This window comes from Polypterus senegalus, chromosome 4, assembly GCF_016835505.1.
Source record: "Polypterus senegalus isolate Bchr_013 chromosome 4, ASM1683550v1, whole genome shotgun sequence".
NCBI classification, from domain to species: Eukaryota; Metazoa; Chordata; class Cladistia; order Polypteriformes; family Polypteridae; genus Polypterus; species Polypterus senegalus.
Window position 1 is genome coordinate 58,288,486 of NC_053157.1, and position 288,358 is coordinate 58,576,843.

General features: G+C 37.2%; 2 protein-coding genes across 8 annotated transcripts; both read right to left on the reverse strand.

Moving 5' to 3' along the window:
• Positions 1-38,204: 38,204 nt before the first annotated feature.
• On the reverse strand, positions 38,205-221,073 carry mfsd3 (major facilitator superfamily domain containing 3). 7 transcript variants are annotated; one of them, XM_039750715.1, is made up of 7 exons: positions 220,696-221,072; positions 213,680-214,415; positions 192,489-192,636; positions 159,058-159,161; positions 122,804-122,913; positions 99,684-99,751; positions 38,205-38,372 (listed from the first exon to the last, which is right to left on the reverse strand). In XM_039750715.1, the coding sequence occupies exons 1-7, from the start codon at positions 220,714-220,716 to the stop codon at positions 38,273-38,275; spliced, it is 1,287 nt and encodes a 428-aa protein (XP_039606649.1). In that variant the 5' UTR covers positions 220,717-221,072; the 3' UTR covers positions 38,205-38,272. The 7 variants fall into 7 exon arrangements, with proteins under 7 accessions (XP_039606649.1, XP_039606654.1, XP_039606652.1 ...); XM_039750718.1 differs by lacking the exons at positions 38,205-38,372; positions 99,684-99,751 and adding exons at positions 115,086-115,373; positions 219,384-219,465 and having other exon boundaries at positions 220,817-221,071; XM_039750716.1 differs by lacking the exons at positions 38,205-38,372; positions 99,684-99,751 and adding exons at positions 115,086-115,373; positions 219,384-219,465 and having other exon boundaries at positions 220,696-221,071.
• A 37,955-nt stretch (positions 221,074-259,028) lies between these two features.
• anxa1a (annexin A1a) lies at positions 259,029-279,101 on the reverse strand. Its single transcript, XM_039750722.1, has 13 exons — positions 278,993-279,101; positions 275,547-275,626; positions 275,141-275,231; positions 273,692-273,786; positions 271,793-271,906; positions 267,501-267,591; positions 267,302-267,381; positions 266,621-266,677; positions 264,706-264,799; positions 262,556-262,651; positions 260,277-260,335; positions 259,913-260,035; positions 259,029-259,266 (listed from the first exon to the last, which is right to left on the reverse strand). The coding sequence occupies exons 2-13, from the start codon at positions 275,598-275,600 to the stop codon at positions 259,207-259,209; spliced, it is 1,014 nt and encodes a 337-aa protein (XP_039606656.1). The 5' UTR covers positions 275,601-275,626; positions 278,993-279,101; the 3' UTR covers positions 259,029-259,206.
• Positions 279,102-288,358: the final 9,257 nt, after the last annotated feature.

Here is a 288,358-nt window from a genome sequence, read left to right on the forward strand (position 1 = left end):
ATGCCATCAGCACAGCATGCAGATAGTCCTTAAGATCACGCCTTGTATATGTAGGAAGAATTGCAGCAAGACGTCTTGATAGTTGAGCGTATTTAGACTTCCTGACTGCTGGTAATTCCGCTTTGTATACAACGCGTTATGCCAACCCTCGACTGAGTTATTTGTTCGCGGCATGCCATCAGCAGTTATAACGTAGCATAATGTGTACATAATGCGCACGTATGTGTCCCACTCTCTTGGCCTCTCTCGAGATTTTGTCGGTGCACATTTGTGGAAAACCAGTTAGCGGGTTTGTCGGCGCTCATTTGTCTGTCGCGGTTTTGTCGGGTGAACCAGCACAGAGTGAATCATTTCTGTTCCTGAATTAATAAACATTAATAAGGATGATGTAACTTATGGCTGTGTTTGCTCTGGGTTACCTTTTTAGACACACATTTTGGCTCAGTCTTCTTTCCATTTTCAAAGAGCGACAGTTTGTATTGTTTTTCTCTGTCTATTATTTTTGGTTTCTTGAACATAAAAGATTGGTTTTGATACTGCGTATTCTCCCTTTTTGTGCTTGTGAAGGCTAAAGCCTACTTATAGTTAGAGGGAAAGCCATTTTGAAATTTAGACCATGGTTTTGTCTGGGTCCAAATATGGGAGACAAGGCCTAATTTTGGTATATTGTGTCCGTAATCAAAATAACAACTGTAAGTAGTTAGTAGAGTACGCTACCGTTTTTTGTGTGATACAGGAGCAAACAAATGAAATAAAATACAAAATATACAAACAGATGCCAACTCAGCTTTGTTTACATAGATATCAGGGCATTATTGTAAGGGTAGCAGGATGCTTGTTGGTATATTAAGAACACATAGTTTTAAAATGTGCTGGACTGAAACCAGTCTGGTACCGATGTACTGAAAAAATGCATCAGCAGATTAGTTTAGGGTTATTTAAAGCAGAGTAAACAGAAACATAACAAGAAAAAAATAAAATATTGGAATTATGAAAACATTACAAAGAAGAGAGAAAGCAAATACAGAAATAATAATAGCCTATAAAATGCTTATTTATTAAAAAAAATGGTTGTACTGAGCCAAGGACACAGGAGTGCTGTAACAGTAGAGCCAATGACTGTGCCACCATGCTGACTTTACAAAGAAATGCACAGAGGAAATGCAATATACTGATAAAGAGAACAGCATTGACAGCTTTTATTGTTCTGAAGTTTTTACAGATGAGGAGCTCAGCAACACCCGGAAGCACTCTAGGTGTGTCTGGTTCTTCTTCCGGCAGCACTTCCTGGTGTGGCAGAAATGCTGCTGTCCAGTGATCTGGGATAGTCCAGGCGCCCCCTGGCGGAGGCCATGGACCCCAACAGGGTTGAGCTTCCAAGCTCCAAATCTGTAGCCCTGATGTAATCCAGGGGGACTGCCCTCTTGTGCCCCAGGAAAGATATTGTCCCTCTCCCGGTCCTTCTCTTCTCCAGGCGTCCCGGTGGGGCAAGGTCCCTGGTCGTCTGCCACAAGTGGTTCCCTTATTGGCACAACTATCACAGCAAGAGAACATTCAAGACCTTGTAGGTCATAATATATGTCCTATTGCAGAGTTTAAGATTCTCTAGATCCCTAGGGAGCGATGTGATGTAGCCTTACAAGCATATTGGGGAGGACAAACAGTCAGGCGTGCTCAAGAACACCTCTATAGGGAAGCTGGAGGGAGACAAAATTCCTTGAAGAATAAGTGTGCCACATTTAAAAAAAAATCATCCACAGGGTGCAGACAGATATACAGACATGGCTATAACAATAGATGCTTCACCCATGCAAATACAACTAAAAATTTGAAAACGGGACAATTCTTTAAGCGTGGAGACAGTCAAGATGCAGTGGAGCAGGTTTAAAAGAAACTTAATGTGCAGTGCAGACCAGGTTCATGCTGAAATTTAGAAGTAGTAAGTAAGTAAGGAAAACTCTTTTGTGTAATGCATGAAAGAGAGGTAACACGAGTGCTGATCATAAAGCTTATGAGAGAATGAGACCCACAACTTAAAAAAATGATGCAAGGAAAGGTACCTGGTAGCCAGAAAGGATTACTGCACACATTTCAAAAGATTCCAAAAGATGTGTTAGTTAGTATATTTGTACTAAAACAAGGAAAAAGTGAAGTGTATAAGAAACTGTATACAGTTAAATAGTGAATGCTTCAATTTTGCATTTTTCTGAATTTTTCATATGTGAAGTCAAAGCCTCTCACCAATTACAGGGACTAGCAATTGCTAGCAATTAAGGAGGTACTTAATGTTTTGGAAATTACGTAGAGGGACAGAAGTTCTCTTTAGATTAGAAAGGCTGAAATCAAACTAATCATCAGGACCAGATAACATTTATGCTAGATTACTTTAGGAATATCCATCCATCCATCCATTATCCAACCCCGCTATATATATATTTTATTTTGATATACTTTATTAATCCCTGAGGGGAAATTGTCTTTTCACATTATCTTTGTGGGTCAGAGCACAGGGCATGTTGAATATGTATTAAAACTGTTTGATGCATATTTTTCAAACATCATTAACCAATGGTGAAATTCCTACAGAGTAAAAGCTAGCAAATGTTGTCATATTACGTAGAATAAGTGATTGAGAACCACAAAACAATAGGCCAGAAAGCTTACCATTCACTACAGTCTAAATTAATGTAAGAATTCAGTAATCATTGAATACCATAGATCAAGGTATATTAGTGAAGAGTCACTGATGCTGAATGGCTTATTGTATCTATTGTATATGAAAAGTGGTTCTTAATTTTGCTTGTAGACAGAGTACATTCTTTCCCTGTGATATTGGTATTATCTCCTTCAAAAGGGAAGATTTGAGCAGATGTAAACTGTTCTGACAAGTGATTTGGTCAGAGACTTTGCAACATTTTAAAGTTTAATTATAAGTGCCCACTAATTAGAAATGATGCTTTGACTCAAATTTCATATGCATATAAAGTATGCATGATTACTGGACCCAACAATTTATTTTTGGGATAGTATATGAATAGTATTTGAATTAAATAATATTACTTTGGTGTTTTTTTCAGGGAAAGGTTCTTTGAAATGAAATATTTATTGTTTATGAAAGAATAATATTTATAAGAAAGTTATGGAATTTTGTCAATTCCCAGGTCAAAATAAAAAGAAATACATACAAAATTCCCTAATAACACTTGGGTGCTTGCATAGGTTTTTCTCTGAACGCTCCAGTTTTCCTCCCTCATGCCAAAGATGTGCACATTGGGTTTACTAGCTATTCTAGTAAACTGGCTCATTATGGGTATGTGGCTCTGGGCTTGAGCTGGATATCGGTGAAATAGACTGTAGCCACTGATGCTACAAAAAGGTTGAAAACAGATGTATGGATGACATTCTTTAGATGCATGTGACACACACAATGATCAAAAGATAAATTAACAGAAAAACTGAAACAAAAGGAGGGTTCATTCTAATTTCAGCATTTCCTAGTATTACGTAAACTGGGCCTACATGCTAGGACATACAGTACTGAAAAAATGCAGCAGTGTCTCATTAGCGAGCTTAGGAAATGAAGATTTTCAAAATTAATGTGGATTTGTCATGGTTATTAGTTAATTCCAAATGTGATAACTTTTCCAGAACTACTTCCACAATGAAATTAATTTCAAGTTCAAAATGAAGTTCTTTTATTGTCTTTTCACTTACAGTACAAAGAAACTGAGGTAGCATTCCCCCCAGCAGTAAAAACACAGCAAACAAAGGAAAGAAAGTACATATATAAAATATAGTGACTATAAACAAGAAGGTGTACAACATAATGTAAGTACAAACAGTTGGACATATTACAAAATACATTACAATACAATCAGGGAAAGACACACAGTGACCAAACAAAATAGGGTACAAATTAATCAAAGTAACTATAAACAAGAAAATGTACAACACCATTTAAAATACAAACAATAGCAGATATTGCAAAATAATAAAAGGTAAGCATAAGTATGAATGTATATGGTTTGATTTGGTCATGTATTGGTTCAACCTGATGACCATAGTTGGATAAAACTTTTTCTTAGTCTGGAGATGTGGGCTTTGGAGGCTTTATACCTTCTACCTGATGGCAGCAGGTCAAACAGATGATGAGTGTGGCAGGATGTGTCCTTGAGAATATTTGTAGCTCTGCATGACAGTAAGTGTAAATGTCCTGAAGCGGAGTAACCTGAATACTAAAGGACTTTTTGTGCTACCTTATGACCCTCTGCTGGGTGGCATTGTCTGCTACAGAGCAATTTCCATACCAGCTTATCAGACCGTGAGTAAGCATGCTTTCACTAGAGCAATAATAAAAAGACACCAACAACCATTGTTCCAGATTTAATTTCCTTATTGCACACAGGAATTAGCGACTTTGTTGTGTTTTCTTGGTCGGCACTCTGGTGTTTTCATTGATGTGGCTCCCCAAGAGTCTAAAGATGGACACTCTCTCTAATTAGGCACCATTTATGTGGATAGGGAGGGGCTCATTCCTTTTTCTCCTTGGTCTTGTCTGTATTCAGGATGAGATTGTTCTCCGGGACCATTTTGAGAGTTTGTGGACCTCCTTTGTCACCGTCAGAGATTGGCTTTGACACCATTGTGTCATCTGCAAATTTTAACTTTGGTTTTCGAGGCAAGGGCTGGTGTGCAACTGTATTTGGGGGAAGAGGTAGAAGAGAGGGCTCAGCACGCAGTCTGGGGGGGAAGCCAGCGCTAAGTGTGAGAGTGGAATAGTGGTGAGGTCCAAGTTTCTCTGTCTAAATGCGCAGATGTGCTGGCTGAGGTCCAGGTCACTCAGTTTACTGTACATCCGATGGGGAATTATGGCATTAAATGTAGAGTTATAATTAAAAAACATCTGCAAATATGTCCCTGAGTGTTCAACGTGGGTGAGGGTGGTATGTACGATCATTGTGATTGTTTTGTCTGTCAGTCTGTTTTGGCTGTAGGAGTACTGATGAGCGTCTATAACATTTGTAATTTTAGACTTCATGTATGAGATTACCAGCCTCTAAAGACATTTAGTGATGATGACGGTGAGCGTAACCAGTCTGAAATCATTCAGTTTGCTAACGGTCAAGTGTTTAGAGATTGAGGTGAATGCCTAGAGACAGGATGCAGATAAAGATGGTTGTGAGCAAAGCTACCAGTTGGCTTGCACAGTCTCTGAGCACCTGTCCATTAGGTCCATCAGCTTTCAGTGCATTTACAGTCTGGAGCACATGCCTCACACTGTGTGTCTGTTGGCTCAGTACTGTGCCAGATGCACAAGTGTGAGTAGAGTTTCTCTACTTCTGTTGTTTAAATCAAAGCAAGCATAAAAAAATGTAGGTTAATTTGCAAATTCTGTGTAACTGCTAGGGAGAAGGATATTCTTGCTTTTAAAGTTTATGAAGTGTTCTGTGCCATACCATACTTGTTGGGGGTTGCCATATTGAAAGTGATCTTCAATTCGCTGTTTGTAGTCAGCTTTATCTTTCCCAATGCATATTTTCAAGTTAGTGTAGGCTGTATGATGTGACTTCTCCAGACCTATATGCTGTGTCGCAATCTTTCAAGATGTCCCATATGTTTCTATTCATCAAGGGTTTCCTATTTGGTAACACCCAGATATCTTCATTGATTGCTAAACTATCTGTACAGAAATTGAATGACTGCAGATATGTACACCTTAATGTCCAGATGTGCAAATATATCCCAGTTTGTAGTCTCAAAACAGTCTTGTAATTGAGATGCAACCTCTTCAGGCCATATTTTCGTTATTTTTACAGCCGGTTTGTTTTTAGGTGATTCTGTATGTGTAAGCAGGAGTTAGGAAAAAGGTTAGGTGATCAGACAGTCCAAGGTGGGGGTAAGATGTGGCTCTTTAACTATTGTTGATATTGGAATAAACTTGGCCCAATGTACTTAAGCCCCTATGGGGTATGTAACATGATGTTGGAATTCTGGTAGAACAATCATCAGATTGTTTTGTTGAAGTCATCAGCAATAATAAAAGCTCTACCAGGGTAAATCTTTTTTTGACATGTCTATGAGAAGACAGCATCCAGTGTTATTTTAATTAACCTTGGGTGGGCTCTATACAGCTATGATGATAATAGCTTTTGCTGTGGGCTCTCTACATGTACAACTGAAACATCTTCACATTTGAGAGAATCCTAATTAAATGATTTTAAATAATGTAACAGTGCCCAAATTGTGTTCGGAATTCACCAAAACATGTATATTTATTGACACTTTTAACAAAACTTTACCTGTTGTACATATACACTGGATATATATATATATAGTGACAGATAGGGGGCGCAATCGCTCCCTTGAACCCTTGTCCAAGACGTCAGACACCAGGTAAAAGTCCAATAATCTTTTTTATTTGGATAAATACAGTGCAGAAGCACCCTCCTCTCCACAATACTCATTCAATAACACAATAATCGCTACAATAATCACTCCAATGCTCCCAGACGCATTGCCACCCTTCCACCCAGCTCAGCTCAACGCTCTAGTAGCTCTCTCAGTCTTTTATAGTCCCTGACCCGGAAGTGTTTCCAATCCTTCAGTCCACGATTCCTTATTATTTCTGGGTCAGATAAAAAATCCTTTTCTTCATCCCGGAAGTACATTACTTCTGCTGTCGCTTTGCCTATGACGCACTTCCGGGTTATAGGGCACATGTGACACTCTGGGACTCCCTGCAACGTCCTCTGTTGGCCCCTGGGGTATCCAGAAGGTTTGTAGGGGATTCCCTTCTGGTATCCGGGGCACCTCCATGCTGCAGGGAGAGCTCCATCTGGTGGCCTGGGGGTATTGGCCATGATGACAAGCCAGCCATAGACCACTATATATATATATATATATATATATATAAGTATATATATATATATATATATATATATATATATATATATAAAGGATGTTCAAAAAGTTTCCTCACTTTTATATTTTCGTTGGAAATAGTGACGGTGGGAATAGAAGTAATTGGGCATTAAAAAGTTGGTACAGCTCTGGAAAAATTGCATTGCAAACAAAGGTGACTATGTATCTATGTTTTTTTCAGCTGAGTTTCAATGGTAAACCATGACTACCACTGCATGCACAAATTTTATCCATAATGTAGTTAGATCAGTCCTATGTAGAATCACATGAACCGTTCCAGGATTCAATAGTTACTGTGCCAAGAACATTGTTTCTAAAGGGTCTCGGTCTGGTTGTTTTTTTGATCTACATTAAAGCACTATTGCCACACTCACATCTACCTAAGTGAACAGGACTACAGGGAAAACTGCTTCAAAGTTTGAATTGACTACTCCAAATGTACTAGGTGTGAAAACACCTAAAATTTTTGAAGGGTTGAAAATTTCTTTCTTACATCTTTATCTTACATGATGAACGTTAAAAAGGTTATTGCAATTTTCAAACCTATAGCTTGGCATAGTAAAATGTTTTGTCCTATCACTGTACATTTTTACTTTTACTTGTTTGAGCATCATGTCATCTGCATTAATAAAATTATCAGTGCTATACACAGATGAAATGATATAATTTTATACAATTATTAGATAATAAAATTGTGTTTTAACTGATGTCACTTATAGCAAAGTGAACTTGTTTTTTTCTTTATACTACTAAATACAGTAAATTCATATCATGTGGATATTTTTACTGAAGAATAAAATATTTTAGATATTTTCTAAAGGTCATTAACTTACTACTATCTGGATAGAAATTTTAAAATTACAATTAAAAAACAGTGTATTTTAAAATTAATCACAAAAAAGGAAGAATATTTTGAAAAAGTTAAAATAGACTTGCATTAGGTACTCTTTTATTAATGGTAAATGTTTATATAAAGTTTAAACAGTTTACATGAAGGAATTTATAAATGTATAATGTGGCTGAATTTTTTAAGGAACAATAATAAATTCCATCAAAAACTGCATTACTAATATCATGCATAGAATAAACACTATTTCCTGTACATCTTTGTTAAGTAACAGTGAGGCATACGGCCAAAATGATCTGTGTATGTACATGGAAGTAGGTCAATGGGTTAATAGTCCGGCATTACAAGTATAGTATCCCTCTAATTAATTACAATAAACAAGGGAATATATAGTGCCTTATATATACCTTTACGTATGGCAGTGCCATATGAATATCCTGCTAATTAACTGAGTTTGTGCAATGGCAAAAAACAAACATAGTACCAAGCAATACCAATACACTGTTTTAATGTTTATTTAAGTACAAAACTATTGTACTTACAAAAAAGTGTGACTTTATAAATACATTTAAAATAAAGTATAAATAAAATATAAGAAAGGTTACAAGACTGTCTAGATTTTACTTTTCATGATCTCTTAAAAACAGTAGCACTTTCTAAACATTTAGCGAGAATAAATGTACTGTAACTCAACAACAGCATAACTAGAAAACTTGAAAGCACTTCAGCCTTAATGGCAGGATTTTATTACTATAAGGTCAATACATCAAAGACCACCATTCCTGACATGGGAAATGCTTTTTTGAAGACTAATTTAAGCACTTCAAACATTCTAATACAGTTACATAAAATGAATGCCAGACCTAACAATTTCAATATAACTTTACCCATGAGTGACATCATGCTGTGGGGTTTTTCTATTCTTTATTCAGCATTATTCTCTGGAGCTTTTCATTTCTCTTTGGTCTCATTTTATTGATGTTTTGCAGAATAAATTAGATGCCTCCACAGAGAGAAATAAAATACATACAGTACATTCAAACAAGATAAGAAACAAACTGAATACAAAACCACAACTGAGATTTTAATTATATGCTAAAACAATTGTTTCAGATTAAAAAAAAAATACTTTCCCAGTTTTAGCATTATGTGAACACAATCTACACTTGTGATTTGTCTATTCTTTTAAAAATAATGAATCGAATACAGGATTGCAGAGAACAGCAGCAAAAATTTCTGCAGCACTGAAGGTTCCCAAGAACACAATGGCCGCCATAACTCTTAAATGGAACAACCATATCTGCTCCTAGAGCTGGCCAAGCTAAACAATTGTGAAAGAATGGCCATTGTAAGAGAAGTGGCCAAGATCCCGATGCTCACTCTGGCTGACCTCCAGAGAACCTGTGTTAAGACAGGAGAAAATTCCAGAAGGACAACCATAATTGCAACACTCTTCCAATCTGGGCTTTATGACCAAATATTCAAAAAGAAACCTCCCCTCAGTAAAAGATATGGAAGCCTGCTTTGCAGGAACAAACTACATTGATATCCCTAATGAAAACCTGCCCCAGAGCACTGTGGACCTCAGAATAGGCCTAGGGTTCCCTTTTCAACAGGACAACGACCCAAAACACGAAGCAAAAATAACACAGGAGTGACTTAGGGACAACTCAGGGAATGCCTTTAAGTTTCCCAGCCAGAGACCGGACTTGAACTCAATTGAACATAGCTGAAGACAACAGTCCACTGGCCATCTCCAACCAGTCTGACAGGGCTTGAGAAGAACAGCAGAAAATACACAAATCTTGGTGTCACGTCAAATCCAAGGAGACTCCAGCCTGCAATTTCTGCCAATGGTGTTTCAACTTTGTAAAGGTTCTGAATAAAAAGAGTACAGGGTCTGAATACTCTTGCCAGTATGGTATTTCAGCTATTTTATTTTTAATAAATTTGCCAACATTTCAAAAATCCTGTTTTCACTTTGTCATTCTGAGATATTGAGTGTTGCTTGATGTGGGGAAAAAATTACTTAAATGATTTTAGCACAAGGCTGCAATACAGCAAAATGTAAAATAAGTGATGGGACCTGAATAGTTCCTGAATCCACTGTAAATAAATCAGATTTTGATGAGATTAGGGCACCTTGGTATACTCAGTAATAAAGGAACAGTTGTGAAAGTTCTTTTGAAAATTTACTGTAACTGGGGAATCAGATATGTGAAGTTTTGAGCAAAGTTATTATATATGTGAGATGTGAATACATCAATATTATGTTAAAATTCCTTCTAGACTTTCATTTAGACAAGCCACATTGAAACGGCCACCAAGAGCAATTTATATCAGATGTTTGAGATATGGGTGCAAACAGGAGAACGCCTATACAGACAGAGCAGAAAATGAAATATAGGCAATGACCGGGTCCCTTGAATTCTGACACTTTATTTGCCAACACAATAATGTGCATACACAAATTGTTTTTTTTTCCTAAATAAAATCATTATTTAATCCCACTGTCTGAGAGTATTTTTTTTATTAGTTCCAGATAAAGACAGAGCTATATAATCAATTGGACAAATGCACTGCAATATATCTGTTGAGCCCAACATACTTTATATTGTGCAAAGACCATACCAAAATTAATTGACATATTTGAATTACCACCAAATACCTCACAATATGGATATGTAAGGTACTGAAACTTGTAGCTGTATCTGTTGTCTCATACCAGTATGAAAAATTAGGTCATCCGCCTTAGTGTCTCAACTGCCAATTATATAATGGATTTCAAAAACCTGGATACTGAAACTTCCTGGAATGAGGCTGCTTTTAATTTTATATTCAAGAGGAAATGTGTAACGATGTCAGACAGGTTATATAATTAGTGATAAAAGAGGAAAGAAATTTCTTTTTCTTAATGTCTATTTCTACATTCACCCAACTACACTTGGTTTAGCTTGATTAAAAAGCCATAACCATAGGACACATTGTGAGACATACAATTAGACTGTTAGATATTTGCTTTAAGACTTATTTTTAAGTTCTGTTTACAACTAATTAAGACAGATTTATTGAAATAAATGTTTGTTGGAAAATATACCATCTAGTTTAACCACCCAATGGCAATGTGACTGCTCTTTTGATTTGTCACTTAGAGGCCTATTGTATTCTTTGTCTAGTCCAAAGATAAAGGCTATGACAGACAAATTATACCAATCAAAATCTAACAATGGTTTTATTAGACCTTGCATTACCTGAGTCAGTGTTTGTCTCTTTCTTCTTGACAAAAAAATGATGTCTGTAATGCCAAGATAAAAAACTGGCAGCCAAAAGGAAGCTGATTAACACTAAATGTGCCATGGCCAATGCCAACTGGTGTTATCTTTTTCAGTCTTTAACTATTTCATCAGTGTGCAAATCACAGTTCTGTCCTTCCATGACTTTTCCTAAATTAAAGCACTTCAAATGCCCATGTTGTTGCAACTCTGAAAATCTATTCAGGAAACGTGATTGATGATATTGTTTTGTTTTTTTACATGAAAGATCCCCTGTTACTGCCATAAGCGATGCCATTGAACATAGGTACCCATGTATTAATCACCTCTCCTCTTTCTTGCCCTGGACTGTATTTGCATATAATTTTTTTCAAAGCAAATCCCAAATGCTCTCCTGCCACTGTCATTGACATTAATAAACATTTTTCTCTTATATGATTTGCCAATATAAAGCTTGCAGCTTGGACTCTAAATTCACAGGAAAAGTGGGAAAGAGGATGAGATTACAGATGTTGGTGCTGTTTAATTCGAGGTGCTTCTGTGCGGAGGAGCTTGACTAAAAAATATACATTAGAAAAATAATTTGAAGTATTAACTTAATTCACAGCATGTCAACATTGCTGTATTATAGTATCATCAAGTAAATTTAGGTTGTAATATCAAGATAACTTGACTATTTACCTCATCTCTTCTCATGATTAATAACATGATACTGTTTAATAACCTATTCATGAAAAATAGAGAACATTTTTATATATGTGTACAAAGAGGTCAGAGTGATGGCACTAGGGTTCTGCTGTTAAGCATAGGTTATAAGCAACGTTTGGTATTTCAGGTGTTGTACGGTAAAATTCAGAGTCTAAAGATGCCACCAAAGATGATGTAAAACTTGCATTTTGTCTTTCTTTACAATATAATATAACATTGAAAAGTTAACAAAAATAAATGGCTGCTGTTAAGGATGTATTGGAAGTAGAGCATGATTGAATTTGCAGGATATGGAACTTTAACATCAGGAACTTTTTTTCAATATTAAATTTGGTGCAAGTTAAATGGCATTTTGAGTTTGACAAACGTTACATGTAGAAAATCTTTTGATGTTACTATAATAAATTTTTGGTTTAAGGTAAGTTGTTTCAAGCTTGGTACATGTAGACCAGGGGTTCCCAACCCAGTCCTTTTTTTTTCTCCCAGCACACTTTTACCAGGCAATCATTAACAGTGTACTAACCTATGCTGGCCCCTTATGATCCTTGGGTGCACAATATAGATATACTTAGTATAGCACAGTGGATCGAGACTGTTACTTTAAAATGAGTTCAACAAGAGCACAGGGACACAGTCGGAAACTTTTTAAAGGTAAATTTCGCAGAAAATGGGGAAGTTTTTCTTCACACAAAGAATCAAAGACACATGGAATAAGTGGTGTGGTAGACTGAACTTTAGGGACTTTCAAAACTAGACTTAATGTTATTTTAGAAGAATTAAGTGGATATGACTGGCGATCTTTGTTGGGCTGAATGGCCTGTTGTCGTCTAGACTGTTCTAATGTTCTAATATGATGGGACACCCATTTGGTTTATGGGCTTGTCATCTGGTACAAAGTAGGAACACCTTGTCCAGGATTAGTTATTTTCTTTCACTTCATGCTGCCAGGTAAGGCATCAACTCCCTGTTAGACCTTCAACTGAATTTTCAAGTTTAACTTAAAATGTAGTTATTGTGATTTGTTTTTGAATTAATAGTAAGGATAAGATAGTATAATTTTTGCTTTTTTAGGGCATTGACGCTAAATTATTTCTAATTTAAAAGATTTCTTAACAATACTTGCCATATTATTGTAACTAATATGAACTTACCATTACTTGCATACTTAGGTACTTTGTATAAAGAAATTTCAAGGGAACATCTGAAGTTTAAGTGAATAATTAAAATAATTTGCTTAAATAAAATATTACATAGCCCCTTTGAAATGCCTGATAATCTTTTGTCTTTACAGTGACATCTGAGTCACAGTAAATGTACTTAATACAAAATACATTTGAGAGGGTAAAAAATTATAGCTGAATAATACATTAATCATCTTTACTAAAATACATTATTGCATTTTTGAAGTGATTGATGTAGATCTAAATAGCATTGCAATTGACTTTATAATCATGCTGTAGATGTACAGTACTATACAATAGGTACAGAATCATTACTGTATAGTAGCAGGAGTTGCTTTAAAATGATGTTCTAACATTATAAACATAATTAAATGTTATGAAATAATTATTACATATTTAAAGTATATTTTGAACTTCTTTGAATGCAGTTCATAAATATGACAGTTCAAAATAAGCCTCTGTTTTCACATTTAGCCTTCACAAATTTTGAATAAGTATGATTTTTTGGAAGGAACTCAAACTTTGGATTTGCACCTTAAAATTAATAACTTTATGGTACAAATACACATATTATTCACACAATTTATGGGGTAAATCTTTAAATAATTTAGGTAATCATTTATTAAATTACTAAATACAGTGGTGTGAAAAACTATTTGCCCCCTTCCTGATTTCTTATTCTTTTGCATGTTTGTCACACAAAATGTTTCTGATCATCAAACACATTTAACCATTAGTCAAATATAACACAAGTAAACATAAAATGCAGTTTTTAAATGATGGTTTTTATTATTTAGGGAGAAAAAAAATCCAAACCTACATGGCCCGGTGTGAAAAAGTAATTGCCCCTTGTTAAAAATAACCTGACTGTGGTGTATCACACCTGAGTTCAATTTCCGTAGCCACCCCCAGGCCTGATTACTGCCACACCTGTTTCAATCAATAAATCACTTAAATAGGAGCTGCCTGACACAGAGAAGTAGACCAAAAGCACCTCAAAAGCTAGACATCATGCCAAGATCCAAAGAAATTCAGGAACAAATGAGAACAGAAGTAATTGAGATCTATCAGTCTGGTAAAGGTTATAAAGCTATTTCTAAAGCTTTGGGACTCCAGCGAACCACAGTGAGAGCCATTACCCACAAATGGCAAAAACATGAAACAGTGATGAACCTTCCCAGGAGTGGCCGGCTGACAAAAATTACCCCAAGAGCGCAGAGACGACTCATCGGAGAGGTCACAAAAGACCCCAGGACAACGTCTAAAGAACTGCAGGCCTCACTTGCCTCAATTAAGGTCAGTGTTCACGACTCCACCATAAGAAAGAGACTGGGCAAAAACGGCCTGCATAGCAGATTTCCAAGACGCAAACCACTGTTAAGCAAAAAGAACATTAGGGCTCGTCTCAATTTTGCTAAGAAACATCTCAATGATTGCCAAGACTTTTGGGAAAATACCTTGTGGACTGATGAGACAAATTTGAACTTTTTGGAAGGCAAATGTCCGTTACATCTGGCGTAAAAGAACACATCATTTCAGAAAAAGAACATCATACCAACAGTAAAATATGGTGGTGGTAGTGTGATGGTCTGGGGTTGTTTTGCTGCTTCAGGACCTGGAAGGCTTGCTGTGATAGATGGAACCATGAATTCTACTGTCTACCAAAAATCCTGAAGGAGAATGTCCGGCCATCTGTTCGTCAACTCAAGCTGAAGCGATTTTGGGTGCTGCAACAGGACAATGACCCAAAACACACCAGCAAATCCACCTCTGAATGGCTGAAGAAAAACAAAATGAAGACTTTGGAGTTGCCTAGTCAAAGTCCTGACCTGAATCCAATTCAGATGCTATGGCATGACCTTAAAAAGGCGGTTCATGTTAGAAAACCCTCAAATAAAGCTGAATTACAACAATTCTGCAAAGATGAGTGGGCCAAAATTCCTCGAGAGCGCTGTAAAAGACTCATTGCAAGTTATCGCAAACGCTTGATTGCAGTTATTGCTGCTAAGGGTGGCCCAACCAGTAGGTTCAGGGGGCAATTACTTTTTCACACAGGGCCATGTACGTTTGGATTTTTTTTTCTCCCTAAATAATAAAAACCATCATTTAAAAACTGCATTTTGTGTTTACTTGTGTTATATTTGACTAATGGTTAAATGTGTTTGATGATCAGAAACATTTTGTGTGACAAACATGCAAAAGAATAAGAAATCAGGAAGGGGGCAAATAGTTTTTCACACCACTGTATAATAAAATGTTAACACGTTCAACAACTAATCTTTGTTCAATTTAGTTTGTGTGCTGCAGAAACATATCCACATAAAAAAAAATATACAAAAAAACAAGTATCAAACATAAATATGCTGCCTAAAAAATCTATATTTATAACTTAAATTAGTGGGGTGTTTTATCTGCCACTTAACTAATTTGCTGTATGTGTACGCTGCTTGCACAGAGAATTTTACCTTGAAAGTGACGTGATTTGTAAATGAGGATGGATTGCTCACAATGTTTTTTGTCACTTAAATCAGTTCTCTGTCCAAAAGTACACACACACTCTTTAATGATATGGTATTCTCTGTTAGGTATCCATGTTTTATTAATTTATGCACTTCATTTCACAGCTTAAACAAACTATCTACTTGCATGGCTCTTTAATAATACATAGCCTGCGTGTACATATTTAAATAAATAAATAACTATATTCCAGTGCCTTTTATTATTGCAGAAGCTGAATGGAAGCAGAACAGATAATTAACTCAATGAGATTTTGACTAATACTTTGAAAAATAAATAAAACCCTGACACAATATCTTTACAGATTTCACTGTAGCTCTCACGTGATCAGGTCCTGCCTCGGAGCATCAACTTACTTTCACCTGCTTGTGATTGGACAGGCTAGTCATTAGTTGTGATCTGAAAGCCAGGGTTTCTATAGAAACCTCAGACCAACACAGACTGTGTAGGAGCAGTTGTTTTCTTTCTTTTTCCACCATTTGTCCATTTGATTAATTATGTCTTTGTGTCAGCAAATGTGGCTTGGGTTGACTGTCTCATCATGAAATAAAAAAAGCTGATGTTCTGACAAATGGAGGGTATTGTTTTGGGCCTATTCATCTTGGTGCGTCTCTTAGAGCAGATAGACACTGAAACAAAATGACTGTCTCTTAATGAGCTGCTGCTTGTCAGAAGCAGTTAAGTTTTCAAGCACAGCACAAACCCAGCAATGACAGCTAAGGCTATTAGTGAAATGGTTGGGACATCCATTACAGCTGCACTGCACCTTAGGAATACTATGTTTTAATCATACACTTTATTAAATTAAAACCAAACATAACTATTATAATGAATCAAAGTCATAGTTGCTGAAAAATACACAGACAAATTCCCCCCTAACATGTGGACAATGTATTAATACAGTCAGTGACTGGCTGGTACTGTGACATTTTTACAATATCATACTGAAAATAAAATAGTTACCTTCTGAAATCAATCCAGCTTTATATGAAACTGTAGGATAGAGGTTGTCTTTTGATGCTGTCAAAATCAGAGTAGCCTTTATACACTGAAAGAAATTAATTAAGAATCTAAACCATGTTTTATCATTTGAACAGCTGTACGACCCAGCATAAATTCAAATACAAAATGGGAATTAACTATCACATTTACTTACTTCTTTATCTTTTGTAAGAAATACCCTTTATTTTTGTTGTTTCAGTCAACTGTGTCCTTAAGTGTGTCCTGTCCATTTTCTAATTTATCGTCTTATACTTTTTAATTGCTGTTTTGCTGCAAATAAAACCTGATAGCTTGTTTGGAACAAGGTGGATCTTTATTTATGAACATTTTTAAAACAAGGCAGTAACTATAAAAAATATATATACTGTATGTTATTTACTAATTTGATACACATCCTGGTCTCGGCTGTCAGTTGTATATGCTGTATTTTTTGCATGCTTGAGCTGAACTATTTATGGAATAGCCAAACAGAAATAATATGACAGCCAAATGTGATATTCCTGGAGATAAAATGACATTAAAATGGACAGAGATTCCAGGTAACACACGTAATATACACACATGCAAAGACACACACACACACACATATAGCAAATGGAAGCTTCTATATTAGGTTGCCCAGGTGGCAGGTACAGTGACACAGCTATGAATGACAGTGACAGTGGCCACTATGTATAGAGGGCATTATGCCCCAGTATTATGTGTCTCAGAACAGGTGGCTCCTGGAGCACTCATGTATGTCCAAGAAACTAGAGGACAATAGGAGATATATTTGCCCCCTTGCTGTTAGGAGGCGTCAGGAATACCTTTTATCTAATAAAAGTCTTGTTGCTTTACAGCATGATGGACAAGTGCCTTGGAATCTGACTGTCCATTAAATTAGCAGGTTGGGATCAAAGCCGGGACACTTGGCGTCACTACCATGACTTCTCTTGGGGCAAGCTTTTTTCGTGACTATGAAAGTAGTAGATTGGATAGTACAGGGAGCTGTTTGTGGCACGGACTTAAAAGGCCATACTGACCTTTTGCCAGTGGACAACAATTCAGCTGATAAGTCAAAGACAGCATAAAGTAGACAGAAAGTCGAAGGAATAGATAGAAGATTTACTCTTATTTTTCCTTTATTTTTTGTGCCTTTACCTTCAAAGCAGTGTACCCTCTTGTATTATTACCTTTTTGTTATTATAAGCCCCTTTTTTTCTCCTTGATGTGGTTTTGGTTAGGGATTTTCAAGAGTGCCCCCTTATTTCCACTGTACGACTTATATATAAACGTCTACGAGTGGAAGTGTGTGTGTGTCTGTCCAGCCCGGAAGTGAGAGGTGGAGTCAGGGTAATAGCTCCACCTCCGTGGAAACAAAAAACTCACTTAGCCGCTAATAACACAAGTGAGGCCAGCACGTCAGCAAAACAAAACCTCAGAAGAAAGACAAAGTTGCTTAGCCGCTAACATCGGCAAAACGGTATCCCTTTTAGTTTTCCTCCCACCGCTAATGCACAATTGATGCGAGCTTGTTGGCAAAACGAATCCTCCTAGGAGAGAGACGCCCAGAGTAGTTCCTTTCAATTACCTGACATCTCTACATTTCAGTTTTTTTCTGACGATTTCAATAGTTTCTAAGACCCTGGGCTTTTTACAGCATGGGCTTACACAGCTAGTATACAGTTGTGCTTGAAAGTTTGGGAACCCTTTAGAATTTTCTATATTTCTGCATAAATATGACCTAAAACATCATCAGATTTTCACTCGAGTCCTAAAACTAGATAAAGAGAAATCAGTTAAACAAATTTGACAAAAATATTATACTTTATCATTTATTTTAAATATATGGTCATTTATATTAAAATGATCGAATATTACATATTTGTAAGTGGCAAAAGTATGTGAACCTCTAGGATTAGCAGTTAGTTTGAAGGTGAAATTAGAGTCAGGTGTTTTTAATCAATGGGTTGACAATCAGGTGTGAGTGGGCACCCTGTGTTATTTAAAGAACAGAGATCTATCAAAGTCTGCACTTCACAACACATATTTGTGGAAGTGTATCATGGCATGAACAAAGGAGATTTCTGAGGACCTCAGAAAAAGAGTTGTTGATGCTCATTAGGCTGGGAAAGGTTACAAAACCATCTCTAAAGAGTTTGGACTCCACTAATCCACAGTCAGACAGACTGTGTACAAATGGAGGAAATTCAAGACCATTGTTACCCTCCCCAGGACTGGTCGACCAATAAAGATCACTCCAAGAGACAAGGTGTGTAATAGTCGGCGAGGTCACAAAGGACCCCAGGGTAACTTCTAAGCAACTGAAGGCCTCTCTCACATTGGCTAATGTTCATGTTCATGAGTCCACCATCAGGAGAACGCTGAACAACAATGGTGTGCATGGCAGGGTTGCAAGGAGAAAGCCTCTGCTCTCCAAAAAAACATTGCTGCTAGTTTGCTAAAGATCACGTGGACAAACCAGAAGGCTATTGGAAGAACTCTTTGTGGATGGATGAGACCAAAATAGAACTTTTTGGTTTAAATGAAAAGCGTTATGTTTGGAGAAAGGAAAACACTGCATTCTAGCATAAGAACCTTATCCCATCTGTGAAACATGGTGGTGGTATTATCATGGTTTGGGCCTGTTTTCTTGCATCTGGACCAGGACGGCTTGTCTTTATTGATGGAACTATGAATTCTGAATTATATCAGAGAATTCTAAAGGAAAATATCAGTACATCTGTCCATGAACTGAATCTCAAGAGAAGGTGGGTCATGCAGCAAGACAACGACCCTAAGCACACAAGTCGTTCTACCAAAGAATGGTTAAAGAAGAATAAAGTTAATGTTTTGGAATGGCCAAGTCGAAGTCCTGACCTTAATCCAATCGAAATGTTGTGGAAGCACCTGAAGCGAGCAGTTAATGTGAGAAAACCCACCAACATCCCAGAGTTGAAGCTGTTCTGTACGGAGGAATGGGCTAAAATTCCTCCAAGCCGTTGTGCAGGAATGATCAAAAGTTACTGGAAACGTTTAGTTGCAGTTATTGCTGCAAAGGGGGGGAGGGGAGGGGTGGGTCACACCAGATACTGAAAGCAAAGGTTCACATACTTTTGCAACTCACAAATATGTAATATTCAGTCATTTTCCTTAATAAATAAATGACTAAGTATAATATCTTTGTCTCATTTGTTTAACTGGTTTCTCTTTATCTACTTTTAGGACTTGAATGAAAATCTGATAATGTTTTAGGTCATATTTATGCAGAAATATAAGTAGAAAATTGTAAAGGGTTCACAAACTTTCAAGCACAACTGTATGTGTATGTATATATACTAGCAAAATACCCGCGCTTCGCAGCGGAGAAGTAGTGTGTTAAAGAAGTAATGAAAAATAAATGGAAATATTTTAAAAATAATGTAACATGATTGTCAATGTAATTGTTTTGAGACTGTTATGAGTGTTGCTGTAATATATATATATATATTTATATATATATACACACACACACATAAACATATATACACATATACACATATAGATATATACATACATATCTACAGATATACATATAAACGTATATATATATACACAAACATATCTACATATATACACACACATACATACATATATACACATCCACATATATATATATATATATATATATATATATATATATATATATATATATATATAAACTACTCAAAAAATTAAAGGAACACTTTGAAAACACATCAGATCTCAATGGGAAAAAGAAATCCTCCTGGATATCTATACTGATATAGACTGGGTAATGTGTTAGGAACGAAAGGATGCCACATCGTTTGATGGAAATGAAAATGATCAACCTACAGAGCCCTGAATTCAAAGATGCCCCAAAAATCAGAGTGAAAAAATTATGTGGCAGGCTAGTCCATTTTGCCAAAATTTAATTGCAGCAACTCAAAATTGTACGCAGCACTTTGTATGGCCCCTGTGTTCTTGTATACATGCCTGACAACATCAGTGCATGCTTCTAATGAGATGACAGATGGTGTTGTGGGGGATCTCCTCCCAGATCTGGACCAGGGCATCACTGAGCTCCTGGACAGTCTGAGGTGCAACCTGGTGGCATTGGATGGACCAAAACATAATGTCCCAGAGGTGTTCTATTGGATTTAGGTCAGGAAAGTGTGGTGGCCAGTCAATGGTATCAATTCCTTCATCCTCCAGGAACTGCCTGCATACTCTCACCACATGAGGCCAGAAATTGTCGTGCAACAGGAGCACTGTACCAGCATAGGGTCTGACAATGGGTCCAAGGATTTCATCCTGATACCTAATGGCAGCCAAGGTGCATTTGTCAAGCCTGTAGCAGTCTGTGTGACCCTCCATGGATATGCCTCCCCAGACAATCATTAACCCACCACCAAACTGCTCATGCTGAATGATGTTACAGGCAGCATAATGTTCTCCATGGCTTCTCCAGACCCTTTCACTTCTGTCACATGCTCAAGGTGCATCTGCTCTCATCTGTAAAAAGCACAGGGCACCAGTGGTGCATCTGCCAATTCTGGTATTCTATGGCGAATGCCAATCGAGCTGCATGCTGCTGGGCAGTGAGCTCAGGGCCCATTAGAGGACATGGGGCCCTTGGGTCACCCTCATGAAGTCTTTCTGGTTGTTTGGTCAGAGACATTCACACCAGTGGCCTGCTGGAGGTCATTTTGTAGGGCTCTGGCAGTGCTCATCCTGTTCCTCCTTGCCCAAAGGAGCAGATACTGGTCCTGCTGATGGGTTATGGACCTTCTACGGCCCTCTCCAGCTCTCCTAGAGTAACTGCTTGCCTCCTAGAATCTCCTCCATGCCCTTGAGACTGTGCAGGGAGACATAGCAAACCTTCTGGCAATGACACGTATTGATGTGCCATCCTGGAGAAGTTGGACTACCTGTGCAACCTCTGTAGGGTCCAGGTATTGCCTCATGCTACCAGTAGTGACACTGACTGTAGCCAAATGCAAAACTAGTGAAGAAACAGTCAGAAAAGATGAGGAGGGAAAAATGTCAGTGGCCTCCACCTGTTAAATCATTACTGTTTTGGGGGTCATCTCATTGTTGCCCCTCTGGTGCATCTGTTGTTAATTTCATTAACACCACAGCAGCTGAAACTGATTAACAACCCCCTCTGCTACTTAACTGACCAGATTAATATCCCATAAGTTTCATTGACTTTATGCTATACTCTGATTAAAAGTGTTCCTTTAATTCTTTTGAGCAGTATATATATATATATATATATATATATATATATATATATATATATATATATATATATATATATATATATATACACATATATACATATACACACACATATACAGTACAGGCCAAAAGTTTGGACACACCTCCTCATTCAATGTGTTTTCTTTATTTTCATGACCATTTACATTGGTAGATTCTCACTGAAGGCATCAAAACTATGAATAATGAACACATGTGGAGTTATGTATTTAACAAAAAAAGGTGAAATAACTGAAAACAATCGAGATGGTTTGGGGTGAGCTGGACCGCAGAGTGAAGGCAAAGGGGCCAACAAGTGCTAAACACCTCTGGGAACTCCTTCAAGACTTTTGGAAAACCATTTCAGGTGACTACCTGTTGAAGCTCATCGAGAGAATGCCAAGAGTGTGCAAAGCAGTAATCAGAGCAAAGGGTGGCTATTTTGAAGAAACTAGAATATAAAACATGTTTTCAGTTAATTCAACTTTTTTTGTTAAGTACATAACTCCACATGTGTTCATTCATAGTTTTGATGCCTTCAGTGAGAATCTACCAATGTCAATGGTCATGAAAATAAAGAAAACACATTGAATAAGGAGTTGTGTCCAAACTTTTGGCCTGTACTGTATATATATATATATATATATATATATATATATATATATATATATATATATATATATATATATATATATATATATATATATATCCCGTTTGGGCTGTTGCTGCGGGTGCCAGAATCCATCGAGGAAGAAAAATTAAAAACATTATTTGTAGAAAATCTAATTTATCTATCCATTCCTAAATAATTAAATGGGCAGGCTATTTAATATCAGTGCAATACGCTGCTTGTTAAAACAGATGACTTCCGCTCTTACGTGCACTTAGTGCTGCGTGGGTATTATGAACTATCGTATCTGTTCAAGTTCTATTTAAATTTTAAATATAAATAATTTTTATTTAGTCGACAGAAATATCTTTGGTAGGAATGTAAGTTAAATTTAGTCATCATTGCATAAAGTTTTCTTTACCATAGAAATTTAAAGACTAAATTCAACTTACATTCCTACCAAAGATATTTCTGTCGACTAAATAGAACCTACTTATATCCAAATAGAACTTGAAAAGATATATTTTTTCGAATCTGACCGTGCATTTTAGATCGACTTGACACGCACTACATCGAGCCTGCGTGGTATTGTGCTCTCGCCTAGGATTACACTGAGTATGGCTTTACCAAAACAGTCATTGATAGCGAATAAAGTATCCATTATTCATAAAGCTTCAATTGGTGTTCTGTTTTTCTGCGTTAACCTCATATTTTTTCATACTTCTTCTCAAACCAAGGGGGTGTGAAATCGGAATCGTTCGTCACAGAGGGTGCGAGGGTAAAATGAATCGGGAAGCGCTGATAAATATGTATATATATATATATATAGAGAGAGAGAGAGAGCAAAATACCAGCCGCCAGCGCTAAGTACTGCCTTAAAATTTTTATTAAGAAGAAAATTAAACCTTTTTAAACTGAGGGAAAATATACCAATAATTATTTGTTAAGGATCTCTTTGTATACCACATTGTGAGTTCGGCCCTCCGGTTGTAATATGACCAAGCTGTGCGCTGAGCTTACTCTTGATCATGCAACGTACAGTTGGCCATGTGAACAGTAATCTTGTTTCAAATCTCACAGCTTGGATTGCTGCTGTCATAATCGGTTTGAGTTTCATGGTTTGTTTCAATTACGACAGTATTTGTAGGATTTGTGTTGAAGAGACATTCGGCATTTGTCAAGCGTTGTAAGTATACAACCGGTTTCATCGATAACTTCACATCCAGCTTTTGAGAGTTTAAACATTCATAAACATCAAAGTGTCCACTACTGAAATCGTCACCTGTCAATCTAAGATGTTTAAGAGGCATTGGCGGTTGTTGAAAGCGATAACCGAACAATTCAGCGGCAGCCATCAACTCACATGCAGATGCATAGGTGAAGGGCTTAAGCATTTCACTCTTATAGTGCTCCTGTGTAGTATAATTATCTCATGTACCGTCATCAGTCCACACCTTGAACCTGTCCCAGTCATTCAATACATAAGACACAATGTTCCTCCGGATATCAAGAGTGAGCCTGATATGGCCATGCAATATGTAACAATGAGAATGGAAAAGGTAGGTGCCATCTCCGGGCATCGAAACCACTCGGTAAGTGACAGTTCTTTGATCGATGGTGATCACTTCGATAGACATGTTAATGGGGGTACGGTTGGAATGATAAAGGAAATGGGTACCTGAACAATGTAAAGTAAGTCTAAAATACCTACACAATAACTATAATCGTAATAAATGAACAATAAAACAGTGGAGAAGCCGTGGATTAAATAAAAAGGCTGTAGTTATCAGCAGGGAGACGTGAATCCCGTGGTGAAGCAAGGAAGGGAATGTAGAGACTTTAGCGATGGATGGCCTTATATAGGCTGGCAGCCAACAATGTGGAAGGCATTGGGATGGAGGACCCAACACCGCCTCACACGGTGACCGAGCTGCAGGCTATGGACGTATATATGCACGTAAGTAGGATTCAGTTAGCGTTGGGAAACCGCGTTCCAAATTTCTTGAAGATTTGCCCATAAGTAACAAAGACCGTTGAAAAGTTCAATATGGCGGCCGACAGTGGCATCATACCACCGAAATAAGTATGTACATTGGTTTCGGTTAGCGCAGGGAAGCCGCCTACCAAATTTCGTGAAGATGGGGCCATAAATAAGAAAGTTCAACATGGCGGACATTGTTGACCGTTATCGACCGTTATGCGTAGAATTTCGAAATGAAACCTGCTTAACTTTTGTAAGTAAACTGTAAGGAATGAGCCTACCAAATTTCAGCCTTCTACCTACATGGGAAGTTGGAGAATTAGTGATGTAGGAAAGTTCAATATTGCGGCCGACAGTGGCGTCATACCATCGAAATAAGTACGTACATTGGTTTCGGTTAGTGCAGGGAAGCCGCCTACCAAATTTCGTAAAGATGGGGCCATAAATAAGAAAGTTCAACATGGCGGACGTTGTCGACCATTATCGACCGTTATGACCGTTACGTGTAGAATTTCGAAATGAAACCTGCTTAACTTTTGTAAGTAAGCTGTAAGGAATAAGCCTGCCAAATTTCAGCCTTCTACCTATACGGGAAGTTGGAAAATTAGTGACATTCAAAACTTCAATATGGCAGCTGAAAGTGGCGTCATACCACCGAAATAAGTACGTACACTGGTTTCGGTTAGCGCAGGGAAGCCGCCTACCAAATTTTGTGAAGATGGGGCCATGAATAAGAAAGTTCAACATGGCGGACGTTGTTGACCGTTATCGACCGTTATGCGTAGAATTTCAAAATGAAACCTGCTTAACGTTTGTAAGTAAGCTGTAAGGAATGAGCCTGCCAAATTTCAGCCTTCTACCTACATGGGAAGTTGGAGAATTAGTGATATATATATATCTTTAAGGATCTCAAGCAGTGCTGAAGTATACACCACTGGTGGATTATTTCAAGCTAGTGCAATCTTCAAAATCTCTAGCACCATCTGCCACCCGTGAAGGACAGAGTGTTGAGGTGATGTTGAGACCTTCCCAGTCTCATTGTGGTTTTTTTTTTTTTTTATTATTGAGATGTTAGCACAAACATTACAGAATTCTAGTAAATGACCAGTGAGAAAAAATGTTTTTTCATGTTACTAATTGTGTACTACATTTTAGGGGTTATTTCATGGTTATTGTGTAATGAAAAGTGCATATTATCAAAAATAGTGCATTGTTATAAAGACTTATATGCAGAAAAGTGTATTTTGAACAATCTCTAATGAAAGATTACTGTTTTGGGTGGTTGTGGGAACCTAACCCCCTAGTTCCCATAGGTTCAATGTATTAACATTCGCATTTTCGACTTTCATGTAATTTTCTAGGAATGTTACACCATGAAAATTAAGGACTGATTGTAAAATCAAATGTTTTTAATGACAAAGAAAGAAAAAGGAGAACATCTTAAATGCTAATCGGTTATTATGGAAACTTTTGTAATTACATTAGCACCGCTGAGACATCTCAGTCTGTTCAAATAAACAAGAAAACTGTCTCTCATTGGCATTTCTAAAGTTCAGTTCCGGGTTCAGAAATGGCCAAAATGAAATATGTCAGTCTACTGTTTTTCTTTTTACAGTATGAAAGTTATTTCATGTGACAGATTTCAAGAAAACTGAAGATTTCATGCCAAGGTGTCTATTACTGTTTTGAAAGAAGAGGGCAAACTGGACCTAATCAGGACAGAAAAAGAAAAAGAAGGCTCAGATACACATCTGCCAAAAAAGATATGCACATCAGAGTCTGTACTTTAAAAAAAAAACACCATAAAAGTCCTCAGTTGGCTTCTTTCTCAAACACATACAAAATACCAGTGTTATCTGAAACAGTGAAAAGACGATTCTGGGATGCTGTCCTTAAAGGCAGATTTTCAAACAAAATGTGGAACCTTGCAAATAGAAAAAAGGATAAAATTTTCAAAAGATAAATGACTGGGGACCATTTTATGATCAGTATTTTTTCTTTAAACATTTTTAATAATTAGAATTACACATGTTTTTTCAGCTAAGTTCTATGCATGCAAAGTGGCAGTGGCCTTGGTTATGTGTTACACCCAATGCTGCTGAGATAGCTCTAACGGAAAAAGCAGAATTATTCAAACAGATAGATGACAATTTTTTGGATTATTTAGCAGATCTACATAGCTGAAACAAGTTCCAGATTACAGAATGACATATAGGAGAGACTCACATGGCTACTTAAAAGACTTTAAAAGTGGATGGAAAATTAAATCATTTTAAAATATCAAGATCCTTAAAAACTATAACAAGACTCTTACAGAGTTATGTCCTACCAAATAACACCAATATTCTATAATATTGCTAGCAACTTGTTTATAGAGGCTTCTGTCCCTCACTGTTTTACCTGACAAGATCATAATTGACCTGACAAGACTGATTTTAATAAGGACAGTCATGTTTAATTACCATTGCCTGTTTAAAGTAATATGCACTTGATCACAGTTATAGGATTCAGAGGTTTTTCTATTTCAAGAAGCAGAAAATGCATCAGAGTCAAGTGGGTTAAATATATTATACAGTACCATATTACATAAGCTTGGCCCTGGACACAAAACATTCACATTGATTAAATACTTGGTCTATTCTTAAACCCTGAATACACTCTAGTAACAAACTCAGGTGATCTTGTTTTAGTCCATGGCATTAGACAAAACTTCCCTGCTCACTTGTCATATTTTGACTACCAACTAATTACCTGCAGAACAATAAATAGATTAAGTGAATGTGTAAACCAAAACTCCTCATTATGTCATACTAGCATAGTGAAACTCTTTTTATTAAAACAGGCTTAAAGGTACATAGGTAAGTATGTCTGATTCGATTGTGTTGTGCATTTACCAAACTCTGTTCACTGGATATGCCTTACATAGTTCTTTCTTTGTGCTTCTTGTTGCCTTTTCTTTGTAAAACATTCCAGCCGTGTTGTGAACAGCATGATGAATGGTACTGACTAACGCTAGTCACTTGCCTTAGTTCATCAGACATTCCCACCCTCTTGTCAATGCTGGATGACATTACGCTGGGACGGATGGACAACTTAGCACTTTATACAGTATATAGAGACAGATATTGCATGTAATGCAATTTTAAGAAACATTTAAGCAAAAATGAGCAATTTCTAAAGAACATTTTTTATTTAAAGCCTTAAAATACATAGCAAGTACATTATGTTTCAAAGAATATCCATGAAACAAACCCCTGCTAATTTAGAGAGCTATACAACAAGAGAGCTACATCTGAAGTTCTTCCTCATATAAGTGCATTATTGGAAAGTTAATCCTTGTGGTTTAAAATTTTTGTTATATATTACTTAGTCTACATCAACATAGCTTGTTTTGGAAAAATGGCATCTTATTCTTTCTCGTACAATATGTACCACTCACCATAAACTGTCATAATCATTGTAAAATCCTTTAGTTCTGGCAACAATATAAGTGATTTTTTTATTTGAGGTCCATGTTATCAAGAATACATCTTACGTATTTCTTCCCTTTTTGATGTATGAATGGCATTGTTTCTTTTAAAGATTTGTACTTTGACAATGCTGTTATGTCAAACAACTCACAAGCTAATATAATCAACTGCAAAAGCTCTTCTTCCACTACATGCAAATTAGGTTCTTTGTGTACTATATAGTAATATAGCTCATTTTTCAACAATACCCTTTCTGTCTTTTATGCAGGCAAAATTACAAACTAATCTCACAGGAAAAGCAATGAAGAAGCTATACTAGTATAAAAGAAAAAAGAAACTGGACTTGACAATCACATTGTTAGGTAATGAATGGAAAGCATTATTATATACTGTATTAGGAGTAAACTGCATATGAAGCCCTATTAATATTAGCAGACATTGTGTACATCTAATTATGCCTAATATCCATCCTGAAGGAGAAAAATGTAAAAGAATTAGAACCATATTTTGAATATAAAAACAGCCTAGGGTGTTCAAGAACTAAATCCAGATTTAATCAAGCTCTGCTACTATATAATAATGCTGTAAAACTAACAACTAGGAATGTCTGTTGTTATAGTTGTGAGCACCCGGGTCCGAACACCACCAGACAAACATCACTTCTTTATAAAAAGCACACGTTTATTCATTAAATGCAGTCCTGCACAGCACACAGTATTCCCAGCACTAATCACCCTGTACATGGGCCTTTCTCTCCCTGTCAGTGGGCTGCCTTTCCTCTCTCCATGGTAGCTTCGTCCTGCCCCCACTCCCGACTCTAGCTCCCTGATTGTAGGGAGGCAGCCCCTTTATTTCCACCCGGATGTGCTTCAGGTGCTTGACGATGTTCTTCCGGCAGCACTTCCTGGTGTGGCGGAAGTGCTGCCCTTGCACCGGATGCACTCCAGGCGTCGCTGGAAGGATCTTCCTCCACCTTCCCAGGTGTGGCATAAATGCATGTTTCCCGGGCTTAACGAGGCTCGGGGCGCCCCTTGGCAGTGGCCATGGGCTCCAATGGGCTTGAGGCTCCTTGCTCCTTTCCCGTGGTCCCCTCCACATCTAGGGCGGTTGCACCCTCGTGGCCCGGGGGAAGTATAAGCCACCTCCCGGTCCTTCAGGGCGTCCCGGCTGGGTCTTTCCCCTAGCCTCCTGTGACAAAGTTTACCTTTTATAAATCTGATCTAAATGTGATCTATAAGTCTATTCACCTTCCAAATGCCAAACTACTCAACTAATGGCTCATGATTTTTCATTCATTGTTGTTAATCCAACTCAGTATTACCAACTCCGTTAATATTCAAATCTCCTCTGGAATCACACCCTTCATCCTTTGCATGAGAGTATATTTATTTATTTTTTAAATGTTTTATATGTATGTTTGATCATTTATGTTGATTTCATGGGTGCAATGTTTTATTCAGATCTATTAATTACCCAACTACAGAGCAAAGAAAGCAAGATTTAATATAAAACTAGGCTGACCCGCCTTTTAAGGCGACCGACTTTTAAGTTGACCACTTCTTAAGGCAATTCAATATGTAGATAAATTTGATGTTTTATACAAACTCATTAATTTGGTTATATTGCATTTGAGCTTGAGTTTCTGTTATTTTTGTGATTAAATTTAAACTTTTTTTCAATATTGAGGTGGCCCTTTTGCACCCCCCTGATATTTACTATGTGGTGAGGCATTTGTACTCCATCAACATTAATTATTTCCAGAGACATAATTTTGTCTATTTTTCCAGCGCATCGCACACAAAAGCAAGGGAATGATGGGAGCACCAAAACTCTGCTCACATCATCTCACTTCGTACTGCAAGCTGCAAGTAGTAAGTCTGTGATAAGCATAATACCGCTACGCTTTCCACTCACGGGACGGAAGGACAATCCCGACCGCTTTTATATAGTAAGAAAGAAGAAGAAGATATCGCACAGTCTGGAGTAGAAAATCATCTTTTACCTGGAAAAACAAAACTACAAATCCCATTGTGCATTGCAAAATGGATGGGGCGTGTGTGAAACTCCGGGCCTGCGTAGCACTCACGGGATGGAAGGACAATCCCGACTGCTTTTATATAGAAGGATAACTCACCATATGGAGCCATTGTAATGTTGCCAGAGGTTCAGCATATTTCATTAATTTAGGATAGCATTAATAAACACCTGTAATATGCTAAGTTTTGAACAGTTCCTTTCAAAGTGAACCTGATTTCTTTATACTTCTAAGTAAAACAAATCCTTTTCCTGTTATTTTATGGTAATTTTTAATTTTATGGACATGCTAATAGCACACTCTAAGTTTATCTTAGTACACTTTCATTGAGCAGTAAGGTACCATCAGGTGCAACCTCAAACAATGCTGTTAGACGATTAGTGCAAATCCAAGCGTGTCTAATAAATAATTGGAAAATTTTTTCCAATAAATTCTTAGCACGGTTCATTCTGAAAACATTGCCTTCAATTCCCCTTTTTAATGATTTTGAAGTAGTGCTGGCAAATTCCTTTCATATATTTGATATACTAACATCTTATTAGATCTTTTTTAATCTTAACAATAAGATTGAACTGATTATTTTGTGGAAAATAAAGTAAATTCAGTTTAGATAATTATGAGCTAAGTCACCAGATCAACTGTATATGCTACTATAATTATCTGCAGCGTTCAAGGACTGAGATACCAACACAGCAAAGAAAAAGCCACACACCACATCATTTACTGAAAACAAATTCCTTAGATTAGTTGCCCTACAGACTCCTGATGCTAAAAGTTCTGGGAGACAGCTTTTGTGAATACTGTTTGTGCTGTTCAACAGAAGCAAGGAATGGCAACTGAAGTGTGTAGCAAATACCAAGCTGGGATTCCTCTAACTGCTCTGCCATGGTTGTCTGCTTTGCTAGTATGTGCTGTTATTTAAAGGTTTTGTTTTTAATTCATTTGCTGTGTCAGCTGCTCTGGCCCAATGACCAACGAGTCTATTACTGCAAAACCTCTTTAATGCTATTTTTAATCTCGTGTCACAATCCAATTAATTTGCATTCTTTTCTGATCAAAAGTTATTGAATTAGTATTCCTTTTCCCTCCTGCTAGGCATTTGTCTCATTGTCCAGGTAAAAGGCAAGGTTGAAGGCATTATAGTATCTACCTGTATGATATGGTATAAATGCAGTGAATAGTATTAACTGATCAACACAGAAAAAGAAGAGAAAACAAACCATATAATAATATTTACCTATAATATAAGTAAAGGCAGGCTTTACCCTCAGTATCAATATAGTATTATAATGGTGTGCTATCAGTGCCTTTGGTGCTAACTAAAATAATGTTGGTTCTTACAATAAAAAAGAATATCCACAACATATCTAGAAATGACTATTCACACTTCCTGCTTTACGCCCTATGCAAGATGGGATGGGATCCAGCAGACCCATACGTCTCTATTCAGGACTAAGCAGGTTAGTAAATGACTGACTTTTTTCATTATTATGCCTTATGAATTTTCAAGGCCTTCTATACTTATTCAGATGTGTCAAACGTTTGTTTGATTGTCAGTTTCTAGATCTTTTCTGTGTTTTTCTTCTACTAAACAGCTAAGGTCAGTCCTCAAAACATGTGTCGTTACTCTTTATTATTTTATTCCATCTCTTTTTAAATTTTGTTCTGCAGTCAGTGTTATAGAACCCCTGCCTGTATGAATCAGATTTAGAACCTTCCTATCCCTTGAACTAGAATTCAGTTTTAAATAAAGTCAAAGATTTTTTCAAAAGCCCTAAACATGCATTTAGTGAATATAAAAATTGCAACATAATTTACATGATCCCAGTTTTTCATGGGTTTTAGTCTCTGAACCAATGTACAATGTATTAAAGTTTATGCTTCCTTTTATCATATGCATCTTCATCATTCTCCATTTCCACCTCTCTTTCATTCACTTTAGATATACTATTTACTTTTCTTAACAGCTTTCTCTGTTACTAATTTCCATTTAACTCCTTTTCATCTATTACTAGATTAATTTCCATGAGTTCCACAGCTATTAAAATTCTCCTGCCTGGAATTATCCACTAGAAAAATAAACATCATTGTTTTATACATGCCTGGAGGAATTTATTTTACAACTTAAGTATTTTAGAACTTTCAGCTGCACGCTCTCTTGTAGGTAAAAATGGCTTGAAGGGCCTCAGCCCAAAACATACCATAAAGCATAAGTGGATGTAAATGCTTTAGCATTTAGCCAAATCTAGACAAACCACTGAAAAAACAGACATGATGGTCAAATACATTAATGCTTCTTTAAACAAATCCATGATCCAAAAGAAGTTTCAAAAGAGCAATTAGAAGATCAAAAATGAAAATGCAGAACAAAACTATAAATTCAAAAAGAGAAAGTCCAAAAACAACATTGAAAAATCTGCAAGATATCCTAAGAAGAACTAAATACCTAAGCTAAATTACAAAGTCCAAAAAAGGCCAATGATCAAAAAGTCCAAAACACTAGGTTAAAAACCACTAAACCAAAGGAAACTAAAGATAGTGACCATTGTCCAGAACATTTCCAAAATTTAATCACCCTCAAAATACTCTCCCTGATACACAATACACTTGCTCCACCACTTTTTCCATTGTTCAAAACTTTTTTTGAAACTCTTGCAAAGGGATAGCCTTCAGTGCTTCTGTCGTTTGCTTCTTGATTTCCTCTACATCCTGAAAAAGCTTTCCTTTAAGATCCCTCTTAATTCTTGGAAATAAAGGGGAGTAAACTGTTGTCATCCCATTTTTCGTGAGAAACTGCTGGACACTCAATGCTTTGTGGGCAGGAGCATTGTTGTGATGCAGAAGCCACTCACCTGATCACCGCAATTTGGGTTGTTTTCTCTGCACTGCATCACACAATTTCTTGAGCACTTTAAGGTGAAAACCCTTGCCTGGCTGAAAGCTTCTTCTTTGAAACCCTCTCGAAGCATTGTGACAGCTTCTACTGCTGTTTTTCCAAAAAGGAAACAGAGCTTGATGCAAACACATTATTCTTTCAATTCTGCCATCACTAACAAGACACTAACAGAGTCTCAAGAAAACAAATAACATAGGGAGCTGCGGCCTACTTCAGTAACAAAATGCAGAAGAGAAGTCCCAATTTTGAATATGAAGTTAAAGGATTAAACTTTGAAGTCACTATACTCATTCTCCCATTAACTATAATTTACTTTTAAAAGAGTTAATAGTTGGCACACAGTTAACATTACCAACATAAAATTCAGAAACTGTTAATTTAATTGAGAATTGATGGAGGTTTAAATTACTCTAGTCGTAATTTCTGATTATTTTGACTCTTTTGAATTCAGTACAGATTAAATGTAAAAGAAAATCAGTAAATAACTAATAAAGTTTGCTAATTCCATCTACAAGAAAAGACTAACACATTGTATAAGAAACAAGAACTGTTATTGTTTCTGGGAATCTTTTAAAATTGTTATGTTTGTTATAAACTCTACAAACCTTTTCTGAATACTTTGTTATTTTTTGTAGGAATTAGAAGCTTACTGTGCATGTATACATCTACTGTCCCTTGAGTATGAGGGAACAGCCTACAATAATGAGACATGAAAGCTTAAGACACTAATTTATACAGTAAAACATAACAAAACATTCTGTTCTACTTTTGTTAACTCATTTTCTTAGAAACAACCACAAAATATATTTATATAACAAAGTTTAATACATAAAGTGTAGCTCAAAGTGATTTACGAGAAGAAAGAATTAAATAACAAAAGAAAAATGAAAAGATAAATGCAAACTTACACAATACAAATAGGTAATAATAATGGGCAAGTCCCTAAACATGGTTTAAATTACTATTAGTAAAAATCAATTTTTAAGTCTGTAATTTTTAGAATGATAAATGACAGGGTGAAATGCTATGATCAGATGGTCAGAGTGGAGACGAAAACAAAAACTACAGCTGGTGAGATGTTAGAGTAAATACATTTCTAGGGGTTTCAAAAAGACCGCCAAAACCCTTCTGGGCATCCTAAAAACATAAATGTTGTAAAATAACTCATTATTGTTATTAAACACCATCCTGATGAACTAGAAATAGTGGGTCTCTTCAAAAGCTGCAGTGTTTACATACCTTTCAGCATCAAAGTTGACTGATGGCGGAGGTGCAGGACATCACCACAGAAAATTGAAGAAGAGTAAAGGCTAACAACAACTGTAAAGGTTAAGTATACATATACGTATAGTATAAGTACTGTGATATACCAGCCCGGCTACAGACAGACACCAAATGTCCTGAATATACACACGTTTATTAATCTCAATACGATTAAACAGCACCATAATGCCTAAAACAGCCAACTCAGTCTCTTTTTTCTCTCTCGCTCTCTTTCTTTCTTTTCCATCTTCAGCCACCTCCTCCTCCTGACATAGGCCTGTCTTCTCCCTCCCTCCCTTGAGTGGAGTGTGGTGGCCTCCTTTATACTGCACCCGGAAGTGTTCCAGGTGCTTATTGATCAACATCTGGCAGCACTTCTGGATGAGGTGAAAGTGCTGCATACGGGTTCAGCTCCTCTTCTGGCAGCACTTCCTGTTTTGCCGGAAGTGCTGCCGACCATCACTCTGGAGCTGTCCATTAGCCCCCTGGCAGTGACCACGTCCCCCAACAGGGTTGAGCGTCCCGGCTCAGTGTCCCCCATGCAACACAGAAACGTTGCCTTCTCCTGTTCCAGGGAAAATACTGCCACTCTCCCGGTCCTTCCCTTCTCCTGGCGTCCTGGTGGGGCAATCTCCCCGGACAACTGTCTCAGTACATATTCTTATACCTATATATAGCTCATGAATGACAATTTAGATTTCACAACTTTGAGTCTTGTGTATGTGCCCAATCAGCATATAGCATAAAGCCATGCAACCTGCAGAAATGAAAGTAGTGAACATGTAGATAGTAATAAACACAAACCAGAAACTCCAACATCCCATATTAAGAATACAGACTTTAATGTAAAAAAAATGTATCGCTGCATTAATTTTCATACTATATTTCAGCATGAAAACACATATACTATTTTCTCCATCCTCTTCGCTCCGCAAACATTAGATATTGTATTTTTAATTTTTGGCTGTTGTCACTGGTTTTTATTTTTTATTTTTATTAAGTTGTGGATTTGCCTGCGAGTATTTAGCGACAGCATGTCTATTAACTTGTGAATTTTTCTGCGAGTATTTGGCGGCAGCATCACAAAGTTGTTTTCGTCTAGCTGCATCAGAAAATGTACCACAACGTCTGACACACCTCCTTTTTACTGTTTTCTCACAGCTTGGATTGCTGCTCTCATAATCGGTTTGAGTTTCATGGTTTGTTTCAATTACGTTAGTATTTGAAGGACATGTGTTAAAGTGACATTCGGCATCTGTCAAGTGTTGTAAGCATACAACTGGCTTCATCAATAACTTCACATCCAGCTTTTGAGAGTTGAAACATTCATAAACATCAAAGTGTCCACTACTCAAATCATCACCGGTGAATCTAAGAAATTTAAGTGCCATTGGCGGTTCTCCAAAGGTGTACAATATTTGGCCATTTCGGTAGACTTGAAAGTGACAACCAAACAGTTCAGCGGCAGCCATCAACTCACATGCAGAAGCATAGGTGAAGGGCTTAAGCATTTCACTCTTATAGTGCTCCTGTGTAGTATAATTATCTCCTGTACCGTCATCAGTCCACACCTTAAACCTGTCCCAGTCAATCATTACACAAGACACAATGTTCCTCCAGATATCAAGATTGAGCTTGATATGGCTGTGCAATATGTAACACAGAGAATGTAAAAGGCAGGCGGCATCTCCGGGGTTGGAAACCACTCAGTAAGTGACAGTTCTTTGATCGATGGTGATCACCTCGATAGACATCTCACTACCCAAATCGCTACTTGTGAATCTAAGATGTTTAACAGGCATTCCCGGTATTAACTTGTGGATTTGCCTGCGAATATTTAGCGGCAGCGTGCCTATGAACTTGTGGAATTGCCTGCGAGTATTTACCCGCAGCGTTTCTATGAACTTGTGGATTTGCCTGCGAGTATTTAGCGACAGCGTGTCTATTAACTTGTGGATTTTTCTACGAGTATTTGGTGGCAGCGTCACGAAGTTGTTTCCGTCTAGCTGCATCAGAAAATGTACCACGACATCTGACACGCCTCCTTTTTACTGTTTTCTCACAGCTTGGATTGCTGCTGTCATAATCAGTTTGAGTTTCATGGTTTGTTTCAATTACGTTGGTATTTGAAGGACTTGTGTTGAAGTGACATTCGGCATCTGTCAAGCGTTGTAAGCATACAACCGCCTTCATCGATAACTTTGCATCGTAATAAACAAACAATAAAACAGCGGAGAAGCTATGGATTAAATAAAAAGGCTGCAGTTATCAGAAGGGAGACTTAAATACCATGGCGAAGCAAAGAAGGGAATGAAGAGACCGGAATGACGGACGGCCTTATGTGGGCAGGCAGTCAATTACGTGGGAGGTGTGGGGATGGAGGACGCAATATAGGCAGGCAGCCAACTACGTGGGAGGTGTGGTGATGGGGGACGCAATGCCGCCTCACACGGCGACCGAGCTGCAGGCTATGGATGTATGTATGTACGTAAGTAGGATTCAATTATGACCGTTACGCGTAGAATTTTGAAATGAAACCTACTTAACTTTTATACGTAACCTGTAAGGAATGAGCCTGCCAAATTTCAACCTTCTACCTACATGGGAAGTTGGAGAATTAGTGATGAGTGAGTCAGTGAGGGCTTTGCCTTGTTGTCACACCTTGTATACAGTAACTGAATAAACTTTATGGCACAATAACAATTCAATACATTTATGGTCACTACAGTATTTGGATTTAATAATCTTCATCCGGGAAAAGACTGACTCACATAAATAAGTAGAGCCGAGTAATGCAGTCAAGGAGGTAGCACATTTCTTCATGTTTGGGTACTTTTCCTCTGTGAGTAAGTTCCAAAAATGTCCAAGAGCCCCAGACTTCAGCTGAATGTCATCATTTAGTGTCAAAATCTCATCTTCCACTGTAGAGGAGTTTTAGGTGAAACAGTGTTGCAATTTTTGATTTGAGTGAATCACCCTCAACATCTTCCCTAAATCGATAGCACTTAAATGTAGCAGTTGGCTCAAGTAAAGCTGAGTCTGGAAATCGTCTGTCAAAATCTGACAGGCAATTTTCAATCTGCTCTGTGTAGCGAATGCTGTCAAGTTGCGACCATGCCTTCCTTTGCGTCTCCAGCTCTGACGCGAGGTTTTGGATGTTCCCCAAATCAAGGCGCTGCAGCTTTGAGGACAGATGTTGCATTTTTCGTTTGAAAGCATTAACTGAGCTAATAATATTGACCATGGAGTTCTTTTCCTTGCAGCTGTAATTAAGCCCATTCAACATGTTGGTCAGATCGGAAAAAAAATACCAAGTCTAGCGGCAATTGATCCGTTATTAAGTTGCTTGTATTCTGCATGTTTAATGACAAGGAGAAACTCCTTTTTCTCCGGCCAGGGGTCTAGAAATCTCAACAGGAATTTCTCCCTAGCCATCTGTCTCAACGAAGGCATCTTTTATCATCTCTCCATCTTGGAAGGACTTCTTATGCTTAATGATCGAATGACTCATCAGGAACGATGTTTCGGTGTGTCTGCCTTTGCTTTTGAATTCAGCCGAGTGAAAAATGACGGCTGTCCGATTAACTGCGATTTTAGTTCCCTCTCCTTTCTCTTTCTCTGATCACTTTTCGGAAGGAAGTCAGTTTCATAGTTTTTATGAACAGTTCGAAAGTGCCTTTCCACATTTTCCTTCTTTGGAATAGCAATGATAGATTGACAGATCAGACAAATGCACTTCGATTGTGACATTGTGAGATCAAAAATCCTCTTCCAATTTCACATCCAGCCCATACCCTCCCCAAACAATTTTTTTTTTAATCCCTTCTTTAGTCGATATAAACTGGAAGGATAACTAGATTACAGCCGGAGTTTTGCTGTAGTTCGCGCGTTTGATCATGCGTGCGGGATGACCAGTGTGTTAGAAGAAAAGAGATCTCAGACTGGCTGCCCTGTATGTTAATCAAGTTGCAAATGCCATAGGGAGGATATATAGACTAACATTTAAAAAAAATATTTTTTTGAATGCAACGCGATCTACCTGCACCACCTTTCCGATCTACCGGTCGATCGTGATCAACGTATTGGGTACCCCTGGTCTAGAGTAATGTCGAGAGCAAAAGTAAAGCTTGTGATTCAGAAAATCAAGGAAGATTAATTCCAAATGAAGGCAGAATGTTTATTTAAAATACTGAAGTATTTTCTGCTTAAATATGTTCTAATTATTTCAATAAGGCAGTACTTAAGCATGCAGTATACAACAAACATTTAAGCATACAAGTTACATATGCCTAAAAGCCTATAAAACTACAAGTTATTTATCCATTTACTCATTCTTCTTTTGTGCTTGTCCAGCAACCTAATGGTACAGCCTTCTTTCCACAGGTTGTAGGACATGTTCTTGTGGCTAGTTGTAATCTGTTATAACAGCTGCAAATGAAAAGAGGAAGAATTGTTAAAAAGTCAAATTTGAAAAGTGGGTTTTTAAAATGTTTCATGGTATTAGCAAGAGTTTTGATGCATATGAACAAAAGACCACCTCATTGGTTCTTTTATGCTTGGCTCTCGGGATAATAAGTAAACCAGTGTTAGCGGATTTAGGATTATGATTGGGAATATACAGAGGCAGAAAAGATAGACCAGATAAAAAGAAGGAGTGTGGCCATTTATTATATGTAAGACGCAATTTGAATATGACTCAGAATGGTGATGAGCCACATCTTAATGGAAATGGGTTCAAATAACAGATACAATAAGACATACAGCACCGAGAATGTGTTATTGAATTTAAATTAGTACCAAATAGTGAAGCAAATGAACAGGAATTGGTTTTTAATCCAGCATGCCAAAGCACTAGTAAGAAGTGAGAAGTAGTTATTTTTAGTAACTTAGAGCCAAAACAGGATAAAGTGCAGAGGTCATTGAAAAATGATAATTTAGTGATCACAGTGTAATAAGTTTCACAATGTTGTGACAGAGCATACTTATAAACAAAAAATAATTTTTGTAATGCAGATTTTGAGCAGATACAGCAAAGCACTAAAGAAGCAAAATGGGATGATAATTTAGGTATGCCGATGGTTGAAAAGCAACGATGTCAATTAAAGCTATTCTTTTCATGCAGAAAATTCAAAAATTTAGAAGCAACAGCAAACCTAAAAGAAACCCTTGGTGAATAAATAATGAATTGAAAAAGAAATCACAGAATATAAATAACTATTACTGCCTGACTTGTTTGACTTGTACTATTATAACTTTAGGGTATATATGCAATTAGAGCATCAAGAAAAAAGATAAATGCCAAAAGCAGGTAGAGATAAACCTAAAATAAAAAATAAATGGTTCAAGAGTGGATGAAGTGTACTAAGAAAAGTGAATGGGAAATAAAATATTGTGATATATATATTGGAAGATGATGCAACACAACTTCATGTGCTGGGTCACCTCTGCAGTGCACTTATGTATTTATAATGTTAGAAATAAAAAATTATAATAAAAATAAATAAATTGGCTATCGCCATAGTAAATTGGATGCCTGTGTCATCGTGGGAGCTCCTTTTCCTCTACACTCTGGTTATCACCTCTCTTTCCCTGGGGGAGTATAACTTACCTTGACAGAACCTTGAAGGTGTCCTCTAACCAAACAGACTATATATATATATATATATATATATATATATATATATATATATATATATATATATATATATATATATATGTGTGTGTGTGTGTGTGTGTGTGTGTGTTGATCCTTTTTTTACATTTAATTGTTGTATTGTAACTGCACTACTGCTTATCTTATTGTTTCTTTATCTTTATATTTCAAACAAAGAAAATAACTGAGCTACTTATACAGTACATAACTTGAGGTTACTGCAGTATCTGGCAATGCACCTGAGGAATTAAATTAAGGCCTGTAGTTATTTTACAGGAAAGGTGTGAAAAACAATTAGGAACAAAGTCAAGAAAAAGAGCAAAAGGCAAGAAATGGGCTTTTAATCTCAACAATAAGTACCCCTAAATTATGCCATTGCATGCTCTGCGATCAAGTGAGGAAGGCTAAAGCAACTCATAAGATTTTCTTCTTAATTTCAAGATCTGTCTCTCCTACATCTTCGCTTAGGCTGCAATGTGAATTAGGGTTAGGGTTAGGGTTTATGGCAATTCTAGAAAACATTTTGCGCTAAATATTATAAAATATCTGGCAACAAAGTCAACTAAATTAATACTGATTAAAAATTATTATAGTAAAACAGATCCAGGAAATCCTAGTTCATGTCTGTAAACATGCATATATTGTGCAAATATTACTTATTATATCCATATTAACAGAATATAAGAAAAAAAATGGTAAACCAAAACTATATAGCTGTCAGGGGTTCCCAAACTCAAGTCTTAATACACTAATCTACAGGCAAAAATCCAGAGGAAGAAGCAGAATAATACAGAAAACCAGAAAATCCAAACGAAAAGCAATACTGTATATGCAGTCACACAATCAAATGCTTACAATACTCTCTAATCATCTGAAATAGTAATGTGAACATGAAACAATTCAGTGATCAATAGTGGGAATAGTGAGAAATTCCAAGACATATACATAGTAGTGTTATCAATTCACACAGACATTCAAAGGCCTCTAACATTAATAGCATGAGCAATGAAAAACAAATAATCCATGCATAATAGCATGGATATAGACACTGTGAAGATTTAACAGAATAATTAAGAAGTCTGAAGAAATAGCAAAGCAATATAATTGTAATGTATGCAATATTATGAGAAAATACACCAAAAAAAGAGTAAATAATAAAGTTATGGACTCAGAACCACTTTCAAGTATATCACATATAAATACCATCTCTTATTTCAACAAGGTAATGGAATGCAGTAAGTGCTGGCGTGTTATGTGCTTGTACCTTGTTTCATTATATTGTCACACAAGAGAGTCTGCTGTTAGAGGAATGCAGTCCTTCATTGAATTTTAGCAGGTTTCACTCCCTGTGCCCAATGAAATCTCACTACGCTGTGTTGTTCAGCAATGGTGTAAATTTAACTTTGGCTACAACTAGACTAATGTCAGAGTGTTGTGCCGTGCTGTGCGTGTTCAAACTACCCATAAGCCATCGTGAACATGTTGTATGGCATCAGCTGCCTCTGTATTGCATCTGTTGTGGTTACTGGAAAATTTTCAAATTTTCTTTACTTTTTGATTTACCCTTGTATATTGATTGATGACACAATATCCCAATTAAATACATTATTAATATTGTTTTATAGTAAAACATGAAAATGCTGAAGGAGGAGGAAATAATTTTTGCAACTACTGAATGAAAAAACTAATTAGAAAAAAGTATATATTTGCTATTAACGGATTATAGACTGATTAAAGAAAAAAATATGATGCAAATATTCAAAGTGATTCTAGCCTTTTGTATAAATTCATATGCAAAGTAAATCTGTGAAAACAATTTTCATTTGAGTAAAAATTGGCAGGAATCACATTGATCATCTGCTGACATCCTACTATAACCAAGGATCTAATAATCTATTAGTTTAAATAAGATAACATTTTTATATAGCATTAAACTTTATATTTTCATGTTTGGAATATAAATGGACTCAAGTTAAGGTGAAAAATGCTTTAGTCCTACTGTGATTACTTTCCAAGCACACTATAGTAATATAAAATCTGATGAATAGTTTCCTCAAATAAAATATTTAATAGTCAGGGATAAATTTCAGAGTACAAAGAAACAGATTACAACATAAGTATTATTTTTTTAAAATATCTACTGATTTGATTTAAAATATTTAGAGTTTGTGTTTGTTAACAAATGCATTGTATAGTACTAAACACTACACCGATGATTATGTTATGCACAGGCTAACTCTACTACACAGATGGAGGCCTTGCTCCCCGCAGTTAGTGGCAGTCTCATTTAATCAGTTGAATAATTGTGGATTAAAGCTAATTCAGATTAATTTTTATTGCTGGAGATTTATTTTAGAAGAGAATTTGTACTAAGATTTTTACATTAATTTGCATTTTGTCTAGACATGGCATCACATTGATCCTTTTGTTTTCCATCTATAATAACTATTGACCTTAAAATTGGTATATCTCTACTTTCAGTTAAGATTAAATACTAAATCTTCAGGAAAAAAATTGAATCAAGAGGAAAGTAATTTGATTTCTCTGCATTTGTTTTTCCCTTTCTGTATAATGTAATGTAGAATGTTAAATGCTTAATTGTTGCAGGTTTAGTCTTGTTAATTTTGCTTTGTGGTGTGAATTTCATGAGGGGTTGGTGGAGGATGATGGGTTATACAGTATGTATGTTCTGGTTGGGCTGGGATTTCATTACACTATTATTACTTTTGTTATTTGAAAGTTTTGACTGTTTAATCTTATATAATATGATCACAAAAATTTTGCTTTGACTATTAATAAAATGAGTGTATCAAGATGTTTATATTATTTATTCTAATACAGTATTTGTAAATTCTGTTGAATAAAGATGATTGCCAAATATGCTATTATTATTATTATTATATTTTAAATTACCTGTTGTGTTTCATATTTATCCTATAATTAGAGAACCCAAATAATATATTGAAAATAAGCTTGAATACAATGCATTTTACTTAATTAATTGTTTTAGGAGTACAAACATGTGGAATTTTACAAATGTGCTTTAGTTCATTAAGCTCATTTGATTTTAAAATAGTTTAATTGTGCAATATTTTATAGCAACATTTTCAAAAGCCAGAGGAGTCTCCACTGTAGCTGTATGAATTTGTGGTTTACACTCTAGGAGATTTCTAGAACCTTTATGAAACCAGAGAACCTTTTAATTGACTAAATACAATACAATACAATTTATTTTTATATAGCCTAAAATCACACAAGGAGTGCCGCAATGAGTTTTAACAGGCCCTGCCTCTTGACAGCCCTCCAGCCTTGACTCTCTAAGAAGAAAAGGAAAAATTCACCAAAAAAAAAAAAAAACCCTTGTTTTGAAAAAATAGAAGAAACCTCAGGAAAGGCAGTTCAAAGAGAGACGCCTTTCCAGGTAGGTTGGGCATGCAGTGGGTGTCAAACAACAGGGGGTACAACAACAAATGTACTAGGCGGGCAGTTTTAGCTCTCTCTTATCAATGTACTTGTTCATTTAGTAGATCTATTTTTATCAACAAACAAATAAGAATGTTTTTCATTTATATAAGATCTGTACAAAAAGGCCAGCGGCTATCTACAGAGTCTATCAGTAGATTTAAATGTTTGATCAACTATTTAAAAACGGTCAAAGCTTGTGCATCTTTAGGTCTTAATAGAATCATAAATAACAGCACTGGAATTTTGATGACTTGTTTCAAACTAAAGATGTTTAAGAAGTAGTTTCTTTATAAAATCAATATTTCTTTATTATAAGTGAATGACCTATGATGACATTTAAGATATATTACTAACTTAATAACATTATTAAAGAATTTTTAATAAGTGACATTTTTGTTTTAGATTGGTCTGTATATAAAAATAATCATGTGATTATTAATAGTGCATATTTATACAGTCTAAAAATTAATAACATCTTGTAATAAAAGACATATTTTTCTCTTAAATATTGTTAATTTCTTTATAAGATTCAGAGAGAAGGTAATCCACATATTAGAAAAAAAAAACTGAATCAAAATTCCCAATCAAGGGTTAGTACAGGAGACATTTCAACCTACTTTCTAGTGTATCAATCTATGGCTAACACGGTAGAACACTCTACTGTAGTGGTCGCCAACCCGTCGATCGCGATCGACTGGTAGATCTTTATCACTGTCCCGGTAGCTCCCGAAAATAAAAACGTTTTCAGTTTTGCAAGCATCTGTATCTCTTAATCCAACTGCTTTATTTTCAATGAAGTGACCAATCAGATAAAAGAAGAGCACCCGTAAATTAACTGTCGCAAACGTCAATATGGATCTCCATTGTGATAGCCCGCGCGAGTTAACATACTACAAATTAGAATGGCGGAGGCTCCACGAAAGAAGGCAAAAACATACAATTTTCATCCAGAATGGGAACAGGAATTTCTGTTTACCTTGGTAAAAGAGAAGTGTGTATGTATGTTGTGCCACCAAAAACAAGCATTATGTAAAAGAGGGAATCTGGAGCGGCATCACAATACCAACCACCCGAAATTTAAAGACCGCTACCCGCAAAAGAGCGCGATTCGTGCACGGAAAGTTGACGAGCTGAGATCTGAGTTGAAGGCCCAGCAATCACTTTTTACAAAATCTGCTGATCAAAATAAGGCTGCTACTGAAGCATCGTTTCGTGTAAGTTACTTTCTGGCTAAAAACAAAAAGCCTTTTACGGATGGCGAATTATTCAAGGAAGCCATGGCCATTACTGCAGAGACTATTTTCAAGGATTTCAAAAACAAAGACGACATAAAAGCCTCACTCCGTGCTGTGCCTCTCGGCCCTGCATCAGTGGCAAGGAGGGTCGAGTCACTGTCAGAGGACGTGGATCGACAGGTGTTAAAGGACTTGTCACTCTGTGAATATTTTTCACTGCAGTTCGACGAATCTCTGGATGCAGTGGACACAGCTCAGCTTGTTGTTTTTGTCAGAATGGCTTTCCAGGATTCTACAAAAGAGGACTTCCTCACTCTTTTGCACTTAAAGGAGAGAACGCGAGGTGAGGATATTTACACTGAGTTTAAAAAATATGTAAGCGAAAATGATATCCCCATTCATAAACTGGTAGCAATTACCACCGACGGAGCACCGGCGATGCGTGGCGTGCGCCTGGGTTTTATAGCACTGTGCCGTAATGACCCTGATTTTCCCGAGTTCAAGAATTATCATTGTGTCATTCATCAGCAGGCCTTATCAGGGAAAGTCGTAGATTTTTCACACGTAATGTCATTGGTGGTCAAACTGATAAACTCGATACGAGCAAAAGCACTTCAGCGTCGCTTATTCAAGGCGTTACTGGATGAGCTCGATGCCGCGTATGGAGACCTACTACTTCATGCTGATGTGCGGTGGTTGAGCCGCGGGAAAGTGCTCCAGCGGTTTGTTGACTTACTGCCTGAGATAAAGACATTTCTATCTGCAAGAAACGAGGAGCACAAGGAACTGTCAGATGATGCGTGGCTGTGTGACCTGGGGTTTCTGACAGACTTGACCGCAAAGCTGAATACACTCAATAACGAGCTCCAGGAAAAGACCGACACCTGCCACACATGATCAGCGCAGTGAATGCTTTTAAGTCTAAGCTTGGTGTTTGGATCACACATCTTAAAAACGGGAGGCTAACACACTTTCCCAACCTGGAAAAAATGTCACAGAGCATTAAAGACAAGGACGTTTTTCACCCTGAGAAATACTGTGCTCACCTGGACAAAGTTGCAACAGAGTTCAATATGCGTTTTGGTGAGTTAAACGAAATGGAATGCATTGCTGCATTTGTCTCAAACCCATTCATGCTCATTGATATAGAACAGGTTGCAGCCAAATTCCAGCAAGTATTTTCTTTGTCAAGTGGAGTTGACATGGAGATAGTTGATTTGCAAAATGACATTGAGCTGAAAGCCAGATCAAGGGACAGTGACTTTTGGGGACTTGTCAACAGAGAAAAGTTTCCGCTCCTCACTGCATGTGCACTAAAAGTGAGTGCCTATTTTGGATCAACTTACCTCTGTGAAATGGCATTTTCACAGATGAAAATAATCAAATCAAAATACAGGAGCCGCCTTACTGACAGACACCTCACAGACTGCCTCAAACTGGCTATCTCTAGCTATGAGCCAGACTTCAGACGACTCACAGAGAGTATTCAGTCACAGCCATCACACTGACTTGAGTGAGTAACATTACTTCAGCAGTTTTGCCTTCTGGTGGCATTGAGAAAAGTGATGTTGCATATGATGGGACATAACTGCACTTAGCTTAATTTGAGATTGTTGATAATTTTGTTGATAAAACAGTTCATTTATAAAATGTTAAGGGTAGGTAGTACCGTCAGAAACTTCAGTGAATAAGCACTTTACTGCTGACAATGGCATTTTTCTTGAGTTCAGTGCCACTTCATATGATCTGATTATATGATGGTTGCTTCCGAGTTAAGTAAAAAAAGAAAAAGAAAAGAACATTTAATGTATATTAAATTCAAATACAATTCAAATACTAAATAAAAGGCTTCAAGTTGGAAGTACAATCTGGGCTGTCTTTTTCTATCTATTCTTCGATAGGTACTGTAGATCTTGCCTTTCATTAAGGCCGAGGTCAGGGATCTTCGACTTGAAAAGGTTGGTGACCACTGCTCTACTGCAATCAAGGGTTACAAACAGAAGGTTAAATGTGAATTTAGGTGACATGAAAGAAAACTTAACTCAGAATGAGAACAATGCCAAGTCTGATGCCAAAAAACTCCAAAATAGGAAATAATGTTCTAAACCAGAAAAGAGTTTCTTCTTTGTCTGTAAATGGCTGCTAGTAAAATAAACATTTGATCTAGAAAACTAATAGCATTTAAGTTATTTAGACTTTATAATAGCTGAGGCGAGGGAGAATAGTAGAACAATTATTGGTGTTGCTGCCTCACTGCTCAAGAGTTCAAATACCAGCCCTGACACTTATCTTACAGTGTGGAGTCTGCTAGTGTGGCATCCTCTTAAATCCAAAAAGCAGGCGGATGATTCTAAACTGCTTTTGCTGCTGTAACAACGGCAAAAAATAAATAAATAAAATAAAGTACAATAATAAAACTGCTAGAAAAGAAACATAACAGGTAGTTGTTAGCCTGCTGTGGGGTGCCATTCAACATCTCTAATCCTTATTCAAGAAAGGAACAAAGTTTCATAATTTAGTATGTGACATCTTTGGGGCGTGGTCACTTAGCTCTTGGTGGTCTTTTTGGGACACTATAAAAGAAGACATGGAAGAACGATTTGAACATCACCTCTTCTGATCTTTTTACAAAGGTCGATTTCATTTTGACATTCTTGTTGTTAAAAACTCAGAAGCACTGTTTACATCTGTGCCTGAGGTTTTTCATGTCTTTTTTCTTAGATTTTTTACATAGTTTGATGTTCAGTGGTCTTGTTTAAGCTTGTTGGTTTTATAACTTTGTTAAGGGCTATGTTGTTGCAATGCTCATTTATAAACTAGTCGAAAAAGCAGGTGCTCACACTAGCAGAGTCAGGGTGTCAGGAAGTGTGACATTGGGACTGCCATTGGCTTCCGGTTTTTCATGCTAGTTATAGGACCTGTTAGGGTTTGCACCATTTGCTGTTCTTCTATTGTATTTTTCTAGAAGAAAACTAAGCTGTATATTTTTCCCCATCTATTACTGGCAACACCATTGTGTGGCTAGACACCGTTTCCCCCTTTAACAGAGGGGACTGGGCGATCTCTTGGTCTGGAACCCCTACAGATTTCATTTTTTTCTCCAACCTTTGGAGTTTTTTTTGTTTTTTCTGTCCACCCTGGCCATCGGACCTTACTCTTATTCTATATTAATTAATGTTGACTTATGTTTATTTTTTATTGTGTCTTCTATTTTTCTATTCATTTTGTAAAGCACTTTGGGCTACATTTTTTTGTATGAATATGTGCTATATAAATAAATGTTGATTGATTGATTGATTGATAACAAATAAACACTTTAAAATATATATAGTTAACCAAATTCAATGGTTTGATGGTTACCACATCTAAATTCATGAAGCAATTCTTAATTTTGTTATTGCTAGGATCTGCATTCAGGTATCTTTTTTGGAAAATTCAGACCAATTTGTTTGTTTGATTTAGTTTCAGGTGGCACAGTGATGCATTATTTAGTGCTGATTCCTCACAGATCCAGCATCCTGGGGTTGAATCGAGTGCTCAAATATTACTTTATGAGATTTACATGCTCTCATTATATCTACATAGAACTTTCTCTACATACTCTTGTTAAGAGGGAGGAAAACCACATACAGATTAAATTAATTGTGGAATTCAGATGGGCTACAGTGACTTAGACTGGGTGTATGCCTGCGTGTGTGTGTGTGTGTGCCCTTCATTAGACTGGCACCATACCTAGGGTATCACACTCTTTCTGTCCATTGCTTTTAGCCTAGAAAGCTTAACTACATTATTTTTTTTTTCTTTTTGAAAGCAGTTAATTAAGATGTATTGCTTCTTTACTTTTGGAAAGGTATTTTTGAAACTTTTATGTTTGAGTTTTGTATTTAACTTTATTTGCAGTATGAAAGTGTTTTTCATTTGTTTATTAGAGGCTACTCTATGTAAATAGGGAGTCATGGTGTTTTTGTGAGGTTGTTCTGATCTGAGTTGTATTTAAAGTTTTTGCAGTCATTTATTTGCCTTTAAAAGTACTGTAAGCAGGGTATTGGTTTGGGGGGTTGGGAAGCCAAGGAAGACAATTGGTTAATTTGTTTATATGTTTTAGACACCTTCTTAGTTATGTTAAAAAAATACTATTTGTCAGGCCGTGTGAAGCAGCTAAGATTATGTGCATCAGGAGGTGAAGACCATGGCTGTTGTCATCTCCACTAGCTAGGCACAAGCAATGAGAGAGATGTTGAGACAGTGATGATGTTGTGCTGGGCTCGTCTGACTGCACATTAAGGACCCTAATGGCTGTGTTGTTCCTGTTTATCACTTCTCATTTTCATTTTAAATCTGGAATTTAACCAATTTATTTCACTTTTGTATTTATTTATTTACTGACATTTGGAAGCACTGCACATTTTGGGCAGTGTTTTGATTTGTTTTAATAAAAACACTTTTTGCACTTATCCCTTGAATCGTGTTGTGTCCTCATCTGCTGGTTCATCCGGTCATAACTATCGACAGTGTCAGGTTCAAGAGGCTCCTAAACAGGAGTGGTAATGTGGAGCCGACTCGGTGGGATGAGTGGGACGGTGAATCCTGAAGAACTGGAGACAGAACAGCAAGTAGGATAGGAACCTGACTTTTAAAGTAAAAGTGACTTTTAAAAACATTCAACTCATGACTCATTCCACTTAATTATATAAATACAAATTAAGGTGCAATATAGGGCATGATAACTATTTCCTTTAATGTGGACACAATAAAAAACAACTTTAAATGAAATTTAAGGCATCATTGCTTCTTACTTAGAATATGGAGAGAGAAATAAAAACTAGCTTATGTCCACATCATCAAAAAAGAAGAAAGAAAGCAAAGCAGACCTAAGCTTATAATTTCAATTTTTTTTTCAAAAACATGAGGATGTCTACATTTTCTGGGGAAAGTGTAGATCTCTTTGCTGTAACTATATCCCCTGCTGTTGAGAACACCCTCTCGCTAGGCACTGAAGTGCCAGGCACAGCAAGATGGTGTCTTGCCATTGTGGCATGGTTAGGGTATTTACATTTGTTGCTTTTCCACCAAGTCAGTGGATCACCATCGACTGGAATGCCACTTGCTGCCTCATAGGATACCACCTCCTCTTTGATGGTGTCAGCAAAAGCCTTGGTGACTAAGCCCTTCTGTGCAAAGGTCTCGCCAAAAAGCTCCGCCATTGCCGACTTCTTTTGAGGAGGAGATGTGTCTGCTCCTGTTGGTGCTGCATATTGACGCTGCAGGGAAAGTTACATTATTGATTAAAACTTTTTTTAAATGATGCTGGAGGTTTGGCCTACTGCTGGCCATGACCACGCGTATGAAGCGGCAAACCAGACAAAAGTCGAGCTAAAATGCGCGAGAGAGGTTGAGTAAGGGCTCATTTATACTTCACGCTCAGAACGCGTACGCGTCCGCGTCATGGCTGCCACGCGTTCCCAGCATTCATTTCACGCGTCCTCTGAGCAGGTCCTCAGAAATTAACGCGACGCGTGCGCGAGTTGCAGTACCAGCAAAAAGTCGGGGGGCGCAGTGTGCTAAAAGTCAGAACGTGACGTCAGAGTCTCTGTTTACTATCTACATGTGACAGCAAGCCTCTATGGAGATCCTTCGGATATCGATGTGCGCACTTTGCTGTTTGATGAATGGCTCAAATACAGCGCTATACATTATGTAGCCGATGTGAAGTTGCAAAAAAAAAAAACCAGACGGCACAAAAGATGGTATGTGAGACTTTTAAAATGTATCGTGTCATTTATATATGTCTTTTTTATGTTTTAATTTTTGGAACTTAACAAAGCAGCAACATAATGTATAGCGTTAAAACAGACGGTCGTAAACGTCATCCCAGTTTTTAATCGCTACGAGCTTCTTGGACCTGACAGCAGGTAAAGTAAAACAATAAAAATAGATGGCACAAAAGATGGTATGTGAGACTTTTAAAATGTATCGTGTCTTACGATTGGGAATATGTGACGCTTGAATATAAAAGCACCACGAATGCATCTGTATGTCGGCATTTTGCTTCAGCAGCGGAAAGCAGCAATAGATCGCCAAACAGAACAAATTAAATGTATGAAATTCCAACTGTCTGCACATTTAGAATCTTTAGATTTATACTTGATATCACTTTCATGATGAAATGCATTAAAATGTGTATGTTACATTTTACATATAATTTTGTTTAAATAATGAATACTGTTAATAAATACACACATGGGGGAATAATTACACACATGGGGATGTCACGGTGGCGGAGCGATAGCACTGCTGTCTCGCAGGGAGTTATGTTGCTGGTATTCCACACTGTGCTCCGGTTTCCTTCCAAAGATATGCAGGTTTGGGGATTTGGTGCCGCTAAAATGACGCTAGTGTATGTGTGTGCTTGTATTCACCTTGCGATGAGCTGAGGCCTCGTCAAGGGACTGTTTCTCACTCGTGCCCAATGCTTACTGGAATGGACACATACATCCCTGGATTTATGGATTTAATCAATAAACATCCTTTTCAGAGATATTGCGGTAAGGTGTTATCGGAATTTAATAGGTGTTTTAGGCAATTCACAACACAGAGAAGCCGAACATGTTCTCACGCGATAATATCTCGCACTGCCACCTGGTGGATTCCTCCAGATTTACGTAAAGTATGCACGCAAGTATAAACACTACAACGCTTGCGTAGCAGGAGCGTCCGCTGCAGCATGCGTCGCGTCGCGTGAAGTATAACTCCGGCCTTAGTGCGCGAGAGCTACTGGGTTAGTGCGCGAGAGATAGTGCGTGAGAGAGGTTTAATTGCAGTTCAGTGCGCGAGAGGTACCGAGTTGCGCAAGAGAGAGACAGAGTTAGTGCACGAGAGAGGTTGAGAGAGCACAATACAGTGGAACTTTTTTTTTTCTTAAATCTTCGGATCACATGCGTACCGAACTGTGGACAGGAATCGGCTCGGATCACGGATCACTCAACACTAGTAAGGGGTGTGGATTTACCCTAAGACCTTGGCACAGTTCCTTCATCAAGCTGATGGGTTTTAACACATTTTGGTTCCTTTGTTCTTCTTATCTCTAGTAAAACCTTGGAACGTAGCAACATGCTTTCTGCCTGCTAGTATTTTTTCTTTTTATGATTGCTGAGTTATGCCACTTAACATGTAATTTTTTAATTGTCTATTTATGTTTTTTCTGTTTGGGGTTACCAGGCACTTATCATATCATGAAAATAATGAATTTGTCCTGAATTGCTTTCAGTACACTCAATAGAGCATGTAGCATTTTACTTTATAATACCTGATGTTGCCTTGGTAAATTGAATCTCAAAGTAAAAATCCACAACTTTAAATTTTGCACAGTCAAAAAAGTTGTTTCCTCTTAATTCCTTAGCCGAAGGCATGCAGTGTCCTCTTCTAGTTTTTATATCTATCATATTAAGTGACTTATTCATCCCCTTAAAGGCCTCAAAAGGCAAGCATCAGCAATGCTCACTACAGAAGAAGATCCAGTTTGGCAGATCTCCATTGTCATCACTTATATATATCTCAATTTTGGCCTGCGTCAAAATCGGGACAACTTATTGCTTTAGGGAAATGATTTAACGTAACTCTAATGTCCTTGAATTATGACTCAAGGGTACACAGAAAAGAAACTTTTATATTCTAATGATTCATTAAAACACTCACACACATGCAAGGAACAGATGAAACACATTTTGATCGTGCAGTTTGATGACTTCAAATAATATACAGGTAGATTTCTAGAGGTTTAGCAACTACTGCACATGGGAGAACATATTTAAAGACTGAAATCCATATTTGAAGATTTAAGCTTTAAAAAATATATCTACCCAGTCATGCATTAATGTAGCACAGTTTGATGTGATTTAAAAATTAAAATTATCACCACAGCATGTCATCAACACATTTATATTATGCTAAATACCACAAAGTACATAATGTGGAGTTTGGCAAACTCACTTTGCTTGGATATTGCTTTGATCCTGGACTACAGTGCCATTTTTGTACAGTTTGCACTTTCTCCCATTCTTCAAGCAAACTTCCTTGCATCACTTTGCTTTTCTGACATAGTTCAAAGATATTGTTGACTGCTGAATATAAATTGAGTCAATTTGGTGTGTGCATGACTGTCACTTGTAATATATGTGTGTTTCACCCTAGATTATTTCCTGCCTTTTGTTTCTTGTGGTGGGCTTAGGCTTAGCAAGCTCCACGATTCTTTATTTGATAATGAGGGGAAAGGAAGCAGTGTGTTCAAAACATGTGGAGGCTAAAATAATTCAGTCATAATTTATCAAACACCACAAAAGGACTCTTTATAAATCAAATAACAAAATAATGAATAGAACGTTGCAGGCAATTCTGACAAAGACAAATCATTCAACGAAGAGTACCCATCTACTATAATAAAAGGGCATGTGTCTGTTTGTGTGGTTGTGAATCTGTGTGTCCATCCAGTTACAAAGCTAGGAAAAAAATTTTAAAAGTAGAAGAAGGGTAAAAAAAATGAAAAATAACAATAAAAATACCAAATAAAGGTCTAAAAATAAGAAAATTGGTCTTACTGGTCTATTCTTTAGTCCAGTGTTGATTACTTAGATTTCAGCCCGTCTTAGACAGTAAGAACAGCTAGTATAAAATAAATGCATTGTAGTGTGAAGAAATGACTCAATCAAGTATCATCCATCTAATTTCTCAATTCACATTTTGCATTACAGAATAATGAGAAGATGAATGAAACTGGAAGTGACGCACACTTTCTATTTGTCTAATATATGTTTTGCTTCTATTTCATGAAAATATCTCTGCAAAAACATAATTGCCAAAGCAGTGATTGTATGTGAGGCTAGCAGGGTCCCTTGTACCTGCAGTAATACGAACTGAACCTGCTTATGTGAAGAGTGCACTTTGAAAGTTATACAGCATATAAATAATTTACTGGCTGCCTTGGCTGTCTAAAATATGAAACATAATATATCAATGTTTTCATGGTATTGTATGAGTGACATGTATGAAGGGAGAAAGAAGGAATAGGTGCAGAAGTGAGTGTCTGGATTATTGGACTATTTGATTTTCACAACTATAGGAGTTTAACAAAAGCATATAATATGTAGAACATATGTAGTCTGTAGTTCCAGAATTCTAAATGTACAGTAGGTAGAGATAAAACCAATTAAAGGAAAAAAAAGAAAGCACTATTAAAACAAATAGGGTTTCATTACATTATACAACATTTAGACAAGCTACTGTACTAATACTACTAATAAAAACAAAATAAACAATTAAAATCTACTTTTATATATATATAAAATCCTAAGCCTAAAAGTGCAACGATTTTATGTGATGTTGTTATGTCACCTTTTTTGTCACGCTTTAAATCTGGCTTATTTTAAAACCTACATATATATGTTTGGTATCATTCTTTTCAGAATTCATCAAACTTTAATGTGATGTTGTTAGATTTTTAAATGTTTATTCCATTTTTAAATTATAAACTAAAAAATATTAAGAACTCACGTCCCGCAAGACGAGACGTTGTGCTAAGAGATGTAACCATGCCCAGGGCTGGAAATAAAAGACAAAGAGTAGGACAGCTGCTGTACAGGCTTTTAAATATTCAAAGTGCGGCCCGAGATGCAGATCATGCGGCATGGCAGCAGCAGCAAGCCAGCAGCTGATCGAACAAAGAAAAAAACTGTATTTGTTTACCATTGTCTCACCGTTTAAGAGGGGGTTTCAGAGGAGAGGGACCGCATCTCCTTGGGGTGAGTTCAGCCCCCCTCTTCACAACGTGAGTGGCAGAGACGCGAAATGGGTGACACGTAGCTCAGGCCAAGGGATTGGCAAGCAAAGCGAGCAGGTGGAACCCCCTAGTATAAATGTGAAATTTAAAGACAAAAACACACAATTAATGATTTCAAACTTATCAAGACTAACCAAATTGAAAAAAGCGTAAAATAAAATGTTCTAAGCAACTTTGAATGGGGCCATGCACTTCAAGGAAACATTAGTGGACTTATAAGTCCAAGACAGAAATAATTCAAAAAGAAATTAGAAATGGTCGTTCAGTATTTCAACAGTAATAAAATGGTTAAAAAAGTTCAAATATTAATTACATTACCTTGTTTAAACAATGATTTAATGTTTACTGCTTTATGTCTTTATTGTTTGCCCTGGTATCACTGCATAACAAAGATTTTGCTTCTTGAACACTGTTGGGTGTTTCTTATAGATTTATGGGTGCTGATCACGAATATCACATCAAAATGTACCCATCACGTACCGTTTCAAATTTTTTCTTATATTTGTATCCAAACATTTTCGTCCCCCTAAGTGACTTATCACCAACAGTTTGTGCAGCCTGGGCATGTCCAGAACGAGCTTGACACTGTCTCAGCAAGCTATAAAGGTGGCTTGCATACACCGATCCTGCTCATTTGGTTTATATAGATAGTCAGTGTGAATGTATAGTATCAGTATAGTAAAATATAGTATCTGTAGCAATATAACAGTAAGTAAGCTTGATGCTATAGATGTTTTGGTGTCAGGCGATATGTCTCGTCAATGTCATAACAGACGCGATACATTCTGCTATATCTGTGGCAAATATACACTTGCACCTCAGAGACGTTGGACGACTGCTCTTATGAAGAAAGCTTATCATCTGTATTTCAGCTGAAAAATTGGTGATCAAGACAAGGAATGGGCGCCTCAGATTTGCTGTCAGTCTGAGAGTCTGGCTCAGAGGCATTTGAAAGATGATGCCATTTGCTGTTCCAATGATATGGCAAGAGCAGAAAGACCATGTGACGGACTGTTACTTCTGTTTGACTAATGTGTCTGGTTTCTCTGCCAAAAACAAGAAGTCAATTGAATATCCTAATCTGCCTTCAGCAATGAGACCCGTGCCACATGATGACAGTCTTCCAATTCCGAAAGCACCAGAGGATTGGACCTTAGACGAACCAGATGAAGAAACTGCAATGCAGGGTACTGACAGTGACATTGACCTGGACTTTGAACTGTGCTCATCAGGTGATCCACATCTGATAACACAGTCCGAATTGAACAATTTGGATAGAGATTTGGGTCTGTCAAAAGCAAAAGCCGAGCTGCTGGGTTCGAGACTGTAGGAATGGTGTTTGCTGTCACCAGGTCCAAAAATTTCTGTGTTTCGAGGCCGACATCATGATATACCCAAACTTTTTGCACAAGTCGACAGTCTCTGTTTCTGTTGTGACATTGAAGGATTGTTCTTGGCCTTGGGTTGTGATCAATGTTAAGCCTGAAAGCTGTTCTGCTACACAATGGCAACGTTTATCCTTCAGTACCTGTTGGCTATGCAGCACACATGAAAGAAACACATGAGAATATGGAACTGTTGATGAAACATGTCCAGTATAGCAGGTACAACTGTAATATCTGTGGAGATCTTAAAGTCGTTGCTCTGTTACTAGGACTGCAGCTCGGCTATACAAAGTACTGTTGTTTCATCGGTGGATGGGACAACCGTGCCAAAGAGTTGCACTATTCTTGACAGAACTGGCCACTCCGTAAAAAGTTAGATCCAGGACAGAAACATGTGGCACATGAATTGCTTGTTGACCCAGCAAAGATATTTTTGCCTCCTCTTCACATAAAACTGGGACTCATGAAGAATATTGTGAAAGCACTGAACAAGGAAGGCAAAGATTTTCATTATTTAAGACAGATGTTCCCAAGAATAACTGACACCAAGATCAAAAAGGAAATTTTTGTTGGCCCCCAGATCAGACATGATATGAGTGACAAGCGGTTTGAAGATCTGTTAACTGCCTGGAAAGCCTTCAAAGACCTTGTTGACAATTTTCTGGGCAATTACAGAGCCCCAAACTACATTCAGCTGGTAGGCAAACTTCTCAAAGTATACAAGACAATGAAGTGCAACATGTCACTCAAGATTCATTTCCACCACTCACATTTGGACTTCTTCCCCGCAAATCTGTCACCGCTGTCAGTGACGAAAAACGGTGACAGGTTTCACCAGGACATTGCTACGATGGAGAAATGATACCAGGGCAACTGGAATCCGTCAATGCTTGCTGACTACTGTTGGACACTGCAACGTGATGCACCAGACATTGAATACAAAAGAAAATCAGGAGCAAAACACTTTTAATTCTGTTGAATTTAATTTCAAAAAAATTGTTGTGCAGTGAGTGCTATCTGAAAATACATGATAAGACTTTTTATATATAATCATTTGTCTCTTTGAATAAATATTGTCTGATCTGAATGATCTATTCTTTGGGATGATCAATGTTATAGCATCTATCTATAAACTTGTATATTTTATATTATTATAAGATCAATTGCTAACATTGCTGTCTGCTTTAGGGAGTTATTTTGTTTAGTTTGCTTCCCAACATGACTCGTCTAATATTCTTTTCGCTTAGACAAACTTTTTTTTCTCAGTGCTTCATGATGCCAGTATGACATCACAGAGCTGTAGCAGCAATAATACATAGTGATGTCATTACCCAATTGCATATGTGCAGAAATTTCACGCATGCATACCACAGGCGTACTCCACCTTACATTTTATGTTGCTGCCTAATTTGTTTCATGCATGCGTAAAGCTACTATGAATCGGTACACTAGCCAGATTTGCACCCTGCAAATTTGAAAAAAAAATCTTGCAGTACTTTCATTTGCTGATCATAATGTGAATATTATGAGTATTGCCACTTAGTGTAATGCAGATCCCTGTGTGCAAACTCTGCATGGCTAATTGCATTTACCTGCTGTGTTGCACAATTAGCCACACAGCACAGTGAGGAGTCAAACCAAACCTTAAAGGAGCCTTCCTCCTCACCCTCCCTGTGTAAAAAAACACTTGAAACCATGTTAAATAATTATAACAATAGAGTAATTGCAATTTACCATTCGTTTCTATCTCCTTGATCCTTTACAAAAAGTGTAAAGCTTGCACGGATAGTTCATAGTAGTAGGGTGTTGTACTGTGTTAGCCATTATGGATGGAGTGAGAAGTCAAACAAAATGGCACCTTTTATTGGCTAACTGAACTGATTACAATATGCAGATTTTCAAAGCCTTGAAAGCTTGCATATTGCAATCTGTTTGGTTAGCCAATAAAAGGTGTCATTTTGCTTTACTTTTCACTGCAGTAAAGTGAAACTGCACTGTATGCCCATCACTATGAACCACACAGAGTAAATAACATATTAAAAATATCATATTTGGTTAAAGTAATTTGTCTTGAATTCTGAGCATAAGTTAGAGGTTCTATGGGCACTGTACAGTATATTATACACACCTGTTCTAACAAAAATGATATGCAAAGATCACAAACATGAATAGAATAACCCAAAAACTGCTTAATCTAATTCACAGCATGTGGTGTATGGAGAAAAGCTGCACTGGAAGTGGAACCAGTCTATGACAGAACCTAATCAAATCTAATTCCCCTTGGGATTAATAAAGTATCTATCTATCTATCTATCTATCTATCTATCTATCTATCTATCTATCTATCTATCTATCTATCTATCTATCTATCTAATCATGTACATCCTCATATACACAAAGGGCAAATATGGACTCCTCAGGTAAGCTAATTCAGTCATCTTTGGGGGAAAGTAAAAGAACGTGGTGTCCTCAGAGCACAATATTTACAGATTTGGCAAAAACTTCTCACAGACACCAAACCCAGGGCACTAAAGTCATATGAAGTCATAGCACTAACCACTAGGGTGCAAACAAAAATGGCTGATTTTTAATATTTAAAACAGGTAATATGCACATTTTAAAATACTCTTTCATATATATTATACTTAGTATGTAGTTACATTGTTGTTAGCTGAATAAATAAATGATTACATATTTAAAATAATCTTATTTTTAAATTGAAAACTGCTCATTATATGAGAAATTTACAATACTTGCACAAAATGTGTTTTTGTGTTTGTGTATATATATTTATATACTGTATATATATATATATATATATATATATATATATAGTGAGAGAGGTATGTGTGTATATTTTTCATCTTCCATACTCATTTTCCCTTTAATATGTAAAGCACTTTGAGCTACATTTTTTTGTATGAAAATGTGCTATATAAATAAAAGTTGTGTTGTTATTGTTAATATATATAGTAGTAATTATGCAATTGCAAAATAAGTGAATTATTATACAGTACATTTATTTAGCAAGACTGACTATAAATCTCTAGATTACAAATAAAAAAACACAGACAAATTACCCATACCATGAAAGATGAAGCTATTTTCTACCAATCCCTTATTGCTTGCTCTTCCTAACATTGAATGCCATCTACTGCACTAAGCATATTTCATGGTACTCTGTGGTGTTGTTAAACATTTCATTTCTAACATTAACGTTTACAGTATGGCACTTATACAGATTAGTTTGCAGTGCAATCCGATGCCTGCTTGTCAAATTCCCCCGTATCATCACTTTCCATTTTGGTATTGTGTTAAGGTGCTGCAAGCAGGATCACCTGTTGTGCGATTGATTTCCCTAAATCTAATTTCCCACCTTCCATCTCAATAGCTGGTTGAAGCAATTAAATCCTTTGGGAGGAACATTTGATAGTAGATTAGGTCTTTGGATGCATTTCAAGTAACTCAGCCAAAGATAACAAGAATGGCAATTTACCTGTAATGGAAAAAAAAGGCCACAATCCAAAGGTTTATTTTAGCAAAAGCAGCACATTGTAATTAAAAAAGACAAAAACAGTACAAATAAAAGTGGAAATCATATGTGTAATTGTGTAAACATTAGCCATCATACGCTAATGACTTAAAAGAGATGCACTGTAAACTGAATTTGTACGATTATTTTAAGATCACCTAAACTAAATCTTAAGGCAAGAATTTTCATGTCTGTGTGCAGACACTTGTCTATTTGAATTTTTAATATAAATTTGAATTAATCTTTAATTAAGTCGTGGTTACTAGAACTATTATAATAAAGTACTGGTGCAAAAGTATTTGAATTAAAAGGGCTGCCATACAGATGTGCTAATCATTTAAGCAGTTGATGAGATAAATGGTTCAAAACAAGTAGTCAGTGCCACTATGGAGAGAAATTGTACCCTTTAGTACACAAACTAATATCGATAGATTAGACCTTTTTTCATAAGTGAAAGTAGAGTTAAGCAAAGAACAGCACAAACATAAAACCAGACAATAAACAAATTAAAGGCTCTGGGCAACATGAAAGAAGAGAGAGACAAACTACGTAGGATGAGCTATTTTAGCCATCTGACAAACTAACCCATTATTATTTTACTTAACAATACAGAACAGCCAAATTGGCATGCCTATGAAAACCTACCTTTTGTTACAGACCACACGAACCCCACCAAATAACAAATATGGTCACATCATCTCACCTTGTCCTCTCATCTAATTCACTTGATAATTCTGGGCTTATTTGCTGGGTACTACTGGTGAGAGACAGACATTTTGTCTAAAAATTGTTATGAGAACCACAATACTAAGAGATGCTTTTTTAGATAAAGTCATAGTTAGGAAGAGCAAAGGGTCAAAACCAGAAGATCGAATTCAAACAAGAATTCAAAGAGCACAATGTACATCAGAAGTTGAAGTCGAAATGTCCAAAAAAGAAAGCAAGCCTAGCAGAGAATTGAAACCTAGAGAATCTACAGGGTGATAAGACACTGTAAAGCCATTGCATCTTTATAGGGTAAAGTCTGTGAAGTCCATAGCAAAACAACTGGGGTTACGTGTCGCATCCTGATCATGTCATAAAAAGAAGACAGTAATCAAATTTTTCACAATTTGTCCAAAACTTAAAAATAAACTACAAAGCAAACTTTTTCTTATTTATTAAATAAACACCTCTGAATGATTCCTAAACAAGTATACCAAAGAAAACCACCTGCAGACCTTTTAAATAAAAATAGAAATAGAATTTCATTCATTCAGTGTACATTTTGTCAACACCAAACATGCTAAATGGATTTCCACAGAAAAGACATGGTCTTGTAGAAATGAGTTTCTGTTTCGTATAAAATGAAGGAGGAGCACAAGAAAAAATAAAGTTATATTAAAGCTAGCCCAAAAGCTTCTAAGTACATTTTGTTCAGTTTTAATCACCCGGTTTTACCTGTGTGTCAAGAAACTTGTTATTACGTATTATTTATTTTTCTTTGTGTGTTGATGAGATTTCATGAAAGAATTTCATTCATTTCTAACAAAGCATATTGTATGGACTAAATTTACGGTAAAGTGGGATTGACACTGTTTTTATGAAAGTTCACTGTCAGCTTTCAAAGAAAGTGTATGGAAAATTAGCAAAACACATAATCCAGCTGTAAACTAAAAATCTAGACTTAATGACAATGCTGTATGGAAGTAAATAGCAAAGCCAGCAGTTGGACATTACCAAACAGTATGACAGTGTTTGGCATGAAATCAACTGAGAAATGTTGCTATGCATTTCTGACAACTTCTGGATGTGGTTGGAGGTGATCCAATCACGGTCTGCTCAAGTGTATTTACTCCTGGTTTTTAATGAGGTGAAGTACTACATGTATCCAATAGGAATCTAATTACAGAATATGCATGTTAATGATAGATGTAAACAGGACAGCAGGTTGGTGATTCTAGAGAAGGAGACTGTTAAGTGTCCAAAGAGTTAGCAAGGGCTACAAAAACTCAATATGGTACATGTTATTTACTGTTTTATTTTTTAGAAGACACTTATTTGCTTGCTATCCTATTAAAAAAAACAATAATTTGTTTGTTAACAAACATTTCCACAGTGCCCTTGCCTCCAAAATACAAGCTATGCTGTCTTACCATTTTGATAACACATAAAGTTATAAAGCTTAAATTATAAAAATAACCAGTGAACAGGTCAAATTCATTACAGTAATATTTTAATTACTTGTAGTATCTGCTGTACAGATCTGTTATATGTTTAAATAATTCAAATAAAGATGCTGAAGCAGGTGTGAAAATAATAGCTGTATTTGTAATTGTGTGTACCATGGAGGACAGACAGGAATTCTGGTGGGTCGACAGCATGACGTCTTGCCAAGTTGGAAGGTGCCAGGGGATGGACAAGCAAAAGCCAGAGGCCAGGAGCCGTTCCAACCCCCATATGTTAGGTGGCACTGGAGGGATCCCAGCTTGGACACCTGCAGGGGTTCATGGGAACTTGAATTCAGATGTGCAACCTTGTCTGGGCCCCTGGGTGCAACAAGGGGGAACTGTTAGGATGGGATTGCCCTGGTTCTCCAATAACCTGGAAGTGTTCCACATAAGTCATGCTGGGTCACTGGAAGCTGTTCTGGCTCCAGCATAAAAGGACCCTGCTGCCTTACCTTGGGGAGTCAGACTTGGAAGGCAGAAGGCAACCCTCAACTGTAGGTGGAAGGAGAGGAAAGAATTTAATTGTTTGTATGGTTATTGGGTGTGTGTCATTGTAAACATGCTTGGTGGATTAAAAATCCATTATTTGAACCTGTGACTGTTTTGGGCATTATTTGGCCTGTGGTTTGGGGCTTGGTGATGCCCCCTACTGGTTACATAACCAAGTTGCAAATTATAACACAATGCCCTGCAAATCAATCCTAGGCCTGCTTCTCATAGAACGAGCATTTTACATTTCCAGTTCCAAATGATAATATCCAGGATAATCCCACAACCTAGGAAGATCGCTAAAGAGTCCCCCTAAAGGAAAATAATATATAAATAGTACATTCCTTGATATAATTGTACATCACTTTACTAAAAGATCCTTATAATTATTCATTTAATTAGATTGTCTGTTCCTTATATTTAATACTAGCAAAATACCCGTGCTTCGCAGTGGCAAAGTACTGCTTTTAAATTTTTATTAAGAAGATTTGTAAACCTTTTTAAACTGAGGGAAAATATACCAAAAATTATTTGTTAAGGATCTCCTTGTATACCATGTTGTCAGTTCAGCACTCGGGTTGTAATATGACCAAGCTGTGCGAGCTTACTCTTGAGCATGCAACGTATAGTTGATCATGTGAAAAGCAATCTTGCCTCAAATCAATGGCAACCTTTTGTAGGGTCTGTCCCTGAGACTTATTAATTGTCATTGCGAAGCAGAGCCTTACTAGAAATTGGAGGCATTTAAATTGAAATGAGAGAACAGAGGGTATAACAGGGAATCGAGGAATAAAAACTCTCTGCCCTGAGCAACTGCCAGTAAAAATAGTTGCCTCAATTAGGTTCTTTTGCAGACATGTGACCTGAAGTCTCATGCTATTACAAAGTTTCGGTGGTTGTAAGTTTTTCAGTAACATTATTAGTGTTCCAAACCTAAAAATTAGATTATGCTCAGGAGTGCCTGGAGGATTGTGTGGAGAAACTCTAGCGACAGCGTGTCTATTAACTTGTGGATTTTTCTGTGAGTATTGGGCGGCAGCGTCACAAAGTTGTTTTCGCAAGGCCGCGTTAGCTGCGGAGCTCAGCTCGGAGCGAAATGAAGTGAATGAAATGAGGTGAATAGGAGGGGAGATGATGACGTGACGTGACCCCACCCGCCTTAACTCTTAATCCCTCCACAAACACACAAACACAGTCTTTCAGATCTCAACTCTCCTTTATATAAATCAGTACTGTAAAGGAGAGAGGACTAAACACTAAGGAAAAAGAACGGCAAGGCCGCGTCAGCTGTGGAGCTGAGCTTGGAGCAAAATGAAGTGAATGAAATGACGTGAATGGGAGGGGGGATGATGATGTGACTCCCCCACCCGCCTTAACTGTCCATGCCACCACAAACACAGTCTCTCGGCATGACAAACGCCAGCGGCAGCGTGTCTATGAACTTAATTTAAAGTTAAGCTTTACACCTTGCTTTCCTATTCATTTGCATAAGCACAGTCCTTCACCAGCAATTTTAACTCAGTTACAAAGTGATCAAAAGTCTCGTTTATACCCTGCATCCTTTCAATAAACTTGCATCTTGCAAATATCGTATTCGTCTTAGGCATGTCAAATGCCAGTGGCAGCGTGTCTATGAACTTAATTTAAAGTTAAGCTATACACCTTGTTTTCCTATTCGTTTGCATAAGCACAGTCCTTCACCAGCAAGTTTAACTCCGTTACAGCAATTTTAACTCTGTTACAAAGTGATACAAAGTCTAATTTATACCCCGCGTCTTTTCATTAAACTTGTATCTCGCGAATATCGTATTCATCGTAGGCATGACAAACGCCAGCGGCAGCGTGTCTATAAACTTAATTTAAACTTACAGTTTACACTGTGCTTTGTTTCTGCAGTAGCTGCACTTATGAATATGCTTGAATGCGTCACTCGCTTTATATTTATTCTTGGCATTTCCATTTTAATCTCGAAGCTTATGCCATGAATAAAGTCAACATGTAGTTTATTTTGTCATTAAAGTAGAACGTCATAAACTCCATTTTAAAATCAATGTCTAATTTACTAGATTTTCTCAAACCCCATCATAAGTAATTTAGCACATTAAATGCTTTGTGTTAAGTGTCCCCTGACCCATGTTACTTGGTACATGGTTCTTAAACTGACTTCCTCTCTTCCTCTCCACGACTTTATTCTGGACATATACTTTTTTCTTCATTGTGTCCGTATTTTATTGTCTTCTCTGTAGTCCAAATACACTTCCGTACCTGAGAGAGTAACCACAGAGCAAATTGCCTTTTTTTCTATGCATTGTACCTTCGTGACCACGTGGTAATAAACAAACTATTCCGAAGCGACGTTTGTATACACCTTTATCTCTTATCTACGATGGGGTGTTCGATCAGAAGAAAGTATGGAGTTGGTTTTAAATTAAAAGTCATTGAAGCGGCAAAACAAATTGGTAACTGTGCTGCTGCAACAAAATTCAATGTGTCTGAGAAACTGGTGTGAGATTGGATGAAGCAAGAAGATGTAAAAAAAAAACTAAGCGTCGTATTTTCAAATGGGCGTATAAGTTGGGGTCTGATTTTATGATCAATTTTTTGGGTTTCAAGAACCGACTTATATGCGACTATATACGGTAAATATTGTGGCAGACCGACGTTTCCCAATTACAGTAAACATTTTCATATAGACTAAGGGTGTTTTCTCAATAAAGACTCGTCTAACATAAGTGATCTTTATTTGATTTTGGGGTGTCTCTCAAGAATCTACATGTTCCCCAGTTTCTGCATCTGTTAATACTATTACTACCTTTCCTGTGTTTTATTGTGAAAGGACTTTGGAGTGACCCTATCCTAAAACATATACTAAACTGCTCAAAAAAATTAAAGGAACACTTTGAAAACACATCAGATCTCAATGGGAAAAAGAAATCCTCCTGGATATCTATACTGATATAGACTGGGTAATGTGTTAGGAACGAAAGGATGCCACATCGTTTGATGGAAATGAAAATGATCAACCTACAGAGCCCTGAATTCAAAGATGCCCCAAAAATCAGAGTGAAAAAGTATGTGGCAGGCTAGTCCATTTTGCCAAAATTTAATTGCAGCAACTCAAAATTGTACGCAGCACTTTGTATGGCCCCTGTGTTCTTGTATACATGCCTGACAACATCGGTGCATGCTTCTAATGAGATGACAGATGGTGTTGTGGGGGATCTCCTCCCAGATCTGGACCAGGGCATCACTGAGCTCCTGGACAGTCTGAGGTGCAACCTGGTGGCATTGGATGGACCAAAACATAATGTCCCAGAGGTGTTCTATTGGATTTAGGTCAGGAAAGTGTGGTGGCCAGTCAATGGTATCAATTCCTTCATCCTCCAGGAACTTCCTGCATACTCTCACCACATGAGGCCAGGAATTGTCGTGCACCAGGAGCCACTGTACCAGCACAGGGTCTGACAATGGGTCCAAGGATTTCATCCTGATACCTAATGGCAGCCAAGGTGCCTTTGTCAAGCCTGTAGCGGTCTGTGTGACCCTCCATGGATATGCCTCCCCAGACAATCATTAACCCACCACCAAAGTGCTCATGCTGAATGATGTTACAGGCAGCATAATGTTCTCCATGGCTTCTCCAGACCCTTTCACTTCTGTCACGTGCTCAGGGTGAACCTGCTCTCATCTGTAAAAGCACAGGGCACCAGTGGTGCATCTGCCAATTCTGGTATTCTATGGCGAATGCCAATCGAGCTGCATGCTGCTGGGCAGTGAGCTCAGGGCCCATTAGAGGACTTGGGGCCCTTGGGTCACCCTCATGAAGTCTTTCTGGTTGTTTGGTCAGAGACATTCACACCAGTGGCCTGCTGGAGGTCATTTTGTAGGGCTCTGACAGTGCTCATCCTGTTCCTCCTTGCCCAAAGGAGCAGATACTGGTCCTGCTGATGGGTTATGGACCTTCTATGGCCCTCTCCAGCTCTCCTAGAGTAACTGCTTGTCTCCTAGAATCTCCTCCATGCCCTTGAGACTGTGCAGGGAGACACAGCAAACCTTCTGGCAATGACACGCATTGATGTGCCATCCTGGAGAAGTTGGACTACCTGTGCAACCTCTGTAGGGTCCAGGTATCGCCTCATGCTACCAGTAGTGACACTGACTGTAGCCAAATGCAAAACTAGTGAAGAAACAGTCAGAAAAGATGAGGAGGGAAAAATGTCAGTGGCCTCCACCTGTTAAACCATTCCTGTTTTGGGGGTCATCTCATTGTTGCCCCTCTAGTGCATCTGTTGTTAATTTCATTAACACCACAGCAGCTGAAACTGATTATTAACCCCCTCTGCTACTTAACTGACCAGATTAATATCCCATAAGTTTCATTGACTTTATGCTATACTCTGATTAAAAAGTGTTCCTTTAATTCTTTTGAGCAGTATATTTTATTCCCATGCCAAGATTATTTGTTATGCAGACCCACACATACAGTTTTCCTTTATTCCAAACTGCTGTTCTCTTATCCTTGAACTCAACTCCCTGAAAAGATGAGTTGCACCTGGGACTTCAGTTCGACTACATTCACAGTTGACTGCTAATTTGGTTCATTTTCCCCATTAGATAGTGTCTTCTCTTATTCTCTAAACACAAGGTCTGAAGATAGAGCAATAAGAAAAGTAAGGCAACAGGTTTTAACTATTTCTCTCACATTTAGCATTCTTAATGTGCTAGAAACAAAAGCAAAAGAATGTGGCGGATCACCCCATACAACCTGGAAGTTTTAACAGCTATTAAAGATGGCATTGGTGTGTTGGTTTTCATTGTCTTGACATTACACTTCTGCACCTCAAATGTCTCATGGCATGGGTCTTCTTGGTGTCCGTTTTCTTCATACTTTCTGATTTTGCTTGAAATTAATGACCTTTTAAAATTTGTCAGGTATGCAATGTTTCAAAGGCCTTGCTCTTTACAAGCATGGAAGGTCCAGAAAATGACCATTTTACCATGTCTAGAATTGGACTCTGCGGTGGGTTGGCACCCTGCCCAGGATTGGTTGCTGCCTTGTGCCCTGTGTTGGCTGGGATTGGCTCCAGCTGACCCCCGTGACCCTGTATTCGGATTCAGCGGGTTAGAAATTGGATGGATGGATAGAATTGGACTTTTTTCTGACCTGAAACAGTAAAATTTGTATTTTTTGAAAGCCTGTGTTCTGCAGAAACCCTGTCTCTAATAATATTTCCTGTTTTGTGTAGTTTAAGCAAGCTGCTGTTATAGAGTTCAAATCAAAAAAAATAAAGAGCAGTCGTATAATATTTTTAATAAGTTAATTTAACATTCCTGATTAATACTAATACATAATAAAATCATAATCATAAAGGTACGGGTGGCACCAGACAGTTAAGCCCTAGTTAGCACTGAAATTTAAGAGGACAGAGTCAAGAGATTTCCAGAAGTTCAAATTATCACCTTTTCAGATGGAAGTGTTCAAAACTGTTCAAAAATATTATTTCATCTCCTGGAATAGTAGAGTCTTCAGCCATGACTACACAAGGAGACAATCATGTGCTTGATCAGCTAGTTGCTTTAACTATTGTAATACTTCAGGGTTGTCTGGAATTGATACTTTGTGGAGCGCATGTCATGTTCTTTACTTGATCTTTTTCCATTTTGCATTTTTCCTGTTTTTTTTTGTTCTTTTTCTTTACTTATGTCATGTTCAATCAATTTAGCTGAATTGCTCTTGAGGCATGGTCATTAATTTATCAGTGCTTTCAGTAATCTATCTAATTATGGTGCAGTGACCTGGAGTGCTTCTGAAAAAGAAAAAGGCTGAGTATTTTATGTCAGTACTCTGGCATTTAGTCATTTCTTGCCAAGAAAACATCAGTTATCTGATTTTATTTCTGGTTTCGGTTAACATAATTATAATTAACAGCAACATTGTTACTTGCTGGAAGTAAGGCCAGTTGCACTTTTGGTATATGATTATACACTGAAAAGATAAAAACTGTTTCTGATGTTATTTAATTCTATTTCTGAAATTAAGGGTAGAAATCAGAACCTCCAGAGAGTATAACAGGAATATTTTCAATTTATTTTTATTTTTTGACTCACATTACAATGAATGAAACACAGAAAAATCAGGACAAATGAAACAATTAACTGTATGTCCTACATCAAATCTAATCAATATCAGCATCACTCCCCTGGACAATTTGGAGAGTTACATAAACAAAAACCCTAATAGAAAGTACCACTTGATGACATTGTTCACAGTGTAGGTCATTTTGGATAATTGTAGTTGTGAAAGATAAATGTGATGTAGAATTTTTAACTGAATTACAACATATTTTACATAAATTGCTCAAGAATTTATCTTGTCTATAATGGGACCCTATTCAGTATTGAGATTCTAAGCAAAATCTCCCATTCTTAGGATTGTCTTAGATCATCTAGGGGGGCACTATTTGAAATAAGCTGGTAGAGTCCTGAAATACTTACTGTCTTTTTTTATCATCAATGGATAGCATAGTTTAAATCATAAGTATTGATAATTAGGAAAGCTGGGAAGGGCTCTTCTAATTTGCACAAAACAAAAGTAATGTGTTACTGGAAGATTCTACATGTTTAAAAAATGCAAACGTTTTGAAAATATAGAGGTCTGGAAGGTAATTACATTAATTAAATACTGCTTGTCACCTCAGCTTACAATGTTTCCTACATTGGTACCATCATTTGAGACAAGGTTAACCACTGGATGAGAGTCACAAAGCAAATGAGAAGCCTAAGGTATTAAAATGGAAATCTTCCACTTTAGCAGGCCAAGAAGTAGGATCATGGAGGATCATGTATGTCTTGTTTCCCAACTATGGCCATACTGTATATAGATGGATCACTACACAATCGCTCATTCTTGAACTTAAACTGGGCATTCACTAGGAAGATCTACACTTGCTTTTAGATGGGTGGAAGCAGGAGAATTTCCACATTTGACCAAGATGTAATGGTAACTCCTAGAATGCAGTGGCTATCATAGTTGCTGAAACAAAGTTATGCATATGAGAGGGATTTTATTTGATTTCAGGTTCTGACAAACTATGCAACAAACTATCGGTGGCATTATTCAGCAAGAGAAACAAAATGCTGACCTCATATAGGAATATTATTCAGCAGTAGTGAGAATACTTTAAGGAACTCCTAAACACAATAGATACAAAATCCTCAGAGGAGACAGTGCCAAAAGCATATATGGAGAAGTGGGTCCATTTCTGTGGCTGCATTTATGGTGGTGATTGAAAAACTCAACAGTAACAAGGATGCATGAGTGGATGAGATGAATTCAGAAATTCTTAAAGCAAAATATTTCCTGGAGTTTGGGGACAGTGTCTTGATATTGGCCCAGTTTGGTTTGATGATATTTTAACGGGTGTATGGTCCAACTACAAAGACGTCATACTACTTTGACATGTACCCTGAGGTATCTTGTGGTAGATGCTACAAGAATAAGGAGTTCCAAGGCCTGATGTAGGTGTCATCTTGTTCTTCTATTTCAGGGGTGCCCAACTCCAGTCCTGGTGGGTTGCAGTTGCTGCATATTTTCATTCTAATCCTTTTTAGCAGTTTTAACTCCTTTTCTCTTCATTTTAATAGCCCTGTTTTGAAAGATTTAGTGATCTGAATTGATTCCTTTCTTCATTAAATGGCAGGCAAACAGAAATGAGATGATCAAATACTCAGTTAGAGGATCTGTACAGACTTTTTTCAAAACATGGCAGGATCTAATCAGTAATATTTTAAAATAAGTTCATAAAGCAAAGAGAATTTATTAATTTAGGTATGTTTACAAGCCTTAAATTTAACGCCCTTCGGCTTGCTCTCTCTCTCAGGGGTGGGGATCGATCTGTTCTTAACTAAATTTTTCTTTTTGTAAAAACGTGATTGCTTTGTAAAATTAATAAAAAAAAAAAAAGAAATGAGATGTGAAACGAGCTAACGGACGACTAGCTAAATTGGAATGTCAAACTCCAACCAGTTTCTTAATCAGAAGCCAATTCTTGCTCTTCTTTAAAGCTGTTATTGAATATCATGACTTGTTGCTGCCCTCATTCTGCCACAGCAGACTGTTGATTTTTGTTTTTTCTAAGATCACTGTCAAGATGTTTTGGTAACCTGAGCAGACCAACATGACAAAGAAATTCACCTTTCTTTATTTTCAGGTTAGCTGGTCATGTGGCGGCTTATTTTGTGTCTCATTATTGTTTGGCTGCTCATTAAGGAAAAAGAAACAACTAAGGGGCTTGAGTCATGCCAATTAAAACTAAGGCAAAACAAGTTAATCAGTAGCAAAAATGGCTCAGTAACTAAGAAGATGGTTAGTATGAAAACCTGCACCCACTGAAGCCCACCAGGACCAGAGTTGGACATCCCTGTTTTATATGGACAGAAACAGCCATGGCATTTTTTGAAATCAATTAAAAGTGGTTGTGTTTTACCTCCTGTTTTTTTATTTTCATAGACAAGCAATTAAGTAACACCTAAGACACATGATATCCTATATGGTGTTCCACAAGGCTCTATCCTGGGTCTGCTGCTCTTTTCGATTTACATGCTTCCATTAGGTCACATTATCTCAGGGCATAAAGTGAGCTACCACAGCTATGCTGATGACACACAGCTGTATTTATCAATAGCACCTGACGACCCCAACACTCTTGATTCACTGACACAATGTCTCACTTGTGTTTCCGAATGGATGAGTAGCAATTTCTCAAACTAAATAAAGAGAAAACAGAAATGTTAGTGATTGGCAATAATGGATATGATGAGGTTATTAGAAATAAACTTGATGCACTAGGATTAAAAGTCAAGACGGAGGTAAAGAATTTTGGGGTAAACATTGACTCTGACCTGAATTTTAAATCACATATTAATCAGATTACTAGGACAGCATTTTTCCACTTAAGAAATATAGCAAAAGTAAGACCTCTTGTAACATTGTAAGATGATGAAAAATTAGTTCACGCTTTTGTTTTCAATTCGGCTAGATTACTGTAATGCACTCCTCTCAGGACTACTCAAAAAAGACATCAATCAATTGCAACTAGTGTAAAATGCAGCTGCTAGAATCTTGACTCGGAAACGAAAATCCGAACACATCACCCCAGTTTTGATGTCACTACACTGGTTACCTGTGGCATTTATTTTTTTTTTTTATTTTTTTTTTTATTTATTAATTTTATTACAATCAATACATAGCAATCAAGTTTTACAAAAAAAAAGAATTATGCTAAGAACAGATCGATCCCCACCCTTGAGAGAGAGAGCAAGCCAAACGGTGTAAAATTTAAGGCTTTTAAAAATACCTAAATCAACAAATTCTCTGTGCTTTATAAAATCATTTCAAAATATTACTGATTAGATCCTGCCATGTTTTGAAAAAGTCTGCACAGATCCTCTAACTGAGTATTTGATTTTTCCAATTTTAAATAATATAACACATCAGTTTCCCACTGACTTAAAAGAGGAGAGTTTGGGTTCTTCCAGTTTATCAGAATAAGTCTGCGTGCCAACAGTGTAGTGAATGCAATCACAGTTTGTTTGTCTTTCTCCACTTTAAGACCCTCTGGAAGAACCCCAAACACAGCTGTTAATGGGTTAGGAGGGATTGTGAGTCCAAGACTGTCTGAGAGGTAATTAAAAATTTTTGTCCAGAATAATGTTAATTTGGAGCAGGCCCAGAACATGTGACCTAGTGAGGCTGGGGCTTGGTTGCAACGTTCGCAGGTTGGATCATGCCCTGGAAACATTTTGAGAGTTTTAGTCGAGACAGATGTGCTCGATATATAATTTTGAGTTGTATAATTGTATGCTTTGCATATGGAGCTTGAGTGAATTCTCTGCATTGCTACTTTCCACTCCTTTTCTGATATATTAATTGAGAGGTCATTTTCCCAGTGTCCTCTTGGATCTTTGAAAGGAAGGGATTGTAAAAGGATTTTATATATTGTAGAGATGGAGTCTAACTCCTTGAAATTGAGCAATAATTTTTCCAGCGTGGATGAGGGTGCAAGATGAGGAAAATCTGGAAGGTTCTGTTTAACAAAGTTCCTGATTTGAAGATAGTGAAAGAAATTTGTAGCTGGAATGTTAAATTTGGAACGTAATTGTTCATAGGATGCAAAGACGTTGTCTATATAAAGGTCTCTAAGCAAGTTAATTCCAAATTTTTCCAGATATTAAAACTGCATATGTTTGTGAGGGTTGAAAGAGGTGGTTCTTTTGCAGGGGTGCCACAGAAAGAAGCTTCTCCGTCTTAAAATGCTTTCTACATTGGTTCCAGATTCTAAGTGAGTGGAGCACAATTGGGTTATTAGTGTATTGCCGATAACGTGTGTTTATTGGAGCACAAAGCAAGGAATACAAAGAAGTACTGCAGGATTTTACTTCTATTGCGGTCCATGCCTGTGTATGTTCTTCTATTTGTGTCCAGGTTCTTATCGACTGTATATTTGCCCCAGTAATAAAACTGGAAGTTAGGTAGAGCCATGCCGCCTTCTGCCTTTTGTCTTTGTAGGGTCGCTCTTTTGATGCGTGGATGTTTAGAATTCCAAATAAATGAGGTTATTGTTGAATCTAATTGCTTAAAGAACGATTTATTAATGTATATTGGTATGTTTTGAAATAAAAAGGAGCTTAGGAAGAATATTCATCTTAACAGTGTTAATTCTTCCAGCTAGTGTGAGATGAAGGGTTGACCATCTATGCAAGTCTTGTTTAATTTTTTCCATACAGACACGAAATTTTTTGATAAAGAGCTTTATGTTTACTTGTGATGTTTACCCCGAGGTATTTAAACTGTTCTGCAATGATAAAAGGAAGGGTGTCTAATCTAATATTATATGCTTGCGAATTCACGGAAAGAGTACACTTTTATTCAGATTAATTCTGAGACCAGAGAGCTTTTGAAATTCTGTGAGTGCTGCTAAGACTGCAGGCACAGAATTTTCTGGTCCGATATATACAGTACCATGTCATCTGCATATAATGAGATTTTCTGTTCCAGTCCTTCTCTGCTAATCCCCTTTATCTGATCAGTATTTCGACAATGTATTGCCAGTGGTTCAATGGCAATTGCAAACAGCAGTGGTGACAAAGGGCATCCTTGTCTTGTGCCACGTTCTAGTTTAAAGTAGTCTGAGCAAATGTTATTGATGCAAACTGAAGCTTCTGGGTTAGTATACAGTAATTTAATCCATGCACAAATGTTCGGGCCAAACCCAAACTTCTCCAAAATAGTAAAAAAGGTATTTCCATTCAATCATGTCGAATGCTTTTCTGCATCCAATGATAATAATATTTCTGGGGTGTTTGATTTAGTTGGTGAGTATATTACATTAAACAGGCGTCGAAGATTTGAAGATAAGTGTCGGCCCCTAATAAATCCAGTTTGGTCTTGTGATATTATTGAGGGAGCACTTTCTCCATCCTTCTAGCTATGATTTTAGAGAGTATTTTAACGTCGTTATTCAGAAGTGAAATTGGTCTGTATGATGCACATTGTAATAAGTCCTTATTTTGTTTTGGAAAGACAGTGATTAGTGCTTGGCGAAAGGTTTGTGGAAGAGATTGGTTATCTCTGGCTTCTGTAAATGTTGCTAATAGGAGGGAGCTAGCTGAGCGGAGAATTTCTTGTAAAACTCTGCAGGGTAGCCATCAGGGCCTGCTGCTTTTCCACCTTGGAGTGACTTTATAGCATCCAGTAATTCTGATAATGACAGAGGTTTATCGAGCTCCTCCACACTAATAGCGTCAATTTGTGGTATCTGTAATTTATCCAGAAATGCATTAGATTGTATATTGTCTTCTTTAAACTCAGTAGTATATAGGGATTTATAGTAGTCTCTAAAAGTGCACATTATATTTTTGTGTTCGATGATTTTATCTCCATTCGTGTTAGTAATTACGAGATTGCGTTGCACTTCTTGCTTGTGAATTTGTTGCTAAAAGCTTATTAGCTTTCTCTCCATGTTCATAATAATGATGTCTGGATTTGTAAATTAGTTGTTCGGTTTCTTTAGTTGTCAAGAGGTTTAATTCTGAATGTAGAGCCTGCCTCCTCTTATGTAGAGTCTCGCTTGGTAGTCTGGCATGTTCTTCATCTATTTTAGTAATTTCGCTTTTTATCTCTGCTACTTTCTTCGCTTCGGATTTATTTCTGTGGGAAAGATATGAGATAATCTGTCCTCTTAAGAAGGCCTTAAGAGTTTCCCAGAGTGTTCCTGCAGAGATCTCAGGGGATGTATTTGTCTCTAGAAAGAATTCAATTTGTTTGGATATAAATTCAGTACAATTCTCGTCAGCTAATAGAAGCGGATTGAGACGCCATCTGGGGTGAGTGTATGGGGCTTAGTAATTTCAGCTCCAAGATCATCGGAGCATGGTCTGAAATAACAATAGCATCGTATTTACAAGATTTAATCTTAGGCAAGAAGTTATTATCTATAAAGAAGTAATCAATCCTTGAGTAGCAATGATGTACTGGTGAGTAGAAAGAATATGTTCTTGAATTTGGGTTTAAAAACCTCCAGGGATCTGATAAGTTGTGATCAGTTATAAACTTTGTAATTATCTTTGCGGTGTTAGTTGCGTTCCCCTGTGGAGGAAGTCTTATCTAAAAGTGGATTTAGAACACAATTAAAGTCCCCAGCCATTATAAGTTTATGAGTGTTCAGATTGGGAATGGATGCAAATAAATTTTGTATAAATTCCTTATCATCAACATTAGGTGCATAAACATTTATCAAAATCATTTTACAGTTAGATAAGTCTCCCATGACCATCACATATCTCCCTTCAGGATCCAATACTACATCTGATGCTACAAATGGTACTGTTCTATGTATGAGAATTCCCACCCCTCTAGTTTTCTTTGTAAAACTAGAATGGAACATTTGGCCAGTCCAGTCTTTTGCAGCGGAACTGATCCTTACTTAGTAAGTGGGTTTCCTGTAAAAATACTATTTTAGCATTTAGACCTGTTAGGTGAGAAAGTACTTTCTTTCTCTTTAATTCGTGATTCAGGCCTTTAACATTCCAGCTTACGAAGTTAACTGTCCCATCATGGAGACACTGATTCTGAGTTTTTGGTGTCATATTATAGTCTTAACTGGAAGTGAAATAGTTTAGGTCTTAATTTCCTATTCCCCAAGAGTTGTTGCCATGCAGCTTATTATTACGTTGATAGTTATAATTATAAAGATTGAGATGATAGATTAGATATAGATCAAGCCTGCTCTCTTTCTCTTCCCCTTAACCCCCACCCTCCCTTTTTGCCTCCCCAGGTGAGGCTAAAACCCACTTCATGCAGTCCCAGTCCTCTGACATACCCAGAGACAGAGCACGTCCAAAGCACATCAAGCCCCCATGCAGTGGCTTTAAGGTTAAAAGATAGAGATATCTGTTACCAATATAGTCTTTAAAAGAGGAAAAAAAAAAAGAAAAGAATTTTGCACTTAATATATATATATATATACATATACACATATACATATATATATATATATATACATACATACATATAATCTTCATCAATTTTAGTGCATTAAGATGATATCCCCAGATAATAAACCCAGGTGATGGTGTTAAAGATGTGTCCAAAACAAGCATAACAAGTCTTAATGCAGTAATAGCAATAACAGCAAACCAAGGGTATGATATTGAACAGTCTCATTTAGGGTACACATGAAATAATTAGAAAAGAAAAAAAAGAAAAAAGAGGAGGAAAACGTAATTAAGCACAATAAAACACAAACATTTAGCCCTAGTAATACTAAGTAATGATAAGTAATAAGTAAGTAATAATAATATAAGAATATGAGAATATATGCTGATAAAAACCCGTATTTTAAAACAAATAGATCAGACAGTAGATTATTAATCCTAGCTTTATCATTTACCGCCATGACTCACAATTATGTATCAGAATAGTCCGGGATCAGCTTTCTTAACTCATTTTCTGCCTCCTCCTTGCTAGCGAAAACATAGAAATGACCCTGCCATTCCACTTTCAGTTTTGCGGATACAGGAGGCCGTATTTGACATTGGCTTGCCGTAGCAGCTGTTTAATATTATAGAAGGCGGCGTTTGATAGCTGTTGCTGGAGAGAAGTCAGGGAAGACGCGAATTGGCAATCTTCATATATAATATCTTCCTTTTTTTCCTGAGGAGTTCCATCACCTCTAACTTAAATGATAATCGTTCAAAGCGGACTATAAAAGATCTTGGTCGGGGTCTGGCGGTGTTTGATCAGCGTCTGCGTAAGCGCTGCTATCTCAGATTCTGCTTTAAAGTCGCCCCGATTATTTTAGAAAAAGTTCAGTTCGAATTTCACCGGGTTTAAACTTTCTCGATTCTCCGGCAAGCCTTCAATTCTGACATTATACCTTCTATTCCCATCTTCTAAAGCAGCCAGTCTGTCTCCAAGTTTTTCTCCGAGTTTTTTACATTCCGAACTGACATTTACTGCTCTTTCCTCGGCACTGGCAGCTAGATGTTCGGCTATTTCGATCCGATTCGTGAATGTCTCACTAAGATGCTCCAATCGATCAGCAAGCGTGCTCAGTTTAGCGAGTTTTTCTCAATGCGCTCTTCAATTTTACCCAGCACCTGTCGAAGTTCAAGCTGTACCTCTTGACGCCCTTTCATTTGCCTGTTGGATTTCCTGTCGCAGACATTCATTGGCCTGTTTCATCTCCTGTTTCAGTCTCTCATGTGCCTTTGCCGTTGCTTTCTCATTAGCCTTCTCGCTTTTCTTTATATCTTGCCTGAGGTCAGCGAGCAACACTTTCAGTTCAGATAGCTCAAATGTGCCTTCTTGTACCGTAGATGAAGCAGCAGACTCTGCTGAAGCCGGTGTCCCCGCTGCTCCAGTCCCGCGTGATTGCGTAACTGAAGCCGCGGACCTCCCGGCCTTTTCCAGTTTCAGGTAATCCTCTCCAATCGGCGAGCTATCCACATCTGCACTCACGATCGCACCTTCGCTCCCCTTTTCGCTCTCAGCAGGCGACGATGTAGCGGACCGTGGTCCCGAGGAGTCTGTACTTTCGCCCATCTGATCCAGGTCTGTCTCTGAGAGGCCGTATCTCGAACTAGGGCTTGCTGATCGCAGCTTGGATATAGCTTTAGTCTTCGATTCTTTCGGACCCCCTTCTTGTTGGCCATGTTTATATGTGTTTACATATACTGTAGCGGTCCCTCTCGGGTTGAATAAATACAGGATATCTCAGAATAATAAGCAAATAATATGAAAAATAGCACCACTGCTAGCGGAGCTCCACTTCAGACGTCCATCTCTCGCATCGGACGAGACCAATCGTTCACGCTTTTGTTTTCAATTCGGCTAGATTACTGTAATGCACTCCTCTCAGGACTACTCAAAAAAGACATCAATCAATTGCAACTAGTGTAAAATGCAGCTGCTAGAATCTTGACTCGGAAACGAAAATCCGAACACATCACCCCAGTTTTGATGTCACTACACTGGTTACCTGTGGCATTTAGAGTTGACTTTAAAATGCTGCTTAGGGTTTACAAAGCCTTAAATAATCTCACTCCATCTTATGTTTCGTAATGTCTTATACCTTACACTCCAAATCATAACCTTAGATCTTCAAATCAGTGTCTACTTATAATTCCAAGAGCTAAACTTGAAAGAAATGGTGAGGTGGCCTTCTGCTGTTATGCACCTAAAACCTGGACTAGCTTGCCAATAGTAATTCGCCAGGCTAATACAGTGGAGCACTTTAAAACACTGCTGAAAACACATTACTTTAACATTGCTTTCTCATAGCTTCATCTTAGTTAAATCCTGATGCTCTGTATATTCAATTAATTATCATTATTATTCATGGTAGCTCCAAAATCCGTACTAACCCCTACTTTCTCTTCTGTTCTTTTTCCGGTTTTCTGTGGTGACGATCTGCGCTACCACCACCTAACCAAGGCACCGTGATGAATTAAAGGCCAGAAGTCCGCATGACCATCATCATCAAATTCTTCCATGAGAACCCAGAATACAATGAGGAGTGATTGAGGTCATTGATGTTAGGTAGAACGCCTAGAGGGGGCTGGGCGGTTTCGTGGCCTGGAACCCCTGCAGATTTTTTTTTTTCTCCAGCCGTCTGGAGTTTTGTTTTTTGTTTTTTCTGTCCTCCCTGGCCATTGGACCTTACTTTTAATCTATGTTAATTAGTGTTCCCTAATTTTAATTATTCACTTTGTCTTTTTTCTCTTTCTTCATCATGTAAAGCACTTTGAGCTACATTATTTGTATATAAATGTGCTATATAAATAAATGTTGTTGTTGTTGTTGTAATGTTTGATGACTATCTAGTTTAGAGACTTGATCATTTGATCTTTGTTTTTGCCTGTATAGTGTTTATATATTGTTATGTATGGGTCTTCTCTGGGCCTTCTGATATTCATCCACATCCATCCATAACAGAGATTATTAGAACTGTAACTTTCTTGGACTTTGACTTTAACTGTTATAACACACCATGGGCTCTCCAGAAGTATAGCTGAAGTCAAACATTTACTTAAATTTAGGGTGAAATATTTAAAACTCACTTTTTAAACCCTCTGCAAATTTTATATTATAAACTATAAATTTGGCATATCGTATGATAGATCTACTTTGCGCAGGTCAGAAGTAGTTTTTTCTAACAATGTTCACAGTCAGATTATTTCACTTTTTATTGACTATATCACAATTCCATTGGGTCACAAGTTTAAATACAAGTTGTTAATATTTGAAATCATTGCCTTTGAATTGTTTAACCAAACATTTTGTGTAGCCTTCCACAAGCTTCTTACAATAAGCTGGTGTAACTGGGACAGGTTCACGGACACATGCTTTATCAGTTCTGCCCACAAATTTTCAGTTGGATTGTGGTTAGGGCTTTGTGATGGCCACTTCAATATCTTAACTTTGTTGTCCTTAAGCCATTTTGTCACAACATTGGAGGTATGTATGGGGTCATTGTCTATTTGGAAGACTCATTTGTGACTGAGCTTCAATTTCCATGCTGAGCTCTTGAGAAGTTTCTGCAGTATAGTTACACAATTTTCCTTCCACATGATGCAATCTACTCTGTGAAGTGCACCAGTCCCTCCTGGAGTAAAGCACCCCCAAAACATGATGCCCCCACCCCTTTGCTTGACGATTGGGATGATGTTCTTCGGCTTGCACGCCTCACCCTTTTTTTCTCCAAACAAAATAATGGTCATTATAGCCAAACAGTTCCACCTTGGATTCACCAGACCAGAGGACATTTCTTCAGAAAGTAAGATCTTTGTCCCCATGTGCCATTGCAAACTGAATTCTGGCTTTTTCATGCCAGCTTTGGAGCGTGGCTTCTTGCTGAGCAACCTTTCAGATCATTTTGATATAGGACTTGTTTTACTGTGGATATAGATACTTGTATACCTGTTTCCTCCAGCATCTTCACAATGTCCTTTGCTGTTGTTCTGGGATTGATTTGCACTTTTCTTGTCAAAGTATGTTCTTCTCGAGGAGACAGAATGTATCCCCTTTCTAAATGGTATGATGGCTGTATGGTCCTATGGTGTTTATACTTGCATATTATTATTTGTACAGATGAATGTGGAACCTACGGGTGTTTGGAAATTGTTCCTAAGGATTAACCAGATTTGTGTAGGTCCACAGTTTTTTCTGAGGTTTTGGCTGATTTTTTTTGCATGCCAAGCAAAAAGGCAGTAAGTTTGATGGTAGATCTTAATATACTGTACATCCATATGTTGACTCGAGTTAGGCTAATTGGCTATCAGAAGCTAATTGTCTAATAGCCTAAAGGCTTGACATCATTTTCTGAAAATTTCTAAGCTATTTAAAGGTACAGTTAACAAATTGTATATAAACTTGAGACCCACTGGAATTGTAGTGAATAAAAAGTAAAATACTGTGTCCGTGAACATTGTTGTAAAAATACTTTTGCCCTGTACAAAGTATATGTCTTAAATGATATTTCAAATGTATAGTTTGTTAGTATAAAATCTGTGAAAGAGTTCTAAAGTGAGTTTTAAAGAAATCTCCCTATGTGTATGTAAACTTCTGACTTCAACTGTATATTTCAACTTGGGTTTTTGCTTTCTTCTCCTCCACTGTAAATGGACCATATCTTAATTATGTTAGCGGAATTAGTATTGTCATAATTTGTTTATGCTGATCCAACTGAACCTGCACTGTATGTTTTACAAATATGCTGGGCTCCACAAACTCAACATTTAGGCTACAGGTGTCAGGGTACCAGTGAAACCTATCAATAAGGTGAGCTTTACCTCAAAACCTAGCAGCAGGCTGAAGACTTTATAGTCAAATAATTTATTAACAAAATAAGTTCCAAAAGAGCAAAAATAAAAATAGCATGATCTGGCTTCAATAATTTAATGCAAGGATCAAACAGACACCACACAAATTGGCATTTTGTTCAGAACTGGCTTGTGCTTTGAATATTGTGACTAGTTGAAAGACTAATAGTAAAAATGAGAGAAACGTGGTAAATGAAAATAGAATCCAATATCCATTCATTTTATTAGAGAGATCCAAAGCATGGATGCTAAAATGTGTGTGCTGCTGTCCTTTATAATGGTATCATGAGGATGTCTCTTATCAAATCCACTTGAACAGCAACAGATGCTATTATAAAAAATACGGACACCTCCATGAAAATAATACTGAAAATGCTGGTGCCCACAAACTAATCCAAAGCAAAATATCACAAAGTGAAGTAATCAAAATAATAATAAAATGAGAAAAAATAAAAATGACTCCTAAAATATAAATAAATATGAAAAAATGTATTTTACAGTTAAAAAACACAGTGATAACCATTGTGTGGCTACATGAGGGTTGGACTGGGCAGTAGTCATTTTAAAGGTTGTTTGTCCACTGTTATGAAGTTGGTTCATTTCTATTTTTTTTTTTAATTTACTATTATTCTATTTTGACCTTGCTTCTCTTATTTTGGATTTGAAATTATTTTCACATTATTAATCAAAGTTATCTTGTTTTTTGTGGGTGCTGCCATCTTTGCTGCCACATACATCACTATGGAATTACACCAGAAAAGAATTAGCATACGAGTATTATTAGTATTTGTTTACCAGGAAAAATTATCTCTTGCTTTGTGTTACTACTTTGATTTAGTATTTCATTTTGCGCTTATTGCCAGATCATCTTGATTACACAGCAGTTGAACTTAACCTTGAAATTAGGCTACATCTTCACTGTTGATCCCTGCATTCAAAATATCATTGACATTTCTGTTAGTTCAGTACTTCCGAATCAGGATGGGTGAGGAAGTTTCATCATTTAGCAGAATAGTCACTAAATAAAATGTAAAACTAAAGTGTCTCATTTTGCCATTTAGGTATCCTCCAATTCTGAATTCCCGCTCCAGGATGATATCCTAGTGACACGTCATTTATCATAACATTGAGCATGATGATGACAGGGTACTGTGGCACAACATGAATTACTGAAAATGAAGATAGATAAACTTGTAATAAAACATGTAGATAATCAGGAAAAGTTGGGTAACATTTTGATAACAAGTGAATTTTAAATCTTTTTTAAAGTTTTTAATACATTTTTCACAAAGCAGGTCACAAAATCATATTGTGTTATTTTGGATGCTATTAATATTAGTATTTTTAAAGTGTTATATGTACACAATTAATACAAATCCTTTAAACAGATAATTGTGGCATTCTCTGCCTTTATAGAAGACCAGCAGTGCATAACATAACTGGGTTGTTGATGCAGACTGGAAAATAATTATTGAAACAATTATTTTTATCCTGCATCTTATAATCTTGTGAGCTGTCATCTGAAGATAATAAATGATTAATGTTTTCAGAAGCATCATGGCCTCTCTTCAAAATTGCATGCATGTTTGCAGTTACTTTTGATATTAAATTGCTCATTTTATTATCTCTGGAGCCAATATAAAAACTCTAAAATTACCACATATACTGTATAGTGGGGTGGAAAATGAAACTACCCCACCTGAAAAGATTTGCCTTTTTATTCTTTTTTGACAAAAGGATATCTGACTATCATTTCAACAATACCAAAAGATAAAAGTGATCCAATAAAAAATCACATTGAGAAATAAGTGTGCACCTATTTGTACAATTAACATCAGCAGAAATGAATTTTCCTTGGGCAGAAAGAGTTCTTCTTATCACTGCATCAAATGCCTAAAATTAGAATCAGGTTTAAGTGATTAGTACATCATTAGAGACTAACTTGGAGGGCTGTGCCTTACATAAACATTCAAAAGTAGTGGTGTGATTTGGTCTTAGCAATTGAGATTTGTGGCAAAATCGTGTCAAGATCAAAGGAGCTCTCTGAGGCCTTCAGAAAAGGGAGTGATGCCAATGAATCTTGGGAGGGTTTCAAACAGCTGTCCAGCAGAGCATCTACAAATGGAGGAAATTTCAAACCACTGGCACTCTGTCTGTCTATCTGGATCAGGTCTTCCAATTTGGGCCCAAGAGATGACAGGAAGATGTCACAGGAAGTCCCCAGAAACCACACGATAACATCAAGCAACTTTTAGACAACTTTTCTTTAGTAAAAGTCAAAGAACATGAATCAAACAGACTACACAACTTTGTCAGGGCAAGAAGGTAGAACCCTCTGCTTTCAATAAAGGAAAACAGAGATATGACTGGAGTTTGCCAGACAACACCTAGGTGAAGAAAAGGACTACTGGAATAATGTGCTTTGGATGGATGACACAAAATGAGAGCCACTTCCACGCAATGCCAGACCTTATGTTTGGGGAAAACCAAAACTTGCCTTTAGAGCATGGCGGTGGAAGCATAATACTTTTGGGTTATTCGGGAACATAGGGTCTACCGTGAAACTTACATTAACCTCTCCATATCCTTTACATCTTAAGTGGCTCTGGCAAGCATCTGTTTTATAAATTTAACTGTATCAATTAATTTTCCTTATTTTCCATGTTCAAAGCATACCTTCCTTTTTGTACCTCAATTCTGAACAGAGAACAGTTTTGGTTAATTAAATTACTTAATGTAAATTTTATTGAGATAAAAATGTAATCTGTACGTTATACATGAACACTATATCCATCATTATACACAGAAGTGAGATATGGTGTCCCGCAGGGCAGAGTACTGGGACCTTTACTGTTTTCACTTTACATGCTTCCACTGGGATCTATCATTAGGAAACATCATGTTAATTTTCACTCGTATGCAGATGACACCCAGTTATACCTTTCTTTTAAATCAAATGAAGTTTCTCCGATGTTTAATTAGTTGTGTTAGTGAATTAAAGGAGTGGATGGATGAGAACTATTTGTCTTTAAACACAGATAAAACAGAGATGTTAATTGTTGGAGGGAATGACGCTGATCACAGCAATATTTGTCGTCATTTAACTCAGTTGGAAGCACCATTAATTTTACTGAATCAGCCCGCAATCTAGGAGTTATCTTTGACTCTAGCATGTCATTTAAAGTGCATATTACAAAGTTGTCCAAATCATGTTTCTTCTATGTTAAAAATGTTGGAACATTAAGGCGCTTTCTAAATAAACAGGATTCTGAGAAATTAATTCATGCATTTATTTCTGGTAGGATTGACTACTGCAATGTGGTGTTCACTGGATGTTCAAACTGTTCTTTATACAGCTCCCAGTTAATCCAAAATGCTGCTGCAAGAATTATTACAAGAACAAGGAAATACAAGGTCCGGCTTACTTGTCTAAACTTATCATGACTTACAAACCAGAGCGCACATTAAGATCTCAAGATGCCGGTCTGCTTATGATTCCAAGGATTAATAAAATAACAGTGGGAGGTCAAGCTTTTAGTTACAGGGCCCCTAAACTGTGTAATGGTCTGCCTGCTACTATAAGAGATGGCCCTTCGGTCTCAGTTTTTAAATCCCGGCTGAAGACTCACTACTTAAGTTTAGCATATCCTGACTAGAGCTGCTAATTAACTGTACAGACTGCATCTCTGTTGTTAGTCATTAGCACTAAAACATAAGTAACGTGATGGTTATAATTTTATACTAACCCTCACCTATTCTGTTTCTCTTCTCGGTACTCAAATGTGGCACTTGGTGCCATGACCTACCTGCCAAGTTGTTTTGCCTGCCTAAGGTAAAGTCATCCCTGATGGAGGATCACAGGAATCATTGGGAAAGAGGGGTCCTTTCATCGAATTAGCACTATTTCAGCTGTGGAATGGCTAAATGGAGGAGGCAACTTGATGAGTGAGGTCTCCAGGACTCTAAACAAATCCAAATCATATTATGTGATATCATCTACTATTAAATTCTACTCCGTACTTCTAAAATTTTTATTTTTATACTCTATTGAGGATTTGTTCTGCTCTGTGTATTGTATTCTATTGTATTGTATTGACCCCCTTCTTTTTGATGCCCACTTCACGCCCAACCTACCTGGAAAGGGGTTTCTCTTTGAATTGTCTTTCCCAAGGTTTCTTCCACTTTTTCCCTACAAGCGTGTTTTGGGAGTTTTTCCTTGTCTTCTTAGAGAGTCAAGGATGGGGGGCTGTCAAGAGGCAGGGCCTGTTCAAGCCCATTGCGGCACTTCTTGTGTGATTTTGGGCTATACAAAAATAAATTGTATTGTATTATATTGTATTGTATTAAAGATTACAACAAATAATTTACAACTGCTTTTTTTTAAAGTGCTTTACTGAGGTGTCTATATTCTTTTTATAGATATATGCTGCGTAAGCACAATATATAATTTCACTGCTACAGTTAATATTCATAGTCTAAACTTTCTTAATTGGTTTTAAATGCATAAGGGGAATCTGTAAGTGGCCATTGTTTTATAAACTGGTTCCGTTCTCTATGACTGATTGCATGTAGCCAGTACTACATCATATACTAATGGAATTTCCTGACATGTAGAGCCTGTTTACCCAAGAGACCTTTCTAGGACACAAGTAATGCTTTTCCTAAAATCTCCTGTTTAGAGGTTTGCTGGTGAGGTTAAAAAAGGTACATACCTAAATAATTTGCAGATGTAAAATTGGGCACCACTGTAATGTATATATACTGAATGTATGAATACATTAGATGTGCAAGTAGATTAAAATGTACAAAGTACCAGTAGTGCTGCAGCCTAATAGAAGATTCCACCAACATCTCTCACTGTAAATTATTGCTTTGATAAATGGGTCATAAAAATGATTTTGAAACTGTTTAAATGCCCTTATTAGACATTAATTTTATACTGACTAAAACTCATCTGAGACTAATTATGCCAGGCGTATATTTTGTTAAATATATTGTAGCTTGTATAAAAAATGCCCCATTGTTGCCCCCCAAAAATTGGAAATGCATATTAGAAAATCATCTCTTTAAAATGATCAACACTAGTTAAGTTTGAAACGTTAATTGCAGAAAATAATATATTACAAAGGGAATTATTTTTCCCCATCGTTGATTTTGGATTCAGAACACACTTTCCAAAAATCCTCCTAAAATCAATAACTAGTCTGCCTTGGGATTTTTGCAATAACTGTTCCTCCTAAAATGGTAAATATCAATATTGCTTTGATGTGCTGAGGCATCTGCTCTTTTTAACAAATATCTTGCTCTCTATCTTAGAGCCTATCTATCAATTTATTGAATCCTGTTTTATCATTATAAAGTAACAGGGAGTTTTAACTTATGACAGGGAAGAAACCAACCCTGGGAGGGATATGAGTTCATCACAGAGTATATTGACATATAAACACAAACATCCACATACACTGGGCCAATTTAAAGTTGCCAATTAAGTTAATGTGCATGTCTTTAGTATTGTGGGAGTGTATGCAAACTTTACACACTGTTCAGTCCCTGATTTGAGGCGCATAAAACAATGAAGAAGCAGCGGTAATCACTAAATTACCATATGGCCTTAATTTCATTATGGTGGCCCTGAAGGGCAAGCAACAGAAAATTCAAACAAGTAATGTGTGGAAGGTACAAGGGGTGTCAGGTTTAAAATGTGCAGAGTGGAAAATCAGCTGAATGACATCATTAAAATGTGGTGTGTGTAAACGCAAAGGGATGACAGCATTATTGAGTTGAGTGTACAGAAAAGGTAGGTATGAATTCAAAATGAATGAAAAATGCTAGTTGTGTGAAGAACTGTGGATCACTTCCATGTGAAAGTGATGCTAGTAGTGGTGTGCAGACTGGAAAAGTTCATTCTTTTTTATAATAAACTAGCTGAAGCCCGCCGTAGCATACGGCGGTGTAAGAATAGGAATGGAAAACGGTGAGAAAGGAATTCAGTATAACAAAGGCTTAGGAAACCACCGTCGCAGTATAACGAAAATAGCAAGGACCGAAACCAATTCCAATGGTTGAGAGAGTACCTTCCTGTAGCAGGCTACAGAAAACATAGACATATATAGACAGATGTCGCATTCACTGTGTTGCCCAGTCGACACAATAAGTCAGCGCGTCCACACTATTGCGAGTGGTAAAAGTGCCATTTAAACTAATACAGGTAGACGTGGAAACTGGGTTTTCTGATGAAAAAACGTTTTAAACAGTATCGTTTACATACAACAGATTTTGGCGAATCGTTTACATGCAATTATTTATATCCATTTATACACTAATAATGGTAGTTATTAAATAATAATAATTATTATTATTAAATAATTCCTCCTGTATAAGTAACATTTCTTGGACTGCTTTCTTCCATCTCCGAAACATTTCTAGTCTTCGTCCTGTTCTTACGCAACACAGTACTGAAGTATTGGTTAATGCCTGAGTCACCTCACGTATAGATTACTGTAATACTATTCTATCTGTCATCCCACAAAAATGTATCCATCGCTTACAATTAATTAAAAATTCTGCTGCCAGGATAATAACCTGCTGTTCTAAATCCACTGAACATTCTACAGTACATTTGTTCTCTCTCAACTTCACTGGCTCCCTGTTAACTACAGAATACAATACTAAATACCGCTCTTAAAATTTAAAGCTCTCCACAACCTCACTGATCTTCTATAGATTGACACTCCTCTCGCTCACTCAGATTCTCATCTGCAGCTGTACTTTCTGTACCACACATCAAACTCTGTGCTATGGGAGCTTGAGCATCTCTCCTAGTGCTCCTCAACTCGGGAATTCTCTTCTCTCTCATATACATCAGCTCGATTCAATAACACATTTTAAAACTACCCTCAAATCTTTTCAAAATGGCATACCAATTGTGAATTTTGCACTGTTACTGCCAGTTATCTTTGTTTGTTTGCTAATTATTGATGTTTGATTTAGCCTTTGAGCTGTTTGAGTGACGGTGGACACGGAAGGAGGATTAGAGATGACGGGCAGGGCTTTGTCGTGCGTTCCCCATGACGTGTGGGGAGGGTTAGAGTGGGCGGGCGGGGCTCTGTCGTGCGTTCTCCTTGACGCGAGAGGAGGGTTAGAGTAGGTGGGCGGGGCTCTGTCGTGCATACCCCATGGTCGGGCGACTTGGTTGATTATATAAATAGAAAAGCAACCGGTATCAAAAGAACAAAGAAAAGTCAACATGGCTCTGAGGTTCATATGGACTGTAGCAGAGACAAAAGCGACTGAGGCTGTGTTTGGTGAAGTGTTCCGTGTGGGCACATGAGCAGGTAGTACGCATGCCTTGAGAGCGAGGGTGGACGCGGCAGGAGAGTTAGAGCTGGCGGACGGGGCTCTGTCATAAGTATCCCATGACGCGGGAAGGAGGGTTAAAGTTGGCGGGCAGGGCCCTGTCGTGCGTATCCCATGGTCTTAGAGTTAGTGAGCGGGGCTCTCCATCTTGCACTCACTGTCTTGCGTGCCCTTAGTGAATTATATATATAGATATGTAGATACGCATTTCATAATTGACTTACGCATAGTTATTGGAGCATGTGTCAATATAGGGGAGTACCACTTTTAAATTTTGATTTCAGCTCTGCTAATATTTTAGTTAATTACAGCTAAAACCATAAAATCAGACTTTTTTTTACATTGTTATCAAGTACACTGAGGCACTGGGTACATTACATATTCTGGTCCCACCATTGAATAATCTAGATAATTAACATAAATGCAGGTATACATATCTGTATCGTCCTCTGGTTGTAGTGAACAGGGACAGAGAGTTTTACTCATCAAGGAAGTCAAAGGCTGAAAATCCACATACTTTAATGTAGGTTTCTGACTAGAAGTCATACCAAGTATTAGGATGCGATAACCAATGACAGCATGAAGGTAAAAATGATAATCTCTTTAATGTAAAGTACAATATGGCAGAAGGTAAAACTAAGAATAAAGTAGAGCCAGTAGGAAATAGGGAGCTAGGGACATACCAATATGTATCAGACTGAAAGGGGGGAAGACACCTGTCCATGGGAATCTGAAAAAAGAACCAGAGAACTAGCCACAAATAACAATAAACATGAAATGAGTTCTCAAATTCAGTAAAGTCACCAGTAAATCTTCTTGTAATCTGAAGATGACACAATTGGTGTGATCTCTGGAGGTTCAGGTCACATCAGCTTCAGCAGGAGAGAATTGGTCTCTCTGATGAAGTAACAGGAAAATCTCGGTGACTGGCCTGAAGAAGGTCTTAATGGTTCCATCTCTGGCAGTCTTCACTTCAACTTTATGGACCCTACCGTCATTACTGGGCATGGTCTTTCTGATGGACACCCATGGGCCAACTGAGCTTGGTGATCCTTCAGTAAGATCAAATCTCCTTCTTTTAGGTTAGGTATTCACATTTGCCATATTCTGTGGTTTTGTAGAGGGTTCAGATACTACTTTATCCATGTAGAAGGTTCAGATGTTAATTTTTCCATCTTTTCCAGTAGCAGTTGGCAAGGTGTTGTAAACATCTCCTCTGGCTTTTGTGATGGTTGTGGCTGTCAAAGACTTCATGTAGAGTTGGATTCGACCCAATTGTCTTTGTCAAAAGGACAGCTGGGGTCAGGATAGCTCTGGATCCAAAGAAATTGGGCTTGAATTGTGTATAGCTGTCGCCTCAGCAAGGAATGTGGTTAATACCTTGTGAGTACAGTGAGAAGAGTTCACATCAATTAAGATGGAATCCAGTATTTGTCTTCCCATTCCAATCATCTTTTCCCATGCTTCACCCATATGTGAGGAGTTTGGTGGACTGAACTTCCTTTCACAACCCTGACTGCACAAGTGGTTTCCATTATGGTTTTAGTTAAACTGTAACTCCCTGCATTTACTAATGAAGTTTGTGCCACAATCTGACCTTGAAACCTTCACTGGTCCCCTGGTAGCAAAAAATCTGCGGAGAGCATTAATTAAGCTTGAGACATCCTCCACCTCCACCTCCACATTTAACAGAAAGTCAGCCATTCCTATAGCTAATGTTGCACCACATAGTTCAAGTCTGGGGAATGTATGTACAGGTCTTGGAGCCTGTTTGGCTTTGGCCTTCAGAAAACCTACCTGGAGTTGTCCTTCAGGATCAGTCACCCAAAGATAGGCTACTGTAGGTATGGCTTCTGTAGATGCATCTGAAAAGATATGGATTTATCTATTCTGACATCCTGTCAGTGAAGCAGAGAAATAACAATGAAGGATGTGAGGCTGTTCTAATGCCTTTAGGGATTCTTTCCTGAATGGTGTACCTGATTCATCGTGATCATTGTCCAGTATCTTCTGCATGAATTCTATAAAACGTTCTTTCATTTTTGTTTTGTTCATTATTGTTTTTTTTTTTTGGTGAAGCAAATTTGACACTGCTTGCTTACGATTATTTTGAAGAATCAGCCTTGGAGGGTGGAAGGGTAAAAGAGCTAAACAACTGTTCGAGCTATCTTTATAGAATTACTTGACTTGATTTTGGTGAACTCCTTATGTTCAATAGGAGGAGCTACCTTAATGTCGGCACTGGTGGTCTGGAAAACTGTTCGACCAAGGTTGTCTTCAGGCATAACCATACTGATTTCTTGTATGTTATCAAGCATCTCTGTTTGCAGATTAGGTCTCTCTCTCACGTAATGGTGGCATGCACGGATATTACCTGAAACAAGAGATATGCCCCCTTCCGACCACACTTGTCTTTTGAGAATAGGTCTGCACATTTTATTTATGTAGACAATCCCCCACAATGATCCAGCCTAAATCAAGTCTTGGGGCACCATTATTGCCATTAAACAGTTTAAGTACCTTATGGACTCTTAGAATGTCTCTGCCCAACAGAAGCAAGTTGTTAGCATCCTTATCAGGTGGTGGGATATACAGTAGCTGGCTATACACTTCAGATGAGGAAGGCACTGTACTGCTTTGGATTTAGGAATCTCTTCCATGTCACTTGGTAACTGCTCGCATTCAGTCAGCATAGGAAGTAGAAACTGCATGTTTCCTTGCACTACTTCCACAATAAAATCATCTGCTCTTCTTCCTGTAGTATTCACAGGTCAAAGAATTCTGGACTTGCAAGTGAACGATTGCTCTATTCATTTAAGATAGCATACATCTTAATGACCTTCTTTGTTGTTCCTTGTGGAATACCTTTACAAGACATATTTTAGTACAAGGTTATCCACAAAGTCCTTCTCCACTTACCTCAGTACATTTAGATGATACTGGTCTTGGCACTTGTTCAGAGCTCTGGGCACCATGCATGGAGATGGGGTTTGAGTCCTCTTGGGGACCTGGATGGAGAGCAGTAACATGCTGGTCACTGCCACAATCAGAGCATTGAATACTGTCTTTATTTTCTCTGGCAAAGTGCTCTGTTGAATGCCAATACCTGTTGCAGATTTCCTTTCGCTCTTGTATAGATTTTTCTCTGAATGTGCAACACTTGTGTGTGGCTTTTTTTATGTATTGAGCAGTAGTGGTGGGATTGTCAATCTTCTGTTCTGTCATATCCTTGCTGGCAGATGATGTGTTGTCTGAGATTCCGGTCTTAGGAATGGAAATAGTAGTCCTTAGGTCCTTATGTCTAGCACTCAAGTTCTCAAACCTCTCAGTTGTTGAGCTTGGCATATTTACTTCATTCACTGAGAAGCTTGGATCATTTTTGGCCTTGGCAATTAGTCTAATGAATTCTGAGAAAAAGGAGAAAGGAGATTTGATGCTGCTGCTTGTAACTGGAACCCACCAAAGTCCACTACTCTTGAAGATGGTATTCCAATTTTGCCACCAAGTAGTAATTGCCATGAGCAATATCTAAATAACTGATCCAGGTAAATGTGGATCTGTTTTAGCAATTGCAGGCTCAGGGAGAAGGTTGCTAAGTTGAAAAATCTTGTAGTCATCTTTGTTGGACAGTTTAGGAAAGTTCTGTAGTCTTTTGAATAAGGAAAGCACAATGACTTCAGAGGTTCCTTACATTTGCTTTGGTCTCTCGCAGACTAGGGTGAGGCCTGTGTATAGATTATTTACACAAATATTTTTAAGTCTTTTATCATATTCTGCCGATTTGGGCCCAACCATCTCACCAGTAGATGTACTTCTTCCATGGGTGAGTCTTGGATTGCTGTCTTAAATGCAGATCTCCAACTCCTATTGTTATATAGGCGGTCATCAAACAGCGTGAGATTCTCAGTGGATCATGTACCTTACAAAGTCTGATAATTCAGCCCTTTCAGTTTTCATCCCCACAGGTATTCCTTGCTAATGTACTAGTGGGGCAAATGGAGTTGCAGATGGATTCAGCACAGGTTTTCCGAAAACCAAGTATCTTGTGACATGACTCATTAAAGAAAACTGAGTCTCTTAAGGCATATGACGGCTTCTGGGAGGTTTAATGAGGTTCTGATTATCTAGATCTGGGAAAGGTCGTGGCAGTGCATAAGTAGGTGGCTTGGATATTAAAGACTTGAGGGGATTCATAGCATTCCCATTGGGGAGTGCATTTGAGTGGTGTGGCATCTTCTTACAGGTTATATGCTGGGGCATTGTATGTAAGGCCTTCAACAGTGGGCTTAAAGGCATTGTCAGTATTCTGAATTAAGATGAACTGCAAAGTCTGTTTTGAAGGATCTTCTGAGGTGGTTAAGCTGAGGGGATGATTGACATCTTCTTCCTCTACACTTTGTTCCAAAATACTTAATTTAGCCAAAGCTGCTGGTTCTTCTAGTTGTTTTTGGAGTACCTGTAACTGAGCCACTGCCTCCGCCTTTATGTGGGTTGCTTCTGCCTTAAGGGCTGCTTCCTTTTTAATGTAGGAAGTTTGATGCTTAGCTGCTTCTGCTTCTGCAAGGGCCAAAACTATATGGTTGAGTCTGATCTCTGGGAGTTTGATCATAGTGATCTAAATGAATAGCAGAATGTGGTATCATACTGTATAACTGCCTTATCCTATTTTTTAACCTTGACTTGACTACAAGAAATGTGATGTGCCTTTGTTGATTAATCTGTAAACTTCGAGCAGTCCTTGACTAGCTGTGTTAAAAGTGTGCAGTGCTTTAGGTATAATGTAGTCAAGTACTTAACTAGTCCTTTGCTAGCTGCCCCAGAATAATAAAACGTAGGCATATATTAAACAGTCTTTTGATTAGCACCAGGCTCGACACAATCAGGCTTCAGAAATCTGTCTTTTTACTGTTCCATTCCCAAATGGTGTATTAATGAAGTTTCTCTCCTAACACTCATTTCATACTGTGTGTGAGTTGCCCTGCTAGTTGTAGTGAATGTGGACAGAGAGCTTTACTCACCAAGGAAGTCAAAGGCTGAGAAACTGCATACTTTAATGCACATTTCTGACAAGAAGTCATAAAAAGTATTAGGATGTAGTAATCAATGACAACTTGTAGGCAAAAAGACAAAAATATCTTTAACCAAAAGTACAGTATGGCGGAAGGTAAAAAAGTAAGGCATAAACGCACTTTGAATTAAAGCCACCACATATAGATAACCATGTTCACTGGCCAATTTTAAAGACAATAGTCATGTCTTTTTTTCTCTTGCATAAAATAATTGCATTTTAGCCACAAAACACTGTACTTCTATAGTGTATTAAAGTGTTATTATTTTTTGATAGGTTAAAAAAACATAGAAATGCAATCTGATTGATTGTGGTTTATAAGTGAGATGACAGAAAAATGAAATCTGTCAATGAAGTAAGACTGGACATATTTCTAAACTTACAACTACGTGCATTCACATGAATGTAGTGAAGGGCTGAGTGGTAGCTGGCTTACGGGGGTATTTCTGGTGATTCATAATTTGGTACCAATCACCTGTTACGTTGGTCTTCTCTGAAAAACATGCATAGTGAGTCAAGTTTAGTCTTGTGTAAGTAAGCATGATTCCATCTATGGGGTAGTGTTAAGTCCATGGTTATTTTTTTTTTTAGCATTGATTCAGCTCCCGCTTACCCTGCCAAAATTGAGAGAGAAAGCTGCACCCATATTAATGTTAATTTGTCTTGGTTAAGTCTGTTCCTTTGTACATGTGTACAAAGTATCAGCAAAATGTGATGTTTTGGTTTACTTTTAACCACCTAGAACTATACTGGAGTTGAATGCAAATTTGGAAGAGTAACTCTCCTTTGCAGACATATGTCCAAATTTAAAATTTGAGCTGTCCGAACAAATTGCCTTGAACAATAAGTATGGAGAATTTTAACAAATTGGTCCATTGGGAGCTGAGTTGTTTCATGCAGACATTCAGATGGATGGACAGACAGATAGACATAGCTATTGCAGTACGTGCTTTTCACATTACATTTAAATGTGCCTAATAAGACCCAGAATAAAATGTAGCTGAACAAGTGCATGTATCATAGCATAATGTATAGTAACAGCCCATTATAAACTATTGCTGATGTCAAAATTACTATCCCTATTGTCACATAAGCTGAAAAATACTATTAACTAGGGTGCTTGCAACACATTCACTGACAATGGTGCAGAAACTCAAGGGTAAGATGATTTTAGTTAAATTTTCTGCCATGAACTATATTAAGCAGAAAAGTATTCAATTGCACCTTTTGTGCCGTGCTAAGGAAATCTGTACAATTTCTATCCATCCCATTCCTTTCTAACTCACTTATTTAGTTCATAGTGGCAGGGAGCCAATGCCCACTCCAGCAGTACTATCCATCACAAGGCCCACTGCTGCACACATCCTCACACACAATAATACAAGGAAGTAATGAATCATTTTGTGTCAAGTATCGGATCCAGAACAAAATATACATAAGGAAAACCCATACATTGAGAATGTGAACACTCCCCACAGATAGTACTTGGGGTGGGATTTGTACCCAGGACTCTGGGCCAATTTCTGCTTGATATCATATGCTCAAAACTTACATGGTAAAGAATAAAAATTCTCCTACTGTGCAATATTCTCCCACTCCTTGATTCAATGAACTCGCTTTCACTCATTTTTTTCTGCTGGGTCTGTCTATGTCTTTGCTTGATGGTTATACTTGAGTATATTTCCATATTCATAACTTGATTTTTATGGTACAGTGTTATAGAGACATGGAGTCTATTATACAAGACAAGAAAGTATTTTGGGAAGGTCCACTGCATTGCATATTCAACCAAGTGACCAAAATCACATTTAAAAGTTTTTATTATCCCAACTTACCATGGAATAAGTTTCTTATTAGACCATCACCACTTACAATGTGTCTAACCATTTGTTCTCTGAATTTTTTATGATCTTCTAAAGCTTTCCACCTTCTTCCATTTGAAAGACTTTTTTGCTCATCTTCTTGTGTTTTCATATGATTCTATTCTTGTTGTTTTATATACATTTAAACTGCTTCTTTCTTCCTTCCTCTGTATTTCTGTCTATGAATCACATAATGCTATGCCCAACAAGAATGTCTTAATGACTTTCTTCATGGGATCTTTGTTCACATGCATAGCTAACAGGTCCCTTTAAAAACATTCTTGGCCTTTTTTAGGAAGTCACTGTGCACTGGAGAGATTCTGAAGGACTGGAAAATGGCAAATATCATCCCATTATATAAAAAGGGTGACAGGACAGAATCTGGCAACTATAGGTCAGTAAGCTTAACATGCATCACAGGAAAATTAATTGAAGGAATTATTAAGGATAAGATTGAGCAACACCTGGCAAGGACAGGAATTATTCTGAACAGTCAGCATGAGTTCAGAAGAGGGAGGTCGTGTTTTACTAACATGCTGGAATTCTATGAGGAGGCAACAAAAGGATACAATCAAAGTGGAGCATAAGATATTATTTATTTTGACTTTCAGAAAGCATTTGATAAGGTGACATATGAGGGGTTGGGCATCAAATTAAAAGAAGTGGGAGTTCAGGGTGATGTTTTTAGATGGGTGCAGAATTGGCCCAGACACAGGAAGCAGAGGGTGATGGTGCGAGGAACCTCTTCAGAATTGGCCGATGTTAAGAGTGGTGTTCCACAGGGGTCAGTGATACGGTCGTTGCTATTTTTAATATATATTATGATTTAGATATGAATATATGTAACAAGCTGGTTAAGTTTGCAGATTACAGAAGGACTTGGATAGCATGCAGAATTGGGCAGATTTGTGGCAGATGAAATTTAATGTAAAAATGTTAGGTTTGAATACAGAATGGGCAGTCGGAAAAATCGAGAGTACACCTTATGAGAAGGATTTAGGAGTCATAGTGGACTCTAAGCTATCAACTTCCCAACAGTGTTCAGAAGCAATTAAGAAGGCTAACAGAATGTTAGGTTACTGTATATAGCACGGTGTGTGGAGTACAAGTCCAAGGAGGTTATGCTCAACCTTTGTAATGCACTGGTGAGGTCTCATCTTAAGTACTGTGTGCAGTTTTAGTCTCCAGGCTACAAAAAGGACATAGCAGCGCTAGAAAAGGTCCAGAGAAGAGCGACTAGGCTGATTCTAGGGCTACAGGGGTTGAATTATGAGGAAAGATTAAAAGAGCTGAGACTATACAATTTAAACAAAAGAAGATTAAGAGGTGACATGATTGAAGTGTTTAAAATTATGAAGGGAATTAGTACAGTGGATCAAGACTGTTATTTTAAAATTAGTTCATCAAGAATACGGGGACACAGTTGGAAACTAGTTAAGGGTAAATTTCACACAAACATTAGGAAGTTTTTCTTTACACAAAGAACGATAGACACTTGGAATAAGCTACCAAGTAGTGTGGAAGACAGTAAGACTTTAGGGACTTTCCAAAATTGACTTGATGTTTTTTTGGAAGAAATAAGTGGATAGGAGAGGCAAGCTTTGTTGGGCTGAATGGCCTGTTCTCATCTAGAGTGTTCTAATGTTCTTTCAGATCGTTGAATTACCTTTACATTTGCACCCTCAGTTATCTACCTTAAGTGAAATCAACTAATAAACAGTTTTACCTGCTGAAGCATAATGATCTCCTGTGGTGTTTACCTCATTGGTAATGCTCTTTGAGATAAATGGACATCATCACATTAATCTATATGCCATACATGCATTCTTCAATCATTGTCATGCTTCATCATCAATGTATTAACATTAGGCACACAAACAAGCTGTGTTTAAAATGTATAAATACTTTATTAAATTTGAAGGAAAATGTTTTCAACTAAGATGCCATTTCTGCACAGTGTTTCGGACTGCTATACTGGATGCTGTGTAGATCATGGTGTGGCACTTCTATATCCCTGTTGGGCTGGCCACTGTCTGTGTGATTTTAACACTTCAGTGTTAAAATTGGTTATATTAGCCACTATGATATACTGTATATTCCAAAGATTAACCTAATTAGTGTTTCTAAATGGTCAGATATGAGAGATGTGAATATGAACTTGAGTGTCCTGCTGGGATAGACATTAGTGACTTCAAATTGCCCTGTCCATTGTTGGTGCGACGCTGAAGGGACAGTCTCCACTTCTCTGCTATTGTAAGTGGAAATAACAGGTTCAGAAGATGAATGGATATTTTCAACAGTTGGTCTATAATAACGTAGAAAAAAAATAATATTATGAGAGGCAAATAAATAATGAACAAAGACTTTTGAACACCCTATTTATTAAAGGATTATTCTGTTCCCTTTGGATATAAAAAGCAATTACCATGCGAAGATTTTGACAGCTCACCAAACTGCGAGTGTCCAGTACTACATCACTGTAAACACTGATCCTCTGGGACTTTCAAACAGAGGCTTTACCAGGTGAGCTCACTGAACAGCTGTCCTCCTGCAAGTAAGTCACCTGGGAATTTGTGTGCTTATATACTCAACCAGGCCACTGCATGACTAATCAGCTCAAATTAATGCAAAACTTTTTCCAATTAATTCCAGTTTCCCATCTTTTCTCGGTAGTCCTCCCCCTGTCTCACTCTCTCTTTCTGTCTCTCCCTCTCTTTAATAAGGATCCTAGCTATCTTCTATGATTTAATTCTTTTAGGATATTTATGCAGATGAAAAGCAGTTTTAAAATAGTTTAATGTAATATTACTGACTTGGAGCAAAATTTTCTTAATTCTACTGCAGTGCAGAGTTTCTATTTTCAAAGATCTAATTAAATTAGGACTCTTTTAACAGCCCATTAGAGCCCCCCAATCCGGAGCAAAAATATAATCAGTCCAATCTTCCCCACAGTTCCTGTCAGCTCTGATAATTAGCATTTTAGGCCACATTTAAGGCATTTTTAGTCAAAGCAGAAATCACAGATCTCCCTTAACTGAATGTTGAAATTAACTCTGTTTCGAGAGAAAATAGCCTGTTTCGACAAAGAAGCTGGATGTGCTTGACTTATGCTGACAATCAGCAAAAAATACTCCTGCTGCCATAGAAAGGAAACCAAAACAAAACTGTGCTGTGATAGCTCATTAGTTAAATCATGCCCACAGTGTAGCTGAAATGCAGACTGGCAATCAAACTCTACACAAAACCAGTAATTTATTTAAAAGGGAGAAAGTCGTATACGAAATCAATGGCATTCATGAATTCCAGGGTTAAAATGAAAACTGATGATAGAGAGTAAAATAAGTGTCAATTCATTTTTATCGATTTCTAAAAATTCATCTTGTCTCTTTAATAATGGGTTCATATACTCACATAAACATACATAAAAAGAAAAAACAGTTTTTAGTGCCAATATTTTATGAAAGATACAGTTAAAAGTAATTGCTACTGTACATCTACAGGGTGCCTCACAAATATATGCACATTTTAATAAAGCAAATCTGTTAAAATATTCATGGTGGAGCCAAAGTTTAATGTGTCTCTAAATAGTGTGGCATATACATAACAGATCTGAGACTGTGCCTCAAAGTACTCTGCACACTCCTCTGCTTATATGAGTAACTGTACTGAGGTAACCTCACACTACTATCCATCCATCCATCCATTGTCAAACCCGGTGAATCCGAATAGGGTCACGGGGGTCTGCTGGAGCCAATCCCAGCCAACACAGGGCACAAGGCAGGAACCAATCCTGGGCAAGGTGCCAACCCACCGCAGGACACACACAAACACACCCACACACCAAGCACAATTTAGAATCACCAGTCCACCTAACCTGCATGTCTTTGGTTTGTGGGAGGAAACCGGAGCGCCCGGAGGAAACCCACGCAGACACGGGGAGAACATGCAAACTCCATGCAGGGAGGACCCGGGAAGCGAACCTGGGTCTCCTAACTGCGAGGCAGCCGCGGTACCACTGCGCCACTATGCCACCCCTCACACTACTATAATGTAGATTATTATAATTTTTTTAAACATTTTTTTCATTAAATGTCTCCAATCCATTTTTATAATTCAAACAAGTCACTGTATACTCATGGCGTAACGTTCAAGAGCGTTTGGCAACCAAGTTAACTGATATGAAACTTGGAGTATTTCACAGTATTTATTTGCTTCATCCAAGACTCAGTTATTAAATTTTTGTTTATTAAATAGTTTTGTAACAATGAATCATATTCAAATGTAATAGCAATAATAAAATGCAGAGGCATCTGTTAATTACATACGACTACATTAAATATGTACTTTTTAATAGCACTTTCAATGGAGTTAAAAACAGAGTACAGATAGGCTAGTGGTGGCTCAATAGCTTTCATAGATGGCAGAATCTTATTTAATTGATGTGAAAATGGCATCGGTTGATGTGTGTTAGTGGTAGAGGGTCTGTGACTAACTGTTGTTCAATTTTCTTAAAAATAACATATTTGAAATTATACCCAATAGACCACTATCCAATAATTAGCAACTGGAAAATATCTAATAACACAAAATGACCAACACTAGGATAAAATCAGTGTTAATGTTACCCTATGAAAGCAAAAAAGGAACTTAAACAAGTTCCCCGTCTAGCTATTAATATTAGTAAACATAGAAATTTGTTAACATTTTATAAATAAGTATTTATTTATTAGGAAGGGTTTAAACATGGACAGTGGCGGTGGGATTTGGGAGGGCTCAGCTGCTTAAGCTCTGATCTGTGGCACCCAGTCTCTGACCTTTCAGACCAAGATATACACAAATAATAGCAGTAAGCCCCTGATCTTCTTGCTTTTCATATACAAAACATCCCCTTATCAATAGTAAATTTTTATATAACATACATGTACTACACGTGGGAAACCCCAAATGGGACAGACCCCAACTCTTCCATTTTACAAAAAAGAGATGTGCAAAACTCAGATTTTGATCTGTGTGTAACATTGCATGACAATCACAGAGGGGACTAAAGATTATCTCTGCAAATCCTATAGACACCTCTCAAAATGAAACTGCTGCTGATCTGTGGGCGGAACATCCAACCACACTTACCAGAAATTATTAATTAGTTAATTATTAATTCATCTGCAGATGAATTGCTTGAACAATGTTATGTTTTTTGTACTTACATAATTGCTTTTCCTTTCCATTTGTTTCCACAGGAGTGACCTTTCTGAACTCTATTAGTTAACTTACCTAAAGCAGAAGGAGAAGGCACTGCTCTCTCTGCTTGGTGTTTGACCTGCTTGCATTAGGCATCCAAGCTGATATCAGATGAGTAAAACAGGAAGAAAATAGAAAATATACAGTACAAGTTTAAGCAACCGCTCTCAAGGTTAAATTGAAACAGTAAACTAATTCCTAGTTGAAGCAGCACAGAACATCTATCTATCTATCTATCTATCTATCTATCTATCTATCTATCTATCTATCTATCTATCTATCTATCTATCTATTTTCCAACCCGCTGAATCCGAATACAGGGTCACGGGGGTCTGCTGGAGCCAATCCCAGCCAACACAGGGCACAAGGCAGGAACCAATCCTGGGCAGGGTGCCAACCCACCACAGAGCACAGAACAATTTTCTCCAATTTTCAATGGGTGAGTTTGCAAATTAGCTAGTCCTTTGTAATAGGAAACTTTAAAACTCCATAAAGCTGTTTGAGATATCTGAATGAAAACTGAACTGTCTTAACAAATTTCTTTGAAAAATAAGAGTGCCACATCTCAACAAAACTGGTCCATGGGGGGCCTGATTTGTTTCATATGGACAAAGAAACAGACAGAAATGGGTTTTTGTAATAGGTGCTTTGTGCATTATATGTGAATGCACCTAAAAAAGGTTTTACATTTAGTGTGCACATACTGTATTTTTACTGTTACTAAAAATTATTTAAAATATATCTTTCTTATACATAGACAACTAGTTTCAAATAAAACATTTTCAGTACATTTTTGTGACAGCTTTATAGTAAATTTATAATAACATCAAATCATTTTCTATCCAGCTTATCCAGTTCAGCTTTTTTTTTAATATGTTGAAACATGTCATGGCAGGATTAAAGTTTCCACTGTGTTGCGGTTATCACATTCGCCTAACACATGAAAAATCCCTGTTTCAAGACCGGGCTAAAAAAAAGTGATAAATGTTTAAAGCAGTGAGGCATAGTGGTCAAGGCTTTGGACTTTAAACTCTGAAATGAGGGTTCAAACCCTGCTAGTGACATTATGTGATCATAAGCCTGTCTGTGCTTCAATTGGAAAAACAACAAAAGAAAAGTACCAATTGTAAGTTGCCTTAGATAAAGTGATGTTACATATAATAAGTAAAAAACCTAGATAGGGCATTCCTCTTTATTGGAGGGTATACTTACAAAAGCATATTCTAACGGACAGAGCTTAGCATGTGTGGATTGGCACCATTAAATTCTCCATGCTGAAGCACTTCACAGGGAGGAGTACAGTCCTGACTGTGATATCAGATACAGTTATAAATCTATCATTAAATGGCTATGGGTGTAAAATAACGGAGTACAAATATTATTTTACTTAAGTACGTTTTTCAGTTATTTGTACTTTGTAAATTTCATTTAAGGCTACTTTTGCTTTTACCCCGCTACATTTTTACGTCAATATACTTTTTGCTCCATTACATTTTCCAGCAAAACCTCATTAGTCATTACACAGACCAAACTGTTATAAATTCATAAAAAAAGACATATCAGGTGTATTATCACTTAGATTATAGTTCATCCTTGCTTAGACACAGCCAGAAGAATAAAAAACAAATGCCATTGAGCACCTGTCACCACTCATTTTTGTTTTCATGCTTCCCACTCACTGTTAATATATGAAAGCTGAATGTGCATTTTCCTCATGGTTGTATTTAAACACTATATTCAAATTTGTTGAATGCAAAGGTGATTCATATATAATGCAGTGTCTTCTGTGTATGTTAGAACATTAAGAAATCTCTGCTTTTAAGAATTGGAATTTAAATTTAAAGAAGCACATTGAGGCATGCATTTTTACTCTTACAATGAGATCCCTGAAGTCCCAAAAAGTGGTGTCTTTTTAAACTTGGAACCACAAGTTATATAGTGTGTGAATATGCATAAGATATTGCAGTAGATTCTTATGTGCCCAATTACTGAAACACTAGAGTGAGCCCAGCCATACATGTTGCCGGTAACTGGAGAAGGCAGACTCAGTGTCAACGAGATTTCATGGCCTGTGAGGAGAGTACCCCTGTGCTGAGGTCTTGCTGTCCTTAATTATTTGAGTGTTAAAAAAGGGGTGACATCTTTCCTTCAAGCATAGATAAAAGATGTTTGTTGTTACCTTATGGAAATTTAGCTTATGGAAGCTATTAGAATACTGACCTGCCGACCAGAATCTAGTCTAGAGCTGCAATGACTCAGGAAAGTGTAGGTGGTTTATTAAGTGCATGTTGTAGTTTTGTGTTCAAGGGAGAATTCTGAGCAGAAAAAAAACTTTGCCTTGGTAAATTACTGGAGAGTTACTACGCATCTCTTATTTTGTATTTCCCCTGAACTGTAAAGTCTGTAACTCTGAGCTGTCCTTATTATTGGTTCTTTATGTGATTCAGGATAGATCATCGTAAATTTAACAGAATGGACCAACATCCATGGCAGTTTTCAGTAGAACACTGACTCTCAGATTTGCAATTGTAATTTTATTATAATAATTGTAGTGTAATATTAATGCAAGTTGGTTTAATGCTTATATGCGTGGGAAAATGTCATTCTGTAGATTTCAATTATCTATCGGAGTATATTAAATTATGAACATACTGTATATATGAGACAACTGGTATACATCTGTTTATGTTGGACAGTTAAAAATATGCCTTAAGTTTAATTGTGACTAATTCCACAGTTTACATGAGTGCTGGAGTGGTTAACCAAACTGAAAGAAGGAAACCATATCTTTCCTAAGAGAATTCTTGTAGATTAACTACAATTCTAAATGTGTTCCATTACTATGTAATGTAATAATTGCCCTTGTAAAATCCATCTTTAATTATAAGTATAATCAAGTAGTATAATGTAGTATAATCAACCCAGTCTGTGCTGGTTTTCACATCTATTTAAGTGATCAGGTTGTTCACTTAATTTGTTGTTCTTATTGCTGTATTCTGTTTAATTATTCTCTCCGGAGGAGGAGGACCTCACCTACTGATGCTGGGTGTCCCAATAGCGTCACACCTTCTCATTATTATAAAGTGTACTTTTACTTTTGCTACTTTGAGTACTTTTGAAATCAGGTTCTTGTTTTTAACTTTTACTTTGGCAGAAAAGTAATGAGACTGATTTTTTATTTACCAAAGTTTTTATTTTTTTCAAATATCAATGTTATCCCCTTCAAAGTAGTTCCCTTGGGCAGCTACACACCGATGGAGACGTTGTTCCCACTGTTGGTAGCAGCACTGGAAGTCTTCAACCGGTATGGTCTTCAGCATGTCCGTTACACTCTTTTGGATGTTTTCTAAAGTCCCGAAATGACGTCCTTTGAGGACATTTTTCAGTTTAGGAAAAAGGACAAAGTCACACGGACTGAGGTCAGGTGAATAAGGGGGCTGGGGAACCACAGGAATGCCTTTTGAGGTCAAAAATTCTGTTACGGAGAGGGAATTTTTTCAGCACTATTTTGGCACAGACCTTTCGCATGTGCAAATGTTCAGTCAAAATTTGATGAACGGTAAATCTGTTCAAACTTAATTGTTCCCTCAACATTCTTAATGTTAAAACGACGGTCTGATCTCACAAGAGTGTTCACACGTTCGATGTTTTCATTGGTTTTCGAAGTTGAAGTCCTCCCTGAACGGTGTTCATCTTCAATGTGTTTTCTACCTTCCAAAAATTATTTGTGCCAGCGAAAAACTTGAACTCGGGATAACGAATGTTCCCCATAGGCCTGTTTTAACTTTTCAAACGTCACACTTGCCGTTTAATGGCACAACGTTGCTCCAAATTCCGCTGTTCCATTTTGCGTGACGCACAACCAAAACACAACTTCGCTAATAGCAGTCACAAAAATCACGTAGTTAACGGAAGGAGTTGAAACTCGCACTGAGCTATGGGAGGGTACTGATACACGTGCTCTATCAAGGACAACAGCGCAGCGTTACAGATCGCTTGCAGTATTGCCAGTCTCATTACTTTTCTGCCACACCTCATATATATATATATATATATATATATATATATATATATATATATATATAGAGAGAGAGAGAGAGAGAGAGAGAGAGAGAGAGAGAGAGAGAGAGAGAGAGAGAGAGAGAGAGAGAGAGAGAGAGAGAGATGCAATCTGAGTAATTGGGAGGTTACCTACCAGGTAATGCTTGTGGTTGGTCAGTCAGTTGGCAAACATCTGGCATGTCTTCTCAGTTGTGAGAAGCAGATCATACATATGTTATACAGTATCTGCCAAACAATACAAAGAGTACACTGACAAGGCCCAATAAGGGTGAAACATGTGTCATGAACTCTGTGTATTGTTTGGCAGATACTGTATAACATATACATATACATATATATGTATATTAATCACATACTGTATATGTGCCTGGTGACCATCACTGTCTGTGATGTGAGGGAATGCAGTGTATTTCTAGCAACAAATATGCAAATCCAGGTATTTGTAGCTTATCACATCACACCCAGAAAGACTCCAGGCTGGAACTGCTGAAAAAAGTTCCTTCAACTAAGTAATAAGTAAAGAGAGAGAGAGAGCGATAGATGTTGTTGATAGATGTACTTTATTTGCCTAATCAGAACATTAAAGAAGCTTGAGAAAGAGAATAAATAAGGGTCAGAATACCTGTGTCATTGTTATAGTTCAGTTTTTGATTTCTCTCTATTATGAAAAGAAATCCTGTTCTGGAAAGCAAAAGCAAAGCTACGATACGTCTTCTCGGAAGACATTTAAAAGACCCGCGAGACCGAAGAGACTTGCCACGGTGCGTCTCGCGGGGACCGTAAACATGAGACATTGTGCCAAAAGATTGACCCAGGACCGTCTTGCGATGACGTTGAACATGAGATTCTTGCAAGACACGCCCTATTTACAATCTATCAAATAGGACAACGGAGCAACAAAACATTCAGTCTTATGAAGGATTTGAGCACATACAGATTCAGGGTCTCAGCGCATATAAAGCGTATAAGGACATACGTTATAAATGAAACATCGACGAATAAGCGAATAAGAAATCAGTGTGGAGAAAAGAGACTCAAAAGCGTTGGAAAGGAAAAAGAAAAAATAATCTAGGTGCAAATTCAGAAAATAAGGCAAGCAATTATCAGCCCGTAACAAGTGGAAATTAAACAAAGCACGTCCAATCGGGCTCAGAATTAAAAGACAGAGTAAAAGACAAAGTAGAACTTCATAAAGACGTTCACAAACGTTGGCGCTATACACATGCAGAGCAGATTATGAAAGCAGAGCATTCGAAAGGCTCACAAAAAAAAACCGCATGCGCGATGCAAATGTGCAGAAAGTTAAAGAATATGAAAGTAGGAAAAGTTAAAGAATATGAAAGTAGGTGTCATTGAAAAAAGCAGGACAAAGCGAGGTCAGAGATAAAAAGCAGAGTAGAAAACAAAGTGAAAATTCATAAAGAGGTTAAAAAACAAAAGGGCCAAACACCAGCAGAGCAGGTTAGAGATAATTCAGGACTGGTTTCTCTGTTTGGAATTTCAGCACAGACAAAGCGATCTACATCATCAGTTAATAAGTTTTTTGGCAACGTAACCAATAAATGCATGTGAGGTAAAACACGTTTTTGAAATTCTCTGACTTAAACTTCAACGCCTTACAATATTTACATACTTCTGACATATCACCTATGTCCATATATTCGATCTCTATTCGCCTTTTCGTTATTTCTCTGAGTATTAATTTCTGTTTTTTTGCGCTAATGTGAAGTTTAGTTTTTTTTGGACACTTTCGTTTTTTTGCTGCTTTCATATTCTGTATCTTTCTCTGCATGTGTTTCACGCCTACGTCTTTTTGGGGTCTTTTGAATTCCAGTTTTCATTTTCTCTAACCTAACACAGTCATTAAACACATGTCTTACTGACCTCATTAAAAAGATTCAGCATATTTGGACTCGAAAGATTCCAAATATTGTTTTTATAGAAGTTCTGAAATAAAAATGAAACTAATGAAATAGCAACAATTCAAAGAAAAAAAAAATCTTAAAAGTGTGTCTGGAAAACCAAACATGGGGTTGGCGAGCGAAGCGAGCAGGGGCGAAGTCCCCTAGTTTTTATAAAATTAGATATTTTTTAAAATCATGCTTTCACTTTTTCATTTGGGGTATAAAGTGTTGCTAGATGTGGAGAAAAATGAATTTAAATGCTTTTAGCCCAAACCTGCAAAATGTGAAAAAAAATTAAAGGGTCTGAATACTTTCTGAATCCACCGCATGTTTTATGTGTATCTTGCACTTGTTTTTGTTTATAATATGGCGGTAATTATTGTACAACTTGGAAGTATGCTCAATTTAGAATAATAACATTACATTTTCGAACCATTTTAATCCAATTTGTGGTGCTTCAAATCCCACCCTATAGAAGCACTGGGATGCAATGCACGAAAATGCCCTGGGCAACGCACCATTCTATCAGAGGACTGTTTCACTAATACTCACAGTTACAAAAACCAACATGGAATTGTCAGTTAATGGAACCTGCACCCCTTTGAGGAAGTGGGAGCAAAAGACAGTGTACCTGGAGTAAAACCTCTTCACACAGAGGAAGAATGTGCAAACCAAGCATGGAATTCCAAGAAGCTGGACCCATGAGACTAATTATGATATAAACTGTTCTTCTGGCAAATCATTTAAAATGAAATGTACTTAAAATGCCTCTAATCTTGCTAGACACATCTTGAAATATATTACCGTCCATTTTGAGCTTTTTATATTTTTTAAACAGAGAGAACATTAATAAAGGGATGAGATACAGTATCTAAGGATGAATTTTACAGGTCTAAAAGTAGACAAGATTTTGAAATATTTATCTCATATAATTCAACCACATTTAAGGAAACATGAAAGGAGTATATCTATATGTTTGTCTGGTTACAGTATAGAACAGTTACAGTATAAAACAGTATAATCAATTTAATTTCAGACGCATCATTTTCTCAGCTCTTAATTTAACAAGCAGGGGTAACAAAACCTGAAAAAAAATGTGCTGTGCAGTTTGGGGTGAAAAGCAGCTTATTCTATCAAATGGTATTCTAGAATTCAAAAATGAAAGCTGTACTACAGCATTTCATTTTTTATCTATTCAATAAAAAAGAATGGATCAGAAAGACTGACATTAATTTAAATTCCTAGCTCAAGTGAAATCATCTATTCCAAGCAGGAAAGGAGAATACAAAGAAACCTCCTTCGAAGGTGACATGAAATGTGCCACAAATGACTTAGAAAGTGATCTGGCTTGAAGATTTGCCAGCATGTCTTATGGTGCTGATAAACAAAGCTCCAAATATTAGAAAAGAAACAAACAGACATTTAATGCCTCTGCATTAAAGACACTCAGCTTCTTTGTTTGAAATTTCCCATAAATATTATTTTCTGATAGACAGTTTTACAGGTAAGCTTACAAAGCATGTAAAAAACTGACACCAGCACCTTCCGGCACTGTCAAAACACTTTATACTCTGTCTAATTGTGTAAAAGATTAAAATACCACATTCTTAGCCATTTAACAAAAGGAACTAAATATGATTAAAATTACAGTGCTACAAATTCTTCTGTTTCTGAAAATGTGATTTTTTGCATGTCATGTGCTATTGGACTGTCATAAGAGACATTTTAAAATTACTGGAAACTATTGGCTAATTAATGTGCGTAATGTAAAAGGGTTTTGACATTTATAAATAACATATATAGGCTCCTTAAAGCTTTCAGAGGCTACCAATGGTGTCTCTTTTTTCAGATAATTATGTCCATACAATTTTCTAACTTCTGATCTCTAATTCTAATTTTCTAAACCAAAATGTTTAAGCTAATGTCTACCATGGAGAATTTAGAACAGTAAATTTAGCATTGTATGGAATACATAATATTTAAGAAAAAGTAGCATTTGCACTGTTGGTAAAGAGAAGCAAAAAGGCAATGAAAAAAATATCTTTAGCGTTTATTAGCTTAATCTTCTACATACTACTTGCAAATTCATTCCATGTGTCTATGCTTCTCTGTGTGAAAACTAAGCTAACATTTGTGCTGGTTCTCATCTGTGTCCTTGTGTTCTTTAATAAATCATTATAAAGTAACAAGGGTCTCCTGTACTAATTATTTTTTATAGTTTTAAAAACTTCATTCACGTTTTGTCTTAGCTTCCATTTAATTAAACCGAAAATGTTTAACTCCCTGCAGTATGCTGGTGCCCTGCCTGGGGTTTGCTTCCTGCCTTACACCCTGTGTTGGCTGGGATTGGCTCCAGCAGACCCCTGTGACCCTATAGTTAGGATGTAGCGGGTTGGATAATGGATGTTTAACTCCTTAAATCTCTTGTCATAACTGAGTTAGCCTTGGAATTAGCCTAGTTGTTCTTACACTTTACTTTTTGTAGCTTGCAGACCAAAACTTTACACAGTACTCCAGATGAGGTCCAACCAGTGTGTTGTAAAACATAAGCATAACCTCCTTGGACTTGTATTCTACACATCGGGCCGTATAATCTAACATTTTGTTAGACTTCTTAATAGCTTTTTTAAAACTGCCTGGATGGAAATATTAATGAGCCCACTATGAATTTCTGGCCTCTTGAAATGTATTTTCAAGTTTCGGACCTCCCATTGTGTATTCAATCTAACATTTCTACTACCTACATTGTAATACTTTACATTTACTTACATTAAACCTAATCTGCCACAAATCTGTCCAAGCTTGTATTGTATCAAAGTCCCCATGTAATGATTCAGTTGACCTAGTTTGTATCATCCTTAAACCAGTTTTTTATTTGCATTTTTATCTGAATCATTTATATTTGTTAAAAAGAACAATAGCCCCAGCACTGATCCCTAAGGAACACCACTGTTAACATCACCTTAATCTGATAAGATTTCTTGTACCATAAAACTGTGCTTCCTATTTTTGAGATAATCTTATCAAAAAGTTCCCCAAAATCAATGTAAATAACATAATATGCACCTCTCTGATCATACTGTTTTGTTGCTTCCTTGAGGAATTCCCAGTTATTAGTAAAAATGTCTGAACCCATGCTAAATGCACAGGCCTGCATAGAAATCCTCCCTTGCAAAACAATCAGTGTACTTTATACATTGGAATTGAAATTTCCATGAGATATCAGACTTTTTAAATAACATGTTTTATTTATGCCATGAATATTTTTCAAGCACAAATATTATTTAAAGTATATTTTACGCTAAAAAATGTCAGTGTTCCTTGCTTTTTACATTACTGCAGGTGGAAACAACCCAAAACCAAGCATTTTCTACAATTGATTTGCTCTCAATCCGTATTTTTTTTCTCTCCTTCTATTCCATCAAAATCATGGAAATGTATATTCATAATTTGAGAAATATGCCTTGTTATTGTCCAGAAGAGAGAAATGTCTTGTTTAAATGTTTTTTACAGAAGTATGCAGGGTCAAGTTGATCCATCCATGGTCTTGACTAGGTAATAGGTAAGCAAGTTGAAAAAGAGCTTGGTATGCATTTGAAAGCATGTGGCACAACTTTCTTGGGAATACAAAGGTGGAAAGCAATGGGAGCTTCTGTCCTACCTAGCACATGGGTGCAATTTATTAAAAAAAAACATTTTCTACACTCGCATTTAATTTTTTTCTCAGAGAACAAAGAAACAGTCTATGATGAATATTGAAAAAAGTACCTCCAGGACATTGTACAGAAGGATATAGTGCAAAGTGCAGAGACCTGTTGGACATTCCACTGTAAAGCAATTAATTATAAGAAGAAAAAAACTACTACGTGACTCATTTGGGTAAATAATAATTAAGCCTTCATCTCCCAAAACCTGGATGTGATAGAGCAATTATTTTGCCATCCTTTATATTCAAAGGTTGAATTTTATATTTTGTAAAGTGTTCAATGTGTCATGGAAACTGAGCCCAGCAAGTTCATTTCACACCTGGTGGCATGGATTGTGGACTATCTTACAGACAGACCTCAATATGTGCGTCTTGGGAACTGCAGGTCTGACATTGTGTGCAGCAATAAAGGGGCACCGCAGGGGACTGTACTTTCTCCGGTCCTGTTCAATCTATATACATCAGACTTCCAATATGACTCGGAGTCCTGCCACGTGCAAAAGTTCGCTGATGACACTGCTATTGTGGGCTGCATTAGGTGTGGGCAGGAGGAGGAGTACAGAAAGTTAATCAAAGACTTTGTTAAATGGTGCAACTCAAACCACTTACACCTTAACACCAGCAAAACCAAGGAGCTGGTGGTGGATTTTAGGAGGCCTAGGCCCCTCATGGACCCTGTGATCATCAGAGGTGACTGTGTGCAGAGGGTGCAGACCTTTAAATATCTGGGAGTGCAGCTGGATGACAAATTGGACTGGACTACCAATACTGATGCTCTATGGAAGAAAGGTCAGAGCAGACTATACTTTCTGAGAAGGTTGGCATCCTTCAACATCTGCAGTAAGATGCTGCAGATGTTCTACCAGACGGTTGTGGCGAGTGCCCTCTTCTACGCGGTGGTGTGCTGGGGTGGCAGCATAAAGATGAAAGATGTCTCACGCCTGGCCAAACTTGTTAAGAAGGCAGGCTCTATTGTAGGATTAAAGTTGGACAGTTTAACATCTGTGGCAGAGCGACGGGCACTAAGCAAACTCCTGTCAATCATGAAGAATCCACTGCATCCACTGAACAGTGTCATTTCCAGTCAGAGGAGTAGCTTCAGTGACAGACTTTTGTCACTGTCCTGCTCCACTGACAGACTGAGGAGATTGTTCCTCCCCCACACTATGTAACTCTTCAATTCCACCCGGGGGAGTAAATGCTAACATTAATTTTATTTTTTTCATTTTTATTACTATTTAATTTTATATTGTTTCTTTGTATCAGTATACTGCTGCTGGATTATGTGAATTTCCCCTTGGGATTAATAAAGTATCTATCTATCTATCTATCTATCTATCTAATTTGGGCCATGTTTTCAGCAGATTCTTTTAGTCACTACCTGCAACACATAATCAAAGCGGGGTTAAATTACCTATTTGTTTTCAAGTTCAAGACAATGATATCAGATTTGAAAGTTCTGACTTTTATGTAGATCGTGTCACATTTGCCCACAAATTTCTAATAAAATCAAGAGGACATGCACTCACTGGAAACTTTATTAGGTACACCTTACTAGTACCGGGTTGGACCCCTTTTTGCTTTCAGAACTGCTGTAATTCTTCATGGTATAGATTCAAGAAGGTGCTGGAAACATGCTTCAGGGATGGTCCATATTGACATGACAGCATCATGCAATTGTTGCAGGTTTGTCAGCTGCATATCAATGATGGAAATCTCCCGTTCCACCATATCCGAAAGCTGCTCTATTGGACTGAGATCTGTGGAGGCCATGTGAGTACAGTGAACTCATTGTCATATTCAAGAAACCAGTTTGAGATGATTTGAGCTTTGTTACATGGTGCGTTTTCTTCCTGGAAGTAGCCCTCATAAGATGGGTACACTGCAGTTATAAAGGGATAGACATTTTTAGCAATAATACTCAGGTAGGCTGCAGCATTTAAACAAGTGGTGCTAAGGGGTCCAAAGTCTGCCAAGAAAATATCCACCATACCATTATAACACCACTACCAGCCTGAAGCTTTGATACAAAGCAAGTTGGATCCATGCTTACAAACTGTTGACACCAAATTCTGACCCTACCATCCGAATGTTGCAGGAAGAAGACTAATCACAACAGGCAGTGTTTTTCCAAACTTCTATTGTTCAATTTTGGTGAGCTCATGCAAATTGTAGCCTCTGCTGCCTGTTCTTAGCTGACAGGAGTGGCACCTGGTATTATTTCCTGCGCTGCAGCCCATCTGCTTCAAGGTTCAATGTGTTGTGCATTTAGAGATGCTCTTCTGCATACCTCTGTTGTAATGAGTGGTTATTAGAGTTGCTGTTGCCTTTTTAACAGCAAACACTCTACTGATAAACTATTAGTTTATCATGCTTTAAAGGACAAACTGTAGTGCTAAGTGTGAAGGGCTGCCTGATGGCCAAAGGTGTATGTAAATCCCAGACTGTAATACGACTGGTATTAGAAAGAATTAAAACAAATAATTTGACATAACCAGACAGTATGCAAGAGTTCTAAAAAAGCTGGTACGTAATGGTATTTTAAAAATATTTTAAATGCAAATTCTAATACTTATTAAAAAGTATTGTAGCACCCTGGGTTCAGACTTGGCTACCTATTGTCTGAGATGATGGGAGTGACTGGAAGAGTCAACTATAAAAGCAGCACCCCCACATCAAATATGTCTTCTGGCCACTGAAACCCACTGGCCCTGATACATGGATGCCTGTGATCCTCAGATGAAGACCTTGGCCTTGAGTTGACTAAAGGGGCCAAGGGAAAGTGTGACATATAGGTTCCCTCTGACAAAGGGACAAAGCAGCTGGCAGCACATGTTGCCAATGAAGACCTGAGCAGTGCAGCGCAAGTGGACGCTGAAGAAGCTGATGGTCCTTCTTAGGCTCACGTACCACTAGTCTGGTGGAAAGTTGCTAATTCCATTTTTCTGTCTTTTGCACTGCAGGGTGGTTATTGTATATTTTACTACTTACTACTTAAGTAGTCTTCATAATTACTTTTTCAAAGCATTTCATGACAAAGTACAATTAATTGTTTATGTTAATGTGAAGTTCACAAAGGAAAATTAAAATCACTGCACTCAAGTATTTTTGAAGGGCCAGTGCAGTTCCCTCTGGCTGCGAGCATCTCAGTATATTGTGGTTATGATAGATAGATAGATAGATAGATAGATACTTTATTAATCCCAAGGAGAAATTTACATACTCCAGCAGCATACAGATAAAAACAATATTACATTAAAGATTGATAACAATGAAAGTAAAAAAGACAGACAATTAATTTGAATTATATTAACGTTTACCTCCCCCCCGCCCCCTGGGTGGAACTGAAGAGTCGCTTTGTGTGGGGGAGGAACGATCTACTCAGTCTGTCAGTGGAGCAGGACAGTGGCAGCAGTCTGTCGCTGAAGCTGCTCCTCTGTCTGGAGATGATCCTGTTCAGTGGATTTTCCATTATTGACAGGAGCCCGCTCAGTGCCTGTGGCTCTGCCATGGATGTCAAACTGTCCAGCTCTATGCCTACAATAGAGCCTGCCTTCCTCACCAGTTTGTCCAGGCGTGAGGCATCCCTCTTCTTTATGTTGCCTCCCCAGCACAACACCGCATAGAAGGGGCACTCGCCACAACCGTCTGATAGAACATCTGCAGCATCAAATTGATGGCCCAATTTGCTGGGCAATAACTGAGGGTGCTCTGTAAAATCTCCTGTCTTAAATCTTGTGTGCAGTGGCTTTATGTTTCTGTGCAGTGGAGGGTGCAGAGAAATCTCTTGGTATAGTGGCAGCAATGGTGGTTCTCTTTATAACACAGAGACTGGACAAACTTAGTTTTTAAAACAAAGCTTTTTTATTATGTGGTGTAAACTGTATTTCCCAAGAACTATGGAGTTATCCAAAGAAACAGCACATCCTAAATTTTACAAGAACATATTGGAAGTACATTGATTTTTAAACTAGCACTGCATTTAAAATAATACTGCACACATGATACAATTTACAGTTAATGGTATTGAAGATACTACATTAAAATTCTAATAGCCAAGGAGTAAGTAGGGACCCCACACAGCAGTAGTCCCTGCTTCAAATTAAAAAAAAGATCCTGTGCTGAAATGTATGTACTGGCAATGTCTATAATTTATAAACAAATTTGAAGGTTTCAGTCTTACTGAATCTCACATACTGTTTGCACACATATTAACTCTGTTTACAATGATCAGAAAGGGTGGGATGGTTATTTCTAGCTGGGTATTCCAGGACAGCTCATGGCAATGTGATTAAAGAGCGCACTGTTTGTGGAAATGGTGGCTATTTTCTCTGTAGCTCCTAGTCTTGTTCAGAAAAGTCATTTACACTTTTTACAGAAAGTGTAACAGAGAACGTCAATATCCACTGAAAAGTGAAAAGGCGTTTTATAGGTGCTGTACACATAAACCCTTAAAATTTGTTTTTCAGAAATCACACCTAAAAATACAATATAGGGGATTATGTAATATTAATTTTCATAAGGTAAACCATGAGTAGCTGGTCAGCAACTCACAAGTGTCAGGGATTTAATGCACAATGTGCAAACAAAGGAACAATTTTATTAAAAAAAAAAAGGAGAAAATGACATGATATGATTTAAAAAACAATCTGTATATTTTCAAATCAGCATTACTGCAAAAATGTACAGTGTTACTATATGCATTATAAATCACTTTTGCAAATAAATCGAGCAGACCATACAATGATGTAGTGTCTACCTGTCATACAAGGAGTTCAAAATGGATACATAGAAATACTGAGTAAAAATTAATTCAGTATGTATATACTATGTTAAAAACTTTGAAAGGACTACAGAAGCACTGAAAAATCATTCGGTATGCTGACTGATACTGATGTTTCTAACAATAGAAGGAAAAAGGGTATTGTTGGAAAGACATACTTGAAATTGCTATTGGCAGTGTCTTGAAAAAATTTAAATTGCTTTGTTAATCACTTTACTGAGAAACATCAGTATTTTTTAGTATACAATTGCTTGCTGTGAACAGTTTAGGCACGCTGAATACATGAATTACAGTAAAATGCTACTGTAAAATGTGAGGAATACAGTGTAGGTGTGTCTTGCTGGATTCTTCATGCACACATCAGACAAATGTATTAATATATACACTGTTAAAATATTACATTATCTGGTGTTAAAAGGTGTGTACTTATGCTTGTAAATTACTTTGAACTGCTGCAAGAGCATCTCCATTTTTAAACTAATTGTACAACAAATATGGAAACTGGGGCAAGAGGCAACATTGTTTTTCTGCATTAATATTAATAGATGTTCTTATAAGAATCACGCTTGAAAAGTGTTTGCCTGGTGTGACAAAAACATTTATTAACATTTGTGCTGAAAGAGAATACTGGCAGTTAGTTTTCCAGCAAAACAGCTAAATTGAAACAGACTTACTGGGGTTTTTAACTACCTATTTCATTCCCAACTTCCTTCACAGATTTAACAAGTAATTTCACTGATCTATGGTCATAATGTTGCTATTAATCTACTGTATCTGCAAATTTGAAGTATAGCTTGTTAAGAACAAGACAATTTTACTGTATAAATGGAATAAAAAGACACAATAAGAAAAAAGACTACCAAATTAGTGTTTGGCTCTACTGTGAATATGCATAAAAAGATGAAAAAAGTAACAACTTAGATTTTTGAATAAAATACTTTTATTTTATGATAAATAAAGATGTTTTAACATTTTTTGAAAAACAGATTCTTTATAATTAAAATATACCTGTACTCTTTGCATATAATACTAATCCTGATTATGTATTTCATTACATACTAGATTAAATTACTTGGACATATTTTTTTTTTTTACTAGGAAAGAGTTTTTGGAGCTTTGTAAACATGTAATATAGCTACAACAGACAGAAGTTGAAAAATAATGAAACTCAAGAAAAATCCAACCCAGTCAACAATCCAGCCAACTAGTATACTGAAAGAGAGTTTTCCAAGTACCTCAAGAGTTGCTAGGAAACTATAATGAGTAGCCTGCAGAAAAAAAATACAAAAAACAAATTAATGCTAAAATACGCCAAATACTTCATTTTCTATGTTTAATTACTGTACAACAGCTTAACAAAATTACTTTGGACAAATATGCACATAATGGATTAATCAAGTTCATAAAATGGATGGACAGATGGAATGATCTTTTCAATGATCTTTTACTGCCCACAACAATATTATAAGGAGATTTGTCAATGAGATAAAAATAACTTAAAATCATTTGTAGTCTTAATGTATTTATTAAATGAGATCTTCTTTGTTGAGTGCATAACAGCAGTCTATGAAGCTATGGTCCTTTGCCTTTTCATGCCTGAAATGTAGTGATTTTATATTTTCATTGTAATTTAGCCTGACAAGCTACAGCCATTTACTGTACATGTACCAAACCTGACTCACAGCATTAACCCAAAATCAAATCATGAAAATTATTTTCACTTAAACTATCATAAGGTGACTTAAAAATTGCCACTGAACCTGAAAATTAATATTTATGTTTATAAATTTACTATTTATATACTGTAATAAGAGAAATTCTTTGATATATGTAACGGGTCATAATTACATTTTGATACAGCTTAGCAATAAATATCTTGGGACTAATTTATTTTCATCTGACAAATTGTCATATGATCTATTTCATACACATTTACAAGTTTACATTTAAATGATCATTAAGTAAGGTAAATCCCATGATTGGTTTTGATTTTACACATACAAATTTTTAGCTGGGTAGAATACTATTTTGTAAATTCATGTCTTTTCATAAACAATGGTTTTAATACAACAATGGTATATGGTATAATTTAACTGCTTAATATACAGTATGCAAGAGACTATTATTTTCAAATATATAAAACAAAAAGTTATTTTTATTGGGTTGTAAAGGCTCCTAATGGTGATAACACATATGAAAAACAATGTAAAGTACAGTATATAAAGCTAAAGTTAAGACAGGGTACTCTAATTACTTTGATGAGTTCTTAATTGTAAGAAAGCAAAGCAGAAATTGAAATTGGTCCCTGTATTTTGGCATTCATAAACAGTTTTTAATTACTTCCAGTATGTTTTAAACATGCAGTGGTTCAGCCACTTCTTAAGAAGACAAACTGGACCCAACTCTTCCTAATAATTTTCATTAAATTTCTAATCTACCTTTCTTAGTTACATTTTTGAAGGAAGTTGTTTCCTCTCCGTTAAATTACTTTCTGGATCAGACTAATTTTTTGAGGATTTTCAGTCTGATTTCAGATTATTCTATAGCAGTGAATCAGCTCTTCTGAGAGTGACAAATAATTTGCTTTCTGCAGTTGAATCAGGACAATGTGTTATTCTTATTCTTTTGGATCTTAGTGCAGCTTTTGATACAGTTGAGAATGATATCCTCGTTGATTAGGTTGAACAATAAAAGGGAATTAAGGATATGGCCCTTAGGTGGTTTTCAGCTTAACTAAAGAGCAGGATATTTGCTGTTAAGTTTGCCGACTCATTGTCCTCTGTAGCTCCTGTTACAGTGTGGGGTTCCACAAGGATCCAATTTGGGACCTGTTCTTTTTTCTTTGCACATATTGACACTTTGTAGGATCCTAAGAAACTATAACATTGCTATGCTGTTGACACCCAAATCTATCTTCCTTTAAAATCTGGTGACAAGGCATCAATAACTTCACTTTTTCAGTGCCTTGAGCATATTAAATGCTGGATGATCCAAGATGGATGTTATTCTGTTCAGTCCTTCCAAATCTATCAATATACAGGCAGTCCCCGGGTTACGTACGAGACAGGGACTGTAGGTTTGTACTTAAGTTGAATTTGTATGTAAGTCAGAACAGGTACATTATTTTAATAAATGCTATTGCTGACTGTAAGCAAGTGCTCTGCCAATGAATGATGGAGTTCCACCCCTCTCTGACCTTTTTATTATTTCTACTTTCAATGGTGATGGTTTTTCTCTTGTTTAATATATAACCAGCACTTGCATCAGATTTGTGTTTCAGAGACATTCTTGAAGGGTGAAGACAAAAGGTTAAGATGAGCTCTTCTGTACAGCACTGTCCACGCTATCACAGCAGGAAAGTACCTGTCAACATGTCTGATGTACTGACAAGAGACAACTTCCTGCTAGTAACAGTACAAGCAGGATTGTTATTGAGAATGACTTGGGGCGGCAATGCGGGGTTCATCACTCGCCCACCACACAGTCACCTCCACTACAGTATGCTGCCTGCAGCGTCCGCCCACCGAGAAAGAACACGGTGCGGCCAAAGGCGGGTAGTGAATCGCCCAACCCCAATTCAGCAGGTAGCCATCTGAGGCACACTACAATGCTACCCCTGTCGCCATGTTCACCCTCAAAGGCCTCCGTTCAGCCACAACCGGGTCAACGTTTGCAGCATTACCAGCCATGCGTGCTGGGCGGGCAGTGAAACGTCCTCCTCCGCTCCATCCAGCCTGCGTTCAGTCAGAAGCAGTAGCTGCGGCGGCATAGTGGCTGGGCAGCAAACCATTGTCCTACACACGAGTGATAGCTGTGGCCCCAGTGACTATGGACGACGGGTCACCGCTTGCCGCCACCTGAGGGACGCTACACTGCGCGAGCCTCCAGCCACCACTTGCAGCATCCCCAGGCCGAAGATGATGGAGCAGCAGTTATTGAGGCACATGCATTGCAGCTGTGGCTTCGTTGTTAAGTCGTAGGTCGGATGTCCATAACCTGGGGACTACCTGTAATTGCAAATAATCTGGGACCATTCACTCCATATATTAAGTCACATGTAGGAAAATCTAGCTGTGAATTTTGACTTTGGCCTTAAATTTGACAAACAGGTAAATGATGTTGTTAAGAGGTTTTTTTTTCAACTTATGGCGATTACTAAAGTCAAGCTTTTTTTGTTGTATAAGGTCTTGCAAAAGCTTATTAATGCATTGTTTATTTGAAATTTATAAAAGAACTTCGTGTGGGACCTGGCATATGTATATGTATGCCAATTTTGCCTTTCTAATGAAAATTTAAGTATGGAATCTAAGCAAAGTTTTACACATGTTTGTAAAATATGGCACTATAGTGGTATTCAGTGTGAGGAAATGAAGTGTTAACTAATAAATTACATTCTGTGTCATTGTGTCGATGCTATGCACCAAGAGGCCTACTGGTTTTCCAACATTTAGTCTAATTTGCATCATTTATTGCTAGCATTAAATAATAACAACATATACTGTAAATTGAAGGACACCATCCATCCATTCATTATCCAACCCGCTATATCCTAACTACAGTGTCACAGTGGTCTGCTGGAGCCAATCCCAGCCAACACAGGGTGCAAGGCAGGAAACAAACCCCAGGCAGGGCACCAGCCCACCACAGGGCGGCACACCCACACCAAGCATACACTAGGGACAATTTAGAGTCGCCAATTCACCTAATCTGCATGTCTTTGGACTGTGGGAGGAAACCGGAGTACCCGGAGGAAACCCACGTAGACACAGGGAGAACATGCAAACTCCACGCAAGGAGGACCTGGGAAGCGAACCCGGGTTTCCCAACTGCGAGGCAGCAGCACTACCCACTGTGCCACCGTGCTTTCCTTGAAGAATACTGGAGTCTGAAATTGGCAGAAAAATAAAACATGTTAGACTATCAATTGCATTAATGTTTTTTCAGCATTCATCTGTGGGTTAGAGACCCTTTAATTTTAGTATGTTTGAATAGCAATGCAGATACATTTGATTAGCTATACATTTTTTCATAACACAGCCAATAACATCAAAGTATGTGGTCTTGTCCATTGAAGTAAATGATAAAAATATCAGACAAAAAGAAAAACAATTAAACTCATCAAATAATGCAAAAACATTAAACTTATTCATCCTTTGATTTATTCAATCAATTTCAGTTCTTGCTGAATTTACTCCTTACTCGTCCATTGATAAATTCTTTTAAACTCCTTTTACTTCTACATTTTAGGATGAACCCATAGTGCACTAAATGAAACATAACTATAAATGTACTCCCTCTACCCATCAACACACTTTCTTCTTAAAAGTTTTGTTCGTAATTTTTTATCGCTTTATTCCACCTTATCAAACTAAAATATAACCGTTATTTTCATGTAACTGTAAATAAAATAAAACATGTATATTACATGTAGAAGTAATTAGACTCTATCTTAGGATAGTTTTCAGAAAGTAAAGTACACATAAACTGTTGTCACAAACATTAAAACCTGACACATACATATAGATAATAATAATTCAAAACGGCTTTAATCTTTCATATTGCATTTCTCTGAATTTGCACTGCTTATAAAAAAGAAATACACATGATAGCACAAAATTGTATCAACAGCACTTCATTAGTTAAGGTCTATCAAATCAAAAGGTAGTTTACTTCTAAGTCATTATAAATATTTTTAAAGAAAAAACAAGTTCCAGATTAAATCATTTAACTTTGCAAATGAATAAAATTTCCAGAATTACCTGTTGTATTGGCATTTTTCTTTACTAATACCAACTGTGCATATAAATTTTGTGGTTATTTTTGAGGTGAATAGAGACAAGAGTAAATTAAGTTGTTATGGATTGATTTTGGGACATTTTATATACCAGTGATTCTGTGAATAACAGGCAAATAAAAAATAAGAAAATATCACTTTTTTGAATGCTAAATTTACGTGATGCTAATTTAATAAAATTTATAAGAACTGATAATGAACTTGTCTGTTTAGAAAAGAAACACTCTTTGATGAACTTATATAGGGAAAGATAATCATTAGGAGTTTACATAATATTGTTTTTATGTATTAAAATAAAATTTAAAAAATTTAAAATGAATAGTTAGTGTCTAGCTAATAAACAACAGTATGTAAGTCAACTTGTGTGAAATACACAACACTTAAAAACCTAATCTGACAAAATGTATTTTCTAATTCTGTGATTTCCATTACATTACATATTGTTAATAAAAAGTGACCTATGACATTCAATACATTAAAATAAAATACTTTAACAGTGTGGTTATAATAGCAGCAGAAATGATAAAGCAAACCATAATATTTACAAACCCACTTCATCCAACTTAGGATCACAAATGGCAAGAACCAAAGGGCTGTGAAAACCATTACATGGTACAGTTAAATTATACTACATAAAGTATTTAAATTATATTTTCTTGAAATATAATCTATATTATTTTAGAAACTAAAATTTTGTAATTGTGAAAAAACTGTTTCTAATGTAGTGCACATTCTGTAGTGGATATATTATGAGAAAGCCTCTCATCATTAAACAAAGGCACGCTTCAAAGTGTAAAAAAAAAAAGTTAAATTCCTTAAGGTAAACCTCTGCCAACAGGATACAAGGTGGTTAATTGAGAGTACGGGAAAGTGAAATTAGAGCATTCACAGCTTTAACAAAAAGGCTACCTAAACACCAAGGCATTTGTTTGAACTTCAGCTCTTAGTACTATACACAGAAAAAGGCATGGAGTGTTTCTGGAGGCAATATTTGATCAACCTCTTAATTATCAAATACTCAAGCCTCAGCCACTGTCCATTATTCTGAAACACTGTACAGTAATTTAACAGTTCTAAAAGAGCCATTGTGCTCATTGTAGTAGGCAATAATGTGTAGGAGTGTAAAATATCGTTACACCTGTAACACTTATTTTTATTTTAATTTCCCCTAAGAGTCTTGTTTTTAAAAGAGTTACACTGTCTAATATAAACTACAGTACATCTCTAAACTTTAGTGTTTTATATTCTGATTCCTTTACAGATTTATGGTCTTACCTTGTATTCTTTTTCACTTTTCAATCTCAAATTACAAATGACTGTTATAATACTATATTATAGTATTACATGTAAATGGCATCACTATCAACATACTGCATACAACATACTTCATAATGTATAACAAAAAATTGTTTTTATTTAATAGTTGATTTATATTTTGCTAAAAATGCTTATGAAAAATTCCAGATACTATTTTATCAAAACTGTAATGAGCCAACATGTGGAACTATACTGCTGTGCAGCATAAAATAAATGATTAATGGGGAAAAGACAAACAGATTTTTCAAATTTCATTTTCAATGCCTAAAAGGGATATACATACTGTATATGTGTATACAGAGCCATAAGTACTGACATTTAGTTTTAAAAGTGATGTATTCACTTGAAGAATGAGAAGTCTGCACACGGACATTTAATCAAAGAGCTTAGAGGAAATTTGCATGACATTGACTGAGGGGATCCCCTTAAAATTTTAAGTGCCATGATTGGGGAGTGGAGGTCATTGGGGCAGCTTGGGCAGGCATGATGGGAGTCAGTATGCTTGAAAACACATCTGGTATGCTCCAGACTGTGCTGGTATGAGAACTGAGTATAAGTGAGTACTGGCCCACTTCATATTAATTAAGCAAAAAATAAATGTTGGGAACACTGCAGTTTGTTTATTAGCACCGACTCTTTCCACCTCCTTTCTTGCTTTCCTATCTCATCACAATGTGTGGTTTTAATTTAGTGACGTGTTTCAAGGCCATTTAGTTCTCTTGGACCTTATGAAAGCTTTAAAACTTATTTGAAGTGCCTGGAGATACACTATAAAGATTGGGTCTATTTAAAGGTATATTCATTATAATTAGTGACAGAAGACTATGGGACCATCCTAAAGAATAGTAACAATAATACTGTTAATATATCAATATATTCTTCCAATACTGGTGCTGAGTGAATGCCAAACAAACAGTGTGAACAACACATTATAGTTTAATGATTATACAGTTATTTAAAAAAAACATTTCCTCGTACAAAAATGAAGACCCTTTTAAAGTTTTGAAATGTTCCTCATTTGTAAATGTTAACTGTGCCTAATTTTCACAAAAATCCTATGCATATTCTGGCAGTGATGAGTTTATAGCAGCAAGCAATCCTAAAACAGACAGCACACTCATAGATCAAATAATACTTGGTCATGTTAACTGCAGATCTTTGGAAAGTTCACAGGAAAACTTAAAGATTTAACACAGAAAATATTCCATCTCATAACTGGAAAGAGATCAAAATACTACAAACAATAATACCAGATACAACACTATCTAATAAAGAGATATCTAGTGGGATTAGATTTATTAATATCCACACATACATCCATTTTCTGTACCTGCTTTTAGAGCTTTAAATATTAACTATATATTGGCCACAGAATTAGTTGAAGTGAAATGAAGAAAATATCATTAGAAAATAATTTAGAAGAATTTAGATGTTATATTTCATGTAAAATATAAATGTATCTACTAACTTTATTCTCTATCAAAATACAAATGATGTTTCTCATAAACAATATATGCTACTCAAAAGTATAATCTTACTTTACATTTATATAGTTAAGACAAAGTAATTTCTTTTAGGATACTTTACCTGTATTCTGACATGTGCCATTTTTGTGCATTGCATCATAATGCTGAATGCAAGTGTTGTTATTGATCCACCAAAGAAATGTTGTATGTTTATGCTTAGTATGGCACATCCTGTAGGGAAATATATACGTGAATATAAAAATGTTTTAGCACAACTAATCTTCGCTCACACTGAGAAAAAGAATACATTGTAAAGACATTAGAGAGTGTATTTTTACTAGAACACATAATTCAACATTTTTTGTTGTAAATTTTGCAACATTTTTGATTTGTAAACAGCAAACGTAATATTTAATATATAAAACAATTATATAACAATATGTTTCATGCATAAAATTGCAATATAGGATTACATTAGATTAAAATAGCTGTAAACTGTTAAGACAGAAATGTATGCCTAGAGAAATGTCACTGTTTAAGCTTGACACAACATTGTGTCACATTGTAAATTAAATCTGTTTTTGACTCACCTACAGTATAAAAAAAGGACCTTCATTTGCTTTGAAATTTGGCATACCCAACTATTTATTTTAGTTGGCCTACTAAAACATTTTGTTAATAATTTACAGTTTAAACTCTTCAGTATGATTAGTATTGCTGGTTATCATTGAAAGTTGCCTTTGCCATTAATGCGCCTCCTGGCATTTTTTACACTTTTTTTTTTAGAATAAATTGCATACTGACACAGGTATTCTGACAGCAGTTTGCTCAATATGGTCACAGTAGAAAGAAAATTCAGAAATTTGAAATCTGAACCTGCCCATCTCAGAAAAAATCACATTTGTGACATTGGGGTTGTGCAGAAGACGGTCACAGTACAAAGTCTGCCATGAAGACCAAAGTACTGTACAGTATACGAATATATGCAGATTTGTGTAGACACACAGATACAATAAGGCTAAAATGCTAACTGAAAACCTCTGGCACATGACCTGTGGGACACAGTTTAAACCAGTGGTCTTTTTTATTGAGTTTTACAAGCTCCAAATGAGCATGTTTGGAGCATTTTTCATTAGGAATTTGAAAGCATGCATAACTGCTAATTCTCTTGCAGAGATGGCAATATTCTAAAAAAGAAAGAACATACAAATGGCTTTGTTCAAAGAAGAAACACATAGCTCTGGGAAACATATTTGAAGAAACTTTATGCAAAGATTCAAACATGTCTCATGTATGAAGAGGTAGGAAGATGGAACAAAATCCATATAATAGTACATTTGGAGTATAGAGGATATGAATCAGAAGACTGCAATACAATGTGGCAAAAGATTTTCTAGTCTAACGAAACGAACATTGACCTTTCTCGTTTTAATGCCAAGTGCAAACTGAACACAGTTTTTCACATGCATAACACTGCTTTTATAATTAAGTCAAAGTCTGTGAAATTATGTTGCTTTTCATCAGAAAGACAGAAATAACAAAACAGTCCAATCACTTCCAGGTTCTGCCAATTTGAACTTTTAAATGCTTAGTTTACATTGTTATTAGTAAAATGAACAGCCACAACACTTTTTGGGCTCCAAAAATTAATCATCACATTTGATAATAATCGATTACTAAAATGTTGGCAACAATTAATTTCATCAATTAGTTGATTACATCAACAGAATACATTGTGCCATGCAATTCTGTCTCTACTTCATTCAGTTGTGAACACATTTGAAAAAAGGCAGATGGTAATCACGTGCCAGTAAAGACAGTGTGACCTAAGACTAGGGGTGGGCGGAACGATCCAAATATCAACAGTACTGATACCAATTGCAGTTTTGCAGTATTGCGCACCACTATCTAGAACTTCTAGAGTTTGAGAACATTTTACTCTGAATGTATTTAAAAAAGGATCTGAGTTGCAAAATACATAGGTCTCACCTTGTATGGCATGAGAGCAAAATGGAGATGCACAAACATTTGAATAGGAAGCTTACCGTTACAGGCTTTGAGGAATATGAAGACCATAACCCCAATAAGTTGAAAGTTAACTTTAGCGTTATATCATACAGATATATGAACTCAATGTTTGCTAGGCTAGGCATAATGGCAAGACTTTCGGTTTGAAGTTCGGAATAATCTGAATCACAGTCCAGCCTTCTATAATGTGAATAAAATACTAGCATATGCAACAGAATTTCATGATTGTTCACTAAAAATATGTTGTATTAGCCACTAGCTAGCAAACCTTCAGATTTTTAATTTGCCACATGTTACAAATGTAACATTAGTGTGTATGTGTGTTTACAAAAAGCGGTTGCGAAGAAACATAAATCCCTCTCCCAGCAGAAAACTTTTTTTGTTTTTGTCTCGTGTGCAAAAGAACTCAAAAACTCAGCGAGAGTGCAGTGGTGAATCCCATAGCACATCAACTGCAACTATAAGGGGTATTGCTCATTCCGAGTCAAAAGATAAGAGCAGGGTGGAAAAGCAAAAGGTTTAGAGTAGTTGGCTACTGGACTTCAAATGGCTTATATACAGTCTTGGGGGAAAAATTGGCAAGTACTGTTGCTGCAAACCTGGTTTAGCTGATAAAACAAATTTTGTGGCTAGATCACACTGTTTCAAATGTCAAAATCTACCAGCACACTTCCCACAGCAAATGATATGTGGTAGGCTGTGACAAGTGTATTGGCTCCAAGCAAATGTGCCAAAGAATCTATGCTGGTAAAATGTTTCCAGACACAAAAAAGGATTGATGATGGAAAAAGATATGAACTAGGCATATTACATAGCAAAGGAAGAAATGAGTTTCAGACAAATGAAATCACTCATTTTGCTGCAAAAGCAAATAGTATTGTGATTTTCCCAGCATAAAACAATGATGTTTTTTGTGCTGAACTAATTCCAAACATAACTGCTGACTTACAAAAAAAAAAAAAAAAAAAAAACAAGTAAAGTCATGATTGTGTAACAGATTTTTCCTATGTGGAATATTGTGGTAGTTAGATACTTACATGATGCTTTGCCAGTAACCCACCTCTTTCATGAAACTAAAAAAAAACTTATAACTTTAAGTATAGTACATGTGTTGAAGTGTTGGTTTAATGTGATTCTGAATTCATAAGCCAAATTGCAGATTTAGTTAATTTATTGAAAACTTGTATTTTTAAGGAAATTGTGTGTGTTCATTGCACAACCAGAGCCAGAAGTGCTACTAAATGTTTTATTTCCACTTATTTTCAATATTTTTTATAAATGTTGCATCAAAACCTATGCTTTGTTTAAAATATCTACAAGGAATTCATCTGTAAAAAAAATAAATTTCTGAAAATTTTATACCAACCTGCTTATTTGGTGAGAAGTTCAATTTTATGCACTTTTGCGTGTTTAATTTCAAATGAAATTATTTTTACAATCCAAGTAATCGATTAAGCGACAAAATAATCACCAAATTATCAAAATAATCGTTACTTGCAGCCCTAAACACTTTACAATTAATTCTGAGACCAAAATATCTGACTGCCCTCCAATTTGATTTACAGTTGTAACAAGAAAATATTTTTAAATATTGCTCCAGCAAACAGAAATTATTGTTCTGTTCCAGATCCTGTTATGATTCACTCTTGAACCAGATTTTATAATTTATTGCTGTTTATGCTAGAGCTATTAATCATCCATAGCAGTAAGTAAAAGCTACTTCCTTTTTACAGTAAATGCAATGGATAATAACTATTATTTATATTCTACTTTTTTATTATAACAACTTTAAAACACCATTTCAAAAAGCTTTTTCAATGTCAGCAATGCACATTTAGCTTCCTCAGGCAGAAGGCAATTTCCCATGCAGTATGCTCATTTGAGTCACAACACCTAAAACAATGAGGTGTAATGAAAAAAATGACATTGCATTTCATTTTTGTTGCAATGATAAATGGGGAAAAGAGAGACTCTAGTTTATGTAACTCCTTTTCCATCATTTTTACTCCACAGCACTCAACTCCCAGCCGGAGCTGCAAAGAATCAAGTGAGGGCATGCACACCTGATCTATCTTCTGCCCCTTGCATTTTTAATCAGTTAATGGAATAACTATAGCCTACACTTCGTGTGTCTTATTTTAAAATTTTGGTCTGTAGTGTTATCGTATTTTAGTAGTTTCTTTATTAATGCTCAAACTCATTTTACTGATTCTAAGTTACTTTATATAAAGCTGCTGAGTAAATATTATGAGGGAATACTTACAGAATATGGAATATACTATTTAATACATTCAGATCTTTCATTTGTAAAAGATGTAAAGCCTCACAGTAACACAATTTATATATTGTAAAGGAGAGATTCCTAGTGACATCATATCATTTTGCCTGCTGTTTTTCAACTTATTATATGGATTACTGTTAGAAAGAGGCAGTGGAAAGTGTGGCTTATTCTTCTTAATCTTTGATAACGTCTTCTTTTGTGTAGAAGAATCCTGTTTTAGTGTAGGGCTGTTTTCAGTTACAGTTGTGCTTGAAAGTTTGTGAACCCTTTAGAATTTTCGATATTTCTGCATAAATATGACCTAAAACATCATCAAATTTCCACTCAAGTCCTAAAAGTAGATAAAGAGAAAAAAGTTAAACAAATGAGACAAAAATATTATATTTGGTCATTTATTTATTAAGGAACTGCGGTGGGTTGGCACCCTGCCCAGGATTGGTTCCTGCCTTGTGCCCTGTGTTGGCTGGGATTGGCTCCAGCAGACCCCCGTGACCCTGTATTCGGCTTCAGCAGGTTAGAAAATGGATGGATTTATTAAGGAAAATGATGAAATATTACATATGTTGGATGCACAAAAGGAACTGGAAGGCCAGTAAGACTATTTCAAAGATACTGAGTCACTCAGACACTTCCTTCTGAGCACCATTAGCTGAAATTTAAATTTATTCCCTTATTATTGTAAAGATATCCTCTCCTGGATAGATTTCTCTTACAATCCTACAGTTTGATGTACTTGTAAATTGCTGAAGTTCACAGATGCTTGACTTAGATACACAGTATGTACTTATATGTTCTATATGCAAAAATAAACAGCTCTGTACTTTTTTATATGTTTTATATGTTTAAATCTTTGAAGGTCCATCTTCAGATAAGACTGTTATATAAAAACAAATTGATTTGAAATTAATTATGCATGCCCTTGAAGATTGTAGCTGCTGTGAAATTTGCTTCTATGAAGTACTGGTTGAAGAGCTAAATGTATACGTAAATCAATATAGTTAACGCTCTTTAACTTTTTGAACTCAGTAAAAATATTTGTCTTGCTTAGGTTGTATTAAGTAAAAAAAATGTATTTAACAATAAGGAAATGTAACAAAATGCAACAGTTTACAGTATAAATACAAATTATTACTTTCTGCATAGTTTTCACATACTGCATATTTCTACAGTAATAGGTCCTGAGTGATGTGTGTATGAGTGTGTTTGTGTGATATGGAATGAGAGAGCTTTTTGGTGCTCAGCAGTGCTCCCTTGCACAGTTCTGTGCCTGCAAAGTGTCTTGGTATAGCGATTACTGTGGTTATGTTTTTATACAAGGGGTTAATACGTTCTTAAGTTATTTTATATCTACTAATATTTGAAATTCATTTTAAAACCACTATCTCCTTTATCTGCTGTATTTGCAATACACTTCCTATCACATTTGCAATCAAACCGAGGTTATATTTTAAAACTGTAATGCGCTAGATTAAAAAAAAAAATCTTTAACTTAATTACATGGGACAGAGATGTATACACAAGGTAGAAATAAACATAGAGGGTAAAAACGTAGGAAACTGAAAAACATGCAAATAGTGATAAATAAACATAATTAACCGGTATTCACACTATGAAATGTGAACTAGAATGCAAATTTTCAGAAAATAATTGAACATAAAACTGCTGTATGGTAACAAACATATTTTGCAATTTTAGCATGCGTGACTAACGGCTAGTACAGCACCATATACAACTGACGAACGTATATGTTGTAATTAAACATTATGCTCAGCTTCTCTGTCAAATATCAATGTGGGGCCCTAAATGCCTTTAGAAGCTAGTACTATTCTTACATAGTAGTACCCTAATGCTTGTAATGTGTTTTCTCTGTATGGTTGGCATAAATAACAAAAACACTACTCCAGGCCTGCGGATTTGTCATCATATGCAACAAGCACTCTCAAGGAGCTGAGAATGGACACACAAAACAGTAAAATTCAGTTTTCTATATAAAGGGCAATTTAAATATGACATTAAAAAAATAGACGTCTTCACAAGATAAATGTCATACATAATGAATTCCTGCTCACTTGCACAAACATTCTGTTTCATTTTTCTGACTGTGCTTTTAGGTTATTTTATTGGATATGCAATGTTGCTTCTTTAGATATAGAAAATGAAAAAATTATTAACAAACAAATCAACATCCCTTTTTAGTGAGACATCTAAACGTAACATAGAGGCTCCTAATTTTTAATATTAAATTCAAATTACAAAGTATTATTTTTGGAATTTTTGGTGAGGAAAAGTGGATACAGAAATTCACTCTAAAACATAAAGCTTTTCACTTCTAGATACAAAATAAAGAGACAGCACTAGACCACTTCAGTTTTAAATTAGTCTGTATTCAGCTCTTGTAAGTCATATGTTTTGTCTATTAATATTCTACTCTGTTAAAAGTCATAATGGGCAAGATGATGGGGAGCATTTCATCATTTTTCAATTTAGCATGCATCTAACCCTTAAAATTACCCTCTGGCTACTCTGCTATTTTATGCGCTATATTTCCGAAAAGCTTTTATCTTTTTTATTTATTATTTAAAAAGCTTTGCATCTGCCTGTTACCTGTCGGCATTATGCAAGAAAAGCAGACCTTTTTGGGCATCCCATTGACAAAAGCCATTACTGAATTTTACGACTGACCAAAGCATTCTCTGTTGATTTAAAATATGTAGTTTAGCAAGGCAATGCAACAATTGAAGCAACTACTGGGGAGAAAAGAGTAATACTGACATTCCTATCAATAAACAAAATCTCAAAATACATTTTCTATAAATATGGCATCTTCTCACTCACTAATAAAATACACATCTTTAACAAAAAAAAAAAACAAAAATAAATGAAACCCTCAAAAAACAAACTCCCAAAGCAGGGAAGTAAATTATACTTATATACTTAATATTCAACACAGAAAACAGTATACAGATTCAGAGCAAGCAACATGGATATACATTATGCCGAATGGGTTCATACCTATAGATATATGAATGTGTTTCCATTAGGCAGTAGTTTTACTGATTGTACAAAACAAAACAAAGCAAAACACAGCACTTGAATAGAATAATATTAACAGGAATAATTATAATAAATGATCCAAAAATGAATGAAAAATACAAAAACTAAAACATAACAATAACAACAGACAGCATCAATAACTGAGCACTCAGAACAAATCTTCTGATCCAAAATGATCATCTTCACCATTTTCAATTTTTAGTATCCACTCTCTTTCCTGATGCTCACAACAAACCCTTTAACTGATTACATTAGGCACAATCAGTGAAATTTAGTGAAGTTAGTGTAGTGTAGAAACCAGTCCCAGTCAAAAAAAATGACATGGAAGATCACTGTCTCAATAATCATAAGCAAGTGATTCATGGACACTACCTCTCAGAATGTACATACAGTGCATTTTAAACATCAAAACTTGACATAACATATCAAGCAAAGAAAAACAATCAACACTGAGAATGTAGGGCTACCATTGATAAAGTTATCTGAGGGAGGCAGACCAAGAGCAATACAAAATTTGATCTTCATGATATTTCCCAGTAAATTTAACTTAGGCTTGGTCCAGAATCTGAATTTCGGGTTAATACCTAAAGCCATGCCAGAAGGTGGTGTTCCCTATTATGTTCCTGATGGAAGAATGACACATAGATTCTGACTAACCTTAGCCCAAAGAAATGAATTTTTCATCCAGAAGGCAAAGGAAAATGAAAATTGACTCCTTTGCTATCAAGTCAAGTTGGGGAGCATGCACTGGTATAGTGCGTTGCTGCACCCACCACAAGACAAAACAGCTTGGAATCCCGGATAGCAACCCCCCAGGCAGGCACGCGGTCCAGTCCCACCCTCTCTGACGCAGCCAGGTGTTATGTGGGCAACCCCTAGGCCTGGTCCAGCCACTCAAGTCCCCAACAATGAGGATCCCACGAGCTGGATCACCTTTGGGGAAACGCGCCACATGACCATAGTGCAATAACTGACGCTCCCTCATAATGCAGCTAATGTGCCTCTTTTGGGACTCCATGAGCAACTGCTCATTCGACACAAAGTGAAATCAACGGTACCCAAGGATTTTCTGGAGAGACACAGTACCAAACGAGTCCAGTCTTCATCCCAGGTAATTGGATACCGTCCATGTCTCGCAACCATATAGCAAGACAGGAAGCACCAGGGGCCTCATGTATAATGCCGTGCGTAGAACTCGCACTATAACATGGCGTAAGCACAAAAGCCGAACTGTGCTTACGCACAGTAAAATCCAGATGCAGGAATCTGTGCGTAATCCAACTTCCACGTTCTTCCGCTACATAAATCCCGATCAGCGTGAAAAGTAACGCTTGTGCACGCGCTTTATGTAACGCCACAACTCCTCCCAGAATTCCGCCTCTTTGAATATGCAAATGAATATAAATCGCCCTTAAGCTCAGCCTCCTGTGAAAAGACAATGGGAAAAGCACGGGGGAAAATATAAGAATTTCAGCGAATGCCAAGTGGAGGCAAAAGAAAAACATACTATTTGTTCAAATAAACCGTGGTATAATCAACAAAAGGAAGCTGATCAAGTGACAAAGTGTGTTGGAGAAACTTGAAAGCTCACATTCACAAAATCGCACAGTGCCAGAAATAAAAAAGAAGTCACATATCAAAGTCGCCGTGAAAAGGCGAGTTGTAGCCCACTGTCTGAGTGTCATATGAAAGGCTATTAGGGTACAGAGAAAAAAAGGCACACAGTGGGGAAAAAGCACGAAATGTCAACTTCAATCTCGACATTTCCACTTTAATCATGTAGTTTATTTTGTCATTAAAGTAGAACATCATAAACTTCATCTTAAAATCGTTTAATTAACCAGTTTCTCAAATCACATCATAATTAAAGTAGCACGTTAAATGCTTTGTTTTGTATTTGATCTTCTATGTGCTCTGTGTGTGTGAATTACTACTTGCTTCTTAAACCGGCTCTCTTCCTCCAACTGGACACAGAATCCATTACATTCGTGATATTACAGCTCTCTGAATAACTAAAATACTGAGATGTATACGTGATAACATTTTTATGATGATAGGAGTTAAAGCACATTATTAAACATGGCTTTCACGGCGCAGTGATTGTGTACGACCTTCGATGAAATAATTTATTGCAGCAGTACTCAGGGGCGGCTCTAGGCTTGTGGTGGCACTGGGACTTGGAGTCTTGCCAAGTCCAGGCTTATTTTCCTAGTAGGTGGTAACTTATTGGACCTAAGCTGGATCCTAAGAGTAGCAACAAAAAGTCTTTGGTCACAATTCACAAACTGGCCACTTCTGTAGACCCTGCAGTTTTGCAAGAGCCGCCAATGTTTGCCCACAAGGATTTGATCAATCTCCTTCACTGCACCACCAGTATTGGAGTACTAAGTCCAACAATGCAGCTCAGGGCACTGGAACCAGGGTCTAGCGATTTACAGCCCCTGATCTTTTGCAAAGTCAAGAAACATGGAGCCACTTTCACCACGGTCACCAGACCCATGGGGACCGAGACAATCCTCATAGCCAGCCCTGTCAGTGCCAGTGGCTGCACTGAAATCACCCATGACCAGAAGAGTGTCACCTCGTGGGCACCCATCAACCACCGAGTGAAATTGTGAATAAAATGTCTCCTTCGCCGAGACATCATTCACCGCAGTCGGACCGTACACTGAGACAATAGACAAAGCACCCAGGGAGTGCCGTAATCTTAGCCTCATAATACGCTCGTTGAAAGGAGTGATAATGTCCACCATCGGAGGAAGCCAATCTGCTACAGCAACAGCTACTACCCAAGTATGACAGCCATCAGAGTGACCAGACCAATAAAAGGTGTATCCACCTACAGAGATCTGGCCAGTCCCCATTCTGCGCACCATTGAAATGCAGTGTTTACGCAGCTCCTCCAACAGCAGAGGAAGATGATCATCCTGGCAGAGAGACAAGACATTCCATGCGCCTACCCAGATGGGCCGGCTCAAATTGAGACCCAAGTGCCGCCGTGCAGGGAGCAATGCCTCAGCACCACATCAGTTCCAATCCCAAACAGTCCTGACCCCATTCGCTCTCCAACGGTTTTGACTCTTCCAGGGATGGGGCTCCCGAGCTGCTTTCCCCCATCCCCTTCATGATGCAATCAGCCTTCCTATTTGTAGCTGCAGCAAAGCTACACGGAGAGCAAAAAGGAGTCCTTTCTGTTGTCTCGGAGCTGTGCAATTGGGTGTGAGGAATTCAAGGTGAACATTATCTAAATGCGGAAGCATGTTGTGGGCAGCACAGTTATCAATCAGAAGCCGAATCATCCTTTTCTTCTTCTTCATATTGTGAGGTTTCCGAACTCTTTTGGTATCCCCCCACCCAACAGGAAAGTCATGCTGAAGTGCATCTCGAAGCACGATTGCCGCGTCTGTGGAAGATTGTTTGTCCGTTGCCAGGGCAGGGCAACAGCAGACACACAGAGCTTCAGTGAAGCGCCACAAAAGCGAATCCTAAAAGATCGTGGGCACGCTATAAGTCCCTGTCTTACATCACAAAAAATGAGGCTGTCTAAGTACTTCAGCAAAAGTAGCTTTATTCAGCTTGAAACAGGAACAGCACGGTTATTTATTGTAGCGGGATCTGCCACTCTCCTATACACAGACACAGTAGTCAGACAGGGTTGTGACCAGGTTAGTGGCCAAGTAATCCTGTGCCCAGCATTTACAATGTTCCTTGCATCACCCATCAACATTTTTTCTGTTTGCTTCAGTGCCAAGCCGCATCAGAGCTGTGAGCCTGCTGTTGCCCCTGCAAAATAAAACAGTCTTCCACAGATGCTATAATCGCACTTCGGGACGCTCTTAGGCCTGTTGTCCAGTTAGGGGAGGTCCCAAGAGAGTTTAGAAACCTCATATTTTCTTGAATGAGTGCCGCATTAATAGGAATGCTTCTTGAATCAGCATCACTGAACCACATAAAAAATAGCTTTTTCGGCGTCTTCAAATGCAGCAGTTCACATATGTTTGCAGCCCGAGATTTTTCTTCTTTTTTTGCTCAGTCTTTCAAGAAAGTTGACAGTGTCAATGGCGAAATTCCGAATTCACTAGCAACATCTATTTTCTTTTTGTTGCAATTGAGAGCTGCAGAAATGTAGTTTTTTTTTCTAATATTAACTGTTATCGTTTTTTTGTTTATGCCTTTTCTATAGGAGGGTGACAATGAGTTAAATTCCAATGGATGTTTTTCAAATGTTGATGAGCAATAAGCAAAAGGTATTACTGAAAAACACCAAAAACAAAAACAGCAAAAAAACAGTATGAGCAAAGTTCAAAGAAAGAAAAAAAATTACAATGTTTCTGTTTGGGGATTGTTGTGCACAACTGAGCTGCGACCACAGAACTAACTGCTCTGTGGATGATTCATTCAGGCATTTCAAGGTCTTTTGGGCACTTCATTGTAATAACAAGATTTCTATAGACTTGTGTCATATGGGGAAACTGTCGGGACCATAAAATACTTTGTTGTAATGATAATTTTGTTGTAAAGATATTCGTTGTAACGGAATTTTACCTGTAAAGAAATAAAAATACAGGCCAGATTTAGGCAGACTGGTCTCTATATATTTCTCTTGACTTAAGACTGTCAAAAATTCATTTTTGCAAAACTGGAATTGAAACAAGGCTTTTGAGAGAAAGGCACTTAGAGTGTTCCACCAGATCACATATTATGAGAACACTGTCTATGTAAAACATTATGGAATGAATTCTTTGCCTATTTATCAGTGAGTCCAGAAACCACAATAATCGCTACTGCTTTAATCATGTTTAAAATGATTATTTGGTATAATGTTACTTCTTAATGAATATTCTATTATGATAACTAATACTACACTGCTAGTATACTGTCTCATCTGGATAAATTGGAAGAATTCTAACCAACCTACCATAGTTCAACAGAAAATAATCTTGTTTTACGTAAAATTCAAATTCTCAGAATTTGGAAGAACATTCTTAATGTTATACTGTACTTGACTAACTTAACCTTCTCAACCATTGTTAATCTTCAATAATGAATTCATATTCTAATTCTGGTCTTTATGGATAGAAAAAATATTTTAATGTAGCTATTAATAGTGTCTTATTAATTGGAACATTGCTTTACTTTACTTATTTATAATTTGGCAATTAGTTTAAATTTTCAAATTGTCCAATACTATGTATTATTACAAACTGCAAGAAGACCCAACAGATCTCTACAAAAAGAAACTAAAAAAGATAGTAAGTAGCTTTCCTCTTGACATCAAGGATCATGTAAACAGTTTAATTCCTGAGAACCCCAAAATGGGTTACTTGTACATGCTTCCTAAAATTTATAAAGAAGGGAACCCAGGAAGGCCTATAATCTCAGGAATTGGCTCCCTTACAGAAAATGTTTCAGGTTGGGTGGAGCACATCCTTAAACCCCTCACCCGCAACATCCAGGACACCACTGACTTCTTAAAAAAACTGTCTGCTTTAGGCACCTTACCTAAAGGGAACCTTACTGGCCACAATGGATGTTAAGGTAAATTACACAAACATCCCCCATGATGATGGCATATTGGCATGTGAAACGTACCTCAGAAAACATGATTTACCCACAAAGTCAGTAATGGAAATGATACAATTCATTCTGACACATAATCTAATCTCTTTTGGACAAGATTGCTACTTGTAACAAATGGGGACTGCAATGGGCTGTCGGTTTGCACCTCACTATGCAAACCTATTTATGGTAAAAGTGGAGGAAGATTTCATGTCAATGTACATCTTAAAACCAATGTCGTATCTCTGTTACATAGATGACATCTTAATAACCTGGAATGCCAGTGAGAAGGTCCTCCTCCATTTTCATAATGAACATAATTCTTTTCACCCAAACATAAAGCTGAAGCTGAATTACTCAAAAACAGAAGTCAGCTTCCTTGACACTGCTGTTCAACTGAAAGACAACACCCTTGTAACTTCTGTTTTTCACAAGCCAACAGACAGACAGACCTACCTAAGAAGTGATAGCGTCCACCCCAAATATATAAGACACTCCATTATTTTCAGCCAAGCAATACGGTACAATCGTATTTACTCAGACCCGACAGACCGGGATAAACAACTGCAGGAGTGCAGACAAGATTTCATCAGACAAGGTTATATCCCAAAACAACAGACACCCAAATAAGAAGAGCTACTGCCATACCCAGAGACAAACTTCTGGAATATAAAAACAAAGACAACAAGAACCGCATCCCCCTTGTTGTCACCTACAAACCACATCTTGAAGCACTTTGAAAAATTATAAAAGAACTTCAGCCAATGCTAAACAATGGCCAAACACTGAACAATGTATTTCCTGAACCTCCCCTCCTGGCATGCAGGCAAACACCAAACCTTCAGCAACTAATTTTCCGAAGCTCCCTAAGTGAACCAACAGAAAATGGCACATCTCCCTTCCTACAGAAAAGATGTAAAACATGTGCCAACATTGGTAATACAGACCGTATAGTTATACCACACTGCCGACTAGAACATCAAATAAAGGGATAATTTTCCTGTAGATCATCTAATGCGGTCTACCTAATTCTCTGCATGAAATGTCCTGACACTGCACTCTATGTGGGAGAAACTGGACAAAACACTCTGCCACAGAATGAATTTACAGAGGTTCCATATTAAACGTGGCAACACAGATGTTCCTGTAGTGGCCCACTTCAACAGCCATGGACACTGTGAGAGGGACTTTAAAGTCACAGTGCTTATGGGCAACTTCAAAACACAGTAAGAGAGAAAAGAATGGGAAGTTAAACTCATGCTAAAATTGAATACATCATAACATGGTTTGAATAGAGACAAGAGTTTTATGGCCAGATATGAGGATTGTTTGCATCTCTCAGACTGACACAGAAAACCTGTCTACAGACCCATATTGTTTTGAAAAACTCATCAGAAACTTCAAAAGACTTTGTTGGACAGTTATCTTATCAAAAGACCTTGACCATACATTGTTCTTCACTCTCTTGTTAAATGAACCCTAGTCTGAAGGAATCTATTACTTTCTTACATTTCAGATTTCTCAGTGTTTTTTCTTGTCCTAGAGTGTATATAAACACAGGGAACTCCAGTTTCTGTATTACATCTTGCCTGAAGAAGGGGCCTGAGTTGCTTCGAAAGCTTGCATATTGTAATCTTTTTAGTTAACCAATAAAAGGTGTCATTTTGCTTGACTTTTCTCTACAAAGTAATGTATTAAAAACAAAATAAAATAGGAAGTTGTCTCTTATGCTACACAGAAGTGGTCCCAGGTGGGGAAACTCACAAGACTCTTTGCATGGTTTGTTGTGTTTTTCAAATTAGAGACTAAAACTTGTATTGTTATTTGCGCACATGTACCTAACAATTATTCAGAGTGTTCAGTCTTTAGAGACAGTTTTACGTGCAGAACTGTACATTTCTGACTGTTGTTATACTACTGTAGAAGACTTCAGCTCCAGCACAGAATAAAAGATTTGCCTGAAAAGGAGTAACTGGTGTCAGAGCATCATAGAACAAACTTAAATAATCAAGTGTCTAGTCATGTTATATCAGGCATGTCAAACTCACTACCATTGGTGGGCCGCTTCGACTGCCATAAATGCATCAGCGGGCCGCACTGTAACAAATACTATTATACAATGTTACTGTAGCTTTCTTTCCAATCCTGAAAACTTTAAAAAATGTAACACATACAGTTTAAAGATTAAAGAAAAACAATTTATTTCCATACACTCTCCATACAACAGCGTACAATTAGAGTCTTAGCCTCTTAGCTATGTCCTTATCTATACTAATACAAGGCAAAGCCCTCACTGACTGACTGACTCATCACTAATTCTCCAACTTCCCGTGCAGGTAGAAGGCTGAAATTTGGCAGGCTCTTTCCTTACAACTTACTTACAAAAGTTAAGCAAGTTTCATTTCGAAATTCCACACGTAATGGTCATAACGGTCGACAACGTCCGCCATGTTGAACGTTGTTATTTATGTCCCCATCTTCACGAAATTTGGTAGGTGGCTTCCCTGCGCTAACCGAAACCGATGTATGTACTTATTTCGGTGGTATGATGCCACTGTCGGCCGCTGTATTGAACTTTCCAACGTCACTAATTCTCCAACTTCCTGTGTAGGTAGAAGGCTAAAATTTGGCAGGCTCATTCCTTACAGCTTACTTACAAAAGTTAAGCAGGTTTCATTTCGAAATTCTACGCGCAACGGTCATAACGGTCGACAACGTCTGCCATGTTGAACTTTATTTATGGCCCCATCTTCACGAACTTTGGTAGGCGGCTTCCCTGCGCTAACCAAAACCAATGTACGTACTTATTTCAGTGATATGACGCCACTGTCGGCCGCCATATTGAACTTTCCAACGTTCGTTACTTATGGGCCCATCTTCAAGAAATTTGGTATGCGGGTTCCCAACGCTAACTGAATCCCACTTACATACATATATACGCCCATAGTCTGCAGCTCGGTCACCGTGTGAGGCAGCGTTGGGTCCCCCATACACTGAGGAGAGGCAAGACACATGACAGCCTGCATGGAGTTTGCTAAAAGACACCTGAAGGACTCTGAGATGGTGAGAAATAAGATTCTCTGGTCTGATGAGACCAAGATAGAACTTTTTGGCCTTAATTTTTAGCGGTATGTGTGGAGACAACCAGGCACTGCTCATCACTTGTCCAATACAGTCCCCACAGTGAAGCATGGCCGTGGCAGCATCATGCTGTTGGGGTGTTTTTCAGCTGCAGGGCCAGGACGACTGGTTGCAATCGAGGGAAAGATGAATGTGGCCAAGTACAGGGATATCCTGGACAAAAACCTTCTCCAGGGTGCTAAGGACCTCAGACTGGGCCGTAGGTTTACCTTCCAACAAGACAATGACCCTAAGCACATAGCTAAAATAATGAAGGAGTGGCTTCACAACAACTCTGTGACTGTTCTTGAATGGCCCAGCCAGAGCCCTGACTTAAACCCAATTGAGCATCTCTGGAGAGACTTAAAAATGGCTGTCCACCAACGTTTACCATCCAACCTGACAGAACTGGAGAGGATCTGCAAGGAGGAATGGCAGAGGATCCCCAAATCCAGGTGTGAAAAACTTGTTGCATCTTTCCCAAGAAGACTCATGACTGTATTAGCTCAAAAGGGTGCTTCTACTAAATACTGAGCAAAGGGTCTGAATACTAAGGACCAAGTGATATTTCAGTTTTTCTTTTTTAATAAATCTGCAACAATTTCAAAAATTCTTTTTTCTGTCTGTCAATATGGGGTGCTGTGTGTACATTAATGAGGAAAAAAATTAATTTAAATGATTTTAGCAAATGGCTGCAATACAACAAAGAGTGAAAAATTGAAGGGGGTCTGAATACTTTCCGTACCCACCACTGTATATATGTAAGTAAGCAGGATTCAGTTTTGACCATTATGCGTAGAATTTTGAAATGAAACCTGCTTAACTTTTGTAAGTAACCTGTATGGTATGAGCCTGTCAAATTTCAGCCTTCTACCTACATGGGAAGTTGGAGAATTAGTGATGAGTGAGTTAGTCAGTCAGTCAGTGAGTGCTTTGCCTTTTATTAGTATAGATATATACTGGCGTGGTGGCCCCTGGGATTTGGCGATCCTGTGCAGGTGCACAGTTTGCACATGCCTAAGACTGCCCCTGTTGCCTGCTGCTGCAGCCTAGCACTTCAGTTGTGACGTTGCGGTTCATTAACTTTGGTCAAGGCTCGTGGCTATATACTAGCAGATGAAGTTTCTGGTACTGTAATGCCATGTAAAAACGCGCTTTTGTCAGAAGGAAGAAGTAAGAAAAGTCAATAAGTAACGCCGAAGATGCAGAATGATTCAATCACAAACGATAGTAATCATTTTTTTTTTTGCACAAATTCACAAGCAAGAAGTGCGCAACGCAATCTCGGCAATCACCAAAACGAACGGAGATAAAATTGTCGAACACAAAAATATAATGCACACTTTCAGAGACTACTATAAATCCCTATATACTACTGATTTTAAAGAAGACAATACACAATCTAATACATTTTTGGATACATTACAGATACCACAAATAGACACTTTTAATGCGGAGGAAATTTCAAAAGATCTCTGGTCTCAGAATTAATCTGAATAAAAGTGTACTCTTTCCAGTGAATTCTCAAGCATATAATATTAGATTAGATACCCTACCTTTTATCATTGCAGAACAGTTTAAATACCTAGGGGTAAACATCACAAGTAAATATAAAGCTCTATACCAACAAATTTTCGCCGTCTGCATGGAAAAAATTAAACAAGACTTGCACAGATGGTCAACCCTTCATCTCACACTAGCTGGAAGAATTAACACTGTTAAGATGAATATTCTTCCTAAGCTCCTTTTTTTATTTCAAAACATTCCAATATACATTAACTCTTTTAGGGCGGATGTCGACTTTTGTCGACAGGAGGGGTTGAGGGCGCATGTCGACTAAAGTCGACATCCAGGGATAGAGGGCGATAATCAGCTGTTAATGGCGACAAATCTCACTGTCACATCACAGGCATTCCCTCTGTACTTGAAGGAATGCTAGACTCGTTGACTCGGCAACTAATCCTAGCGTGTGCGTGAGTTGCGAAATGTAAACAATGGCAAGATGGCATCGACATGTGACAAGGGAGCGAAGTGAGTGCAGAAAAGAAAACACTCGGCAGACAATGTTTTGCGCATTATCGCGGAGTCGGACTCTGATTTTTCAGAATTGGATTTTATTGACAGTGATCAGGAGATTGAGGAAGAGAGTGAGAAGCCGGCATCAGCTGATCAAACACCAGCCGATGCCGTGCCAGCGGATCTGCTGCCAGTTCAGCGCCTTCGCGCAGCCGATGCATCTACGGCAAGGTTCGCGTGGGATAAATACACAGACATTGATCTGTTGAGAGCTGATCTGGCTGCTGGACTTCACAAGACGGCATGGCTGGCTGTTGGACACGACAGATCAACAGCTGCTGTACTTCAGGCTGCTCTCTCCGACGAGATAAACAGGTAGGCAGAGAAATTTTTTGAATCACAGGCTGCGTTTGCATCGCATTCTTGTTTTTCAAAGTGTAAACCCACAACAAAAGACGAGATGAAACGTGCTGTGGTATTACAAATAGAGATGGGACAGAACTGATGATATAACTTCAGTGAGCATTGGTCCAAACATGCTTTGTCCCCTGGAGGCTTTGGACAGGTTATGCAGCATGGTGATCGGTACGTGCTGCTGCAAAGTTTTATTCACTTCTGTAATAAACAGAAGCAAATCCCATGGGGTGAGCCAGGCTATAATGCCATGCATAAAGTTCATAAAGTTTCAGAAGATGAAAAGAAGTGACAATACGGTTTTCATGCGAGCAGAAAACTTGGTGGCAGTGGAATGGCACAATGGCAAAAGGGCGACTTGTCTCTCTACAGTACACACTAACAATATATGTGAGAAAGTGCAGCAACAGACAATTGAAAAGTAGGCACCAAAGCAACACATATTGTAAGCAGTGCAATGTGGCAATGGCTGAAATTGGCTGCTTTGAGCGAGATCAGACTTTGCAGGACTTTGCTGTGTAAAATGTATGTGATATGTATGTGAAATCATAGAGTATGCAGGCTCATAAAACATGCAAGACAGTAACATTTGTCAAAAGTAAATATTTTTTGTTAATTTAATATGTTAAACAATTGCTTTGTGTTCTTTTTTAAAAAATGTTAGTTTTTGGAAAAATATTCAGCCCTGGGTGATAAGAAACAAAAAAAAAAATTAGCCCTAAAAGAGTTAATAAATCATTCTTTAGGCAATTAGATTCAACAATAACCTAATTTATTTGGAATTCAAAACATCCACGCATCAAATGAGCAACCCTACAAAGACAAAAGGCAGAAGGCGGCATGGCTCTACCTAACTTCCAGTTTTATTACTGGGCAGCAAATATACAGACAATAAGAACCGGGACACACATAGAAGAACATACACAGGCTTGGTCTAAAATAGAAGTAAAATTCTTTGTATTCCTTGCTCTGTGCTCCAATAAACACACGTTATCGGCAATATACAAATAACCCAATTGTGCTCCACTCACTTAGAATCTGGAACCAATGTAGAAAGCATTTTAAGACGGAGAAGCTTCTATCTGTGGCACCTCTGCAAGAGAACCACCTCTTTCAACCTTCACAAACATATGCAGTTTTTAATATCTGGAAAAAATTTGGAATTAACTTGCTTAGAGATCTTTATATAGACAACGTCTTTGAATCCTATAAACAATTGCATTCCAAATTTAACATTCCAGCTACACATTTCTTTTACTATCTTCAAATCAGGAACTTTTTTAAACAGAACCTTCCAGATTTTCCTCATCTTGCACCCTCATCCATGCTGGAAAAAATATTGCTCAATCTCAAGGACTTAGACTCCATCTCTACAATATATAAAATCATTTTACAATCCCTCCCTTTCAAAGATCCAAGAGGACACTGGGAAAAAGATCTCTCAATTAATATATCAGAAAAGGAGTGGAAAGTAGCAATGCAGAGAATTCACTCGAGCTCCATATGCGCAAAGCATAGAATTATACAACTTAAAATTATATATCGAGCACATCTGTCTCAACTAAAACTCTCCAAAATGTTTCCAGGGCTTGATCCAACCTGCGAACGTTGCAACCAAGTCCCAGCCTCACTGGGTCACATGTTCTGGGCCTGCACCAAATTAACATTATTCTGGACAAAAAATTTTAATTACCTTTCAGACAGTCTTGGACTCACAATCCCTCCTAACCCATTAACAGCTGTGTTTGGGGTTCTTACAGAGGGGCTTAAAGTGGAGAAAGACAAACAAATTGTGATTGCATTCACTACACCTTTGGCACGCAGACTTATTCTGATAAACTGGAAGAACCCAAACTCTCCTCTTTTAAGTCAGTGGGAAACCGATGTGTTATACTATTTGAAATTGGAAAAAATCAAATACTCAGTTAGAGGATCCGTACAGACTTCTTTCAAAACATGGCAGGATCTGATCAGTAATATTTTAAAATAAGCTCATAAAGCACAGAGAATTTATTAATTTAGGTATGTTTACAAGCCTTACATTTCACGCCGTTTGGCTTGCTCTCTCTCTTAGGGGTGGGGATCAATCTGTTTTTGACTCAATTTTTCTTTTTGTAAAAACTTGATTGCTTTGTATGGATTGCAATAATATTAATAAAAAGGGGAAAAAGAAAAAAAGTAATAATTTTGTACAAGTTCAGTGCTAACTAGGATCTATCATGTGGGCTGCACAGATTTCTGACATGCCTGTGTTATATGATCTAAAGCCACACATTTTGACCATTCAACTGAAAATAAGGCATTGGATGAGAAAGACAGTGTCAGATGGATGGGTGTTAAGCTGCCTCTAACAGTAACCTGGGAACGGCCTTCAACTGTGCTATTCACATTCTCGTTGGATGTTGTACTAGTACGCAGCATCAAAAAACAGTGTGTTGTAGCTTTAAAACAATGACTAAGATATTTATCCAATGGAAAAAATAGATCAAAACAAGAACTTTCTTTTAAGACTCCAATATTTTCGTTCCATGTCTTATTTCTGAAGTATCTGTCAACTCCTTTCTGCAGTACAAAAATTACATTAGTTTCTTTGAGAATACACTACTGGCTGATAGAACTGCTGGTAATTTTAGCACTGTGCAAACCTTGTTAAAACCACTTCACAGTGAGTTAAGCTAAGAGCTAATATGGTATGCATGCTATTCTTAACTACAACAATTTAAGTGAAGGTTAAGTGCTATAGTGTACTGGCTAATTAGCAGGTAAGCTAATTAACATTCTGGCTTGATAAACTAACCAGGGCATATGAGAGGTGAAAAAGTGACACAAAATGAAGAAACTGCATTCTAAATATATATTTTATTATTGCTGCTTTACAGGTAAATTTCACTGTGTCACACATATGCGCATGGGAGACAGCTAAAAGGATCAAAAGAAGGTAATTCCCAGTTAGACCAATAATCCTCTCTCTTATCTCCCCATAGACCAAATGTGGGAAATTTCACCTGGTTCCTATGACTTCACTTCCAATTCTGCCCCAGAAGATGTCCCTTCCAGTTCCTCCTGATTTACATTATTTCCTCCATCCGACTTTAAAACCACCTCGTCTGTACTATTGTTTCAGTTCTGTATTGGACTCTTGTCTGTAAAGATTATTTCCCCAACTTTTGCATATGCAGCCAACTTCCAAGTATATGGGAGGCTGCCCCAAACCTTTTTTGTTGTGTCAAGGCTTGTTTATTCACCATAACTGGCGTAGTCTGCAGGATGATGGACTCCCTGAGAAACAAGGAGTAGGACCTAGAAGATGCCTTGACCCACCACCCCAAACAACTTCAACCCTTACAGGACATCATGGGAGAATCCCGCACCTGAGTGGTCAGGTATGGGATGTCCATGGGGGATTGTGGGAATCCGACACCAGCTCTGGTAGACCAGCATAATATTGGGTCAGCAGGAGAGGGCAGCGGAGGCCAACAGAATAGGGCCAAGCACGAAGGGGGAACATGCATGAGGCTTATTATGACCTTCCTGAGGAAGGTAGCCATCCACCTAAAACCCACAGAGGCAGAACCCTCTGCAAAAGTTGGGGGTGTCCTGGGGCAGCAGGCCAGGAAAATCTTGAAGTGGGGTTTTAATCCTGGGCAACCAACCTCCCCCCAGGCCTTCCGTCTGTACGACAAGATCGGGTGCTGGCTACGACCAGAAGTTAACAACACCTGACAAATTGTTGAGCAAGTTGCCTGCTTTCTTTTGTTAAATGCCCTCCCCAATTATCTGCCCCAGCCAGCCTGAGGACAATCGTTTAGGAATATGAAAGACCTTATCGAGGTCATCGAGTGTCTGTGAGTGGTTCTGAACATGGGAAGAACAGAAGAGCCTCTGTGTGAAACCCGACATGTGGGCGTCCCTAACCCTGAGCCTCGCTGCCTCTATCTGGAGTAGGTGCCAAGGAATCCCAATGCGCCACAGCTAAGTTTTCCCAATGACAAGGTAGGGTGCGAGGAAGCCCAGAAAGGGAGATGCTGCGCTCTGAGTAATCACGTCAGTTCCTCACACCAGGGTGGTAATCGTTAATGAATATAAGATCTTAGCCTTTATGAATTCCAGCAGCAACATTTTTATTGTTGCTTACCACTTAGTGTTACCACGACAGTAGTTAAAAATCAAGGCAAGTCTGACCTGTATTTACAAGGGGACTTTAAAGAAGCTAATGATGGCCATACTGAAAAACCTTTTGTTTCTTGTGATATTAGGACGAGACTGGTCTGATAATGAAAGTGGTTTAACATTAACCACTCCAAAGCAAACTGTGGGCCTACATAGTGTGAAGGACAGCCAGGTCCCATGCCCGGCAGGGACGCCCCTGCTGCTTATGTTCCGGGGGAGCCGCCATGGGCAGTCCAATACCTCCCCCGGGACGCTTGGTGGCAGCTTCCCTGGCCGACGGTGATTCCCCAACCGCCCACAGGGCTCCATGGGAGATGGAGTCCTCCACAGCTTGGTTGGGGCCCGGGGTGGCTGCCTGCTTCCCACAGCCCGGCTGGACGAGTCTTCAGCCACACCCGGAAGTGCAATTAGGACCAGGTGGTTAATCACCTGGAACGCTTCCGGGTGGGCTATAAAAGGGCCCAGCCACCACAACTCAACGAGCCAGAGTTGGGAGGAAGGAGACGAAGCTTGTCTGGGAGGAGTGGTGGAGCGAGGTGGAGAATTGTTTGTGTTTGGTGCTTTTGGGACTGTGTTTGGGCTGTGTGGCACGGGGAAGACATGTCCCACAGCCGTAGAAAACTAATAAAGTCTTTGTGCTGTTTATACGTGCCTCCGTGTCCATCTGTGTCGGGTCAGGCGCCTATATAGCGCCTTTGTTACAATAGTAATGGACAATGAGAATATGTCTCCAGCAGCCTCCATGCCGTGTACACAGCCAGCTGAGCAAGGGAAGAAAATTGCTACTGGTGACATGGTGCCTTCCCGGGGCATTGCACGGTGAAACGTCATCACCAGGCACAATGGCAACCTGGGAGAAAACCACGCCCTTTGAGGTAAGATCCAACCCTCGCTCCCAGCTGCAGTTTCAATTTAAGGAGACTCCAGCTTCTTTTAAAAGGGAGCAGTTAAATGACAACTCCCTTAAGTTTGCAAAAAATGCAGTGATTCTCGGAAACGACCATCGCACACAACATCCAATGCCTCAGGGCCCCTCACATTGTACTGAATAATGACCTGCTATATTGGGTAACAGAGCAAGGGGGGGAGGTACAGTTCCTGCTGTTAGTCCCACAGTCATACTGGTGGCAGGGCTGTGAGCTAGCACACACCTACCTCCTGGGCACTGAAAAAAACCTTGAGTGAATTAAGCTAAGTTTTCAATGGCCAGGAATCAATGAGGAGGACCGTCGATTTTGCATATTCTGCCCAGAATATATACTCTGGCAGATTCCTAGGAAGGACCAGGCTCCTCTAATGCCCATTTCCCTTATTGATGTCACATTTTAACGTATCTGGGTTGACCTGGTGGGAACCCTAGTGCCTTCAGCTAGAGGACACAAATATATATTATTCTTAGTATTTTACGCCACCCAATACCCAGAGGCTGTTCCACTGTGCTCAGACACGTCAAATGCTATCATACAGAAATTAGCAGGGGTCTTTGTGCGACACGGCATCCCTAAAGAAGTCCTGACGAACCAAGGGATGCCCTTCACCTCAGAGACATTCAGGTAAATGGCCAAGTTACTTAAAGCATTTAAAGACCTTGGTGTTTCATCCTCAAATGATGGTATAGTGGACTGGTTTAATCAGGCCCTGAAACAAATCCTACGTAAGGTGGTCAGCAAGGATGGAAGGAACTAGGATCAGCTCCTCCCCCTCATCCTTTTTGCATGCAGGGAATTCCCACAAGCCTCCACAGGGTTCTCTCTGTTTGAATTATTGTATGGATGGCAGCCCCAGCGGAATATTGGACATTTAAAAGGAAGGTTGGGAGGAGGAGGCCCTGCTCTCCACAAATTTCTTACAGTATATCACGCAGTTATATAATAGATTCGCAAAGATTCAACCCATTCTAAACACCTACGTGGAGAAGGCACAAGCAGCTCAGGTCCGCTGTTATGACAGTGGCACGTCTCTGTGGGAGTTCCACCCAGGAGATCAGGTCATGGTACTCGTTCCCACATCCCACTCTAAATTACTGGCTCATTGGCAAGGCCCATATGAAGTTAAGGAGAGAAAGGAACTTGTTGATTATTTAGTGAAACAACCAAATTGCTGGCCAAGCGAACGGGTATATCATGTGATCTTGCTGAAACCATGGGAAGAAAGGGAACCAGACCCCTCCTCCGGATAGCCCCGTTCACTCTTTGCTCATACAATACACCTTAACTTTGGCCCTAATTTGAACACCCAACAGTGACGAGAACTAGAAGCAGTTATCTTGTCTGTCTCAGAAGTGGTGAGCGAGAAACCCGGATGGACCTCCCTGATTGCGCATGACATTGTGACTGAGCCCGAGATGATCGTCCGAGACCGCCCATATCGACTTCCTGAGGCAAAAAGAGCAGAAGAGTAGTTGGAGATTTTTAGGTTGGATAGGTGTGACAGAGGAGATTCATATTCCCTGGTCCAGCCCTATTGTCTTGGTCACAAAGCCTGACAGGAGTTGGAGGTTTTACAATGGCTTCTGGGGATTTAACACTAGAATTACTAAAGCCTATGAAAAAACTCATAAACCCGGCCCACCTTAATTGTTTGCACTTCTCCATAAGCATCTTTTGTTTTGTAAATGTGTCGATAAGCGCAAGCAGCCTACTATCTCATCCTCCCATCGCAGCAGAAATGGCAAATATTACTCTCCCAGCTCAAGCCTTGTTTATCTGTTAGTGAGGTACCAGGAGCTGTATAGTGTAAATAATATATCATTATTTGGAACACATGTATTTCATGTGTGTTCCGTGTCTACAAAGATCTATGTAAGTGTAGCATGACAGAAATGTTGAACATATAACTGAAAGACAAATGTATTTCATGTTTTAGTACTAACAACAAAATTTTGACATGAAGTGTATAATGTGTGAAGACTGAAGTCCATGTATCAAATAAGCACTTTCACAAAAGGTACAAGTATAACAAAAAAAGTGTGCTTTTCTCAAGACTGTACCCGAAGAAAAAGAAATCGGGTTAGTGTATGTCATTGTTACAACTGCTTTGGTAGTACAGTGGTAAGAGCTGCTGACTCATAATCACAAGGTGGCGGGTTCAAGCCTTGCCGCGTCACAAAATAAATGTTTTGAGTAGTGAGCTGTTCTTATTGTTACTATTATACAATAAAAACACATTTGATTTGAGTCTGTAACAGCTGGTGTAAATGTATGGTGCTTGTAAAGGTTAGCATTTTTTTTTTATTTCAGTTTTATTATTATCTCAGTTGCGTTCACAATCTCCCCGAACTGTCACTGCTGCTTTCAAATAAAGACATGCTATAACAGAGGTGAACTCAGATGAGGATGAGGGTTCTGTATCAGAGAAAGAGAACAGAAGCTCACCCCTCTCTGCAAGAAACATCCACTCACATATAAGAACAATGCAGCTGCACCAGGTGTAAAGGCGAAAGATGGCACCATTTGGATGCAGCAAGAGGTCTGGTGTCATCCTGCCAGTCAGTCTGCCCCACACCTGTCCTTCAAAGAAAAAGCACGGCTTACAGAGCTTGCCAAGGTATCGTGCAAAGCCCAGTTTGTGATTATGTTTTGTGATGGTCTTTATATAAAAACATTTATATGTTACTTGTATTAAAGCCAAATCGAATTTTTTTACCTTGATTTACTTACTTATCTCCCTACAGGGTAAAGTCACAAGTGGACTGTAGAGCTTCCTCTGTTTGATCAACACGGGCTCACAAACTACATGCGTACTGAAGTGACTTCAGCTGCAGGTGAACAAAAATGGACTAACAAGCACCCAAAATGCCAACTGGAAATGTACATGTACAGACCAAAGTGGGAAGATGACATGTCACAAATTATAACTCAAAAAAATTGTGATTGTTCTAGCAAAAAAAAGGTAAATGCAAATGAGACAGTGTTGCCTAGCTGGGCTGCTACCATCTACTGGCAGAAATAAGTTTTCAATAATTAGGTTAGGGGGTGTTGGGTTACCATGGTCAACTGCAGTGCTGCAAGAGCTTCACTGTATTTCATATTTAGTTATACACCTGAATTTTAAATAGTTTGTAGGGTTGGGACTAGAAAGTATGTATGTGTAACATGCAGTGGTCATTTTCTACTTAACTTCTTGTGCCTGATTCCTATAAATACTAATTCAAAACCAAATAAAAACTGGGAATAATGGCTTTGGGTTCGCTACTTTTACATCAAAACTGTTCACATTTCATAATCATGGAGAAAGTGAATGAATATTGGTACCTGTGGTGGCACTGGCTGAGATAATAAATTTACTATTAGCTTCCTGAAATTATGATATTAAAATTGCCCTGCTTAACGTCCATTCTTTAAACAAAAATACTGAAGTTATCAATAATTTCATCAATGACAAATCTGCGAACACAAAATTAATATTACCCAGATACAGAAGCAGCAAAATGGACTTTTCTTATTTAGTCAAGATATTCCACCACCTGGTTATTCCTCTATATGGAATCATGTACTGCATTTCTGTATGTAGCAGTAGTCTGGCTGTTATACTGTATTTCAAAAGGAGCTGCTTATGGGTTCTGACTCAGGCACTGTGAATATACTGTACTTGTTTTAATAGACCACAGTGCTGCCTTTAAAATATTTTGTAACACAGTACCGCTTGAACTCCTGCGGTCACTTTTATGTACTGATTGCATTGTTCCTGACTGGTTTAGTTACTTTTTATCTAATAGATATCAACTTGTTGTAATATATCCCAATTAGTTTCTTTTGGTACCCATTACTAAGGCTAATCTTTGAGACACTCAGAACTGCAAACTTGTATCTCATTAGTACTATAAAATTACACCTCCATGATAAAAAAGATTAAAACCTTACTTACACAAAGCATATGAGAAAATAGCCAACATTTACAGACAAAATTACAAAGGAATCATTTATGAAAATAAGTAACATCACTTTATTTTAATTTGTGGCTCAAATGTTATTTAACTTATTACCATAGATGCTGATCATATAACCTGATATTTTCTGGAAGTGTCCATCTATGGCAAGCCTTTTGTTATATACTATAATGTGTCTTTCTAAACTACTGAAGGTGGGAGTCTCTAGGACACCTGTCTAGAGTGATTATTATGTTGGATTAAAACTGACAAAGCTATAAATATTCAAATGCATTTGTTTTAGGTAGACTGACATACAATGTGAAGTCATTAAGTTTACTATATATATATACAGTATATATATATATATATACAGTGGTGTGAAAAACCATTTGCCCCCTTCCTGATTTCTTATTCTTTTGCATGTTTGTCACACAAAATGTTTCTGATCATCAAACACATTTAACCATTAGTCAAATATAACACAAGTAAACACAAAATGCAGTTTTTAAATGATGGTTTTTATTATTTAGGGAGAAAAAAAAATCCAAACCTACATGGTACTGTGTGAAAAAGTAACTGCCCCCTGAACCTAATAACTGGTTGGGCCACCCTTAGCAGCAATAACTGCAATCAAGCGTTTGCAATAACTTGCAATGAATCTTTTACAGCGCTCTGGAGGAATTTTGGCCCACTCATCTTTGCAGAATTGTTGTAATTCAGCTTTATTTGAGGGTTTTCTAGCATGAACCGCCTTTTTAAGGTCATGCCATAGCATCTCAATTGGATTCAGGTCAGGACTTTGACTAGGCCACTCCAAAGTCTTCATTTTGTTTTTCTTCAGCCATTCAGAGGTGGATTTGCTGGTGTGTTTTGGGTCATTGTCCTGCTGCAGCACCCAAGATCGCTTCAGCTTGAGTTGACGAACAGATGGCGGACATTCTCCTTCAGGATTTTTTGGTAGACAGTAGAATTCATGGTTCCATCTATCACAGCAAGCCTTCCAGGTCCTGAAGCAGCAAAACAACCCCAGACCATCACACTAACACCACCATATTTTACTGTTGGTATGATGTTCTTTTCTGAAATGCTGTGTTCCTTTTACGCCAGATGTAACGGGACATTTGCCTTCCAAAAAGTTCAACTTTTGTCTCATCAGTCCACAAGGTATTTTCCCAAAAGTCTTGGCAATCATTGAGATGTTTCTTAGCAAAATTGAGACGAGCCCTAATGTTCTTTTTGCTTAACAGTGGTTTGCGTCTTGGAAATCAGCCATGCAGGCCGCTTTTGCCCAGTCTCTTTCTTAAGGTGGAGTCGTGAACACTTACCTTAATTGAGGCAAGTGAGGCCTGCAGTTCTTTAGACGTTGTCCTGGGGTCTTTGTGACCTCTCAGATGAGTCGTCTCTGCGCTCTTGGGGTAATTTTGGTCGGCCAGCCACTCCTGGGAAGGTTCACTACTGTTCCATGTTTTTGCCATTTGTGGATAATGGCTCTCACTGTGGTTCACTGGAGTCCCAAAGCTTTAGAAATGGCTTTATAACCTTTACCAGGCTGATAGATCTCAATTACTTCTGTTCTCATTTGTTCCTGAATTTCTTTGGATCTTGGCATGATGTCTAGCTTTTGAGGTGCTTTTGGTCTACTTCTCTGTGTCAGGCAGCTCCTATTTAAGTGATTTCTTGATTGAAACAGGTGTGGCAGTAATCAGGCCTGGGGGTGGCTACGGAAATTGAACTCAGGTGTGATACACCTTATTTATTAACAAGGGGGCAATTACTTTTTCACACAGGGCCATGTAGGTTTGGATTTTTTCTCCCTAAATAATAAAAACCATCATTTAAAAACTGCATTTTGTGTTTACTTGTGTTATATTTGACTAATGGTTAAATGTGTTTGATGATCAGAAACATTTTGTGTGACAAACATGCAAAAGAATAAGAAATTAGGAAGGGGGCAAATATTATAACACTTACAGTGGTGTGAAAAACTATCTGTATAGTTTGAATGTCTTAACTGACATGAATCACAATAATTGAAGACTTTTAAGTGGTTACACATTTCCACTTTTTGATAACAATGGATGCAGTTATTCAAAATAGATATGAATGCCTTCGTTATCATGTCTTGAAAATATTTAATTGTAACTATTCATCCATCCTATCCAACCCGCTATATCCTAACTACAGGGTCACAGAGGTCTGCTGGAGCTAAACCCAGCCAACATAGGGCGCAAGGCAGGAAACAAAGCCCGAGCAGGGCGCCAGCCCACCGCAGGGCGCACACACACACACTAGGGACAATTTAGAATCACCAATGCACCTAACCTGCATGTCTTTGGACTGTTGGAGGAAACCCAATTATCCGGAGGAAACCCACGCAGACACGTCGAGAACATGCAAACTCCATGCCAGGCAGACCTGGGAAGCGAATCCGGGTCTCCTAACTGTGAGACAGCAGTGCTACCAACTGCACCACACAATAACAAAACTATGTTTTTAGGATTTTGAGATTTTCTAATTTTTTTCTGTTTCTTCACCACACTGAAGCATTGACTGCAACCTTGTGGCATGCCAGATACAGGACTGACTTGTCTGTGAATTTTTTTAAGAACATTATGATTGCTTACATCTACAGCATGCTGCCAGAAGCATATGTCATTTTCTTTAAGTGATTTCACTTTGCTGATGAGCTTTCACCTCGACAGGTTTTGTGCTTCTGAATATTAACTTGAGCTTTTAAATCAAAACTAACATTGCTTGCAAAAAAGAAATGTACCTGCTCAGCATATCAAGCATTATCTGTAAATGCATAGGCACTATTAAAGTGTCTGTGTGTTTCTTTAGTTCATGGTTAAATTTACATTTTAAATTTGGTACAGTATTTCATATTGCAAAATTTTAACAACTTAAACACAAGCAAAAAGACTTTGTTACTAAATAACTAATATGCTCATTTATTGTGGAAGAGTGCACACAGCTTAAACTGTCATCACTGACAAAAAAGTGTTTAGCTACAGTATGTGCAATTCTGAATATATTTAATAATTAAAAATTATTTTAATGGGTAATAGAAAATAAACTGCTATTGTTACATTTAGTAGATTATGAACATAATCTTTTTCTCAAATACAGTTTAATATTTCTCGTAAATGCACACTAAATTAAACATTATGTAGGAAACATAAATTGTCATTCAGCACTTCTTATTTTATTTAATACTAAAAGCAAATGGTCCTCTGGTCCACCCAGGATCACGGTTCCAGCCCCAATAGTTTGTGAGTAGTAGTAGATTGCTGCACTACATGTGCTTGATGCTTAGCTGATTTGCCACATGCTGAGCAGATATTGCTCCTGTTCTTGTTCTTTCTGCCATGTCATCTTCTTGATCAGCATCACCATATAGTTTGCAGTAGCAAAAACACAAACCCAATAACTCTGCGGGGGTTGCCACTAGCCACATTTTTTTCCTTCACTAGCATGACCAAGACCAAGATCAAGGTTTACAAGTAATTTTGTGACAAGCACAACCCTTAGCATTATGTATACCCCGATATGCTGTATATTACATTGATTCAAACATTTCCCTCCAAGGACTTTCCACATTAATTACCAAAAAAAAAAAAACTAATCAGAATTTATTAAACACCATACAAACTTCAAGATACATTCTTACCAAAAGACTACAACTGAACTAACCTTTGTCATGAATTACATTTTGCTAAACAATAGAAAAGCTAACCCAGTGCTGCAATGCTGCATGAGTATAACATAACAAATTCTAAAATATAAATCATGTCATGATAACTGATCATTTTGTCTACATTAACAATATAATCACCAAGCCCAAATTTTTCTGCTCAGCAAAACCAAAGGTAAATTATATATACTGTATATAAAGTAGTTTTGAGCACCTTGTCCTAGATGTTTATTTTTTGTTCTGCATTATTGTCAGTAGAAAAGAAAAAAATTCAGATTTCTGAACATTAATTAACCCAAACAATACATGTTAAAAGATTTTTTGTCATTTTGTTACAATATTAAAGTAACACATGAAGTAATAATGGACCACTTTTCAGATAAAATCTTGACTGCTTTGTAAGTAAGAAGAACAATGCATGATTTTAATAAAGATAATAAACAGGTGTTAATGATTAATGACATAATAGGTTGATTGACTTAACTAAAAACTGAAACAGATGTAGTGGGAATCAAACTTGGCACGGGACAACCAAAGTAAAAGGTGCGTGTGTGTGGCAGATATAACAGTTTAACTTTAAAACATTAGCAGTAACATCAGGGAGACATCTACTCAGTCCCAGTTTTATTCTTCATTAGGACACTGACCCCAAACACATGGCCAATACAATTAAGAACCTTCGGCAAAAAAAAGAGAAAGGAGTTCTGCAATAGATGGTATGGCCTTCACAGAGCCCTGATTCCAACATTATTAAAGCTGTCTGGAATTACCTGGAGTGACAGAAATATGCAAGAAAAGAACCAAAGTCCTGCGGTGGGCTAGCACCCTGCCCAGGGTTTGTTTACTGACGTGCTCTGTGTTGGCTGGGATTGGCTCCAGCAGACCCCCGGGACCCTGTAGTTAGGATAGAGCAGGTTGGACAATGGATGGATAGATGGATGGATGGATGGAAGAACCTAAGTCTGCAGAAGTACTGTGGTAAGGTCTTCATGATGCTTGGAACAAACTACAAACTGATTTCATGCTAAAAGTGCCTGACAATACCTAAGAGAACTGATGATGTTTTAAAGCCAGTGGCTAGTCACACCAAATATTTTTTTTTTTACTGTTTAATGCCCTTTATAATACATTTTATGATAATTAGAAATTTTTCATTTCATTATATTTGAAGGGTTCTTTGCTTTATACTCTTTTTCACATACCCAAAACTTTACACAGTGCTATGTATACGTAAATATATGGCAGCTAACAAAGTAACAAACTTCTGCCCAGCATTACAAAGCCTTTTGAGAATAAACCTAACCTGTCAGAAATATATGCAAGACAACAACATATCCTGGATGACACCCCAGTCAATAGGGACAACAGAAGGAAAAAGATACACAGACTTGCAGTCTCCACATAATGGAATGTGTAGTAGACGGACGGACGGACAGGCAGACAAACAGATAATTAGAAGGAAGCAGTAAGCCTTACACATAATTGGTCCCAGAATGTAATTGTCCTGATACAACAAGATAAAACAGCAATAATTGCAGGCAGTGAGTGTAGCATTCCTGCAGTACACAAGCAGGGAAATACAACAAAAGATGTAGTGGGTCCTGCTAACAAAAAGAAGACTGGGACCTATAAAAAATTTATATGAATGTACATTTACAAAATTTAAACAGAATCCTGGGTTATAGATCAAAATATCTCTGTAACTTATACAAACCGGATTCCAAAAAAGTTGGGACACTAAACAAATTGTGAATAAAAACTGAATGCAATGATGTGGAGAGGGCAAATGTCAATATTTTATTTGTAATAGAACGTAGATGACAGATCAAACGTTTAATCCGAGTAAATGTATCATTTTAAAGGAAAAATATGTTGATTCAAAATTTCACAGTGTCAACATATCCCAAAAAAGTTGGGACAAGTAGCAATAAGAGGCTGGAAAAAGTAAATTTGAGCATAACGAAGAGCTGGAAGACCAATAAACACTAATTAGGTCAATTGGCAACATGATTGGGTATAAAAAGAGCTTCTCAGAGTGGCAGTGTCTCTCAGAAGCCAAGATGGGTAGAGGATCACCAATTCCCACAATGTTGCAGAAAGATAGTGGAGCAATATCAGAAAGGTGTTACCCAGCTTAAAATTGCAAAGACTTTGCATCTATCATCATCAACTGTGCATAACATCATCCGAAGATTCAGAGAATCTGGAACAATCTCTGTGCGTAAGGGTCAAGGCCGTAAAACCATACTGGATGCCCGTGATCTCCGGACCCTTAAACGACACTGCACCACAAACAGGAATGCTACTGTAAAGGAAATCACAGAATCAGCTCAGGAATACTTCCAGAAACCATTGTCAGTGAACACAATCCACCGTGCCATCCGCCGTTGCCAGCTGAAACTCTACAGTGCAAAGAAGAAGCCATTTCTAAGCAAGATCCACAAGCTCAGGCGTTGTCACTGGGCCAGGGATTATTTAAAATGGAGTGGGCAAAATGGAAGACTGTTCTGTGGTCAGACGAGTCACGATTCGAATTTCTTTTTGGAAATCTGGGACGCCATGTCATCCGGAACTAAAGAGGACAAGGACAACCCAAGTTGTTATCAACCTTCAGTTCAGAAGCCTGCATCTCTGATGGTATGGGGTTGCATGAGTGCGTGTGGCATGGGCAGCTTGCATGTCTGGAAAGGCACCATCAATGCAGAAAAATATATTCAGGTTCTAGAACAAAATATGCTCCCATCCAGACGTCATCTCTTTCAGGGAAGACCCTGCATTTTTCAACAAGATAATGCCAGACCACATTCTGCATCAATCACAACATCATGGCTGCGTAGGAGAAGGATCCAGGTACTGAAATGGCCAGTCTGCAGTCCAGATCTTTCACCTATAGAGAACATTTGGCGCATCATAAAGAGGAAGGTGCGACAAAGAAGGCCCAAGACGATTGAACAGTTAGAGGCCTGTATTAGACAGGATTGGGAGAGCATTCCTATTTCTAAACTTGAGAAACTGGTCTCCTCGGTCCCCAGACGTCTGTTGAGTGTTGTAAGAAGAAGGGGAGATGCCACACAGTGGTGAAAATGGCCTTGTCCCAACTTTTTTGGGATTTGTTGACACCATGAAATTCTGAATCAACATATTTTTCCCTTAAAATGATACATTTTCTAAGTTTAAACTTTTGTTCAGTGATTTATGTTCTATTCTGAATAAAATATTAGAAGTTGGCACCTCCACATCATTGCATTCAGTTTTTATTCACGATTTGTATAGTGTCCCAACTTTTTTGGAATCCGGTTTGTAGTTCTAAGCACAAAATCATACATTTTCAAACAGCCAATATTAAGCTAGAAGTCAGCAGTATCTGCAAAGGTTGTTTTCAGCCACTTCCAAACTAAATTTTAATCTAGGGGCCGTGGACTGCTGACAGGGAGGTAAACTTGTCTACTGAGGATTCAAGAAAACAAATGGAACAAGAATCCTTTGAACTTCATAGAATCTTGTAGCATTGATACTGAAGGGTGTCCACTGAAGCAGTTGTTGCCAAAAGTTTTAGTATAAACAAAACACAGCAATGGTTTGTCAGTATTAACATTTTATAAAGGATTTCATACCAAGAGGGAGCTAGCTTTAAGAATTCAATATTGAATTAAGTAACAGAAAATATAAATTTTGCTCAAGAAATATTCTAAGCCAGGCAATTAATTCTTTGTTTTTTCTAAACTAAATAGTTACAAAAATATTATTTCTTAATAATTTGGAAAATGGGAGGCACTACAACTATAGAAAAAAGTAAATAATATACAAATGTTTTGATTTAGTTATACAATAGGACCTAATGTCGGACATTTTTAAGCATACTGTATCAACTTAAATTATTTAACTAAGTAAAAGATGGCAATGCAGAAAAAAACTAGCATATTTTGATATTGTGGCAAACATTCTACATGGTGTTGTGAAAAAGTATTTGCCTCTTCCTGATTTCCTCCATTACTACAGTGTTTTGATTGTTTTTCCAGATTTCATCTAAAACCTAATATTAGGTATAAGACTCCTGTGTGAATAAATACCTTTCATTAACTTAATTGATTTCTGTAGTGAGTAAAGGTATCCAATAAAACTAGTACTGTGTAAAACAGTAACTGACTCAAGTTAAATTAACCCAATGAAAAGGATAATAAGAGTGAGGTGACTGAACACAGCCAGAATTGATTATAATGAGCCTTTCTCAATATAAACCTCAGTTACGGTATTTTGACTCGGCATCAGAGCCAAGTTACCATCACAGAGAACTACTGAGGCAATACGAGATGCCTCATCTCCAAATGGAAAACACTTGGAACAGCAGAAAATTTTAACAGGAGTGTCTGGTATGAACCAAACACAACATTCCACAGTAAGAACATCTTACCAACGCTATACCAGGATGATCCTGTGAAAATCTGCAGATGCTTTGCTTCTTCAGAACCTGGAAAAATTGACGCAATTGGAGGAAGCAAGAATTCTTCTCTTTATTATAAAGTTTTTAAAGAGAATGTCCAGCCATCCACACTAATGGGTAAAAGGAAGCAAAATTAAACTTTTGAGCTGGTCTAGTCAAAGTCCAGACCTAAACCCAACAGTTCATGATCATAAACCTCCCACTATTTCTATATTAAAGGTATTCGACCAGGAAGATTTTTTGTATGGCTTTTATTGTTATTATATCATTGTGCTATGTACATATGGAAATAAACCTGAATTTGAAGAGTGTGCTAAAATTCCTCAAAAGCAATGTGAAAGACTAACTTTGAATTACAGAAGGCATCTTGTTGTAGTCAATTCAATTAAAGGTGGTTTAACAAATTATTAAGAGTAAGGAAGCAACTACTTTTTCACACAGTGTCAGTTATTGTGGGATTTAAGACTTTTATTGTTGAATATTGACATAAGTATAAAAAAGTGTTTGATCAGTCAGATGCCATTTAACTAATATTAGATGTTATTCAATGACTTGATCATATTATGTATAAAAAAAATGGAATAATAGCGGAAATAAGAAAGAAAGCAGTATTTTTTCATGGCATTATATAGCTAACATTTTGTTGCAAACATTTGATTTTAAACAATAAATTACCACACTCTGAAATTAGAAAAGTTCCCACAAAGTACATCAATTTAAGGCCTTACCTTTCATAAGCCAGGAGTTACTGTTAAACACATTTATTAGAAATGTCTGGAAAGCCAAACTTAACAGCCTCAAGATAAAGAAAATCTTCATTAAAGAATAGACCCTAAAAATAAAATAAAAATATAGTACAGAAAAATGTTAAGACAATCTTTTAAAATTAACTCCAGCAAGCTCATTAAAAACAAATGTTTACATAAAGTAAAGCACCAAGGAACATATACAATATAAGTTTTTGATATCAAAAAATGTTAATGTTATATTTAAATTTTCAATGCAATGCATTCACAAATGTGAATTAAAGGCTAAATGAATATTTATAAAAAAATAAACATCGGTAACTATAACATATCTAAACTCTACAAACTATACATCAAAATAAATAAAAATGTTTATTGGTAAATTTCATGCTACAGTGTGGCTTTTTCTAGATTCTGATCATATGGTTTCATTTTGTTATTGAGTCCTGAGATGATAACAGACAGAAAATTCATTTTTATATCTAACACAAAATTTAAAATAGTTCCATCTTATCATCTAGAAGCCCTTGTATATACACCATTAGAGATTATCAGTCAATTAACCTTGGTAAATACACTTCTTTCAAAGGCACAATTAGGGTTGGCTTATACTCTGTCAAGAGTGCTGATTGCACTCACTTTAAATGCTGGAAATAAGTGTGATGCTTGCGTTAAAAAGGTCTCCCAAAGCACTTTCTGTTGACACTATTTTTGTCTGTTAATGAACTAAAATGACTTATCTGCCCATCTTGGCAAGACGCCCCAGCTGTTGAGGTGAAGCACAAGATCTCCCAGCATCACTCTAGCTAATTGACTCCTTGGAAGAAGTTAAACTACAGTATCCCCAGTGGAATGTATTTGCTTGTAATCAATATCCCAACAAGATCTTCATGACAGGCTGATTAAATGGAAAGTAATTAATATCCATCAAATGTTTTATTAACAGTTTGCCATTCTGTCAGTCACTACCAGTGGAGCACTGTAAATACATGCTTCACTGTTAAGTGTTTTATATTGTGGTTAAAGCAACATTTTGAGACCATTTTTCTTTCTTAAGTATTATTCAGATTTAATTGTATTTTGAATAAAAACATGTAATATTAGGAACATAACATTACTTTAAATAAGGTCAAAGTGATATTACATTTTTTAATTGTCACACAAACTATATTTCTTTGCAAGATTACAAAAATTTGGGAAATGTGAACTTTTTACCCATTAATTTCAGCAATGAATGCACATTATTGCTTTTGTCTGTAAACTGCATAAGACTGACTATAAAGTTATTTTTTGAACAAAACACTTTATAATACCAAATTATTACTGTGTCCTAATAAAACAAATTAGGCCACATACTGAAATTTCTGATGGAACAATAGATGTTGCAGGAGGACAGTTTTAATCTTACATTGTTTAGATAGGCATATACAAAATCCATGTAACTTTGTTATAGCTTGTGATAGAAATCAAAGGTCCATTTTCAGGGTTTATTCTGTGTGACACCATAATTCACTCATTTTATGAACCCATTTTATTCCAGTACAAGTTAGAAAGAATTGGAGTCTATAAAGGCTGCATCCGGTAAAGGTCAGGAACAAACTCGGAACAGTCCTGAGCACACTAACATGGAGCCAGAAGCTAGCCTGGGAGCAATGAACACAGGCAGAGATACATTAATGCACAAAGCCACATTCAGTCATACTGGATGAATTCAGAGTTGCCAGTTAACCTAAAGTAAAAAAAAGAGTTTACAGCCATAAGAAACACATGCAGACTTCACACAGTTAATGACACTGGCTGGAATTCAAGCATTGACTGCTGGTGTGAAAAAAACACCAAAATGATAATGTACTCTATATTCATAGATATTATTATTGTCCATGTATTTTTGTACTGCATGTCAACAAAGAAAACAACCATTTTGATTTGATGTTTAGTAATTTATGAAATAATTCAGAATTTAGGAAGTATATCTGCAAAGAGAGGCTGCCATGGCATTCGATCTCTCTTTACTTTTTGTTACTTTTGACAAATAATACTGTTCCAAGTTGGTTATATGAGAGAAACATACCTATTTTACTAGAAAACTGCTTAACATTTGGGATACTTAAAATGATAATTTCTATGTGAAATGTGTAATTAGTTTAATTAAAACTTCAGTAACATTCCAATAGTTACTGTGTGGCATGGTGACATTGCCTGCTATCTTTGGTATGGCATAAGAAATGTTCACTGCAGTTACAAACCTGAGCTGAGGCTCCAACACTTAATACTTAACTTCAGCCAAAGCGCTGTGTTTTCTGTGAAACTGCTACAGCAGCCTCTTTGGCATAAGGATAAGGAAAGAAAAATCACAGTCGAATGACACTTGTGTTTGTATATCCAGGATTGTTCTTGTTCTATTTATTGCTCTGGAAAGTGACAAAGATTACTGTAACTCATCTTTTGCCAACTATGATTGACAAATCTTTGTGCCATTTATTGGTTTCTTATGTGCCCAACCCACTCTTTCATTTTTAACCCAGTGTTAGTGCTGCGGCTCTCTCAACAACAGTGAAGCCTTAGGTTTAAACTCTGCTTCAAAGAAGAAACACTGCTGTCTTGGGTAATCTATCATTGAACCTTAGCAATGGAAGACAATGCGTATTAGAGTTGGACTTAAGTGCTGCTTAAAGTCCAGGCTTACTATGTTATGAATCTCTGTTATAATTTGTGGCATATTAGAGCTGGGCTTAAGTGCTACTTGGAGTCTAGGCTTACTATGTTATGATTTTTTTTACTTTTTCTTATGCATTCCTGATGCTAGAATATAATTTTGGCGCTGTTTTTGGGGTTTTAAAACCCAAAGAATCCAATTCTGCAATCAGAATTTTGTGTAGAGCTTCAATTTATAAGTTTATTATTTTTTAAGCATGTTTGCCAAAGTCACATCGTTATTTTGTGGGTTTATGTTGTCCTTTTCCACTGATGCTCACCCACTTAACCACTTGTGACCACTTCTTACATCACTGATGTAACAGTACACATATTACCCAAAAATAGTCACAAGTATCTGAGGTTGTACCAAACTTAATATTGTCATTTCTCTCTTTTTGACTTTCAGTTTTGACCATTGATTTGCCCTTTTATTCCACTCTTTCTCCTGATCCTAACTCTTTAATTATTTTGGCTGACTGTCCTTATGAAAGGCAATTCACACTAAAGGAAAGCAAGGTATCCAAGCAAGATTGACTGTATTCAAGAGCAATGTGTCTGTGTCATTTATGAGATCACCAGAACTCCACAGACACATTTTATAACAGCAAAAATGACCATTATATGCAACCTTAAAGACTGTAAGTACAGTAAACAGATGTCCACCACAAGCTGTTACAAAGACAGAAAAGTATCTAGATAAAGAAACACAACGTGCACTTATTTTTCTGCTTCCACATATTCTAGTGAAAATGTCTTTTTGGACACTGAACATAACAGGAAAATGGATCATTTCTACCCTTTGAGATGATAGGAACCACATGATTACATTACATTTTAATATTTTTGTGTCATTTGGGTAAAACAAGTGAATGCATTACCAAATTTACAGTATATATATTACCATAATTGAAAGTAATAACAAGTAAATCTTTAGCTTTTACAAGTTTCTAAGTTTCTCATCCTAAATTTATAAGAAAAAATAAACCAGCAAGCAGACTTGTCATTGTGGACGGACCTTTGGTAACCTTTCCCACCCAATGAAACTGCTTAGCCTATCCATTAATGATTTGAAGAAAAGATAAGGAAAAAAATATGACTTCACAAAAAAATCATACTTGTTAGTTCAAAAAGAATTAATTTAAGTGTTATTTTATTGAAAGGTGCCCTTCAACAAGTATCATTACGTTTCATATAAGCACATTTGCGATAAGTAAGTCTGCACCTGCAGTTACTCAATGTTAACTAAAGTGTCATTTTCTGGTATCCACTCAACTATTCAAAGCATTCTAATTTATTTTTGGCTGTGGTTAATGCTATTCTTTGATTAACTCTGGACTGGTTTCTGAGCAAAATGTCTATTTTGTTGATATTAGTTTATCCGATGGAGTGAAAACATTTTTAATTTTGTTTATTACAATGACTACAAGCTTGCCAGCATTGTAAGTCCTGTGATGGGGTTTCACTTCCACAGGATGTTACTGCTTCAAGAAAACACACTTTCTCATTAATTAACAGACAGACAGACAGACAGACAGACAGACAGACAGACAGACAGACAGACAGACAGACAGATAGATAGATAGATAGATAGATAGATAGATAGATAGATACTGTAGATAGATAGATAATTTATTAATCTTAAGGGGATATTTACATACTCCAGCAGCAGCATACTGATAAAAAACAATATTAAATTAAAGAGTGATAAAATGCAGATATAACAGACAATAACTTTGTATAATGTTAACGTGTATCCCCCTGGGTGGAACTGAAGAGTTGCATGATGTGGGGGAGGAGCTTGCTTAGCGCCCGTTGCTCTGCCACGGATTTCAAACTGTCCAGCTCCGTGCCTACAATAGAGCCTACCAGTTTGTCCAGGCGTGAGGCGTCCCTCTTCTTTATGCTGCATTCCCCAGCACACCACCGCATAGAAGAGGACGCTCGCCACAATCGTCTGATAGAACATCTGCAGCATCTAATTGTAGATGTTGAAAGACGCCAGCCTTCTAAGGAAGTATAGTCGGCTCTGTCCTCTCTTGCACAGAGCATCAGTATAGGCAGTCCATTCCAATTCATCATGCAGCTGCACTCCCAGGTATTTATAAGTCTACACCCTCTGCACACAGTCAACTCTGATAATCACAGGGTCCATGAGGGGCCTGGTCCTCCTAAAATCCACCACCAGCTCCTTGGTTTTGCTGGTGTTCAGTTGTAGGTGGTCTGAGTTGCACTATTTAGCAAAGTCCTTTATTAGATTCCTATACTCCTCCTCCAGCCCATGACAGCAGTGTTGTCAGCGAACTTTTGCACGTGGCAGGACTCCGTGTTATATTGGAAGTCCGATGCATATAGGCTGAACAAGACTGGAGAAAGTACAGTCCCCTGCATCGCTCATGTGTTGCTGACCACAATGTCAGACCTGCAGTTCCCAAGACACTCATACTAAGGTCTGTCTGTCTTGAAGACAGTCCATGATCCACGACACCAGGTATGAATCTACTCCCATCTCTGTCAGCTTGTCCCTAAGGAGCAGAGGTTGGATGCTGTTGAAGGCACTAGAAAAGTCCACAAACATGATTCTTACAGCATCACTGCCTCTGTCCAAGTGGGAGAGAGATTTCATGCAGGATCAACTTCTAGAACTCTCACCTCTCAGTTTAACTTAAGTCCACATTTCTCTAATACCATAAGTTTTTCTGTTTTTCAGACTGTTAAGGATGAAGGGGGAATGACTTAATCAAATTTTACTGAATGTGGCAAATGGTGAGCAGAGTTAGCTTGTTCTAGAAAAAATACTAAGCTATCTTTTATGCTTTTAAAATGCTTTGGAAATTCTGTAATTTTTGTGCTAGATCTGAAATAAAGCCTGACTTGCAAAGAGCTACATTGTACATGGTATTTGTACAACACAGAGCCTCACAACACAACTATCAACTTAGAAAACTAGAATATGCCGAACCTGTAAACAAGACGCCAGTTGCAAATATTTATGAATGACATAAAAACAATACAAATAGATATGAAAAAAAATATATCAAACAGCCATGCAGTACAAACATGTTTAGACAGGGACAGAACTTTCTTTCCTAATATGCTGAAGTTTTATGAGGAACCAGTTCAATGCAAGACATGATAACACAAAGGTGTTAAAAGAGTTTAAAATTCATCACTGTTTATATGCTAAGAGTGAGGAAGAATATACAAGTGATCAGACAAATATGTATATTACAGAACTCTAGTATAACAGTACTGATGAATAAGACAAATGTATTGAGAGTGATGATTTGAAAAACTTTCTAACATAAAAAGAATATTTTTGAATAATAAACCATGAAAACGTTTTGGGTAATTCTTGTATTAATATATAGCTTTTCATAAGCCACTCTGTTTGAAGATAACCCTGAAACCACATACATGAGGTATGGTGCAAGGAATACTTTTTTAATCCTTCGTCCTGCAGCTCAGAACTGATTTTAATTTATAAAAAAGTGAAAATCAAGTTATCTACATTTTGTAAGTACCTTTAACATAAGAGAAACTGAAAATACTTTAGTGTCAACTAAATTGCTAGAAAATAATTTGGATAAAATAATTTGAATCTATCTACAATAAAGATTCAAGCAAATTAATAAGTTTTACACATAATTATCTAAGAAAAATTAGCCTACTTTGTATGAACAATGTGTGGTGAAGTATTGGTAAGGCTTTTCAAACTCTGTACCTCTGTGTCAGTGTTTCGTAAGCTATGGACATGTATGTCTGTGATGGGTCACAACTTAATTTTGTGGTAAAATGAACCAAGTTTGTTCAAGTGCAAGTTCTGTATCAAGTGATAAACCACCAACTGTCTTTCATGCTACCCGTGGTATGGAAGGCATTTTCTGCAAATACGAAAATGAAAATAAAAATTATAAAATGAAAATGCAACCTCTCTTTTGTAATTTCATTTTAAAATTTTGCAGCCAAAAATATTGCAAAAATTAAAATGAAAATATAATAACCCCAACAGCAAATTCATTTTGCTTTTTTTGGTTAATTGAACTGCTAAATGGAAACTGGAGTATTTTAAACTATTTGCACTCCGTTGTCATTATGATAATAATCATCTTCTTGGCTCCCAGTTTGGTATTGATTTCCTAATCTGTGTCAGATTAAAAAGTTTAAGAACCCCTGCACTATGTGCTGCTAGACAGCAATTCTGAAAAATAGAGTCCTTCTCTGTGACTCAGAAAGAATTAAAAGTGTACAACCATAACTGTTCTGATATATTTATATTTTGTACATTTTACAGTGCAGTTTGTAAGGTGAGAAACATTGAAACAGTAGCCTAAATTGCCATTCTTGCATTGATGTTTAGATACCTGGGATTTATTGCAAATGAATTTCAAAAACAATAAGCAGAAGTCACTGATATTAGGTCAATTTCAACACAGGTATTTCTCCCCCTAAAACTCTTTCATTTGTCATTTTGTCTTCAACTGAATTAGCAAGTGGACTATAAACTGTACATTTAAACAATCTATTGTAACAATGCATCTTATCTAACACAGACATGCACACTCATTTTGCAATGTAAATGGTGCTATTAGTGTGTTTTTTAAGTCAAAATACCCCCCATCCCCTTGAAAGAAATAAACTGACTCTAAGCTATTTTCACATGCAGAACAAAATCAATATGACCTGTCAATGAAAGAGTGAAAGCTCATACTGGTGTGCCAGTATACAAAAGAAAAAAAAATCCAAAGTTATTTGTGAAAGTGGTAACTCTTAACTATTTATTCAATTTGTCTAATTATTACAGTTAGTCATCTTTTAAAGAATTAAATAGTGAGGTTGTAAATAGCATGCCATACAATTTTGCCAAACAGGTTCACATTCAGTTCCATAAACTGTCTAAGTCAAAGTCTAAGTAATAATAAAGCTGCACATGAAGTGTGAAGTGTGAAGTCTAGAAACACCAGAAGATTTAATCCTTGTGTAAAGCACATGTTACTATACAGTAATATTCATCAATAGCTAATAAAAGTACAACATTATACAGTACAAGTTATACATGATCTTTTTTCAATCACAGCTGGCATCTCAAAGTTATGAGTCATAAACATCAAACAACATAGTCCAATGTTTACTGCTGTGTAGCAGATGTCTAAGAACATCATCTAACCTAAATTTTTAAAAACCAAAAACAACATATATTTGGCTGGGAAATTTAATTTTGAAATGCATTTGAAAAAATAACCAATTAATTTTAATTGAAAGTTAAGAAGTGCTTAAAATGCTGACACATATTTACATATTCTACATTGTTCCAGTCAAGGTATATAATCCACACTAGTATCAGAATGTGCTACGTTAATATAAAAGTGTACCTCAACCACTGACATCTTGAAGCCAGTGTAACTCTTCAGAACTCCATTGTTTCTTAGCTGTACCTTTTTACAATGGATTTGTGCACTATAAAGTTCATGGAGGAGGACAAGGTCTGGATGCTAGTGCTTAACAAATGGCTTTACAAGAAAGATTCCATGCATGACAAATTGTTTTCCACTTTTATCAAATACTCAAACTATTTATTGTAATTTAGCAAATGTACATACTGACATAAAATATAACAAATTTTTTGAAAACAAAGTAGGTTGGACAGATTTGAACCCAACAAAGTAAAAAGGCATAAAAAAAACACAGGGAGCACCACCAAAATGATAAAACAGATCCATGTTAATGCACATGTGTGATTATATTAATTCATCTTGAGTTAAAACACTGATATCACAAAAAATGCTAGCAAAAATTCAAATTGAATTTATATAACATTTTAAATGTGTTTGAGTATTAGGGCAAATAGTCAAATCTTTCCTGTAGTACTATAAAATATTTTTGTACAGTTAGGAAATTCACTGTATAAATTTACAGAGGATCAATGAATTCTTATTAGTCCTAAATTAAGTTCTTTGAAAGTTTTTTTTGAGGCATAGTGAATACATTTGGAGCTATTTACTTCCCCTTGTTTTCCTGTCAAAATCCCCGTAAACGTAAACATATTTTGGCACAAACACTACTGCCACTACCAAAAATCTGAATGTGAAGAAAACTTGCTGCTGAAATACAAGTGAAAGACACTTCTATAAATCATTAGTTGTGGAGTATGTACACTCATGCATAGCTGGTGTTGAAAATGTATTATTATAGTGAAGAATAAACACATGAATTGTTTTGATTTTAACATTTCCATTAACAAATACTGTAGCGCTAGTACTGTTGATACACATTGTGTATATAATAAAAGGGCTGGAGACTCCTTTACAATCTGTTGCATCTTAAATTGAAAGTATGGTTAATGAATATTTAATCATGGTATTGAAAAAGAGGAGAAAACAAAAAATCTGATCATTGTACCTACAGGAAAAACAAACTTCTGTGAAGCAACAGTCCTTGGGAATTTTAAAAATCAAAGATGACCTACCCAAGCTTGACATCTAGCCCTATGCCTTATATTGTGTAATCCACAATACCTAGCATATATTTTTGTGATTGAGTAAATGGATGGCTGTATGCTGGCATAGGTGATACAGATTCACCCAGTGACTTTACAATTACATTTCATGTCCAAGATAAATTGCAAGCCACGTGTGTCAACATGCCATAATGATAAACTGATTATCTGTTTGACTAGCTAATTTTAAAAACATAGTTTTTTTATTAATTCGGCCTGTGGTAGTAAGTTTGCCCTTTAACTGTTGGCTATCGTGAAAAATGCCTTAAACACTTTGCATAACACCCTGATCAATCCATGGGAAATCCTGCTATGTTCCAGTGCCACTGAAGATGTCACTTCCGGGTCCGGTGCTATTGATGACATCACCTCCTGCACTGGCTTTTAACACTAGAATTGCCAGAGTCTACGGAAAAACTTGTAGATCTGGCCCACCTTAAAACCGTTCTCACTTCTCCACCAGCGTCCTTTGTCTTCTAAATGTGCCGATTAACAGGAGCAGCAAGTAGCCAGCTATTCCACCCCCCACCGTCGCAGAACGTTCACTCAGTTTTCCCAGCTCATGCCTTGTTTGATTATCTGGGAGTGACTCAACTGCTGGAGTTTTAGAGTGGAAATAATAGATCGTTATTTGGAACACATGCATTTCATGTGTGTTCCGTTTCTACAGTAATGTGTGTAAACACATTGCTAAAACTGAAACTTTGTCATATTTTAGTAATAAATGTTACAAAATGTAGGCATAAACTATAGAATGAGTGAAGCCTGATTTTCAAAGATCAAATAAACACCTTCAGAAAAGGTTCAAGAACGACACAACAACTTCCATGGCGTAGCGCTAAGATTTGCCTCTCAGAGTGCAGCATTCTTACCATGTCTCAGAGACTCGAGTTCAATTCCTCGCTAGGGAGAAAGTATTACATTTTTCTTTTCTTTTTAACTATGGCAGCGCTGCCTGCCTGCCTGCAAGCGTCTGCTTTCTGCGTGCTGGGGCATTTTTTTTTCCTAAGTAAATTGTTAAGTTTAAAATGTCGATCGCGGTTATTTCTGTTGATTAATTCATGCTTTCATTCACTATAGCTAATAGTTATCAAGTGGTCGCTATTTTTGCCTGTTGTATACAATCTATCTAGCGTCTTTATCTCCACTCTCACTGCCCGCTTGCCTGCGTGCAGCATGTGTCGATTGATAAATGATTTAATGCATTTTCTTTTTAACCTCAAACGGACATAAAATTTATAAACTGGTATGTACTGTCAGTTAATGAGATCGTTATATTTTCATGTGGGATGCTCCGTTTAAAATATTTAACAACTGAGACTGCAATTAACATGAACAAGTGTCCTTACAACTGTTATTTTTAAGATCCATAACAGAGCCTGTCTGTCTCTCTATTACGCAGTGCTCTGTCTGTCTGTCTGTGTGTGTTATGGATGTTATGGAACTCGCTTCACATTCTTTTGCTGCCTTCTCAATTGTGTAATGCATTTTGTTCAGCACTCTTTGGAGTTCTTGCTTGTTGTCTGCGTACTGTGTTCACAGTCGGTTCACGTGAGCCGCTCGGAGTACATGCATCGAAGGTTCTCAGCTGTGCTTGTGCTATCTCGTGCGATCTTACGATTTCCATGGCTTTATTTAATGTTAGCTCAGATCCCGCACTTAAAAGTTTCTCTCACCCTTTCGCTGAGTTTGTGCCAATCACTAGTCTATCCCTGACCATCTCATCTTCGTTTGCATAAGCACAGTCCTTCACCAGCAATTTTAACTCCGTTACAAAGTGATCAAAAGTCTCGTTTATACCCTGCGTCTTCTCATTAAACTTGTATCTTGCAAATATCGTATTCGTTTTAGGCATGACAAACGCCAGCGGCATCGTGTCTATGAACTTAATTTAAACTTAAGCTTTACACCTTGCTTTCCTATTGATATGTCTACAAAGGCTTTTTCAGCTTCAGAGGGTTGTTCCTTTCTTACTGCATCAATAAACAGCTCGTCTTCATCTTTATCTGAGACATCACACACTGCATGCACGGGTTTACCTTTCCCAGTCCTGCAAACATTAGCAAAGTGGTTCAATTTGCCACATTTTTTACACTGTCTTCCTTTAGCTGGACATTGACTTTTTCCACCGTGTGCTTTGTTTTTGCAGTAGCTGCACTTAGGAATATGCTTGTATGCGTCACTCGCTTCATATTCTTTTTCTGCCTTCTCAATTGTGTAATGCGTTTTTTGTTCAGCGCCCTTTGGAGCTCTTGCTTGTTGTCTGCGTACTGCGTTCACAGTCAGTTCACGTGAGCCACTCGGAGTACATGCATCGAAGGTTCTCAGCAGTGCTTGTGCTATCTTGCGATGTCCACTGCTTTATTTAATGTTAGCTAAGACCCGGCACTTAAAAGCTTCTCTCACACTTTCACTGAGTTTCTGCCAAACACTAGTCTATCCCTGACCATCTCATCTTTGTTTGCATAAGCACAGTCCTTCACCAGCAATTTTAACTCCGTTACAAAGTGATCAAAAGTCTCGTTTATACCCCGCGTCTTCTCATTAAACTTGTATTTCGTGAATATCGTATTCATCTTAGGCATGACAAACGTCTCAAAATAGTCATAATAAGTTTTCAGTACCTTGGCTTCTTCTTGCCTCTTCCTTTTTCCCCAGGCCACAGGACTAGGTAGCTGCATTTCTCACTCTCGTCTTTGCCTTTTAGTGGGCCAGAAAACATCAGCTCCACGTGCTGTCGGAACTTTTTCCATTCTCCCGGCAGGTTAAGAGAATCCCAGTCAATTCGTGGCAAGGGAACTCCAACAAAATCTATGACTGTCATCTATTCTGACACCATGTCTTGTTTTCACAAATTGTGAAAAATGAAATGATGGCGAGACTTTCTTTTTTTTTAAATTTTATTTATTAATTTTATTACAATCAATACATAGCAATCAAGTTTTTACAAAAAAAGAATTATGCTAAGAACAGATCGATCCCCACCCTTGAGAGAGAGAGCAAGCCAAACGGTGTAAAATTTAAGGCTTGTAAAAATACCTAAATCAACAAATTCTCTGTGCTTTATAAACTCATTTCAAAATATTACTGATTAGATCCTGCCATGTTTTGAAAAAGTCTGCACAGATCCTCTAACTGAGTATTTGATTTTTTCCAATTTTAAATAATATAACACATCAGTTTCCCACTGACTTAAAAGAGGAGAGTTTGGGTTCTTCCAGTTTATCAGAATAAGTCTGCGTGCCAACAGTGTAGTGAATGCAATCACAATTTGTTTGTCTTTCTCCACTTTAAGACCCTCTGGAAGAACCCCAAACACAGCTGTTAATGGGTTAGGAGGGATTGTGAGTCCAAGACTGTCTGAGAGGTAATTAAAAATTTTTGTCCAGAATAATGTTAATTTGGTGCAGGCCCAGAACATGTGACCTAGTGAGGCTGGGGCTTGGTTGCAACGTTCGCAGGTTGGATCATGCCCTGGAAACATTTTGGAGAGTTTTAGTGAGACAGATGTGCTCGATATATAATTTTGAGTTGTATAATTGTATGCTTTACGCATATGGAGCTTGAGTGAATTCTCTGCATTGCTACTTTCCACTCCTTTTCTGATATATTAATTGAGAGGTCATTTTCCCAGTGTCCTCTTGGATCTTTGAAAGGAAGGGATTGTAAAAGGATTTTATATATTGTAGAGATGGAGTCTAACTCCTTGAAATTGAGCAATAATTTTTCCAGCGTGGATGAGGGTGCAAGATGAGGAAAATCTGGAAGGTTCTGTTTAACAAAGTTCCTGATTTGAAGATAGTGAAAGAAATTTGTAGCTGGAATGTTAAATTTGGAATGTAATTGTTCATAGGATGCAAAGACGTTGTCTATATAAAGATCTCTAAGCAAGTTAATTCCAAATTTTTCCAGATATTAAAACTGCATATGTTTGTGAGGGTTGAAAGAGGTGGTTCTTTTGCAGGGTGCCACAGAAAGAAGCTTCTCCGTCTTAAAATGCTTTCTACATTGGTTCCAGATTCTAAGTGAGTGGAGCACAATTGGGTTATTAGTGTATTGCCGATAACGTGTGTTTATTGGAGCACAGCAAGGAATACAAAGAAGTACTGCAGGATTTTACTTCTATTGCGGTCCATGCCTGTGTATGTTCTTCTATTTGTGTCCAGGTTCTTATCGACTGTATATTTGCCCCAGTAATAAAACTGGAAGTTAGGTAGAGCCATGCCGCCTTCTGCCTTTTGTCTTTGTAGGGTCGCTCTTTTGATGCGTGGATGTTTAGAATTCCAAATAAATGAGGTTATTGTTGAATCTAATTGCTTAAAGAACGATTTATTAATGTATATTGGTATGTTTTGAAATAAAAAAAGGAGCTTAGGAAGAATATTCATCTTAACAGTGTTAATTCTTCCAGCTAGTGTGAGATGAAGGGTTGACCATCTATGCAAGTCTTGTTTAATTTTTTCCATGCAGACACGAAATTTTGTTGATAAGAGCTTTATGTTTACTTGTGATGTTTACCCGAGGTATTTAAACTGTTCTGCAATGATAAAAGGAAGGGTGTCTAATCTAATATTATATGCTTGAATTCACGGAAAGAGTACACTTTTATTCAGATTAATTCTGAGACCAGAGAGCTTTTGAAATTCTGTGAGTGCTGCTAAGACTGCAGGCACAGAATTTTCTGGGTCCGATATATACAGTACCATGTCATCTGCATATAATGAGATTTTCTGTTCCAGTCCTTCTCTGCTAATCCCCTTTATCTGATCAGTATTTCGACAATGTATTGCCAGTGGTTCAATGGCAATTGCAAACAGCAGTGGTGACAAAGGGCATCCTTGTCTTGTGCCACGCTCTAGTTTAAAGTAGTCTGAGCAAATGTTATTGATGCAAACTGAAGCTTCTGGGTTAGTATACAGTAATTTAATCCATGCACAAATGTTCGGGCCAAACCCAAACTTCTCCAAAATAGTAAAAGGTATTTCCATTCAATCATGTCGAATGCTTTTTCTGCATCCAATGATAATAATATTTCTGGGGTGTTTGATTTAGTTGGTGAGTATATTACATTAAACAGGCGTCGAAGATTTGAAGATAAGTGTCGGCCCCTAATAAATCCAGTTTGGTCTTGTGATATTACTGAGGGGAGCACTTTCTCCATCCTTCTAGCTATGATTTTAGAGAGTATTTTAACGTCGTTATTCAGAAGTGAAATTGGTCTGTATGATGCACATTGTAATAAGTCCTTATTTTGTTTTGGAAAGACAGTGATTAGTGCTTGGCGAAAGGTTTGTGGAAGAGATTGGTTATCTCTGGCTTCTGTAAATGTTGCTAATAGGAGGGAGCTAGCTGAGCGGAGAATTTCTTGTAAAACTCTGCAGGGTAGCCGTCAGGGCCTGCTGCTTTTCCACCTTGGAGTGACTTTATAGCATCCAGTAATTCTGATAATGACAGAGGTTTATCGAGTTCCTCCACACTAAAAGCGTCAATTTGTGGTATCTGTAATGTATCCAGAAATGCATTAGATTGTATATTGTCTTCTTTAAACTCAGTAGTATATAGGGATTTATAGTAGTCTCTAAAAGTGTACATTATATTTTTGTGTTCGATGATTTTATCTCCGTTCGTGTTAGTAATTACCGAGATTGCGCTATACATCTTGCTTGTGAATTTGTTGCGCTAAAAGCTTATTAGCTTTCTCTCCATGTTCATAATAATGATGTCTGGATTTGTAAATTAGTTGTTCGGTTTCTTTAGTTGTCAAGAGGTTTAATTCTGAATGTAGAGCCTGCCTCCTCTTATGTAGAGTCTCGCTTGGTAGTCTGGCATGTTCTTCATCTATTTTAGTAATTTCGCTTTTATCTCTGCTACTTTCTTCGCTTCGGATTTATTTCTGTGGGAAAGATATGAGATAATCTGTCCTCTTAAGAAGGCCTTAAGAGTTTCCCAGAGTATTCCTGCAGAGATCTCAGGGGATGTATTTGTCTCTAGAAAGAATTCAATTTGTTTGGATATAAATTCAGTACAATTCTCGTCAGCTAATAGAAGCGGATTGAGGCCATCTGGGGGTGAGTGTATGGGGCTTAGTAATTTCAGCTCCAAGATCATCGGAGCATGGTCTGAAATAACAATAGCATCGTATTTACAAGATTTAATCTTAGGCAAGAAGTTATTATCTATAAAGAAGTAATCAATCCTTGAGTAGCAATGATGTACTGGTGAGTAGAAAGAATATGTTCTTGAATTTGGGTTTAAAAACCTCCAGGGATCTGATAAGTTGTGATCAGTTATAAACTTTGTAATTATCTTTGCGGTGTTAGTTGCCGTTCCCCCTGTGGAGGAAGTCTTATCTAAAAGTGGATTTAGAACACAATTAAAGTCCCCAGCCATTATAAGTTTATGAGTGTTCAGATTGGGAATGGATGCAAATAAATTTTGTATAAATTCCTTATCATCAACATTAGGTGCATAAACATTTATCAAAATCATTTTACAGTTAGATAAGTCTCCCATGACCATCACATATCTCCCTTCAGGATCCAATACTACATCTGATGCTACAAATGGTACTGTTCTATGTATGAGAATTCCCACCATACCTCTATTTTTCTTTGTAAAACTAGAATGGAACATTTGGCCAGTCCAGTCTTTTGCAGCCGGAACTGATCCTTACTTAGTAAGTGGGTTTCCTGTAAAAATACTATTTTAGCATTTAGACCTGTTAGGTGAGAAAGTACTTTCTTTCTCTTTAATTCGTGATTCAGGCCTTTAACATTCCAGCTTACAAGTTAACTGTCCCATCATGGAGACACTGATTCTGAGTTTTTGATGTCATTTATAGTCTTAACTGGAAGTGAAATAGTTTAGGTCTTAATTTCCTATTCCCCAAGAGTTGTTGCCATGCAGCTTATTATTACGTTGATAGTTATAATTATAAAGATTGAGATGATAGATTAGATATAGATCAAGCCTGCTCTCTTTCTCTTCCCCCCTTAACCCCCACCCTCCCTTTTGCCTCCCCAGGTGAGGCTAAAACCCACTTCATGCAGTCCCAGTCCTCTGACATACCCAGAGACAGAGCACGTCCAAAGCACATCAAGCCCCCATGCAGTGGCGCTTTAAGGTTAAAAGATAGAGATATCTGTTACCAATATAGTCTTTAAAAGAGGAAAAAGAAAAAAAAAGAAAAGAATTTTGCACTATATATATATATATATATATATATAATCTTCAGCAATTTTAGTGCATTAAGATGATATCCCCAGATAATAAACCCAGGTGATGGTGTTAAAGATGTGTCCAAAACAAGCATAACAAGTCTTAATGCAGTAATAGCAATAACAGCAAACCAAGGGTATGATATTGAACAGTCTCATTTAGGGTACACATGAAATAATTAGAAAAGAAAAAAAGAGGAGGAAAACGTAATTAAGCACAATAAAACATAAACATTTAGCCCTAGTAATACTAAGTAATAATAAGTAATAAGTAAGTAATAATAATAATAAGTAATAATAAGAATATGAGAATATATGCTGATAAAAAACCCGTATTTTAAAACAAATAGATCAGACAGTAGATTATTAATCCTAGCTTTATCATTTACCGCCATGACTCACAATTATGTATCAGAATAGTCCGGGATCAGCTTTCTTAATTCATTTTCTGCTTCCTCCTTGCTAGCGAAAACATAGAAATGACCCTGCCATTCCACTTTCAGTTTTGCGGATACAGGAGGCGTATTTGACATTGGCTTGCCGTAGCAGCTGTTTAATATTATAGAAGGCTGCGTTTAATAGCTGTTGCTGGAGAGAAGTCAGGGAAGACGCGAATGTGGCTATTTTCATATATAATATCTTCCTTTTTTCTGAGGAGTTCCATCACCTCTAACTTAAATGATAATCGTTCAAAACGAACTATAAAAGATCTTGGTCGGGTCTGACGGTGTTTGATCAGCGCTGTAAGCGCTGCTATCTCAGATTCTGCTTTAAAGTCGCCCCCGATTATTTTAGAAAAAAGTTCAGTTGCGAATTTCACAGGGTTTAAACTTTCTCGATTCTCCGGCAGGCCTTCAATTCTGACATTATACCTTCTACTCCCATCTTCTAAAGCAGCCAGTCTGTCTCCAAGTTTTTCTCCGAGTTTTTTACATTCCGAACTGACATTTACTGCTCTTTCCTCGGCACTGGCAGCTAGATGTTCGGCTATTTCGATCCGATTCGTGAATGTCTCACTAAGATGCTCCAATTGATCAGCAAGCGTGCTCAGTTTAACCGAGTTTTTCTCAATGCGCTCTTCAATTTTACCCAGCACCTGTCGGTTCAAGTTGTACCTCTTGACGCAGCCTTTCATTTGCCTGTTGGAATTCCTGTCGCAGCCTTTCATTTGCCTGTTGGATTTCCTGTCGCAGACATTCATTGGCCTGTTTCATCTCCTGTTTCAGTCTCTCATGTGCCTTTGCCGTTGCTTTCTCATTAGCCTTCTCGCTTTTCTTTATATCTTGCGTGAGCTCAGCGAGCAACACTTTCAGTTCAGATAGCTCAAATGTGCCTTCTTGTACCGTAGATGAAGCAGCAGACTCTGCTGAAGCCGGTGTCCCCGCTGCTCCAGTCCGCGTAATTGCGTAACTGAAGCCGCGGACCTCCCGGCCTTTTCCAGTTTCAGGTAATCCTCTCCAATCGGCGAGCTATCCACATCTGCACTCACGATCGCACCTTCGCTCCCCTTTTTGCTCTCAGCCGGCGACGATGTAGCGGACCGTGGTCCCGAGGAGTCTGTACTTTCGCCCATCTGATCCAGGTCTGTCTCTGAGAGGCCATATCTCGAGCTAGGGCTTGCTGATCGCAGCTTGGATGTAGCTTTAGTCTTTGATTCTTTCAGACCCCCCTTCTTGTTGGCCATGTTTATATGTGTTTACATATACTGTAGCGGTCCCTCTCGGGTTGAATAAATACAGGATATCTCAGAATAATAAGCAAATAATATGAAAAATAGCACCACTGCTAGCGGAGCTCCACTTCAGACGTCCATCTCTCGCATCGGACGAGACTTTCTTTTAAAGTATGCAGGGGAACTTTATTTATTACAGCATCCGTGCTCTAAATTAACTTCCATAATAGTAACCTTGAGGTCCCTTTTTCTGGTGCCTTCCTAATGACATAGGTGCCTAAACCATGCCTGATAATAATACATCTCAATGACATATAAATATTACAGTGATCACCTCGATACACATTTCACCACTCAAATCGCTACTCGTGAATCTAAGATGTTTAACAGGCATTCCCGGTATTAACTTTTTGATTTGCCTGCGAATATTTAGCGGCAGCGTGTCTATTGGATTGCAGCTGATGAACGACCTTATATGGGCAGGCACTCAATTACATGGGAGGCGTGGGTATGGGGGACGCAATATAGGCAGGCAGCCAACTACGTGGGAGGCGTGGTGATGGGGGACGCAACTCCGCCTCACACAGTGACCAAGCTGCAGGCTGTACGTAAGTAGGATTCAGTTATGACCGTTACGCGTAGAATTTCGAAATGAAACCTGCTTAACTTTTGTAAGTAAGCTGTAAGGAATGAGCCTGCCAATTTCAGCCTTCTACCTACACGGGAAGTTGGAGAATTAATGATGAGTGAGTCAGTGAGTCAGTCAGTCAGTGAGGGCTTTGCCTTTTATTACTATAGATATATACTGTGTGATGGATCGCCGGCTTCATATTTCGGCCCTCACCCCCAGGCCGCCAGGAGGAGTTCTCCCGACAGCATGGACAGGCCCCAAATTCCAGCAGGGCCTCATGGACTATGTAGTTTTTATGGATCAGAACCTCTACTGCGACAACTGGAAGATTGCTGATTCAAGCCCCATTACTGCTAGAAAGGATCCTAACATAAGATATTTCACAGTTAACTGAAAGTGGTATTATTGGAAAGTGGAAGCATTTACGAACAACAGCAACTCAGCCAAAAAGCGAAAGAACCTTTAAAGTTACAGAGTGGGATCAATGGTTGCTAAGGTGCATGGTGCGTAAAAGTTGTCAACGTTCTGATGATTCCACAGATGAAGAGTTATACACTTCCACTGGCATTAATGTAAGCGCAAAAACTGTGCACTGGGAGCTTGATGGAATGGGTTTCCAAGGCCAAGCAGCTGCATGCAAGCCTCACATAACCAAATCCAATGCCAACTGTTGGATGGAGTGGTGAAATACACACTGCCACTGGACTATGGGGCAGCAGAAAAATGTTCTATGGAGTGACAAATCATGCTTTTCTGTTTGGCAGTCAAAAAGGCAAGTCTGGGTTTGGTGGATGCCGGGAGAATGTTACCTGCCTGACTCCACTGTGACAACTGTGAAGTTTGGTGAAAGAAGGGTAATGGTATGGGGCTGTTTTTCAGGGTTTGGGCTAAGCTCCTTGCTTCCAGTGAAGGGCAATCTTAATGCTTCAGCATACCAAGATGTTTTGGATAATGCTATGCCTCCAACTTTGTGGAAACAGTTTAGGGAAGGCCTGTTTCTATTCCAGCATGACTGTGCCCCAGTGCACAAAGCAAGGTCCATAAAGACATGGTTGGATAAGTTTGGTGTAGAAGAACTTAAATCGCCCGCACAGAGCCCTAACCTCAACCTTACTGAACACCTTTGGGATGAACTGGAATGGACATTGTAAGCCAGGCCTTTTTCTCCAACATCAGTGCCTGACATCATTAATGCTCTACAGAATGTATGAGCACAAATTCCCATAGAAACACTCCAAAATCTTGTGGAATGTATTCCAAGAAGGGAAGAGTGGAAATAAAAATAAAAAAATTGAGAAAGCACATGTACATAAGTATTCAAAGCCTTTGCCATGAAGCTCAAAATTGAGCTCAGATGCATCCTGTTTCCCCTGATCATCCTAAAGATGTTTCTGCAGCTTAATTGGAGTCCACCTGTGGTAAATTCAGTTGATTGGACATGATTTGGAAAGGCACACACCTGTCTATATAAGGTTCCACAGTTGAAAGTTCATGTCAGAGAAAAAAACAAGTATGAAGTCAAAGGAATTGTCTGTAGACCTCTGAGACAGGATTGTCTCGAGGCACAAATCTGGGGAAGGTTACAGAAAAATTTCTGCTGATTTGAAGGTCCCAATGAGCACAGTGGCCTCCATCATCCGTAAGTGGAAGAAGTTCAAAACCACCAGGACTCTTCCTAGAGCTGGCCGGCCATCTAAACTGAGCGATCAGGGGAGAAGGGCCTTAGTCAGGGAGGTGACCAAGAACCCGATGGTCACTCTGTCAGAGCTCCAGAGGTCCTCTGTGGAGAACCTTCCAGAAGGACAACCATCTCTGCAGCAATCCAGCAATCAGGCCTGTATGGTAGAGTGGCCAGACAGAAGCCACTCCTTAGTAAAAGGCACATGGCAGCCCGCCTGGAGTTTGCCAAAAGGCACCTGAAGGACTCTCAGACCATGAGAAACAAAATTCTCTGGTCTGATGAGACAAAGATTGAACTCTTTGGTGTGAATACCAGGCATCACGTTTGGAGGAAACCAGGCACCACTCATCACCAGGCCAATACCATCCCTACAGTGAAGCATGGTGGTGGCAGCATCATGCTGTGGGGATGTTTTTCAGTGGCAGGAATTGGGAGACTAGTCAGAATAAAGGGAAAGATGACTGCAGCAATGTACAAAGACATCCTGGATGAAAACCTGCTCCAGAGCCCTCCTGACCTCAGAATGGGGCGACTGTTCATCTTTCAGCAGGACAACGACATTAAGCACACAGCCAAGATATTAAAGGAGTGGCTTCAGGACAACTCTGTGAATGTCCTTGAGTGGCCCAGCCAGAGCCCAGACTTGAATCCGACTGAACATCTCTGGAGAGATCTTAAAATGGCTGTGCACCGATGCTTCCCATCCAACCTTAAGGAGCTTGAGAGGTGCTGCAAAGAGGAATGGGCAAAACTGGCCAAGGATAGGTGTACCAAACTTGTGGCATCATATTCAAAAAGACTTGAGGCTGTAATTGCTGCCAAATGTGCATTGACAAAGTATTGAGCAAAGGCTGTAAATACTTATGTACATGTGATTTCTCAGTTTTTTTATTTTTAATAAATTTGCAAAAACTTCAAGTAAACTTTTTTCACGTTGTCATTATAGGGTGTTGTGTGTAGAATTCTGAGGAAAAAAATTAATTTAATCCATTTTGGAATAAGGCTGTAACATAACAAAATGTGGAAAAAGTGATGCGTTGTGAATACTTTCTGGATGCACTGTACCTTCACATTGCTCCTTACCCTCCTTACCTTACTTGCGCTATAACGTGTGATAAACCTCTCACGTGGTACTCCGCTTACTTAAAAGCCTTGTACAGCGCCTGTCAGATTTGGAATTGATTGTTTTGCTTTTCTTTCTTTCTCTCTCTCTGACATTCTCTGCTCCTGACGGAACTGTCATCTCCGTCTTGTCATGGAGCATGTTTAAACTTTTGAAAAAGAGACAAATGTTCATTTGCAGTGTTTGAATAAAGTTCATGTCTCCACAAGCTCATGTGTTTCTGTGCAAATCTGTGACCCAAGCATGACAAGATATATATATATATATACTGTATATATATACAGTGGAACCTCGGTTCACGACCATAATTCGTTCCAGAACTTTGGTCGTAAACCGAGTTGGTCGTGAACCGAAGCAGTTTCCCCCATAGGATTGTATGTAAATACAATTAATCCATTCCAGACCGTACAAACTGAATGTAAATAGGTAAAAATATGTACAGATTAAGCACAAATATAGTTAATTACACCATAGAATCCACAGTGTAATAGTAAACTAATGTAAAAACATTGAATAACACTGACACAAAACACCCAGGCTCCCTGATCAGCTACAGGAGCTGGCTCGCCAGCCTCTCTGTGTAGCGAAGCACAAACACACACACACACCTATCCGTCCCCCAATCCCTTCCCTGTCAGCTGCCCGCTCTCTAATCTCTCTGTAGCACGTGCTCAGCAGCATTTTTTAAAATGACTTTTAAGCACAGCAGAAAAAAATTCCAAAGCGCTTGTAAAAACCAACTCACAAGCAAACAAGAAAGCGAGATTGCAGGAGATCACGCTATTAAACCTAAAGCCTGATCGCTGTAAACAATGTTTTTAAATGAGTTTTAAGCATAGCAGAAAAAAACATCGCACAAATCCGAACTTCATTTAAAAACCAACTCTCAAGCAACCAAAAAAGTAACATTGCAACAAATCACACGATGAAGTCCTCCATGTAAACAATTTTCATGAGTTTTAAGCACAAGGAAAAAGCGAACATTTGAAAAAGAGAAAATAACATTGCAACAAATCGCATTATGAACTAAAAAATTACTCTTGAAAAATCCGTAATACAAAACCACCAAGAAAACTAACCTTGCATGAAACGAGTTCTGGCATGAAGTGTTTTCCTCCAGGTGTTTTCTCTCTTGTGATTTCTTGGGTTTCTGGTGCTTTTAGCTGTTTAGCTGGTGGGAGTGAAAGCCTCATGCAGCCATTCCAAAAGAACGCTTCTTGTGGCCCTCCACATTACTGGCAGTCTGGCTTTGTTTACATTATGCTGCTTGAAAGCACGAGGGTTCTCCGATTGGTAAATGAGTAAACTGGTAAACATTTTTCCACCTTTTGTAATTTCTTTCTTTACTTCGATTTCAATTTTCTTCAAAACTTTCTTCTGACAACTCTCCACTTGCTTAGAAGCCATAGTTAACTGCAAAAGCACACGAAATACTGTAGAGCACAAAGAGAGTGCACGTCTTATTGAAAACAATGAACAAGGAGCGGCTTTGCTTAAATGAAAAAGCATGGCCGCTCTCTTTCTCTCTCAGGCTGCCTGTGGGGGGAGGGGGATGTTTTCGCTTGCACTACAGCCTACAGATAGGCAGGCAAACATGTGTGAAGCAGTCTCCTCCTCCCCCACCCTAGCAGGCACGTGCTAGCTCACCCTCTCTCTCTCTTTCTCTCTCTCTTTCAGCTCAGCTTGCAGGCAGGCAAGGGAACCTGGCTTGTTCGTATACCGAGTGTGTGGTTGTGAACCGAGGCAAAAGTTTGGCGATCTTTTGGTCGTGAACCGAGTTGTACGTGAACCGGGACGTTCGTGAACCGAGGTTCCACTGTATATATATATATATATATATATATATATATATAAAACTACTCTTTTAAAAATGCATTTCAGATTTCACCCTATACTCTACATGGCCACATAAACCTTAAATGTATCTAAGAGATCATCTAAAGTTACTTTCAAAATGACTTTCAGAACCCAAGTTGTCTCTGAGGTAGTTGATCCTACAGCTACAGCTTTACTTGTCAAGCACTTATTAAGTATTATGGACATATTGCAATGTTTGTAAACTATAAATGAAATTACATGTACAGTGCCGTGATATTTTCATAATGAAAATGAGAACTAGAACTTAAAATATTGTTTTTCGTTTTACAAGAACGAGAACTGAAATTAAGGCAAACAGAGAAACTAAAACTAAATACAAATTTGTGATATGTGAACAAACTAAAATGAGAATGAAAATTGAGTAAAAAAGAAAAAACAGCAATAGCATTTTTATTCAATTCGTTCGGTCATGCAGAGGGGTAGTTTGTAGGTCACCTTGAGCGTCCAATTACGTTGCGCTGTTCATTATGCAGTGATCTTGTAATCTGGGCTTACTATAGTCACGTGGTGGAACTTCCATAAAGGACCATTTGTTTGTTTGTTGAGCAGATTTGGCTTGTCGGGTTAAAGCAGTAAGCACTTGTGGTTGACAATGGTAAGTTTTGCGCAGATGTTTACGGGTAGAAAGTGAGAAAGTAACGTGTGGAAATACTTCAATTACAGCACAGAAGAAAATAAAAGCAAATGTAGCATGCGAGAAGAAGAGTCTTGGTGTTTAAGTGCAGGACCAGCTGGATCAGTACTTTGTGTAAGTCCAGCACTTCTCTGGCACCTTGACTGCACTTTATACAGGGACATGCGGTATCACCTGTCAGTAAAAAGTAAAAAAAACTAATAATTATAACATAAAATAAATTTGTCCACTGGTCTGTGCTATAAATTTGAATTCTGTATGATTACAATAATTATGATCATTTTTATAGTCAAAATTGCTGAATTTGCGCATTTTCCTAATCAAATACAGGGGAGAAACGTGAGGTGCGGCAGCAAAGGGACGAGCCTCACTTCAGACTACGCTATCCCTCACACACTGGGGTTGATGCAAGCAATTGGCACGTGCCTGTTGCTGTCTTTCTGTATGTTGCCAATATAATGTTTTCACACATGTTTATTATACCCCCATGACTTTCCACAGTCTGGCTAATATCTTAATGAATGAGTGTGACATATCTAGTCTTGCTGATCGGACATAAAACCACAATGAAAAGGTACAAGGTGAGGCAGACAGTACCGTGCTGCACTAAAGCTCTCGCTGCCAATAAGTTAGCGATATCAGAAAGTCAAGTGCATTGCAGCAGTCAGTTTATTTTTACTTTTTGTTCCGACTGACTGAAAAAATAGAATATTAAGACTTTTAAAGCTAAAGGAAAATAAGGAGGACTTTTACAAGAAAGTGACAGAAATTTTCGTGGAGAAGGATACACACATGGACTTCATTTACAAATAAAGGTAAGACCATAAATTGTTTTCAATTTTATCAAAAATGGGAACAGACTAAGAAAAAAAAATCCATCCATCCATCCATTATCCAACCCGCATTTAAAAACTAAATTTTGACCTTAAATAAAATATTCTTTTGTTGTTCGTGTTATCCTTTTGTTGAACAGTCTTAAATAAAATTAATTAAAGCATCATAATTAAAGGCTTTTAAAAACAACTAAATATTTCAATTAAGGTCAAAACTGAAATCCATATGTTTTTTGTGCACCACTCTATAATTTCATTTGTATTGAATGAGTGTGAATTGTCAAATTGCAACAGCACATTTAGAACACGTGGAGTGTGCAGAGCAAATGCACTCTCTCCACTCTCTCTCACTGCTATAAATGTAATGTTCTTTCTTAGCCAAATATGTGCCTTACCAATCTGTGTGTAAATAATGCTGATGAGATATGAAACATAACTAGTAGTCAATGTGCATGCTGCCAATTGAATAGTGAATAAGCTATTCTTTTGGGTTCATATATTTATAACTCTCACCCTGAAGGAGTCAGCACCTCACCAGTCATGAACCTCACCACATGTCACTGCTTTAGTAATGCCAGCAGAAATCATCAACATATAGTCTGCTGGCACCAGTGGCTAAGGACCTTGTCTGTGCACCTGCATTACAGGTGCTCGTCAAGCGAATATTTTCATTATGTGGCTACCTATGCAAAAGACATCGTTGCAGCATGAACAAATCTCTCAAAACGCATGCTTGTTTAAAGCTTAACAGCAATGTGCTTGCACAGACTGGTTTCTTGGGTTGAAACATTTGATCTTGCTGACTGTACTCATTAGGCCACTTAATCTGTTTGATCATTGATAGTCAAGCTGTGTTTAACAGCATTATTAACTGAGTGTATTTTGTTGACTGAAGCATAACTTGCATTGAAATATGTGTAGGCCAGTATTTGTAGTCTTACAACAGAAAAAAACTAAAATTGTACTAATATTATGTAAAAAAGCCAGAACTAAATAAAATAAAAACAAAAATTTTAAACACAGAACTAAATAAAAATAAAATTTGTTGACTCCACTGAATATGAGTGAAATAAAAATAAAAATTAATTTTATAAAATAAAAACTAAAACTACAATGAATATCAGAACTGAAATATCACTGGTACAGTGTCAGAATCAAATATATGTTTATTATACTTGGTAATTTTACGTTGAATCTCTCTACCTCATTTGTTCTACAAATGTTACAATCCCAAAAGATATTTTGTGGGTCAATTTAAAATTACACCTATTAAACCTATTCATTAAATATAGCCTATTTCTCTAAACTGTGAAAAACCTCTTGAGATCGTTTATGATTTATATAACAAAAGTGCACTTTTAATATAATACTTGAAATCTGAACACATTCTCTCATTACTGTATCTCTTTTAGCCACAATAAAATAAAAGTACATGCCTTTAATTATTTTTACATTTTATTCAAAGAAGGCTCAAAGTGGAATTCAAAACTAAGCCCCAAAGGAAATACTAAAGTGTATACTTGAAAATGTCAACAACAGCACTTGCTTATTAGTTGAGCTGCCCTCTTAGAGCTTTCAAGTTTGTCACATTAAGTAAATATTTAATAATGTTTACATGTCATTCAGTTGCTGAAACTGGATAATGTAACCATCCTAATAAAAAATGCCAAGTAACCTAGAAATGAAAATCGTGAACATTTTGATAAAAGTAGTAGTAATGATACATACGACTAAAGGACAGCAATCTGCACACACATTATACGACCTGCTCTGCACAGAAACAGATTAAAAGGAAGAGGCAATTTCTATTTGTCGTGACACAGTTCAGTAGAGCTCCACAAACAAATAATTAGATGATCATTGTTGACAGCAAATATCTCTTTAATCATTGCAGAATGGCCCCAGAAAGAACTTGGTGAATGTTTTACATCAATACATTGTGCAGCAATGGCAAATGTAGTTTCAACTATGGGATTGTAGCAATTTTTAGCTCTGGATGTACAGTTTTAGAATCACATTTACATTCAGAATTTAAGATTCAAATAGAAAACATTACAGCTAACTGGCATCAATGCAACTAAGCAGGTACTTGCCCAGTATTTAAAGGTTTAAAAACCCAATGAATTACCATCACTGAACACTGTGATCTACAGAAAATGTTTAGATAGAATTATCAGGCCATGTAAACTTTCAGTGAACAATCTGTGACATAGAGTGAAATGGTAAAAATGATTCAAGTTCCACTAAGACAGTCTACTATTGTGTAAATGACTGTTTAAAACTGTTTCTTTGGATAAGTAACTGCAGTTACCTGGGAAAGAGCATTTGTATTTTCTGTATTTACAATTAGAAAAAAGAATCACAAAAATACACATATGTTCTGCTGCTAGTTATAAATATTACATGAAGAAGGATTAGAAAACGCACTGTCTGACAGAGATCTGATGAATGATAAATATACAAATTTCATTATTGTATTTTCTGACTTTGTTTTAGACTAAAGCCGCTTTTCCACTGCATAGTACGGCACGACACGGTTCAGTACAGCTCACTTTTGCGGGGCTTTCCACTGGGAACAGTACCTGGTACCTAGTCCTTTTTTTAGTACCCCCTCAGCCGAGATTCCAAGTGTGCCGAACCGTTACCAAAATGTGACGTGTAAACTCTGCTGGTCACTGATTGGCCGTAGAAAATTGTCATTACTGCGTCACTGGCTATTCTTTTCTTTAAAGGTACAGACACGCGGAAGTTTCGAAAGTTCTCCAGCCACTGAGTGTTTGTAAAACCGGGAACAATCACATCCCACCACTCTGAAGCACGGTTAAATGTCCAAACAGATGGTCTGTTGCGGCGACTTTTTTGCAAAATGTGGAAGATCTGTAATATACAGAATCAGCATTTTAATGTTACACTGGCAGTTAAGTTCATTTTATGCTTTGCAACAGTGATAAAAGTTAGCTAGTGATGTGCTTTTTTTAGATGCTTAACCTTGGCGCGTCGAGCTAAAGTGTTGTCGTTGTCAGCGTGTTGTTGTAAAGTTCCACGGTGTCACGGCAGTAGAGGCGGCGCAACTCTAACGACACGTGAATAATCCCACCCACTCTAAAGCGGTACTAAACTGCAGTCGAAACGCAAACCGAGCCGAACTGAGCCGAACCAAGGTGAGCTGTACTGAACCGTGTCATGCCGTACTATGCAGTGGAAAAGCGGCTTTTAGGAAAGCAGAATTGATACGGTGGAAAGCAGGCTTCTGAAGAATATTTTAATGGTAATTAAAAAGCTAAGAAAATGGAATTGCTGCACTGAATACACAAAAACTCACAACTAAACATAACCAAACTTTCCTTTTACAAAAAAGAAAGAAAAATGTAATTAAAAATATGAAAGAAACTGAAAGCCTGGTGCTTAAAATTATAAGTAATGTTAGTGTTACTAACAATATGAAGTGTATAAAAGAAAGACTGCACTAGAGAATCCATTCCCGGGCTCCCCGAACATTTTTCATTCCTGCATTCCCAGGAAAGAAACTGCTTTAATTCCCAGGAAAACGGGAACAGCCATGCTCGCATATATAGCAAGTAAAAGTGTAAAAATTGATTATAGTTGAAAATAATTAAGGTGACGCCATTGCTGCAGCTTGCACTACATCAGACAACAGCTTTGAACAGCAACTTGAAATTACAATGCGTCAGTCTGTTGCATCTGTATTATCTGTGTCATGAAACTTGCCATCACAGAATGATGACAAATAACTGGATGCATGAGTAAAAACTGAAATGGCGGTGTTTCAGAGCAACGGCAAGCGCAGGCGTTGTTTAGAACAAGTGTATCAGTATCTGATGATTGTGCCGCCTACTTCAGTGGAGGCAGAGCGTGCTTTCTCAGCTGCTGGCGTACTTCTGCACGAAGGTGCGCTCTTGCCTGGATGACTGCGCGCTGGACACGTTAATAATAATAATTCATTACGTTTATATAGCGCTTTTCTCAGTACTCAAAAGCTCTATCCACAGAGGGAGGAACCAGGAATCGAACTCACAATCTTCCACACTCTCCTTATTGTAAAGCAGCAGCACTACCACTGTGTCACCAATGAGGACGTTGTGCTTTCTACGCTCTTATTACCACAACTAAAGATACATGTACTTATATGACAGCATGAACTGTTTGTAGATAAGGTTAGTCTTTTATTTGTGTCAACATATTGCAGTAATTTTGTTAAAAATAAGTGTCGTTCGTTATAAAACCGTTCACATGTGAGATGCCCGTGCACTGTGTCATCCCCGGGAGCCCGGGATTCCTGGGAATGAAATGCGGGATTCCCGAATTCCCGGGAATGGATAAACCCGCCTGGGAATGGATTCCCTAGACTGCACACCTGCGAGTGTTCAGTGAACCTCATTAGTTTTGAATGTAACTTTTTTTCAGTTTGTGGTTATGTCTTATTTTTCATCAAGGTATGTACTGAAATTAAACTTTAAGGACAATAAAAATTAAAAAAATAAAAATCTTCCAATTTACATAAGCAAATACAGAACACAACAGATCACTGACAAAGGTCACCGACAAGACAGTAATGAGTCATTTAACTACTTAATATATTGAAAAGGAAAGTAGTTTTAAACAGATTTGTTTAAGAGTGAGAAAAAAGTATTTTTCACTGTTTCATGCTAGGAAACAACAATCAATATAAATTTTGGCAAGTCTGAACATTGCTTTCTCCTAATAAAAAACATGTTATAATAACAAAACAAATTAGTACAAAAATTAAAGTGTAATAAGGTTAAACAACAAACACTGATAAAGTCCAAGGACAGTATAGATTTTTGACCACTTTATATGTTGCTTTTAGTATTCCACCATTTCACATTTAATGCTCATATATGTTGTGTTGTCTGTTGTTTTTTTTTTTTTGTTTGAGATTTTAATTGCTTGCATTTTGTTTAGAGCTTTGCTTGCATAAAGCTATTACAATGTGTAATGGTTGTTCCTTTGTTTGCTTGTCTTTCTTTCACAAAGGAGGTGAAAATGTAACAGAAAACAAGGGAAACACCAGAGCATCCCACATACAGAAAAAAAGATGCACTTTAAGCTATCGAGTTACTGAAGAAGGGCTAAGTAAGAGGGGGTCAGTTGTTACCTGGTCAAGCATATCAAATTGTGCTGGAGAACTGTCCAAATTAGCTTTTAGCAGCATGAAACTGAAGCAAATATGGGAATGAATGGGAAACTCTATATCAGACACAAGGAAGTAAAGGTGAATGGACATGGTTTCAGGTAAATGTTAGAATTCGTGTGAAATCCTGCAGCAGATGATCTATTATGCTTCTAAAAATACCACAGTATATTATGTCCCTTATTTAATGACTTATTTGTGATAAGAGTATAATTTTACAGGAGATCTGAAAACTTGAAAAGTTTTACTCTTTTGAAATCTAAGCATTTTACACCAAAAAAAAACAAGAACAATAAAATGGCAAACTAACATTTAAATAACTTGACCCAACCTACTATAGCCTACATTATTTAGACATTCAGAAAAAGTATAATGAATCAGCTCTGATGTTCACTAAAGTTAAATGACCATCATATATATGTGTGACCACACAGATACTGTATATATTTCTGAGACTTTTGGCAAAGCTTGGTTATGTGCAGAAAGTAATCAGATTTTATTTATCCTTAACAGATTAAATGGTCAGCTTCTACAAGCCACAAGCATTTTAGAAGAGTCTTCATGATTTACAGACTCACTGTATAAAATAAGGAGGACTGAGGACTAGAAGGATGTAACTATATACTGGGAAAATAGTTTTTCCCCTCCTCATGGTGACAAAGCAAGACAACATCCTTCTAGTAAACAGATGTGACAGTGGGTCTATTGTGCCTGACAGCTCAAGAAGTAGTGTTAAACTAACTCTAGTTATTGTATGTCAAGATTAACAAAAAGGTGGATGCATAAGGATGCAGCATTTGGAGGTTTAATTCTTATTAAAAAAAACATCATACCGTCCCAAAAGAAAAAAATAAAGAGTGATTTGATCATTTTAGTATTTAATTTAAAGGTCATAGTAGTGTCTTTATGAGACAGCACTACAGATGACAGAAAGACTGAGGATGGAGTGAACATGCCCTCTACGAAGTAAAGAAAGTAAAGAAAGACACAATAAAACTGCTTATAATGGCAGAAACTGTGCTTTGTATTTTCAAACTCATATTCACTATAATTACCCTCCTTAGAAAATCACATCTGTATACTAAATATTAAAAAAGAAAAAGTTATTTTGCGCTTATACTGTTTTTGCTGTGATAACTGACAAGTAACTAGTGCCGTAGGAAGAAGTGAAGGAGGTGAAGAGTTTAAAGAACAGCAAGGGCAAAATAAAATATGCAAAAATGGAAAAAAAATCTATTTACATGTTTGCAAAAGTTTTACCTGTAAAGAGGGAGCAACTAATAATTTGAAGATTATACACAAAAATGTACTTAGCTAGAGTGAAAACTGTAAGTAAACAAATCAATAACATACCAAAAGACCTGATGAACAGAAAGCTATTAAATACAGAGTTGTCACAATACCAAAATTTCAAACTTCAAAACAATTCTAGGAAAAGTGCTGAAATTGAAAAAAATTTTCAAAACTCAATATGGTATATAAGGTAACTAATAAAAAAATGTAAAAAAAAAATTGTAATTCTGTATTCATTCAAATCTTAACTTTGGGGGAAAAAAATAACACAAATTTGCATCATTAAATGCAAATACTTTAAGTAATGCAATCTTTTGAAAAAGGTAAGAGAAAAGTTCTGTAAGCAATAAGAACTATATGAGTTAAATCCATTTATTTCATTGATGAAAAAAAATACACTTACTGAGATAGTACAATGAAATGTGACAAATGTCCGTATATGTTAATTGAATAAGTATTGCAATCTTTTCTAAACAGTATATAAATACAAATATTAAAACAAACATTAAATAAACTTATATGGTCTTCCATAAACAATCAGAAAAGCAACACACAAAGACACAACTAACACACTTAAAGGATTTGCATAAATGCAAACAGTGCAAATTGCATTTGTGTCTTTGTAACTTCTACATTTTTTGCAAGAAAGCCTGGCATGTCAATGTACTCTTCTGTGAGGTTACTACAGGCTTTTGTTGGGCTGCAAATTAACTCTGAAGTACTAAATACACTATGAAGCACATGTGGAAGTATATGAGCACACACAAGAGTAGTGCCACTATTTATGCAGCTGAGTATTGAAATGTTACAGCACCTTACATTAAATAATAAATTTGTTGAAAAATAGTTTTAAAATTTCATGTAATAAAATAAAAGTAACACAATATGGCATTAGATTTTGCAGCATGGGTTTAAAAATCGATGGAGGGAAGGAGCCATATAGTGCTGAAGTGCATTGCTTCTGAATGAACAGCAATTAAGTGAGCCACAGTTAAAAAGGAAGGCCTCTATCCTGACATTAAATATTTAACTGGCTACGAAAAGTGTTTCAACCTGTACAAAAAAAATATACATCACATCCTTTCTTCAAACACAACAGTTTACAGGTTTATACTTATTAATGTTCCTGTAATTTAGTAATGAGATACCTATATTGACTCACATGAAGGACTTGCATACAGGCTTGCATGTAATTTGTGGTTTTCCATAACAATTTGGTACAAAGCCGAAGTATTTCTAGGCTCCACTCTGGCTGCCCTCTTTGTCAGTTACGATTGCTGGTGAAGGCTCAGATGCTGCTGAAATTGCCATCTTATTCAAAATTATGAGTGGATGGAAACAGGGCTGCAACCTAAGCCATGGAGAACTACATATGCATTTTATAATGTAAATTGCCAAACTTATATTATACTGTGAAAAGGTATCTGACTTGACCCTCAAAGTCTTTTTAACATTTAGTTCCCATAGCCTAGAATTTGTATTAGATTTAGTCATATTTATTACTAGCTGTGATTCATAAGGAAATAGACCTCACTTTTAGTGCTATCGGTTTATTGCGTTTATCAGAAGTAGTATATAACTAGGTCTTTTCTGTCTACAATATTTGTATATATTTTATTTTTTTTTACCAACATGCAACATGTCGCTGTGTGAATGTCACATTTATAATGCATTACATTTAGCATGCTATAATTTTTTTGTAGAAGGATGCTTGGTGTAGGTAAATATACATCCACAGTGTGTTTTAAATTTATGAAAACTCATTTAAATGGTTCTAACTTCAATGCTGATCATTCTTAAAGTTCAGTGGTTGTATTTTCTTTTTATTTCTTTTCTAACGGTGACACAATATTCCTACATCAAAAACCATGCTGTTTTGTGATGCAACTGCAACACATAAGAATGCATTTTAAAAACAGTTTATCTATTAAAGCTCTTTAGCATATTAACCTAGAACTAATCTGAATAGAAAAATAAAATCTTTTTATTGGAGTCCTTTTATATATCAAATATGTTTATCAATAATTTTGCCTTAAACATATAGGCTTATATTAGCAAGAAAAATTAACATTTCACTTAAACACTTACTTGTATCGAGTAGTTAGAAACCCACCAAGGGAGGAGCCAATTATTGAAAATACCATGGCCACCATTCCATGCCAAAGTCCAATCTCTCCTGCTGACATGCCATGGTCCAATAAGAAAAGAGGAAACATGCTTATTGCTCCTTGTTCACCTTCAGAAAAACAAAAACAGTTATTCTTAACAGAGGTTTAAATCTAAAATCTGTAGTGACTATGTTAATCTCTAAAATGATAGCCATTACTGTTCAGCCAAAAATATTTTTACACATTATTTTTATTGCTAATTGCAGAGAAACCGTGAACTACTATTAGTGTTAGTATCTCATGCATTCTGGTGCATTACAATTGCAAAACATGACATTTTTTATGAAACTCACTTTTAAAAGCTGGCATTTAGATGTTATGTACAAGTGATCAATGATGACAAGTTAGCACCTGTATTGTGCCTCTCATATTTAATTGCTACTATTTGCACATCTGAATATTCCAAATTTTCATAAGCCTTGTAAGCAAAATAAAGCTATAAATTTGTAGATCACTAAGAAAAGGCAGCAAATATCTAATAATTAAACTCAAGTGCAATTTATATTTTATTGAAATTACCTTAAAACTACACAACACATACAGTTATAAGTCAACCTGAACTGCAGTGAATCAATAAAAATCAGGCATAAATGTCTTACTAGATACAAAAAATCTCTAGACACTACTGCTTCTTGGCTTGACCAATTGTTGTACATTTAATTGATTCCTCAGTGAAACACATAAAGAATCACATAGTCTCAGTACATATACAGTAGAAGATGCACAAGTCTTATCTATTTATTTTTGTATGGTACTCTCCACTGACTGCAGGCTCAGAGCACTGTAACAGGTTAACATAAATATATAAATTAATTTATGCACAAAATAAACAAACTAACTTCAATCTAAATAACACATAAAGGATCCTAACAGTATATGCTCATTGATACTGTGGAGATATGGTCTGTTGACAATGGAGGGAAAACCTCTAATTAACAGTATCTCCAGAGAAAATAAATCTATGGGGTAGTCCACAGTCCACTGTAAGAAAATAGACAACGTCCAACTGAGTCACAGGCCTAGAGACCTAGGCCAACCGGCTGCCCTACCGTTCCTTGGCATTCTACAGTATTAGATAAGATGTACTAATCTTTCTAATAAGATGGCATGATTCTTTTCATCATTACATATAAGACTCCGAGTATCTGGGCAAGAAAACAGCCTCGAAGTGGAGTAGTAGCACCAAGTGCCACAAAACAATACAGAGAAGAAAAACAGAATAGAGCAGGGTTAATAATGGTTCAAAATAATTGTAATACATATGTTTTTGTAGAAATGACTAACAAACAGAGTTATAATAAGAACAGCTAATCAGTAGCTCTAATCAGGGCATGCTAGACTAATATAATGAGTCTTTAGCACAAATTTAAAAATTGGGATCAAAGAAGCACTTCTTATACAAGCAAGCACATCAATCCACAGTAATGAATCTCTGTAGCTAAAGGTCTGGTCTTCCACTTTTGTTTTGTTACTTATTCATTTACTCTTTTGGCAAACCTATGTGACTTCCAATCTGAAGCCCCAGCTCAATGGGACACACAATGATAGTGAATAAAATGTTAAATTAGCTTAAGCTTACAAAACAAGACAAAATGTTTTATCTGAGTGACACAGAAAAGCTTCTTGATTATTGTAACCAGTGCATTACTGTTCTTGAACATTATTAGATTAGATTAGATTAGATAAATGTTATCAATACCAAAGGGAAATTTGGATGCATACAGTAGCAGAAACTTAAAAAAAGACACAGACTAACAGAAAAAATAATAAACTCAATCAATTAATGAATTAAAAATAAGTTGCAAAACAAACTTAAAGAGTATCCACATTTAGTTTGGGATGTCAGGTGTAAGCACTGAATTGCCTGATAGCAGTGGGCAGAAAAGACCACTGAGGTGCTGAGCTGTGGATAAAAGTGCACGAAGGCAGCAACTCCTGTAGGGATGGAGGGGAGTTTCGCCACTATCAGTCTTTCCATAACAACTCCCAGTGTGTCGAGGATTAGCTCCGTTATGGAACAGGCTTTCTTGGTAAGTTTGCTCAGGCCTTGTGCATCTTTTGAGCAAAAGTAGTGTCTCCACAATAAATTACTGACTGATATAGCATTTCAGCAGCTTGTTGCACATATCAAAAGAACAGAGTCTCCTTAGGAAATACAGTCTGCTCTGGCCCTAGTTGTACAGCGCAACTGTGTTGTCAGACCAGTTCAGTTTGCTGTTTATGTGAACTTCCAGGTACTTGTAGCTCTGTACCACTGCCACATCCTCCCCCTGAATGGTGACTGGCCTCTGAAGCTCTTTGGCATGCTGGAAGTCCAACACCAGCTCTTTAGAATTGCTGATGCTGAGTAGAAGGTAGTTCTTTCTTCACCATAAGACAAAGTCATTCACAAGCCTCCATTATTATCAGGTGCCAGGTGCTGGTGTTGTACTAGAAGTCTGTTGTACAGAGGGTAAACAGGAAGGTAGATAGGACAGTTTCCTGTGGTGCTCCAGTGTTTCACACACCATTTCTGACACACAGTCCCTGAGCTTCACAAACTGTTGTCTGTTGGTCAGATAATCCATGGTACAGAAGATTGTTGTGGCATCCAGATGCAAAGCCTACAGCTTTTTCCCAGTTGATGAGGCAGAATGGTGTCATAGGCACAGGAAAAAACAACAAACATGATCTTGAGTGTGGTGTTGGTTTTGTCAAACTGAGTGTAGTCTTTGTGGAGCATGCTGATAAGACTGTCCTCCACACCCATATGCATATAACTGGTAGAGGATTAAGATGTTATGAGACCAGGGATTGGAGCTGTTTCAGGACCAGCCTCTCAAAGGTCTTCAAAATGCATTAAGTAAAAACAACTGGTCTGAAGTTCACAGGATCACTGAAATGCCCTTTCTTTGGCACTGCCTACCATACTAGGAAGCCTTCTGCAAACTCAGGGAAAATGAGAACAGACGAAAAAGGACCCCAGAGAGCTGAATGGCACATGTTTTCGACACGCTGGAGCTGATTTAATTCTTGCCCTGCTTCTTTGTTCATGCAGTTTTCCCAACTCCCTTCTCACTTTACCAGCAAAGAGAGATGTTGAAAAAGAAAACATACAGTATTTGGTTTTATTGGCATTTCTCTTAATATGTCAAGCACAAAATGTCTGATGAACCCTCATACATAACCTGAAAATAATATTAATAGAAAAAAAGAAAAAAAAAACTTAACATGGATTTTATGTGTATCAAACAAACTTGTATATTTATATTATATATTTTAGTAGTAACTGCAGTAGTAGCAGTAAATATAGTAATGTTATTGTCACAAGTGCAGCAAAATTCTTACCTGCATGTCTGAACAACAACTTTCCAGCACAAGAATGAAAAAAATAAATTAGACAACTGTGACAGATTAGAGCTTTCTCGCACCTTTGTACCCTCAGACACGTCAGACACCAGATAAAAAGTCCAGTTATTATTTATTATAATAATAATGTGCACAAAGCACCCTCCACTCCCCAATACTCTAATAATCAAATAAACAATAATCAATCACAATCCTCCAAACTCCCAGATGTTTAGCCTCCCTACCTCCCAACTCAGCTCATCCGTCTGGGATTTCCCACAGTCCTTTATAGTCCTTGACCTGGAAGTGTTTGTCCCTCAGTCCATGTGATTTTCTATTACTTCCGGGTCAGGTAAAACTTCTCTTTTTCTTCAACCTGGAAGTGCGTCATTCCTCCCGTTCACGTGACCAGGATGCACTTCCAGGTTATAGGGCACATAAGAGTCTACGAGCCTCGCTACAGCGACTCCTTGTGGTCACCAAGGTATCCAGCAGGGCTGTGTATAAAAACTACAAAGTCCATGAGGCCCTGCTGGAACTCGGGGCACGTCCTTGCTGTCGGAAGAGCTCCTCCTGGCAGCCTGGGGGTAAGGGTCGGCAACTCTTGCCGCACATCCATCACACAACTTCATTTCATTCAAATAAAAAAACAAAAAGTAGATTACCTTATGTACTGCTTACCACTTTTCATCTGTGGTTATAAGCAAAATCAATGTCCCTTTTCCAATTACATTTTTTATTTTATATGCAAAATACTCAGCAAATATGGAAAAGTAATAATAGGAATTTGTTAACTGAGAAAAATGAAATTATTAAATGAAAAGCAGAATCTAGCCAAAGTATGACATTTCAGTTACAGTACTTATAGGATGTAAAGTACTTGCTGCCTTACAAATTCAGTGTACTGGGGACAAATCACATGGCCAGTAGGCTATATGCAGCTTTTTTCCTTCATCAGTGTGGGATTTTCACAGGAAAATCTAATTTCCTCCCTCATCCCCAAAGAAATGCAGGTTAGCATGCAGTACATGCAGTAACTGGTGACTGTAATTTGACTCCACTGTAAATGAGTGTAAGTGAATGTTTGTGGGTGCTATTTTATGCACTGGCATCCTGTCCAGGAAAGCGTCCTGTCTTGCAGCAGCCTTATTTGATCTTAAAAGGAGTTAACCAAGTTTGAGCTTGTATGCATGACTACACTCAAGCTGTTCATAAATTGCATAAAAAAGTATATTATACATGGTGGAGGAAAAGTAAACTTTAAATCTCTTACTCGCTATCAGTAAGCTGCATTGAAAATATTGCTGATTTGAAAAAACAATTACTGTAAATTGTCTTGTATGACATATTTGCTCACCATTAATTGTCAGATGTAAAGTCAAAAAATAATTGTGTTCTTATTTTTTGCAATACACTGCTAGCCCTATAATGTTATTTGATGTAATATTCTTTGAAATGTTTTGCCTGGAAGCACATTACATATTATTCAATCAATGATCACTTAAAACTGTATTTGTCTTCAGTATATAAAGAACTGCCTGAACATTGCTTAAGCCATTTACTTTAAACACCAACAGCTCACTTATTTTATATTTTCAGTACGTTACTGATAATAAAAACAAAAGTTATAGTTTAAATAGTGAATAAAGACAAAACTAATAAAAAATAAAACATAATGGTTAATAAATAATGAGCTGTATAATGAATACAGGGATTATAAAAAATAAATTTATAAACTACTTTTACATCATAATGATTTAAGAAAAACGAATATGCCATCTACCATTTTTTCTATATAGCATTCTTGATCAAATGATGGAGTAAAGGGAAAACTAGTTTCCACTTTTACAGTTGTCATTTTAAGAACTGTAAAGCATCAAATTATAATAAAAGGCAATCAACAGTAATTCTGTTAGTTTAAAACATATCAGTAAATTTCAAAACAGGTCTGCATTATTTGTATTTTATATAAATCACTTCCAGTAAACAAGATTCTTTGTTGTTTGTGTCAGTAACAGAAAATGCAACCCACCTTACTGATAGCATTCACTCTTTCTGTGGACTCTGCAAAGACAATGATGCATTTGCTACAAGGCCAGACAGGGATATCTATGTAGAAATACAAAGTCTGTTTAAATGCATTTAGCATTTCATTATGATTTTTTTTATGTAATTATTGTAAATTAAAGGTGAAAAACAGTAAGTAAGCTTGATGGGAACATTACTTTTAGATTTTAGACCTTGATTAGGTGTGTACCAAAGAGATTGGAACTTTTGTAAGACATAGCAAAAACCAATTCATTTATGTTGTCTTATAAATATCTATATATATAATTCACTAAGGCAAGACACCCATGGAAAGCATGCCGGAAGGGGTGTGGATTCACTAAGCCGCCGACAAGTAAGACGTCCATGGCGCACGCAGGAAGGAGCCACGCCCACCAACTCTAAGACAATTGGATACAACGACAACTCGCAGAACCACGTCCACCAACTCGGACGCGACGACACAGGAAAAACGGCGTCATTTATGTTCGTCTGTCGTGGAGTCCACATGCAGCTCTGAGCCACGCTGACTGTTCATAGAGGCATGTTTCTCGTGGAAGTGAATCGCTATATGCAGCATGTAAAACAGTTTGCGAGGGGTATCCCATGGAATCCTTAAAACAATCCTTTAAAACTGAGGTTAAAACACAATGAAGGAAGTAGTCTTTAAAAACCAATAAGCCCTGTGCCTCTGTTTCATTACCGTCTCACCTGCTTTACCAATGCAGGCCCTGTAACAGTCGAGACGCTCTCTCAGCAGTTGACCTTCTCTGTGTCTGACCGGTTCACACAGAGGCACCACACGACGTGGCAGGACTATCTAAGAAGAGGCATGTTTGCCACGCATGTAAATCGGTGTATGCGGCGTGTAAAACAGTTTGTTTGTCGCGGATGTGAATCATTGTATGCAGCGTGTAGAGCAATTTGCGATGGGTATCCCATAGTCTTACAGTTGGTGGGCAGGTCTCTGACACATGACCAGGCAGTGTGTGTGCTTCGAGAGCGTGGGTGGACGCGACAGCACCATCTAAGAAGATTCATATTTGTTGCGGATGTGAATCGCTGTATTCAGCATGTAAAACAATTTGTCGCGAATGTGAATCGCTGTATGCAACTCTCCAGAGTTACATCTTTTCATTCACCTACAGTCGTATACACAATGAAGTAAGCAGTCTTTAAAAACCAAGTTTTCGGTTACGACGCACGATCGCATGCACCATAGCAAGCTGTTTAACACGCTACATACAGCAATTCGCATCTGCAACAAACATGTGTCTTCTTAGATGCTCCTGCACTTTGTACACACCCCACTCCCACCTCACTACTACCGTGGTCGGGTGTCTTGGTTGATTATACTGTATATTGAAAGGCAGCCAAAACCGCACAGAGCAATGAAAAGTCTACGTGAGTCACAGGTGCATCTGGACTGTGCAAAGATGACAACGACTCGAGTGACGAGTTGGAGGTGGGCACATGAGCAGGCAGTGCATACTGGATGAGAAATCAGCAGACTAGCATGACGGAGGGAGCGGAGTGGACGTCCTTCTCCTCTCCTCCCATTCCACCCTCCGCGCCTGTGCGCCATCCACCCCCATCCCTCCGTCTGGCAGGAGAAGATGCGATGGCGTTTTTCAGTCACGGACAATTGTGTGTTAGGTTCGTTCCGTGCATTGTTACAATGTTGCTTTTCTTGCTGATTTATTACATTACCGATTTTTCAAATGTTAATTTTCTCCCTGTGCTTAAAAATCATTAAAAAAACGGCCTGATTATGCGGCATATGGTACACCGCGGGTTGGCTAGTTTAGGTGAAAGAGTTAAGCAGAATAAAGCAAAGTACACAGAGAGATCAACAAAAACAACAAAATTTTACACAAGCCAAAATAAAATATACATTAGTGATCATGAAATAAGAAAGAAATAATAAAATGCAATGAAGAATAAAATAAAATGCAGTTTTAAATACTGAGTAATATAAAAATGACCTTGTTTCATGGTGGCACAGTGGGTGTCCAGAAGATCTTTGCCAGCAGCTAATTATAACAATAACTTTTTCCAAGACAACTACACCACTTTTGGTTATATTGTAGTCTAAAACTATTTTAGGTCTGCAGTTTTCTCTGTTGTTCACAGGTGTTTACATCTACTTTAAGTGTTGTCACACGAAGACATAATTTGTGACAGTAGGGCAAATGTGTAGTGGTGTCAGTGAAATCAAACATAGAAGATTGTATCTATTATATATATATATATATATATATATATATATATATATATATATATATATATATATATATACTGTATATATACATGCTATATGGACAAAAGTATTGGGACACACCTCTTAATTATTGAATTTAGTTGTTTCAATCAGACCATTGCCACAGCACCTAGCCATGCGATCCCTATTTACAAACATTTCTGAAACAAAATTGGTTATTCTGAAGAGCTCAGTGACTTCAAGCATGGTACTGTGATAGGATGGCACCTCATCCCTGCTGGATATTCTATGGTCAATTTTAAGTGGCATTATTGGAAAGTGGAAGTGTTTAGGAACAACAGCAACTCAACCATGAACCATGACTACATAAAGTCACAGAGCGGGGTCAATGACTGTTAAGATACATGGTGCGTAAAACTAGTCAACGCTCTGCTAATTCCACAGCTGAAGTGTTCCAAACTTCCACAGGCATTAATGTAGGCACAAACTGTACGGCAGGAATAGGCTTCCATGACCGAGCGACTACACGCAAGGCTCACGTCACCAAAGTCCAATGCCAAGCGTCGGATGGAGTGGTATAAAGCACACCACCACCAGACTGTGGAGCAGTGGAAACATGTTTTATGAAGTGACAAATAATGCTTCTCTGTTTGGCAGTCAGATGGGAGATCTGAGTTTGGTGGATGCCAGGAGAATGTTATCTGCCTAACTGCACTGTGCCAACTGTGAAATTTGGTGGAGGAGGGATAATGGTGCCTGACCTCATAAATGCTCTACAAAATGAATGAGCACAAATTTCACCAGAAACACCAGGCTCCTTGAATGGAGTGAGGCGGCCTCATTTATATTGCACCATGTAACATTTTCAGCACTTGCATAATTAGATATCTGGATGTCTGCACCCCCATCCCGCTGAGCTCCTTCTCTACTCCATACCACGTCCCACAGCGAGGGCTACTCATAGTAAAGTGCTTTTTATGTAGAAAGCCTTAACAGGAGCATTAGCGACATCTACTGTTTTGGACGCAAAAAACGAACAAAAGCCAAAGTCTACATATAGTAATTGAGTGGGACAGAGATTCACAAGATCAACCTTTAAACTTTAAGAATCAATATCAAATCGTTTAAATGAAAAATAACGATTAATAGGAAAATCGATACTTTTACCCAAGCCTAGTAGATAGTGTCTACATTTAACTAGCTCCTAAAAAAAAAAAAACATTAAAAGTGCTCATAATACAAAAAAAATATGCAAACAGTGCAGACAAAACAGCATTAGAATGCTAATAATCTTAATTTTGAGCACACCTGCTTTTATAATATAGGAAAACTATTATTGAATCCAATTGACCACCACAGTGTAAAGTCACAACACAGCAGCCATCTTGGAACAATGCCAATCAAGCAATGCAAAAATGTAAAAATGAAAACAAATATGCAAAGCAAAACATGCTTTCAACCAGCTGAAACAATTTACACAGGGTAGTCTACTGTCACAAATGAATTAATGTCAGGTCAGTAGAAGAAACATAGCTAGGATTGTGGAAAAGTTCACAACCAGAAAAATCAATCCTATCTTTCAGCAAAACCAGTATATAAAACAAAATCATAGTCAGAAAGCACAGACTATTTAAATTGTAACCTTAATTCAAAACTAAAAATACTTAGAAAGTTAATTATTAGAGGTCAAAACTTGGATGAATATTGTCTCATGCAGCCAGTTTCTAAACCATTGTGTCACTGACTTCACCTGACATGACTCTTGACCATAACCATTACCAACAACTGTGCAAAGCGTCATGGCAGCAGGAACAAAAAATTGCAGCATCCTCAAAAAAAAAAAAAAAAAGGTTGTGGATGATTTTAAAAATAAACCCTAAATAATTTCATAACATCATACTGTACCATTAATACATACCAAAATGAAACACATATTACATATTCAAAGATGTTGAAGGAAGTCCAAAATAATATTGCAAAACATTTAGTATTTTAAATAAACTATATTTGATTAAATACATTAAGAATTAATAACATTAAGTCATGGAGATTATTTTTATACTGGATGAATGCAGAGTGACTACTGGCTAGAATTATTGCTGCTGATTCAGATAAAACAATTTCCTTAAAAGTTTAAAATGATTTGTGTTTTTGAACAAAAACTGGAGTAATCCAAAGCCATCTCTTATACAGCTACCTTTTGAATTATAAAGCACAGCCTGAATATAAAAGGATTAAAGTTCTTTGTGCTTCTCACGCTTTATAATAACATGGTTGGCAAAATGATTTTAGTTATTGGTACTTAGAAAAGATGTGTGATGGACAGCTGATGTTATGCTGATTATTCTGAGAGAAGGAATGCTACTCTGAACTATCTTATGTGTATCAGGATTCTGAACAAAATTACCATTTGTGAAATGACAATTGCTTATATCAAAAATGGGCTATCTGTACTAATTAATTATATTGCCGTCACTGTATATTGGGGAGTTATGCACAGAAAACCAGAAAGAATTTCAACACAAACTTTCAAACAAAATGAAATCATAAGTCATTACATTCTGTCTTTAGAATATACATTTTATATAACACAAAATGCTTTCATTACTGTAAAGACAACTACTTTATCCTATTTGGAAAATGTTTACTTCACGGAGATAATACCTATGCACCACCACTACCTCGCATTCTATGTGCTTTTCTCCATAAATAATAATCTGGCATGACTCACAAGCTTTCTCCCGTCCATTCACACATAGCCAGACATAAAAAGTGACCTTCCAATCCACAGGGGTTCAGCCTCAGTCTTCCATGCACTCAGTGAAACAAGGAGATTACAGTGGTCGATTATAATTGTGGTGTTAGTAAGGGTCTAGCAGTGAGCTAGTTATCAGTAGCGTCTTTGTTGCCCAAACCACTGCTTTTTTTTTGCTTCACTCCTCAGTGCATTCATAACAGTGCATGCTGTTCTGTGACAACACTTGTCAAGAAACACGCTCTTTAAAACTGTAAAAAGTGAAAATGTACAACTTCACACTAAATCTCTGCATTTTCCTCCAAATCAGGCTTAGACATAGGGATTCATAAGACAGATTATGCCTTTATACTGGTTTAGTGTACTGTCTGGTACTGTAGTAATTGTGTTTTATCGGATTATAGATACAGGCTGTATCCTAAAGCTCACTGATGCCACAAACGATCTTGCACCCCTATACTCTACTTACCATATAAATGTGACAGACAGTAAAGAAACTATAATCCTTAAATAATCCCCTTCTGGTGCAAGACTAAATTTTATTAAGAATGCACAGCATCAATAATAATAATAATAATGGTGAAAAATTATATACAGGTTTTACTTTTAAATATATATGTTTTAATGCAGCAGGCAGCTCTCATATTTAACCTAACAGACAATATGGGATTCATTTTCCAAATCCACCTAGTAGTATTGCACTTTCCATTTAAAGTACTTTAATAATAGCATAAACAAAACCTTTTAACTTTAAAACAACAACAGCAACACCTGGTGGCAGAAGAAAGGCATTTATTTGAAATAATGACTGTATCCTGAAGCAGGTGAAATAGTTGGATGCCAGTGTTACTAATTACCATCAAGATGCTGAAAACAAGAACTTCCTTTTTGCTTTAAAAAGGCTGTGTTTCAAGAAAGAAAATCTGACATTGCATTTGGTATCTCTCTAAGCACTTGCATATTTTAGCACTTATTCAATATTAACAATATAGTAACCAGACAACATGTATTTAGATAAATTAAATATTCAAACATAACCTTTATCTTAAACATAAAAATACATCCAATTATGTACTTTATTTTAAAGATGGACAAGGTATGTTCTTAAATTTGAATTTGCAAAAACACTACATTTCCTTCCATAAATTAAAGGTAATGTAAACTACAATCTAATAAGAGGAACTAGAATCAGTCTGCCTTCAGAGTGTCAGTCTTGTGGTCATACCAATCAACTTACACAAAACAAACACTTAATTTTACATTGTACTACTTATATCTGAAAACATCTCAGCATTACATGGGAGCCAAATTAAAAGTATCCAATTATTAACATAACTAAGCTGCACAAAAAGACAATACAACATAAATCTGTATTTATATTTAACAATACATAGCTATTACTCTAAACAGAGAGTAAGAAATTAAAAATTCACATTGATAAATGTTGACACTTGACTAAGCACTTCTGTTCAGAGCAGTATTTCTATAAATTAGATACAAAGATAAGTCATTGCCCAACCCATTGTTTTCAAATTCCAGTCCTGGGGCCTCATGTATGAATGGTACGTACGCACAGAAATGTTGCGTAAGAACTTTTCCACGTTCGAATCACGATGTATAAAACCTACACTTGGCGTAAAGCCATGCACTTTTCCACGGTACCTCATACCTTGTCATACGCAAGTTCTCCGCTCGGTTTTGCAGACTGGCGGCACCCAGCGTCAAAGCAGTGCTACTGTTCCTGTGTGGTTACTCTTTATTTTCCTGATGCGGCTTTATAAATACACTGAAACTAACCACATATTGTTTATTAGTGTAATGCATCTGATTGTAATTAACTTGTAACAATATAATGGTCCAGGGAATAGCCATAGTATTCCAAATACCATAACTGCTTTAGCATTGTTACTCTCACAGCACCTTCTTCTTCTTCTTTTTCTTCTTTCAGCTGCTCCCTTTAAGGGTTGCCACAGCGGATCATCTTTTTCCATATTACTCTCACTGCACCACTTAGAGTATTTATATGATTGTACCTGAGAGGGGAATCACAGCAGCAGCTGATCGGAAAGAGAATTATCGGTATACAGCATCAAGCCCGTGCAGCCTCAGCCACGGCAAAACATTTCAAAGTCTTTCCTGTACAGACCTCGCGGTTCAGAAACAGTTTTATCCCAAGAACTATAAACGCACTCAATCAATTGCTCCTTGTAGAACTGTTTATACTTATAAGTACAATTACCTCACAGTAAACTTGCACTACAGTTATAATATTACACAACCTGCAACACTTTATAAATCGCATATTTTTATATGATGACGGTATCATTTGTAAGATGAAATGCAGCAAAGTATGTTGATTATATTATACAGATAAAACTTTAACATCATTTAAATAATCTGTATTGTTAATAATTAAACAAGTGAGGACACGGTGCCACAGCGCTTGCATGTTCACGTATTGTTCCTGTCTTGCGCTGTATATTTGCTGAGACTAGCGCGACACTGGAAGGATAGATGGCTAGAATAATTAAACACGTACTGTACTATGAAGATATTTTAATATTCCTTAAACGTTTTGAAGAATCGTCGTTGTAAGCTTACAGATGGCTTAACGTCTATAACAGGGCTGATTGTGTGGCAATTGGGTATTTGGGGAAAGAAAAGTAAGGACAAGAATTGAAGGTTAGTACATCTGAAAGAGACAGTACTGCTACAATAAATTATTTCATCGAAGGTCGCGCATGGCGCAGCAGTATGAGACATGAACAATCACTGCGCCATTGTGTTCTTAATAACATGCTTTCATTCCAATCATCATGAAAATTATATCACGTATACATATCAGTATTTTAATTATTCAGAGAGCTGTAATATCACGAATGTAATGGATTCTGTGTCCTGTCAGAGAAAGAGAAAGAACAGAAGCACGTAGTGATTCACACACATACAGCACATTGAAGATCAAATACAAAACAAAGCATTTAACGTGCTACTTTAGTTACGATGGGATTTGAGAAACTAGTAAATTAAATGATTTTAAGATGAAGTTTATGTTCTACTTTAATGACAAAATAAACTACGTGATTAAAGTGGATATTTTGAGATTAATGTTAACATTTCATGCTTTTCTCCTACTCTGCACCTTTTTTTCTCACTGTACCCTAATAAGCTTCCATATGACACTCAGACGGTAGGCTACGTCTCGCCTTTTCACGGTGACTTTGATATGTAACAACTTCTTTTTTATGTCGGGCACTGTGCGACTTTGTGAACTTCAGCTTGTTTCTCCAACATGCTATGTCACTTGATTAACTTCCTTTTGTTGATTATACCACTGTATAAACCAACAAATAGTACGTTTTTCTTTGCCTCCACTTGGTATTCACTGAAATTCTTATATTTTCCGTGTTGCTTTTGCCATTACCTTTTCACAGAACGCTGAGCTTAAGGTCTATTTATATTGATTTGCATATTCAAAGAGGCGTAATTCTGGGAGGAGACGGGGCAGGACAGAAGGCGCATGCACGTGCATTAGTTTTCACGCTGATCGGGATTTATGGAGCGGAAAAATGTGGAAGTTGGAGTATGCACAGATTCCTGCAGCTGGAATTTTCTGTGCGTAAGCACATTTTGGCTTTTGTGCTTACGTCATGTTATAGTGCGAATTCTACGCACAGCGTTATACATGAGGCCCCTGGAGGGCCGCAGTGGCTGCAGGTATCCATTCTAACCCTTTTTTTAATCAGTGACTGGTTTTTGCTGCTAATTAACTCCTTTTCCTTTCATTTTAATTGACTTGTTTTTTTAAAGAATTTGTTCTTCTGAATTTTTTCATTTCTTTCCTTAAATGGCACCCAAACAGAAATTAACTGTGAAGTGAGTAAGCCAACTGAAGACCAACCAACTATGTCAGGGCCTCAAACTCCAACCAATTTCACTCCAACCAGTTACTTAATTAGGCTTGTGTGCATGGTGTATGGAGGTGTATGTGTGTGCTCTGCGGTGGGCTGGCGCCCTGCCCAGAGTTTGTTTCCTGCCTTACACCCTGTGTTGGCTGGGATTGGCTCCAGCAGACCCCCATGACCCTGTAGTTAGGATATAGCGGGTTGGATAAAGGATGGATGGGTTCTTAACTTCTTATCCAAAATCCTTGGGGTAGGCACAGGAATTTCTGATTTTGGAATTTTCTGGATTTCGGAATGATACAAAATTGTGATGTAATTGAATGGGTATGCACACTTGCATTGCTTGGTTATGTGGTCTTCAAGATAACACATCCTTTAAATTAAATGCATATATTGAGAGCTTTTACTTTTATCTATGAGTTATTATCCCCATTAATTTGCGTAAAAGTTTGCTTAAATCTGCCATGCATACACTACAGAGGCCCCAAAATGCAAGTGCCAGAAAACCAACACATGTAGAATGCAGCGCCTGCACAATACAAAAAGATGACGATTCAGGGTCAATTCATAGCGCTGCACATTGAGGTAAACACTTGTACACATATACAAATTTACATCATTACAGGAATTCAGTTAATTACTCTTTTTCAGAGAGCTACCTGTGCATACTTGTCAGATCACTCAAGCATACACGGACACATAAGAATTATTATGTTAACATTTTTAGATGGATTTTATCAAGCAGTACATTAACATTGAAACAAGACTTCAACATCCACTTCTCTTATATCTTTAAACAGGCTGTGATAACAGCACAACCCTCATATAGGATTTTTTAGAATTACTCCTTATGAACAAAATAAAGAAACATTATTCCCAAATCTGCAGAGTTCAATTAAAGATTACCCGACAGGTTTGTTGTCTCTGAATTTTTAAGTTACTAATTTTTTTGTCATTTTGATGTTATAAATAACAGAAAAATGGCAAAAAACTAAGAACTCAAAACCACAGCAAAAAGGAGAATATTTCTTAATTTTAATGTAAATCTCATACTAATTCATCTTTCTAAATACAGGTAGTCCCCAGGTTACGGACATCCAACCTACGACTTACGAACGGGGCTGTAGCTGCGACGCATGCGCCTCAGTAACTGCCACTCCGTCATCTTTGGCCTGCGGACGCTGCAAGCGGTGGCTGGATGGAGGCTGGGGGGGGGGAGGCCATTTTGCTGCTCATGCAATGTAGTGTCCCTTGGGCGGCTCCCAGCGGCAAGCAGTTTCACTGCCCGCCCACCACACATGGCTGCCCTGTTCGTTCTCGGTGGGCAGCTGGTAATACTGCAAGTGGTGACCCGGTTGTGACTGAATGGAGAACATTGAAGGTGAACGGGGCGGCGGAGGGTAGCATTGTAGTGTGCCTCGGATGGCTGCCTGTTGAATGGAGGCGGTGGTGGGTGATTCGCTACCTGCCTTTGGCCACACCGTGTTCATTCTTGGTAGGCGGATGCTGCAGGCAGCATACTGTAGTGGACGTGACTGTGAGGTGGGCTGGTGATGAACCGCCCCTTGGCACCCCCATTCATTCTCAATAGCAAGCCTGCTTGTACTGAAGCTATCTCTCGTCAGTACACCAAACGTGTTGACAACTGGTGCCTTCATTACTGCTATGATAGCATGTACTGTACAGTGCTGTGCAGAAAAGCTCATCTTAACCTTTTGTCTTCACCCTTCAAGAATGTCTCTGAAACACAAATCTGATGCAAGTGCTGGTGATACAGTAAAGAAGAGAAAAACCATCACCATTGAAAATAATGTAGAAATAATAAAAATGTCAGAGACAGGTGAAAGTCCACCATTCATTGGCAGAGCACTTGGTTACAGTCAGTCAACAATAGCATTTATTAAAATAATGTACCTGTTCCGACTTATAGTCCCTACCTCATACGTAATCCGGGGACAGCCTGTATAGGCTAAAAAACAATTATTTATAGTGCATCCGGAAAGTATTCACAGTGCATCACTTTTTCCACATTTTGTTATGTTACAGACTTATTCCGAAATGGATTAATTTTTTTCCTCTGAATTCTACACACAACACCCCATAATGACAATGTGAATAAAGTTTACTTGAGATTTTTGCAAATTAATTACAAATAAAAAAATTGAGAAAGCACATGTACATAAGTATTCACAGCTTTTGGCATGAAGCTGAAAATTGAGCTCAGGTGCATCCTGTTTGCCCTGATCATCCTTGAGATGTTTCTGCAGCTTAATTGGAGTCCACCTGTGGTAAATTCAGTTGATTGGACATGATTTGGAAAGGCACACACCTGTCTATATAAGGTCCCACAGTTGACAGTTCATGTCAGAGCACAAACCAAGCATGAAGTCAAAGGAATTGTCTGCAGACCTCAGAGACAGGATTGTCGCAAGGCACAAATCTGGGGACGGTTACAGAAAAATTTCTGCTGATTTGAAGGTCCCAATGAGCACAGTGCTTCCATCATCCATAAGTGGAAGAAGTTCGAAACCACCAGGACTAGAGCTGGCCGGTCATCTAAACTGAGTGATCGGGGGAGAAGGGCCTTAGTCAGGGAGGTGACCAAGAACCCAATGGTCACTCTGTCAGAGCTCCAGAGGTCCTCTGTGGAGAGAGGAGAACCTTCCAGAAGGACAACCATCTCTGCAGCAATCCACCATTCAGGCCTGTATGGTAGAGTGGCCAGACAGAAGCCACTCCTTAGTAAAAGGCACATGGCAGCCCACCTGGAGTTTGCCAAAAGGCACCTGAAGGACTCTCAGACCATGAGAAACAAAATTCTCTGGTCTGATGAGACAAAGATTGAACTCTTTGGTGTGAATGCCAGGCCTCACGTTTGGATGAATCCAGGTACCGCTCATCACCAGGACAATACCATCCCTACAGTGAAGCATGGTGGTGGCAGCATCATGCTGTGCCAATGTCTTTCAGTGGCAGGGACTGGAAGACTAGTCAGGATAAAGGGAAAGATTACTGCAGCAATGTACAGAGACATCCTGGATGACAACCTGATCCAGAGCCCTCTTGACCTCAGACTGGGGCGACGGTTCATCTTTCAGCAGGACAACGACCCTAAGCACACAGCCAAGATATCAAAGGAGTGGCCTCAGGACAACTCTGTGAAGATCTTTGAGTGGCCCAGCAAGAGCCCAGACTTGAATCCGATTGAATATCTTTGGAGAGATCTTAAAATGGCTGTGCGCTAATGCTTCCCATCCAACCTGATGGAGCTTGAGAGGTGCTGCAAAGAAGAATGGGCAAAACTGGCTAAGGATAGGTGTGCCAAGCTTGTGGCATCATATTCAAAAAGACTTGAGGCTGTAATTGCTGCCAAATGTGCATCAACAAAGTATTGAGAAAAGGCTGTGAATACTTATGTACATGTGATTTCTCAGTTTTTTTTATTTTTAATAAATTTGCAAAAACCTCAAGTAAAGTTTTTTCACATTGTCATTATGGGGTGTTGTGTGTAGAATTCTGAGAAAAAAAAATAATTTAAACCATTTTGGAATAAGGCTGTAACATAACAAAATGTGGAAAAAGTGATGCACTGTGAATACTTTCTGAATGCACTGTATATATATATATATGTGTGTGTGTGTGTATATATATATATATATATATATATATATAGGGAGCGGCACGGTGACGCAGTGGTAGCGCTACTGCCTCGCAGTTAAGAGACCTGGGTTCGCTATTTTATTAAACCTAAAATAAAAATATGATAAATTAATCCCCTTCCAACATAAATAATTGTTGGCTTCTTCCAGTAAGCGTTTATCATTTAACTACTTCTGAAATTTCTTGATTGATGAATAAAAACATGTCAATCACACAAGCTGAGAAACAACTGCTTGCTTAATTAATGAAGTAGTTTAATTAAAAAAAAGAAATTTGTTTGGCCAGAAACCTGAAGTTATGGGGGGCCCCAGGACTAAACTTGAAAATATCTTGCTTAACGGGCGAATTGCTCTATACAATTCACAGCTTCAAGGGTTTTTATTTTTCTTCAGGTTGAAGTTGAGGCATGTGTACCTTTCCTTAGTAACATTCAGAGCAATTTTAATATCTTATAATATTCAATGAATATGGAATTAATCTCTCTGTTAAATTATTGTCAGCTTATTGATTTCTGTGATAATATCACTGCCTTTTTTAAATATGTATTTCAAGTGCTAACCACATCTTCAGTGTATTTTTCTGCATGTTTATAGTAAAAGTTCACATTTATTGCCATTTGTACACAGTACAATGAAATTCTTATTTTTATGTCAATAACAGACTAGTGAAAGTAGTAAAACATCAAAAGACAATAAATATAATGCCATATCTTGTGATATGTACAAAATTGTCTACTCAATTGTCAGTATGAGTGGCAATGAACCTTCCATAAATACTGTCCACAAATCTAGTAGTGTGAACGCAAATCACACTGAATAGAAGGGTAACGTGAAATCATACTATTCTGAGGTAACTTCACCACCTTCCATAGTGCTCTGCAAACCTGAGCTGACATATTTCTTACCAGAATGTATTTCAGAGTGTAAGAAAAGGCTCACCTATGCACTTATAACTGTTAGTGAGTATAGGTGGAGACATCTGGACTTTTCCTCAGGCATTTGAAGAAGTAAAGGCATACAATGTAGGTGAACCCTCCTGATGACAGCCAAGATGTGTTGATTTAAATAATGGTTGCTCGATTTCTCTAGTAGTCAAGAGGCCGAACTCTACTTGGAAAGCTAGTCTTTTTTGTAGTGATCAAAGCAAGGAGTTCTGGTGTAATCCCCAATAAGGTTATGTTATACATTTATTAATTCTGTTAACTTTTCTGGTTTATAGTTTCACCTTATGTGAAGAATAGGATATTATTAAACTTCTCAAATACATTCCCTTGAGGGCCTTAGCAGAAATCTTCAGAATTAAACTGGTTTCAATAAAGAAGTCAATTTGTGAATATATTTAATTAGTAAAATCAGTATTAGGATGCTCATTCATGTTCCACTCATCAGGCTTATAAGTTAACAGGAAGATTATAAACGCAATTGCTAACCTGTCATTTGAGTAAGTATGAGGTTGTTTGCCAAAAATGAGTTTGCATTAATTTATGAACCTGCAAAACTTTTTAGGATCATCCAAAAAATATTCAGGATGTGGAATTAGGGTTCTGCACAACTAGACCTCCAAGCAAGTTTTTTACTGGTTTGTTTTAATCTGGTAACCTTGTTCAAAACATGTGGCACTGTAACTGATTTGCTCTTCACAAAATGATTTACCTCTGCAACAATGTTTATCATCTCTAGGTCACCAATAATCCCTTAGTATGTTAAGAGACACTAAGTCCATGGAAATTAGTGTGAGAAAAAAAGAAAAAAAAAATGACCAGAAGATACAAATGTGCACTATTGTGTGCAGATAAAAAAGGAACTGACCAAAACCTAAAAGCTGTACAAACATCAAAAGTCAAAGATCATAAGGAAGTTAAAAAACCTGAAAGTAGGGCCTACTAAAATAAACTAATTATTGGTCAAATTCTTTCATAGATCATACGTATATATCCACTTAGGGACAGTGATTGTTGTGAGTGTCGCATATTTCAATGGTCAGTTCTGTAAACTTTAGAAATGCAACAGAATTAGTCATGTGATACGACTCAAAGCATTGCACAACAATAAGAACAAGACATGAACCAGTCAGTCAGTCAGTCATTGTCCAACTCGTTATATCCTAACACAGAGTCACAGGGGTCTGCTAGAGCCAATCCTAGCCACCACAGGGCACAAGGCAGGAACAAATCCCAGGCAGAGCGCCAGCCCACACAGACCAAGCAAACACTAGGGAGAATTTAGGATCACCTAATGCACCTAACCTGCATGTCTTTAAACTGTGGGAGGAAACCGGAGCACCCGGAGGAAACCCGTGCAGACACAGGGAGAACATGCAAACTCCATGCAGTGAGGACCCGGGAAGTGAACCCAGGTCTCCTTACTGCAAGGTAGCAGTGCTACCACTGCGCCACCGTGCTGCCCAGACATGAACCAAAATAAACTTTTTCAAAACCAAATTAAAATAAAAAAGAAACCACAAAAGTGGAATCCTTGATACAAAAAACATAAACTAAGTAAAAATGTCAGCCACTTTCTAACCCACATAGGGTTGCTGCTGGTATTAAACATTAATAATGCTACAGTCCTAAATTTAACATTGAACCTTAATTTTTCAATTCATGATTTAAACCATGTGGTGGGCTGGCGCCCTACCTGGGGTTTGTTTCCTGCCTTGCGCCTTGTGTTGGCTGGGACTGGCTCCAGCAGACCCCCGTGACCCTGTAGTTAGGATATAGCGGGTTGGATAATGGATGGATGATTTAAACCCTTAATATTCCAGTTAATAAAGTTTAGCAGCTGACAAAATGTATCTGGCCTTTAGTTTCAGGTTAGATTTCCTGGTGACCCATGAACTTGTTAAGTCTGATCAAAAAGTTACTCTGTCCTGTTTAGGTCTAATTACTAATGCAGGTGATCACAGCTCTGTGGGGAATTTTATGGGGTTTGAATGCAGTCCCATGTATGGTCATGTAGGCTTTCTCTTAAACACCATGCTGTTCAGTTCATTGATTAACTTTGTGTGAGCATTCTCGGTAACTGATTGCCATCCTACTCATCATTAATTCATGCATTGTACCTTCTACTCACATTATTATAAATGTTACAGAAAATTCAGTGTTTTGATTAACTTAGAGTCAATTACATTTTCAATATGTGCTACTATGTGCAAGTGTAAATATAAATAAGTTACTTTACCTCTAGAAATACACTTACCAAGTTTGTAAACAAGAACAAAACCTATGGTCCAAAACGTGTCTGGCACTCTGAGGATTTCTTGCAGTATTCTCCAAGGATTTAAACTGTGCTTCATAGACTTATGGCGATTACTCTGGATTTTAGACAGAGTTTTCAACTCAGAAGCTACCGCAGTATATAGTATAACAATCACATACACTATACTGAGCAGAGCAAACATTAGACCCCATCCTACCAAATTCATAATTGTCAGTAAGCCGCCTCCAGCAAAGACTGAGCCAAGTTTGTACCCTACCACCTGTACTGTGTTTCCATAGCCAACTTCATCACTCTGTAGTATCTGGACTGCTACACCATCGACTGCAATATCTTGAACTGAAGCCATAAGGTTCATTAGCAACAGAGATACAGCTAAAGCTGAGAAGTTATACTCTGGAGAGAGTGTGCCAGTGATTAAGCAACATAGTGCCATTCCACACATTGTGAACAGAAGCCACTGTCTCTTGGTAGAAAACTGGTCAACAAGTGGAGCCCAGATTACTTTGAGGATCCATGGAAAATACAGAATTTTGGTCAGGCTTATTTTGGTGAAGGATAGCCCAGATGTTCTGAAGTAAATTGGCAACAGAGATGACTGCATTCCATATGGTATTCCCTGAACACAATAAAGCAGACCCAGTAACAGCAGCTTTCCATTCATTGTGCTATGTATTGCAGTGAGAACAAAATCTAGAATTGTTTTTATAAAATTCACCTATAAAAGAGAAAAATGATAGTTACAAATACAGTACAAACATCATATTAGTGTTTTATTACATACAATTTGATTTTCATTGTAAGTATAAAACTACAAATACTACATTGCTGAACAGTGTAGCATGCAAGATTGACATTATTTCTAATTAAAAAGGTAAATAACTTATATTTTACCAAAAGTAAACTAAAATATTAACATCTTATGTTTTTTATAAAGTTGATTTTTTTTGACAGAAATACATGCTTGACAGAGACTGCATTTACATAAGAAAGTGCTTAATTATCATTAAATGAACTTCAAAAACTGTGGTTTAAATTTTGTGAGCTTCTACAATACATTTTTAGTGTTAATATTTTGCTTAATGAAAACTCACCCTTAGTTTTCTAAAACAAAAACTGTATACCAATACATTCTATGCATTGCTCAGGGATGTATAACAGAAAAACAACAAGTAAATAAAACCTGGCTCAAAAGCCAGTATGCAGAACAAAAGGATCAAGTAGTAAAAAGTAAAATTTGTTTGGCCTATGTATACAGGCTAATGTGATATTAATATGTGATCCCATAGCTTAAGTAGACATGAGATAACTTCAGGAAGAGTGTAGTACTGTAAGCTATTAAACAATCAGGCTTCAGCCTAACACAAATCTTTTGGAAAGACCTCATGAGGGATATTCATTCAATTCAGTCAAAATACTGGAGTGCTTAGAGCATTTTTGCTAAGGAAGAATGGGCAAAAACTCTAATGTGAGAGACCACTTAGTATATATAGGAAATATTTAATTGCTGTTACAGTTATTAAAGAATATGCCTCTGTTTACTGAATTATAAAGTTCACTTACTTCTGCAACAAGTATAACTGAGTTTCTGTTAAGTATTTTACTTAATAAATTATAAGTTATATGAGTTTTATATTTGTCACTTTTATTGTTAATTGAAGTTCTGATAATATATTTTTCACATGATAGTTGTCTAAAACAGTGACTTTTAATCCCAATCCTGAAGGACACCTGTGGCAGCAGGTTTTTGTATCAATTTCACAATCAATGAGTTTTTCCTCTAATTGATCATAATACATCATTAATGATATGATTTCTTCTTCTCTTAGAAAAGATAACTAGTGTAAGGTTTACATTTACAAAAATTTTACAAAACACTCATATTTTTGACATAGTTTTAATCCCTTAACTCTCATTTGTCATTTTCCTATTACTCTTCTATTTTATTGTGGAGATTTCTCCCTTAATCATATCTTAATAATAACAAAAATGAACAAGGTAGAAACCAGGACAAATAATACAATGATAAAAGGCTTGAAAACAGAAATTTCAAAACAAAGCTTTTTACCTTTTTTGGAATGTAGCATTTGTGTTACATGAAGAAAATGTAGAATTTTTCAATCTTGGTACTTAAGATTGTTATCATCATGACTTTACTTCTACTTTTCTGTGTTTTCTCGTTATTAATACCATTACTTACTAGTGACCATGGCGCTCATGTATAAAAAGTTGCATCCATACAAACGCCAAAAACAGGGAAATGCATACACCAAAAAAAATGATTTATAAAACCTGCCGTACGCACATTTTCATGCTATTTACCTTTATAAATGATACAATTGCTGATTCTATAAATAGTACAGGCCATTTAAAAAACTGAGGGTTCAGACAGTTGCCTTGCCAACAAGCCATCCACCATCACATCTTCAGCTACTTCAACTCAAAGTAAATGAATCACAGGTTGACCAAGGCCGCCAGTCCTCATCTTGGCATCACAGATGGCTTTTGCACGTTAATGGAAAATAACTTCTTATTGTTAACATAAGCAGCTTCATTGTTAATACAATATGAGTGCAGTAAAGTGCTCTGATTATGTTAGGAGAACCAGATACTGCAAAAACATGATATATTTTATGTATGTACAGCACACCCACATTATACAAAAACTGGATATATTGCTTCACCGGTTGGTTAATGGCTTTCAGCTCAATGGGCATGATGGAGTGAAACTTGGTTGAGCTATCCCTGACCTGTTGACCAGTTCCCAGAGAAATTACAACAGGTGACCAATATAAACTGACAAAAAAACAAAAAATTCTTTAGTGCAAACACACAGCATTGACCATATTAAAAAAGAACTAAAACACAGTCTGCACATCATGTTTATCAAGTTTGAGGTCTGATATTTTGAGGCATCAGCACATACTCTAATAATGGCGTGGTGATATGAAATATTAAAATGAGAGTCATCATTTATCTGGTTTGGCTGCATTTCCCTACTTAATCAAGGGTGTTGTCGTTCATCAGTTTCTCTGAAATGTTGCATAAAGCTGGGTCAGAGTTACCATAAACATACACGAGTTCTCCCATCAAGTTTTCTTCTATAAATCTTGATGTTTGCATGGAAAGCTGCGAATGTATATTTGAAACCTCATTTTCTAAGTACACAAGTTTTATAAATCTGACCCCTGGCTAGTTGGTCTGACAACAATACAGCTACAAGCCTTTCACCATTCAGTGTAAATTACCACAGTATCGACTCTACTGGTCATTCATAGTTAATTGTCAATTTTAGGATACAATTAACAAAGCAAATTCCACAAAAATGGTGAATTAATAGGAAAACAACAAGAGTTAAGAATTAACATTTTTGGCAGAAAAACAAATACTGCTGAACTCCTTATGTATGTAAATTTCCTACTACTGCTCTATTTTAAATGCAAAATAAGTTACAAAAAAGACCAGGTAATTAAACAATGAGTTACTTAAACCGGTTAAATTAAACCATGAAATGAATTAGTGATAAAATGACTGACTTGTTGGATAATCTGGTTGGAGGAAAGACCTGCTGTCCCAGGAGAGGCCTAAGACTGGGATTGGAAACCACTGATCCAACAACTTTTGAAACAATGTAATTTTTTCACATACCGGTAAAATTCCATTACAATGAATATCTTTACAACAAAATATTTTTATTGTCCCGACAGCTTCCCCATATGATGCGAGTCTATAGAAATCTCGTTACTATGAAGTACATTCAGCAGATACTTTAATTACAGCGAAGTGCCCAAAAGACTTGAAATGCCTGAATGAATCATCCACAGAGCAGTTAGTTCTGTGATCGCTGCTCAGTTGTAGAGAAACACTGTAATTTTTTTTTCTTTCTTCGACCTTTCCTCGTACTGTTTTTTTTTTTGCCTTTTTTGTTTTCTGTGGTTTTCAGTGATACCTTTTGCTTCTTGCTCATCAACATTTGAAAAACATCCATTAAAATTGAACTCATTGTCACCCTTATAGAAACGGCAGACATGAAAAAACGCTAACAGTTCATATTAGAAAAAAAAAACTATGTTTTTGCAGCTCTCGATTTCAGCAAAAAGAAAAAAGATGTTGCCAGTGAATGTGGAATTTCACCATCGACGCTGTCAACTTTCTTGAAAGACCGAGCAAAAACAGAAGAAAAATCTCAGGTTGCAAACGTATGTGAACTGCTGCATTTGAAGACCTTGAAAAAGCAGTTTTTATGTGGTTCAGTGATGCTCATTCAAGAAATATTCCTATTAATGCAGCACTCATTCAAGAAAATGTGGAGGTTTGTAAACTCTCTTGGGACCTCCCCCAACTAGACCGCACGTCAAAGAGCATCCCGAAGTCCGGTCTCTGCGTCTATGGAAGACTGTTTATCTGTTGCCGGGGCAACAGCAGGCTCAAAGCTATGCTGCGTCTCTCCACCAAAGCAAACAGAAAAAATGTCGATGGGTGATGCAAGGAACATTGTAAATGCAGGTAACAGGATTACTTGATCACTAACCTGGCCATGACCCTGCCTGACTGCTGTGTCTGTGTATAGCTGAGTGGCAGATCCCACAACAATAAACAAGTGTGCCATTCCTGTTTCAAGCTGAAAAAAGCTGGTTTTGCTAAAGTACTGAGACTAAGCCTCATGTTTTGGGGTGCAAGACAGGGACTTATAGCGCGACCCCGATCTTTTAGGATTTGGTTCTGTGGCGCCTCACTGCACTGCTATGAGCCTGCTTGCTATTCCCCTGCCCCAGCAACGGACAAACAATCTTCCACAGACGCTGCAATCGCGCTTCAGGACGCACTTTAGCGTGTTGTTCCCATTGGATGGGGAGTGGGGGGATCCCAAAAGTGTTTAGAAGCCTCACAATATGAAGAAAAGGAGAATTCTGCTTCTGATTGATAACTGTGCTGCACACAACATGCTTCCACATTTAAAGTTCGCGTTGAATTCCTCCCACCCAATTGTACAGCAGAGCTTCAGCCATTGTATTTGGGCATCATTCGCACCCTGAAAGTGTATTATGGCAAGGAAATGCTAAGAAAAAATCTCGTCAGCATAACTTGTTGGCAGGAGGAGATTAAAATTAACACAAAAGAAGCTACTGAAATGATTGTAAACACCTGGAGGCAAGTTAAAGAAAACACTATAGCAACAAATACAGAATCTCGTTACAACTAAATATTTTTTAGGTCACTGGGAGTTTGTTGTAACAGAATTTTACCTGTAGTTTCAAACAATTCGATACAGTTTACTTTATAAACAATTTATATTTAATTGTAATATCTGTCAAACTTTTGTTGTGACAGAATAAATGTGAATAAGAATTGAAAAGTACTTTGTCAAGGATGCTTGATTGGGAAGATGTTACCAGGCAAAATGGTACCACTGGGATGGCTCAAGGTAGGGTAAAGTCCTGAATACAGGAGAGAAAGAGAGAGAGAGAGAGAGAGAAATACAAAGACAGAAAGGGAGATACCCTGGCAGCAGAAATGATCCTGCTCTCGCCAGTTTGGAAAGCAGGAGTCACTAGGAGACCATATGGACTGTGTCACAGAAAGGCAAAGCGCAGGGGCACCAGTGAGAGATGGAGAGTTGGGGAGAGAAATGATCGCTCTGAACACTTGGAGGCAGGTAATTCAGCTGTTGGCAGGAATGTCTCACCTTTTCCTTACAAGAAAGACTGAGATTAAGAAGAGAAATTCAGAGGTGGAAGCATCTTTTGGCCACTTGAGGGCACACAGATCTAAAAGAGAATCAATAGGACTGTGTTGTTTATTTGATAACAGGGGTGCTGCCTTGAAGACCTGTTCCTTTAAGGCAAAACGAAGGCTCAAAGGTTCAGAACTGCTGGAGAGTTACAAGGTTAGTAAAATAGTGGGTACACACTCAACTGGTTTGAAAGAATAATAATAAAAGGGAAGATATAAGGAGTGCATTAAAATAGTACTTTGGGGGCAAGCAGGAAGGTCACCCCACTGGACAAGCAGGGGTTCAAAAACTGAGTTAGGTACTTTTCTATTATCATGACTGAGTTATTCTTAGAAGACTAGTGGGTTTTGTTGCTATTGCACATACAGGTGGATTTGAAGCTAAAGTAATATCTCCTCTTCATAACTGATTGTGCATCTGCTGTACTCGTTAATTACACCAATTTTGATGTAACAGAGGAAATGCCACAGAAGAAAATGTTAGAAACAAGAAATAACCTGCAATAAAATCAAAGGCTAAAATAAAAACCTTAACAAAATACATGTATTGTAGGATCATACATACTACAGAAAAAAGCAGGCCAGTTAAACAAGGACTTAGTGAAATGAAGCACTAATTATGAAACTAACTGGAACAAAACATTACATTTACAGTAGTCCCTAAGAATACATATTAGAATAACTACCTTACTTTATTCTAACGGAATACCGGGAAATATCGTTAAGAAAAAAGACTAACGCAGTGGTCTTCAAAATAAATTTGTGGCTTAATTTTAGTTAACAACTGAATTATACTGTTACTTTAAGATTTACACATTAACTAACTGGCCAACTCTACACTAAACACTAATGTTAGTACATATACACACCACAGTACCTGGAAGCTAAATCGTGTCAACTATATGAAGTATTAACCCCTTCATTTTTAGTTGGGTGTTGTACCGTGTTAGCCGTTATGGATGCAATGAGTAGTCAACAAAATGACACCTTTTACTTCGTTAACTAAAAGGATTACAATCTGCAAACTTGTATTGTAATTTTAATTTTTTAGTTAGCCAATAAAAGGTGTCATTTTGCTTGACTTCTCATTGTCCCCTTCATTATTTAAAAATATAAAAGAGAATGGCCCTACTGCAGGTGTAAATGGGCATTTATAATGATCATCTTTTAACGCGTTATATTTCAATACATTAAAATAATAATAATTAATAAAACATACTGTACATCTGAACTTCACTGAATGGCAGAAATAAAGAGTTACATACATTTAAGCCACCCGTTTTCATGCCCGCTTATCCAAGGAAATGTCACCTCTTTTGTAGTAGGTAACGCGTGTCTCATTATATTCACAATTTCTCGATTAAATTAAACGTTCCGAACACAAACCTATTTGACTTTTCTCAGTGGTCTCAAATAACATTATTTGTTACATATTTTGAGGTCTTCTTCTCTTCAGATGATTTTATAAATGTGGCTTAACTAGTCTGTAGTGAAAGATGAACATGTTCACAGGTGCTTGCAATCCAAACACAGCAGACACAGATACCAGAAACGTGCCTTTGAAAGCGCACAAAACAGGGAACCTTGTGAGGTCTTTTCGTGACAGCCTCTATGCACTTCCGAGTTCCGTCACACTATCAATGACTTTTCTTTTCCACTCAAGAGAGGCGACCTGAGCCAGAAACGACCTATTTAAAATACGTCAGAGCGCCTCCAGCAGCTCCAAATTGTTATTACTTTGTCCAATTCAGTAGACTGCGAAGGGGCTAAACCACTGGCGTGAAGCTCGTCACATCTCGGCAATCTCCAATGCTAGAGGTTTTTGTTACAGCCAATTCCTTCGTTAAATGCCAGGTCCCTAGCTTGTGCCGTTGTTTGATTAAATTATTTATCATTGTTGAGTCAATGCAAACGTATAAATAAATACCTAAGAGTGCAACTCTAGCTGACTAAAATCCTCCGTTGGCTTTTCAACTGGGCTGTTACTCTGTCTCTGGTAGGCGGCTGGCGAGTTACAGTAGCTTAGTTATTTGACAGAATAAAGGCTGATGCTTTGTACTCGGAATAGAGCGCGTTTTATTGTATACAAAACTTCACGAAAATGTGTATCTAAATCTTTATTTTCCTCCCTTTTGTCTTACATGCACATTGTTCATTTTTGTTTTCACTGCCAGCTGCTATTTGCAAAGAGGTGTAAGATATAAAGTATCCAGCAATGGAGTATCCAGATTTTGTTCTATTTGCACTTTTAAATCATCGTAAATAACTGTTTTAGTATGTATTCAGAAATATAAAATATATAAAAATAGAGGTTAAGACATACAAATCTATTTTGTCTTACAAATCATTTTATTTATTTTCACAGAAAATTAAAAATGTACACTGGTAGAAATGCCAGATGCAGCAGGTAACAGTAGTTGTAATGATTACATATGTTTAATGAATATTAAGATATGGTTTAATTGGCTATTCTAAACTGTCCAAGTGTGTTTGTATAGTATATGTAAGTGTGCCCTGTGATAAATGCTCTTCCTACTTAGTGCCGATGCTGTTGGAATAGGCTCCAGTCCTCTACTACCCTGAACTGGATTAAGTGAGATTAAGAATTATCGTCAACCAAGAGGAATGCAAGAGTCCAGATGAAATATTGTGCCAACCTTTCCACCTCATTTACTGTAGTAAAATGAAAACCAAGGTACCTAGCGCACAATGGTAGAAAACTGAACAGAAATTTCAATAATAGGCTCCAGGGTTGGTGCCCTGTTTTGCGAATTGCTCATCTCCTAAATGAGATGCTTTTCTCTTATAGCTTGTGGACCGGAAAGAGCTGGTTCAGTTGCTGTCATTGGGTGTCTTCCCCGAGCCTTGGCCGGAAAAGAAGACAAGGCAGTCAGTGGTCGCACCCCCTGGTGTCCCAAGGTGGATGCATGACCAAATGTTATATGTGATGCAAAGATCCATTCTTGCTCAAAAATTTTGTCCAAGGCAGTTTTCTTATGATGCTGATTTCCTGACACACCCCAAAGATGTGTATTCAAGGATAGTAAGTTATTCATAGTTTGCCTAGTATTACTTTGTGCAGAAGTATACTTTGCAGAGGTCTAGAATCCTTTTTGGGTGGGTTCTTTTCTTACTCCCTGAAGAAAGCTCTAGCTTTGCACAACCTTTTAAAGAAAAAATCCAGTTCAAAATATGAAAGGAATGATCTTTGCTTGGATTTTAAAACAATTAAAACAAAAAATCTCAAGTCAAGTCAAGTAGGCTGGTCCAGCTCTAATTATGCAGTTTTCATTATCCATCCATCTATTTTCCAACCCGCTGAATCCGAACACAGGGTCACGGGGGTCTGCTGGAGCCAATCCCAGCCAACACAGGGCACAAGGCAGGATCCAATCCCGGGCAGGGTGCCAACCCACTGCAGGACATACACAATATTATGCTATAACTTATTAAGTTTATTACATAGAAAATCACCCGAAAAATCCCGGACCATCGAGAAGTGCGTGAACTGACGACATGAAGAATCGTCTTCGTGCCGAACTGGAATTGTCCTCGCATAAATCAAAGTCATCCAGACGATCTGGATCTGCATAATTAGATCTGGACCACCCTGTATATGCATTCCTTGGTACATTATACAGCGGTATCAAATTACTTTTCCTAGGGACACTTATTATTATTTAGACAATAAATATGACAATTGAACAGTAAAGAGGTGTTGGTAATTTTACAGAAGGGAATGAAGAACAAGGAACAAAATCTGTACAAACTGACATCATATTGACAAACAGCATTCAATGATGACAGAAGATGTACAATTGACAAAGAATGCAATGGAATGCAGAACAGAACACTAATCAGATATGACTGTGTGATAAGGGCGCACATGCAGGGACAGGTGCTAACATTTATGTTCAGGAGCCTGACTACCCGTGGGAAGAAAATGTTGTTCATTCTGATAGTGTAGGTCTGAAGACTCAGATAGCAGCTGCCAGATGTAAACAAGAAAAAGAGATTGTAGGAGGAGTGGGACGGTGCTACATAACGCTGAGGCCTTATGGATGCAGCCCTTTGTGAACATGTCTGTGATGGAAGGGAAAAAATTCCCGATGATGGTCCCCACACTGTGCACTGTCTGTTCTATGGAGTTGCAGTCAGATGCATTAAAATTCTCATAATATGTTATTAACATTGTGGTACACTTGCAGCAGTCTTCCAACAGCTCCATTCTGTACTTTACTACATCATCATACTGTATGCTGATGAGATCCATTACTGTTGTGTTATCAGCAAACTTGATAATAATGCTGTTGGAGCTGTATATATATATCACAGTACGGACATGATTCAACAATGTGAATGGAATCTAAACAAGAAATTATATTAAAATTAAACTAAATGTACATAAATAAAGAGTTTGATTAAAGATGCTCATCTTTGAAAATTTTTAACAAAAATAATATTCTGTAAAATATTACTCACAATAACAAGAATGTTTCTTTTTTTCATAATATGTACAGTATCTGCTGAGCAAGAAATGAAAATGTGCTATTTATTATTATATTATTATTATTATTGTATCTTTGTGAAAGGACTGGGACCATTATTACATTTCAGCAAATTTCAACATGGCTAATTTCCAGGTGTTCTACCCTCTGGATAATGTGTGTATGTTCTGTCTAAGTTTATATAAGTCCACTCTTAGGACTCTAGCGTCTTACCACTGTCTCAAGATCTGGGTAAAGTTTGTTTGGCATCTCAGATATGTTTGAGCAAGCCACTTTGCAAGACTTAGTGCTGAGATTGCCTGCTGTTCTTGTCACCCCAATATGGACTAAGTAGGTTTTGTAATGGTTAAGTACAGTAAATCCCAACATGCAGAATGGGGTTTGAATCCTGGGTGTTCCCTGCATGGAACTGGTATGTTCTCCCCGTGTTCGTGTGGGTTTCTTCCTAACAGCTCATAAGGTTAGGGGAATTTTGTAGCTAAATTGTTCCCTGATGCATGTGAATGTTTCCACCCTATGATGGACTGGTACCCTGTCGAGGGATTGTTCCTGCCCTGTGCCTGAGTCTTACTGGAATAAGCTCCATATTTCATATTTCCAAGACCTCTTTCAGGATAGGTGAGTTTGGATAACACAAACATGCGTTGAAAAAATTGTTCTGATTATTTTGTGTGATATTATATATGTTTGGGTGCCAAATTAAAAAATGAAAACAGTTTTCCCCATCACCTGACATTTTTTCATGAAACATTTCTTTAGCTGTCAATTAATGTTGCTTTTTTTTATTGTTTTCACACTATAATGAATGAAATATCAATATTTCTTTAAATGATAATTTCTTTGAATGTAGTGTTTAAAGTTTTAATGTTAAATTGTGTGTTTAAAGCAAAACATTTATTTAATTTGATAATAAGTTCAAAATATAGCTGGAAATTAACATAGTTATGAGTCATAGATGCAGTGAGGGCATACAAAATTCCTATGTGTTTCTGTGAGTGGAATAACAGAGCCAAGAATTTACACTGGGTTCAGAGGGACTGACCAGCTGGAAAAAAGCTAGATCTTGGTGCCAAAAACATCATCAAACCTGGATTATTGATTCCAAGTAAAATGCTCCTACCACCACTTCATATTAAACTTGATTTGATGAGGCCATTTGTCAATTCCCTAGCAAAAATGGAACCTGTTTTATATACAGAGTGAGTCAAAATTATGTTAACACTAATGGATTGTTTTAATCTTGACCACACCTTTCCAGGTTGATGGACAGGTCGTGGTGGACCATCACCATGATGCCCTGATTTGACACCCTGTGATTTCTGGTTATGGGGTATGGTGAAGGAGCGTGTGTATAGAAGGAAAGTTTGTGATATCAATGACCTGAAGGACAGAATACGGACTGTGGTATCATCTATTTCCAGATGAAATGAGTATCCAGGCTTTAAATGGTACCATTGCTTGTTGCATTTTGTGTGTTGAACATGATGGCGAACAGGTTGAGACATTCCTGTAAATCATCCTTCACATATGAAGTATGTTTTGTGAATAAATTGTTTCTGGCTTTCAAATGTTAACATAATTTTGACTCACCCTGTATTTGTATTGAAAGTTTCTGGGTTTGTTAGAGGCTAAAGTGAAAGTGGGTATTCTTGTCAGACCTGGTATTAGAAAACTGATTGTTGATGTAGCATTTGATGGTGCAATTGACGACCTGAAATGAGAAGCCAGGGTGTCAATCATAGAAGAAATGTATACATTTTTAGCAGACAGTAAAGATTCAAATTATAAAGAAATTATGAAAATAAATTGGTTAGGTTTAAAAAGTTGAGTTGCAACCCGAGTCTCAAACTCCACTTTTTTAATTCATTAGAGACATTGTATACAGTATGTAAGTCAATGAATGTGTACTGTTTTCTTTAGATATACTGTATGTTTAAAATATTAGACTGACTGACCATTTTCAGAAGTTGATTTAGAACAAGATTGTATACATGAATAAACTGTATAATTTGTCAAATTTTAATTCCATTTCTTTTTAATCTTGTACTTATGTGTAATGTATTGGAAACATTATAATTATATATTTTTATTGTGTTCATGAATGCAAATAAAAATAAGCATTCACTATTAAAACATTGTAGGGGCTTAATTTTGCAGACCTTTTGGTTGGATAGACGGCCTATTTTAAACAGTACAGTATAGTATATCTTTTAATTCTCTGAAGTCACTTAACCCGGAATTTTAGCAAACAGTGACATGTATATGTAGATAAGTAAGTTAATTTCAGTTTATTTTTGTATTGTGCTTCCCTTCACTGAGTGCAAGCTCACTGCAAAGATTTATTTTAAGAGCAAGTCGAACTGATAAACCAGTTTTTGAAAGTTACTGAAAACACCAATAGATGGCAGCATAGCACAAAGATCTTTTCATTTTACAATGAATTATTAAAGAAATTCACACTATTCCTCATTCTAACATCAAAGCACCTATTTGTCTAGGGAAATCTTACAATTTGTTTTTCAAGTTTATATAGCCTTTATTACAGAAAAATAAATTCTATATGCAACTGTCTCAAAAATAAAAGATACAGTTAAACTTGTTGACTTTGTAGAATGGATTTTCAAGAATGGTCGACAAATACTAAATGCACTGTAGTCAGATAAATAATCTTATATTTATTTTAAAATGTAATAAGCTCCAATGTTTTAAATTAAGCATATAAAGTGTTCTGTCTTTATTGTCTTTGTGCCATAGAGCCATTTATTATATTAAGATGCCTGTCACTACAAAATTATTAAGAAAACCTAAGAAATCAGCAATACTATCTTTATATCGGATGCTTGAGTTTTGAGGACTTTTGTTATAATATGCTATCTGAGAGCCTTTTTGGATAATGATAGTTCACACTGAGGCCACCAGTAGCAAGAGAGTGTGGCCTAGTGGTTTCAGTTCCATCCCCGCTACTGACTCAGTGTTTGTGACTGCGCCGTCATTGAAGTGTGTAATTATCTGTGGTATATTCCTAAAGTATCTTGGAATGGTGTTCATTATATGAACCCATATAAAGCAAAAGTTAAAAAAAATTAATTTTACTGCAATGAATACCCTTTAAGACATTATACATTATAAAAAAGGGTGCAATGAAACGTTAGTTGTTTTTTTACTGTTAAATATTTAAACACAGTGAGCAAATGCTGCTGGCTATGTGGCAAATACTCTCCTCTAAGGCATATTAATATCAAAACTGTTATATTTGCTGTACACAGAAGCATGTGATATTAGACACATATAAACAAAATATCTGTGTGTGTGTATGTGTTTCTATGTGTTTGTAGATGGTGCATGCATGCACTTTCAAATTTTGTCGGTGCCTGCATGCACCTCAGTTCTCACTACAAAATATGTGTGTGCATGCAAAAGTAGATAAGACTGTCATTTACTGTATGTCTGGTTACTTCTTTATGTTTATTCTTTAACCTTTTCCATTAAGGAAATGCTTTTAAATCATACAGCTTTTACATAAAATAGATGTTTTGGAATTAATTTATTACTAATGTAAATTAAAGTAATACATACAGTACATTATTGTTAGTTAATTAGTATGAGGCTGCAATGAAACTATTGATGACACAAAATTCTTTGTTTGCTCTCTAGAGATATATTGTCCAATGTCTGTTGAATTTTGTTTCCTATGGAAGGTGGGGTTGGGGTAGATTTTTCAATCTCTTTTATGGCATGTGCATCCATTTATTTTAAATGAAGGAACTGACTTGGTCACAGTTAGACTTCACATTTCTTTCCCTTGATGATCTTGTTTTGTGCCTTAGAATGATGTTTTGGGACTTTCTTTATCTGAAAGATGAAGCACTGGCCTGTGAGTATAGACTCATTTTTTACCACTTATGCAGTGAAATTATTTGTGCCTGCTTCTGAAGTCATTCTGGTAAAACAATCATTAGTTGAGTCATCTATAAAAAATGAGTAAGCCATCTCCACAAGTTGCAATGCATGCATGAGCCATTCTTTACCATTTTTCCATGTGCTATTGGTGTGCTTTTAATTGCCTGAAGTTTAAAAATTTCTTTGCCATTACTGTGTTTGGGGTTTATTCTTCCTTCATTTGTCCTGACTCTTCTCTGTACTTTTTAGTAATTTTTAATGCAATTTTTCATTTTTGGTGCTGTTGAGAGGGTGTTTCATTACTGCCATTCAAATATTCCATGAACATTAGACTCAGACACCTTCACACCCACACTTTGGAGATAGTCCATGATCACAGCAAGAATCGTTTTAGTATTTTTCTTCTCACTTCCAGTCATTTTTCTAGCATTTCTTTCTTCTTCCATATTAGTTATTGACAATTGTTTCTTTTTTCCATAATATTTAAAATTTTGTACAAATTCATTTAACTGAAATACAGCTTTTTCACAGTCTGGTCCACATGGTTTGTGCTTATTGATTGCAAAGGCAGACACCGAACATACTGTATGATATATTTGCATCCTTTGTTTATGAGCAAAGTAAATGAACAGCAAACATTTGCGAGTGAATGTGTCATTTAATGTGTTATCCTAAACCTTAAAAGCATGCAGTATGTTTGCAGAAATACCCTAAAATAAAAATAGTAATTTTACAGTTTTTTATTAACTCTTTCAGGGCTAATGTCGACCTTTGTCCAAAAGAGGAGTTGACGATGATAATCGACTGTAAACTGTGACAAAACCCCCCATTATGTTTTAGTTGGACTCTCATTGCTAGAAGGAAAGTTAGATTCATTGGTTTGACCGAGATTTTCTGCACTCGCGTGAGTAGCAAGGCGCAAACAATGGCAAAAATGACACTGACATCTGGCGGGAGATCAAAGCAAATGTATAAAGCAAAATACTTTGTGGACGATGTTTTGCCTATTATTATCTCTGAACTGGACTATGTCTTGTCAGATTTTGATACAAGTGACTGAAAACGAATGTGAGGTTCCAGCTTCAGCTGATTGGTCCCCCCGCTAATCATTGTACTGACAATGTTCACCAGGGAGGATTGCCACTTAACAATGATAAGAGGTAGAAACCAGATTGCAATGCACTGCGACCGTGTCCCAGCTACACAAAGACAGCCTGGCGGCAAGCCTGCTACAACTTCTTGGCAAACTGGCAACCATAGCATGCAGCAACACATGTTTTATGTTGATTTCTGTGTGAAGCCATTGCTTGGAAAAAATATTCAGCCCTCAAAGAGTTAAGTTGAACACAAATACAATTTCTTTATATTATGATGGAAATAGAGGTAACTTTTTATTTTTCTACATTATTGTTTATTATCTAATGTTATGTGAGTGCTTCACAGCAGCATGGCTGTGTGGTTTTGATGGCACTGATATTTAAGTGCATGTTCAGTGACTGAACTTTGTTTCTAATAAAGGAAAGACTCTTTTTCTAGCAAGACTAGCAAGAAATAGGTATTTTGGCAGTTTAATTGGTTTTGGAGAAACTTTTGTCCTGACTTTCTATTTTGTTTATTTTGATTTTTGCCTTCCAGTGTTTTCAAGTCAGTTCTGTAGTACTGCTTTTCTTATTTTTGCCTTAATGTACCTCTGGAACACTACCATTCTTTTAACCTTTCTGATCTGGTATTTCTGGAAAGATAAAACGCTTAGAACAGTTTATTTGCTGTCTGAATGGCACTGAGACTGCTGTATGTAGAGTACATTTAATGTAACAATGTCAAATGTTGTTATTCCAGGTATATTTATTGGTGTACCTACTGTATGCTATTAGGCACATCACATAATTTGTAGATCAGTCTGTTGTGGAATATGGCCGTCCAGTCATCCCGGCCAATACCCCCAGGCCATCAGGTGGAGCCCTCCCTGCAGTATGGAGGTGCCCCGAATGCCAGCAGGGAATCATGGACAGTGGAGTATTCCTTTACTGCCCTGCTGGATACCTTGGGGGCCAACAGAGGATGCTGCAGGGAGGCCCAGAGACTCGTATGTGCCCTATAACCCGGAAGTATGTCTTAGTCACAGCGACAGAAGGAATGATGTACTTCCGGGATGAAAAGAAGACTTTTGATCTGACCCGGAAGTGCCAGGAAGTCACATGGACTCACATGGAGGATTATTGTTATTGATTGTAGTGTATTGGTTAATGAATATTGTGGAATGGAGGGTTCTTTGTGCACTGTATTGTCTAAATAAAAATAATATTTCGACTTTTACCTGGTGTCTGGCGTCTAGTCTGAGGGTTCAAGGGGACAACAGCGTCCCCTATCTGTCACACTGTATAAACAGCCACCTTTTCCATGATAACATCAACCCCTGCTAAACAGACTTTATAAATCATTTTAGAAATTCTATGAAATATAATTTCTGTTTCATTTAAACAATACCCAAATAATGTGACTTTAGTGACTTGACTTTCAAAGAACAATGTAATCAGTGCCAGCTGTGCAGAAAGAAACTTTCCAACAAATACACACTACTGGTTCCTTTTCGTACAATAGTATCAAAAATCTAATAAAAAATCTAATAAAAACAAATACTGTAGTTGTACATTTCTGAAAAAATAGAATAATAACTTTTTAAATGTCCAAAGTTTGAATTGTATATCATACTTTTCATTATTTTCATAACCACTGATTGATATTTTAATTGTATTTAAAAGTCCCCTGAAAGTTTTCAAAATTCTTCAATTTGTAATTTCATCAATTTAAGAAAATGTTTCCTTAATGTATTATAACTGAAAACAAGAAACTACAACTGGACTGTGGAACAACAATTCATAGTGAAGATATGCTGTACATGCTCTATGTATGGCATCTGTCTCCTAGCATAACGAACCCTTTAAATCATGTTCCAGCATTCAAGTTAATGGAATGATGACTAAAGTTTTTTTTCCTTTCACAGACGGGTATGAAGTGACTATATTGACCCTATAAAGCTGTCGTATTGTATGTCATTTTTAAATTTTTGATCAGTTAATTACTTTAATGCACATTTTCTGTTCTCTTTTCCTTGAGTATAGAGTTATGGAAAACTGGAGAATTTCCATTGGTTGCAAGGTAGAAAACAATATTGAATGAAACATCAGTCAGCCCTACCACACACTTAATCACACAGTCACTATTAACTTATGTCAGGCCTTTTCGCTTTGGTAGCTCACACAGATGTCTAGAATTTTGGGGGACCTGAGGAAACCCATAATGATTTGAGAAAAACATTCAAACTCTGCATAATAGGAGCAGTCAAGGAAGAATTCCCTGTGTAATTCACCTTGTCATAATGCCACGTTTGGTTAAATGCAGAACAATATTTTATCTTCTCAGAGTAGATCTTTATATGAAAGATTCAATTGATGCGTCATGCCATAATGATTGAACACTACAATGGGTAAGCTATGAAATGGATCTAAAGACAGAAAATAGATGTTATAAATGCACAATGCAGGGTGCTCAGAAACAGAAAAAAAAAACATATTTGTTGGGTTTAATCATCTTAACATGTTTGTTGTGTTAATCATCTTCCTCGTATAAATAACCCTTAAGTAAAAATGTACATGTAGGAGCTCTTTACTAAATTTTATTTTAAATGTGTTTCCTTATGTGTGAACATGTATAAGTAACACTGCAAAAGAAGCAGCATTACCTTTCCTTGCTTGTTTTAAGTCCGAGAAATATCATCTATATTTTTTGTTCCCTTATACCATCTGAATAGTTTACTTTTTCACTTTCATGCTGGGTTAAAGTGTTCTTATGAGTCATATGAGAATAATTGAAATAAGCTGTTACTTTGGCAACTGAGTAAATATTTGCTTCTATTTCCTCTGTAAGAAAAGGGGGGTGGTAAATTTACTAAAATAGGCATCTGTTTTCCTGAACTTTTTTCAGATAACCCTTAACTTTTACAATTTACACTTTATTTTGTAAAAACCTTCCATGTCCACTGTGATGATGCTGATTGCTCTATATCGGCAGCTTGTACTGCCATGTTTTCTTATGTAAAATGCTTAAGAGTTTCTTTCTTTGCAATTTTCTTGTATATGTTTCACTTTGAAGTGCACAGTTGTTGGTTTTAAAATGCTGTGCGTTGGTGTTCTGTGAAGCGCAACAAATTAAAGAAAGATTATTTTTTTTAATATTGTTTTATGCAGTACAAGACCATAGCGACCTGGAGGCTATATTGACAGCAATAGGCTCCAGACAGGACCTAGCCCTTGCCAAGATACCAGGCTTTCAAAGATACACACCCACAATGAACTAATTTAGAGTCTATAATTATGGAGGTAGATTCAAAGGATTCACTGCTGCATAGTCACAGAGTTGTTTTTGTACTGTTACACTAGGGATACACTGTATACTGTTTTTTTCATGGAACGCATCAGAAATAGAATGTGACTTATTCCCAAAGAAATCTCTTCATTGTTTTCCATACTGTTGAAGGAGCAAAGACAGAGTCAGAAAAGACGTAATTACTTGATGAAGAATTTTAGAGGCCCTAAGCAATGAAAACAATTATGGCACCCACCCACTACTATATGTAATTGAAAATAAAAGCAATAATGAAACAGTTAATTAAAGTTGTATTTTTTAAATAAAACAAAAATGAAATGTATTCTGAAATGTAAACTGCTTCTTTCCAAATTTTCTCATTGCGAAATCTGTTTTTTTTTTTTTCTAACATGGTGAAACACTCCTGTCTCCTCACAGTAGAGATGATGAGTGAGGTGGTAAGTCTGTATCAACATATTATTATTGTTCTTTGAGTCATTTTTGTTCTTTTCTGTAGGGGAAGATAGCTCTGCAGAAAATCTATATTCAAAAAAATTGGAAAATATACAATGGGATTTCCACTTTTGCACATGTGCATTGGGTACAAGGACTGATTGCAGTATAGTATTTACTTTAGCTTTTTAGAGAATTAAAGTGGAATAGTGAAGATGCAGGGAGTAGTCTTAGTGAAGGTGGATGAGTTTAAATACTTGGGATCAACAGTACAGAGTAATGGGGATTGTGGAAGAGAGGTGAAAAAGAGAGTGCAGGCAGGGTGGAGTGGGTGGAGAAGAGCTGGAGGTAGCAGAGATAAAGATTTGCATTTGGTGTGACAAGGATGGATAGGATTAGAAATGAGTACATTAGAGGGTCAGCTCAAGTTGGACGGTTGGGAGACAAAGTCAGAGAAGTGAAATTGCGTTGGTTTGGACATGTGCAGAGGAGAGATGCTGAGGATATTGGGAGAAGGATGCTAAGGATAGAGCTGCCAGGTAAGAGGAAAAGAGGAAGGCCTAAGAGAAGGTTTATGGATGTGGTGAGAGAGAACATGCAGGTGATGGATGTAACAAAACAAGATGCAGAGGTAAGAAAGGTATGGAAGAAGATGATCCATTCTGGCAATCCTTAATGGGAGCAGCCAAAAGAAGAAGAAGAAGCACAAAAAATTTGTAGTTTACAAAACACCAAATAAAAAAGAAGAAACAAATCCTAACAAAACTGACATTTTGATATGTGAAGAGATTGAAAAAGAATGGAAGAATGGCACGAATATAAGTACAAACGTAATCAAATAAATAACTGGAGAAACTAATTGCTGGACTATCACTTGCAAAAAATAATGGATAGATGGGGGTGGGTGTGTAAGCTGTCACTAAAGTTCCAATAATGTGTCAATCACCGGCAATGACACATAAGTTCATAGGATCAAAATGTTCACATACATGGAGTACACTTCAATCAAACATTTCATGTACTGTATTATTTTTCTGGGTAGCTATTTTTCAAAATAAACATTGAGGGATACATTTTCTGCTATTAATTTTGGATGGCATTGTTTCATTTGGAAATGCTGCATGTCAAATTCTGGTGGGCAACCTTTTGATAAAAGGTTAGTGTATGGTATATATAAAGCTGGGAGGAATTATACTGCAAAGGTCAATTCAATTGTTAATATTTAAATGCCATATCTCTGCCTCCCTAGGCCTCTGAATGAATTTTGCCAGACAGGAAGAAGAATCAAGTAAATTAATAGGGTAATGTAAATCCACTATTAACTTATAATTCCTTTTTGGAGGTTCAAAGTAATTTTACCACAGGCAGTTTGTAATTACACTACTGTTTTTGTGCACAAAAAATACCATGTGATTTGTAAACACAGTCTATGAGTTGCTGTGTAAGAGAGAAATATGATTGTATTTTTGAGGTGGTTTGCGTACAATGCAATGTAGATTAACTTGGTTCTCTCTGTCATCTGTATAGAAAAATCCAAGAAAGTGTTTTGTGATTGTGTATTACTTTCACTATGTTTGGACAGCTCAAAGTAAACACTTGTGGATTGTATGTGTGTATGTCTAGTTTATCTACAAAGCTCTAGTCTTGTGTGTCAACTGTGTGCTCATGGAGGTTATGATTTCAGTATGTTGTGATTTGCTCTGTGGGCTGCTGAAGTTTTGTTGGCAGGAAAAGTGATAGTAACCTATGTGTATGCAGTTAAAAGATATTAATGTAGTCTTTTTTTGTACATTTTATAAAATTACCAGATTTTCTTGCTGTGATTTAAGGTAAAGTTTCATTTCATTAAAAATGAATTCATTTAGTCAGTTTTCAAACTTCCTCGCTCCAATATATAGATGAGAGGGAAGAGTCACAGAGCTCTTACCTAAGCCTTGGGTGGGATACCCTTTTGTCATAGAGCCAACCCATTATTCATTCATTTAGGGCTGATATAAGGTTGCTTACCAATCTAACAAACATATCCTTAAGATGTGAGGTGAAATTGGAACATCTGGAGAAAAAAACACTAACATATTACAGCATTAAACATAAGTCGTTCATTTATGTGATATTTGCATAAAAATTTTAGACACCACCTGTTTTATGCTCATTATTATAATGAATGCACTAGGAGGTTACAGGAATCTTCTTCTTTCGACTGCTCCCATTAGGGGTTGCCACAGCGGATCATCTTCTTCCATACCTTTCTGTCCTCTGTATCTTGTTCTGTTACACCCATCACCTGCATGTCCTCTCTCACTACATCCATAAACCTTCTCTTAGGCCTTCCTCTTTTTCTCTTGCCTTGGCAGCTCTATCCTTAGCATCCTTCTCCCAATATTCTCAGCATCTCTCCTCTGCACATGTCCAAACCAACACAATCTCACATCTCTGACTTTGTCTCCCAACTGTCCAACTGGAGCTGACCCTCTAATGTACTAATTTCAAATCCTATCCATCCTTGTCACACCCAGTGCAAATCTTAGCATCTTTATCTCTGTCTACCTCCAGCTCTGTCTCCTGCTTTCTGGTCAGTGCCACTGTCTCCAACCCATATAACATAGTTGATCTCACTACCATCCTGTAGACCTTCCCTTTCACTCTTGCTGATATCCGTCTGTCACAAAGTTATTATAGTTTTGCTTAGTTTTTATTTCTATATTTTTTCTGACCTTACTTGGAAATTCAGTTTAGTTTTAGTTTTCCTTCATCATGTATTTTTAGTTTTAGTTTAGTTTTTATTTCACAAATACATTTTAAATATGAGTTTAATGTTAGTGGAAGCTTACTACACTACATGGTTTATTATCTGGTTTTGTTTTTGTCTGATAAAAACAAGCATAATCAAAACAAGATACTATATATGAACAATTTTATACAATTTTATAATTTTTAAAATATTTTCCCATGAAAATCACGTGGGCTTAGGAAGAACAGGGCTCTTAGGCGTAAATCAGTGTGCAGACCCTACCTAGCTGTACTGAGGGAAACAAAGAAAAACAAGCATGTAGTGTCAAGGTTAGGGGCAGTGAGACTTGAATAGCCCATGTATAAGAATGGTAAACCCATAATGAGCAGAGCAAGAGCAGGTAATAGGAATATGGACAGGCATAAAAAAACAGGGACAGCATTTGAGATTAAGAATAATATACAGTATCTAAACCTGTTTATTTAGAGTAGGATCACAGGAAACCTGGTGCCTACCCAAGCAGGTTTGGATGTAAGGCAGGAAAAATCCCTGGTATGCAATATGTATGATAGGGCTGATGTTAAGAACAAAAAGAATATGATATTTCAACTATCTATTTTGAGAGAGAGATAAAAACATTGAAAAAGGGAGGCAAATATTTTAAAATATAATTCTGCTAATGGATTACTTTCACAATATCAGCTTTTTTGAGTTGTGAATATGAACTAAAAAAAGATCAATTAATAAATATAGAATAAATACAAAAACCCATTAGTATGTTTAGTTTTTCATCACTTGGCAGGCTCTCTTGGTCTACCTACCTTTGTTTGTATCGCTTCATTGTTAAACGATGTTTTTAAAGCAAAAGTGATTGGTCAGCAACAATATGCTGATCTTGTACGATGACATAGTAAGTCTCTCGATCAGTGATGTTTTATTTCCAAAAACCGGGAGCGGTCTCCCCTAGACTTTCTTGTATACTCAGATATGGGGATTAATATTTGAGTAGTAAACCGCAAGACAATGATTATATTTTTATATTATGTACATTAAGGAACCATCAACAACAAATCAAATCAAATTAACAATATATTAAACAAATATTATAAAAATAAAATTGAATAAATCGGACTCTGCAGCTGCATGAATAAAAAAAAATAGAGTATGTGTTCAGGTAAAGTACCACTTTCGGCTAATGAATATAGCCCAAAAGTCAATACAGATCTACAATTGTGGTGTAACAACCACATGCCAAATTTCATCCATCTAGTTGCATTTTTGAGTTACTGTGTTTACACACATACATACAGACACACACACACACAATTCCAAAAAACGTTATTTTTGGAATCTAGGAGGTCTATAATGTCAAGATTCATCAAAATAGGTCAAATTTTTTCATGATTACTGATTACTTTATACTTTGCATATGAGAAAGTAAAAACAATTTCTCCTGTGTGAAGTGACAGGTGAACTGCTCTCAACAAAAAACAGTCACCTAAGAAATAACTGAAACATTACTCACTTGTGATTTTTCTATCCATATGGTAAACATTTTGTTGACTAGCCCATTACAATTTCAGGCATTTGAATCACATCTTGATAAACAACAAGCGCGAAGAAAAGCAGCATGTTAATCACTTTCTACACGGATGTTCCAGATCTAATTATGCAGATCCAGATCATCTGGATGACTTTGATTTACGCGGGGACGATTCCAGTTCGGCATAAAGACGATTCTTCATGTCGTCAGTTCACACACTTCTTGATCGTCCGGGATTTTTTGGGTGATTTTCTATGTAATAAACTTAATAAGTTATAGTGTAATGAAATTGCATAATTAGATCTGGACCACCCTATATTTTACATGCTTTGCACACCCACATTCCGATTGCTCGGTCAATGCTGTGTGAACACCTGCCCTCCGTCACCAGCCGCCGATCACTGGATGAATATATGTGGGCGGCTCGTGGTGGATGACTTTCTGTTTTAGAGTTAAAACTTACAAGGGTTAAAGACTAACGGCAAAAATATATTCACGAAAACTAAAAATATTTTAGTAAATTATTATTTTATTTCAGTTAGTCTTTCCATCTTCTTTAATAGTTTTGTTTAGTTTTAGTTTTCCATTTTGGTTTTGTTAATTATTTTATTTTATTTTGCGAAAAAAAAATTTAATAATAGTTTCAGTTTTGATTTTAGTTTCTGTTAACTATAATAACCTTGGTCTGTCACAAATCACTCCTGACACTCCTCTCCACCCATTCCACTCTGCCTGAACTCTCTTTTTCACCCCTCTTCCACAATCCCCATTACTCTGTACTGTTGATCCCAAGTATTTAAACTCATCCAACTCTACTCCTTGCATCCTCACCCTGACCTCCCTCTCATTTACACACATGTATTCAGTCTTTTTCCTACTGACCTTCTTTACACTCCTCTCTAGAGCATATCTCCACCTCTCCAGAGACTCCTCAACCTGGCCCCTACTATCACTACAGATCAGCAAACATTATAGTCCACCTGTCCATCACCATTGCAAATAAGAAAGGGCTCCAAGCCAATCCCTGATGTAATCCCACCTCCACCTTGAATGCATCCGTCACTCCTAATGCAGACCTCACCACGGTCACACTTCCCTCTTACATATCCTGTACAACTCTTACATAGTTCTCTGCCACTCCCGACTTCCTCATACAATACCACAACTCCTCTCAATGCACCCTGCCATATGCTTTCTCCAGGTCCACAAAGATGCAATGCAACTCCTTCTGGCCTTCTCTATACTTCTCCATCAACACCCTCAGAGCAAACATAGCATCTGTGATGCTCTTTATTGGCATGAAACCATAATGCTGCTTCTTCTGCTTCTTAACCTAGCTTCCACTACTCTTTCCTATAACTTCAGGCTGTGGCTCATCAATTTTTTCCCCCTGTAGTTACTACATTCCTGCATATACCCTTTATTCCTAAATATTGGCAACAGTACACTCCTTCTCCACTCAGGCATCCTCTCACTTTCCAAAATGCCATTAAACAATCTGGTTAAAAACTCCTAAACACCTCCATGCTTCCACAGGTATGTCATCTGGACCAACGGCTTTTCCGCTCTTCATCCTCTTCATAACTGCCCTTACTTCCTCCTTGCTAATCCGTTGCACTTCCTGATTCACTATCTCCACATCATCCAACCTCTTCTCTCTCTCTCGTTCTCTTCATTTATCAGCCTCTCAAAGTACTCTTTCCATCTGCTCAACACACTCTCCTCCCTTGTGAGTACGTTTATCGCTTTATCCTTTATTACCCTAACCTACTGCACATCTTTCCCAACTTGGTTCCTCTGTCTAGCCAATCGGTACAGGTCCTTTTCTCCCTCCTTAGTGTCCAACCTCTCATACAACTCATCATATGCCTTTTCTTTAGCCTTCACCACCTCTATCTTCACCTTGTGCCTTATTTCCTTGTACTCTTGTCTACTTTCTGCATCTCTCTGACTATACCGCTTCTTCTTTGCCGTCCTCATCCTCTGTATACTCTCCTGTATTTCCTCATCACACTACCAGGTTTCCTTTTCCTCCTTCCTCTGTCCAGATGTCATGCCAAGCACCCTTCTTGTTGTCACCCTTATTATATCTGCTGTAGTTTCCCAACTGTCTGGTAATTCTTCACTACCACCCAGTGCCTGTCTCACCTTCTCCCTAAACTCAACCTTGCAGTCTTCCTTTATCAACTTCCACCATTTGATTCATTGGCTCTGCTCTCACTCTTTTCCTCTTCTTGATCTCCAACGTCATCCTACAGACCACCAATCTATGCTGCTTAACTACACTTTCCCTTGCCACCACTTTGCAGTCTTCAATCTCCTTCAGATTGACTCTTCTGCATAGGGTGTAATCTACCTGTGTGCGTCTTCCTCCACTCTTCCTCATTCATCTCCTTGACACTATACCTACCCATCACCTCCTTTTCTCCTCTGTTCCCTTCACCAACATGTCCATTGAAATCCGTTCCAATCACAACTTTCTGTCCCTTGGGTACACTGTTCATCACTTCATCCAACTCACTCCAAAAATCTTCTTTCTCATCCATTGCACACCCAACTTGCGGAGCATATATACTAACAACACTCTTGACATACTGTTCCTTCAGAATAACCCCTACTCCATTTCTCCTCCTATCCACACCATGATAGAACAATTTGAATCCACCTCCGATCTACCTGGCCTTACTCCCCTTCCATTTAGTCTCTTTCATGTACAATATATCAACCTACCTTTTGTCCATCATATCTGCTAACTCTCTCCCCTTACCAATCATACTGCCAACATTCAAAGTTCCTACCCTCAGTTCCACTCTCTTTACCTTCCTTTTCTCCTCCTGCCTCCGGACACAGCAATCCCCCTTCTTCTTCGGCCAACAGTAACCCAATTTCCGCCAGCACCCTGTTGGCTAACAGTACTGATGGCAGTCGTTGTTAACCTGGGGCTCGACCGATCCAGTATGGAAATTTGTATTGTTGTCCGCATATTGATTTGGCAACATTTTACACCGGATGCCCTTTGTGGCGTAACCCTCTTCATTTATCCGGGCTTGAGACAGGCACAAAGAAACACACTGGTTTGTGCATCCCCTGTGGCTGGTTTAGGAGGTCACAGGAATGAAGAGTGGAAATAGGCGATGGGCTTTAAACCAAATATATTATTATTATTATTATTATTAATTAAGCAACTAACCAGGAAGGCAGATATCAAAAGAACAAGTTTTTAATATGAAAGACTAGGGGGTTAATTTCGCTCACCCACCCCGGGTTTGGTTTACCAGATAAACAATTTAAAGAGATTGTTATTTTCGTGGGAATTGTTACATATGCATTATTTTCACTTTTACTTTAAAACTGCTAGTGAGCTGCATGTTCTGCTTGTCACTTGTCGTTGTTTTAAGAGTTGGGAGCACATGAAGTGCGTCTTCCAACAGCATTCCAACAACTGATAGGTTAGATGTCCGTGAACTTGTTTTAAATTGTTTGTAAGTAGGGTGTGACATGCAAAAGTCACCGTCTCATGGGTTTTGCTTCCTAAGGTGTTAATGTCTAGTCTCACGTGTTGTCAAAGTGTCAAAGGAGATGTGAATGGTTTTGAAAAAAAAAGTTGTCAAACTTTGCGTCGATCATTTAAAAGCCTGTACAGCAGCTGTCCATCTGTCTCACTGCCTTGTCTCGTGTGACGTTAAACCGTCTCTCACAGGATGTTAAATTGTCTTCCAAGAAGATTAGAGAGAAAAGTTGTGTATCAAGGACCATAGGGAGATCGTCACAACCCAATAAGGATCAAGAAACAATGTCAAATTTAAAACTCTAAATCATTGTTTGGAAACAGGAAATAAATTGTAGCAATGAATTTAACTAAAGCACCCAGTGACCCTAAGTTTTACATTTTTTGGCAAATTCAGAATCTTGGACAACCAGAAAGTGTATAACACTAACCTTTATGTTGTCATGGTAATGACATCACATGCCATACACTCGATGTCATCCTGGTTAGAAACAGCTTGGCACCTCTACATCATAAGCAAAGTAAAATAATGGTATCCATAATAAAAACAAAATGGGATGAACAAAAATATATATTTTATAAATAACATCTTTAAAAAACAGGTCCCACTTTAGTTGCTGTATTGCACAAAACCTTCCACAAGCCCTTAGTCTTGCATTCTTTGTGGCAACATGTTCTCCCTTCCTCTATTGCCTTGTCATGGGACACCATCTTTAAGAATATCACTCTGCCCATCTGGTGACTTAATCATTAGCATACTCAGTTACATTTTGGCAGTGGGTTTATCCACTGATGTCATTTGTCACATCTGTTCTTTAAATGTTCCTAGAAGCATTCCTCCACATGCTACAGAACTGCCCCAATGTCACTTCCTATTGGTTTGTTGTTTCAAATTCTTCCTTTTCAGCTCTCTCAGTCCAGATTTCTCTCTTACCTCATATTTTCCTTCAACTGGATCTTTCCACCTTCTCATAAAGTAGAAGTTGCTCTCTCTAGGTATCATCATTGTCAAACTTGCACTAGCCTCTCAAAAGAAATACCCTTGTTCTGTCTCTTTTGACTCTTGGGAATATTCTTCTTCAACCTAGCTTTTCTTGAACTCTCACCATTACGAAATAGTGGAGTGTCTGGCTCCAGCATCAGGAAATGGCTTCTGGTCACCAAACTTAAATGTGATTAGGTTATCTGGTGACTAGTGATGACAGGGACTTATTCTCCTTGTTGCATTTTTGTCCAGATGTGGAGCACTGCCCTTTGTAATTAGTGATGCAGGCTACATTTTAGTCACTTTCTTCTTTTATAGTCATAATTGTTCCTCACATATATTGCCTGTGCCTGTGTTTTATTTTGTTGTCTTTTAATTTCATCCACCAAGTTTTGTTTGGTATGTTTACAAAAAAATAAAAAAACTGCACATCATGAAAATAATGAACATGAAAATCTCCATTTCCTTATGAAACAATAAAAAATATTTTTGACACATCTATCTATCTATAACAGAGGACACTTATGCATACACTCTCACTGGGCCATTTTATAGTCTCCGCCTAATTCCTTTGAGATCATTCAAGAATTCTGGAGTATCCAAAAGAAAACCTACACAGACACAGAGAAAATGTGCAGATTCCATGTAGGCAATGCCCCGGCTTGAATTCAAGGACTCTAGCTATCCCTCAAATGTTGGTATTTGTTAGGATCCCTCTTTGATGATAGTTTTTCTGCTTTACAACCTACTATATTCAGTATCATCTATTCATTATGTAACTAATCTGCAACATTTTTACAACATCTACATTATGCCATTCATTTAATATAAGCAGTAGTGATAGTACAGTTTATTGTGAGATTCTACTTTGGCACCAGAAAATAATTCCCGTTATACAATATAAACTATTTATTGCCATCATTAATGTAGTGTTATTCCCATCTGCACACCATGCCCAGAATTCCCGTAAACTGACAACAATAAGAAAGATACAACATTTAACACTATGATTATTTTCATGGTCTTTGAATAGAAGACAGTTTGCAGCCCCATAATAGAATTCTCAAAGAGCTGGTTTGGGAAACCAAGTCTATTCTCCTTAATCACATTTTCCTGTGAAAGTAGGACTTTATAGAAAACAGCTGTTTAATTTTTTCTTCCACCATGTAAGTGATTACCAGACAGATTCATAAATAATGAAAGAAACATTGTTGCAAGATCTCTTTTGTTAATTAATTATGGATGACTAAACTGCATTAGTCTGCTTCAAGGTCTTAAGATTTAAGATACTTGCATTTTTAAATTCATTTACCAGAAACCTTTTAGAAAATAATGCTTCTCTGCTTTTGGCTTTAATTTGATGTGTTCTAGCAGTGAGCTACTGGCCAAATAAGCTCTTGTCTTGTGCCAAAATTACAATTTTAACAAATGCTGTGATTTATTTATATGAGTCATGGAGAGCATCAAGCTTCAAGATTCAAACAACACTGGTCATACATGTTTAAACATATTGGGACCTTATGCTGATAGACATAATTCAGAGATTCTTATTTACAAGAGTCTTTTTTGTTCCACTGCAGACAACAAAATAAATAATTGCCTGAGTAACATGACATAACATTGTCAAACCACCAATCATATGTCAGTCAGTCATTAACACAGGGTAACAGGGGTCTGCTGGAGCCAATCCCAGCCAACACAGGGTGCCAGGCAGAATCAAATCCCCGGGCCAGGCACCAGCCCACCACAGGGCACACGCACACCCACACACTAAGGACAATTTAGGATCACCAATGCACCTAACCTGCATGTCTTTGGACTGTGGGAGGAAACTGGAGCACCCGGAAGAAACCCACGCAGACACGGGGAGAACATACAAACTCCACGCAGGGAGGACCCGGAAAGTCAACCCAGGTCTCCTTACTGTGAGGAAGCAGCACTACCACTGTGCCACCGTGTCATCACCTAATTGTATGTTTACTTTGTTAATAATAGAAGTATCATAATTTAAACAAATGAATTGGGTGTGCTGTTGCTACACATAAATATGATGTTATAGCAACTACAAGACACTGGCTAAGTCTTAGAGATGGGGATGAGTATAATATAAATAAGTACTTTGTCCTGTAAGAATTGTTAGCTCAACAGATGTACCAGTTTAATTCTGGGAAAGCCTAGCATTCATATTCCACTCTTATGCCTCTCATGGTCTCTTTGTCCCACTTCCACATGGGAGAAGGTTTAGTAGCATCCAGACCAGTTCTGTCATGTTCTGCAACAGCTTCCATCCCTTCGTTCTCTGAACACTGAACACTGTGCTGCCAACCTGTCCTCATGTCTCTTCCTAGTAGTGAATTTATATGCAGTATGTTTGTTACACTTGTTACTACTGTTTTTTTATAATTAGTTGTTATTATTGTTTATTACTATCTATTTACTTACCCATCATTTATTTATTTATTTATTAAGTTTTTAACATGTTTATCTATTTATAGTATGGCACAGTTCTTTACCTGTTTTGCATTTGTTATTACTGTTGTTGCTATAATTTATTACTTTCTGTTTCAAATTATTACTATCTATTCACTTACCTATTATTTATTTTTCTATTTATAGTATAGTATAATTCTTTACCTGTCTTGCACTTTTTTATTAATATGTTGCACTGCGGTCCTGGGGAACATTATTTTGTGCCACTCTATGCTGCAATGCTATATGGATGCCATTGACTTGACTTGACTTGAATCCCACTGTGAAAAGGGTGTTCCACAAAGACGCAATGGCAGAAAAATAATCACAACAACTACAGAAATTACTACACATGATAATGAGTTTATACTTACAATGTAAATCATAAGTCCACAATCAACCTCTGTCAGGAGACTCCAATAAAAACTGACAGAGTTAAATGTAGCAGTTAGCTAAAGGTAGATGGATGGCCACAATTCAAAAGTCCCAATTTCTAGCAGGTCAGTGGCTTTGGTACTTCAGTGTGTCCTTGATCCAGCTGTTGCTGGGTTTCAAAATATCAATGTGTGGTAATTTTTATAATTTTAAGATTCTACTGTTTTCATACTTTAAACAATCAGTGTTTTGTGCCTCTGGATGTCTGCATCCCAGTTAAATCTGCTTTTACAACAGGCCTGGTGTACAATTGAAGCCTAGCCAAATGGGCAATGCCCATTTTGTTCTACAACACCATCCTGAATGCAACAAAGGCTCCTATCAGCATTTCTCTTGCCAGAACCTAAAAATATTTTCTCAAAGTGTAACAATGAAATCAAAAGCAAAAATGGATATTAAAAGGGAAATGTAAGCAGTGTAGCATAATAGTACATGAAAGAATAATATTTCATAAGCAGTTTGCTTGAATACAAAGCTAATTGAGTGCACAGACCATAGTGACACAAATATTAATAACTGAACTCCACAACTGCCTACAAAGTCAAATTTAGAGTATACAGACAAAATCAAAAAGATGGTGGTCCTCTGGAGTTTTTTTTTTTGTTTTTTCTGTCCACCCTGGCCATTGGACCTTACTCTTATTCTATGTTAATTAATGTAGACTTATTTTATTTTCTTACTGTGTCTTTTATTTTTCTATTCTTCATTATGTAAAGAACTTTGAGCTAATTTTTGTATGAAAATGTGCTATATAAATAAATGTTGTTGTTGTTGAATGCTTTTGACAGAAATAGTTCCTGCTCTCTCAGATCTTATAAATTTTAACGTTTTCCTCATTTTAAGTTCCCAAATAAAGAAGATGTATTATGTCCAAATCTTATTAAAGAATTTCATCACGAAGGGTTATCAACAGAAGGAATGAGTACACGGGCAATCCTAGCACCAAAATTGTCGATCGGTTACATGGCAAATTGGTTAAATGCATATCAATAGACTATGCTGAGACAGTTGGTGGTGATTGCGCGGAAGATGAAAACAATTTACAATATCCCAAAGAATATCTACAACCGTTAACATCATCTGGTCTTCCACCGCACGAATTAGTGTAGAAAGAAGGATGTATCCAAGAAATGTAACATAGTACGTCTTCCACTGATAACATTAGACAACAAAGGAGATCTTGATATGCCATTTGTATTAAAACGTTAACATACGTTGCGTTGTCACAATGAAAGTCCAAACACAGAATCAACATTTAATGAGATATTGACAAAAATTGAATTAAAAAAATTGTTTTTATTCAAGTTTTACAGTAAAAGTGTAAGTTTAAAAAGTATTTGCGTGTTAATTTCAAAGCCAAACAGAAAGAAATCATATTATGCAATGAATAACTCTAACGCAACATGAAACATAATTTACTTTCAAATTATTATGTTTTACCTTTTTGTAATATGGCTAATTACTCACTGTAATGTAAGATAGTTCTATTATGCATTTGTAACAATTCCCATGAAAATAACAATCTGTTTAAATTGTACATCCACATCCCCATACTGTATGCAGCAGAGCTGCAAAGACCAGGGGTTGACGAGCGAATTGAGCAGGGGGCAAAGCTCCCTAGTATATAAGAGAGAATTTAAATGTGTGGAGATGAACTACACCTTAATGAGGAAATGTACAGGTTGATTCAACTAGAAAGCAGCTAGGATAGAGGCCTGACATTGGTTAGATCTAGAACATTAGGAAACTGTGACAAGAACAGGACATACAACCCAACAAAGTTGTTCAGCCACTTCTCTTAGATTGTCCAAAAAACATTAAGTCGTGATTTGAAGTTCCCTAGAGTGCTATTTTCAACCACCCTAATTGGCAATTTATTCCATGTGTGTATGTTTTTTTGTGTAAAGAAAAACTTTCTTACTTTCAACAAAATCTACCCTCAACAAGTTTCCGAACATGCCCCCATATTCTTGTTGCAGAATTTATTTTAAAATAACAATTTGGATCAATTGCACTAATTCCTTTCATAATTTAAATACTTGTTCATGTCTCATCTTGAACTCCACTTGCCTAAACTGAAAAGGTTCAACTTCTTCAACCTCTCTCCCTCTCACTAGTGCATTATATGACTTAGGCATAACCTTCTTTGACTTGTACTCCACACATCATGCAATATAACCTAACATACTATGAGCTTTCTTGATTGCTTCTGTGCATTGTCTATATAGTAGACAGTGATGAGTTACTATTACTCTGAGGTCCTTCTGTTAAGGTGCACTTTCAAGTTTCAGACCTTCTACTGTCTATTCAGATGTCACATTTTTACTTCCTACATATAATATTTTACATTTACTTGCATTAACTTTCATTTGCTACAAATTAGCCCAAGCCAATATGCTCTCCAAAGCCTTCTGCAACAATTTCGCAGAGTCTGCATTATCTGCCCTTCCACCTAGTTTGATATTATTGACAAAATTAACCAGCACTGATCCCTGAGGGACAACGCTTTTAATATCACCTAATTCCAAACAATATTCACCTTACCATAACCCTTTGCTTCTTGTGTTTGACCAATTTTGTACCCACCTACAGAACTTGTTCTGAATTCCCACCTCTTCTGTCTTGATTGAGCTAATCTAGCCATTACAATAATCTTTACAATATTTTAGTAGAGCTTACTGTGTATACAAAAGCTAAAATCACTAGATTTAATTGAAGTGAGGAAAATTTTGAGCAAATAAGTTAAGGTCTGAAAAAGACAAAGTTGGACAGACCCAAATTATGAAGACAGTTGAGGAGCAGTGTAGTATGTTTAAAAGTATATTACTAATTACCATGAATATTAACTAGCATGCTTAATTACTCAATGTAAAGACTTGATTTTTTTTCTTTGGGAGATTAAAAATAACTTTCATTGTATTTAATTATTGAATTATTGAATTACACTTGTGGATAAATGTACAAGTCTCAGATCATATATATTTTTGCATCTTCATTTTTATTATCATTTTAATCTATGCATCAAAGAAACACTTCAATGTCTTAAAGTAAGAATAAGGAAATAAAAGTAAACTGATACTTAAAAATGGTATAAACAAATATCAGCAGGGCAAATGCATTTCAAGTTAAAGTTTTATAGAACAAATAAATACATATGGGAATAAATGTACAAATGATAAATTGCATATTGTGTTATTTTCAGTAAAACTCTGCAATATTCTCTACCATTTGTGTCAATCGGGGCACCTTTTATTTTACCTTTACTATTGGAATATTATATTTCCCTTACAGTACAAAACAAATAATACTTAACCTTGATATGTTGTCATTTCCATCCATCCATCCATTATCCAACCTGCTATATATCCTAACTACAGGGTAACGGGGGTCTGCTGGAGCCAATCCCAGCCAACAGAGGGTGCAAGGATGTTTTCAGTTATTTGTTAAAAACATACTCTTTCATACTCTTACATACTCTTACATGGTGCAACATACTTATGATAATCCTCTTATCCTGCACATAATTTGTGTTCCTTTTAATGATGCCAAGCCATATGGATGCAACACAGCATCCATTCATATTAGAACTACCATGGATGAACTATGGATTTCAGGTTAATAAGGTTTTCTTTTTTTCCTTTTTTTTCTTTTTTCTTTTTAATTTTATTGTAATCATTCCATACAAATAGATCAATTTTTACAAAAAATAGGATTGAAAACAAATCAAACCCCACCCCTGAGAAAGACAGCATGGCCAACGGAGTAAAACTTATAAACATACCTAAATTGATTAGTTTAATAGGGCAATAGAGATGAATGGAGAAGAAAAAGAAATGCGGAGAGAATTGCTTCCTCGATGCTTAAGAGCTTATTATAAAATATCACTGATTACATCCTGCCAGGTTTTGAAAATGTTCTGTACAGATACTCTAACTTAGAATTAGATTTTTTCCAATTTCAAAAGGTATAAAACATTGGTTTTCCACTGACTTAAAAGAGTTAGGATTCTTCCATTTTACCAAAGTAAGTCTGCATGCCAAAAGTGTACTGAATGCAATCACAGTTTGTTTGTCCTTCTCCACTATAAACCCATCTGGAAGAACCCCAAACACAGCTGTTAATGGGTTAGGAGAGATTGTGACACCAAGGCTGTCTGAAAGGCACTTAAAAATGTTGGTCCAGAATGATGTTACTTTGGTGCAGGCCCAAAACATGTGACCCAGTGAAGCTGGGGCTCGATTGCAGCGTTCACAGGTTGGATCTTGCCCTGGAAACATTTTGGACACTTTTAAGTGAGACAGATGTGCTCGATATATAATTTTGAGTTGAATAATTGTATGCTTTGTGCATATGGAGCTCGAGTGAATTTTCTGCATTGCTACGTTCCACTCTTTTTCTGATATATTGATTAAGAGCTCTTGGATCTTTGTTAATAAGCTTTTCTATAAGCATAATAGGGTTAACATTGGCCAAAACATCCAAGTAATTTTTAAACTCAGGACAAAAATATACGCTAATATAAACAGGCTATGGCCTCTGGGTTTCTGCTTTGGTAGAATGTCATGATTTTTTGGTCTGGGGTGTTTCGGTGGTATTGTGATAAGCACTGAACTTAGTTTATGCAGCGTTCTGCCTGTGTTTAGATGCTAATGAAGGGCTTTGTTTGAAAACTGCGCACCTTGATCTTGAAGAGATTGGTCACCTCCCCGTAACATACAAAAAGTAGAAGAGATCATTTAGTTTAACATTGTCATTTTTATTTAACCCTGAGTACTACTTTAAAATAGACTCAGTTACTTTTCAGATTTATGTGAATGTTCTCTGTGTAAGAAAATGATTCCTTAAATAGAGTGTGACATTTATCCCCTAACCATTTATTCCCTAACAATGCCCTGATGTTGTTGTGGAAGAGCAAACTTTACAGTAACAGCTGGTACTCAGCCTACTTCATCACTTAGGTCATGTCATCTTTCAATCTCCATATCATTAAAATGAAAACTTTCATCTCCTTTATTTTTCTTCTAAAATTCACACCCTTTAAAGTGCAGCAGCTATTCTGTGAATGTTTTCTAACACTGGAATAGCAGAGGAGCTGAACCACTTCTTTGCTCCTTTGAGGTGGAACTACCAGAGGCAGCTGTTACACACGCAGCAGAAGCTCACAACATCATCACCCCACCTTTAGGGTGGAGGAACAAGAGGTGAGACGCTCACTCCAAGCTGTCAATCCTAGTAAGGCAGCAGGTCCCAACGGTGTCCCTGGATGTGTGCTGAGGAGTTGTGCAGAGCAGCTGGCTGGGGTCTTTACAAAGATCTTTAACCTGTCACTGTCCCAGCCTTCAGTTCCACCCTGTCTGAAATCCTCCATCTTACTCCCTTTACCAAAAAACCACCCATGACTATCGGCCAGTAGCGCTCACCCTGGTGTTGATAAAGTGTTTTGAGAGACTGATCCGGAATCATACCATATTCTTCATCCCTCCCACCTTTGATGCACACCTTACAGGGTTAACAGACCTACTGAGGACTCTGTTACTGCTGCTCTCCATGCTATCCTGTCCCATCTGGAGCACCAGGGGAGCTACTCACATCTCCTCTTTATTGATTTTAGCTCTGCTTTTGACACTATCCTCCCTCATAGATTGGTGTACAAGCTGCTAGCCTTGTGACTTTCATATTCCACCAGACTTCCAGACAGACTGCACACAAAGGGTTTGGGTGGGCCCTCACATCTCCTTGGCCATCAGCATCAGCACTGGCTCTCCTTAGGGCTGTGTGCTGAGCCCTCTGCTCTTCATGCTGTGTACACATGACTGTGCCCCTGCTCACCACAGCAACACCATCATCAAATTTGCAGACAACATCACTGTGGTGGGGTTCATCTCTGGGGAGGATGAGCATGCCTACAGGGACGAAATGGACTGGCTGACAGCATGGTGCAATGACAACAACCTGCTCCTGAACACAATTAAAACAAAGGAGCTCATTGTGGACTTCAGGAAAAAGAAAACGGACATCAAATCATGCTACATCAGAGGGGACTGTGTGGAGAGGGTGTAAGACTTCCGCTTCCTGGGAGTCCACATCATGGAAGACCAATCCTGGGGTGTGAAAACAGCAGAGCTGGCGAAGAAGAGAGTCATCTGGAAAAATGGCATCCCCCAAAAACTGCTGGTGTCCTTCTATCACTGCTATATTGCGAGTATCCTGTGCTACTGCCTCTGCGTGTGGTTTTCCAACTGCACAACAGCGCAGAGGAAAACACTTCAGAAGATTGTAAAGACTGCCCAGCAGATCATCGGCTGTTCATTACCCTCTCTGGATGAACTGCACAGCTCTCGCTGCCTCTGGAAAGCTGAAAAGATCTTAAACGACTCCTCACACCCAGCTTATGACATGTTCCAACTTTTGCCGTCAATCAAAAGATATAGGAGCATCAAAACAAAGACTAATAGACTGAATAGCAGTTTCTACCTTGTTGCTATTAGGGCACTGAATGCCACCTAATCACCTCCAATGCAACTTGTTGACTACAGTGTAATAGATGACACCCTGTGCAGTAGTGTTTCATGTACAATTAAGGTCTTATGTTGAATGTTTGTGTTATACCTTATTTCTTCTTATCCTTTCCTATCCTTTTGTAATTATATTTATTTATATATATATTTTTTTTTTATATATTTTTGACACCGCAGGGACTGCACCTAATTTTGTTGTACTGTATTTGCTACAATGACAATAAAGATATTCTGATTCTGATGTGTGCATTATAGAGTTAAAGTATGCTAACCCTGACTTGCACTCGATGTTGTAAGATATATAATCCAACATGGAAAATCTTAATAGCCATTTCATGCACTTCTGAATTCCACCTGATTATAGAAGACTGAGTCATCGAAGATACACAAGTCCTTTTCATAAAGCTTACATAATCCGTAAGACATCAAAGATTATAATTATATGGAATAATTGTACTCACCATGTTAGGTTTAAGACTTAATACCTATTTACATTACACTTAACTTGCCACATATTTACCCATAACTTAATTTTGTCCTCCTATATATTCCTCTTCTAATTCAACTCTATCTGGACATCCATCAAATTCTGTGTAATTTAACTTATTAGTTGCATTTGATGAAAATCATTTAAATACATTTTAATATTAGTGTCCTAAGCGCAAACAATTATACGGAGCCTTACTTTTAACACCAACTTATTATGAAAACGTTCCCTGTGCCTTAAAGGGATTATTGCTATCCATATTTACCCTCTTTTAACACATTTCATAGCTGTGTTTCTATCTTTTGCTAATATGTCTATAACATCCAAAGTGCACTTTTAGTTATCTTGACTTTAGTTACCAAGGTTAGTCCAATTACCTTTTATATAATAAACATTTGATAGCATCATATGGCCATCTCAAAAACATACACATTAATGTATGAAATGCATAATCCAAAGCATATTTGAACACTCGAGTAAGTGCTGTATGGTGCAGGTGACATACTGTATTTCCTTTTAGGCTTTATAATTTATACCTGTTCTAACCCAAATCAGTACACCTCTCAACAAGTATGGTGAGTTGAGGATGCTTTGTTTCAAATGTAAACATATTTTAAACATTTAAAAGTTCAACATGGAGTTGATTGTTTCTTCATACAGTAGACATTAATAGTACATTCAAAACAATTTAATTATATTAGCTGACTAACTGTAGACATAAATAGAATTTTTTATAGTTTTGTTTTGTAAATTTAAACCGATAGCCAAAGACATAATTCTGTTTTGGAATAAATACTAACAACTCAGGACCCAGGAAAACAGTTTTTTCTATCTAGCACTTTACATTATATACACAAATGAGAGACCAAGCTTCAGTTTTTACTCATGTTATTTTTAAATATGCTGATGATTGCTTAAAATATGACAATTCAAATTGTTCCTGCTTTAAATGTGATGCACTGACATCTTTTTTGGGATAAATACAAAGAAATTTTGTGAAATATTCAAAGACTTTAAAAGAAGAAACATAGTAATTCCACTTTCAATTAATTTGGAATCCAGGTTAATCAGTTGAGAAAGTGTCTTTCTGTCTGTGTCTAGAAAGGGACTTATGGTCACTTTTCAATTAACTGTCCCAGCAATGATGCTGTGTTTAGTGTTGTATTATGGATGTCAAATGATAGAATATACATATAACTAATTCCGCACAAAAGGTTTTACATAATTTCCTCAAGTTATAACTCATTATTTTTTTTAACTCACCAAATTGCTAGCATCTCTTTTTTAAATTTCCAACTTTTTCAAAATGTATTCCTTGATCCCTTTAGGTCCGACTCACACAATGCAGTCAGGAGGATCATCCCAATTATCCTGTAATTTTCAACTCTTTTCTCTTGACATTTCAATCCTAACCACCCCTTTTAGTTGTGGCCAGGTTATCAGCATGACTTATCTATTAAATCTCTGAACCATGGAGGTCTATGACTAGTGTGCAACTATCCCATACTCTGGCTGGTCCATCTTTTGCTAACATTAAACTAGCAACTCAGTATGTAGCTACAATTCTGCCAATTACACCAATTACATTCAGTAGAAAGTGCATGACCGCTTTGAATGTGTTCTTTTGCAACATACTCATACTCAAACTCAAGACAATATCTCTCTCAGTAACCATAGCAGAGATACTGTATTAAGGCAATAAATATATCGTACAGGAGAAAAAATATTTTTAATTTGGTTTTCAGATAAACAGCTGAGGATGCCTATGGAGCAGTACAATGATCTTACAATGTTTCAGTGGGGTCTTCGACAATCATATGTCCATCCTCAGAGAAGAAAGCCATCTCCTTTGGTTGGATGGAAGACATCTGCTCTCTATAGCTAGTATAAGGAACCTATGAACTGCTATGTCTTTCAAATGATTTGTGTATCAGTTTTGTCCAAAGGTCTAACCTTTGATTTGATATTTGTTTTTTGGATATGTTCGCTCTACAAAAAGATGAGCTGTAACATGTGATTTAAAAAATATAAAAATATTGTGGTTAATAAAATGTCTAGAATAGCTATACAGAGATAATTCGTTACAAACCTTTAACAAATTCTTACTGATTCTACTCATCCTCTTTACCTTCCCATAGTGCCACTTTATCATTCCCTTGTGTTCATTAACATTTTTCTTTTTAGGGCATTGTCCATCTCCAGCTAGCACTTGTTAGCATTTTATATTTGCTATGGATAAAGGTAATTTAGGAGGTGTACCATAGGACATTCTTCTGCTCTGGATCATGCTGGTGATGTCTTTTGTCCCTGATGACTCATTTCTAAAATTATCTAACAATGCATCATGCCTAAACAGAGTTATTGAAATGTTATTGAAAAATTTCTGTAAATTCTTCAAAAACACTACAATGTTTACATATTGTGATAATAATATAATAAAGACATATCAAGATTTGGGGTAGCCACCCGTATATTGTTTTTCCTGGCTGCAAAAGTTTTTTAAGCACGATGTGCATAGGACAGAGTCCACAACAGAACTGATTACAATAGCACAAGATGGAGGCTTTAAAGGCCCATAGAGGAAATGATGTCATCAAAAGGGCCGGAACCAGAAGTGAAGTCAGCAAAGAGGCCGGCTTCAGAAGTGACGTCAGCAAAGGGGCTGGCTTCAAAAATGATGTCAGCAAAGGGGCCGGCTCCGGAAGTGATGTCTTCTGAGGCACCGAAACCTTGCAGGTTTTCCCAGGAAAGGTCTGTAGAGAACCGAGAAAGGCAGTCAGCGCACTCTGCCGCCCCCTGGTCGGATATTTTATTACCATTACTCAGACCCTTTAGCTGCCTCCTACTTGCATGTGTGTGACAATATATTACTGGATTTTTTTTTTTTAAAAACACTGTTTAGATACTATTACCACGTACAATGTATTTTATTTCTTCAATGTAATTAAATTTCTATGTTATCACTAGAAATACAGCAAGTTATTTAAAAAATACATGTTGTATAATTGTTAATTAAATACAAAGTATATACTGTATAACAACAAAAGGCAACCCCTCTGTGCTATCCTGTACTGTACAGACTTGTAAAAAGACAACATTATTTGTGTCTTGGAATATTTTAGCTGCCTTTTAAATATTAACAGTTTGAATTTCAAATGTTTATCCATAGTGTGAAAGACTATCAGATTTAGACCTTCTACACAACAGATTGTTTTGAATAACTTTCACAATTCTTTTCACAATTGTGATTCATTAAATGAAAATTGTAGAATTCTCACGACCCAATAAAAACAGCATCAGGTGTAAAAACAAATCTGTGTAATTTTAAATATTTAACTTTAAACATCATTTAAAAATCATCTTTTCCTTTCAGAATCAACTTTCCCATCTGATCATGAATCACTCTACATGATGTATGGAATATCCTTAAAAATATTGTCTGATACAACCTAATTCATCAACACATGTTGAAACAATAGTAAAATGTTTACTGCACAGATCCAATACAGTTCAGTTAAATAACAGTGATACTTTGAGTAGCACAATGGAGCAGTGGTTAGAGCTTCTTCATAGAGTTAAATCTGTTGTATTTGAGTCTTGTCTATGTGGAATTTACACCTCATTTTATCTACAAGGTTTTTTTCTCTGGTTACTCCTATTTTCCTTCTCCATCATGTATGTCAAACTCAGATTCTGGAAGGCCACAGTAGCTGCTGGTTTTTGTTCCAGGCACTTCTCAATTTATTAAGCCATTATTGCTTCCAATGGATCATACTCATTTTGTCTTAATTTTGGCAGATTTATTTTTTAAGATTCAAAAGTGTGACTTGCTTCTTTGCTGAAAGAAAAACGGTTTGAGACTACTGCAGTGCTTAGTGAAGTACAGCACTTTTATGAGCATATGTTGTGTTTCTGTGCAAGAACTTTTACTTTCTTATGTTTGACCACTTTTAGCTACCTTTTCGGTTTTGGTTTTGCATGGACTGTGTTTTAACATGTTTACTCACACCTTACATTTGTGTATGTTAATTAGCTTTTTATACAATTGCTAACCTAGGCCTTGATTGTTGACAGTGTTTCTGCATCCTAAATGGTCAGTTTTTATTTTGTTTTCATATCTGCATTTAAATAAGCCCAGATACATAAATGAAGCAAAAGGGTAATTATCAGATGTATACATTTTATATAGCAGAATTAAATAAAATAAAATTTGTTCAGTATCTTAAAATGCTGTCTCATAAATTTGATTTTGTATTTGCACCTTCTAATCAGAGTTCTAAAATGAATTGAGAAAATATTATTCCAGATTTAATAAGTAGAATGATCCTGATCAAATTTCTACCACTATAAGCTGCACCTTTTGGCATCAAATAAAAAATAAAATTTAACTCCCACCTGAAAATATGAAACAATCATAAAATTGAATTTTAAGAAAATAAATAGCAAATAAATAAAATAATAAGCTATGTCCTGGGTATGACGTTAAACTGCATCTGGCCCTGCAAGCGGTCCTCCAACTTGCAGGGAAAACATGGGGGTTGGTGGCAGGATTAGCATTCCCGCCACCGTAAAAAAAAACTTCACAAAGCTCAGAGACTACAGAAAGGACTCCTTTTTGCTCTCCACGGGAGTAACTCTGCTGCAGCCGTCCAAAGGAAGGCTGGTCGCATCATGAATGGGACGGGGGAAAGCCCTCGGGAGCCCCACTCCCAGAAGAGACGAAACTGTTGGAGTGCCAACAGGGTTGAGTCTGTTGGGGATCAGAACTGGTGTGGTGCTGAGGCATCGCCCGCTGCATGGCAGCACACGGGTCCCAATTTGAGGCGGCCCATACGGATGGGCGCATGGAACGTCTTGTCTCTCCGGCAAGATGATCATCTTACTCTACTGTCAGAAGAGCTGCGTAAACTCCACATTGCAGAGGCGGCACTCTTTGAGGTGCACAGACCGGGGACTGGCCAGATCTCTGTAGATGGATACATCATTTTATTGGTCTGGTTGGTCTGATGACTATCATAACCAGGGAGTAGCTGTTGCTGTAGCAGACTGGCTTCTTCCGATGGTATTCGATGTCACTCCTTTCAACAAGCGTATCAGATTACGGCAGTCCCTGGGTGCCTTGTCTGTTGTCTCAGTGTATGCTCTGACCGCGGTCAGTGATGTCTTGGTGAGGGAGACATTTTATTTGCAGCTTCGCTCGGTGGTTGATGGGTGGCCACAAGGTGACACTCCTCTGGTCATGGGTGACTTCAATGCAACCACTGGCACTGACAGGGCTGGCTATGAGGATTGTCCTGGTCCCCATGGGTCTGGTGACCATGGTGAAAGTGGCTCCATGTTCCTTGACTTTGCAAAAGGTCAGAGGCTGCGAATCGCTGGATCCTGGTACCAGTGCCCTGAACCACATCTTTGGACTTGGTACTACAATAGTGATGGTGCGGTGAAGGAGATCAGTCACATCCTTGTGGGCAGAGGCTGTAGGCTATTGCACAACTGCAGGGTCTTCCAAAGTGCCTAGTTTGTGAATTCTAGCCACAGACTTGTTGTTGCTACTCTTAGGACCCAGCTTAGGTCCAGTAGGTTACCACCTACTAGGAAAATGAGCCTGGACTTGGCCAGACTCCAAGACCAGGCTGTTTCTAATGAGTTTGCACACAGTTTGTGTGAGGAACTTTCAGATTTGGATACGACTGCGGATCCTAATGTGATGTGGGAGACCTTCCGTGACAAGACCCTGGAGATTGCTGAGGGTTGTATTGGTGTTACTGGTGTTCCCAGAAGGAGGTGTTTCATCACACAGGGCACCCTGGAAATCATCCAGAGGAGTCGCAGCGCATGGCTCAATGGCAACTCTGGTCTGTACCGGGAACAGAGAAGAACGGCTGCGAGGGCTCTTAGGGTAGATAAAGAGGCATTTGTTAGGGTAATCTGTGAGCAACTGACACACCATCTGTGGTCTAACAACCCATGTCCTGCTTACAGAGGAATCAAAGCATTACGCACATCCAAATCGGAATGGAATGGTCTTTATGGATGACACTGCAGTTGTGACCCGCTGAGCTGGCCCATTTGAGCAGTTGTTCAAAGCTGATCCTCCGGCTAGGACGTTGGATATCTCTGGGTCCACGGTTCTTGAGGCTGATCCTCTGATTAGCTGTGAACCACCCAGTCTCACTGAGATTGCACAGGTGGTGAACCAGCTTAGGGGGGGGAAAGGCTGCAGGGATCAGTGGTATCCGCCGCGGGGTGAACTTCTCCAGGCTGGTGGTAAGGCTGTCCTCCTGGCATTACAAGCAATCTATGCTTCCATTTGGGAGACTGGCATCATCCCAACTGACTGGAAAACGGGACTTGTCATCCCTATCTGGAAAGGGAAGGGTGATTGCCTGGATAGCAGCAACTACAGGGGGATAACACTGCTCTCGGTGCCGGGTAAGGTCCATGCTAGGGTCATCCTCAATAGGATCCGTGATCACTTTCTCACATACCATGGACCGGATCCTGGCACTGAGGGTTCTCATGGAGCGCAAACGTGAATATTGGCAGTGTTTCTTTACAGCCTCTGTCGATTTTTGCAAAGCATTCCACTCAGTTGATCGAGCTGTCCTGTGGGACATCCTGAGGGTTTGCGGGATCCCCTCGAGGTTGCTGGATATCATGGCCAGCCTGTATACTGGTACTGTGAGTGCTGTGCAGAGTGGAGGCAGGACCTCTGTGTTTTTCCCAGTTGATTCTGGGGTTCGTCAGGGGTAGTTTCTTACTCCTCGTGGGGTCCAGCGGCTGTGGAACATCTGCTGGTGAAAAAAGATTCACAGATCTTGATTTTGCTGACGATGCTGTGATCTTCGTGGAGTTAATGGAGGCTCTGATCATTGCATTCGAGAGACTGAGTGAGGAGTCTGAGTGTCTGGGCTTGTGACTGTCCTGGATAAAAACCAACATCCAGGCCTTTAATGACCTCTTGGGCACAGCCATCAGCAGTGTGTCTGTTTGTGGACAGAGTGTTGACCTTGTTGAGAGGTTCACTTACCTTGGCAGTGACATTCATGTCTCTGGTGACTCTTCCTATGAAGTCAGTAGACGGATTGGGAGAGCCTGGGGGGTCACGAGATCACTGGAAAGGGGTGTGTGGCGCTCCCAATATCTATACAAAAGGACGTAGGTGCAACTCTTTAAAGTCCTGGTGCTTTCTGCCTTGCTATATGGTTGCGAGACATGGACACTATCTAGTGACCTGAGACAAAGATTGGATTTCTTTGGTGCTGTGTCTCTCCTGAAAATCATTGGGTATCGTTGGTTTGACTTTGTGTCAAATGAGCGGTTGGTCATGGAGTCCCGAATAAATTAAATATGAGTTTAGTACCTACCACCTTCTCTTTGATATTTAATACCACTGATATTTGATATCAGATCTTTGACGAAATTTATGTATAGGTTGATGATTCTGAATTTAAGCATTTACGTAATACACCTAACCATTGTGAATGAGCTCTATGCAAATTGGGAGCAGGTCATTAAGTTATGTGGGAAATTAAAAGTTGAATACAGGAACAATTCTAGATTTAATTATGTTGTTTTTGAATTTTTTATTCTTACTGATATAATACACACAGTTTACCCTGCATAATTATGCATAGTATAATAATTTGAGTCAAGCTCAAAATACTAATATATGAAGAGTAAACATGCCATACCATTTACATAAAGCAAATATGATTTATTTGTACTACATCATACTTCCTGGCCAGAAACAAAGAAATAGTAATTTTATATTGAGAGACATGTTTTGTAATAAACATACAGTCATTTAAGAAAAAGATGCTAAAATGTTACTTCAGCTTCTGCAGTGGTGTTACAAAACGTTTGTATGGGATTTAACTATCACTTCCACACAGAGTTAGAAGAATCTTCTCATAATCTCCCTTGGTGTCATCCTGTAAATGAAAAATAAATATCTTTAAGAATATTTGGACATTATGGAAATAAAAAGACTGTCCCTAACTGCTACTTTGATGTACAGAAGTATTGTATAAAAATACTGTACCATAATACCTGAATAAATGACATGGAATGATGTAGGACTGTGTAAGTTTTAACTATGGCTATTGAAATATCAAACTGTTCTATTAATATAATGAGTAAACAAAACATGCCATGTATATATGTCCTAGGAAAAAATGTAAGTACTCTATCACAAATAGATACTTTTAGAACTATGTACACAATTATACAGATTTACATTAATGCACTCTCAAATGTTGCTCTAATATCTGTAATGTGTGTATTTTTCTTTAAAAAAAAGTTTTATCTGAACTAGTTCCTGATGTGAATTTGTACTCTGGGCAATGTTTTTTAAAATACTCTATTTTTATAATATGCTAGCTCAAGATGTATTATTTTTTACTTTATTAATATTAGTATTGCTCACAAAAGAAAATTAATTTGTAACTTTCCCAGCTCCATATATTCCTACTGCAGACACCATAATACAATTCAAACCTCTATTTTGTCCTTTTAGTCTCTGAGTAATTTAAAATGTGGTAATTATTATTTACAACAATAATCTTTAATGAAACTTACTGCAATATCCTGGTAAAGGGTTTTACCATACTTCTTCCTGTATTCGACTTTGATGTCCTCCAAATCAACCTCTGAGCGACTAATCATAATTCTGATGAGAATTTTGTCTCTTGTCCCAGACCCCTGAGTGAAAACATAGTAAAGGAGTATATCATAAAAGCAGCATTCCTTGGGTTTTGATTAGCAACACAAAAAAGTAAAATTGAGAAGACAAATTTGTATTATACTTTTAGCTGTAACTGTGTTAGAAACTGCCGTACAGTGTAGTATATGTTACTTTTTTAAAAATGTAGTTGTGATTTTTTTATTATGGCAATTTTGTAAACTTAATACATAATTTACACACAGTACAGATGTTTCCTACCTTCATTGATTGGTTTAACTTTTCAGCAAAGAAAGAAGCCTTGTTTCCAGCACACTTCACTGTTGAAAAATGTAGCAAATTATCACTGTATTAAAGTCTGCACAATATAGCCTTTTTATGAGTTTGATAGATGATTAACTGGCACATGTTACTATATATAACAATAAAACATTTATCTATCAAAACTTTTTAACAACATTGTTTAATATCAGTTTTTAATATTATGTATTATTTTCTGCAATTAAACAGGTACCTCCATACTTACATCAAGATATAAAAGGAAAAAGACACATGTGCAGCATGCATATTTGCAATGAGGTGTACATTTCTAATACAAATTATAACAATGTACATTTTATTTTCAGACATCAACCATGCCCAAGACACACAGATTTTAAAATAATAAAAGAATGAAATGGATTTCAGATGAACATATTCTTGAACTATTTGAACTTGGTGAGTCATTGTTACCTCTTTGGCTGTTTCTGTGTTTTTGAATGATTATTAAATTCTTCCCATTTTAACTCAGGTGAATAAGTTAAATAGTATTGGAGTATAATTGTTAATTGTTAGCTTTCTAGGCCACCCTATGCCAAAGATAACTGAACTCAAGAAGAATAGAGATGGCAAGACAGAAAGAAGAAAAAACTGGAAAATGAAAGATTAGGGGTACACAGTTAATAAATAGGAATCTTGGCACTCATTTATTATTTTTGTAGTGTGTAATGTGCTTATGGGTTTACAGATCTTTTCAAATAAAAGTTCTCATGCACAAACATCCTTGTTTCTCAGTCCATGCCAGGTTTAAGAAAATATAAGAAAGTGTCACAAATGGGGTTTCTGAGCTATTGCTGGGACATCTTCTCCCAAGATCATCCTTCTTAGTGCAAAGCTCAAAACAAGACCAATGGACAAAAGGGAAGCATATTAAACAAGTGGATTTGAGCTGTAGCTCTCACTGGCTAAGCCATATCTTTCCATTCTTTTCAAAAAAGAATAAACACACATTTTTTAAATGCTCAATAAGCATGTGTTAGGCAGAAACGTCAACCTGCTTATTAATGGAAATCAACACAACAGCATGAAGGAGTGAATTGGAACAAAAGAAAGAAAACCTGAGATTGCAAACACAAGAAACCCTTAGGCTATGTTCAAATTTGGAAACTCTATGACTGAATAATATATAAAAATTTGGATTTAATCCAGGTCAAACTATGGCAAATGCTGCAACTCTGCAGTGAAAACAAAAGTTGCCCTCAAATCAGAAAAAAAAATAAAAACATGCATAAACATTTTCATTTATATTCAGGAGCAAATATTTAAAACAATGAGTAAACTCATGAAATGCAGAAAGGCATACAAAGAGGAAGTGAAAAATAGTAGCTGAAAAGATCTAACTTGACATTGAAATCCATCCATCCATTTTCCAACCTACTGAATCCAAACACAGGGTCACGGGGGTCTGCTGGAGCCAATCCCAGCCAACAAGGCAGGAACCCGGGGAGGGTGCCAACCCACCACACACAAGGGCCAATTTAGAATCGCCAATCCACCTAGCCTGCATGCCTTTGTAAAGTGTGAGGAAACCGGAGCGCCCAGAGGAAACCCACGCAGACATGGGGAGAACATGCAAACTCCACGCAGGGAGAATCCGGGTCTCCTAACTGCGAGGCAGCAGCGCTACCACTGCGCCACTCTGACACTGACATCCAACAACTTATAATATGAAATTTTAAGTACAATTTTAAGTTTCTTGTACAGAGCTCAATTGCAAAGTTCTGCAGTGATACTGCCATTAATAATATATTATGAACTCATTTAAAATAATATTCTTGTGCTGTATATTGAAAGAGCAGAAACATTTTCATGACAATGATGATGACTTTCTTTCAGATTGTTAATAAACTTCAGAAGAGATTACAGTAAAAAATAACCATCACTTTAAGACACCTTTACATATTTTCTACTATATTAAAAAATGAAAACACAGAAGAGTATTTACAAAAGCAAAGTTATTTTTAATCACCCTACTATTTTTTACACATTAAAATCTGCACTTGTATTTTTATCCCTGTAATAATAATTTCATTTGCATTTCAAAGAATGAAAATTACCCAAGCTATAACTTAAGAATCATAAAAAAATTCTTCCACTCATAAATTCTCAGATTAAGATGAGATGTATTTACTGAAATGATACACCTGTGGTCTAATGTATGCTTAATAATAAAATATAAAACCCCAAATATTCTAATACTTAAAGAATAAGAATCTACTTACCTAAGGCAATTAAAAGGCTTTCAATATCGCCTTTTAGTTCCAAATCAATGGCCTTTGCCATGTCATTTTTGCTGTATTTATTGTATCTTTCAAAAGCTAAAAAACAGGATAGGAATAGTAAATGCATGGCTTCCTTTATTCTATACCTAATTAGAGACAAACATTTTTTGGTTATATGCACATGTAAATAATTGCTCTGTATTTTGTTTCCGCAAAGACTAATAGTCTTTAATGTTTAGTATTTACTGGCTAATAGTTTTTGAATCTGGCAAATTAAGCAAGTGAGTATTAATAGAAACAGAATAAATAATAGGGATGAATTTATCAGTTTAGGCACTGCTGTACAAGTAATTGGGAGTTGAGGCAAATAAACATGCAGGTAAAATTACACAACAACAACAACTTTTTTCCATTATTTTAGGATCTCCACCTTTGTGTAGCTAAACTTTTTTTCTAACATTTTAGAAATTCAGAATTAGTTCTTATCTTAAACCTCCAATCATCTGCTCATTTCTTGAAAACAAAAATATAGCAACAAAAGCTCCGAAGAAGTATTGTGCCATATGTTTTACAATAACTATTGGAGACAATGAATTACACTTACTAAAATATGGTAAATGGTCCAGAGCCCAGCAGCACTGATTAAAAGGCAGAGTGACAGTATATAAAAAGGTCCACTCACAATCATTCAAGGACAATTTAGAATAACCAATTAATCCAACATAAACGTCTTTGGAATGGAGATGTCTCTAACTGCAGCTTGCAATAGGTATGACATACAGTAGGTCACATAATGCACACAATGTCAGTCATGAAAAACCGTCTGAATCAGATAACCCTCTCACACCCCTAACCTCACCCATAGTGTAATGTGATGGATATGGTGTGTTGTGGGTGTCACGTTATGTTGGGGCATCACGTGACTGATCTCATAGATACAGTCGGCTGCAGTTACATTCTGTTGTTGGAATGTGCAAAGAAACTAGGGTACCTTGACAAAGCCCACACATATCCATTGGGAGAATGCACAACATCTCAGACTGATTAGACTTTGAACCATGGATGCTGGATCTGTGAGGCCTTAGCGCTACTCACTTTGTCACCTTACAACCCTAAAATATCATGTGTTAGGAACTATAACACATATAAAGTTAGCAATTGTAATACATGTATAAAATGTATTTAAACATATTCTTTGGTACCACTACAAACTGACATAATCAACTTTCAATGGATCATCGCCTGTCTTGTGCATACATTTTTACAATTCTGTTAATTATTAACATTGAAAAAAGCATTAAGGCCTTCTGCCACTGCAAAAAGACTAAGAGTTATTGCTTTCCTTCTTCAAAGGTAATATCCAGTATATACAGTAGGTATGGGAGGATACAAGGTAGATCAGGTACTTACCTATAATATATTTATTAATCTCATACTGATGCAACATGCAACACAAAATAATGTGGTTATTTGTCTATGTGAAGTGTGGCACATTAAGAGCTTGTGACACGCTGAGAAAATTACTTGTGAATAGGAGAGTTTCATTTGGTATTATTAACTATTCATTAAGGATTCACAAGCCTACACTAAAGTATGCAATATCATGAGAAATATTATTAAAAATGGAAGCCACCAAAGTGAAGTTATTTTAATAGGTCACATTACGCAGAGATAAATAACCACTTTAATGTTTTGTAAGTGTTACTAAGACCAAAGGAAGCCTTTAATGTCATCTTACCTAAGAGTATGTAACTAACAAATGCATTATAGGTAGTGTCTAATCTTAGCTATTACCGGACATAAAATAATATTTATGCTGCAAAAAATGGAAATCACAATAACATAAGAAAGTAGCAAAAATATGAGCAAAACACCAAACTATTGAATGGGTAAAAATGAAGAGCAAAAGAGCTGAACAAACACTGAGCAGAGCATGACTACATTCAATTTGTCCATTAAATTGTGACAAAGAATGTTTCAATGGTCCTTAGGTGATAGCCGAGTATTATAGCGTGAGGGAGACAAATGTTTTTAGATGTTAATTTCTTTTATAAAATGCAGCATTTAAAATTGAACAAATATTGCAGTAACATAAAGCTTTAACAACACATTTTAAATAACAAAGAACTGAAAAATGCCAATTAATTTACTTTTGCAGAGCTGTGGGCCACTCCTGGAAGTCAAAATATTGATGAAGGTAGAACAGTCAGTACCCTTTCTCTTCTCTCCAGCTTCATACAGAGCCTGGGAAATGATTTGTGAATAATTTGTAATCGTATTTTTAAATGATAATAACTATCTCGGGCTACAAAGAACATTAGAAGTACAAGAGATACTCATATTGAAGAACACAAAACATGACATATAAGCTCAGATTGGAAACACAGAAGTTTTTTAGAATATTTGAGGCTTTTAATCTTCCACTGTAGTGAACACATTTGTGCAGTTATTACATTGCAACAGCTATCGTCAACAAGATTGTCTTTGTGCTATTCAGTCCTGTGGCTCTTTCCATTACTTTTTCTATATTTGTTTTTTAGCTGATAATTAAAGCAATGGTCATCTATGTGTAATATACTCCAATGGGTTTGTATGATGTAGACACGGAAGGTTATATACTGTATGTGTTTTAAGCTTGCAATAAACCTATCTGGAGAGATTGTTAATGTATTGAGCAGATTTAAACTGAATGAATCAGATCAGGCAATTAGAATAATCTTAATTGGCTATAGCTTTCATATTCTCTGATGTATATAAACTTCGAGTTGTATGAAATGCAATATGCCACAAACATGCTTTTTTAAATTGTGGTTTTTATGATGTTCACTGTTTAAATTGTAACTACCCTAGATGAGAATATGTCATATGATGTAACTGTAATTTAAAATGTTAAGATTTATTCAAAATTTTGGTTAAACATGCTGTAAAAGTTATCTAATGTTTTAATGTTATTTGAATGTCCAGCCCTGATGAAGGAAAGGGGGGGTTACAGAATTTCTGCCTGAGGGACATCACTGAATGTTAACCATTTAGACATTTTTCATTCACTTTCCTTTTTTACATCTTAGATTTAATACATGTGCAATCTTTAAATAACTCTAAAAATGTTAAGCCCTAAATGTAATAAAAAGACCATTGTATTTAATTAGGAAGCTCTTTCACATCAAAAGTATTATGTTTTATAGAGGTTCAAGACATTAGAGTTTATTTGATAAATGTATTCTTCCTTTGAAATACATTAATGTGTTGTTCTGGTGATTGTTAGGTTTTAATGATCCAATTCTGCAGAAAAGTCTAAGAATGAATTATACTGCAAAATGAATGGATTTAATGTAGAACTAAATGTACACATGGACAAGTGTGTGGCAAATAAGCTCTTTAATCCTCTTTCACTTTGAAGACTATGGATATTAACATTTTCAGAACTGTGAGAGACAATATAGAATTAATCAAGGAGAATAAAACATTCAGTAGAAGAAAAAGCAAAAATATTGGCTGCCAACAAGACTGTTACCCTGTACAGTACATCATGTACACAGGGAGAACATCAACTTATTCACAGACAATTACAAATAAAAATTTATCTAAAAACAACTCACTCTGGAAAAACCAAAACAAAACATGAATTCTTCACTCATAGCATGGGAGGATTAGTGGGCCACGCACTGTTTCAGAAATATTAATAGCACACTTGTACCTTCAGATTTTCCTTCAAGGTGTCACAATTATAAAATTATCTATAAAATGAGCTGCTTCAAATGTATAACTACGTAATACGTATATAAAATTATGTTACATCTCTTGAGATCTTGATTTAACTGGATAGTATGCATTGGAAGATGCAGTTGACATGGAAAGGAAATAGGAAGTTAAAGAAAAAAAAACATGAAACATGCAAGTTGAAAGCTAAGAAGTTAGGCAACACTGTAGTAATTACATAATACAATGAAAAGGAACAGAAAAGGAGGAATTGCAAAACAGCACCCTTGTCTATATACTGATTTTATGTAGAATAGTTTTAAAAATGAACAATCATCATTTGCAGACACTTTTACTGTTTCTTACCCTTGCATCTTTGTCGGCTAGGTCTTCATCCACAGATAAAGTTTCAGTTCTGCTTCCCTGAAAGAATAACCATTGAATGACCATTGCATTAACAGCTCTAACAGTTGCTGGTAAAGACCACTGATAATTATTTGTAATTAATAGCCTTCTTTTCAAATTCTAATAAATTTTTTAGTGTTTAGGAGTAAATTATAAATATGATCATTTAGCCACACTATTCCCCTTAGCAATAAATGATCAGGACTTCTTCTTTGATTGCTAGCTGGCGTTTGGTTTGGATTGGGTCCTATGCCCAAACGCTGCTGTGGGCGCCAATGGTTATTTGGTTTCTTGACTTGTTTCCTCAGTTGCTTGGTTCTGGTCACCTCAACAAGGGGGCAACCACCTTCATACATTTGCTGATTAGGACTAATTTGGGAAGGGGAAACTGGAGTCTGAGAATTTTTTTTTTATTTGTGTATATATTTTTTTTTGCAATTTTCTTAAACTTTTTTACATTATAGACACATGGTTGCATGATGCTTAGGTAGGATTCAAAGAACAACAATTCTTACCTTTTGCTTCTCAAAGTTAAAAGGTAGTCAGCTATAAAAACTAGCACTATTACTTAACATAAAAATGTAAATTTCTATTTTTGTTATTCTATACCACAAATACAGCACATTAGCTACAAATATTTACCTTAGACAGGGAAAGAAGAGCTGTCCTAAAGTCTCCAGATGTATCTGAGGTTATGTCCTTATCCAAATCGGTTTTATACTCTAAGGAATAAAGAAAGTATAATGCATGATAACACATCTTAGTAACTTGAGTTAGATCATTCATAAAATTAAGCACTGCTCATTAGATATTAAAAATTTGATTATTCCTAAAAATTTACCTTCCTTGTAAACACTGCAGATTTCCTGTATCTCCCTGTTAGTTCTAGATGCCAATATCTCAATCAGAGTGTCCTCGTCTGTCCCCAGTCCCTGAATATAACAGTTTTAATTAAAAATTGTTACAAGTGCAAAACCAGAGTTATCTAAAGCAATGAAGTACACATGCTGTATTGAGACAAATTATAATGACTAACTGAATAAAGATGCATTTAAATTCTACATCACAGTTCCTTTATTTAGTAGGTAATAAATAAGGAAGCTGATGACAGTAAAATATTTACCCTGTCAAATGTTTTATTGCATGGCAAAAATATGTAAAAATTATGCAAAAGGTAATTTGAAAACAATATAAAACTCACCTACATCAAAGCATCAAAAATATGTAACACAATCATATTAATACTGTACTTAGCAACACTCTGATACCTGTATTCAAGCACTGCGTCTTGGCAATTCAGTGGTGTTCCCAAAACATACAATGATGGTTCCCAAAGGTGTAATGAAATCCAGTTTCATACAGCACAGTGGGGAACATAGGTAAGGAAGAGTAACATTCCGTCTGTGAATAGCTCTCTTATTCTGTGGTACAGCTAATAACTCAGCAGCAGTATTACTGGTTTAATTTTCCTTAATTTCTTCCTGTTCTTCTATGTAATCCTAAACATGCCTTGCATGCTTGCAGTTAAAACATTTTTGTGTGTTTTCATATTAAAAAATCCCCTCAAAAATATTAAAGAACGCTAAAATAAAGAAAGAAAACATTGCAAGGTAGTAGTGGTTCCGGCAGGGATAATAGCAATCAGGCAGTGTGGCAAAGTGGTTAAGACTTTGGACATTAAACCCTGAGCTTGTGGGTTTAGATCCTGATACTGACACTGAGTGACCATGAGCAAGTCATTTTGCCTGCCTGCACTTCAAATGGAAAAAAAAAAAACAAAAGAAATGTATCAGGCAAATAATTCGTAATAATAACAAATAATAACCATCATGGATTGGTATAGGTGGTCTGAGAAAACAAGCATATTCTGGGTGTTCCATCACATTGTGTGATCATGATGACTTGCATACAAAAACTACCTGATGACTGGTTGATCATCTTCATCAATTGACAGATTATACGTTAGTTGATTTATTTATATTTTCAAATAAAACACTAGGAAGTTAAAGGAATTGCTTAGGGTCACATGTTAAGTTAGGGGCACTAAATTAGCCACTTCATTTTTACTGAACACCTTGGCTCCTAACTGACTACAATGTAAAGGATCAAATTCAATGGTGCATACATATTTGATAAAATCAGATGTGTCTTATAATTTTGTCTTAGGTACTGAAGATAGCATTTGCAGTTGTTTGTACATGTGTACAAACAGCTCATTTCATCATAGAGGTTCCTGAAGTGAAAAGGACTATGAAATATAACACACATAACATTTCCAAACCTGCTTAATTCAGTTTTCAATCAACTTGAACTAAAGCTTATACTTGCAGTATTGGGTGGAAGGCATGAATAAGCCATTGAATGAGAATTCCAGTCTATTACATCACATACTCAAGTAGCATTACCAGTTTCCCTAACATTACACATATGTAAGAAAGCAGGAAGAAAATTTTAGTACCAATAAAGAAAAAAAAATCACAGACAAAGACAATGGATCTGTGAGGCACCAGCACTGACCACTGAGTTGCAATACCACCTGTCTCAAAAAAATATACTATACTAGCAAAATACCCGCGCTTCGCAGCGGCGAAATACTGCCTTAAAATTTTTATTAAGAAGAAAATGAAACCTTTTTAAACTGAGGGAAAATATACCAATAATTATTTGTTATGGATCTCTTTTTATACCACATTGTGAGTTCGGCCCTCCGACTGTAATATGACCAAGCTGTGCGTTGAGCTTACTCGTACGTGCATGCAACGTACAGTTGGCCATGTGAAAAGTAATCTTGTTTCAAATCTCACAGCTTGAGTTTCATGGTTTGTTTCAATTACGACAGAATTTGTAGGACATGTGTTGAAGAGACATTCGGCATCTGTCAAGCGTTGTAAGTATACAACCAGTTTCATCGATAACTTCACATCCAGCTTTTGAGAGTTTAAGTATGGGGGTACAGTTGGAATGATAAAGGAAATGGGTACCTGAATAATGTAAAGTAAGTCTAAAATACCTACACAATAACAATAATTGTAATAAATGAACAATAAAACAGTGGAGAAGCTGTGGATTAAATTAAAAGGCTGTAGTTATCAGCAGGGAGATGTGAATCCCGTGGCGTAGCAAGGAAGGGAATGTAGAGACTGGAGCAATGGATGGCCTTATATAGGCAGGCAGCCAACAACGTGGGAGGCGTTGGGATGGGGGATTCAACGCCGCCTCACACGGTGACCGAGCTGCAGGCTATGGATGTATATATGTACGTAAGTAGGAACCAGTTAGCGTTGGGGACCCGCGTACCAAATTTCTTGAAGATGGGCCCATAAGTAACAAAAACTGTTGAAAAGTTCAATATGGTGGCCGACAGTGGCATCATACCACTGAAATAAGTACGTACATTGGTTTCAGTTAGCGCAGGGAAGCCGCCTACCAAATTTCGTGAAGATGGGGCCATAAATAAGAAAGTTCAACATGGCGAACGTTGTCAACCGTTATGACCGTTACGCGTAGAATTTAGAAATGAAACCTGCTTAACTTTTGTAAGTAAGCTGTAAGGAATGAGCCTGCCAAATTTTAGCCTTCTACCTACACAGGAAGTTGGAGAATTAGTGACGTTGGAAAGTTCAATATGGCGGCTGACAGTGGCGTCATACCATCAAAATAAGTATGTACATTGGTTTCGGTTAGTGCCGGGAAGCCGCCTACCAAATTTCGTGAAGATGGGGCCATAAATAAGAAAGTTCAACATGGCAGACGTTGTTGACCATTACGCGTAGAATTTTGAAATGAAACCTGCTTAACTTTTGTGAGTAAGCTGTAAGGAATGAGCCTGCCAAATTTCAGCCTTCTACCTACATGGGAAGTTGGAGAATTAGTGACGTTGGAAAGTTCAATATGGCGGCCGACAGTGGCGTCATACCATCAAAATAAGTATGTACATTGGTTTCGGTTAGCGCTGGGAAGCCGCCTACCAAATTTCGTGAAGATGGGGCCCTAAATAAGAAAGTTCAACATGGCGGACGTTGTCGACTGTTATGACCGTTATGTGTAGAATTTCGAAATGAAACCTGCTTAACTTTTGTAAGTTGTAAGGAATAAGCCTGCCAAATTTCAGCCTTCTACCTACAGGGGAAGTTGGAGAATTAGTGATGAGTGAGTGAGTGAGGGCTTTGCCTTTTATTAGTATAGATAAATAGTTTTAGGTATTTGGTCAACTCAATAATATTACTGCCTGCAAAAAATATGTAAGATAAATAAATGATAATGTAACATTTTGATGGAAGTTGGCAATACATTTTCAAATATAACAATTCCCCTCTTCCTCAATGCCTCTCTGGACTTACTTTCTATAATTTATTAAATTATGTAGTTACGTCCACAATATAGAGAACATTATTCTCTTCACCACAGAGCTTGAAAGGTGCTTCTTAACTTGAAAAACATTAAACTGAGCCATACAAAAATGCTTCATGAAATTTAAAGTCTGTAATTTCAACAAGAAGCCTGGTGAACAAAGGAATTAGAGGAGGCTTGGGGAAGAGCCCAGCAAGGGTCTGGGAGAGAGAAGAAGTTGAGGAGGTAAGAAAGGGTGAGCATTTGTGGTTAATAAGTGGATGAGTCACTCCATCTGCTAGACAGGGCCCTAGACCAATGTACTCAGACCCAGAAAAACAGCAAGTTTTATTGTTCTGTACTGTTTTATCTGATATTTTGTCTTATCCCTTTATGCATTCCTCCATGTGTTGAATGATATATTAAATTCAGCATTTTGTATATTGTTGCCTCCTTGGCATTATTTTGGATACGGAGGATTGCTGCACAAATACCCTTTCTTTGTGACAATATTTACACATCTTTATTTACACATCTTAAACAATGAGAGGCACGGTGACATAGTGCTGCTGTCTTACAAATCTGGTGTCTTGAGCAGACTCTGTTCATGTGACATTTAAACATTATCCTTGTTGGTGTAAATTTTCTTCTGGGTAATCCAATTTTCCTGTCACATCTCAAATAACGTGTACATTAGGTTAACTACTGTATATATTATTTTTATGGTTTCTATATGCTGCAATTATAATTTTACCGTTCTTTATACCAAAAACATGATTGACTATTAAACATAAATAACTTTACCTTCATGGAGTGTTTCAGCAAATAAGCATCATACTGTGCTGGGGTCTTCAACAAACCCAGTACCACATCTTCCAAATGCCCAGAGAGGGCACTTTTTAGGGCAGCATCCAATGGCTATAAAATGATTAACAGCAATAAATAACTCACACTTTCACTATTCACCCAACCTACTCGGTTCAAAAAGATCAAGCAAATTAATTGTTTACATAACTAATGCTCTAACATAGCAGTGCTTTTCTAGTATTTTTGTTTCCAGATAATACTGTGAGCCCAAATTATTGCTCAAAGATTACATGCAGATGAAATAATCAGGGTAAATAGTTGTTATAGAATTATATTTTCTTCTTTAAATATATATATTGACATTTTTGAGGATGACATAAAATAATTTCTGCATGAAAGTGGCATTACCATGCTGTGCAAATTGTTTAGCTGCATTAGTAATATAAGTTTTAAAGTAAAAATTACATTTACTTTTTCATATGATACTCCATTCTGAGCTCATGACAACTCAGGCACTGTAGCTTTCTGCTCCTAACAGTCAATTACCTGAGGATAAGTGTGACAGTGTAAACATTATCAACCTCTCTGTCTAGCCTTAATGGAGAGCTACCAGTGTAAGGTAGGAAAACTGACCTTGAAAGTGGCTACAGATTTCATCACAGCCAATCAAATAATCAGAAGCTATATTGTTTTTCTTACAGCCTTTTAAATAATTAATAGAATAAATTTATTTTGTTCTGATCAATGCTCTGTTTTGAGGATCTTTGGTTTGAATTTTTGTAAACCACCACTTCAAAGCAATATTTTTTTATTGGCAGTCACAGGTGTGAATAAAAATGTATTAATTAGTATCTGTTTTGCACTCTGCTGTCTGGTTACCAAAAGTGACCTGTCATTTAACAAAACAAGTGATCTGGCTGAAACTAACCATTATAAATATTGTCTGGAGATCGCAAGTGAATAGATCATTAACTCTACCAATGTTGTTTAAATGAAGAAACAAATACATTGAGTAGACTTAGGAAAGGCAGGTGCTGATTTTAAAATTGAGGGCAATCAAAATCTTTAACTGCTGCTCTCTTCTCAAGAACGAGTCTGCATGAACAGCAGCTTCCATATAATTGTAATGAAGCAAGTACTGTGTTGCACAATGGAACTTAGCCCTTAAAGATCATTTGTGGATTAGGGATGAAATGCAGTTAAACATAGCACGTTAACATTTGTTCTTTGAAGAAACACCATCAGCTATGACCTCTTTAAAAGCAAAAAATCCTCTATTTTAAGATTAATTGTGATAAAATAATAATGAAGCCAAAACTAGCTGTAAAGCGGTATTAAGCGGTACACATATGATCATTCAGTTTCTTACTTTCATAATGAAATTAATGTATTCCAGCAACAACATTACTGTACAACAGCAGTAGCATTAAATAAACACTTTACGTGTATATACTGTACACGTCCACCCTTTCCCCGTATGTACACTTTTAATGATTACTTCATCACTGTAGGACTTAATTTAGTACATGCAGTTTTGCAGGGTAAAAGCTATATATTACAAACAATCATAAATATATATTTTTTGAAAATGGAATATCTGAAGTAATGAATGTAACAAACAGTTTTAATGGTATACACATTTAACAAATGCAAGTATAAGTCAGCATACAGCAGCTCCCACTGGACTCAGTAAGTGCAGTCTCAAAGTGACACCCGATTTTTTGAGATAACAGAAACTGTTAGGAAGCTAATCCTCATACTACTTTGGTTCTGCTGCATTGACTTCATTGTAAGTTTATAAAAATTCTATAACATTTTATTTCAGAAAATCATTCTACTAGAATAAAGTTATCTTATGGTAGAACAGTTTACACAAATTTGTACTAAATAGCTCACTTTTCCTGTAGCCTGTTGATATGCTGCTTTGGTTTGCTGGCGCTGTGTATTGCTTCTTTTTGCCATGATTTCTATAATAGTATTCTCATCCACTCCTGGAACAAATAATAAACAATTATACTTCAATCTTTATGCTTACTTTAGATGTATGTATTTAGTGAATAGTTTTCTTATTAATACAGTATATAATTAATTATATTGGATAAATAAAGTAGCTGTCTCCCTGTTTGATTCCAATGTTGTTTGTAGGATTGTGATCATTAAAAATTGCATTTAATCCTTAACAGAATAAAGTAACATTCCTAGCAAAAGAAGAAGGCATAATGTGGAAAGTATTACAGATAAATGTGATGAATCTTTCAAAGAGAAATAGAAGTAAAGATTCATGGGTACAGTGATGGAATGGCAGATCGCCCAGCGTTGGCTCCTACCTTGTCGCTGATGCCTGCCACAACAGACTCCGCTCCCACACAACTCTGATTTGAAGGTTTGAGAATGTTATCTTGCTGTTAACAAAAGATGTCACCCTAAAAAATGTGCTTACAACATAAAAAATGTGCTTAAATCAGGCAACGTTTGGATGATCTACATGGAACTGCATATCACATGTATGGATGAAAGGTTTTCGTTTGCGTGCTTTTACTTTTGGTGCATATGGTATCTCTCTAATATAGATTTTAGGGTAATATGACTGTAAAACAATGTGAAAGACCTTCCAGTGAAGTACAAAATAGGTAAATTCTTGAAATATAAACTGGCACCAAATTTATGCAAATATTGTTTTATAAATATTTTACCACATTTAATTACCACCTACAAGAATCTCTTATCAAATTAATGGAAAGAAAAAAAAAATTAAATATGAGTTTTATTTCATTAAAACATTGTCTTGTTTCGCGCTATGGAATTTCATATCATTCTTTTGACCAATCACTAACATCTATACCACTCTGAGGCAAGTTTTCCTAGTCAAGATGTGTGTTACATGATTGCTTTTATATTATGTTTTTATTTAAAGATAGCCACAGATTGTCTCTCCATAAAATGAGCTATGTCATACTTTAATCTGTCACTTTTGTCAAGTACTGTATCTCTGTATCAAGTACATGAAGACTGCATGAAGGATGGCATAAATCTATCTGTAAATAATAAATAAACAGAAAAAATCATTTTATGTATAATATGTTAACAAGGGGCCTTATTTAGTATGAGAAAAGTGGACTGATTTAAAAATGCAACATAAAAACTGAGAAAATACAACATTTATATACAGTAATTTCAAGCTACATAATTATTGATTAAAAAAAATGAACCTGCATGCTCACAAAATGGCTGGAAGTGGATTTCTTTTTAATACACTTCACAAGCATAAATGTATAATCAAAACAAAAAGTGTTTTCTGAAATAGAATATAAAGTAATAAAAAAAATGTAATGGTTAATATTCTACCTTTTACTTTGATTGCTTTGTCCAGAAGTGCAGCATCAGTATTTGCATTAAAATTTGGATATGGCTTTACAGTTGGCCCATGAGCAGAAGGCTATTAAAAAGAACACATTTCTTAAGTAAATCAACAATACAAGATACTCTAAAAGATCAAAATGTCAAAAGTTATATTATTTTAACAATTGAGTGCCATTTATTTGCTTATGATTCAGATACACAGTACAGCAGACACAAACTGGTAAATTCATATAAAGCACACACGAGTATTACAGCCTTCATATTGACTGGAATAATAAAAAAAAAGAAAAACAGAAATACAAAAGTATGTAAATATAGCCACTTAAGTAAATAATGTGCACCTTCACACAACACGTCTGTTTATCTCAGTAACATGTAAAATTATTCTTACTTGCTGATATTCCAGGTAAGTAATTTGTGAAAGTAAGTCACTCATGAAAGCCATATTGACCTTGTTTCAGTCTGCAAAAGCTAAAAAAATGCATAATTTTAGTATTAAATATAATTAACTTGTTTATTCAATCTTTAATAATTATTCCTAATGGTATTCTTTGGCACTGATTCACATGAGTTTTAAAAACACATAATGTAAGCACAATTACTGAAAAAGGAAAGAAAATACATACATGTAAATACTTGCAGGGACAATACAATAAAGAAGAACTTGTTATTTCAATTATATATATATATATATATATATATATATATATATATATATATATATATATATATATATATATATATATATATTACACAGATGCAGATAAATCAGTTTTTTGCAATTCAAACACTAATACTCTTTACTATGGCATCAATGACAGTATGGTCAATAACGGTGTTTTAGTGTGTAAATAGGACCATAATACAGTATAGAATATAAATTCAAAAAGTACAAGAAAAATATAGTGAAAGTCAAAATATGATATAAAGCCAGTGTTGTTGAGTGTGATCTCTTGAAGCTATTATATATAATTACTGTCAGGCAGTAAAAGTCCCCAGTGTGTACAGTATGAAGAGTCATTTCAATGCACAACTTCATCATAATCCATATTAACTTTCCTTAATTATGATATATATAATAAGATACTTTTTTTATCCATACCTCAAGGTCCAGGATTCAAAGGGAATAACCTTTGATCATTTTCAAATAAAGTAAAAGGTGGGCCTAATTTGCACAATCTTTTTAACAGAAAACATTTTTCAAAGGATTTTCCTACATTCTTTATGTAAAGGTATCCTTTGTACAGAGCCTCCCTGCTGTGCATTTAAATTACTTGCCTCCTGTTGATTTGGTCATAAGGGAGAATGATCAGGCTATAATGGATATTACTTGTATATTCTGATTTTCATTACAGTTTGCATACAAGGAATTTCATCCTGAAAAATCGTCTGGCTTAATTATACCATTATACACCACGTTTTAATGAATTCACAGGAAAGTTTTTTTCTCTAGTTTCGATTTTGACTAAATTGAATCAGTTAAGAGGTCTAGAAGTACATCTTAATGATCAATATAACAAACATAATTTAAAGTTAAAAACCACAGTTATGGTTTTAGAATTAGATAAATCATGAACTATTCATCCGTATACACTCCTAAAAATAATAGCTCCGTAATGACACTTTATTGGATTGTGTGGTTCCACGCAGATCCATTGCTTGATAAACAGTCATTTCATTCTGTGAAGGGTTTGCATATGAAACTGGTGCTTTGGGCTAATATGTGGAAAAGTAAGAAACCTTTAATGTATAGTCGGCAGCCTAGCAGGATCCTGACAGTTCAAGAAACCCCAAAACTTAGCCTATGTGCTTGTATGCAGGTTGAGTCAATCTAAAATCAGGAACCCAATAGTAGTTTACAAATCTGTTATCTATTCATGGGTATTTGTGGAATCTGACACAATACTATACATTCTGTCTGGATCCTTCATGCAGTTGATTCTTTTGGAAATCAAAACTGGTTACCCTATGACATCGACCTGGAGAACCACTTTGGAACCTTTATTTTAAAAGTGTAGCGTGCGATTCAGCCAATGCGCCTCATTACGTTTATAAAATAGTTTTCACTTTTTGTCAGTATCACTGCTGGAAAAAATGTGTATGAGGTGCACCGCAAATAAAAAGCGGGTGAGCAAACACATGGAATCAGGTTTTGGCAAGCCAATTCATACATTTCATTAAATAAATGAGTGTTCATTCAAAACTTCTGGGGCGTTAAAGCTCAAAAGGTGCCACGCTTTAGAGAACCTGGATGGAACTGCTACGTGCTGTATAAAACATTGTAGTAAACAATTTTTCTGTACTGTTTAATAAAACAAATATAAGTATGCGGGCTTCTTCACGCAATTCAGTTTGGGTAAATAAATAAATGTTCCTTTAAACCGCATCCCTCCTTCGCGCATTACTTGGTAATTTGTGGTCAAGTGAGACCACTGCAAGCGTAAAATTCCATTTTCTCCTTAATTATGACCCACTTTCTGAAAAGTGAAAAAAGTCTCGTCTGGCCCGCAGCTCATTTATATTAGCCTCTACAAAAGCCTTCTGTTCTGAACCAACGCCCTTTATATCACATAGACATGGCATCAAAAATGAATCTAGTTGTAGAGAAGATACTTTACAATGACCACGCCCTGAAGTCGACGTCACGTCTGCGCTCTCCTCCCTTTCTTGGTCCACCACACGCCTTCTGCATGCCAGTCTGACACTGGAAACTGCCAGCAGCCCACAAGGTCTGTGTTGTAATGTGACATGTGGCAGCAGGAAGTGGGATCTCTAAGGCAGCCTGAGAGTCATCCGCCTGCCAGTGGACGAGTCTGCAAACAGTGCCTGCCTGCCTCGACTACAGGAATACGACCAGGTTGCCTCAGAAATTCTAACCAACAAGACGGAGAATGCTCTTCTTTTTTCTCCCACTAGTGTTTGACATTTTCTTTGTGGGCAGTAATGGAAGGGGCGTGTCTAGGTAACCGCTGTGTCGGTAACTATGTTTCTTGCAGCGCGTACTTTACTAAGCACATGCCGCGTTTATTTAGCTGTCTATTTGTCTTTTGTGGTGCTAATTATCCGGATTGAAACACGACTAGCAAGTTTCTGCGTGGAAGACGCAAACGTTAAACACAAATGCCACCACGCCCGGCGCAGCTAAGGAGTTCCTTGTTCCTTTCCACAACTTGAAGACAGTTTAAAGCAAAGGTGAAAAGTTATATTACGATTAACCCTGTAGACACGCACGATTTTCTAAGAGTTCTAATGTCGCTGTCCATAATAAAACTGCAGTTTAGCCTTCATTACATCGAGTGCACCTCTCTCAAATCGCCTCCCCTGTAGTCGAGCGCAGCTCAGACTTCCTATTCATAACAGTATTGGCACAGAACGCGCGTGTTCAGGTTTGTGCGTGCAAGTGGCTGCTTACGAAAAGTCGCTGTAGTTGGAATACATTATTTAAAAAGTCGCAAACGGTACAAAACGACATGTGGACCACTTTATTATGCATGCATTTTTGTTACTAAAACGACAGCGATCACTTTTCACTTAAAAATGTAATCGCAGCCTTATTTTTGTATAACAAGCTCTCCAGTGCTAAAAGAGATGTTTCAAAAGTGCACTACGCATATTTACAGTTTCTAACATCCTTGTCAACTGTTCGTACTATCTGGGCTTTCTTTTACTTTGCTTACTACGCAGTAAAACTTGACGTAGGTTTGCCTAATGCCACGCCCAACGGCACATTAAATTTACAAAAAAGTACTTTTCCTTTTTCTTAAAACGTTATAGTTTTGCCAAGTGGAGAAGAATGTCGAAATTGCAGTTTGAAATGCCGCACAAAAATTTTCTTACCTCTAAAGATGAAAGGTGAAAAGACAGAAAAGCAACAGACTTGGTGTGTAGATTCCAAGTATGAGCTAACGTTTGTAAAATGTACTTATATCCTCTGCAGATCACCACACCTAGTAACAGGCGGAGACTGATTGGTTGCTAAGTTTTTCCACTTGTTGGAAACAACCATTTTAGAGAGAGCAAGAAAAAGTTCAAAAAATCTTTTCAGCTTCTGCAAAGGGGCGGATCTTGCTAACGCCGTCTACTTTTACACCATTTTAGTATCAGCTAAATCTAAACTTGAAGACAAACATCATTCCTTAGGGGTAGGGTTACTACAATCTAAATAATATATAGAACAAAGAAATGTACACATGTTGTACATTTGTAAGAAGTTTTTTTAACTTGCAGGAATAACATTAAGGGGAGAAAATATCACACTGGAAGCCCAATGAAGTTCATAGATGGTTTCTTTTGAGCATCTGTTGTGGTCTATCCATGGATTTTCTATACCAGTATTCTAATTCCAGGTCATGATAGCTGATATAATTTTTATAAAATGTTTTAGAAGTTATGTATACAGTAATTAATAAAGAAAGCATTTATTTGACATACCAGTATATTAAACCAGCAGGGTTCATTTGTGGCTCTTGATAAAAACATGAATGATCAGTTTTCCTTTTCATAAAATGCCATTAAATATTGTAAACATTTGAAATGTGCTCTCTGTGAAATGCACTCTGGAAAGATAAAGATTATATTCGTATTGTATATCATTTTGAATGTTATACATGTTTGTATTTATCTCTATGAAGACAGCATGCTGTGAAAGCATCTCTTTATTACTTTGGTGAATTAAATTAAGTATTTAATCCTCCATTTATTTTCAGAGCCTGCTTAAATATCTACTGTAGATAGGTACAAGGACAATAGCAGTTAGAAGGCATGAATCATTCCTGGACAGGATGCAAGTCCACAACAGGGTATATTTCAGGGTACAAGAATGAGTACAATATATTCCGGATGTTCAACGAGAACACACATAAACACTTCTGGAAGCTTGTTAAGGGTAAATTCACACAAACGTTCGAAAGTTTTTCTTCACAAATAGAAGCATAGAATTATCAGGTAGTGTGGCTGGGAGTAAAACTTTGGGGGGCCTTCAAAATGCAATGTTATTTTTGAGAAATTAGGTGGATAGGAAGGGCAAGTTTTTTTTTGGGCCGAATGACCTATTCTAATTTAACATTTTTATAATATTCCAATTTACATACATACCCATGCTGGATGGAAAAGGAAACTGGAATATGAGGTGAAATTCCAGGTGGTCGTGTGGGGAATATTAATATTCCATAGAGATAGTGGCCTAGCTGAGAATCAAGTCCATTATCTCTAGAACTATAAGAGAGCAGTGCAACCAAAGTGAAAAATGTCTGACTTATATGATAAAAATATTAATGAAAGTATTGAAAATTAATACATGTATACATACATGTTTAAATGTTAGCATTTTAGTTCTAAAGACAATGCCAATTTATGTGTTCCATAGTAGCTGATGAAATTAAATCAGAAATAGTCCTCTTTCTTTCTTTCTTTCTTTCTTTCTTTCTTTCTTTCTTTCTTTCTTTCTTTCTTTCTTTCTTTCTTTCTTTCTTTCTTTCTTTCAATACTGACGATCAAGGGCATGATAAACATTTCTAGTAATCTGCATTACAATCAAATGACAAAATTATCAGACAAGTGGGGAAAGCTTTTAGTAAACCCAGCCCACAGGACACAGAGCTAAAGCCAGAATAAAGACTCACTAGAGGGGTTGTATTTTTTAGCTGCCTTTAGAGATCCTTAGAGCACATCATGATGAATAAAAGATTGTTACTGGAAATAGGAAAGTCTGTTCTTCTCAGTCAGCTATCATCACAACCTTCACTCAGCAAATGAGTTCAGCAAACATAATTATCTGCAATGCAGTGTTAGGGCAGCTGATGAACAAAGAAACATGAAATATTTTGGAATTATAAAACTATAAAGATTGTGCACTTTGACCTCTGACCAGAAGTACATCTTGTGTAAGAGAACAATGCAAATTGCCAAACATAGGAATACTTGATGAATGAAATATACCCAACAAAGTCTTGACCAAAATGTCTGATTAGGTAACTTCTAAAAAGACCTGAATTCAAATCATAGATCACAATGACACAATGCGTTCTGCTCATTTTCTGCTCATTCCAAAATGCCTCAAATGTCACCAGAGACATGGGTTTATAGCTTATGGAAGGAAGACATGTCACGTGCCAGCATTGCCAGATACTATGGATAAAGCTGAGCCACTGTGTTTTGACTGCAGGTACGTTTTCAGCAGACCATGACTATTTAAAATCTCGTCACCCTCAAGTGACCCCAGCAGAGAAGGACAGATACATTAGATTGGTCCTTCTGAAAGGTTGTTATAATTTTAGGACCTTCAAGACAATAAAAGGCCATTCAGCCCAACAAGCTGGTCTCTAAAGTCCTACTCTTCTAACACACTACCTGGTAATTTATACCACGTCTATGATTCTTTGTTTCAAAACTGCTACCTATACTGCTGCTGAAACAATGACCTGTCAGAGGCCCTCTGCGCACAACACTAAGATGTCTGACTCAACGTCAGGGCAATCCCAGGCCACACACACACACACACAACACTTGACTCATGGAGCTGTACCTAACTGACTGCAACTTGTTCATTTTCCATGCTTTCCTGTCTTGTAGGTCTTTTGATCTCTTGATAATGCTCTCTTGTCCCTAGAACATTTGAAAAATCATGCTGTTTTTATTATCAATCATAGGTAAAATATAGCTGATTTGAAAACAACATAGCTGTGAATAATCCATCCTTTATCCAACCCACTATATCCTAATTACAGGGTCACAGGGGTCTGCTGGAGCCAGTCCCAACCAACACAGGGTGCAAGGCAGGAAACAAACCCTGGGCGGGGCACCAGCCCACCACAAGGCTGTGAATAATGTCATTAGTAAAATTTGCTAAAAGAAATTCACATGTTGTGCAGCTCACAGGATTAAGATTGTGTTCAGCCAGTAAAATTAGTTACATAGATTGACTGAGTGTAATATGGAGTAAAATGTGGAAAGTCTTATCTGTTTACAGTGTCATTTCAAAGCCACAATAGTTACAAATTAACCACAATAACAAAAAAGAAAAAAAATGATATATAAATACATTTGAGAATTAGATTGTCTTACAGAATTATTCAACACATCCAGAAAAGGCTCAGCTGGGAGACTCCAAAGGTTTTTGTCATAATTAATCTTACTGTAGAGCTTAGTATTCTCACTTGTTGGCTTAAACTTGCTGTGTTCATGTAACTTTTTTGAAAGTAAGCATTGCTGAACAAAGCATTAATTGAAATTTTAGTGAGAGCATCAAAAGAATGTTTTATTTTCAACATACCAAAAACTAGACAAATATTTATCATAGTATTTTATTGACATTACACTCTGTATTATTTACATACTACACTTGATATTGAACAGCTATATGTGATATGCTTTAAAATATATTTAATAATATAGTAGAACTTGTTAAGCTAGGCATTGTCAAGAATTAGACACAATACTGAGGAGATTGAGAAGGGGCAAAATGCTTACTCTCTCGTTACAAAAATATGTCTGTCAAGATGCCCAATTCTGGAAGTTCACAAGAGCATGCGTGTCACTCATGTGCAGCTAAAGTGCACCCAGTTTTGTTGTAGATTAAATAATTTTTGCTGTGTGCCTTTTCACATTTGTGCCAGGGTGTGAAACATATTGTTGTACCTATAGTATTCACGACCTGAGAAGGACACGCTACTCAGGTGACCATAACCTGATCAAGAAGGCAGCAGAATGAGGCATAAAAGGGCTGCATATTTGAATGAATAAAAAAGCTTAGCTCTGAGGTGGAAGTGACCACTGAAGTAGCCTATGGTCCTCTTTTAGGGTTACTCACCAGCAGTGGGGTATAAAGTGGCTCCATCTCTTGCACCCCTGGGTAATTACAATATGTTTGTAGCCAATCCTAGGTGATTGTTGAATTTCTAGTCAAAGATTATACATATATATAAATATATATTATACTAGCTGTCCCCCGTGGCTCCGCCCACGTAGTAGTGAAACAGGACAAACTTTAAAAATCAATAAAAATAAAAAAAAATGTAATAGTTTGTATTGATAGCATTTGTATCCAAGGGCCTCTTGATATACAATATTTTTGGTTTTGCTATCGGGGCAAGAAAGTTGCTGTGATCTCTTTGCCAAAAATGTAAAAAATTCGCAAGGTATCTCTGGCCAAGCAGAAGGTAGGTATACTGAAATGTTAAATGTTGTCACTGTGTCTGATCATGTTCAACTTTCATGGGAGAGCGGAGTGCATGGGGAGAAGAGTACAGGTATCCTCTAAAACACAAATAGCTGTGATCGCTGTTTTAAAAACATCAAACGTTACTCTTTAACAATCTCTAGATGATAATGTCTGCTGAACAAACAGGTATTGCTAGCTAAGCGGAAGCAAGGTACGCTCCAACACATGGCAAAAGATAGAGCTGCTCGAACAGAGGCTGGCACGTGAGTGAGGATATCCCCGAACAGCTCCCTACTCCTGAGGTCCCACCTCCCCATCTCCTCAGCCTGCAACCTGTCTCTCAGGTACACGGAAGAAAATTGGTGCCACAACCAAACTATATAAGAGAAGTTGCAAAATCAGCCAGAATGTTCAAGCAAATTATGGAAGAAAATCTGATCTAAATCTGTTAAGTAGTTTTGTTGTGAAAAGCAGACAGACATACAGACAGATGTTGGATTTTATATATACAGTATATAGATATATGTATATAAATATAAATATACATATAGTGACCACCAGGGGGCACACCAGCTCCCCAACACCTGACTCAGACACCTGGCACAAATCTTTGCAGCACACACATTTATTTATAGTGGAAAATGCTTTTCCCACAAATGCACAGTATCAAAAGCACAGCACAATAAACCATACCACACTTCTTTCTGCCCTTCCACCTCCACTCTTCCACCTCCTGGTGGTCACCACGGACCTCAACATGTGTGGTGTTCCCTGGTCATTCCATCTGTAAGGTGTCCTGGCTAGGTAAGAAACCCAGCTGGACATCATTGTTTGTGTGTGTGTATATATATATAGTTGGGCAAAACCAAAACCCTTTGTTGGGTGAGGGTTAAGTCACAGCAAATGTCAAAGGGATTCATTAATATTCTCTATTATGACTGACTAGCGGCATGCCTGTGCTGGGCTGCATATAGCACAGGGGGCCAAGGCACCCATGTTGTTTTGGTCAAACATAATAAATTTGTGGTTGATTTCTTTCTCAGTTGCTTCAAATGTTATTAAAATCCTTCTCAGTCCTGTAGGTCTTAAATGGAAAACAAGTCAGCTTACTTGAATCCATGCTTATTTAACTGATTTTTAAGAAATCTAGTTAACTGCTCACACGATGCGGTCTTAAAAATAGATTAGAAGTGCAGATAACAGAAGGGGACAGTCTTAAATATATTTAAAAAACAAACATGTTGTGATATTGGTGCTTGGTTGACACCGACCCGACACAGACTGACAACGGAGGCACGTGTAAAATAAACAAAAGAACTTTTAATTTCTTCTTCACCTGTGGGGCACGTCTTCCCTGTGAACCCCACAGGCACAACACAGTCCCAAAATACACACACAAACCAACATAAATCACCCCAAGTCACACTCTGTCTTCCACTCCTCCCAGGGCGCTTCGTCCACCTCTTCCCGACTCTGGCACCCTGAGTAGTGGCTGCAGGCTCTTCTTATAGCCCACCCGGAAGTGCTGCAGGTGCTCATTGACCTACTTCTGGCTGCACCTCCGGGTGTGGCTGCGTTCCCACCCAGATGGGCTCATTAAGTTGTGAAGCTCTATGCAGCTTCCCCGGCGGAGGCCATGGAGCCCAACCAAGAAGAGCTTCGGTGTTCCATGACTGTGACCAAGTGTTCTGGGGGACATAGCGTGCACCCCATGGCTGCTCCCCTGGATCCAGTGTTGAAGGGGCATCCTGCCTGGGCATAGGCCCCGGCCATCCGCCAAATTGTATTACTCATTTATTGAAAATTCTTCACATTAAATTTGTCTGATTATTTTAGTTTTGTGCAGCATCATAAAAGCATGTATGTTTGATTAACAGGCAATTATAAATTGGCCCAATGTGAGTGCACCTTGTCTTACCATGACATCATTCCTGATTTGTGTCCCATGCTACTGAGATTTGTCCCAACTTTTGCATACTACTGAGATTTGTTCCCAGCTTTTCCCAGCTTGACAATTATGTTCCCATTATGCAAAGAGAAGGTTTGTAAAATTATTTAGTATTATTTATTTTCAAGTAAACAAAGGAAAAATGTACCATTTGAATGCTGCCCCACAAACATCAAAGTGCAAAAAGATAAACAAGAAAGTTCTAGCATCTTGGTATATTATCATAATACATTATACATTAAGTAAAATTACAATATTATATATTATGTTATTTATTATTGTCACGCATGCACGAGTAGGAGGCCGCGGATGGACCTTAAAGCACATCGAAAGACGTTCGCCGGCGGGGAATGGCGGGGTACTAACCTTTATCCTTTGTTTTCCAGAAGTAAAGACGCTCCGTCATAAGGCACTGTACCGCAGTACGTCCACTTCCGGCCTTCCTCCGCCATCTTACCTGACGTCAGCAATCCCGTCATCCCTCACGCCTCCTGTGTGAGCACATGGATCACAATAGTAATTGGACAACATCTTGCAGTTGCAGATTGAGAGGGTCACTTGGTTCTTGTGCCAGAGGTGTCAAGTAATGGTCACTGAAGGAGACAGATGTGTTAAATACTGAAGGACTGCAAAACATCTGTTGTTAATGTTCAAAGTGGTTTCCTATTGTTGTTGTACTTGTACTGCTACAATAGATAAGTGGGAGAAATTAACATGGTTAGCTCAGGAGACATGAGGCAAGTCAGTTTTAAATGTCAAAAGAAACTGACAAACCAAAACAAAAAACAAACTCATAGTCGAGGAGCACACAAAGATCTGATACCCTAAGAAGAAGAAAAACACTAACTAGTGCCACAAAGCATTTCCTCACGGAATCCATAATCTTGGACAACATGGACAGAACACTAGCATTTTAAATAGCAATAACTGGCTTGTTGATGTGAAACAACCTGACTTCCTGTTAACAATGATCTCATTGCAAAATACAATGAATGAGCTAAATGGTGGCAGCTGTGAGACATTTGCAATGGAAAGCAAAACTATAATGTTAAAAAACTTAACAATGAAACTAAACAGACAAAATATAAACAGAATAACATTCAATGCATAGAAAATCATCTGAATCATAGCAGTACTGTTTAATTTGTTTTGTTTTTTTTTGTTACTTCATGGATAGATAGAGTTGTGCTCATAAGTTTAATATACCCTGACAGAATTTGCAAGATGCATATGATACTTTAAAGAAAAGATGGCTAATCAGACAAAAGGCTTTTCACTTACTTTTAATGGAATCCAAATTAAACTATAAGGCACCACAGAATAACACAACCATTAAATAAAACATAGTAATAAGGAAAATAAGATGGTCCCTGTTCAGATGTTTGCACACCGTTAGTTCTTAATACTGTTTATTGCCCACTTTAGCATCAATGATTGAATGCAGTCTTTTGTGATAGTTGTGGATGAAGCCCTTGATTTTCTAATATGGTAAAGCTGCCTATTCTACTCAGCAAAAAGACTCCAGGTCTCATAAATTATTGGGTTGTCTTGCAAGAACTGCACATCTGAGTTCTCCCCAAAGTGGCTCAATGAAGTTGAGGTTAGGAGATTGTGATGGCCACTCCAGAACCTTCACTTTTTTCTACTGTAGCCACCAAAGGGTCAACTTGGACTTGTGTCTTGGATCATTGTTGTGTTAGAAGATCCAAGTATGTCCTATGCACAACTTCCAGACTGATGAACGCAAGTTGACCTCCAATATTTTCCGGGAACATATTGCATTCATCTGGCCATCAATTTTCACTGAGTTACCTGTGCTGCTTTAGTCACAGACCCCCAGAACATCAGTGATTCACTTTCATGCTTCACAGTATGAATGGTGTCCTTGTTGCATCCTCTCCAAACATAGTGTTTATGGTTGTGACCATAAAGTTTAGTTTTGGTCTGTGACAATGCGAGTCCTGCTCCAAGCTTCCACCTCTCTTCTGGGAGTCTCTCGAACTCAACACTGTTGGTAATGTAACCGGATGAGCTGTGCAATAAGGACAAATCATGGAGCAAGGGGATGGTGTAAAAGTGCAAAAGTGCTTTTATTAAAAACAAACAAAACCAAACCAATGTCCACAGTGCAGTGCTTCCAAAATTAATAAATAAATAATCCATTAAAACAAGGTGGAAAAAGTGGAGGTTAAAAATCAATAAATAATCTTTTAAAACAAGGTTAAAATCAATAGGCTTGAAACAGTCCCTTTTTAAAAACCTGGTGACTTCTTCCTTCTAACTGGCAGCTCCCCTGTTTATCCCAATAGGCTTTGCAACAGGGGAGTCGCCCTACCTGCAGCTGCAGTTGACTGTCTCCTCGTCCAGTTGCCCTCTGTCCCCTGGCTCCATACAGCTACTTTACCAGACAAAGACTTGGGTTCCCTAACAGCCAGTGTGCTCACACTGAGGCTCACTCTCCCAAGCATCCTTAACTCCCACTGCCTTCCACAGCCTTACATGGTGAGTTGTCCATGATCTTGGTCACCCCTGTTCCTCTAAAAAGCTCAGCAGGAGTGACCCAATCATTCCAGTGTCAGCCTTACACCCTGCCAGGGCTCACCCTCCAGCTGCCTGGTTTTGCTCAAGTGAGCCTGGTCTCACTCACTTGCACCGGCTCTCCACTTCTCCAGTCTTCTTCTCCCTTAACCTCTGTGTCTTTCTCTCTCTTTTTTCTTTCTTTCCCCCCTTCCGCACTCGTGCTCCTCCTATTTATAATATGGACGTGGCACAGGTGTAGCAATTAGCAGCTCCCAGCATCAATTACGGACATGGGCGAGCCCACACCTGTGCACTTCAGTGTGGAAACTCACATGTCCGTATCATGCCTGGGAACTGCTCCCACCACACTACCATGCCCCCTCCGTAAGCTGTGAGTGTAGCGATTATTTATTTAAAAACTGGCCATCCTTTCGGAGCTGCGGACCCACTATATCACATGGTCTTATCACTCCAAAGGACTTTGTTCCATGTTCCATGTTTTGAGGTTTGACTAGATGCTGTTTGGCATATTATACAGTAAAGGCTTTATTCTTGCAAATTGACCATGCAGCCTATT

Excerpts from the sequence above, each read along its gene's own strand:
- mfsd3 (XM_039750714.1), bottom strand. The coding sequence starts at position 220,716 with ATGAAAACGGGTGGCTTAAAT. Across the intron at positions 159,162-192,488 it reads TTTCTAACTACTCGATACAA|GGTCTATTCTTTAATGAAGA; the intron begins GTAAGTGTTTAA and ends TTTTATTTTTAG. Across the intron at positions 115,374-122,803 it reads TGGCACATGTCAGAATACAG|GCTACTCATTATAGTTTCCT; the intron begins GTAAAGTATCCT and ends TTTTTTCTGCAG.
- anxa1a (XM_039750722.1), bottom strand. The coding sequence starts at position 275,600 with ATGGCTTTCATGAGTGACTTACTTTCACAAATTACTTACCTGGAATAT. Across the intron at positions 260,336-262,555 it reads AAGCCTTTTAATTGCCTTAG|TGAAGTGTGCTGGAAACAAG; the intron begins GTAAGTAGATTC and ends ATTTTTCAACAG. Across the intron at positions 259,267-259,912 it reads CCCTTTACCAGGATATTGCA|GATGACACCAAGGGAGATTA; the intron begins GTAAGTTTCATT and ends TTTCATTTACAG.